Source organism: Eumetopias jubatus, unplaced genomic scaffold, assembly GCF_037043125.1.
Source record: "Eumetopias jubatus isolate StellerSeaLion01/CBP00866 unplaced genomic scaffold, mEumJub1_p1.0 scaffold_8, whole genome shotgun sequence".
NCBI lineage: Eukaryota > Metazoa > Chordata > Mammalia > Carnivora > Otariidae > Eumetopias > Eumetopias jubatus.
In genome coordinates this window covers 142121977-142390939 of record NW_028274814.1, presented here as the reverse complement: position 1 = coordinate 142390939, position 268963 = coordinate 142121977, and the positions used below count along the sequence as shown (strand labels likewise).

At 55.3% G+C, this 268963-nt stretch overlaps 14 protein-coding genes and 5 pseudogenes across 55 annotated transcripts; 14 read left to right on the top strand and 5 right to left on the bottom strand.

Moving 5' to 3' along the window:
* Positions 1 to 5446: 5446 nt before the first annotated feature.
* On the top strand, positions 5447 to 5728 carry LOC148163832 (signal recognition particle RNA; annotated as a pseudogene).
* Positions 5729 to 6749: 1021 nt separating this feature from the next.
* On the top strand, positions 6750 to 8058 carry LOC114218295 (BRCA1-A complex subunit Abraxas 1 pseudogene; annotated as a pseudogene).
* Positions 8059 to 20731: 12673 nt separating this feature from the next.
* On the top strand, positions 20732 to 22308 carry CIMAP1B (ciliary microtubule associated protein 1B). The gene is made up of 6 exons (XM_088025454.1): positions 20732 to 20840; positions 20957 to 21160; positions 21429 to 21533; positions 21674 to 21795; positions 21934 to 22098; positions 22188 to 22308. The coding sequence occupies exons 1-6, from the start codon at positions 20732 to 20734 to the stop codon at positions 22266 to 22268; spliced, it is 786 nt and encodes a 261-aa protein (XP_087881580.1). The 3' UTR covers positions 22269 to 22308.
* A 329-nt stretch (positions 22309 to 22637) lies between these two features.
* Positions 22638 to 25284, top strand: TYMP (thymidine phosphorylase; the record flags this gene model as incomplete). Its single annotated transcript, XM_088025749.1, is given in 7 exon segments — positions 22638 to 22946; positions 23101 to 23288; positions 23740 to 23812; positions 24205 to 24291; positions 24963 to 25054; positions 25056 to 25095; positions 25186 to 25284. Coding segments are annotated over 7 exon segments (888 nt in total), but the record flags the coding sequence as incomplete, so codon positions are not given.
* Positions 25285 to 25953: 669 nt separating this feature from the next.
* SCO2 (synthesis of cytochrome C oxidase 2) lies at positions 25954 to 27933 on the top strand. Its single transcript, XM_028115559.2, has 2 exons — positions 25954 to 26420; positions 27091 to 27933. The coding sequence occupies exon 2, from the start codon at positions 27104 to 27106 to the stop codon at positions 27902 to 27904; it is 801 nt and encodes a 266-aa protein (XP_027971360.1). The 5' UTR covers positions 25954 to 26420; positions 27091 to 27103; the 3' UTR covers positions 27905 to 27933.
* A 141-nt stretch (positions 27934 to 28074) lies between these two features.
* Positions 28075 to 41022, bottom strand: NCAPH2 (non-SMC condensin II complex subunit H2). Of its 9 annotated transcripts, none has more exons than XM_028115553.2 (20): positions 40774 to 41022; positions 35642 to 35743; positions 33043 to 33098; positions 32848 to 32932; positions 32702 to 32770; positions 32508 to 32587; positions 32282 to 32415; positions 31961 to 32023; positions 31372 to 31499; positions 30385 to 30447; positions 30007 to 30073; positions 29696 to 29803; positions 29550 to 29615; positions 29335 to 29405; positions 29165 to 29255; positions 29004 to 29075; positions 28834 to 28889; positions 28652 to 28753; positions 28409 to 28558; positions 28075 to 28343 (listed from the first exon to the last, which is right to left on the bottom strand). In XM_028115553.2, exons 1-20 carry the CDS (start codon positions 41020 to 41022, stop codon positions 28203 to 28205), a joined length of 1953 nt encoding a protein of 650 aa, XP_027971354.2. In that variant the 3' UTR covers positions 28075 to 28202. The 9 variants fall into 9 exon arrangements, with proteins under 9 accessions (XP_027971354.2, XP_027971357.2, XP_027971355.2 ...); XM_028115556.2 differs by having other exon boundaries at positions 28834 to 28886; XM_028115554.2 differs by having other exon boundaries at positions 29004 to 29072.
* Positions 41023 to 41148: 126 nt separating this feature from the next.
* LMF2 (lipase maturation factor 2) lies at positions 41149 to 45810 on the top strand. The gene is made up of 14 exons (XM_028115661.1): positions 41149 to 41273; positions 41792 to 42045; positions 42184 to 42212; positions 42363 to 42580; positions 42656 to 42834; positions 43284 to 43425; positions 43564 to 43698; positions 43769 to 43874; positions 43948 to 44044; positions 44115 to 44297; positions 44382 to 44550; positions 44701 to 44812; positions 44886 to 44982; positions 45074 to 45810. Exons 1-14 carry the CDS (start codon positions 41180 to 41182, stop codon positions 45371 to 45373), a joined length of 2115 nt encoding a protein of 704 aa, XP_027971462.1. The 5' UTR covers positions 41149 to 41179; the 3' UTR covers positions 45374 to 45810.
* A 9716-nt stretch (positions 45811 to 55526) lies between these two features.
* MIOX (myo-inositol oxygenase) lies at positions 55527 to 57887 on the bottom strand. The gene is made up of 10 exons (XM_028115723.2): positions 57873 to 57887; positions 57278 to 57358; positions 56988 to 57068; positions 56703 to 56865; positions 56482 to 56549; positions 56255 to 56364; positions 56114 to 56181; positions 55972 to 56021; positions 55731 to 55843; positions 55527 to 55635 (listed from the first exon to the last, which is right to left on the bottom strand). The coding sequence occupies exons 1-10, from the start codon at positions 57885 to 57887 to the stop codon at positions 55527 to 55529; spliced, it is 858 nt and encodes a 285-aa protein (XP_027971524.2).
* A 4217-nt stretch (positions 57888 to 62104) lies between these two features.
* Positions 62105 to 63184, bottom strand: ADM2 (adrenomedullin 2). Its single transcript, XM_028115356.2, has 2 exons — positions 63039 to 63184; positions 62105 to 62423 (listed from the first exon to the last, which is right to left on the bottom strand). Exons 1-2 carry the CDS (start codon positions 63146 to 63148, stop codon positions 62105 to 62107), a joined length of 429 nt encoding a protein of 142 aa, XP_027971157.2. The 5' UTR covers positions 63149 to 63184.
* A 4400-nt stretch (positions 63185 to 67584) lies between these two features.
* On the top strand, positions 67585 to 95969 carry SBF1 (SET binding factor 1). Of its 4 annotated transcripts, none has more exons than XM_028115488.2 (41): positions 67585 to 67785; positions 74159 to 74244; positions 74668 to 74805; positions 75032 to 75190; positions 75276 to 75386; positions 75966 to 76071; positions 76181 to 76313; positions 76388 to 76496; positions 76587 to 76700; positions 76810 to 76887; positions 77278 to 77391; positions 77470 to 77598; positions 77682 to 77780; positions 77878 to 78082; positions 78163 to 78275; positions 79033 to 79182; positions 79460 to 79528; positions 79612 to 79770; positions 79846 to 80111; positions 80198 to 80370; positions 80454 to 80527; positions 80605 to 80800; positions 81021 to 81148; positions 81649 to 81827; positions 81926 to 82062; positions 82173 to 82380; positions 82533 to 82729; positions 82822 to 82959; positions 85862 to 85939; positions 86259 to 86440; positions 86540 to 86635; positions 87055 to 87156; positions 87228 to 87413; positions 87482 to 87608; positions 87696 to 87826; positions 87897 to 88127; positions 92341 to 92448; positions 92543 to 92754; positions 93390 to 93477; positions 93590 to 93721; positions 93806 to 95969. In XM_028115488.2, the coding sequence occupies exons 1-41, from the start codon at positions 67731 to 67733 to the stop codon at positions 93902 to 93904; spliced, it is 5595 nt and encodes a 1864-aa protein (XP_027971289.1). In that variant the 5' UTR covers positions 67585 to 67730; the 3' UTR covers positions 93905 to 95969. The 4 variants fall into 4 exon arrangements, with proteins under 4 accessions (XP_027971289.1, XP_027971287.1, XP_027971286.1 ...); XM_028115486.2 differs by having other exon boundaries at positions 86540 to 86719; XM_028115485.2 differs by having other exon boundaries at positions 79612 to 80111; positions 86540 to 86719.
* PPP6R2 (protein phosphatase 6 regulatory subunit 2) lies at positions 95251 to 182428 on the bottom strand. Of its 9 annotated transcripts, none has more exons than XM_088025443.1 (26): positions 182239 to 182428; positions 179440 to 179529; positions 153773 to 153898; positions 146882 to 147024; positions 134010 to 134252; positions 126388 to 126574; positions 118074 to 118211; positions 116648 to 116713; positions 114678 to 114790; positions 114177 to 114290; positions 112612 to 112738; positions 111423 to 111575; positions 106311 to 106487; positions 105075 to 105139; positions 103218 to 103333; positions 101549 to 101634; positions 101041 to 101121; positions 100552 to 100649; positions 99956 to 100013; positions 99680 to 99804; positions 99342 to 99505; positions 98814 to 98979; positions 98640 to 98728; positions 98065 to 98224; positions 96153 to 96377; positions 95251 to 96073 (listed from the first exon to the last, which is right to left on the bottom strand). In XM_088025443.1, exons 5-26 carry the CDS (start codon positions 134234 to 134236, stop codon positions 96022 to 96024), a joined length of 2787 nt encoding a protein of 928 aa, XP_087881569.1. In that variant the 5' UTR covers positions 134237 to 134252; positions 146882 to 147024; positions 153773 to 153898; positions 179440 to 179529; positions 182239 to 182428; the 3' UTR covers positions 95251 to 96021. The 9 variants fall into 9 exon arrangements, with proteins under 9 accessions (XP_087881569.1, XP_087881570.1, XP_087881568.1 ...); XM_088025444.1 differs by having other exon boundaries at positions 179440 to 179526; XM_088025442.1 differs by lacking the exon at positions 179440 to 179529.
* On the top strand, positions 154445 to 154617 carry LOC114218569 (U2 spliceosomal RNA; annotated as a pseudogene).
* On the bottom strand, positions 162757 to 162866 carry LOC114218570 (U2 spliceosomal RNA; annotated as a pseudogene).
* A 4287-nt stretch (positions 182429 to 186715) lies between the features above and the next one.
* On the top strand, positions 186716 to 187285 carry LOC114218531 (large ribosomal subunit protein uL11 pseudogene; annotated as a pseudogene).
* A 6024-nt stretch (positions 187286 to 193309) lies between these two features.
* Positions 193310 to 203756, top strand: DENND6B (DENN domain containing 6B). 10 transcript variants are annotated; one of them, XM_088025440.1, is made up of 20 exons: positions 193310 to 193555; positions 198165 to 198203; positions 198278 to 198320; positions 198920 to 199032; positions 199349 to 199429; positions 200059 to 200164; positions 200264 to 200343; positions 200431 to 200493; positions 200746 to 200801; positions 201296 to 201418; positions 201506 to 201601; positions 201707 to 201801; positions 201917 to 201982; positions 202168 to 202232; positions 202329 to 202418; positions 202490 to 202543; positions 202845 to 202954; positions 203066 to 203168; positions 203296 to 203370; positions 203452 to 203756. In XM_088025440.1, the coding sequence occupies exons 1-20, from the start codon at positions 193394 to 193396 to the stop codon at positions 203572 to 203574; spliced, it is 1743 nt and encodes a 580-aa protein (XP_087881566.1). In that variant the 5' UTR covers positions 193310 to 193393; the 3' UTR covers positions 203575 to 203756. The 10 variants fall into 10 exon arrangements, 7 of the variants coding, with proteins under 7 accessions (XP_087881566.1, XP_087881565.1, XP_087881564.1 ...); XM_088025439.1 differs by having other exon boundaries at positions 203293 to 203370; XM_088025438.1 differs by having other exon boundaries at positions 200410 to 200493; positions 203293 to 203370.
* A 3319-nt stretch (positions 203757 to 207075) lies between these two features.
* PLXNB2 (plexin B2) lies at positions 207076 to 236522 on the top strand. 6 transcript variants are annotated; one of them, XM_088025430.1, is made up of 38 exons: positions 207080 to 207173; positions 218526 to 218574; positions 219016 to 219068; positions 222976 to 224062; positions 224418 to 224600; positions 224687 to 224815; positions 225375 to 225475; positions 225575 to 225701; positions 226034 to 226187; positions 226784 to 226898; positions 226979 to 227087; positions 227169 to 227270; positions 227761 to 227853; positions 228117 to 228198; positions 228280 to 228440; positions 228548 to 228696; positions 228854 to 228962; positions 229078 to 229214; positions 229361 to 229531; positions 229923 to 230052; positions 230164 to 230391; positions 230480 to 230656; positions 230758 to 230897; positions 231002 to 231102; positions 231288 to 231517; positions 231724 to 231905; positions 232212 to 232278; positions 232429 to 232575; positions 233263 to 233419; positions 233559 to 233659; positions 233748 to 233832; positions 233973 to 234127; positions 234210 to 234370; positions 234448 to 234595; positions 234873 to 234937; positions 235116 to 235191; positions 235509 to 235583; positions 235663 to 236522. In XM_088025430.1, exons 4-38 carry the CDS (start codon positions 222989 to 222991, stop codon positions 235765 to 235767), a joined length of 5526 nt encoding a protein of 1841 aa, XP_087881556.1. In that variant the 5' UTR covers positions 207080 to 207173; positions 218526 to 218574; positions 219016 to 219068; positions 222976 to 222988; the 3' UTR covers positions 235768 to 236522. The 6 variants fall into 6 exon arrangements, with proteins under 6 accessions (XP_087881555.1, XP_087881559.1, XP_087881556.1 ...); XM_088025431.1 differs by lacking the exon at positions 207080 to 207173 and adding an exon at positions 216145 to 216273; XM_088025429.1 differs by lacking the exon at positions 218526 to 218574 and having other exon boundaries at positions 207076 to 207173.
* A 4461-nt stretch (positions 236523 to 240983) lies between these two features.
* On the top strand, positions 240984 to 247822 carry MAPK11 (mitogen-activated protein kinase 11). 3 transcript variants are annotated; one of them, XM_088025426.1, is made up of 12 exons: positions 240984 to 241099; positions 243513 to 243642; positions 243758 to 243816; positions 243890 to 244001; positions 244087 to 244116; positions 244204 to 244251; positions 244335 to 244449; positions 244823 to 244894; positions 245138 to 245217; positions 245881 to 245959; positions 246048 to 246094; positions 246546 to 247822. In XM_088025426.1, exons 1-12 carry the CDS (start codon positions 240984 to 240986, stop codon positions 246744 to 246746), a joined length of 1089 nt encoding a protein of 362 aa, XP_087881552.1. In that variant the 3' UTR covers positions 246747 to 247822. The 3 variants fall into 3 exon arrangements, with proteins under 3 accessions (XP_087881552.1, XP_087881551.1, XP_087881553.1); XM_088025425.1 differs by having other exon boundaries at positions 246048 to 246221; positions 246546 to 246704; XM_088025427.1 differs by lacking the exon at positions 244087 to 244116 and having other exon boundaries at positions 246048 to 246221; positions 246546 to 246704.
* Positions 247823 to 250129: 2307 nt separating this feature from the next.
* Positions 250130 to 258241, top strand: MAPK12 (mitogen-activated protein kinase 12). Of its 2 annotated transcripts, XM_028115533.2 has the most exons (12): positions 250130 to 250254; positions 250332 to 250461; positions 252907 to 252965; positions 253773 to 253884; positions 254000 to 254029; positions 254263 to 254310; positions 254802 to 254916; positions 255160 to 255231; positions 255353 to 255432; positions 255514 to 255592; positions 255676 to 255849; positions 258162 to 258241. In XM_028115533.2, the coding sequence occupies exons 1-12, from the start codon at positions 250130 to 250132 to the stop codon at positions 258239 to 258241; spliced, it is 1104 nt and encodes a 367-aa protein (XP_027971334.1). The 2 variants fall into 2 exon arrangements, with proteins under 2 accessions (XP_027971334.1, XP_087881816.1); XM_088025690.1 differs by lacking the exon at positions 254000 to 254029.
* Positions 258242 to 259684: 1443 nt separating this feature from the next.
* On the top strand, positions 259685 to 267753 carry HDAC10 (histone deacetylase 10). Of its 6 annotated transcripts, none has more exons than XM_088025423.1 (20): positions 259685 to 260100; positions 260981 to 261051; positions 261122 to 261256; positions 261485 to 261581; positions 261801 to 261898; positions 261987 to 262091; positions 262252 to 262320; positions 262425 to 262827; positions 263051 to 263110; positions 263187 to 263276; positions 263432 to 263538; positions 263610 to 263677; positions 263757 to 264021; positions 264126 to 264210; positions 264560 to 264645; positions 264766 to 264822; positions 265046 to 265124; positions 265283 to 265465; positions 265558 to 265717; positions 265877 to 267753. In XM_088025423.1, the coding sequence occupies exons 2-20, from the start codon at positions 260993 to 260995 to the stop codon at positions 265885 to 265887; spliced, it is 2217 nt and encodes a 738-aa protein (XP_087881549.1). In that variant the 5' UTR covers positions 259685 to 260100; positions 260981 to 260992; the 3' UTR covers positions 265888 to 267753. The 6 variants fall into 6 exon arrangements, with proteins under 6 accessions (XP_087881549.1, XP_027971325.1, XP_027971324.1 ...); XM_028115524.2 differs by lacking the exon at positions 259685 to 260100 and having other exon boundaries at positions 260665 to 261051; positions 262425 to 262551; positions 262762 to 262827; positions 263187 to 263240; positions 265877 to 267751; XM_028115523.2 differs by lacking the exon at positions 259685 to 260100 and having other exon boundaries at positions 260665 to 261051; positions 262425 to 262551; positions 262762 to 262827; positions 265877 to 267751.
* Positions 267754 to 268963: the final 1210 nt, after the last annotated feature.

Below are 268963 nucleotides of genomic sequence, written 5' to 3'. Positions count from 1 at the left end.
GGTTTGTCAGTGGAGCCTAGGCGGAGCTCTCAGGAGTCAGCATAATACCCAAGAGCTCCAGGAGCTCAGGGGCCTCTCCAGGCCCACCTGCCCCCTTCTCCTTTTCCATGGGGTCCAGTGGCAAATGGCATTGTTCCTCAACACAATTCCAGATCCCAGCCAACCTGCTTCTACCTACAGACCCTCAGACCCCCCAAACTTCCACCCCATTGTTCCAACTCTGAGCCTGGGTCCAGCCTCAGGGGCTCTGTCAGGGAAGAGTTACCCACAGGGAGATGTTATCTGCAGCTTTAGCAACATGATGCAGCCCTGATGAAATTACCAGAAACCCAAGAAGACGGTTCCACTGTGGGCCAGCAGGGGAGGGGTGGGAGAGGCACACACCCCATCATGCCAACACTGCAGGCTGGTCTCAGACTGAGGGAGACCATGGAGGGCATGCGTCCTGACACTAAGCACTGCCTTACAAAGTGCATCCTCAGGGCACCTAGGTGGCTCAGTCGTTAAGCATCTGCCCTGGGCTCAGGTCATAATCTCAGGGTCCTGGGATTGAGCCCCGCATCAGGCTCCCTGCTGTGTGGGAAGCCTGCTTCTCCCTCCCCCTGCTCGTGTTCCCTTCTCACTATGTCTCTCTCTGTCAAATAAATAAATAAAATCTTAAAAAAAAGAAAAAGAAAGAAAAGAAAAAGAAAGAAAGAAAGAAAGAAAAGAAAGAAAGAAAGAAAGAAAGAAAGAAAGAAAGAAAGAAAGAAAGAAAGAAAGAAAGAAAGAAAGAAAGAAAGAAAGAAAAAGAAAGTGCATCCTCCTGTCACCTCAGGTGTGAAGTGGAGACTTGCACTGTTCTCTCCCAGGACGTATAAGGGTGCTTGAGAAGAGCCAAGGCTAAAGCCCCCACCTCCCCTCTTCCAGCAGCCTCTGGACTTCCCTTACCCTGAGTTCAGCAGAGATGGAATAGAGTTTTCTAAAGGAATTTTCTAAGCTGTCAAGAGAAAAAAAATGAACAAAATAAAGAAAATCCAAAAGTTGTATTTCTCTCTTTATTGGCCTGGCTTATTACAACCCACCTGCACTTTCCAGAACCTCCTGGGCCTCCCCCTGCACCCTATGGACCATCTTGACTGCTCAGATGCCTCTTCCATGGTGCCCCCAGAAAGCCCTGAGCCCAGCCTGCTCTTACCCCTGTTACCTCATCAGCCAGCCCCCAGGATCCCTCAGAGACCCTCCTCTGACCCCAGGTAATCTATCAGCCTGACTTCTGGATATCCTATCTCATTCCTTGGCCTTCCCTCATCTTAGCCAAATCACTCCACTCCAGCGTCCTCACTGGAACTCAGCCCCCTTAGAGGTCAGCACGTAGATACTTCTGCTGGGCATGCACCTGGCTTCCCTCAGCGTGGTTTTTCAGGGGAGGAGCCATGTCTCCTCCATTTGCGTCTCACTTAACCTGGTCTCAAGAATAAGTCTTGGGACAAGTGGGGCCCAGATTTGAAAAAGAGCCAGGATCTCTGGGACAAAGCCAGGCCCCCTACAACATGTATTCATTCCTTTTTCTAGGACATGGGACTTCTCCCTGACTCAGGCAGTGAGGAGATGGCCAAGGAGCATCCCTGGCACCCAGCCTGGGCTCTGCTGGACCTCAGGTACCTCACCCATCTGGTCACCTCCCAGCTCCCCTGAACATATTAGATGACAGTAAGAGGGTGGAAGGCGGGCCCATGCCTTAAGGTGGACCTCAAGTTGGTGGCAGGGTTTATGGACATTGTATTTATTCCTGTCCCAGTCTCAGGTTCTGCCTCTTGGTTGTTTGGGGTCCAGAGACCTTGAAAAGTTGGAGATGACATGCACACCTGCACCTCCTTATAGGCCATGCCATACCCTATCAGGCATTTCTACCCAGCTTCTGAAAATACCTTTTGTTAGCAGAGCCCCAGGCTGCTGTCAGAGAACAGGAGAAGTGTCCAGCAAGTGATACCTTAGGGTACTATGGGGGGAGGAACCAAGCACAGGAAATCACCCCAATCAATTTCACAAGGTGTCAAGGACTGTGATGGGATGGGTCTTGGTGGCACAGGTGACCAAGGAAGGGTCTAGTTCCATCCTCTGTGGAAAGAAAACACCTCCCTTTGTCAAAATCCAGGGGTAGGGCAAAACTCTACCGCATGGAGAAACTCCTTATTGGGAAGGTGACCAGGGACATGTTACCTCCCTAAATTGTGGGAGATTCACCCTCCTAACTTCCCAGAGAATGTAAAAATGAAGTACTGCTGGAAAGGTGACAGAACATGAAGTCACCTAGACAAATTGTGAAACAAAAATTGTTCTAGTTGTGCTATGAGACAATGTAAATATCAAAGTTACCATTAAGGGGAAAAACAAACATCAAGAAAGTAGATCTGACCATTAGTGGCATCCTGCTGAGGCAGAAATCCTGTTCCAGTCTACACAGGAATAGAGAGGGATTCATGCCTAGTACCTGAAGCTTCTGTTTCCTCAGACAGTCCTAAACAGGAATGGATGAGTCTCCTGCTTATCAGCAACCCACTATCCATACACTGGGAGCCAAGGAATAGAAGATGTATCCACATATGAGCTGATCCACTGCAGCCCCTCATAGAGGAACCCAGTGCTACCTGGTCACTGAGCCTGAACAAAGCTGGATGGTGCCCTGGCCACCAGTGTGCCTTCTCTGAAACATTTAGTAGAAGAAAAGCACAGTGGCATAATGACATAATTCCAAATGGAGAGCTAATATACATAAGATGAGCAGCAAACCTCATCAAATGTAGGGTTTCTCTTTTACTGGAATTTCTAAAAGCAGAAAATATTGTATAATCAGAAATGATATAAAACAAAGAATATTTAAAAAACAAAGTGTAATATATAATCTTATACTTAAAAGTATACATGTATTTTTATATATGTATAAATAAGTCTAGAATAATGTTTAAGGCTTAGAAAATATAAATCCCAGATTTAATAATCACACCCTACAGGGACTGCCTCTTAAGGAATTCATCTGACATGGAAAAAGATTTATGCAAAGAAGAAAAAAGTTATGTAAAAAAATAAACAATATAATATGATTTAAAATGGAAAAAAACTAAAACGTAAGCATTCAACAATATGGGAATGATGAAAATATGAACACGACTTTAAGATGTGGTACTGAAAAACTTACTTAAATAATTATTAATAATGTGGCTGTGAAGTTTAATACCAATATTAATGGAGATCCCATAATAGAAGAGGCATAGTATTTTTTTTAAAGATTTATTTATTTATTTATTTGAAAGAGAGAGAATGAGAGAGAGAGAGAGAGCACATGAGAGGGGGGAGGGTCAGAGGGAGAAGCAGACTCCCTGCTGAGCAGGGAGCCTGATGCAGGACTCGATCCCAGAACTCCAGGATCATGACCTGAGCTGAAGGCAGTCGCTTAACCAACTGAGCCACCCAGACGCCCCGAGGCATAGTATTTTAAAACAAGTTCAAAGTATAGAAGGGAGAGAGAAGACAGAGATAAAGCATAATGAAAGTCACTTCTTATTCCAAAGGGGTGAATATATATCTAAATCTTGAAATCAGTTGCTAAGTTCAGTTAAAATGTAAGTTTAAATTTTTTTAAAATTCTATTTTTTTAAAGATTTTATTTATTCATTTGAGACACAGAGATAGAGAGAGAGAGAGCATGAGCAGTGGGAGAGGCAGAGGGAGAGGAAGAAGCAGACTCCCCGCTGAGTCAGGAGCCCGATGTGGGGCTCAATCCCAGGACCCTGGGATCATGACCTGAGCTGAAGGCAGACGCTCAACCATCTGAGCCACCCAGGCACCCCTAAATTTTTTTAAATTCTAAATTGATGTAGACATTTACCACATTCAGGGATTGGAAAACTTAATGTCATAAATATGATAATTGATGAAAGACAATTCAGAGATTCAAAAGACCCAATGAATGTCAAGCAGGAGAAATAAAAGGAAATTCATACCAAGATACACGAGAGTAAAAAACTGCAGCAAAGACAAAAGTTGGAAAATCTCAAGAGCAACGCCCCCAAAAAAGACAAATCACCTACAGAGGAATGACAGTCTTCAGCTGACTTCTCCATGACAAAAAAAAAAAAAAAAAACTGTAGGCCAAAAGACAATTTAATGAAATTTTCAATAAGCTGAAACAAAATAACAACCAATCTAAAGTTCTATAGCTAGAAGACATATCTTTCAAGAATGAAGGCAAAACAAAAACCTTTCCAGACAAACACTGAGTCTTCAGTGAAGGAAATGCTAAGGTATCTCTGTATTTCAGGCATGAAGAAAATCATACGAGATGAAAGAACTAAGAATGCCAGAAGGAAAGAAGAGAAAAACAACAAAAATGGCAAGCATGTGAATAAATCTAAATGAGCATTGACTTTATAAAACAATAATAAGTTCTTGTGAGTGTCTTAATTATTTAGAATTAAGAGAAAAACAATAGAATCAATGAAACCGAAGTTGGTTCTTTGCAAAGATCAACAAAACTGACAAGCCTTTAGCTAGACTGATGAAGGAAAAAAAGGGAGAAGACACAAAAAACTAAAATCAGAAGTGTAAGTGGGAATGTTACTACCAACCCTACAGGAAAGAAAAGGGTTATAAGAGGATACTGTGAACAACTGTACACCAACAAATTAGATAACCTAGATGAAATGGACAAATTCCTAGAAACACACAAACTACCAAAACAAACTCAGAAGAAATAGAAAATCTCAACAGACCTATAACAAGAAATGGAATCTGTAATCAAAAACCTCTCAGCTGGGGCGCCTGGGTGGCTCAGTTGTTAAGCGTCTGCCTTCGGCTCAGGTCATGATCCCAGGGACCTGGGAATGAGCCCCACATCAGGCTCCCTGCTCGGCGGAGGGCCTGCTGCTCCCTCTCCCTCTGCCTGCCACTCCCCCTGCTTATGCACTTTCTCTCTCTCTTTCAAGTAAATAAATAAAATCTAAAAAAAAAAAAAAAACTCCCAGGGCGCCTGGGTGGCTCAGTCGTTAAGCGTCTGCCTTCGGCTCAGGTCATGATCCCAGGGTCCTGGGATCGAGTCCCACATCGGGCTCCCTGCTCCGCAGGAAGCCTGCTTCTCCCTCTCCCACTCCCCCTGCTTGTGTTCCTGCTCTTGCTTTGTCTCTCTCTGTCAAATAAATAAATAAAAATCTTAAAAAAAAAAATCCCAACAAAGAAAATTTCAAGACTTAGGTGGCTTCACTGGTGAGTTCTACCAAACATTTAATGAATTAACACCAATCCTTCTCAAACTCTTCCAAAAAATTGAAGAGGTAGGAATACTTCCTTATTCTATAAGGATAGCATTACCCTGATACCAAAGCCAGATAAATACATCACAAGAAAAGAAAATTACAGACCAATATCCCTTAGGAATATAGATGTAAAAATCCTCAAGAAAATACTAGCAGCCAGGCGCAGAGGCATGCGCCTGTAGTCCCAGCTACTCGGGAGGCTGAGGCAGGAGGATCGCTTGAGCCCAGGAGTTCTGGGCTGTAGTGCACTATGCCGATTGGGTGTCCGCACTAAGTTTGGCATCAATATGGTGACCTCCCGGGAGCGGGGGACCACCAGGTTGCCTAAGGAGGGGTGAACCAGCCCAGGTCGGAAACGGAGCAGGTCAAGAAAATACTAGCAAACTGATCCAATAATCCATATTAAAAAGATTATATACCATGACCAAATAGGATTTATGCCAGGAATGCAAGGGTGGTTCAACAAAAGAAAATCAATCAGTGTAATACATTGATTAGAATACATTAACTATTAGACTACATTAATGTAAATAGAACAAAGGGGAAAAAATACATGATCATCTCAACTGACACAGAAAAAGCACTTGACAAAATCCAATATCCTTTCATGATAAAAAACACTCAGAAAACTAGGAATCAAAAGAAAATACCTCAACATGATAAAGGAAATTGAAGAAAAACCCACAGCTAACATCATACTCAATGGTGAAAGACTGAAAATGTTCCCTCCACCTACGATCAGAAACAAGGAAAGAATGCCTGCTTTCACTGCTGCTATTCAATACCAGAAGTACTAGCCAGAGCTATTAGTGAATAAAAACAAATAAAAAGCCACCCAGATTCAAAAGGAAGAGGCAAAACTCTCTATTCACAGATGATATGATCTTATATATACACAGATAATCCCAAAGAATCAAAAGAAAGCAAATAAAGGTAGTAAAAAATTTTTCAGCAAAATTGCAATATACAAGAACAACACACAAAAATCAGTTGTGTTTCTACACACCAGCAACAAACAATCTGAAAAGGAAATTAAGAAAGCAGTTCCATTTACAATACTATTTAAAATAATTAAATACTTGGGAATAAATCTAACCAAGGAGGTGACACACTCGTATGCTGAAAACTACAAACACTGCTGAAAGAAATTAAAGACCTAAATATGTTCATGGATTGTAAGACTTACTATTGCTAAGATGTCAATACTATCTACAGTGATCTACAGATTCAATGCAACCTCTATCAAAATTCCAATGCCCCCTTTTGTAGAAATGGCAAAACCAACCCTCAAATACATGTGGAATTACAAGAGGCCTCAAATAGCCAAAAAAAACACAAACAAACAAACAAAAAACAAAACAAAACAAAACTTGAAAGAGAACAAAAGTAGAGAACTCACAGTTTCCAACTTCAAAACTTAGTACAGGCACCCTGTCGCGGCGCTTCGCTTGAGGAAGCATGGAGGGCGAGAGCACGGGCCGCGGTGCTCTCCGGCTGCGTGCTCGGCACACTCGCTTTCCAGCACCTCAACACGGACTCGGACACGGAAGGTTTTCTTCTTGGGGAAGTGAAAGGTGAAGCCAAGAATAATATTACTGATTCCCAAATGGATGATGTTGAAGTTATTTATACAATTGACATCCAGAAATATATTCCATGCTATCAGCTTTTCAGCTTTTATAATTTTTCTGGTGAACTAAATGAGCAAGCCCTGAAGAAAATATTATCAAGTGTCAAAAAGGCTGTGGTTGGTTGGTACAAATTCCGACGTCATTCAGACCAGATCATGACATTTAGAGAGAGGCTGCTTCACAAAAACTTACAAAATCATCTTTCAAGCCGGGAACTTGTTTTTCTACTGTTAACACCAAGTATCATAACGGAAAGCTGCTCTACTCATCGGCTGGAGCATGCCTTATATAAACCTCAGAAGGGACTTTTTCACAGGTTACCATTAGTGGTGGCCAATCTGGCCATGTCCGAACAACGGGGTTATAAAACCATGTCAGGTTCCTGTGAGTCCACTGGTTTTAGCCGAGCAGTAAAAACATACAGCTCTGAATTTTTTACAGAAGATGGATAAAATAAATGAAATGTATGCTTCTTTACAAGAGGAATTAAAGAGTATATGCAAGAAAGTAGAACACAGTGAGCGAGCGGTAGAGAAACTACTAAAGGACGTAACCAGATTGAAATGGGAAATTAAAAAAAGAAAACAGGCACAAATTCAAGCAGCACGAGAGAACATCGAAAAAGACCCTCAGGAGAACATTTTTCTTTGTCAAGCTTTACGGACCTTTTTTCCAGATCATGAATTTCTTCATTCATGTGTTATCTCCTTGAAAAATAGGTATATTTCTAAAAGTAGTTGTACTGCCAACCACCAGCTCAATGTGATAGACAACCTGACCTTAATGGTAGAATACACTGACATTCCTGAAGCTAGTCCAGCTAGTGGTGCGCCTCAGATGATTAAACGTAAAGCTTTAGATACCGATGATGGATGGCAATTCAAGAAGTCACGGCCGTTAGAGATACAAAACAAACCATCTAAAACAGATACTGATAGTAGTAATCAAGAAAAAGCATCCACAATGAGCAGCCCCGAAACAGATGAAGACATTGAAAAAATGAAGGGTTGTGGTGAATATCCACAGTCTCCTACATTTTGATCATTTTAGGCCAAAAGGACATTTTTAATTGGCTGAAGGGTAAAGCCATTTGTATTGTTTTTACTATGTTCAGGTATTTTGCAGTAATACATAAGTTCTAGTACATTTATTTTTTAAAGCACTTTATTTTAAAACCATACCTTTTTTTGTCCCCCTCCTTTGTTAAAGATTTTAAGTAATTCCTATACCCAACATGGAGCTTGAACCCACAACCCCAAGATCAAGAGTCGTATGTTCCACCAACTGAACCAGCCAGGCGCCCCCCCCTTTTTTTGTTGAGGGAAAAGCTTAAATGGTACTCTTTTAAACTTCTGTAGCATTCTTTAGAATTGGAAAAGAAAGACTAACCTTATTTTCACAATAGAAAAAAAGATGTCTAAAATATGAAATGTATTTCATTTTTATCTAAGGCACAGTAATTCCTGCTCCTTAAGTTACAATAAATGGCTAGGGTTGCCAGATAAAATCCTGGACAACATGCAGTATTAGGCATTGAAAACTTATTCATTGTTTAAATGAATAATTTGGAGTTCAAATTTAAAAAAACTTAGTACAATTCTACAGCATTCAGAACAGTGTGGTACTGGCACAAGGATGGACATACAGACCAATGGAATAGAAATGAAAGTCTAGAAATAAATCCATGCATCTATGGTTAGTTGATTTTTTGGTAAGGGTGCAAAGGCCATTCAACGGACAGAGAATAGTCTCATTGATAAATAGTGCTAGGATAGCTGGATATCCACATGCAGAAGAATGAAGTTGGACCCCTACCTCACACTGTATACAAAAATTAACTTCAAATGGATCAGCAATCTAAGTATAAATGCTAAAACCATAAAACTCTTAGAAGAAAACATAGGAATAAACATTCATGACCTTAGTTTTGACAATGGATTCTTAGATACAACATCAATAAAAATGAGCAAAAAAGGGGGTGCCTGGGTGGCTCAGTTGGTTGAGCATCCAACTCTTGATTTTGGCTCAGATCATGATCTCAGGGTCCTGGGATCAAGCCCCGCATCAGGGGTCCACACTCAGGGGGAGTCTGCCTGAGGATTCTCTCCCTCTCACTCTGCCCCTCCTGCTCATGCTCACTCTCTCTCTCAAATAAAATAAGTCAGTCTTTTGAAAAAATGAGCAACAAAAGAAAACATAGACAGACTAGACTGCAATGAAATGTAAAACTTCTATGCATCAAAGGACATTATCAAGAAAATGACAACTTGCAGAATAGGTGAAAATATTTTCAAATAATATTTCTGATCAGGATCTAGTATCCAGAATATATAAAGAACACTTACAACCCAACAACAAAAAGACAACAACCCATTTTTTTAAATAGGCAAGGATCCTGAATAGGTATTTCTCCAAAGAAGATATGTAAATGACCAGCAAGCACATGAAAAGATCCTCAATATCATTAGGGAAATGCAAATCAAAACCACAATGAGAGGGGCGCCTGGGTGGCTCAGTTGGTTAAGCGACTGCCTTCGGCTCAGGTCATGATCCTGGAGTCCCGGGATCGAGTCCCACATCGGGCTCCCTGCTCAGCCAGAGAGTCTGCTTCTCCTTCTCACCCTCCTCCCTCTCACGCTCTCTGTCTCAAATAAATAAATAAAATCTTAAAAAAAAAAAACACAATGAGGTACCACTTCACATCCACTAGGATGGCTATAAATGAAAGAGAGAAAATAAAAGTGTTGGCACAGATATGGAGAAACTAGGACTCTCATATATTGCTGGTGAGAATGTAAATGGTTCAGCCACTGTGGAAAACAATTTGTTAGGTTTTCAAAAAGCTAAACACAGAATTACCATATGACCTACCAGTTTGGTATATACCTAAAAATTAAAAACAGATACTCAAATAAGCATGTGCACACACATGTTCATAGCAGCACTATTCATGATAGCCAAAAGGAAGAAACAGCCCAAATATCCACTTATATAGTTAACATTATACTGAGTGCAATAAGCCAGACACAAAGGACAGATATTGTATGTTTCAATTATATGAGGCACCTGGAGTGGTCAGATTCATAGAGACAGACAGTAGATTAGAGGTTACCAGGGTCTGGGAGATGAGGAGAAGCAGTTTTTGTTTAATGAGTACAGAGTTTATGTTGGCAAAGATGAGAAAGTCTTGGGTATAGATAGTGGTGATGGGTACACAGCATTGTGAATGTATTTAATGCCATTGAATTGTGCCCTTACAAAATGGTTAACATGGTAAATATTATAAACACTCCCCAAACTGTCATTATTCTGCAGCAAAGACCAGTTGTAGATGTTCTGAAGGCATCATGTCAGATCCCAACAGTAAGGGTGACCAGGAGCACTCATCACATTATATATTTCTGGGTTCTCCAGAGAGGGACTAGTCATATCTAGTTTCTCCAAGTGACAAGAAATGAATCAAAGAATTTCCGAGCCCAGGAACAGCCCTCAGGAGTGCACGCATAGAGAATGATGGTGCACATGTGAGGAGCCTGGTGACAGAATGTGGATGCTATCTCTTGCCAGACTGGCTCAATCCAGGTGGGTCTGTTCTCAACACAGCCCCTGAAGAGGGAAGGAATGTCTAGACCCATGTCTCAACAACGTAGAAATTCCATTAAGAGTCACTAGGCTGGGGCACCTGGGTGGCTCAGTCGGTTAAGTGTCTGCCTTTGGTTCAGGTCATGGTCCCAAAGTCCTGGGATCGAGCCCCACATCAGTCTCCATGCTCAGCAGGAGCTGCCCTTCCCCCTCCTCGTCCCCCTCCCCCTGCTCCTGCTCTCTCTCTCTTGCTCACTCTCAAATAGATAAAGTCTTTTTTAAAAATTAAAAAAAGTCACTAGTCTAATTGCTACCATCAACAACCAATATTTAATAAATAAATAAATCAAGAAGTGACAGCTGAGAAATGTGTTTTCCTTTTTTTTAATAAAGATTTTATTTATTTATTTGACAGAGAGAGACACAGCGAGAGAGGGAACACAAGCAGGGGGAGAGGGAGAGGGAGAAGCAGGCTTCCCGCGGAGCGGGGAGCCAGACGTGGGGCTCGATCCCAGGACCCTGGGATCATGACGTGAGCCGAAGGAAGACGTTTACGACTGAGCCACCCAGGCGCCCCGACATGTGTTTTCTTTACATATACTTCAAACAACTTGAAGTATACACATTCCCACAGAAATGCACCACTCTACGGGTGCACAAATGCAACTGGCTATGTGGTCGTCAGTAGACTTTTCCTCTTCCCTTTTCTTGCTCCACTCCCAGGACCACATCAGCACCTGCAGCCCACTCACATTATTGTAAGAATGCATTTATTTTATTCCTTAAATTTTACTTTGTTTCTAATTTTTACAGTGTTTTTCCTCTCCTCACCTCCTCCATGGGGGGTGGGGGGGATGGGGTTTTTAGTTTGTTTTTGCTATTCTGTCCGTTTTCTGGCTTTTTCATTTGGAAACTCTCCAATACTTTTCTATTCCACTGCTGCACATTTTCCTTCCCTGCCTTCTTAATCCAGACACTCACTATTCCACCACTGGGTACAAACAAAATGTCTAGTATGTTCTCCCAACAAGATCCCTCCACAAGACAAAAACTCTAGAATAATTTCTCTGTCCCTTTCCTCTCCCTGTCTCCCGATCCCCATGAGAAATTTGGAAGGATTTTACTTCTCCCAAGCATCTGTTCTGCTAAAATAGTTTAAACTTTATTAGAACCTCTCTCTCTCCCTCCCACTCCCTCCCTCTCTACCTCTCTGTCTCTCTCCCTTTCTCTGTGTCTCTCTGTCTCTCTGAGTTTCTCTGTGTGTGTGTGTGTGTGTGTGTGTGTGTCTCTGTGTCTCTCTCCGTCTCTGTCTCTCTGTCTCATTTCCGTCATGTGTGTAGGGATGGAGAGATTCCTTGCTCAGTATTTCTTTTTGCTCCCATGTTGGGGTTAGGTTCTGGTGTGTTTACTGTTGGTTTGCAATCTTTTCCTACTATTTCCCTCACCTGGATGCTCTGTTACTGACTCCTGGCACATCCCAGCGCTGTGCCATGCTCGGACAGGTGGGGGCCGTTCTCACTAAGCCATGGGTTCCTGGCTGCCTTTCTTCCTACAGTGATCTTCTCTCAGTGTTGAAGACTACACACCTGATGCCAGTCTGATCTTGCCTTTTGTAGGTTAAGTTGGGTTTTCTTCCTAGAAGCTTGTAGGATCTCTTTTTAAGTAATCTCTCCACCCAATGTGGGACTCGAACTCGGGACCCTGAGATCAAGAGTCGCTTGCTCTACCCACCCAGCCAGGCACCCCTAGGACATCTTTATCTTAGAATCAAAATGGGCAAGGGACAGGAGGAGCAGGAGGAGGAGGAGGAGGAGGAGGAGGAGGAGGGAGATCCTTGCCTTTTCCCATCAGGCTGGCCTGGCATTCAGGGAGCTCCTTGCTGACCAGACTCAGCCTTCTCCGGCAATTCTAGTTTTGATTCAGGAGTGGCCGCTGTACCAGCCTTCCCTTGTTCTCCTCCAAGTTGCTCATCTTTTTTCCTCACGACTCCCATCTCTTGGTTTTTCCCTGTGCTTCGAGAGGCTTCTTCTAGGCGGCGTCCTGGGCCTCCCGCTCACATTCCAGCCTTGACCACTCTCTACTGAGGTTCAGATGCTGAACGTTTGAACCTGGCACAACATGACTCTAAAGTGCGCGTAGCACATGAGCTAGTTTTGAGTCATCGGGGCACTGTTCCCGAGTTCGCATGTTTGCACACTGCACTTGTGCCTTTCTCCACACTCTGTTTTTTTCATGCAAGAGTTTAGCTGTTTTCCTCATCAACGGTTCCATTTCATTCACTTCAAGACATGGCCTTCCTCAATTTCTCCCCAATATTAAACACCTGGCCAGTGTGACCCCCTCACTGGTTACTGCTCCCTCCTCTTTCTCGCAGCCAAACGTGGGTGCAGGTCTGTTGTGGGCCTGGCCAGGCCTTGAGCTAGATCCCTCTCAAGCCTTGCAGACGACAATGACCCCTGTGTGGTCCCTGCTCCACGTGAATGAGGCCTCAGGTGGGCAGGACAGCTCGATGGTCCCAGGGACATAAAAAGAGATTACACCAGGGGCGCCTGGGTGGCTCAGTTGGTTGGGTGACTGCCTTCGGCTCAGGTCATGATCCTGGAGTCCTGGGATCGAGTCCCACATCGGGCTCCCTGCTCAGCGGGGAGTCTGCTTCTCCCTCTGACCCTCTTCCCTCTCGTGCTCTCTGTCTCTCATTCTCTCTCTCGCAAATAAATAAATAAAATCTTTAAAAAAAAAGAGAGAGAGAGATTACACCAGGAGCAGAGGTGTAGATCTAAGTGATGCTCATCATGAACGGCCTTTTTTACAACCACGTAAGGTACTTATGTGGGAGCTGATGTCAAGGTAATGTGGTTGGAGCTGTCTTCCCACAATCTGACAGGATCTCACTCTGGAGGGCAAAACATTGTTCTGCTCACATGACCATTACCCATGAGGACTCTAGAACCTTGAGAAGTGTGCTCACCGAGTGTCCCACCACCTAATGGCTCTTGAAATTGTTAGCCGAGATGTGGCCTTAGAGCTGAGCCCAGGAGACTGTCACTTCCTTATGAATTATGTATCCAGGACTCACTTCTGCCAAATCTCTAGCCCGGGACAACTGCAGTACCTAAGAACTCAGTGCTCCTTCTGCTCTTCCTCACCCACGTCCACTCCAAGTCAGGGGTCCGCAATGTCTATTTTTGTAAAGAGCCAGACAAGAACTACTTTTGCCTTTGCAGGTCATATGGTCTCTGCTGTGTTATCATAGCATGAAAGCAGTCGTAGGAAATAGTAAGTGCGGGTAGGCTGGACTTAGTGGTCCTACCCGAAGGGATCCATTCCCATGGCTTGCTGACATTTCCCAGGCCTGTTTCCAACCTCGACTTCCCCATGGAGCCCCAGGTGAGTGTGTCTACCCACTTAACACATTCACTTCAGGTGTTAATGGGAGCCTCAGATGCTCAAAACTAGACTTTTGATTTTCCACATAATCTGGATATGGCCAACTGCATTCAACCTCCATTCTCATCAGCTGCTTCTATTTATTTTCCTGTATTTTAGAACCAAAAAGCTAAACACTACATTGTTCAGACTCCCTTACAGTGGGACTTCTGAGTGTGACATGGGAAACAAAGGCAGAAGAGAAATTATTAAATTTCCTTACTACTTACAGCCCATTGACAAGTCCTTGAAACAGGCAGAGTGACCTTCCTCTAGGGACTCAACTGCCTCGATGTTGACACTTTGCTAAGGGCAAAAGGCAATCCTAGCCACCACCACCACTCCCCACCAGGATCCTGTAAGTCTACTTTAACATATAAAAATTCCTTTGGAAACCTCCTTTATCTCTAAACCCCCCAAGATAGGTGTTGGCAATCATCTCTCAAGCATATGGCCCACCGATATACATCTGAAGGGTCTCATGACTCAGGTTTTACTAGACGGTAATAAATGACTTTTTCCCAACAATTGTTAGCCCCCTCAAGGTCCTGGAAACCTTGCTTCCAAAATTCCTTAGAGACTTATGCTCTTCCTAACCCCCTCCCAACTTTAAAGCATTTAAGGGGCCACTCCTCATGACCCCAGTGTGGCTCTTTCTGCCCACAGGTCCTGTCCTCATGCCTTAATAAAACCACTTTTTGCACCAAAGACATCTCAAGAATTCTTTCTTGGCCATGGGCTTTGAACCCTAACGTCTTTCCTACATCAAGTGGAATCGTTGAACTTCCCCACGTGAGATAGCCACAGACAGGGCTGCCAATAGGGGGCATCACAGAGCTGGCAGGGGACAAATTCAAGGTCCCAGGTTCCTGGCCTCCCAATCCCAGCTACCCTAGTCTCTCAAACTCAAGGGGCCACCTCGCAGTTCCTACACCACCAGCACATCTGATGACATTGCAATATTCCCTGTAATAAATCACCGTCTGCCTTTAATACTTCACAATGGCTTCTGTTTTCTGCAGTGAACCCCGATTGATACATCCACCCAAACTGCCCTGCTCTCCATCATCTTCAGCTCAGTCAATGACATCTCCATCCATACCTATGAATTCCGTTTCGGTCAGGAGAGTAAAAACCACACCAGTAATGCGACCCGGGGAAAAAAATAACATAAAAAATTGTTGGGGCGCCTGGGTGCCTCGGTGGGTGAAGCGTCCGCCTTGGGCTCAGGTCATGATCCCGGGGTCCAGGGATGGAGCCCCGCGTCGGGCTCCCTGCTCAGCGTAGGGTCAGCTTCTCCTCTCTGCCCCTCCCTCCACTTTCTCCCTCTCTCTCAAATGAATAAACAAATTTTAAAAAAAAGAAAATACATTTACAATACTGTACTGTATTTATCAAAAAAGAAATCAGCGTGTAGGTGGACCTGTGCCACACTAGAGCCGCAGGGCTGAGGGAGGGAAGAACCTGGACTCGGAAGAGCCCCGCCCCTAAGGGCGGGCTGGCACAGGTGGCCCGGCCTGGGCGGGCGAGGCTGAGCTGGGGTGTGGGAGCAGCTGCCGCGGGGCGGAGAAACTTGAGAGGAGGTGATGGAAGCCCCGGCCTGGGAGCGCTGCTCAGGTGACAGCTTCCTACCTCCTGCCATCGGACCCTGGCCCCTGCACCAAACCGCCGCCCCCCAGCACGAGGATGAAGGCCCTTCTCCAGGCCAGTCCCGGCGTGTCCCTCCAGCACCCTCTATGGACAAAACCTAACACCACAGCAGTTGGCAAAAGGGAGGCCACGCGAGGGGCCCCTCCAAGGTCAGGGCAGAGCATAGGGCGGGTTTGGGGCTGGGCGGAGGTAGACACAGCTGCACACTGCTCGGCCCATCAAGCCAAAAAGCAACGTGCAATCCCCACCTTCCCTTCATCTCTATGGCCAATACATTAGCAAAGCAGGTCAGTTTTACCTCCAAAATAATACCTCCAACCACCCTCTCTCTCTCCATCAAAACAGATCCAACCTGGACCTACAGAAATATAACCTGTTCCTCAACTGGAAACGCAAAACCATGACCTAGACCATCTTCCCCAAAGTAATCTACACAGTACAATTCCAGCCAATTGCAACTCATTCAGAAATTCACCTAGAAAAAAAAAAGTCTAAAATTAATCCAAGTAATTTTGGAAAGGAAGCCAAAAGAGAAGGGACTTGCCCCATCAGAAGTCAAAAGGCACTAGAAAGGGCACCTGGGTGGCTCAGTCGGTTAAGCGACTGCCTTCGGCTCAGGTCATGATCCTGGAATCCCTGGATCGAGTCCCGCATCGGGTTCCCTGCTCAGCGGGGAGTCTGCTTCTCCCTCTGATCCTCTTCCCTCTCGTGCTCTCTATCATTCTCTCTCTCTCAAATAAATAAATAAAATCTTTAAAAAAGGCACTAGAAAGCCATAATAAAACATTACAGCATTGGTACAGGAATAGACAGGAATGTAGAGCCCAGAAACAAATCTATGCAAGCTTAGAATATGACCAAGTTAGCATTCCAAATAATCGGGGAAACGATTTTTTTTTTGATAAATGGTATTGGAGGAGGGAAGGATAAAGTATATTCTTCCTTCATACTATACACAGAATAAATCCCAAATGATGAAAACTTTGAAATCATAGACATGTGTGCGTGTGTGCGTGTGCATGCTTGAATAAACAACAGAATGGTGCTCTCCCTGTGCCACCATGCTAGAAGCCCCGAGAGAAATGTTTGACACATGGGACTGTATAAAAATGTCATTCTTCTGTACAGAAAAAATTACCAATAACAAAATAGAAAGAAAAATAACAAATCTGGAAAACACGACCCCCAAAAAAGTTAAGATATGTAACAAAGACATCCTGGACGCCTGGCTGGCTCAGTCAGTAGAGCGTGTGACTCTTGATCTCAGGATCATGAGTTTGAGCCCCACGTTGGGTATACAGATTACTTAAAAATAAAATCTTTTTTTTAAGATTTATTTCTTTTGGAGGGGGGAGGGGTAGAGGGAGAGAGAATCTCCAGCAGACTCGCCCCTGAGTGCAGAGCCAACACAGGGCTCGATCTCCCGACCCTGAGATCATGACCTCAGATGAAATCGAAAGTTGGACACTTAACTGACTGAGCCCGCCAGGCGCCCCCAAAATAAAATCTTTTAAAAAAACAATAGGGGCACCTGGGTGGCTCGGTCGTTAAGCGTCTGCCTTCGGCTCAGGTCATGATCCCAGGGTCCTGGGATCGAGCCCGGCATCAGGCTCCCTGCTCAGCAGGAAGCCTGCTTCTCCCTCTCCCACTCCCCCTGCTTGTGCTCCCTCTCTCGCTGTGTCTCTCTCTGTTAAATAAATAAAATCTTTAAAAAAAAAAAAAAAGAAGAAGAAGAGTATTTGGGGAAACTTATGAAGATTTATTTAGTGGCATTCATAGTACCTGGGATTACAGTCTTAAAGCTGCAGGACCAACCTAAGTATGAGCACTGGTTAAATAAATCACATGACATCATACAGCCCTCACACAGGAAGCACTGTCCCTGCTGACCTGGGGCAGGCACAGAACCATGTACGAAAGACAAGCCCATTCTGGGCTAGGACAAGCATCAAGGGGCATTCTGCTTGTGGCTGTGTGTCTTTCTGCATAGGCTGGCTTTTTCCTTTTGGCAGGATGCACCATCCATATATCTTGGGTAGAAATCAAGCTGTTTCCATGGGAGGAGTGAAACAAAGCATTCATTGGCTGAAAAACCATGTCCTATCACTGTCCACTACCCCAGGCATGCAGTCCTGCCCCCAGTCCTCACTTTCTGCCCACATTCTGGGAGCTCCTCCTTCTCTGACTCTGTCTTTTCACAGCTGCTGCTCCACCTGGTGGAGAGAGTCCTGGGGCACAAGGGTGGGCACTGGCCCTGGGACTGCCCGCTCAGGTCCCAATTCCCACTAAAATGCTGTCCCTGGATGGCCAAGCTGCTAGGAGCCCCGAGGAGCCCACAGCTCATCACACCCCACAGATCCCACATCTACGTGGACAAACCTGGCGTATCTGATCCCAGAGTGGATCTTTTGTCAACACCTCCTCTGCTATACTGCAATATGATTTTCAGTAATAATCATCTAATAATCAGCACTAATTATTGACTCATTCTTTACTTTTAATAAGCAATTAAAATTAGCAATTGTTAAATACTTTTGTTTTTAAAATATTCAAATTCAGTAAGGTATTTCACATATGAAATAAAGTTTACACCAAACAAAATTATTACAGCTTTTAGATTTTAAACACAAATAAACACTCCAAACAGTCACAGAATTACAGAAGTGAGAAAACTGAAGTGGTTTCTTCCTTGTTACAACCACTCTGGTGTCACTGTTCATCTCAAATCTAAGGCTTAAAGAGAGAAATACGTGTTATCTCAGGGAGAGGAGACACTAACTGCCCTTTGAGCTCTAAAAACCATTCACAGTGCCCAACCATGAGGCACTTAGCCTCCTAAGAAAACCTTGTAGTGGGTCTGAATTAATGTCCATACAGAATACAATGTTTCCTAAAGGATGGGGGATAAAAACTGCTAATTTGAAACTTACATATACCCTACTAAAATTCAACGGTAACCAAAGTATTGTTAAAAACTTGATCAACAGGGGCGCCTGGGTGGCTCAGTTGGTTGGGCGACTGCCTTCGGCTCAGGTCATGATCCTGGAGTCCTGGGATCGAGTCCCGCATCGGGCTCCCTGCTCGGCGGGGAGTCTGCTTCTCCCTCTGACCCTCTTCCCTCTCGTGCTCTCTGTCTCTCATTCTCTCTCTCGCAAATAAATAAATAAAATCTTTAAAAAAAACTTGATCAACAAAAGATTTGTGGAGTAGGAGTATTTGATCTCTGATCTTTAGAATTGCTGGTCTCATCGGAATAATAAAAAGCTGATCAACTTTGGCTGTATTATTTTTAAATTCTCTGCAGACAAGGCACCCTCTACCTGCCTCTCCCTTTCAGCCCTCAGGTCCCCTTGGAGGAACCAGACGTGACTCCGAGCAATCCCCATGTTGGTTCTCATTCCATGCCACACTGGGCTCAGAGCTCCCTTACCAAAGAACAGAATTCCCACAAACCACTGGGCACTCATCCCCTTCCTCTTCCAGGAGCCAAGCAGGCGTGCTCGGGAGAATGGACACGTTCTTTTGGTTTACTTGATTGTTCTTTTTCCTGTTTCTAAGATAAATAATAAGTTTCTTTATACTTAAATTTTTTCCTCATTAATAATGAAGTTATATAGCTTTAGCTATGTCCTATAGAGTTGGATATGAGGGATCTGATCTACCTTTGCAAGGCTTTACATATAATGTGTAACTTCACATTTGAGTTTCCCTTTGATCCAGTGGTTTTTAAGAGAATTTAATATCTAAGTATTTAAGTTTCTTTTAAAAAATATTTTATTGGGGCGCCTGGGTGGCTCAGCTGGTTAAGCCACTGCCTTTGGCTCAGGTCATGATCCTGGAGTCCCGGGATCGAGTCCTGCATCGGGCTCCCTGCTCAGCAGGGAGTCTGCTTCTCCCTCTGACCCTCCCCCCTCTCATGTACTCTCTCTCTCTCTCATTCTCACTCTCTCAAAATAAATAATAAATAAATCTTTAAAAAAAAAAAATATTTTATTGTTTGCTTAGATTTCTTTTGGACTTTGCGGGCACCTGAGAGGCTCAGTCGGTTCAGCACAGGACTCTTGGTTTGGCTCAGGTCACGGTCCCGGGGTGGAGGGATGGAGCCCCACCTCCCACTCAGGCGCCGGGCAGAGACGGCTTGAGACTCACTGCCCCTCCCTCTCCTTCTGCCCCTTCCCCAGCTCACAGGCCTGCGTGCACACGCACGCATGCGCTCTCTGCCTTAGATAAAATCTTTTTAAAAAAATTATTTTGGACTTTGCGCAAATATGTGTCCTATGACTCTTTATTCAATTTGTAGGTTTGTTTTTAGTTTTGTGGCCCAGATTATTTTTGCAAATATTCCGTGGGCTTAAATAGATGCAAAGTTCTCTCTACACATAAAAATTAAATTGAACTTTCTGTCTGTACTATTTATTTTCTTTATTCTCTTTATTCTCATATTTTGTTTGTTTTTCTGCAGATCCGTCCATTTCTGGAATGGATGTATTGAAGCCTGGGGAAGGGTGGCACCAACGCTCCGATCCAAGGCCTAGTCTGCAGGGCTCCAGCGAGTGCCCTGGACTCCGAGGACGAAAAGTCGGGTCGGCAGAGGGTGCGGGGGGGGGGGGGGATGGGCGGAGCCAAGTTGGGGTACGGGGAGGTCAGTCCCCGTTGCCAGGAGGCAGGATCTGGACACAATGGGGTCTGGGAGTTGGGCTGGGCGGGGGCGGGAATCCAGGTACCCCACCTTGCCTTCCCGGCCGGCAGCCACAAAAAAAGGTTAGTGCATCAACTTTGGGCACCGGGTTCCCCACGCCGCCCCCTCACCCCGGTGTCCTTGCCCCATGCCCCTAAAATATCCCGACCCCCAGGACCCCAGGGAACTCCTTTCCCGCAGGATTGAGACCAAACTTTGTGCGCTCACACATCCCTACTGGACTCGTTTTGGGGGCAGGGGATGGGAGATAGGGCCCCCGCCCCCGCGCAGGGCCGGGAAAGCTCGGGTTTGTTTTCCCGGCTCCTGGGATACACGATGGGCCCCGCCCTCGGAGTCGCGAGGAGCTGGAGGGGAGAAGTGCGTTCTGCGGCAGCTGTGGGTGGAGGGGCCGGGGCCGCCACCTTCTGTCCACAGGTACCGCAGGCCGTAAGCGCACCCCACCCTTGTGCGCTATGGGCTCGGACATCTGGGTCGGCCCTTGGCGGCCCCACCGGCCCCGCGGCCCCATCGCAGCGCTCTACAGAGGCCCGGGGCCCAAATACAAGCTGCCACCGAACACCGGTACCGGCGTCGGGCGGGTATACAAGGAAGGGGCCAGCGGGGTCTGGGGGGACGGCGGGCTGTGTCCGGGGCAGGGAGCGACGGGAACCCATAGTGGTGCTGGGACGCTCCCGCAGGCTACATCCTGCACGACCCGTCGCGGCCCCGCGCCCCGGCCTTCTCCTTCGGCGCGCGCCTCCCCACGCAGCAGACTTCTTGCGGCCCGGGGCCCGGCCACCTGGTTCCTGCTCGCATGACCGTGCGCGGCCCCGACGGCACCCCCGCCTACTCCATCTACGGCCGCCCCCGCCACGCAGCGCCCCGCCTCACTCCCGGACCTGGTCAGGACCCCTGGGACCCCGGTCTCCCCAACACCGAGCCGCCTCCAGGAAGGCCCACCCGGGAAGCCCCCACCTGAGCCCCGAGCCGCCCTCGTGTACCCTACCACTCCAAATTCGGTACCCCCATATCCGGATCTCAAAAGAACTCCAAGCCCCACCGGGCTTTGACAAATTGTGGCTCGGATTCACCCTAACCCCAGGCCCCCAACCCGGGTCCCCACTACGCCCCCAAACCGGTTCCGGCCCACACACCCGGTCCGCCCCGCAGGCAGGTACTTCCCTGAGCGAGCCGGGAACGCGACGTACCCCTCTGCGCCTCGGCATACCATCGCTCCCCGAAACTGGGGCATCCCTGCGGAGCAGCAGACCCCAGGTGAGACCAGAAAGGCCCGTTCCAGCACCGTGGACCTTCCCATCCCTGACGGAGAACCACTCTGCAGGCTGCGGCAAGGACACCCTGGCCTGTCCGCGAAGACTAACCCCTAGACCCACCCTTCTCTGGCTCCTCCCCAGGCCCTGGGACCTACAATGTGCCCTCGCTCTTGGGTCCGCGCGTCATCGGTAAAGTCTCGGCCCCAACTTACTCCATCTATGGCCGCAGCGCAGTGGGCAGCTTCTTCGAGGACCTCAGCAAGGTGGGGGAGGGGCTGCCGGGCGGGGTGTAGATAGGGGTCGAAGGGGCGGGCCACAGGGGGGTCACGAAGTAAGAGGTGAGGGCCAATAGTCAGCGGGGAATGAAGGCCGGACCCAGCGCCCCTGCCGCCCTCCCACAGACCCCGGGCCCCTGCGCCTACCACGTGGTGAACACTGGGATCTACAAGTCTCGGGCCCCCCAGTTCTCGATGCTGGCGCGGACTTCACTCCCCCAAGACAACACCCTGAATCCGGGACCCGCAGCCTACAACGTGGACCAGGTGGCCTGGGGTCCCGGGCCAAGGGTCAGAGGCGGAGGATGAGGGTCAGGGTCCTGGGGGGGGGGGGTCCCGGTGCGGGGCTGGCTGGTCAGCGATGTCTCCTGGTCCCGCAGCACCGGAAGCCTCGCGGCTGGACCTTCGGGATCCGGCACTCGGACTACCTGGCCCGGGTCCTGACCAATGCAGATGATTGACCGGCCGGGAGGGCGCAGCCCCACAGACGTTTGCTTAAAGCTTCCCGAGCCAGCAGCGTGTCCCCCTCTCTGCGTTCGCGGCGGGCGCGCGGGGCGGGGAGCGTGCGCGGCGGGATACTCGGGCCCGGGAAGGCACGGAAGTCGCGCGCCCGGGGGCCTTCGTGATTGGTCGGGGCAGAAGAGAGCAGGGTCGTCCCGCCCCCCTGAGGCGGCCATTGGCCCAGAATCCCGCCTGTCTGGGCGGCCCGGCCCATCCGCCGTCCTCCTGCGGCCGCGGGCCAGGCCCGGCGGAACGCGTCTGGAATCTAAAGCAGGACCGGTGAGGGCCACTGTCCGGGACAGGTACAGGCCGGGGTCAAGTTCTGAGCCCGAGAAGTGGAAGCCGCACACGGAGACACGCACACGGACAACACAGACACAGGACAGAGGTGCGGATACGAAAGGGAGAAACCGGATCCCGTCGGGACAAGTGCACCTGCCGCAGAAACACGGACACAGGGCGGCGGCAGGTTCCAGCTGTCTCGCACCCCGCAGGCCCGGAGCGATGGGGCCACAGGGAGCCAGGGCCCTCCACAGCCCAAGCGACTCCCGTAGCTGATCTGTCTGAACGAGACAGGCCGCCCGAGCTAGGGAGACCTCAGGGGCTTCGTGCGCGCTGTGGACGGGAGCGCGCAGGGCGTGCAAATTGGTGCGCGGGAACTTATGGGCGCCTCTGAGCCCAAGATCAGCCCCAGAGACCGCCTGCCCCCGGGGGCCCCACAGAGCCCCACCCCTGTCAGTGACCCCAGGATAACCCACCGCTGTGGGAGCACCCCCATCGTGTTGGCTACAGCGCCGTATCCCGTGCCTCGGGGCCATGCTAACGGCCATGCCACTGCCAGGCATGGACCTGGAGAAGACAGTGGCGCTGACCCAGGCCCTGGCCAAGTCTGGGCAGCAGCTCACAGACAACTATTGCACAGGGGGAGTGGGTGACAAGGTCAGCCCGGTCCTCTTACCTGCCCTGGCTGCCTGTGGACCGCAAGGTTAGAAGATGCCTCCTCTCCAGACCTTAAAGAGGTTAGCAACCCAAAGCCAGTTTTTAATTTCAAGCCTGGCCTAGACGGAGTCCCCAAAGGCAGACCCAGGCTTCTCACCCCCAGGACAGAACTTAGGTGCCCCCCCATCGGCCCCCATAGCAGGACCAAGTTATCCAGCCCCTTGGGTACCCCAGTCAGGACTCCCAAGGGAAGAACTGGGTGTTCCTCTCCTTGGTTCCCCAGACTTGAGCCCTCAGGATAGTCCTCCTCATCACTCCCCATACCAGATCAGGACAATTTCTTTCCCATTCCCTCTCCACCAGCAGCACATCCACTACAACTGCTTAGAACTCCAGCTGAAGTCCTAACCAGGGAAAGTAAGGGGGCTAGCTGTGCAGTGCACTCAGCACCCCTGCCAGCAGGTACCAATGATCAAGAGATGGGGTCTGAAGGGCGGGGCACAACTTGGATAAACTGGAGTCGATTTCTCTATTCACTGTCATCCAGAGCTCAGGTGGGCTGACTGCTCACTGATCTAGGTTATTGTTAGTAATATTGGCCAGAATCTCTGAAGAATCACTGATTGATCAATATCCAACCCTGATGAATGACCTAAGTTATTTATGGGCCATTGATGGTCATTGAACTTCTGTCTTCAGAGAAACTTCGATTGGAGTCATTAATAGGGACTTGATCAAAATCACTGTTGCATCTCTAATCAATCATTAATGGGCCATAGGACATTGGTCAATATCCCTGATGGGTCAGACCAGTCATTAATGAGGACTTATCAGAACTGTTCATAAATCTGTGGTCATAGTCTTGGACACTCATCATGGTTGCTGATGACAGTGTCAGTGCAGGGGTCACTGAAGGTCACTGGGAGTCCCGATGCAGGGGAGTTTGGCCAGATGTAGGGGCTGCTGGAGGGAGTGGGCTGCTGTCCTGTGGATCAGGGCAGGAGGCTGGTTCCTGTGGATGGACTCCTGTATGAAGCCAGAGGTGTCAGCCACTATTAACGCCTCCTAGTCATCACAGGTAACCTGACCCCAGACTCTGGGTCTACCTCCTGCGTATTAAAGACGCCTGACCTCTGACCGCACAAAGTCCAGATCCCCATCAGGGGACCATGGGACCTCTCCCAAAACAGACGATCTGGACCAACCCCAGGGTCAGTGTCCCCTCATCACAAGATGCCTGACCACTGGGGCGCCTGGCTGGCTCAGTTGATAGAGCATGCAACCCTTGAAGCCAGGGTCGTGGTTTCAAGCCCCACCTAGGGTGTAGAGATTATTTAAAAAACAAAACAAGATGCCTGACCACCAACTCAAGAGGGTGACCTGATGCCCCCTCCCCCATAGGGAACTTGGCCTCAATGTTCAGGGTCCTTAACCTTTCATGACTGACCCAAGAGGCAGAATTCCCCACATCCCCTAGGAAGCTCCAGGCTCCTTATCACTTCCAGCCCCCTCTGCCTCCCCCCACAGCCTTCATCCTCGGTCAGAAAATGGTGGAGAGGGGCGCCTGGGTGGCTCAGTTGTTAGGCGTCTGCCTTCGGCTGGGGTCGTGATTCTGGGGTCCTGGGATCGAGCCCCGCACTGGGCACCCTTGCTCCACGGGAAGCCTGCTTCTCCCTCTCCCACTCCCCCTGCTTGTTTTCCCTCTCTCGCTGTCTCTTTCCCTGTCAAATGGATGGGAAAAAAAAAAAAAAAAAAAGCTGGTGGGGAGCCCATCCGCTCTGGTGGTGGACTTGAAGTTTGGAGGGGCAAGTATTCCCTAGCCATGCCCAGGAGCTGGCTAGAGCACTGGTGAGCACCTGTGCCTGCTGGACCCTGTGTGGCCTCTGTCTGGGTGGGTCTCCTAATGTGAGCTCAGTCTCCCCTTCCTAACTCTGGTAGTTTGGTCCCATAGCCTCTTGGGTGCTGGAAGAGTGCTCAGCCCCGGGGCTGCTTCGAGTGGATGCTCGGGCGCAGAGCCTGGACCTGGGCCTGGACTGAGAGCTATGCTCCGGGACCCTCGCGCCCGGGAGCAAGAGGAGTTCCACGCGCCCGTGGACAGTGGGCGCCGGGAGCCCTCCGTCCCTCCCCACCAAACCCGGCCGCTTCCCTTCTCTGAGTTCCTATCTCTTTTCCTTCCCCGAGCCCTGGCCCTGGCCACTCTCCTTCCTGAGCCCCGGATCCTCATCCGCGGGCCCCAGGCCCTCCCGCCCTCCCCCCGGGACCCCCTTGTCCCCCACCGCGGCGCCTCGGGCCGGCTCCGCGGAGCCGAATCGGGGGGCCGGCCCCGGCGGCGGTGGGCTCGAGGCTGCGCCGCGGCGAGCGCCGATCCCCGCCCCTCCTCGCGCCCGGTGGCCTTTAGGAGACGTCGTGCCCGCGGACCGACACACAGCAGTAAGGCCGGAGGGCGCGAAGCGGGGTCCGCGCCTGGCGCGCGGGCGGTCGGCGGAAGGCTGAGAGGGAGCGAGCACCGAGGCTTCCGAGGGAGGTGCGGCGGCCGCCCAAGGGAGCAGGGAGGGGCGGGGCCAGAGAGGAAGCCGCGCCTCGCCCCGCACTTAGCCTCAGGTGGCGACGGACAACTTTTGCGCACGCGCGTGGGGGCAGGGGGCGGGGAGAAGAGGGGCGCCTCACGCCTGCATGCGCATGCCCCTGCGCCTGCGCGACGCCCTTGACGCATGCGCGCTGGTGTCGAGCGCGCCGGTAGCGCAGAACCCTGGCGACCCCGACCGTGTGTCGTGGTTGAGCCCGCCGCTGCGGCTAGCTCGCAGAGAGCGGGGCTGTCCCCTAACTCGCGATACCGACGCCGGGTCCCAGAGAGCCTGGGTCGTGCCCGGTGCGTGGCCCCCGCCGGTGCCCCGCCTTCTGACCTTACCGCTGGGCAGAGCGCTGCGGGTCCCGGAGGGCGCCCTGGAAGTGGGGGCTCCCAGGAGAGAGGGGCCCAGGAAGTATCCACAGGCCGCCTTCGCTTGCCAGGCATATCCCGGGCACAGCTTAGAGGGCGTATGTAAAGGAGGAAGCTGGCGTGGAGAGGCTTTGGGACGTGCCGAAGGTCATCGAGCCCCGAGCGCAAGCCCCCGGCCGTGGCGGAGACCAGACGTGTAGGAATCCCCGGGAGGGTCTTCTCAGCAGCCGAACAGGTGAGGGCGAGTCCTGGGACTTCCACCTGGCAAACTTTCCTGGGGCTCCTGCGAGAAAGGCAGGGAGGACACCGAATTCGGTGTCGGAATCCCGGATGTGAAGAGGGTGGGTTTATGCCCGTCGAGACCTCGCTTCTCTCCCGGGGTGAGAGCACCAGGAAAGCTCGACATAGAAGGGGCGCCCTGTGGGCGAAATGGTGTGGGCGCACAGGGTTGCCGCTGAGCGCGGGGTGGGCAGGCCGCAGAAGGGCCGGAGGAGTCCATCCTTGGGGGGGTGAAACCAGACTCCCCCGCCTCCAAAAATGGTTTATTGCAAACAGATACACATGCTCAGGAACTCAGGCAAGGCATGCACTTGGAATGCTTTCCGTCAGCTAAGATGGTGAGGTGCAGGAGTGCTTCCCAGGCCACACAGAGTTGCAGGCGCAGGACCGAGGGCCAGGGTGGGAGGACATGCTAACAGGCGTGGGCGTTGGGGGGACACCTAAGCTGGAGCTGAGCTTCCATCGGTGAAGCACTTCTGTGCTCTGCAGAGCACTAAGGGAGCAGTTGTGGTGAGCCTGAGTAGGGGCTTGGTCCTTTGGATGGTGTCCAGTCTCCCCAGAGCCATGGGGGTTGACCCAGGAGGCTGAGGCCTCTACAGGCCCCTGACACCTGTGCTCTCTTCCAGGAGCATTAGGGCAATGCTGCTGCTGGTTTGGACACCCAAGGCTTGGCATAGGCTCTCTCCTCTCAAGCCCCCAGCTCTCCTTTGGACCCCAGGAGGTGAGGCCCTACACGTGAGGTACCGGCTCATGTCAAGGCAGGGCCCTGGAGAGGCAAGCCGTCAGAGCCAGCCCCAGGGCCCTGGGTTTCGGACCAGGCTATTGATCACTGCTTTGTTTGGGGCTGGGCTGGGCGGGGCCTGGCTGGCTGCAAGGGCTGAGAAGGAGCAGCGGCGGCAGCAACAGCGGACAGAGGCCCTGCGCCAGGCAGCCGTGGGCCAGGGTGACTTCAGCCTGCTGGACCACCGGGGACGGGCTCGCTGCAAAGCTGACTTCCGGGGTCACTGGGTCCTGATGTACTTTGGATTCACTCACTGCCCCGACATCTGCCCGGATGAGCTGGAGAAGCTGGTGCAGGTGGTACAGAAGCTGGAGGCTGAGCCTGGCCTGCCCCCAGTGCAGCCTATCTTCATTACTGTGGACCCCGAACGGGACACTGTCGCAGCCATGGCCCGCTACGTGCAGGACTTCCACCCACGGTTGCTGGGCCTGACCGGTTCTGCTGAGCAGGTAGCCCAGGTGAGCCGCAGCTACCGCGTATACTACAGCGCTGGCCCTAAGGATGAGGACCAGGATTACATTGTGGATCACTCCATCGCCATCTACCTGCTCAGCCCTGATGGCCTCTTCACAGACTACTACGGCCGGGCCAAATCAGCACAGCAGATTGCGGACAGCGTGAGGTGCCACATGGCTGCCTTCCGCAGCGTCCTGCGCTGAATCAAGTCATTAAAGAGGGTGTGATCAAACTGTGTGCCTGTCCTCTGTCCCAGCAGCCCCAGAAGGCCAAGGCAGGAGAGGGCTCAGGACCTGGTCACTCGCCGAGGGCGTAGGGCATAGGCAGCCCTTTCTCTGCACAGAGCAGGAGTTTAATTTTTTTAAGGGTTAGGTGGGATGGCAACACCATTTTATTGGGCTGGGCCAGCCAGGAAACAAGGGTAGAGTGAGCAGATGCATGCCCAGCACCCATGAGGGATGGACCTCCAGAGCCCACCCCTCAGCCTCAGTGCTCCCCAAATCAGGGCTGGGCCATGGAGGGGGCAGCATAGGTCTGGAAGCGCTTGTGGGCCCGCTGGTGCGTGAGTAGTCTCAGGGACATGGTGTCCACGGCCGCCTCCAGCCCCGGCTGCTGGGTGATCTCCACGGTGTAGTCGTTGGCCTGTAGGGAGGAGGTGTCAGCAGAGTCGGGGACCACTTCCCTCCCAGGCTCCCCAGGCCACTCACCAGCTGCAGGGACGCCAGCATGGAACGACACACCTCGAAGGCAGGTTGGCCAGCAACTAGCTCCGCAAAGGGACACCACTGGTTGAGCTGGCTGAACCTTGAGACTACCTGGTCCCCGTAAGTATGGATGTCAAAGGGCACATGCTGTTCCTGCAAGGAGGAGGGGCAAGATCCTGGGGCAAAATCAAGGCAGGCAGCAGGGGAGTCCCTCCTTCTCAGCCAGAGCTTGGCCCGACCCCTCACCTGCTCTTGGAGCAGGGGCTGGATAGTGTCCTCCCAGTCTCTGATGCGCTGGCTCAGCTCTGTCTCCTGGACGAACTTCTGAGAGGTGGCGATGAAGAGCTCCTAGGGGAGGACCAGGGAGCTGCCACCTTCTCTGCAGGGGTCCCTCGCCCAGCAGCCCACCTGCTCTAACTCAGACTTACCACATTCCTTCGGACCAGCTCCTCATAGCTCAGGGACACTGGCATGGCCTCTGCTTCTGGAAAAGGGGCAACTATGAGCTGCTGTGGCCACGGGCCACACCCTTTCCTCCCTCCCCTGTCCTCGGAGGCCCCTAGTGGCCCCCTGGCCAGCAGCCCCCTCTCAGACCTACCCAGGTCTGCAGCTTCCCCAGGCTTTGCCTCCTGAGGCTCTGCATACTCCTCAGGCTCTAGGAAGTCATCTGCTGGTAGACAGAGAAGACCCAGCAGGAAGCAGGTCTGCTGGCAGCGGATGCTGAAGCCCCCACCCTGGCCCGTCCCAGTAGGCTCCTACCTGCTGTCCCCAGATCCTCCAGGGAGTCCTCCAGCTGGTCCTCCACAGGCCACAGCCCCTCCTCAGGCCTCGGCAGCCACCGCTCGGCCATCTGTGCAGACGGCATCTATGAGGGGCACTGCTGTCCCCACTAGGGGCCGTGTGGGGTCCAGACGGTGGCCAGTACTTACCTCCCGCCTCTGCAGCTTCCGGAGAGTCTCCAGTTGCTCCTTCACATGCTTCCAGTACAGGACCTCCATGTCTGCATATGAAAGCCTTGTGAGAGGGGCTCCCGTGTCCTGCACAGGGCACCCCCAGTCCACCTAGAGCCTTGGGCACCCCCCAGGTCAAGGGGAGGCAGACAGAATATGGCACAGCACCACTGTCCCTCAAGAGATGACCTCACCTGCAAAGGACGGGCCCTTTCGCCGGGGCCTCCTGCTGTCAGCATGGTCAGCATCTTCAAGAGAATCTGGTCAGCAGGAACCAAGCCAAGTCCCTGTAGGCTGTACCTGGACCCTCCTGCCCTGGCCCAGCCCCACCACCACTCACAGGCAGCCAGGTACCACTGGTGGAAGTCCTGCAGCTTGGTGGCGCCCTTCCTCTTGCGCTTCTGTCCTGGAACCTCCTCCACGCAGGGGGGCACAGAGTACGGCCTACCTGGGGGCAAACGACTATGTCTCCGAGCACAACTTCGGGCCCTGGGGCAGGTTATGGCACCCACACACTCCAGGAGCAACTGCACAAGGGAGCACAGCCCCACCAGGCTCCTAACCGGTATGGAGCCCACCCTCATCAACCACCAGTGCTCCAGAGAACCCATCCACAGATGCCCAAGTGAAGGTGACCCTCCACCCAATTACCTTTCTTGAAGGGCTTAGAATCCAGGGAGTCAAAGGGGTCCAGGCTCTGCCAGGGGTCCGGAGTCTCCTGAGCAGAGAGCACAAGCAGACACTGTGGCGGGGGGAGCGGGGGATGTGCACCCTCCCTCAAAAGCCCAGACACTGAGTGCAGTGACTGCCAGAGGATCCAGGACCAAGGGTGACACACCAGGGAGGGAGGTGCCCCAGAGCAGCAGAAGAGGTGACTTAATTTCTGGAGAAAGAAGATTCCTTGCAAAAGAAAGCCAGCACAAAGGGCCTCAGGTTAGGAGCCCAGGCATCCAAGGCTCTGAATGCTAGCAGGAGTGAGGGGTGGGCAGTGGGGCTCTGGCAGTGGGTCTTAGCCCCACTGCCCCTCACCTTCATCAGGGGCGCTGGCTCCTCTCGCTCCCGTAGCACGCACCGACTAGGCTGGGCAGCGCCCTGCAAAGAAACAGCCCCAAGGGGGCACCTGGGTGGCTCAGTTGGTTAAGCGACTGCCTTCAGCTCAGGTCATGATCCTGGAGTCCCGGGATCGAGTCCCGCATTGGGCTCCCTGCTCGGCAGGGAGTCTGCTTCTCCCTCTGACCCTCCCCCCTCTCATGTGCTCTCTCTCTCTCTCTCATAGAAACAAATAAAATCTTTAAAAAAAAAAAAAGAAACAACCCCAGGATCCCTCTCTCCTCCCCCGCCACCCAAGGCACAGGCAGCCCAGCAGCTGTGCTCTGGGGTCAGATGTCAAGAACCCCTCAGGGACCCTCTGAGGGCAAACAAAAACTAGGAAAAATTTTAGGAGAACATACAAACTAGTAAACTAGTGGTCATGGGGTGCTTTTTTTTTTCTTTAAAATATACCAAATAATAATAATAATATAAACGTCATGCATCTACCAATCAAAATTAACAAATGATAACATTTTTCCTATGTGCATCAGAGTTTAATAAAAAGATTTCTCGGCTCCAGGCTGAAACACAAAGCTGACCCTTGAGGGTGGAGGGAAGCAGCCAAAGTTTCCAAAGTCCCACCCCCTCCGGCCAGCCTGACCTCAGAAGAGTCAGCTTTGGAAACCAGCTGCCATCCTAGGTGGTAGCCAACACCACAGGGCTCAGACCCTTGAACCCCAGCTCCGTTCTGAGGAGCTGCAGCTGTTCTGCTCAGAAAGAGGAAAGACGTGATAGGCACTGCCCTAAAGGGCTGGGTGCAAAGCCAGGTCCAAGGCTATCTGGAGGGTGCACCCACAACCCTGGTGTGCAAGGACCAGAGGGAAGGAGCAGAGACCTACAGGCCTGGGGGCAAAGCCCATGTACGGGTGGGGAAGCTTGCCCGGCTGACAGCTCGAGCTTTGCAGGCCTCAGTCAGGGTCCCACCTGCTGCGGGCTCCTGGGTTCCTGGGGTTCCTGAGGGCCCTCGGGGGCTGTGGCTTCAGGGAGCTCTGCTGCCCCCTCTGCATCATCCTCACCACCACCTCCAGGCATTGGGCCTTCTGGAGAGGCACCTGAGCAGGGGAGTAAGAAACCAGACAGCAGGTGGGAGGCTGCCCTTGACCAACACCCAGGAGAACCTTTGAGGCCCTTCCTTCACTCAGCCTCATTCATCAGACCCAGAGAAAGTAGCAGGGCATTTCACACTCTTCTCATCATGCCACGCTGTTTTTTTGGCACCTTTTCCTTTTTAGCAGTTTTCCTCCTGAAATGCTACCATCCGTGCTTGTCCAGAGAGGAGCAGTAGGTCCAACCCTCACAGGCCCAAGAATGGTCAGAGGGCAGTCATGAGACCAAGACAGCACGGCGGGCCAAGGTGGGGAGGGAGGCCGAGGCCTGGGCACAAAGAAGCCAGGCTTCCTTGCTCCCCACACCTCATCCGTGGGGTAGCTGAGCACAGCCCCGCGCAGAGCCCCATCCCCCGACCTCCACCCCCACCTGCACCCTGCAAGTCCACCACGTCCTCTCTTCTCACCTGGCTCCTGGGAGACGCTGACCACAGGGACTTCCATTGGCTGCTCCTCAGCCCTCTCAGGCTCTGGGAAAGACAAGAGATTGGACAGGGTCAGCCCTCCCCCTCCCCCAAGGGGCCCCTCCCAGGGGCTGGGCAGGGAGAGTCGAGATCTGGCACAGGACACAGGCACCCTGGGTTGAGCCAGCAATGGGCAAAGAGGGAGCAAAGGGAAAGTGAAGACCCATCTTCAGTGCAGGTGCCTGGGGAAGGGGTGCCAGAACTGGCATTCTGGCAGGCACAGGGGACCCTTCCTTCCTAAGCTCCCCATATCCAAGCCCTCACCCTTCTGGTTCCTTGGCATCAGTGTCTCCATGGGGGAGATGCCCACTGGCTCCAACATGAAGGCTCCTCTGGGGTGGGGGGTACACGTATTCATCCTAAAATCCTTCCGGCTGGCCAGGACCTCCCCCTGACAGCTATGCGGGCAAAAACACAGCCACTGCAGAGATCCTTCCCAAGCAGCCCTCTCCCCTCATCTGACTCCCCTCAGCCAGGCTCAGGCCGGTACCTGTACAGGGGGCTGGCATTCTTCTCCATCTCATCAGGGGCCACAAGGGCCATGGGCAGAAGAGGGACGATGAGGACCTCCTGCATGGAGGCCAAGAGTGGGTGAGCCACAGGTCCTGCGGGCCCCAGGTGGGATGACACCTTCCAACACCCCCTTCAGCTAAACGCAGCCCCTACAGACAGAGGGGCACTCACACGGGGGGGCAGGTCGTTCCTCAGGTCCACATTAGCACGGGAGTCAGGGAGGTCATCCAGCGACAGGAACTGTGGGGAGACAGAGCTCAGGAGCAGCGCCTGGCACATGCACAGTGGGCAGTGGCCACGCACCCAAGAAATCTCACCTGGTCCTCCACCTCCTGGGGAGCTGTGGAGCTGGTGTCCCCATTGGCCCCATTTTCCCGCACTGAGGAGAGCTGCTTGGCCCGCCTGAGAGAGAACCAACACATGGATGTCTGGGAGGCTGCCAGGGCTGCCCCCCAAGCTGCAGGCAGGGCAGACACACAGGCCTCCACCTCCTGGCTCAGACCAGTACTCACTTCTTGCCAGAGATGAAATCAAGAGCCTGGTAGACCAGTGAGTAGAGGTATTCCACCTGGTGACCAGAAGCAGACAGTGAGGAGTGGAAAGAAAAGTCTGCCCCAGATGCTCTATGGCCCTCCCCAGAGCCCTCGCTGTGCACAAAGAGACAAACCCGTACGTGGAGAAGCCCACTGTCCTCTCCAACACTTCCAGCACAAGTTCTGCCGATGTAGCTGCCAGAAAGACTCATGTCTCATCAGCTGGGGTCCTCTCCTCTTCCTCTGTCCCCAGACAGTGCTGCTTGCCTGCAGGCCCTGCACACCAGCCTGTGTGCGGCCCACTGGCCCATCTCCGTGCTGCTCCCGCCCAGAACCCATAGCTCGCTCCTTTCCCTCCCGCAGGTGTGGGCCACCAGTGCCCCACCTCCGGGACCCCACCATTATGGTGAGGCTCAGGATTTCTGAGAGGCTGACCAGCAGGGTGTGCACATGGGCCACCTCTGGGCCATTCCTTCTGGAGTAACGGCGCCCAAGAGCACATACAACTCTCTCTTCTTGGTCCTGCCTTTTTTTTTTTTTCCACACAACAGATGTTTATTGCACTTCTTTTATATATGGGGCTTGGCGCTAGACACTGGACACAGTGGTGAGCACAACGGAATGGGCCCCGTTTATCAGGATTAATAAACATTAACTTTTTTAAGCATCTGCCAAACATACAGGACTGTGTTCATGCTTCATCCCATCTGGTCTGTCTGAAGTAGTTATCACTGCTGTTCCCATTTCATAGGAGAATAAACAGAGAGAAAAAGTCACCTGGATCAGGGGTAGGTCCAGGATTTGCACCCATGGATGCGTGAATCTCAGGCTGCATGACCTAATCCACAACCACTAGCTACATGTGGCTTTACCAATTTAAATTTAAGTTAACAAAGTTAGTAAAACTCAAAACTTCTCTGTCACACTAGCCACATTTCAAGGGTTTGGTGGCCACATATAACTAGTACTTACCATCTTTGACAGCCCAGATTACAGAACAACTGCATCATTTCAGAAAGTCCTGCTGGACACTGATGCCCCACAGCTTCCAGACTTTATTCTAACATGTCTTTGCACCTGCTTTACCAGACACCCACGCATCTATCTGTCACCTCACATCTCGTGCGAGGTTAGCTGCAAGCATTCCTTCTTAGGACAAATGCAGAACATAGAAATCTGATTTAATGGGATTATCTAGGACAAAAACCAACAAGATCTTAAACTGTCTTAATGACTTCTGCTGCCCAGAGGTAAGTCCATTGTGTCCTATGCAAGTTAGGCCTGAACGTAGACCGCTCACCCTGCCCTAGTTGGGACCCCATTATACACTTCCAAAGGCTCACCTCCTGTGCACCTTTTCTCTTTCTCCCGTCCTCTAAACTGCCAATTCTGGACCAGCGCTGTCACCCACTTTTCCTTGCTCCCCCACTAGGGGATGGCAAGCAAGGCTGGAGGAAACACACAAAGAGCAAGATGCACGGAGTCTCCATCAGACTGCCCGTGCTCTCAGTCCTGTTTTGCCTTCCCCTCAGGAGTATTCTGAACTTGCACCAAATTTCACTCTCCAAATTTCCTACCCAGAAGCTGATTCTCAGCAACTGACTTTTATTCTCCGTTATGAAAATTGGGGTCCCAGGCAGGAACTCTCCAAATCCCTGTGTCCAACTTCTCTACATCAATACTGACTTCTCCCTCCAGACTCCTGAGATGAGGCCCAGCAACCCACGGCCCTGACCCACTCCTCAACTATTTCTACCGGGATCTTGCTTCACCTGCCGCCCCACCTGCCCTTTCACCCTTCAGCTCTGTGGTGTTCAATCCCGGCTGTCACTAAGATGTTTTAAGAAATCCTGATACCTGCCCACTGTCCGGTTCTGATCTCACTAGGCCAGGCAGGGGCTAGCTGGGCATGAGATGGATTACAGCTGCTTTACTTACTGCCCATCTTTGTCCCCTCCCTATAACCTGTCCTACAAGGGGTCATGTGGTGCCTCCTTGCCTCTCCCCACCCCACAGTCTCACTCTCCTCTCACTAAAACCCCTGGTGACTTTCTAATTACAGACCCACTAGACGCCTGAAAACCTTTCCTGTGTGGGTCAATTCACTAAATTCAACAATTTTGGTCTTTTTTTCTTCCCCTTTAAAAGTCTCTACATCTCTGACTTCTGAACATTTTTTTTATTTGCCTTTCTCTGACTTTTCCTTCTGGTGGGCACTTCCTAAATATCGGTTATTCCTCAAGATGTTCCCTTCATTCTGCTTTTCCTTTTACTCTACCAACACGGTTTCTGGGCTTTGGGACTACTGACATTTTAGACTGGATAATTCTTTGTTGCGTGGGGCTCTCCTGTACACTGTTGGATGTTTAGCATTAGCAGCAGGCCCTGCAATTATAAATCCAAGTTGGTTCTTCAATTATAATTGTTCCATTATAAATTCAAGCTGTGTTACAAGGTGGTGAGGAAGAGGGGAGACAGGAGGCACCGGCAAGGCAGGGAACAGACAGGGGTGAGCCTGACACCTGCCCCAGGAGAGTGAACCTCAGTCCCATTAGACCACCAGCCAGGTGATGCCCACCTTCTTACTGTAGACACAGGCAGACCCCTGGATCAACAGCGCTGCCTCAATGAAGTTCATTGTGGTTTTCCCCTCGTCAAAAGAAATGCAGATCTGGTCCAGCTGCAAGACACAACACCAGGGCATTGGGAAGCCCAAATCTGCGTACACTTCTCCCCACAGAGCCCACCCAGCACCCAGCCTGCAGTGCCTGCTCATCACAAGGCACCCCTCGAGCACTGACACTGCCCGGGGCTCTGGTTTTTTTTGTTTGTTTTTTAATTTTTGGAGGGTAGACGCAGTGTTCTGGAAAAGGAGGCCCCTAGAGTCTATCGGCCACAAACAGCTAGAGCTGCATAGCGGTTCCCTTCTGGAGGCGCTCCCCTGAGCCCATCCAAGTCAAGGCCAACTTGGATAGCATCAGGCAGGAAGACCCCTCACCCTGAGAGGAGGAAACAGGAACCTCAGCAGTGGGGAGGACAGACACAGATCGCTGAGGTCTAAACCCTTTGAGCAGAAACTAAGGAAATACTTCCAAATGAGTCTTCCTCCTTCCTCTGCAAGCCCGGACCCCCCCCCCAAGATTCCCCTGAGCCCCAGCTCCTATCACCTCAAGTGTCAGTGGTCCACAGACCATATGCCAACAATTCCCAAACCCATCTACAGCACTGTGCTCTCCTGCACTGCAGGACTGTGCTTAGAGCCACCCCAAGACAGCTAAATGTCCCCAAGCTTTTTATCTCCAGACTTAACCCAGGGGGTCCCCACAACCTGCCCCCTCTCCTGCACGAATCTCAGCAAACAGCACTCTGAAGCCCCAACATGTTTTTTCAAGCTCTTTGCCTTTGCTTTCCATCTGCCCAGAATGCCCGCTCTCAGATGTCCTGGTGTGAACGCTCCTGCAGTGTGGCCCACATGCCTGGGGCTTCTCACTGCCTTGTTAGGGCCAATTCCAGCCTCTACCTCAGGGCCTGAAGCTGGTGTCCAATAAATGTCTGATGAACAAACAAAATGCTGGCATCAGGGCTAAGCCTGAAAGACAGACACTCCCCAGGCAGACGAAGGGTTAGGGTTAGGAAGAGCAACCACTCCCACAAAGGCAGTTAGCAGACCCGGGATTCAACTATTTAGGAAAATTAGTATTATGCAAACATGTCCAAAGCACAGGGTGTGTTGCGGAGCAAGGTTAGACATTAGGCACTCTGGGGGCCAAAAGAAGGGGCGGTCTGGGTGGACACCACCAAGAGGCCAACTCTATTAACTCCTGAAGGACAGAGGAAGTTTTTCAGGTCAGTGGAGGAGCATGACAGTCTGCGAGAGCGCAGAGCATTCCGGAAGTAAGTGAAGGGCTTTCCCTGAAAGGACAGGGTATGAAGGAGAGGGCAGCTGAGTCACCCAGGCCCTGAGCTGCAGAGGTGGCCCTTTCTTCTCAGCCTAGGCTGGCTCACCCACTGGTAGGACCTCACACTCCACCTGCCTTCAAACGACTCCTAAATGCATGCTCCAGGTTGGACCTCCTGTCTAAGCCTAAAACCCATATGTCCAACTGCCTTCTTCAAACACCATTTGGATGTCTTAACCAAAATTCATACCGGACAGGTCCACACTGAACCCTAGATATCCCCCCAACCACCCGTCCACAAACCTGCAAGTCTTAGCTCCCTCCTGTCTTCTCTCACTTTCCCCATTCAGTCCATGCCATGTTCCCTGCCATTTCCATGCTCCATGCTAACCTGTCTGCTCCTCTCCACACTGACCACCATTCTTGCTCAGCCAGCCCCACCTCTTGCCTAGACCTTGACACTAACTGGGTTCTTCCCGCCCTTCACTCCCCCCCAGCCTCCTCTTCACAAGCAGGTGCTTCTCTGAAGACACAAGGCAGATTACATCACTCCACTCAGAACCCTAATGGCTTTCTGCCACTCTTACGAAAGAAACCCAAATCCTCAAGAGAGCCTCACATGCTAACCAGCTTCCCTCTCCAGTTGCCCACCCTCCCGTACTCGCTGTATAGCGGTCACAAGGGACTCCCTCTCCAGGTCCCCCATGGAGCCAAGCACTTTCCCACCTCAGAACCTTGGAACATTCTTCAGCTCACTTGACTAGCCAACTCCTTTCACCCAAAGTTAGGTCCCCCAGGTAAACTCTTCTTGGAGTCCTCAACTTTTCTTCTGAATCTCTTGTCAGTTTGTTTTTACACAAAGACACAGTGAGGTGGCTGGTCTCTGCTCTGCCACTTATTAGCTAGGACTCTGAGCCCATCTCTTACCCTCTCTGTAGAACTAATACCTGTTCCAACAACTCTGCGTGGTTACTTCCTTAGGATCCATCCTCCCACAAGGGGGAAGCAGGGACTACTGTTTCCTTGCCACTATTTTCTCAGGGTTTAACGCGATTCTTGACTACAACAGACACTCAACAACAACGAACAAACCAAGGGATGAAAGAGAATAGCAACATGATACAATGTGTTGAGTTAAAAAACAAAAAAAACAAAAAAAAGCTTTCTGGTAGCTGCATGGGAAATGAAAAGGAAGACAAAGACAAAACCAGAAGCAGGGAAATCAGGACTTCAAAGAGTAGAGAAGGTCTGGAAGAGCAAAAGAAGCATGAAGGGAGGAGTGGCCTGCTGGCTCAGTTAGTAGAGCATGCAACTCTTCATTTCAGGGCTGTAAATTCAAGCCCCACTCTGGGTATAGAGATTACTTAAAAATAAAAAAATTTTAAAAAGCCTTTGGATCGCCAGGGTGGCTCAGCTGGTTAAGCATCAGCTCAGGTCATAAACTCAGGGTCATAAGATCGAACCATTCGTCGGGCTCCACACTGAGTATGGAGTCTGCTTGAGATTCTCTCTTGCTTTCCCCCCTGCCCCTCCTCCCTACAGGCTCTCTCAAAAAAGAAAAAACTTTTTTTAATTAAATAAAATCTTTAGAAAGGAAGGAAGCAAGCAAGCAAGCAAGCCGGAAGGGAGCTGACCAAGCTAGGAAGTAGATTTACCAGGCATCACCAAGCACCCTGCTCACTGTGGAAACCTGAACCCATAGTAGCCCCACCCAGCACAATTCTCTGAATTTTCTCAGCAGTCTACATGTCCAAACAGAGGAGCTCAACAGATCAAGTATTCATTCAACAAACACTTAATCTATGCATACTATGTGCCAGGCATTCTATTATGCAAAGGGAACAGAGTATACACATGGTCCCTGCCCTAGCATAATTTACATTCTAGAAGGGAAAGACCACAAACAAGTGAACAAGTTAAAGAATAGATTGTGATAAACATTCTAAAGCAAGTAATTTACTATAAGAGAACTATTTTAGACAGTGTGGTGAGCTGACATTTAAACTGAGACATAAAGGATGAGGGGATTAGTTATAAAAAGAACTGGACAAAGAATATTCCCCAGTGGGGGCAGAAAACATAAAGACCCTCGGTCAAGAATGAGCTCCAGGGGCACCTGGCTGGCTCAGTCAGTAGAGCATACGACTCTTGATCTCAGGGTTCTGAATTCAAGCCCCAGGCTGGGTGTGGAGTTTATTTTAAAAATAATAATAATAGTAACAATAAAATAAGTAAATTTCCTTATCAAAAAAAAAAAAAAAAAGAATGAGTTCCAGAGTTGTAGGTCGATTGGCTCAAAAGAACAGGTGGAGAGGAGCCCAAGATGAGGCTAAAACAGTCAGCAAGGCCAGACTCAGAAAAGGTTTCTACTCTATGCTGAGTGCGGTAGGAAGCCCCCGAGGGGTTTAAAACGGGGCACCACTGCAGCTGAGTCACACTTGCTACTGGATAGAGTATGAATTGGATGGGGCAAAAATAGCTTTAAGGAGCTTAGGAAGGAAAGTTTTACACGAATCTGAGGTAAAGAACAGATGAATTCAAGTTAAATTCTGGTGGTGTAACAGAATTCATGGGTGAACTGGGTGTGAAGCATGGGGTTTCACTAAAGCAGCTCTTAGCTCTCTCTCACTTTTCATTGATCAGTAGTGCTATTTACCAAGATCAGGAAGACTGGGATTTAGGCAAGAGCTCCACTTTTTTTCTTAAGATTTTATTTATTTATTAGAGAAAGAGCACAAGCAGGGAGAGGGAGGCAGAGAGAGAGGGAGAAGCAGACTCTCCACTGAGCAGGAGCCCAATGCGGGGCTCAATCCCAGGACCCTGAGATCATGACCTGAGCTGAAGGCAGACGCTTAATGGACTGAGCCACCCAGGCGCCCCAAAAGCTCTGTTTTAATGTATTAAATCTGAGATGCTTGCACAGAACATCTAAGTAGAATGTCAAAAGTGACTAGCTGGACACAGAAAATAAATTCAGAGAAAAGATCTGGGATGGAGTTATAAATCTGAGAATTATCCTCATACATGTAACACTTAAAATCATGGAAATACGTGCGACTGTCTAGGAGAGATATAGAAGATGGCCCAGGACCTGCCCAGAGGAGCTCAACACACAGACTGGACAGCAGAGAAAGAGTAAGCAAATGACACGAGGAAAAAATCAGAGCAAGTAAACCTGTTCCAAAAAGAGGGAGTGGTCAGCCCAACAAATGCTGCTGGGCTGAATAAGGTCACATTTCTAGCGTCCCTTGGATTTGGCAGGATGCACGTCACTGCTGATAAACATGAGAGCAGTCCAGATGGGCTGCGGAGTGAAAGCGAAGTGCACAAATGGAGCAAACAGCTCATTACAAAGCCTAGACAAGGCTCTCAAGTATGAAGAAAGACTAAATGCTGACGAGGGGGAACAGGACAGTAGCCCGAAACTGGTTTGAAAATCCAAGGTAAAAAAATCCCTCTTCACCCGTGATCCAGCTCTCTCAAATACCCAAACATGCATACAAACTCTAGTCTATTCTGCTACACTAGAGAAAAGTGCTAGTCACCACCCACTAAATCCATTTCACGGCTCACTAACCGGTAGCGACCTGTGATGACAACTCCAGGTTACTTTAATAAGAGATAATTTCAAGAAGCCGAAGTGGAACAGGGAAAAAAAAAAAAAAAACCGAGCCTGAGAACGAGTTCGGCCAGAACGCGGACAGACACAGACGAGGAGGCGGGGCGCCGCCGCCCAGCAGCCCCCGGCCCGCCGCCCCGCCTCGCGGCCCCGCCCGCCCACCCCGCGCCACTCCCCCGGGGCCGCACTCACCTCCTCTAGATACTCGCCCAGCTGGGCCGCCACGTCCACCTCCCAGTTCTTAGTGAGGTCGCGGATGGGCTGCAGCAGATGGGCGAAGCGCGCCTCCACGTCCTCCATGTCCGGGAGGGGCCGGGGCGGCCCGGGGACCGCAGGGCCGTCTTCGAGGGGAGCCAGCGTCTTCAGCCCGCCACTAGTTCTGGCGCCATTTTGCTGTTCCCGCCCAGGGAAAGGACGTAGCACGCGACGCCGCGCGCACATCTATGACGCACGCGGCCACAGCCGGCGAGGAAGCACCCCGGCGCCACGCGCCGCGCTGGAGGCGGGGTGGGGCGGGGCCATGCGGGGCGGGGCCGGGCGGGGCGGGGCGGGGCCGGGCGTCCCAGCGAGCGCGTCTGCAGCCCGCCGCGTAGCGGACATGGCGGGCTCCGAGGTCCCGCGGCAGCTTTTCCTTCAGGGCGTGGCCGCGGTCTTCACGTTCGCCTTCGCGTCCCTCTACATGCAGATCCCGGGTGAGGGCGCCGAGAGAGGGACGCCCCCTAGCCCGCGCCCTCTGTTCGCGCACGTCCCCGGACCCTCCGCCGGGTGTGGGGGGCGGGAGTGGAGTGAGGACCAGGCCTCGGAGCCCGGAGTAGCGGCTTCGGTTCGCGTCCTGCGAGCGGCGGGGGCTTGGGGAGGAAGGGGGGCGTGCTGTGGCCCGTTTCCCGTAGGTTCCGGGATCTGACCTGGGGCCGGGGGAGAATCCTGAGCGGGGTGGGCCCAGACCTGGCAGGGCAGGTGGGAGAAAAGACAGTGAATGGAAAGGGGGGGGACCTCAGCTCCGCTGGGTGGGAGGCCCTGACCTGGGGAGTCTGGTAGGCCTCCTGGGGTCTGGTCCCGAAGGGGCTGGGGATCGGCGGGTTCGCACCTGCTTGGCCAGAGTCTGCAGGTCCTGCAAGTCTAGACCTCAGGAGGTGGGCCAGGCCCTGCCTGGTGGGGGAAGTCTAGCCTTGGAGGGCAGTGTCCAGGGCCCTGACGTGCCCTCCCACAGGCCTGTATGGTGCCGAGGGCATCCTGCCTGCACGGAGGACGCTGAGGCCACAGGGCAAGGGGCGCTGGCAGCAGCTGTGGGAGACCCCGACGCTGCTGTGGGAGGCTCCGCAACTGGGGCTGGACACCTCGCAGGGCCTGGAGCTGCTGAGTCTGCTGGGCGCCCTGCTAGCCCTGGGCGCGCTGCTTATGCGCAGGCTGCGCAACCTCTTCGTCTACCTGCTGCTCTGGGCTGCCTACCTGTCGGCCTGCCAGGCAAGTGGGGGCTGCCTGCTCCCCCCCACAGCACTGAGACCCATGTCACCTGTCCACCCTGCACCTCGCCCCTGTCTCTGCCCTGCCTGCCTCCACAGACACACACCCCCTGCTCCCTGACAACCCTTCTCCCTGCAGGTGGGCCAGGTGTTTCTTTATTTCCAGTGGTGAGTGACTTCTGGGTGACGGGGTGCGGGGGGGGGGGGGGGGAGGGGAGAGGAGGGCCAGGGCGGAATATGTTTGCCTCTCCAGGGAGGACCCTCGGGGGGAACAGCCTTGATGGGGAGGGCCCCTTGTGCTCTTCCTTCTCCCCATAGGGATTCCCTGCTGCTGGAGACTGGCTTCCTGGCGGTGCTGGTGGCCCCCCTGAGGCAGCCCCCCCACCATAAGCAGGCCCCCCAGGGCAGGCTGGTAGGGGCCTCGCCCCACGAAGGCATCCCCTTCTGGCTCGTGCGCTGGCTGCTGTTTCGCCTCATGTTTGCCTCGGGTGTGGTCAAGCTGACCAGCCGTTGCCCCGCCTGGTGGGGGCTTACTGGTGAGGGTCCCATCCTGAATGTGGGGCAGCATTGGGGGTTCTGCCTCACACTGACCCCCCACTTACCATTTGCAGCCCTCACCTACCACTACGAAACACAGTGCCTGCCCACACCTGCCTCCTGGTTCGCCCACCACCTGCCGGTCTGGCTGCAGAAACTCTCCGTGGTGGCCACGTTCCTCATCGAGATTGCAGTGCCCCCTCTGTTCTTTGCCCCTGTTCGCCGCCTGCGTTTGGCGGCTTTCTACTCCCAGGTGGGTAGGGACCTCAGCCATCAGGAAGATAGGACATGGCATTTTCAGCACTGCCCAGTGGGTCCTATTAGGTTGGAGGGGCTGCTGCAGGCAGTCAGGAAGGCCTCATGAGCGGAGGCATGAGTTGACTCAGGAGGTGAAGGCAAGCCTGTAGGGCAGGGCTGCGGCCTCACTGGAAGATGTCAGTCAGGTTAGCGAGGCAGGTGGGGAAGGGCTGCACGAGACATGCCGAGTTTCAGTTTGCTCCAGGCGATAGGGAGCCATGGACAGTGGGAGCAGGGGTAGAGGACAGTTGGAGTGGGAGCATAACAGGCCAGGGGGTGATGAGAAGGGGATGGGATGCCTGTAGGAGAGACCCAGGCATGGGGTGCAGAGGGGCTTGGAAGAAGGTTCGGAAGGGCCAGGAAGGCGGTGGACCTCAGGAGCTCTCAGTGCAGGCTCTCCTCTAGGTTTTGTTGCAAGTCCTGATTATCATCACTGGCAACTATAACTTCTTCAACCTGCTCACTCTGGTGCTCACCACTGCTCTTCTGGATGATGGGCACCTGACTGCTGAGTCTGGCAACAGCCACTGCAAAAAGACACCCTCTTGTGAGTGTCAGCTTGTCCCAGATAGCCAAGTATGGTCAGCCCAATGGCCCACTAGCAAGTTTCCTTCCCTCCAACACCCCCAAAGTAAGCCCTGCTCTAGTTCCGCCCCAGCCAACCTGTGACTCTCGTGCTTGGCAGCCTGGCCCAGGGCTCTGCTGTCTCTGCTGTCTCTGCTGTTGGAATTTACCGTCTATGGGTTGCTGGCCTACGGCACCGTGCACTGCTTCGGCCTGGAAGTTGACTGGGAGCAGCATGCTGTCCACTCCAGAACCAGTGAGTGCCAGCTGGGGGGCCAGAGGACAGAGGCTGGACCACCCCTCCTCACACCCCTGTTTTTCTGCAGCCTTTACCTTCCACCAGTTTACCCAGTGGCTAAAGATGGTGACCCTGCCCACCATGTGGCTGGGGGTTGCCTCCCTCACCTGGGAACTGCTGAATGCCCTCTGGAGGTATGTGGTCCAAGGGGGTGGGGTAGAGCTGTGCAGGGCAGGCCTGACAGCACTTGGGTCCCCCGCCCCCCAGGTGGACCCAGGTGCGAGGGTGGCTGAGGAAGCTCTGCACTGCAGTCCAGCTGTTCATCTTTGGCACTGCCACGGTGGCCTTGTTTGTGATCAGCCTGGTGGGTAGCACTTGGGGAGGAGGGTGGGGGCTGGAGGGACAGCACTGAGCTTCTGCCCACCTGCCTCCAGGTGCCATACTCCTATATCGAGCCCTCGAGCCATGGGCATCTCTGGACCGGGGCACACCGCCTCTTTGGTGCCGTAGAGCACCTGCAGCTGGCTAACTCCTACGGCCTCTTCCGCCGGATGACCGGTCTGGGCGGGCGGCCCGAAGTGGTGCTGGAGGGCAGCTATGATGGGCAACACTGGACGGTAGACATTCCTGTGGGCCACGCAGGGAAGTGGGGAGGGGCTCCTCCGGTCCAGCGGGTAGTGCTGACGTGCTCTGCCGGGCAGGAGATCGAGTTCATGTACAAGCCCGGGAATGTGAGTCGGCCGCCCCCTGTCGTGGTGCCCCACCAGCCCCGCCTCGATTGGCAGATGTGGTTCGCAGCCCTGGGCCCACACTCTCACAGCCCCTGGTTCACGAGCCTGGTCCTGCGCCTGCTGCAGGGCAAGGACCCTGGTGAGGCCCGGTGGGGATTTGGAGGGGGGTGGCTGATGGGACAGTGGGAGGGTCTGAGGGAAGGATAGGATCTAGGGGAAACAGGGCGTGTGGGAAGGGGAGGCTGGGGCTGAGGGAGCACTGGCTGTGCTGAGCCCCACTCCCTTGCAGTGATCCGCCTCATCCAGAACGATGTGGCTAGGTACCCCTTCCACAAGCAGCCGCCCACCTACGTGCGGGCCCAGCGCTACAAGTACTGGTTCTCACATCCTGGGGAGCAGAGGTAAGGCCAGGGTGCCAGGTGGGGTGCTGGGGTCTGGGCTCAGGCGCCCCCTGAACACCCTGCCTTGTTGCAGCCAGTGGTGGCGACGCCAGTGGGTGGAAGAATTCTTCCCGCCAGTGTCCTTGGGGGACCCAACGCTGGACATGCTGCTCAGACAGTTTGGCCTCCAGGTGGGAAGGTGTTAGGGAGGGGGAAGTGGCAGGGGTGACCCTCCCCCACAGGGGTGGTCCTTGTGGACCTCCCTCAATCCTGCACCCACAGGACAGGAGCCCGCCCCGAGCCCTCAGCTCTGGCAACAGCCTGGCCCAGGCCCTCCGCTGGATACGGAAACAGCTGTCTCCCCTGGAGGCTTCCACCTTGCTCTGGGGGCTCCTCGCTGCAGTGGGGGCCATTAGGGTCATGCAGGCCCTGCTGGGGCCCCATTCCCCCAACTCCTCTCCTCTGGCCAAGGAGAAGCACAAGCCAGCCCCCAAGAAGGACTCTGGAGCTGCCAGCAAACAGCCCGCCCCAGCCCCTGACAACTGCAGCAGCAGTTCCCATACTCCCAGGAGGAAAAAGTAGCTGCATTGTCAGCCCCAAGTCCAAAGAGGATCAGGTGCCCACACATTTCTGGCCTCTGAGGCAGGACACAATCCAGCCAGCGTGCCTTAGCCGACTGCCACGACAGATGCAGGTTGGGGTGCTGTCCTCTAGGGCAGGCTTTGGCCCTCCTGCTGCTTGGAGGGCCCACTCACCCCAAGACACACGCCAACCATGTCCCTCCCCAGCATACCCCCTGGCCTTGATCCACAGGGCAGGCATATGACCCAGCTCTGGGTCTTTCCCAGGACTTTGCAAACAGGGCTGTGGGAAGCCCTTTCCCTCTGTAAGGAGCCAAGTCTGATGCCCCAACCCTCGCCCCTGCACAAGAGGGGGTGAGGCGGACCTGCTGAGGAAGCGAGGGAGGGGGAGGCAAGATCCTGGGACCTAGGAACCAATAAAGGTGCCTCTGTGCTTGATCTCGTCTCTGATGTCTCCTCCTTCCCACTTTGCAGGCCTGAGGACAGTGGGCCTTCCCTGCCTCTGGCAGGGGACGCGGCGTGGATGCTGTCCCGCTGATAGGTGACCTGGCTTCTGGGATGCCTTCATTCTCCCCTCCTCAACCTTACCCCTATAAAATAGACGTAAGGGCGTGGTCCAGCACAGCCGGGCCGACCTGTCAGCACCACACATCAAGGCTGTGAGGTGGCCAGCAGTAGAACGTGGGGCCTAGAATCACCTGAGGGCCTGAGAATTCACCAGAACCCGGCCCCTTCCTTTCCTGCCCCTGCTTCCTCATCTCGGGCAATGACGGAAGGGCCAGGGCACTGGACCTCCCTTGGGTAGGCCAGGTACCACATGAGTGTGCTACGGGGGTGTGGGCGGAGAGAGGAAGGAGGAGGCCCTGGGGCAAGGGTGGAGGAGGAAGAACCTTATCTGACCACCCAGGAGTGGCAGCGGGCACTGAGGGCACAACTCAGGTTTCTGTTGGGGTTCTGTGGTCGGTTGGGAGGTCCCTGCCCTCTGTGAGAACTTGTACCGCCTCCCCGGCCCCCTCTCACGCTCTGATCCCACGGACCCCCAGTCCACCCCAGTGTTCTCGGCTCCTCCCCCGACGTCATTGAACCCCCGCCTTCACCAATTCAAACAGAACTCCGAGCTCAGTCTGTGTGCACGGCCGCACCTGGCTTACACAGACCTGTGACATGAGCTTTCGGGTGCCTTCAGATGTGCTCTCACACGTAGATTGAACCATCTGTAAGTTGACTTTTGGTTTAAGACAGTTGCGTATTTAGGGGCGCCTGGGTGGCTCAGTCGTTAAGCGTCTGCCTTCGGCTCGGGTCATGATCCCGGGGTCCTGGGATCGAGCCCCACATCGGGCTCCCTGCTCCGCGGGAAGCCTGCTTCTCCCTCTCCCGCTCCCCCTGCTTGTGTTCCCTCTCTCGCGGTGTCTCTCTCTGTCAAATAAATAAAATCTTAAAAAAAAAAAGACAGTTGTGTATTTAAAACTCAAAACCGTGTTCTTTTTCTTTAGGCTTTTTTTTTGCATCTGAAAACATACTCCTTTATGATTATCAAAGTAATATGTTCACTGCAGAGAATATTTTTTGAAAAACATAGCAAAATAAGAAAGCAAAACGAGTTCTATTTCTCCCACTTTAAACACACACATACGCACACTCATGGTAAGGAGTCATGCATACCAATGTTGGTTTTGTTCTGTAGAACTGAATTTATACTGTATTTGAAGTTGAATCTTGTAATTTTTATGCTTGTACAGTCCATCCTCATCAAGTGACTAAATGGCTATTTCATCCATAATTTCTTCTAGATTGTTAAAGTTTTCTTGTTTACATCTTCCTTTTTAATCCATCTGAAATGAATTTGATCATATTGTGAAACACAAGAACAGTTTTTTTCCCAAGTAGCCAAAATTTTCAGTACTATTTGTTGAATAATGAACCTGTTTCTCATTGATTTTTTTATGCTTCTTCTATTGTACAGAACGATACTATATTATCTCAAGGCTAGCTCTTTTTTTCTTTTTTTTTAAAGATTTTATTTTTATTTTTGACAGAGAGCACAAGCAGCGGAAGCAGCAGGCAGAGGGAGAGGTTCGAGAAGCAGGCCCCCTGCCAAGCAGGGAGCCCGATGCAGGGCTCGATCCCAGGACCCTGAGTTCATGATCCCAGCCGAAGGCAGATGCTTAACCATCTGAGCCACCCAGGGGCCCCTCTTTTGTTCTTTCTTTAGGCTTTTTAGTTCATTTTGTGAATTTCTTGGTTTTTGTCTTGTTTCCTATAACAACTTTTTTTTTCTTAGATTCTATTTATTTGAGAGAGCATGCATGTGCAGGGGTAGAGGGAGAGGGACAAGCAGACTCCCTGCTGAGCACGGAGCCCAACATGGGGCTCAATCCCAGGACCCTGAGATCATGACCTGAACTGAAATCAAGAGTCTTGGGGCGCCTGTGTGGCTCAGTTGGTTAAGCATCTGCCTTCAGCTCGGGTCGTGATCCCAGGGTCCTGGGGTCAAGTCCCACTTCGCTTCTCCCTCTGCCTGCCCCTCCTCACTGCTTGTGCACACACGCTCCTTCTCTCTCTCTCTGACAAATAAAATATTTAAAAAAAAAAAAAGTCAAAGGCTTAACCAACCTCGCCACCCAGCCACCCCGAGCATCCAACTTGATTTTGGCTCAGGTCATGGTCCCAGGGTCCTGGGTTCGAGCCCCGCATCGGGCTCCCTGCTCTGCGGGAAGCCTGCTTCTCCCTCTCCTGCTCCCCCTGCTTGTGTTCCCTCTCTCGTTTTTTCTCTCTCTATCAAATAAATAAATAAAAATCTTAAAAAAAAAAAATCCTCGTTCCCCTTGGCTGCCATATTCCACCCCCTCCCTCCATGCCCTGTGCAACCGCTAATCTGTTTCTCTCAGGACACTTCGTATGAGTAGAATCATACAATTTGTGCCCTTTTGTGTCTGGCTCCTTTCACTCAGCATCATGTTTTTGAGATTCATTCAGAGCCTCACTCCTTTTTGTGGCTGAATATCATTCCATCGTATGTTTATACCCGTTTTGATTATTCATTTATCCACCAGTGCATGCTTGGGTTGCTCCCACCTTTTTCTGGCTGTTGGGAATAACGTAAGTGAACATTGATGTAAAGTATCTGTTTGCGTCCCTGTGTTCAATTATTTTGGGCCCACACATAGGAGTGGACGGGCAGGATCTGGCAGCTCTGCAGTGAACTTCCCGAGGAACCAGCAAACTGTTTGCTTTTACATTTCCTCCCTCCAGGCATGTACCAGGGTCCAAATTTATCCACATCCTCACTAACACTTGTTATTTCCCCTTTGTTTATTTATTTATTGGGTAATAATCACCCTAATGGGTATGAAATGGTATCTCATGATGGTTTTGGTTTTGCATTTGCCTAAAGATTAATGATGTTGAGCATCTTCCTGTGCTTTTTGGCCATTTGTATATCTTTGAAGAAACGTCTATTCAGGTCCTTTGCCTATTTTTTAATTGGTTTTTTGTTTTTTGTTATTGAGTTGTAGTTTTTTAATATATTCTGGATACTAATCTCTCATCAGATACATGGTTTGCAAATATTTTCCCATCTGCGGATTGCCTGTTCGCTCTCTTTATAGTGTTCTTTGGTCCCCAAAGTTTTTAATTTTTATGAAGTCCAATTTACCTATTTTTTCTTTAATTGCTCGTACTTTTGGTGTCATAGCCAAGAAATCATTGCCAAATCCAAGGTCATAAAGATTTCCCCCTATGTTTCTTCTAAGAGTTTTATAGTTTGAGCTCTTACATTTAGGTCTTTGATCCACCTGGAGTTAATTTTTTCATGGTGTGAGATAGGGGTCCACCTTCATTCTTCTGCATGTGGACGTCCAGTTTTCTCAGCCTCGTTTGTTGAAAACACGGTGCTTTCCCCCATTGAATGGTCTTAGCGACCTTGCCAAAAATTAACTGACCATACAGGCGAGGGCTTATTTCTGGGATCTCTGATCTATTCTATTGGTCTATATACCTGTCTTTATGAGGGGACTACAATGTTTTGAGTACAGTAGCTTTGTAGTAACTTTCAAAATTGGGAAATGCAAGTCCTCCAGTTTGATTCTTCTGTCTCAGACTGTTTTGGCTATTCAGGGTCCCTTGAGATTCCATATTAATTTTAGAATGGACTTTTCTATTTATGAAAAAAAACGCCATTGGGATTTTGATGGGATTGTGTCGGTTCTGTAGATTGCTCTGGTGGTATTCTCATCTTAACAAAATTCAGTCTCCCAACCTATATGTTTTAATTTTCTGTCTTCTATTTAGATCTAGCAGGTTTGTTGTTGTTGTTGTTTCAGATTTAGCAGGTTTTAGCAATAACTCTGGAGGGTTCCATTTATAAACTTTAAATGCCTCAAATATTTTAACTGCTTTACAAATTTAAGTTATTTGTTAACCATTCGGTCGTCTGACCTAACAGTCTTCCCAAGCTTCAAAAAAAACATAATGAATGAACATACAAATCCAGTGAGCCAACAATTCTCTTGAATGTCCCTATACCACGAATAAACTAAGACTGACCATGGCCAAATCCTTGGCCTGGCCTGGCTTGGTGAGGACACACTGTGCCTGGACACAGTTCTGTTTGAGGGCCTACTCCCAGCTTCAGATTTGGAGTCCAGGGTGGCCAGGTTAGAACAGGGGCCCCGTAGCTCCCGGGGTAACACCATGTTTCTCCCCTTTCTGGCTTCCGGAAGGAGAGGTGGAGGAGGAGCTGTGTTGCCTCCTGCCCAGACTCATGAGAAGGCAGATCCCCCAGCCACGGGAAATCTGACAGGACACCTAAACGCCTGGGGTGCCCAGGACCCTGGTGAATCCACCCTCCCGATCTGTATTCCCCACCCCCCACAAACGGTAGTCTCACTAATACAAGGCGGCCATTCTACACTCCGCACAAAAACCCTCGCTCACGCCAAGGTGCAGAGGCCCCCAAAATCTGGTCCATTCCTGCACCCACATCACTTCCAGGTTCCAGCTTGACACCTACCTTCCCTTGAGCTCAGTACAATTCCGTCTCGAAATTCTGCATTTCACAGGCTAAACTGTGAAGTTAGCCACCAGGAAAGAAGCCAAAAACTGGTTAGAGTTTGAAGGACCGCCAAGGAAAAAAATACAGGTTGCGTCTATTTGAGCCCCTCTGCGTCTGTCTAGAGAGGGCGCTGCAGTCTTCCAGGGACGCCGGCCACTAGCCTTGGCAGTTCGCAGGCAGCCAGGGTCACCTGGAGCATTCCTTGGGCCCCTGGGTCCTGCACCGGCAGTCCGCGCCCTTGGAGGTCAGCTCCGCTCACACCTCGCTGGCCTGCTCATCCCGCAGCAGAGGCAGCAGCGGGTGGAGCCTTGCGCTCGGCCACGTCCTGTTCCAGGGAAGCACTGCTGTGTCTCCGGGGAAATGTATTGCTCCCTTAAGAACCACATTCCACAATGCAGCCTTAGCCAGAGTCACCAGAACAGGCCACAGCACCATCACCGGGGGGCCCTGGGCGCAGGAGTGACAGACACCCACGTGCACCAGACGGCTCCTGGACACTCCTCCAGGCTCACCACAGGGGCATCGTCCTCAAGCTGGCACCACGGCTGGGTCTTCAACCGTCTGCTCCATCATTCCACCCGATCCTTGAGTCGGGGTCACACACAGCAGCCTCCGCTTTGCATCTTTCATTCTGAAGAATGGCTTCAGCCAGAGGCAGTGTCGAGCAGGGTACCCTGGTGACGGGCGTTCACGAGGCAGTGCACAGTGATGCTGGAGGAAGCACAGGGGACAAGGGCAGCAAGTCCAGGGTGTCCATGATGACGAATCACCGCCCAACATCACAGACAGCGTCCACCATGGTGGTTGACTGCTGCCCTTGGAGGAGGTACACGCTGTGGGCTCTGGACTGGCCTGCTGGTGGCCCCTGAGTTTGGTGAGAAAGTTACATGTGGTTGCACTCGCAGGTGGCCCCCACTTCTGCCCTCCTGGAACCCGTGCAGCAAGTGATGTGGTTCCCCCAAAAGGAAGTCTACTGGCGTCCAAGGACCAGGTCATCAGGTCTCAGGACTCCTTTACATTCTTAAAAATTATTGAGGACCCCAAAGGGCTTTTGTTTATGAGGGATATATCTATCTATATTTACCATGTCGGAAATTAAACTGAGAAATTCTCTAGGACGCCTGGGTGGCTCAGTCGGTTAAGCGTCTGCCTTCAGCTCAGGTCATGATCCCAGGGTCCTGGGATGGAGCCCCACGTTGGGCTCCCTGCTCATTGGGGAGTCTGCTTCTCCCTCTGCCTGCAGCTCCCCCTGCTTGGGCTCACACTTTCTCAGTCTCAAATAAATAAAATCTTAAAAAAAAAAAAAAAAGGAAGAAAGAAAGAAAAGAAACAGGAGGGATTGGAAGGGTGCTGGAAGGCTAAGCCCCAGACCTCAGGAATAGACAGAACCAGTCTGCTAGAGCAGGAGGAGGGCTGCCTGCAGCAGGGGGAGGGTTCAGGGGCAGGAATGCCAGCAGGTTGGAGGAGAGCCAAGCCGCCCCAATGCCCTGGAGCCTCAGGCTCCTGGAGCCCAGTGAGGCCTGACAGTCCCCTGGGTGGACAGAAATATGGGACCTTGGCCCCCACTGCCCTCCCCCTACCCTGGGGCTTTTGGAGGTGGCCTGGTTATGGTCTGCAAGGGGTACAGAGAGGGTCTGGGGACCCTGGCACAGGAGCAAAGATGGCCTCTCCTACTCTGCACACTGGGGACCCTCCTCAGGGATAGATCAGGGTAGTAAATTTGGACCCAGAGAAGCAGCCTGCTGAGCACCTCCCTTCCCCACCCCAGCCTCTTTGGAGAAGGCAGAAAGACCTCAGCACACCCTCAAAGGCCCGTCACCGAGGACCCTTCCTTCCAGCCTTTCTAGTGCCCCCCAGCACCCCATGATGCAGCTCTAGGGAGGGACCCCCTCAGCACTCTGCACCTGCCCTGGCCTGAGCTCACAGGCTGAGAGGGAGTGTGGAGGAGGCCCCCCACGCCCGGGGAGGCTGCCCAGGGCAGGTCGCAATCTTCCAGAAGGAAGCACACGTGAACTGGTGGCCGGGAGCAAGTCTCTGACACATTTGAGCCCGTGCTCTCCTGACGCCAGCACTCAGCAGGTGCACAGGTCCACGGGAGGAGCAGGGCAGTGAGGGCAGCCGCCAACGCCGCCGCGTCCAGCGGCCACACCAGGGGTTGGAGTGGAGGTGAACATTCAAGATTGTGTCTTTAGTCCCCAACACACGGATATGAAATACCATTTCTTACTCAAAGAGATCAGGACTCCTTGGAGAAATGGCAGATTCTAGGTCTGGGGCAACCTCTGTGGTAAGCCGGGAAAAGTCCCTGCTGGGGGGCTACCCCCAGAACGTGCTACCGCCAGTAGACCTGTGAGCTCACCCCTCCCCCATCTTTGCAGTATGCACTCCACTTGCCTTCCCCACTCCCAGAAGCTGCTCCAAGAACACAGCCTTGAGATAGCGATGTGGTGTCGAGCCCCTACACATGGTATGTGTGACTGGACCCCATTAAGGCCTCTGTACACATTTTTAAGATTCTATCCTTGTTTAAGTAGGCTCTACACCCAATGTGGGGCTCAAACTCACAACCCTGAGATCAAGAGTCACACACTCTACTGACTGAGCCATCTGGGTGCCCCTAAACTTTTAAGACTCTAGCGGGCAAATGCAAAGATCCACTTGTCTTGTGACCGCCCAAGACAAGCCTTGTAAGTTCCCTTGCTTAGAAACCTGCCACCTACCCATCTGCAGTGGCCTGTCTCTTCCATGATTCCCTGCCCTCTAAGTATGGAGGTTGGTTGCAGGTTACAACTGGGAAGCTCCCGAGGGGCTTGGGAACAAACAGCCGCCCAACAGATGTGCACATCAAATCCCTGGAATTTGTGAACACGACCTTATTTAGGAAAAGCATCTTGCAGATGTGATTAAGTGAAGGATCTGGAGATGAGATCATCCTGGGTTACCCGGACGGGCCCATCACAGGGTCCCTATAGGAGCGAGGCAGAGGGGCGCCAACGGGCGGAGAAGCCGTGTAGACAGCAGGGAGGCGCAGTCACAAGCCAGGGGACGCAGGCAGCCCTACAGCTGAAGCAGCAAGGAGGGACCCTCCCTGGAGCCCGTGGAGGGATCACAGGCCTGCCCAACACCATACCAGGATCTGACTTCTGGCTTCCAGAACTCGGGAGAATCCATTTTTATTTTAAGCCACCAAATGTGTGTTAATTTGTTACAAAAACACAGGGAATTACCCACTCTGGGTGTCTTGTCACACCAGACAGCGGGATACCCACCAGAGACTATTGTCATGTCAGGAGGACCTAGGAGCCATCTGGAAGCTCCACCCCAACCCTGGCCGAGTGGAGTCCGAGCACTAGCGAGGGTGGTCACCCAAGCACGAATATGCTGAAATCTACACCTTTTTTTTTTTTTTAAGATTTTATTTATTTGTTTGTTTATTTATTTGAGAGCGAGAGAGAGGGAAACAGCATGAGAGGGGTTAGGGTCAGAGGGAGAAGCAGGCTCCCTGCTGAGCCGGGAGCCCGATGTGGGACTCGATCCCAGGACTCTGGGATCATGACCTGAGCCAAGGGCAGTCGCTTAACCAACTGAGCCACCCAGGTGCCCAAAATCTACACATTCTTAACACAAAACAGACAAATGGATCACCTTTGCATGGTGCTAGGAGCTAACTCTTGCAAACTCTAAGTTAAGAGGAAGACTGGAGCCTTCACTTGCCTTTCCTACAGGAACTAACCAAACAGCATTTCTCCATACTGCCTGGTTCTCTCAGATGAATGAGGGTGGCGGCCCAGGGGCCGGAACGTCACTGCTCTGCCTTCTCACATTCTAATCTGAACTAGGTGACTCCCAACGCACAGCTTGTGCTGACCGGATCAAGAATATGCCACACCGGGTGCCTGGGTGGCTCAGTTGGTTAAGTGACTGCCTTCGGCTCTCATGATCCTGGAGTCCCGGGATCGAGTCCTGCATCAGGCTCCCTGCTCAGCAGGGAGTCTGCTTCTCCCTCTGACCTTCCTCCTTCTCATGCTCTCTCTCTACCATTCTCTCTCTCTCAATAAATAAAAATCTTAAAAAAAAAAAAAAAAACAGAATATGCCACACCCTCTAAAGCACTCTTGCCCCTGACAAGCCAAATCTGAATCTGATTAAGCCTCTATATGCATTTACCAATTAGCAGGAAATACCCAAGAAATGTTAACACCACAGGGATGCAATTAGCAAAACATCAACAGAAAGGGGCGCCTGGGTGGCTCAGTCGGTTAAGCGACTGCCTTTGGCTCAGGTCATGATCCTGGAGTCCCGGAATTGAGTCCCGCATCGGACTCCCTGCTCAGCGGGGAGTCTGCTTCTCCCTCTGACCTTCCTCCCTCTCATGCTCTCTCTCTACCATTCTCTCTCTCAATAAATAAATAAAAATCTTTAAAAAAATAAAATAAAATCTAAAAAAAACCCCATCAACAGAAGGAAACTCCCTGAGACAAATGATCCCTTTCTTCCGAGAAATAAGCTGCTAGAAGGTAGGGAGGAAGCCAGCGCTAAACCGTAGCATTGAGGGACATGTACTGGGCGGGGGCGGGGGGGGGACTCATACGAAGGAGGTTATTGGCCAACCTAAGATGTGGGCGCACCTCGGGGCACGGGGAGGGCCCTGTGCCTTCCCTTCATGCCTTAGGTTTGCTGCACTTAACCCATGCATTTGTTATATGAGGAGGTTTTCTGTAATCTGTTTTTCTAGCTATCGAATGTTTTGCTTCATCTTGTTTTTAGGGACACGGAGCCCAGAGCACTTGGTGACTGTTTTGAGAACGTGAGGACGGACAGGGCGACCCCAGGTTCTGACGCCAGAGCTGGAATAGTGAGCAACAGGTTTATGGTGGCAGGCGTGACGGGACACACGTGTCTAAGGGGCCACGTCCTGCCTCCCAGCGCAGAGTGCCCTGTTGCCACGACAGGCCCCCATCTCAGTGATGCTCAGGCTCACAGGCTGCTTCAATGTCTTTATTAGCACTGAGCAGAGTGGTCAGGGCAGGGAGCGTTGACTTCGGTGTGCATGTGGAGTCCCAGGACAGCGGCCGTCCCCTCGAGCACGTGGCCAGGCTGGTCACCAGCTCAGCACACCAGGGCAGTACTTGTCGATGAGGCCCTGGTAGTAGGGCCGCAGTGCGTCCACATCTGGCAGTTCGGGACTCTTGGTGTAGAGGTCAAATTTGCTGCAGCAGGGGAGGGACCGTGCCCTGTGAGGAAGCCTGGCCCCTTCAGTCCCCTGGTCCGTCCCCCCGCCAGCCCCCCACAGGGATGGCCATACTTAAACTCCTGCACCCAGGGAAGCATGGCCAGGTCCTGCTCACTGCACAGCTGCCGGTAGTCGCCACCCGTGTGCCAAGGGTAGAAGGAGTGGAAGCGGACCATGTAGAAGGCCTGAGGGCAGAGGGAAGCCACGCCCAGCACGCTCCAGGGGGGCGGGGCAGGGCGATAGGGGCAGGGCGACAGGCGGGGCTTGCCGGGGTGGGGCGGGGCTCTTGGCTTGGGCCCTCCCCTCTACCTACCTCTGGGGGAAGAGAGAATTTGTTGAACTTCATCATCTGGTACATGTACTCTGTGGGAGATACGGTGTCACCCCCGGGGTCCCAGAGCCGTGGCCCTCACCGCGGTCCCCATCGTCCCCACGGCCCGCCTAACTAGCCTCACCGTCATGGCCCCAGGACATGAGCACGTTCTCCAGGCCGCAGTGAGGCTGGTACATGCCGAGCTCCGTGCTGCAGGGAAAGATAGAGGGTGAGGGGCGTGGGGGCAACGTGCGGAGGAGGGCCGGCAGCGGGGGAGCAGTACCTGTATCGAGGATCCTGGAGGTCCGGGTTGTCCTGGAAGGTGGAGTCACAGAAAACCACAGAGGCCTGGGGACGGCAGCCAACTGGGAAGGTGTCTCCAACGACCGCCCACTGCAGACACGCAGCCACGGTGGGTGTGACTGGCCTGCCCACACGGCAGGCTTCCAGAACCCTGAGCCCAGGCTGTCCCAGCCTCACCGTGCTGCACCCCTCCACCCCCGCCCTTACCTGGGGCTCCCCTGTCAGAACCAGGACCTTCCCCAGGTCATGCAGCAGCCCCGCGAGATGGAACCAGTCTGGAAGGGAGAGGGGCAGAGCAGGCTAGTGCCTGGGGGTGGCAAGACCAGGGCAGAGGAGGAGGCGGGGGCTTGGGGCTCAGGGGTGAGGCCAGGAAAGGGCCAAGACCCATCTGCTCTCCCACTGCAGCCCACCACGGGAGGGAGGTGCACCCTTGTCAGGGTGGGCTTTCCGGATGCCCTCAGCGGTCTGGAAGGCATGGAAGGAATTGGGGAAGTCCACATCTGGGTCCGACTCGTCCACCAGCCTGTCCAGCATGTCCACAGCTTCCAAGACGGTCATTTTCTTGTAGGAGAAGCCCCCAAACTGGGTGTGCTAGGCCAAGACGGGGAGGTCAGCATGGCCATGGGGTTGGCTGGGTCAGGGCCCAGTCCCTCTCCATCCACCCATTCAGCCTGGGGAGGTGGGGACCGGCAGCAGAGGAAGCTGCCAAGTACCTTTTTCCTGACGAAGTCCACGGTCTGCTGCGTGTGCATAAGCTTGTACGTGGCAAAGACACGGTCCAGGAGTGGGCCAGACTGCAAGCCAGAGGGTTAGCCAGGAGGCTCAATCCCCGCCCTTCACACCTATGGGGCCCACTGCTCCAGTCTCCCAAGCTTGGGCCCAAAGGTATGAATGGGGGCGTTCAAGGGCAGACCTGGAGCTGTGCAAAGGGGCAGGTGCTGCCCTCTCCAGAGAAAGATGGGGCTGGGGGGGGGTTGGGGCGGGGCCAGGGTGGGGCCCTTACCGTGTAGTTGCGGAAGCTGCCCTTGTCTTTGGCCACCTCTGGGTCCACATCAGGCCGGTAGACCAGGGAAGGGTCTGGGCCCTGGTTGGGTGGGTGATTAAACCCATTTCACCATGATGCCAGCTCCATGAGGAAGCGAGGACATCCCCATGGGGACACCAGAGCCTAAGAGGTGGATCAGCATCGAGTCTGGCGATCAGCAGGCACAGCCCCTCCCAGGCACACCCGCCATCAGAGGCAACCTCGCTCTGGGTGTCCTTCTCTGCAAAGTGGATGTCAGCCAGATGCCTGCTTCCAGGGTGATGCAGGGGTGCACGGGATGCTGTGTGGGGGCGCACAGCACCAGCACCCAGCATCTCCTTCTCAGGACCTGGGTCTGCAGGGAGCCCACGGGTGGGGCTGCTGACCCTTGCCCCAGCTAAACCTAAACCGCAGGAGGAAGACAGGAAGGAGGGAGCCCTTTGACCGGGACCAGCAGACTGGCGGGAACCAGCTGGGAGAGGGTGGGGGGCTGCCACTCCTTCCCATGAGGGACAACTAGCCCCCGGGTGAGCAGTCTGTGGGGCCACATCTACGCTGGGTCTGGAGTACTCACCACAGCCACCTTCATCTTCATCTTGAGGGAGTAAAGTTGGCAGGTGGGGGAGAGTCCCACGGGCTGTGTGCCCCTATATATGCCCACAGGTTACATAAGAGACCGGACACCACCCAGCCCCTTGGCCTTGGCCCTCGGTAATGAGTGACCATCCACCGTCCTCCTGGCCTCAGAAGTTAATGTGTCAGCACGGGAGCAGTTCCCAGCACCCCGACCCAGGCCCCAGCCCCCTGTCCCTGACTTCAGCCTCCCTGGGCGACTGACCTGATTAGGACCCGGAGGCCGAGGCCGGAGGGAGTGTGCTGCCAGCCTCCTGCACTTCCCCCAAGGGTTTTAAACACCTCCCTGCCCACAGTAGGCCCCTCCCAACAGGTCGTGCAGACCCCAGACCCCACCCATCAACCTCAGGCCCTTGGGATTCTGGGAAGGGCAGGGGCTTATAGGAAAAGTTATTCTGACACTTGCTAAATGGGAGTGAAAGACTTTATTCACCACTATTGCAATAGGGGAGAGAGAATCCGGCAAAAGCAAAGACTGCCAGGGACTGACTGCCAGTGAGCAGAGCAGGGTCAGGGGATGGAAAATTGCTAAGGGCTGATATCAAGGGGGGGGGCGGATTCTTGCTAAACCGGCTTACAGGATTCTTGCTAAAAGGCCAGCCAGGTGATCAGATCTCAAGGGCGGGGGCGGGGGTGGGGATTCTTGCTAATACTGTTAGCAAGGTGAGGTGAGGCCTAGTGGAGCCGCCCGGCTGGTTTGGTCAAGGGTGGGCTCTTTGTCTGGCATTTGAGGTGAGAGGCTCCATCCGGAGTCAGGGCAGAGATGAATTCAGCCAGCACTTACTGCATGGACCCGGGCTAGGCACCAAAGATGCAGCAGGGGCCTGACTGGTACATATGCCTTCCTGGGAGCTGACATTCCCCAAGGAGGAGGCAGACACACAGCAAAACAAGTCATTGTTGCCTATCGGAAAGGCCGGTGCTCTTGAGAAAGACAGTGGGGGGGGTCTGAGTATGGTCAGGTCAGGGAAGTCTGGAGGTGGGCTGAGGGCAGTGGGTGACACTCAGGGTGTCAGTCTCCACCTGGTGGTGTGCGGGCCAGAGCACCTACTCAGCTTCACTGAGGCAAGAAGGCTGTGGGGTTGGGGGCCTGCTCCTGCCTGTGCTGAGAATAAACTTGGGGGAGTGCTGGGGCCCCCCACTTAAAATGGCAAAGTTCGGGGGGCGCCTGGGTGACTCAGTTGGTGAAGCGTCTGCCTTCGGCTCAGATCGTGATCCCGGGGTCCTGGGATCGAGTCCCGGGTCGGGCTCCCTGCTCCGTGGGGAGTCTGCTTCTCCCTCTGCCGCTCCCCCTGCTCGTGCTCTGTCTCTCTCTCTGTAGCTGTGTGTCTCAAAGGAATAAATAAAATCTTTTAAAAAATAAAAGAGGGGCGCCTGGGTGGCTCAGTTGGTGAAGCGTCTGCCTTCGGCTCAGGTCATGATCCCAGGGTCCTGGGATCGAGCCCCGCATCGGGCTCCCTGCTCGGCAGGAAGCCTGCTTCTCCCTTTCCCACTCCCTCTGCTTGTGTTCCCTCTCTCGCTGTCTCTCTGTCAAATAAATAAATAAAATCTTAAAAAATAAAATAAAATAAAATAGTGAAGTGCAACCTGCCTTCAGGACTCTCCCAGTGCTTGACACATGCTGTGTCATTTGCTTATTTTACCTTTGAGCTTCTGCCTCCTCCCACTAGGATGTCAGGTGGGGGGTAATCGCTAATGTTTCTCAAATGCTCAACAAACAATGCTGAAGGGATGGAGGGGGCTCCAGGGAGGTGACTGGAGCCGTCACCCAAAAGCAGGTGGTGGCTTGGACAGAAAAAGGAGAAAATGACCAGCCCACAGCATTTGTCTGAGGAAGATGCGGCTGGTGGGCGCTCTGGGGGAGCTCGGGTGCTGCCACTGAAAGTCCAAGTGGGGCATCAGGTAGGTGGCCCCGGCGTGGCCTGGAGCTCAGGGGCCGGGTAGACGCCACATGTCACGGCACAGGGATGCCTTGAGGTCAGCCGTCCAACCTGCTTTGAGGAAAATCTACCCTGCACTTTGGAATGGCCCAGCAAGGGTACGGGGCATGGGATCCTGGGGGTCTGGCAGCTCTGACCAATGAGGACGGGACAGTGTGGGGGGTGTCCCCAGCAGAAAGAACATCCTGTGCGGAAGCCCGGACCACACACAGGCCCAGGACTGGAGCCTGGGGGGGTCTCGGCCACGTGGCCCTCCTGACTGTCCAGCTTTGACCTCCTAGACCCCTCGTCTCCCTCTCTCCCCAGTCCCCCTCGCCAGGCCCTCACTGCCCGCTCTCCCTGCCTGCCCTGCTGACACCCTTCGGTGGCTCTGAGGGCCGGCCCACCGGCCTCGCCTGCCCTCAATCACTCACTCACGCTGGTTCCAGCCCCTCTTAGGTGCTTTGGCGGGGGGTGGTCCCCAGCCACACCCACTCCTCCTGTGGCCTTGGGGCCTTGGCACTCTCAGCTCCTTCCCCCTGCGACCCTTGCAATCCTCAGACCTACGCTTCCTCCAGGCAGCCTTTCCTGCCTGCCTTGCTCTGCTTCCCACACAACACGGACCACCCTCACTGCAGGGCAGGAACCTGCCGGAACTGTCCTCACAGGGCCTAATGGAGGGAAGATGCCTTACCTGGCCAGGTGATTCCCAAGCCAGAAGAGCAAGTACAAGGGTAGGAGCCCAGATGGGCGTTTCCAGGAGCCTCCCACCCTTCGGAGGCCCAGGGTCTCTGAGGGGCAGGCCTGCCAGCAACCCAGAGCACCCCTGACCTCTGTGGCTGTGGTTTCTGCTTCTAGAGGTGGGAGAACAATAGCGCTCTCCTCACAGGGTGACCGACATGTGTTGACAGATTAAGTGCTGTTACGAGTGTTTGCCGAGTACTAGAAACCACCTTTCTCTTGGGGCGCCTGGGGGACTCTGATGGTTAAGCATCTGCCTGCTGCTCAGGTCATGATCTCAGGGTCCTGGGATCGAGCCCCATGTCGGCTCCCTGCTCAGTGGGAAGCCTGCTTCTCCCTCTCCCTCTCCCTCTGTATTCTCTCTCTCAAATAAATAAATTAAAAATCTAGAAAGAAAGAAAAAGAAGCCACCTTTCTGAACACTGGGTCATGCCCATATGACGTGGGGGCGTCAGTGATGAGGGACTAGCAAAGGCTCAGGGATCACAACACGCAAAGGCCCGACCTGGGGTGATATACACCAAAACAGGCCAGAGATCCCGTTCTAACCTTTAAAGGGCAATCTACCTCCCCAAATTCTCCACACACCTGCTCCAGCCTCCTGCTGTCCCCTTGCCTGCCCCCAGTGCGTCCCCAAGCTGGGCAGGGTGGGGTCAGGGAGACTCTGTTGCCTGCAGCGCCCCCTACCCTTGTCTGGCCCTCCCACCCCACCCGAGGTGGTGACGGTTCTGACCTCATTGACCTATTTGGGCTGGGAGATCTTGCCCCCACCCAGCCCCACCCTGCCCTGAGGGATGGGAAGGGGCGCTCTGCTCTGGGCTGTCCTGCCCCCAAATGCCCCAGTGTGCCTCCAGAACCTCTACGCCCTCTCCCAGTCTCCCCAGCTACCTGGCTAGAGATCCAGGGAGGGGTCTCCATTTTCACCTAGGCTCCAGAGAACACAGCTCCCAGCAGGCCTGTCCTCCCTTTACCCTGGCCCTGGGGACGGGGACCACAGTGGGGCCCTCCTGCCTGCTTCCCTCCCAGTCTCAAGGGCACAGGGAGTGGAAAGGCTAGGGACCTGGGACAGGCAAAGTGTGCATGCCCAAAGCCAGGGTTGAATCTGATGCTGTCAGGACTGGGGGGGTGGGGGATGGGGGGGACGGGGTCATGCTGGGCCAACTGGTGCTTGCCCAGCATGGCCCTGGGTATTCAGGACCCTGGCTTCTGCTCCACATCCTTGGGCAGACCCTGCCCCTCTGAAACCCTTTTCAGGGGTACAGACTCTGCCTGCAGATCTCCTTGGGTCTATACATGTGCATGGGGTTTCCGCGTCCAAAGCTATTTAAGGTTGCTTGCTACAGAATCTGGTGGGGGTGGGGTGGGCTGGGAGTTGCCTCCAGGGCCTGCACACTGGTTACTGAGGTGTGCAGGAGGTCCAGGGGGCTGGGTGGGGACTGGGGGCCCAGATGCAGCTCTGGGATTGAGGCGCAGCATCCCGGCTGGGCCAGGCATGGGTATGGCCAGCTCCGTGTCAACCATAGCTGTGGGGGCTGCTGGGGTCCATGGGGGCTGAGTCCCGTGGGCCAGCTGACCCAACCAGCTGCCAGAGGCGGTGGCTGAGGTTCTGCACCTGGCAGGTGCCCAGCACACAGCCCACCCGCAGGAGCTGGGCTCGGGACCTGCGGGGACCCAAGTGCCGGTGGAGGCCATCCCGGAGAGGCCGACCCGTAGCGGGGGCTCGGCTGGCACTCCTCTGTGGCTGGAGGGCCTGGTGTAGCTTCCAGACCACACGCCGAGGTGTAGGGTGTTGAGGCTTCAGGCCACTGGAAAGGGTCCTGGCTGGGGGCTCCCTGCAGAGGGGAATGGAGGAAGTAAACCTGTTGGCCCAATCTTTCAGGGACCCCCCCCAAACCCACCCACTTTCCCCTCCACACAGGCTTGGGGTCATTGGCAGGGGAAGCCCAGGATCCCTTTGGAGCTCTGGGCTTGGGTCCTGGCTCTCAGCCACCTCAGCAGCCCAGGTCACATGTCCATTCACCTGTGCCTCCCTGGGCAAAGGGCAGTGCTGGCCTCTGTGGGTCACTATGTTCATGACCTGTGTGCCCCCCCTTCCCAGCCCTCCCCTTGGGGTGGGGTGGGGGGCGGTGGGCACTCTCGGGGATCCCTCCAGCCTCCCCTCTCCTAGCCAACCTCTCCTTGAGGGGGTTGCTCTACCAATGGGGGAGGGGAGGGCCCTAGGAGAGAGGCAAACAAAGAGGGCCTCTTGCCCTGCTCAGGATTTGCTGAAGGCATATTTTCTGGCCCTTGATTTAGGAGGTAAGCCCTGGCAGCAGGTGGGGGGTTTCCCCAATGCTGGAGGAATGGGAGGAGGGGGGCACGGGGAGCGGAATGGAGGGCGCCCTCCCCAGGCATTCTGGTTTCCTTCCCTGCGGGCCACGGTTTGGGCTGGTGTGAACCCCACTCACCTGGGTGGGGCAGGCTGCTGGCTCCGGCCCAGGCTGCGGGACAGCGTGCCTGGGAGCAGCAGGTAGAGCAGGCTGATGCAACCGAAGGTGACCGTCAGGAGCCGGGCCATGGCGGGCGGGGCTAGAGGGAGTGTGAGCCAGGCAGGTGTGGGGGACCGACGGCCCTCACCTCCAGCCACCCCTTTCCCCGGCCTGTTGGGAAGCCTTGGTGATCAAGGGCAGAGGCGTGGGGACAGGCAAGCTCGTACCTATGTCTGTCGGCGAGTAGGTGTCAGGCGAAAGGCGGGCCGGTAGGTCTGCTGTTGGCTGGGCAGGGAGCACCTGGTGGGTGGGGAAACTCCTCAGTCAGTCTGTGGTCTGTGGTTGGTCAGGGTCCTGCTTGGGACCTGGCCTCAGCACCTCCAGAACTAAATAGTCTTTCCAGGAGGAGGCGGAGCCGGATGCTCCAGCTGGGCGGGGAGCCCGGCCCTCCCGCTCCCTACTCCTGCCCAGCCCGCTGGGTAGCACAGAGGGTGCAGAGAAGGGGGGTAGCCTGACAGGAGCCCCATCCCGCTGCAAAGTGCTCCAACTGGCCAGGGACCCTAGCGGCTACCAGCCTCATCTCTGGCGCCTTCTGGTGGAGAGCGCTGTCCTGGAGCCTGGGAATCTTCCAGGCTGAAGGAGTGGGTGTTGGGGGTGCAGTCAGCTAGGCCGGGTCCCACCCCTAGATGTCTGCCCTGATGAGCGGCCTGGGGCCCTGGCTAGAATCACTGCGGGGGAAGAGCAGCCAGCTAGTCAGTTCCTCACAGAGGTGATTTGGAGACCCTTCCTCCAGACCCCCTCACAGCTGTGTTCTGAAAAATCTCCACCCTCTTTTCCCCTTTTAATGAAGTATTAAATGGTTTTTGTAAGAAATTTAAACAAGTAGAAAGTGAGACCCCTGCATTGCCACCCACTGTGGATTCTTCTGGGTGGTCACCGCCTGACTTTTCTCTCACGCACACTAGTGTATTTCACGAGGGGCAGGTGGTGGTGTGTCTGTGTTACACGGGCATATGTAAGTAAAGACGTATGTAGAGAGAGAGAGACCGCCATTCTTTCTTGTGCTTGGCCCTCCTCCAATGTGTAGGTGTTCTGTAACTTCTTAATTGATCTTTTGTTAATGAGCAATTAGGCCATGTCTGGTCTTTCCAAGAGCAAGAACCCTTCTGTTGTGAGCTCAGAGAAGTGTCTGGATGGGATATTTTCCTAGAAGTAGAAATTCTGGTTGAAGGTGAAGCTGTGTGTTGACAAATAGTACCAGCTGTTCTCCACAAAGCCGTCCACTCTCAACCGATAATGGGCTTGGCTTTAGCCATTCTTGGGTCTTTGTCTATCTGAGAAGGGACAATTACCCCATCCCCCCCCCATGTTTCTTTGATCATCTGAGCATCTCTGTGTCCACTCACATCTCCTCCTGTCTTAGCTGCTCCAGTCCTGTTCCCTCTGTCAAGTCATCACGGATGACCTGGTCACTCTGTTCCTCCTGCTGCACACATCATGGGAGCTCAATAAACATTTGCTGGGTGAATAAATCAACAAGTGTGGAACGCATGACATATTAAAGAGCTTGGTTTACATCCTGAAGAAGGTAGGGAAGCATCAGCAGCTATTCCGGTTTCTATTTGTTTATTTATTTTTACCACCTGGGGGAGGAGAAAGAGTGAAGCCATCACATTTATATTAGAAAAGTGCCCGAGGGCGAGCAGATGGGTCTGCAGACGGGTCTGAGAGAAACTGAGCGACACTGGGGGTCGAGGAGGGTCGGCCCTTCTGTTTGCTGATGCAGGGAGCCCCTAGTGAGAGAGGGTAGGGTTTGGCTGCCTGGGGTCATCCTGGCAGACGTGTCTGGCTGCCCTCTAGCCTTGTGGGCCTGGGGCTGAAGGGAGGGCCAACCTGGAACACAGATCTGGGAGTTTCACAGATGGCAAGGCTCTGGGAGGCGAGAGGTGTGGTGAGCTCTGCCCCCAGACAGTGCAGACAGAGGACAGAAGCCGCACGCCAGCTCTGGAGGGACAACCAGGGAAGGGGTGGGCAGAGGACCCCCAGGGAGCCTGCCCCTCCCCCAGTCTGTCCGCCACAGTCACCAGTGCCACTTTCTAAAACTCAAAGGTGATCGTACTACTTATCTCTCCAATAAAGAAGAAACTAAATCAAAATTCCTTGCCTCTGCAAGATTTTTTTAATCTGGGAAAGTGAAGGTAGACCTCAGTGCAGTTCATAGGCCTGTGGGTCACTGCATTCTTTCAGAATACTTGCTGCCACCATGGGCCTGTGGTCCTGTCTCCCCCCACCAAACCCACAGATGCATGGGGTATCTTCTGGCCCCCAAGTCTCAGCCTGGCTGCTTATTTTGCCCCTGTCCCTGATGACTGGATGAGAGGCCCCTTCTGTGGCCCCACAGCCCCCTGGATAGCACATCTTGCAGTCCTTACTGTCTGTAATGGTGTGTGTGTCCTCCAAGGGGAGATCCAGGGCTACCTTCGGTTATGCTCAGTTGCAGGAGCTGCTGGCCTATGGAATTTCGCAAGAAGCCCAGAGGTTTCCCTGGCAAGTGGGGACTGGGCCACAGGAGGAAGGTGGTGCTGGTGATGTTGGAAGAATGCTTTAGAGAAGAAATTCGTGTGGGGCAAGAAAAGCGAGGGTGGAGGCTGGCTGGGCAAAGAGCTTGAAGAGAGGTTTTGCTTGAATGTTCCAAGGTGGGGAGATTGAGTTTAATCCTCATGGCCAGCATCTGTAGAGAGGGCATGAGTGAGGATGGGGGGCATTGATAGGGAACAGCGAGCGGTGGGGAGGAGGGTGGGAGGGGCAGAGCCTCAGTGGTAACTGTGGAAGGAGGAGTTGTGGTGTGAGGGGGCAGACTTGGGGTTTGCTAATGCGAAACAAGGCCTCCCCTCTGATGGCTTTGTTTTCTCTATGAAGGAGGGGCAGTGGGGTCAGAGACTCCCCGGACATCAGCAGGCTGGGAAGTGGGGGGAATGCCCACGGTGTCATCGTGGCCACTCTGCACTATGGGGTGGTACAGGACTGTGCGTGGCTGGGGTTTGCCAGATGAGGACAGTGAAAACAAAGTCAGAGAGGCCGGGGGCTGACAAGGACATGGGCAGGATGAGAGGTGATGGGAGCCACAGGGGCGGGGGTAAAAGGCAGGAAGGAGGAAGCCAGGGAGATTCACTCCCTGCAAGAGGGCTGAACCTGCTGGAGAGAGGAGGTGACAGGGCAGGCCTGGTGCCCCGGAGGAGGTGACATGGACAGTGCAGTGGTCAGAAGACTTGATGGTGAGAAACTCAGTGGGGATATCAAGGTCTAGAGGGGACACCAAACCTACCCTCGACCCTAAGGCACCTCTGAAAGGGCTGCAAGGAATGGGCTCCTCAGGGCATGAGGGTCGGGGTGTGGGCTGCAGGGTCTCCACAGTCTCTGAGGGACAGCCAGCCCTGGACTCAGGCGCCAGGCCAGAGGATTTGCCAGGGACCCTGCCTGCCCAGGCACAGCTCGACAGTGTGGTAATGTGGTGGTGAGGACCTTTTTGGGTATAAGTGACAGAAACCAACTCAAGCCACCTGGGGCCAAAAGGAGGGCTTCTCAGCCCATGGGCCCAATACCCAACAGAAGCAGAGGTGTGGCTGAGCCTGAGCCCCAGGACCGGGAGCAGAGGGAAGCGAGCGCCTGGTGGGATCTCTGGGTTCAGTTTCATTCATTCTCCGGCTGGCTCCTGCAAGGGAGGGGCACATGGACGTGGGCAGTCTGTTCCTTTCTAGCTCTTGTGCAGCCACGCATCTAAAAGCAAGCCCAATCCTGCCAGCCCCCTCCCAGCTGACCAGTGAGTGGCCCGAGGCTCCCTCCACCTCTCCAGCTCCTCTCCCAGCACGTCCTGCCCTAGACTCCCGTGTCCCCCTCGCCCATCCCTGTGCCCCGGCGGGGAGGCCCGGCCGGTCCTCGCCCCTGAGGGTGGTGCAGCCAACTCCCAGGCACCGCACCCGGCCTCCAGGTGCTCTCGCCTTAGGACGCTGCTCTTCACAGCGGGACCGGCAGCGCACCTTGTTAAAGGACACCCCACCCAAGGGGGGCCCGAGCCCTCCTCGGGCCGTGAACCCCAAGGGCAAGTCCTGAGTTCTCGCCCGCAATCCCCAGATTGGCAGCCCACGAGGGGACGGCCCCGGGCTCGTCCTGTGCCCCAGGCTTGGGAGATCTGGTGGCAGGCCCGGGCCCTTCTGCCTTCCTCCAAACTGGCAGCGCCAGCGTACAGCGGGATCCCCGGGAGCTCCCAGGAGCGAGGCCCGGCCGGTCTCCACCCAGGCGTCGGAGCCCGGAACTCCAGGCCACCTCCGACCCCGGCCGCGCCTGTCGCTGACCCGCGCGAGCCGCCGTCGCTGTCAGCGCCCGGGGGGCGGGGCCGGGAGGGGACCCGCCCCCGGGAACCGAGCCCGCGCCGACTGGCCCAATAGGAGCGTGTAACTCCGGGCCCCGCCCATGATGGGGGCGGAGCGGGGCCGCGCAGGCGCACGGCGCGGCCGGGCGGGCCGGCTGGCTGGGAAGATGGCGGCGGGAGCCCTGGCTGCCGCCGCGGAGCGGGCCCGGGGTGTCCGGGGAGCACGGGCCAGGGCCGGGGCCGGGCCATGAGCGCGCCGCCCTCGCGTCCCCGAGCCGCGGAGCCCGCCCGCGCACCTCGCCATGGCGCGGCTCGCGGACTACTTCGTGCTGGTGGCGTTCGGGCCGCACCCGCGCGGTGAGTGCCGGGCCCGCGGCCGAGGGCCGAGGGCTGAGGGCGGAGGGCCGGAGCCCGGAGACCGGGAAGGGTCAGCCGGGGCGGCAGGACAGGCGCTCCGGGGCAGTCGCGGGGACATGTGAGGCGGGCGGGCCGCGGCCGCCGGGCCAGCACGAGGGTCGTCCGGGGCACCTGCCGGGCTGGGGTCGGGGGTCGGGGAGGGGCGGCCTCTCTGAGGACAGCAGGGCCGTCCGACACGGCGAGCCGAACCTGCCCACCACACTCAGGACACAACCGGGTCAGGCAGAGCTTTGGCGTGGGCCTGGGAGGTGGGAGGGCCCCGAGAAGGCTCGGCCTCCCGGCTCCCACTTGGGTGGGATGGGCCCTCTCTGCCTTGGCCGACTGCCGGGTGGCTCTGCCTCAAGGGGCACGGATACTTCGCTTGCAAGCCCCTCCTTTGCCCCCCCCCCCCAGTGCCTCTGGTCTGGAGCCTCCGCCCTGCCCGTGTGAGATGTCTCAGGTCCAGGTGGGATGCAGAAAGGGGTGGGATTTAAGGACCACTTCAGGAGGAAATGTGAGGTGGAGAGAGAGAAGAGCATTCCTGGCAGAGGGCCTGCGGTCCTCATGCCTGCAAGCCAAGCCCTGGGTGGGGGATCATTGTGGTGACTGGTGCCGATGTCCAGGAGGTCCATGTCTAGGGGCAGCGCCTGTGTCTGAGAGCCCTTCAGCCCAGGGGTAGCAGAAAACAGAGCCTGACAATGACATCAGCAACAGTCATGGAGACAGTGGGTTGGGGAGTGCTCTCCATGTGCCAGGCCCTGCACAGCCCTTTGTGTGATCTCGTTTCTTCCTCCCAGCAGCCCACCAAGGTTTCCTTGCCCTCTCCCTCATACATAGAGTGGAGTCGGGCAGAGAGGTTGATTGCCTGGTCTGAGCCCCCACAGAGGCTAACCCACCACCAAGCTGTGGGCTCAAATCCCAACTGCAGCGGGGGCAGTACATGTCCTTGGGGGATGCCTCTGTGGTCAGGCTGGGGCTTAACCTTGAGACTGAAGGTGGGGTTGAGCCCCCAATCTGTGCTGCTGCTTGTCAGCCCAGTTGCCACTGTCATCACCTGGAACCCAGACTTTCTCTCCTCCTTGCCTTTCTTGCTGAGACTCTACCTGCTGGACCCTGCACACTCCAGACCCTCCTCAGTGCCCTCGTAGCTCTCGCTCCTCTTCTCTGTCCAAGGGTCCATCCCCTGACACCCTCAGTGATGAGCGTGTCTTCCTCCAGAGAGGGAGGTTTTGCAGCAAGAACCAGTCATCTTTGTGTCCCAGTCTGCAGGTGGCAGGCTCACTGTCAGTGTTGTACGGGCCCACAGAGGGAGAACTGTCTGTTCCAAGGTGCACGTGGTGGGGGGGGGGCAGTGAGGAGGCCATACCACCTGGAACAGAGGGAGGCATGGGATCCAGGGGAACAAGGTTGGTTGAGGGGCTGCCCTAGCATGAGGGGCCCTGGGCTGGAGCTGCATGAACAGAGTGGGCTTGGAGGCTGACAATGCTGAGGGTGGTGTGGGAAGGGTCTGGGGAGGCAGAGACCACAGGCAGAGGCCAGGTGGTAGCAAGAGGGGTGGTGAGTTGAGGGTGAATTAGGGAGGTGGGAGGTGGTATGAGTGGGCTCCATGGCAAGCTGGCTGTGACACTCAGGGGGTGGGCACCCCTGGCATTTGTGGCCTCTGATAAAGACGGGAGAGAAGGCTGGAGTCCATAATCCCTGCTTACCCTGAGTGTCCACTGCAGTAGGGGTGCGGGCCATGGAGCCCCTCACCACTGCCTTCCAGGGCTGGAGCTGGTCAGTTGCTGGCTGGCCACCCAGCTTCAGGGCCTCTGTTGGCAGGACTCATCCATCCCTGTGAGAAATAAGCCCACAGTCTAGGACCCTGGCCATAGTGCTGAGATCAGAGCCCAGTGGAGGGGGGAAGCCTGAAGCAGAGGAGCACTACATGGGGGAGTCAGTGGTACCTGCTTTTGGCACTTGATAGCTCTTGACCTTGGGCTGGTCTTTCAGCTCTCTGCTCCTCAGCTTTTTCATCTGGAGTTGGAATGAGTCACACAGACCTCCCAGGCTGCCATGAGCATGAGGTGGACACAAATGTGAAGCTGTTCACAGGGGAGGCTCCAGGAAGTAATGGATGTCTTATTAATGATGAGCAGCAGGTGTGTGGATACCCATAGGCACTGACACAGGGGGCAGTTCTGCTGGAGGTGGAGGACCTCGTGTGCCGGCGGGCCTAGGACGTCAGGACAGGGCTGCAGGGTCTCCTGGGCTCGGGGGAGGGGGGAGGGGAGGGGAATATCTTGTCCTTGGCCTGGATCTGGACATCCTGTCTGGGGCTGGTGGATGCAGGGTCTGGGTACAGGAGCCCTGCCTGAGGGAGCATCTGGTTTTATGGTTACCGTCTGGCAGACCTCTCCAGGCAGGAGCATGGGGAGGGGGCTGAATGGGACCCCGACTTTGAGAGTGCAGACCCCTCCCCTGGTGAGTGGGAGGAGCTCCTTCACTCAGGACATGGGTTTAGCACCTTCTGCACCCCGGGCCCAGCTCTGGGGATGCTGTGGGGGCCAGTCAGATCACACCTGCCTGGCTTCTGGGCTGGGAGGGCCCTGCCAGTGGTCAGCTGATTGAACACAGCATGGCCAGTGCCAGGGTGTGTCTTTGGAAGCAGGAGACACACTTGACCTGACCAGGCAGCTGGGTGCATGCCCACCAGGGAGGAGGACCCCTCCTGGTGCACCCCGTTCCCAATGCCCAGCCCCACCCCTAGCATTTGAGAAGAAGACCTGTCCCATGGCCTGGCCTTTCTCAGATCCGACTGTGCTGAGCGGGCCACATTCCTGGGCCCCGTCTCCTCTCCCCACCCATGTTCCTGCCCTCCGGAGCAGGTTGGGGCTGTTTGGAGCGGCCTCAGCTGGCTTCCAGCCCCCACCCTGGGAGCCGGTCTGGTCTGCCTGGGGGAAGGTTGGGGGGACCACTGGAGAGGTGGCAGTCCCTCTGCACACATCCTGTTGCTGTGGCTGGCTGGGACACCCTGGGTGTTGAGGTTGGGTGGGTGGAGCAGCAGGAAGGTCCCGTCCTTCCTTCACTCTCTTCCTATGGCTGAGCCTGTCCCAGGGCATCTGCGCTGGGGTGTGTGGAGGAACGGGAGGGGCAGGCAGAGGAGGCTGCCATCCTCCCTTGCCTCTGCTCACAGTGCATGCTGGCCTGGGCTGGCCCTCCAGGCGTCGGAGCCTGGCACTGGTGACGGCCACTGCCAGCAGATGACAGAACGCGTGCTCTGTGTTCTCTCGCCCTGTGTTCAGGCCTGCAGCCCACACAGGGCTGGCTGTGGGGACATGGTTGCAAGAGGAAGTGCTTGTCCGCCTATGTGTCTCAGGGGACTTTGGTGCCCTTCCTCCTGAGACCTCCCAAAGAGTCCCACCCTGGGACACATGATGGTGCTGGTTAGATTAGTTCTACCACTGTGGGGTGACAGGGTGCCCTTCCTCCTCCGAGGTGGGGGAGGCTCTGGTGGGGTAGGGAGCTGAGCTGCTGCAGGTCGCCTCCATGGCCACAAGAGCTCAAGTGGGTGGGGGACACTGGGAGACATGGCAGAGCCCTCACCTCCCCCAGGATGCAGGCCAGCAGCCAGGTTGCAGCCTGGCCCCTGCTAGCACAGAGCTGAGGTGTGGGCCAGGTTTCAGAGGGGGTTGCAAAAAAAGATGAGGAGTCCGGGCCTCCCTGTGGTGTGCCCTTCCAGGGAGGGCTTGCCTGTCCTGGAGCACCCTGGGGCTCCAAAAGCTGCCCTGCACTTCTGATTAAGGAACCTGTTCGCTTGTGGGGTGTGAGTGGGCCTGGGTGTGGGAGGATGGTTGTGTCGCTGGCTGTATGCATTCGGCAAGCCCTAATTAGGTTGCGGTCTGTGCCAGGCACAGGTGCGGCGATGGATACAGAGACATAGTTTCTTGCTTATGGAGCAAGACATAGTTGCTCATAAGCAAGACATAGTTCTTGCTTATGGAGCTCCCATCTGGCCCAGCCAGCCAACAGGTGCACCAGGAATCACAGAGGAGTATAGTGGAGGGAGGGAGGGCCTGGGGGTCCTGCTGCCCCAGGCTCAGGCAGGGTGCAGAGAGCTGCCTGGAGGAGGGGGCAGTCTTTGGGCTGAGACCTAAAGGCCAAGTTTGGGACCATCATGGCCCAGAGAAGGAGCTGGGGGTTGTGGGGGGGGGATGCCTACTGGCAAAGCCGTGGGGGCAGTTGAAAGAAAGCCTCCAGTTGGTTCTTCAGAGGGCGGAACCCTGCAAGTGGGAGTTGATGTTTCACAGGCTAAGTGGAGTGGGGAGGGTGGGTCGTGGACAATGGCCAGTTACGTTGTCTGCTTCCCTGTGCGGAGAGGTTGCTGAGAGCAGCCCTCCGAAGGCTGTCTGGCCTTGGGAGGGAGCCTGTGGGGCAGAGGCTGCTGTCCCCGTCTGCATACACCCCCTTCTTCCTTCCTCCGCCCGCTGCCTCGTGGCAAGAACTGGGTGAGCCCTGGGTGCCAGCCAGGCCCAGGCCCAGATGGTGGTTTGGGGCTGCGCACAAATCAGCCCTTGGGGGAGTGGGTGGGGAGGGAAGCCATGGTTCAGGGTGAGCTGGCCTGGGCCTGTTGAGGGTGGCCCTGGGGAGTGGGCCTGGGGGGACCCAAGGGGCTTTGTCTTAGTGGACCATGTGCGTGTCTGCACGCTCACGTGTAGGTAGGTACGGTACCAACAGACACTTGTTCCTGTTCCCTGTCTCATCTGGTCTGTCTTTTCAGAGTCTCAGTGGTGGGAGGGGGAGGGGAACAGGAAACTGAGGTTTTGTGAGTCAGAGTCATGGCCCCTCCTCGCCCCACCGGCAGCAACCTGCCCGCCGCTGCCGACCTCCTTGGCATTGCCTCCATTATCCTGGAGGGTGGGTGGTCTCCTGAGATTGTAGCTCAGCTCCTTTGCTGTCGAGTGGCTGGGGTCTCCTCACCAGTGCCCAGGCCCCTGGCTCTGTCCGAGGCTCCTGTGCACATTTAGGATGGACCAGGCTAGCTGGACGGGGTGGGGGAGCTGTATCCAGCAGGTCCTCAGAGGCTGTGCCCCTTGGCTTTCTGGGCCTTGGGGCAGGCCCTTAGAGAGGCTTCATGCCCAATGCTTACTCCTTACCTATTCGTTCCTACTCTTCTACTGGTGTGGGCAGTGGTGTTGAAGCTGGTTCGAGCATAGGGTGGGGACATCTGTGCCCGGGGACCTGCCTGTCATGTGTGGGAGGTGAAGGTAGGGAGGTTTCTGTCTTAGCTGCTTTACCCTGCTGCCATGCTGGGTGGGAGCTGGAGGTAGAACAGAGACCTGTGTCCGTTCTCTGCTGGTCTTGTGAGGTGAGTGGTCCCCTAACAGGGCCCTCATCATGCCTCCTATTTTGGCTCTGGAGTGGGTGAGCAAGACGCAAGGGCCCCTGCCTCCACCCATGTGGACCGGAGCTGGGAATAGTGCCCTAGGCATAGAGTGGGGGAAGCAACCCTGGGCCTCCTGCCCCCATCCCTCCTCCCTGGCTCAGGGGACCTAGGGCTGCGCTCAGCGCCCCCAGTCTGTGTGGCTGTGCACAGTGCTGTGCGCAGGCAGAGGACAGGCCTTCAGTGCCCCTGAATGTGGCTGGATCCCCAGCGCTCGGGAGGGTGCTCCTTCATTGGGTGTCCTGAGACCCGGTCTCTGTCCTTCCTGACAGCTACCACCTCTCTGGGCCCTGTGCTGGGCCTGTCTCTGAGGCAGTGGTACAGGCAGCAGTTTGGGCCTGGGTTGTTCTCTCCCCTGGCACAGATAACAGGTGTGAGACCTCTGCCCCTTGAGTGGGCTCAGAGCTGGCAGGTGAGGTGAACCAGGGAGTGGGGTGCCCCCGTCCTCATGGTGCTCCCTGCCTGGTGGAGGCTAAGTGCCGAAGCTGGTGGTTGGCTGTGGAACAGTCCAGAGCTGCTCTCCCCTTGATGGAGGGCTGGCTTGCTGGTGTGCAACAGGCTGGAGGTGGGTTCTGCCTAGGGGTGTTGGCATGTTGGGGAGGGGCATGGGAGTGGCACCAAGCTGGGGCTTCCATGCTTTTGGTGCCTGGCCTAGCCAGAGGCTTTCAGGACTCCCTGTCCCATACCAGGGCTCTCTGTGCCCTCTGGTGTCCCTGGGGTCCGTGGCTGCCTAGTGGCCACCCCTCATGAGACTATTTTTAGGGAAATGATAGGTCTGGGAGCTGAGGCTGGTCTGATGCTACACAAAGGCCAGGCTGGGTAGGAGGTTTCCATCTGAGACCCTTGAGGCTCCTGCCTGGGTGGGGCGTGTGGGTGGTGGGAGATGCCCTGACTATGTGCTTCTGTTCTCAGGGAGTGGGGAAGGCCAGGGCCATATCCTGCAACGCTTCCCAGAGAAGGACTGGGAGGACAACCCGTTCCCCCAGGGCATCGAGCTGGTGAGTGGGGGGGTGCTGAGGTGGGGGTGGGGGCAGGCTGGCACTGGTTTCCCCAGGACTGTGAGGAGCCTCTGCAGTGCCCAGCCCCCGATGGGCATAAGAAGATAGCTGAACTGCTGCAGAGGGTGGGGGTCATGGGCTTGGCTGGCAGGGTACTTGGTGCCCACAGCACGTCATGTTGTCTGTCCCTTGTGATGGTGGATACCATGTCCTGCATCACAGAGTTCTCTGGCCACAGTGAGACCAGAAGCTGTGACTTCCTTTTGTGGGGGAAGGTTGAGGTCTAGGAGGTGAAATGCACTGAGGGTCGCAGAGTGAGGTGCTGCCCTGCTACGCTGGAACCTGGTGTCCATGGATGCAGACTTCTGAGGGCAGGGAGACAGAGGGAGCTAACTGCTGACCCCTCACCCCCCTTCCCTGCAGTTTTGCCAGCCCAGCGGGTGGCAGCTGTGTCCTGAGAGGAACCCACCAACCTTCTTTGTTGCCGTCCTCACCGACATCAACTCTGAGCGGCACTACTGCGCCTGCTTGACCTTCTGGGAGCCAGCAGAGCCCACACAGGTCATCTTGGGGGCTCTGGGGTACAGCCTGCATGGGGTTCTGGCTACGGCCGACTCCCTCTGCCTCTGTCCATGGGTGTGTCTCCCTGTCTGTGGCAAGTCCTGGTGCCTCAGCCCCACGGAGGCCCGAGTTCCCAGAGGGCTGCTCCCATCTGAGTCACCTGTGTCCTCCCCCTGGGCCTGTGGGACATGCCTGAGAGCGAGGCAGACGGGGCTTCTGTCCACAGGAAGTGGTGTGCGCCGAGGACGCCCCTGAGCGGGAGGAGGAGGCGGACGAGGGTGGCCCAGCGCAACTGTCACCTGCGACCCCTGGCCCACCTGGCCAGCTGTTCGCACCAAAGACACTGGTGCTGGTATCTCGACTGGACCATGCAGAGGTGTTCAGGGTGAGGCGGGCAGCCAGGGTTCAAGGCAGGATATGGGGTGCCCCTGCCAGTGGCGCCACCATTCCCCAGTCTGTGGTCCTTGCAGAACAGCCTGGGCCTCATTTACACCATCCATGTGGAGGGCCTGAACGTGGGCCTGGAGAATGTGATCGGAAACCTGCTCACGTGCATCATCCCCCTGGCTGGGGGCTCACAGGTGGGTCCTGGGGGCAGCTGCTGTCCGCCCACAGCCACGGCCCTCCTGGTGTCCCAGACCATGAGGGTGTGGCCTGTGGGTGCTCTGCGTCCAGCTGGGCTCAGCATGGCCCAGACCTTGGACACTCTCCTGCGTCTTGGTGCTGCCATCACCTGTGTTCCCTTCTTGGCCCTGCCTGCTCACCTGTGTGTCCCATGTCTTGCCTGGCTCCCTACCTGGCACCCTTCAGTTTGTGTGCCTGGCTCTGGATGTTGGTGTCAGTGTGTCTGTCTGCTCTCTGGTCAGTGCCCCTGCGTGTAGGTGCGTCTAACTGTGTTTCTCTGCCTGTCCTGTGCAGCTGGACTCTGTTGAGGATGGAGTGGTACGGATTCTTTGTTTCTTCCGCCCCACCCAGGCCCCACCTTGCCCCAGGTCAGAGGCCCTGAGTTTTCTTGGCAGCAGTGCTCAGGCCGGCAGGCCGCCGTGGCCTTTCCCTCCTGTGGGAGACCTGTTGTGGCCGGTCTCGCCTCCGCTCCTGGAGCTCTGGGCAGACACGGGTCTGGTCGGGGCAGCTGAACACCGGCCCCTCTCTTTCCACAGAGAACCATCTCTTTGGGGGCCGGTGACCGGCAGGTCATCCAGACCCCACTCGCCGACTCGCTGCCCATCAGCCGCTGCAGTGTCGCCCTGCTGTTCCGCCAGTTGGGTGAGCCCGGCCGCCCCAGCTGCACATGCCGCCCTCTCCCCTCCTGGGGCCGGGTCACAGGTGGGGTTCCTGCTCAGCTGGCCCTCCAATCCTGTGCTTTTCCCTGCAGGCATCACCAACGTGCTGTCTTTGTTCTGCGCTGCGCTCACAGAGCACAAGGTGCTCTTCCTGTCCCGGAGCTACCAGCGGCTCTCAGACGCCTGCCGGGGCCTCCTGGCGTTGCTGTTTCCTCTCCGATACAGGTGCCCCTGCTGCCGCCCAGCCCCTCCTCCCACCCCGCCCTCGGCCCCCCGCACTGAGCCCTCGCCCGTTGCAGCTTCACCTACGTGCCCATCCTGCCGGCGCAGCTCTTGGAGGTCCTCAGCACCCCCACGCCCTTCATCATCGGTGTCAACGCGGCCTTCCAGGCAGAGACCCAAGAGCTGGTGAGGGCTGTGGCCTGTGCCTGCCTCCCTGCTCCGGGCCGTGCCGACTGGCCGGCGGCTCTCTGACCGCTTGCTCCCTTTGATCCATAGCTGGACGTGATCATTGCTGATCTCGACGGAGGGACGGTGACGGTCCCTGAGTGTGTGCACATTCCCCCCCTGCCGGAGCCGCTGCAGAGTCAAACGCATAGTGTGCTGAGCATGGTGAGGCGGGGCCAGGGGCTTCAGGGCAGCTGAGATGGGGTCACCTGGCAGCAAGGGGAGCCCCGGACCCTGGGTGTGCGGCCATCCCTGCTCCCCTCTGCTTCTGCAGGTCCTGGATCCAGAGCTGGAGTTAGCGGATCTTGCCTTCCCACCACCGTCAACGAACGCTTCCTCCCTGAAGATGCAGGTGGGGGTCACTGCGGTCCCAGCGCAGGGCCTGCGCCGACCCTGCACCCTCTCCTTAGGTCTGCTGCCACCAGTGGCCAGCAGGCGGCGCCAGTCACACTGTGCAGCCACCCCTCTGGGCCAGTTGCAGGGGCCGCGTGGGGGGTGAGTCTTTAAGGGGCCTGTGCAGGAGTGACTGTCAGCGCTGAGCCTCAGAGGAATTGCTGTGGCTTTGTGTGAAAGAAGGTTGGAGGTGCAGGACGGGGCAGAGGCGCCTGGGAGGCCTGGCAGGGCGTGGATAGGTGTGTGTGGGTGCGTCGGGGTGGAGCCTGGGGTAGGGGGAGGGCTGCCACGTGCAGGGGCTAGGGCAGGCCTGTGGCTTCGTCCTCACCTGCACTCACCTGTACCTCAGGACAAGGAGCTGCGTGCTGTCTTTCTGCGGCTCTTTGCTCAGCTCCTACAGGGTTATCGTTGGTGTCTGCACATGGTCCGCATCCATCCAGAGCCTGTCATCCGCTTTCATAAGGTGGGCTGCAGGTGGGGCTAAGGGTGGAAGCAGGCAGGAAGTCAGTGCTGAGGGGCTGACCCCCTTGTGTGCCCCCAGGCAGCCTTCCTGGGCCAGCGTGGGCTGGTGGAGGATGATTTCCTGATGAAGGTGCTGGAGGGCATGGCCTTTGCAGGCTTCGTGTCAGAGCGTGGGGTCCCTTACCGTGCTACGGACCTGTTCGATGAGGTGCGCCCCCACCCCAGTTGGGAGGAGCCCCTGCCACCACTCCCCGCCTCGCCCAGCCTGTCTGACCCTGCCTCCTCCCCCAGCTGGTGGCCCATGAGGTAGCACGGATGCGGGCAGATGAGAACCACCCCCAGCGCGTCCTGCGTCATGTCAAAGAACTGGCAGAGCAGCTTTACAAGAATGTACGGCGGGTGACACAAGGGGGTGGACCAGCCTGGCTCGGTCATCGTGCCACCTGGCATCAGGGAGCTTGCCCACACGTATATGTGCCCCACCCAGGAGAACCCATACCCCGCTGTGGCTATGCACAAGGTGCAGAGGCCGGGGGAGGCCAGTCACCTGCGGCGAGTGCCCCGCCCCTTCCCCCGGCTGGACGACGGCATGGTGCAGTGGATCGTGGACCAGGCCACAGCCAAGATGCAGGGCGCACCGCCGGCCGTGAAGGCTGAGAGGAGGACCACCGTGCCCTCGGGGCCCCCCATGAGTGCGTAATGGGGAGGGGGCCAGGGAGCTCGGCTCAGGGTGGGCACGAGGTCAGAGATGAGTGCATTTTCTTTTCCCCAGCTGCCATCTTGGAGCGGAGTGGCGGGCTCCATGGCAACAGCGCACGCCGGCTGGAGGTGGTTCGAAACTGTATCTCCTACGTGTTCGAGGGGAAGATGCTTGAGGCCAAGAAGGTGAGGGCAGCAGGGAGCAGCTGTGAAGGGTGCTGAACCCAGGGTCCGTTCACCTGCTGGGGGCGCGAGGGGCAGGTGATACCAGGTGTCCAGCCCCTTCCTCAGTGCAGCTGGGCACAGCCTGTGGGGGTGGCTTGCAGGAGGGCTTTACTTCATCTTTCAGACATCAGAACCTGCAGGTTTCTGCTGCTGAGTTTCTTCTGCATCCTTCCTGACGGAAGTGCAGGCCCACCCCAGTTGTGTGTGTGTTGGTCTTGCCGTCTGTGGTGCTCAAGAGCTCCTCTGGGTTTCACAGCAGCCAGATTGCCTCACGGCTGCACGGTCTCCTGGGAGGGGCCTTCAGGGCTCCCAGTGATTTTACGATGGAAAACAATAAGAGAGCAAGCACATGGCCCTTTCTGTGGCCTGCCCGATGCCCAGCCGGCCACCAGCTCTGCGTTAGGCTTATGCTTTTTGGACACTGAGGCCCTCGCCAGTGGCGGGGCTGCAGACATAGGAGCTGGTGCGTGCTGGGGCTCAGGGCCAAGGGGCTGCACCCCGCTGTGGGTGTGCAGCGTCTCCGTCTCTGTGGGGCAGTGAACTCCCAGAGTCTAGGCACACCTGACCTGGACGGCTTCCAGATCCCCTCTGTGCTTAGAGCCTGGGCTCTGGCCTCCCGCGGGCCACTGCCCTCCCCTCCTGGGCTCTGTGCCTTGTGCCTCCCCCTCCCTCCAGGGCATGGCTGAATGCCCCCAGCCTCACGTTCCCCTGTCCACAGCTGCTCCCAGCTGTCCTGAGGGCCCTGAAGGGGCGCGCAGCGCGCCGCTGCCTCACGCAAGAACTGCACCTGCACGTGCAGCAGAACCGGGCAGTCCTGGACCACCAGCAGTTTGACTTCGTTGTCCGCATGATGAACTGCTGCCTGCAGGTGAGGCCGGGCCCCCATCCTGCTCCTGGTGTGGATGCAAGGGTGGGGCAGACGGGTTCCCCGGTCTACCCGTGAGGATGCATGTTCTGGCGGTGCCGACAGCTGGGGAGATTCTGGTCTGGGGGTGGGGGTGGCAGGGGGAGGCCCTGAACCTCTGGGCGGCCCTTTGGGAGCGGCGCAGACAGGGACAGTGCCGGGAGATGCTGCTCTGGCGGCGGGGCTGGTCAGGGCAGGGTGGGCGTGTGGGCACGTTTCGGGCAGCTCACGGCTCTTGCAGGACTGCACCTCCCTGGACGAGCATGGCATTGCAGCGGCTCTGCTGCCCCTGGTCACGGCCTTCTGCCGGGTGAGTTCTGGGGTTGCCCCGGTGCCCTTCCCTCGCCCCATCCTGCTGCACCTGGTGACCACCCCCCGCACTGGCCTCTGCAGAAGCTGAGCCCGGGAGTGACCCAGTTTGCGTACAGCTGCGTGCAGGAGCACGTGGTGTGGAGCACCCCGCAGTTCTGGGAGGCCATGTTCTACGGGGACGTGCAGACCCACATCCGGGCCCTCTACCTAGAGCCCGCTGAGGACGGAGACCACGTGCAGGTGTGCGGGGACCCCCGGGCCTCGGGCCTCAGGCCAGCCCAGCCCCGTCCTGGCTCACCTTCAGCGCTGTGGCAGGTGGGGGAGCTGTCTGCACGGGAGGACGAGCGCTCTGCCCTGGATGTGGCCTCTGAGCAGCGGCGCCTGTGGCCAACCCTGAGCCGAGAGAAGCAGCAGGAGCTGGTGCAGAAGGAGGAGAGCACGGTGTTCAGCCAGGCCATCCACTACGCCAACCGCATGAGCTACCTGCTGCTGCCCCTGGACAGTAGCAAGAGCCGCCTCCTGCGGGAGCGCGCAGGGCTGGGCGACCTAGAGAGCGCCAGCAACAGCCTGGTCACCAGCAGGTGTGGCCGGGGCCTCGTGGGCCTTGGAGGGTGGGTGGGGCTCGGGTGGCTGGGCCTGTGCCCACCATGCCCCGTCCCTGGCCTAGCATGGCGGGCAGTGTGGCAGAGAGCTATGACACGGAGAGTGGCTTCGAGGATGCAGAGACCTGCGATGTGGCCGGGGCCGTGGTCCGCTTCATTAACCGCTTTGTGGACAAGGTCTGCACAGAGAGTGGGGTCACCAGCGACCACCTCAAGGGGCTGCATGTCATGGTGCCAGGTATGGGGGGTCTGGGTGTGGAAACGCTCTCCTGAGCCGGGCAGGCATGGGGGGCCCAGGGTATGAAAGCAGCTGTCTCCCAGACATCGTCCAGATGCACATCGAGACTCTGGAGGCTGTGCACCGTGAGAGCAAGAGGCTGCCCCCCATCCAAAAGGTGAGCGTGGGCCGGGCAGGGCTGCGGGCCCCAGGGCCTGGGCGGTATCCTGAGGTGCCATTCTTGTCCCTGAGCAGCCGAAACTGCTGCGGCCACGCCTGCTACCCGATGAGGAGTGTGTGCTGGACGGCCTGCGTGTCTACCTGCTGCCAGATGGGCGTGAGGGGGGCGCGGGGGGCACCGGGGGGGGGCCCGCACTGCTCCCGGCTGAGGGCGCCGTCTTCCTTACCACGTACCGGGTGATCTTCACGGGGATGCCCACCGACCCCCTGGGTGAGCCTTTGGACTCTTCGTCTGCCCCCACCCTCCCTTCCCCACCCGGGTCCTCGGGGGGAATAGGACTTTCCCTCCTCAGGGGCGCGGGGTCTCTGTGCAAGACAGGTTGTTGTCTGCCCCCCCTCCCACCTGCCTGGGACCTCCATAGCTCTGGTACCCCGAGACTCTGTGACCCCCTCCCCTGCCCTCCCCCTGACTCTGCCCGGCCTGTGATAAGTCGGGGAACAGGTGGTGGTGCGTTCCTTCCCGGTGGCTGCGCTGACCAAGGAGAAGCGCATCAGCGTGCAGACCCCCGTGGACCAGCTCCTGCAGGATGGGCTGCAGCTGCGTTCCTGCACATTCCAGGTCTGGCCAGGGGACGTGCTGGGCACGGGTGTGCTGGCGGGCTTCGGGGCCCCTGCGTCGTGGCTCTCACAGGCCCACAGGCTCTGAGCCCCCAGTCTCGTTCTCACGAGCTGGTGTTAGGCTGGACCTCACCCGTGGCGCCTCTGATGTCTGTGTTCACACTCAAGCCGCTGTGCTGTAGCTTGGTGTTGTCAGCCTGTGTGACGTGCTGGCCTTTAGGGCTCTTGTGCTTGTTTGGGGGGACCCTGATCCTGGCATCTGTGTCTGGAACATGCGTTGTATCCCGCACAACTGAAAGTCACACAAATGTGACAACTTGGTGAAGGACTGGGCCACACACAGCATGACGAGTGGCCCCTGCACATGTCCACTGTCCCTTAGGAGGACGCCCCTGCCAGGCTCCAGGGGGTCCCCAGCTTCTTGCCAGGGGCCTGCGTGCCTCTGTGGCCAGAGCCAGAGCCGAGGGCGCCCAGACTCTGAGAGCCTCTTGTCTGACACAGCTGCTGAAGATGGCCTTTGACGAGGAGGTGGGGTCCGATAGCGCCGAGCTCTTCCGCAAGCAGCTCCACAAGCTTCGGTACCCGCCAGACATCAGGGGCACTTTCGCCTTCACCCTGGGTTCCACCCATACCCCCGGCCGGCCACCCCGCACCACCAAGGACAAGGGCCCTTCCCTCAGGTGTGGAGCTGGGCCCTGGGTTCCCACCCCTCCCTCTGTGTGTGTCCCCGCGTCCATTCTGCTGACCTCTGCTGACCCTATGCCCGTACCGCTTCCAGGACCCTGTCCCGGAATATCGTGAAGAATGCCAAGAAAACCCTCGGGCGGCAGTACGTTACTCGGAAGAAGTACAACCCCCCCAGCTGGGAGCACCGGGGCCAGCCACCTCCTGAGGACCAGGAGGACGAGATTTCAGGTGGGTGGGGGCGCGGGAATCCCCAGGTGGTCTGAGTGAAGACCACATAAGCAGGCAGGGGGCCTGGGCATTCTGTGGGTGACTTGCCCCGTGTGCCTGGCCCGCCCCAGTGTTGGAGGAGCTGGAGCCCAGCACACTGACCCCGTCCTCGGCCCTGAAGCCCTCGGATCGCATGACCATGAGCAGCCTGGTGGAGCGGGCCTGCTGCCGGGACTACCAGCGTCTGGGGCTGGGCACACTGAGCAGTAGCCTGAGCCGCGCCAAGTCTGAGCCCTTCCGAATCTCCCCGGTCAACCGCATGTACGCCATCTGCCGCAGGTGAGCAGGCCGCCGAGAAGCCGTGCCCTGGCTCCTGTCCAGTGGCGCGCGCGGAGGGAGTGTGGCAGAGGCTGGGGGCATGGGTGGATTGTGGCGCTGGGGGCGTGCCCTGTCCCCTGCGGCCTCACCCAGACAAGTCTGACTCCTCACAGCTACCCGGGCCTGCTGATCGTCCCCCAGAGCGTCCAGGACAACGCTCTGCAGCGTGTGTCCCGCTGCTACCGCCAGAACCGTTTCCCGGTGGTGTGCTGGCGCAGCGGGCGCTCCAGGGCAGTGCTGCTGCGCTCCGGCGGCCTGCATGGCAAGGGCGTCGTCGGCCTGTTCAAGGCCCAGAACGCGCCTTCCCCAGGTACCCCCGCCCGTCCCCGCGTGTGCCTGTGCCCTGTGCGCGCCCCCCCCCCCCCCCGCCGGGCCTGGCTCCAGCCCCTCCCCCTCCCGCAGGCCAGTCCCAGGCTGACTCTGGCAGCCTGGAGCAGGAGAAGTACCTGCAGGCGGTGGTCAACTCCATGCCCCGCTACGCGGATGCGTCTGGACGGAACACCCTCAGCGGTTTTTCCTCTGCCCACGTGGGCAGCCACGGTGAGGGGTGCTTGCAGGTGGGGGGGCTTCCGGGGGGGCCGTGCTGGCATTTGTGGAAGGCAGGCCAGCGAGAGGGCGGAACAGGTGGGGTGTGGGATCAATCACGTAAGTATCCTGAAGCCACGCTCTGATCGGTCCCGTCTCCTGCCTGGGCCGAGCTCCCTGACTTCCTTGTCTTCCCTGCCCGTGGCCTGTCTCCAGGTCCCTGCACACAGCTGACCCTTGAAACCCCCATCTGGTCCCCATTCCTCCTTTGTCCTGTGCGGCCCCACACTTCCCACCACCCCGGCTGTCGTGGTGGCTGCCCTTTTGTCTTGTCCCCCCACTTTGTCAAGGCCATCTGACTGCTGGGCTGCATCGTTCGTCTGTCCTGGTTGCTTCAGGCTTGTCTGTACATGTCTCCCCGTCCCCACCCCCACCACGGGCACTCTCAACACCCGCTGGCCCCACTGCGCCCACGTGGATCCCGGCCCTGCCTTCTGTCTGGTGTGGCGGGGTCTCACTGGTGCAGGTGGCAGAGAAGGCATCAGGCCTGGGAGGTTGGGGCCATCAGTGGGCCCTGCTCCTCACCGTCGGGGCACTGGCGTGGGGCGGCCGCAGAGGGGCTTGGGGATGCAAGCATGTGTGCTCCTGTCCGAGGGGTACGTGGCTGCTATGGAGGGCTGGTCTGACCTCCTGGTGACAGGTGGGGACCTTGCTGGGGAGGTGAGCTGTCTTTGTTCTGGGCTCCCGGAGAGGCTTGCAGGTGGGAGAGGACACCATGGGGGTCATATTCTGTAAGTCAGGGGAGGAGGCAGTATCAGAACGGGGGCGGCCTCATCCTCCAGGGTCCTTGCTCCACGTCAGTCACTTCTCCTGCGTCGCGCTTACCTCCCAACTGACCCCATTTGCTTCTCCCTGACCCTGTCCTGCCCCTGTCTCACCCGGGTCTCTCATCACCCCTGCCTGACCCTGACCTTCCCTCTTCCCCCCACCCGATCTCCTCCGTATGCCCCTGTCCTCTGCTACCCCTCTCTCCTTGCCCTGTCTCAGCCCAGCTGTGCCGTCTCCCCGCCAAGCCCCCATCACCCCCATGTCCCCCTCCCCCCGCCTGGATGCCCACGGATGCCCTGGTCCCGTCTGCCTCACCCTCTTGGTCTGGCTGATAGATCCTCAAGGGTTCGTCCTCGGACCTAGGACTCGGGCTGCTGTCCAGCCCATGCTGGTTGTTTGTGCTTGGGGCCTGGTGTCCAGGGGCCTCCGTCTGGGCTTGACCTGTGAGGCTCCCTTTGCTGGCCTGGGCCTGCCCCCCACCCCAGCCTGGTGTCCGCCTGGGAGGTGTGGGTGCTGTGACCGATGTGTACCCCACCTGGTTCAGAGTCGGTACATGACACACGCGGGGTCACTTGGCTGTGAGACACGCCTTAGGTGCTGGTTGGTGCAGACACCATGCCAGGGTCCCTCGTTGGTCGGGCCTTCCTCATTCCCCCCGTCCCTCCTCTCGTGCTCGTCTGCGTCTTTCTGTGCCGTTGCTCCAGCTCCTGGGTTTTGGGGGCAGGTGGCACCACCAGTGGGTGGAGCCTCGTGGAAGTGTGCTCATGCTGCCTGATTCTTCCCGCTCTGCCCACTCCACGGGGCCTCACAGTGGCCCTGCCGCCCCTTCCTGGAGCAGCGGGGGCGTCTCCAGCTCACACGAGGGCCTTCACCTCTCCGTCAAGGTCTGAGGAGGCCCCACACCCCGCCTCTGCCCCTGCTTGGTGTCGCTCTGCACAGCACCTCCCCTACTGTCTGCCTCCGTCCCTGTTTAATCCGTCGGTCTGGGCTCACATACAGGCGCTCTGCTTCTGTCTGTCCTGACCACCCAATGGGCATTGGGGCCAAGGGGGCCTGGAACAGGGGCGGCCAGTGTGCCCTTGTGGTCGCTTATGGGGGGCAGCCTTGGCATCCACCATTCCCCTCTTGTTCTTCGTTCAAGGGGCTTTTGGTCTTCCAAACACCCGCGTCCGTCGTCACGTATGTTTTCTGGTTCCTCCGTTGTGGAGGGACTCTGAGGAGCGCCTGCAGGTGGCATCCTCCGCATAGGATTCTTGGTCCCCAGCACCTGTATCTTTCCCTGTTGTGGCCCGGGCGTCCTTGACTGTGCCCAGAACCCCCTGGTGCTGCCTCCCTGTGTCCCCCGAGTTCAGAGCAAGCCCCCCCATTGCCCGGGGGCATCTGGGGGCTCCGCCGTGTGTGGGTTCTAATTGAGACACACATGTCCTTGCTGCGAGTGATCGTGCGTCCTGCCGGCAGCGTGGCAGGCTGGTGTCGTGCTTATTTGCGGCCGCTGCTGTGGCAGATAGGGACAGTGCCCTGCTGCCCTCTGCAGAGGCGGCTGGGCCAGGGCACCGGGGAGCTTCCTCCCCCAGGCTCCCTGGGCCTCCGGGCTCCCTGGGCCTCCGGGCCTGGCCGTCCCTGCCTGGAAGCCGGGGGCCTGGCCCTCTCAGGCAGGTGGCCTTACTCCGCCAGTGCTGCCCTTGGGGCTCAGGCCTGCCCTTGTCCATGGTTCCCGGCCAGGAGCTCCAGGCTCCAGGCTTCCTCTTCTCTGGGCTGTACCTGACGGCCCCCACTGCTGGTGTGCGCTGTGAGCAGCTCTGGGCAGTGCCCGTGGGGGCTGAGGGTGCGGGGATGGGCTGTGGAGGAGGCGCTGGATGGAGAGCCCAGGGTTCTTGCCTCTCTTCTACCTGCCACTGGCCCGCTGCTCCCTGGCCTGCCCCTGAAGGCTCAGAGGGCCTTGCTTTGCCCCCCGCTGTTTGTGGGGCTCCTGAGGGGCTTGGTGGGAACCCAGCCCTATAGCTAGTCCCTTTGGACCACAGGCCCTCCATGCTGGGCACACCCTCGGGCCTGGGGTCAGGCCTGAGCCTTTTCTCTGCTGTGCCCCCAGTGCCCAGCCCCAGAGCCAGGGTCACCACGCTGTCCAACCCCATGGCGGCCTCGGCCTCCAGATGGACCGCTCCCCGAGGTACCGTACTGGCCACACAGGCTGCCCCCCGCCCCGCTGGTACTGACGACCCCTGTATGATTGAGCAGTCGTGGGCACTAACGTCCCCCCACATCTGGCACTAACAGCCCCGCGTGACAACCAGCACAACCCAGCCCTGCCCACAGCCCTGGGCACTAACAGCTTGAGACCCCAAGTCCCGCCCCAGCCCCCCGACACTAGCGCAGATGCAGGCCCAGCCAGGGTCTTGTCGGCCTCCCCCGCCTTGCCCGGGGAGCTCAGCACCAGGTTAAGTGGTGCCCCAGGCCTGGGCAGGCGCTCATCTGTTTTCTTTGTGCAGGTAAACTGGGCAGTGTCCGGGCCAGTGGGCGCAGCGGTGGGCTCGGCGCTGATGTGGGCTCCCGGCTAGCAGGCAGAGACATGCTGGGCCCGCCCCAGGCTAACGGGGCCCCCCCTGACCCAGGCTTCCTGCGGCCCCAGCGTGCAGCCCTCTACATCATTGGGGACAAAGCCCAGCTCAAGGTGACTGGGGGGGGGGGGCACAGGGCCAGGTGGGGCGGGGGGGCAGCGGGGAGGGGGCCCAGGGCCTGGGCGCATCTCACCGTGGCTGGCCTTCTTCAGGGTGTGCGGCCAGACCCCCTGCAGCAGTGGGAGCTGGTGCCCATTGAGGTGTTCGAGGCACGGCAGGTGAAGGCCAGCTTTAAAAAGCTGCTGAAGGCATGTGTCCCGGGCTGCCCCGTCCTTGAGCCCAGCTCTGTCTCCTTCCTGCGCTCACTGGAGGACTCAGAGTGGCTGATCCAGGTCTATTAGCCCTACCTCCACTGCAGTCGGTTGGGGGTGGCCCAGAGAAGGCGGGCAGGGGCGGGGGGACGTGGGAGTCCCTGCTTACCTAGAGCCAAGGGCAGATGGGGTCCTGGTTTGCTTGTCTGATGGCACTGGGCCCCGGGAGGGGGTGGTAGACGCTTCCCACCTGGATGGTAGTACTGGGTGGTGGAGGGAGGCTGGGGCCACCTGCTCTCTGTTGGGGTGCGGCAGGACATCTGAAGGACGGGGTGTGGGCCTCGGGGGCCTGCATGGGTGCTGGGGTCCAAGGGCACTGGCTCTGGGAGGTGCTGAGGGGCTGCCCATCCCTGCAGATCCACAAGCTGCTCCAGGTGTCGGTGCTGGTGGTGGAGCTCCTTGACTCAGGCTCCTCCGTCCTGGTGAGCCTGGAGGACGGCTGGGACATCACCACCCAGGTGCGTGGTGGGCCACAGGGACGGCCCGGGCGGGGCCCTGCAGGCGCCGCGCTGACGGGTGGTGCTGGCAGGTGGTGTCTCTGGTGCAGCTGCTGTCCGACCCCTTTTACCGCACGCTGGAGGGCTTTCGTCTGCTGGTGGAAAAGGAGTGGCTCTCCTTCGGCCATCGCTTCAGCCACCGCGGGGCCCACACGCTGGCTGGGCAGGGCAGTGGCTTCACGCCCGTCTTCCTGCAGTTCCTGGACTGTGTGCACCAGGTAAGCAGGTGGCCACGGCGGGGGCTGTGCCTGCCGATTCCCGGCCCCTCACCTGTCACCCCACACAGGTCCACCTGCAGTTCCCCATGGAGTTCGAGTTTAGCCCCTTCTACCTCAAGTTCCTTGGCTACCACCACGCATCCCGCCGCTTCCGGACCTTTCTGCTCGACTCGGACTATGAGCGCATTGAGCTGGGTACGGGGCAGGGCTGGGCCTCAGGGCAGGGCGGGGTGGCCGGGGCTGGGCCTGGAGGGTGGCCGGGGCTTAGCACTACCCCTGCAGGGCTACTGTACGAGGAGAAGGGGGAGCGCAGGGGCGCGCAGGCGTGCAGGTCCGTGTGGGAGTACGTGGACCGGCTGAGCAGGAGGACACCCGTGTTCTACAACTACATGTACGCACCTGAGGACACAGAGGTGAGCCGGGGCCTGGTTGGGGCCGGCGGGCGCCTTCCCGCCCAGCGCCTCACACCACACCCGCCCCCAGGTCCTGCGGCCCTACAGCAATGTGTCCAACCTGAAGGTGTGGGACTTCTACACCGAGGAGACGCTGGCCGAGGGGCCCCCCTACGACTGGGAGCTGGCCCAGGGGCCCCCCGAGCCCCCAGAGGAAGAGCGGCCTGACGGGGGTGCGCCCCAGAGCAGGCGCCGGGTGGTGTGGCCCTGTTACGACAGCCGCCCCCGAGCCCAGCCGGATGCCATCTCACGCCTGCTGGAGGTGAGCCCCGAGGCGCCGTGGGCATACGCATGTGTGCGCTTCGGTCCAGGGGCCCTGCCCCTCTTCCCACCCTGTGAAGTGCCTGCCAGCCTGGGGTGGCTGGCCCCGCCCCGCATTGGGTCGTGTTGGCAGGCAGTGATGACCAGAGGCTGCTGGCCTGGACCACCCCTGGGTCCCAGGAAGTGGCTTCTTGGTCCTGGGCGCGTGCACGTGTCAGGGAAGACAGGGTTTTCCCAGGGACTGTTCCTGCCCTCTCCCAGACTGCCGTGCCTGCTTCCCGGGTGCCACTGGCTGTCAGCCATGCCCGGGCCCGTGGTGGCCCTGGGTCCAGCCTGCCCCATGCCTCCGTCAGAGGGAGGTGGGCCTGTGGGCCTGGAAGCTGGGAGTTGCCGTTCTCGGGGGACACGGGTGTTCAGCCCCAGGAGTCAGGATCCGCCAGGGCAGAGAGCTGGCCTAGAGGGGGGCAGGGCAGCGTCTGAGAGCCCCGCACAGGCCTCGGCTCCGGAACACCGGGGGTCTGCGTTCCTCTCACAGCCACTGGCCGTCTGGCTTTTGGGGGATGTCTACACACTTGGGAGCTTGTTCCATTCTGGGGGCAGAGGGTGCTGACGCCGGCCCTTCGGGGAGGTGGGGAGGTGTAAACAGAGTTCATGTATGTCAGCAGCGCAGCACTGGGCCTGGCCTAAAGGCACCCGTTACCCAGGGGTTGGGGGGGACACGGGTGACCCACAAGTTGAGGGCGGAGGAGACCCCCTTTGTCTCTGGTGACTCTCACTGTCTTGGAGTCTGACGTGAACCGTGCGGCTCGGCGTCCTCACAGCGTCGTTGGCTTCGTCCCAACTCGTCTGCGTCTTCGTTTGAGCTGGGTTCTCGCGCTCAGCACGTGGTGGGTTTGGCCCAATCTGACGGTTTCTTTCATTGGAATTTTTAGTACCTTTACACTTGGTTATTGACATGGTTGGGCTGGGGTCCAGCTTTTTTTTTTTTTTTTTAAGCAGTCTGCACACCCACCGTGGCGTTTGAACTCATGACCCCGAGATGAGTCGCAGGCGCCACCCGGGGCTAGCTGGGCGCCCCTGAGGTCTAGCCTCTTGCTGTTTGTTGACTATTTGTCGTATTTAGTATTTGCTCTTTTCTTCCTTTTCGGTTTTTCCTCCTAACAATTGGGCATTCTGCTGCATTTACCTTTTGAGCTGCACATCCTCGAGTCCGTTTCAGCGGTTGTCAGGGACGGCGGTCAGTGTCAGCGCCCGCCCGCTCACCTCACGTGACGGAAGCGCGCAGCTCGTACTGTTTCAAACAGTCAGCTTTGTGTGGAAGACTTTAGGAAACGAGGAGGAAGCCTCCTCTACTTGCTGTTTCTAGTGATCCTCACTCCTCCGTTTCTCTTCGGCCTGAAGAACTTGCAGTGCTTCTCGTAATGCAGGTCGGCCAGTGACAGATTCCCTCAGCCTTTGTTCACCCAAAAACGTCTTTGTGGTGCCCTTGCTTATTTTGAAGGTTTCCGGTATACTTCATTTTTTCCACGTGCTGTGTTTTCACGGGTGCGCAGTGCTTTTACTTGGCGTCTCTGAGGAGTTGGTTTGGAAACACTTCAGGATTCCACCAGCTGGGACAGTTACCGGCCGCCGCCTTCCCGTGGCGTGACTCTGCCCTCAGGGGCGGGTTCCGTGCTGTCCACGCCGCACAGCAACGTGGACGGTGGTCCCACATGACTGTACTCGCCAGGGAATCAGGCGTCCACTTCGGGGGGCTTTGCCTTGCCATTGTTTGCTCAGTGCTTTGATCTTGGAGACAGCTTTGTGCGTTTCTGGCCAAGGGAGATGTCACGAAACTGCAGACGGACCTGTGGCAACCGTGGTACTGGTTTGCTGTGGCTTTGTGTCCAGTCCCCTCCCCCCCCAGAAGGCCCTGAAAACACAGTGGCTTCTGGCTGGGCCTGTTGTGCCCTTTTAGTTTTATTTATTTAATCTGTACGCCCAACGCTGGGCTCGACGCACAACCCCAAAATCAAGAGTCGCACACTCCACTGACTTCTCTAGCCAGGTTTCCCGTGCCTTCATTTTTAATTTTTTTAAAGATTTATTTATTAGAGAGAGTGCAAGCAGGGGAAGGGCAGAGGGGGAGAGAGAATCTGAAGCAAACTCTGCACTGAGCACAGAATCCGACATGGAGCTCCATCCCACGACCCTGAGGTCATGACCTGAGCCAAAACCCAAGAGTCAGATGCTCAACAGACTGCGTTGAGCGCAGGTGCCCCAGTGCCTTTATTTTTTAAAGGGTGTTTTCTGGGCGCCTGGGTGGCTCAGTCAGTAGAGTGTCTGCCTTTGGCTCAGGTCAGGATCCCAGGGTCCTGCGATTGAGCCCTGGGTCTTGCTCCCTGCTCAGCGGGGAGTCTGTTTCTCCCCCTCCCTCTGCTGCTCCCCCTGCTCATGCTCTCTCTCTGTGTGTCAGAGTGTTTAAAAAAAATAAAGGGTGTTTTCTTTGGATATGGAATTCTAGGTTGACCACTTTTTACACTCAGCAGTTTAAAGAGGTCATTGCATGGTTTTCTGGCATGCATTGTTTTTCTCTCTCTTTTTTTTTAAAGATTTTAATTATGTATTAGAGCATAAGAGGGGAGAGGGTCAGAGGGAGAGGCAGGCTTCCCACTGAGCTGGGAGCCTGATGCAGGGCTTGATCCTGGGACCCTGGGACCATGACCCGAGCTGACGGCAGACACCCGACCAACTGAGCCACCCAGATGCCTGCATTGTTTCTGATTAAAAGTTGGCGCTTTTCCTTATCTTTATAAACTGCATGTAATGTCACCCTTTCTTTCTCTCACTACCTTTAAGATTCTGTCTTCATCTTTGGTTTCAGCAATTTGACCATCATGGGGTTTTAAAGTTTATTTAAGTAACCTCTACACCCAGCATAGGGCTTGAACTCATGACCCCCAAGATCAAGAGTTGCAAACTCTTCCAACTGAGCCAGCCAGGTGCCCCTTACATGGGTTTTTTGTTGTTGGTCCTCCTGCTTAGAGCTTTCTCCGCTTCTTAGGTTTATGGGATGATAGTTTTCATTAAATTTAATGCAATTTAGGCCATAATTTTTTAAACTTTTTTTTTTAAGACTTTATTTATTTGACAGAGACACAGTGAGAGAGGGAACACAAGCAGGGGGAGTGGGAGAGGGAGAAGCAGGCTTCCCGCGGAGCAGGGAGCCCGATGCGGGACTCGATCCCGGGACTCCAGGATCATGACCTGAGCCGAAGGCAGACGCTTAACCAACTGAGCCACCCGGGCGCCCTGAATTTTTTCATTTTAGATATTGTTTTTCAGCCCTAGAATTTCCATTTGCATTTTTTAAATGTAGTTTCCATGTTCTGTAGACATTTCCTGTCTGCTTGACCATTATGTCTTTTTCTTTACATCTTAAACATATTTATAACAACTGTTCTGAATTTCTCGTATGCCAATTCCAATAACTATTTCTTTTTTGGATCTATTTCTTTTAACATCTCCCCTAAGTATGGCTCCCATTTTCCTGCTTTTCTGGTCTAGTAATTTTTTAAATAATCGACATTGTGGATTCTGCATTGTTGAGGATCAGGATTGTGTTGTCTTCCTTTAAGGAGTTTTGATTTTATCCTTGCACTCAGTTAAAGAATGTGTGGGTCAGCTTGCTCTTTTCAAGGGTCGTTCTTCGGCTTTGCTAGGGCACTTCTAGAGAAGCCTTTATCCTAGGGTTAGAGGAGCCCAACTCTGACATGGCCTCTCCAGGGCTTCAGCGAGGTACCTCCACTCTGTTTGGAATTCCTGCATCTTCCTGCATTGGGTAACCTCCAGAATTTGGATTTAGCTAAGCACAGTAGCTGCTCTCTGCCAGGCTGGTGACATCTTGCCTGGCCCATGGCAGGCTACTTTGGCCAAGGACTCAAGGAGGCCTCTGCATCTCTAGAGCTCTCGTCTGCCACCCTGTGCATCCATGCGTGTCAGCATCCCCGAGCGCCACACCTCTGCCCAGTGCTCCTTGTTAGTTTGCACAACTAACTTTTGTTTTCTCCAGGTAATTGTTTTTGCCCATCCCCTACCCTCACCCACTTCCGTGCTCCCGTAACACAGGTCAGACCTCTCCGTCTCTTCAACTTCCCGTTTTCCGTAATTCTGTCTTCACGTGTTTCGGTCTGGGTATTTTCTTCTGAATGATCTGTTTTCCAATCCTCCCCCAGGAGCTACAGCGGCTGGAGGCGGAGCTGGGGCGGCCCCCTGAGCGCTGGAAGGACACCTGGGATCGGGTGAAGGCAGCGCAGCGCCTCGAGGGCCGGCCAGATGGACGTGTGAGCGGGCGTGGGTGTGGGTGGCCAGGGTGAGCTTGCGGTCAAGAGGGGTGGAGGCCACCGGCCCTGACACAGGCCCCCCTCCTGCTCCCAGGGCACCCCCAGCTCCCTGCTGGCGTCCAGCGTGCCCCACCACCGCCGCTCGCTAGGTGTGTACCTGCAGGAGGGGCCTGTGGGCTCCACTCTGAGCCTCAGCCTGGACAGCGACCAGAGCAGCGGCTCAACGGCATCCAGTTCCCGCCAGGCAGCCCGCCGCAGCACCAGCACCTTGTACAGCCAGTTCCAGACGGCCGAGAGTGAGAACAGGTGTGAGGACGCCTCCCACTTTGCCGTGGAATCCTCTGAGCTGGGGGACTGGGTGTGGGGCGGAGTTCTCAGGTTGGGGGCCGGTGTTCAGGGGACTTCCGGCCATTTCTTAGGTGGGAGGACTTGTGAGGGAGGCCGTGATGCCGTGATGGTGGCCCAGGCATAAGCTGACAGTGTGAGAAGCAGGAGGGCTCTTCTGGAAGGGGTTTGGGACGTAGAACCAGGAGTAGAGGGACAGCGGCTGTGGGGTACCCGTGGGGGCAGGCAAGGCACCAGGTGAGCTTGGGGCCTGGCAGGCTGGAGAGGGGCCGTCTTGCCACGGTCACCTCCCCGGACCCGCCTGCTGCGTGTTCCTCGTCCGAGGGCACCTGCCCTGCTTGCGCGGCTGCTTCCCAGAGACCCTGAGACCCTGAGACCCTGGTGCTAGGCCCCCCTCGTGTCCTGTGCTGAGAGGGTCAAGGGGCGAGGGATGGGGACTCTCCTTTCTTTCCTAAGAACAGCCCCAGGGCTGTTTCATGACCCCCTGGCCAGTCTAGCCTTCGAGTCCAGCCTGGGTCTGTTGGAGGGCAGGGGCTCAGCCGGCTCGGGGGCGAGCGGTGGCCCTGATGACCGGCCTGGCCCTGCTGTCCATGCAGGTCATACGAGGGCACCCTGTACAAGAAGGGGGCCTTCATGAAGCCCTGGAAGGCCCGCTGGTTCGTGCTGGACAAGACCAAGCACCAGGTGAGTGGTCGGGGGGCTGGGGGGTGGGGTTAGGAACTGGGGCCGGGGCCGGCGGGGTGGGGGGAGCGCTGCCCTGACTTCCTGCCCGCCCCACCCCCGGACCCCTCCTCAGCTGCGCTACTATGACCACCGTGTGGACACGGAATGCAAGGGTGTCATCGACCTGGCAGAAGTGGAGGCCGTGGCCCCCGGCACTCCCACCTTGGGTGCCCCCAAGACCGTGGACGAGAAGGCCTTCTTTGACGTGAGCTCTGGCCGGGGCCCGGGGACGGCAGGGCAGGGGGCTCTGTGGGGTGGGACCGTGGAGTCAGCGACCGGCCGTCCCCAGGTGAAGACGACGCGTCGCGTTTACAACTTCTGTGCCCAGGACGTGCCCTCGGCCCAGCAGTGGGTGGACCAGATCCAGAGCTGCCTGTCAGACGCCTGAGCCCAGCTCTGCTCCGGCTGCTGCACGTCCCGTCGTTAGAGACCACTAGGGGTGGGCAGGGCCCCCCGGCCATGTTTACAGCCCCCACCCTCGACAGTATTGAGGTCCCGCCCCCCAAACTTAGGTGTACAGCCCCTGTGAGCTCCCACCCCGCCCACCCCCGCCCACCCGGCCAGCTGTAACTTATTCTGCAGTTATGGGTGAGCGCCGGCCGGGAGGCGGCCATGGTACAGCCCTCGCGGTGGGCCTGTAAATAGAGCCCCCGCCCCCGTCAGCGTGTGGTCCCAGCTGGCCGGCCACAGGCAACCTGTTCCTAGAACCAGAGTCTATAAAGAGAGAACTAACAACACGCACATGCCTGTGTCTCCTCGGCCCGTCCAGATCCCCTGCCAGCCACTCCCCGCGACCCACGTCCGCTGGGGGGGGGGGGGGGGGGCAGCTTCATCAGGCCCTTGCTTAGTGCCCAGCCACCCTCAGGGGTGGTCTCGGGGCTGGCACCCCCCGCTCCACCGCACCCCCAAGCAGCCCCTGGACAGAAGGTGGCCCTCTGCAGGTGTGCTCTGAAGAGAGCAGATGGGGCCGGACTGTCCGGAGGAGGGTCCCAGGTCAGAGGAGACTAGATGGGAGGGAGATGCTGACGAGGGTGGGCTCCGAGGGGCAGGGGGTCCTGGGACGTGTGCTCCAAATGCCTGCCCCTCCTCTTTCCCTGGGATCTTGCCTCAGGCCCTGACCGTTCTCCATGCCCTGACCTCTGTCTGGGGCGTGACAGGTGCCACTGTGGTTACCCCTCTCCTTTCCCACACAAATGTGAGTCCCACCTGCACCTGCACCTGAGCCAGCCAGGTGGGGTGTGGCGGATGCCCAGCAGGTGGTGGCACCTGTCGGGGGGAGGTGAGCAGCAGGTGCGGACACAGGCAAGACCCACAGGTGATGTCAGGTGAGTCGTGAGGAGAGCCCCCAGGTTCTCTCTGGGCCACACGGACAGCTATCAGACAGGTTCCCAAGGCCCGGGAAATCCACACCTGGGGTCCTAGGCCCACCTGACTTCACACAGGGGCCGGGCAGCCATGAGGCCGTCTCTGGGAGGGAGGTCAGAAGTCACCGAAGCAGGGGCCACAGGGTGAGGTCCGTGCAGGACCAAGGCTGTTGAGTGGGCAGACCCACCCCCTGGCTCTGAGTGCCCCGGGAGGCCCTGCTGGCTGCCCCCCCCTTGCCCAGCCAGTGAGGACGGGCCGGCCCTGGGGCTTGTTTAAAAAGAACAGCTCAATGCTCGCTCCAGTTTGGAGACTCCCTGCTGCAGCCATGCCGGTCAGGCTGGGGGGCCTGCAGCTTAACAGTACACAGGCTTGTCAGTAAGAATAACACAACTTTTATTGGGAGTTGGGGTCTTGGATGCCCTGTCAGATTATCAGAACATTAAAAATGGACTCAACAGAAAGTAATCCTACAGACCCCTCCAGGACAACGTGGCCTGGCCCTGCCCTCCCCGACAGGTGCAGACCCCACCCCACCTGGCACCGCTGAAGCCAGTCTCCACACCCCTGCACCCCATCCTGCACACCCGTGGCCAGCCCCTGCCAGGTGCCCCAACTGCCCCACCAGGCCGTGAGGGTCTTATTTTAAGGCAGTCAAATTTTGCAGCCTGGCTCCAGGCCAGCTCCCAGGGACACTGGGCAGCTAAGACCCTGTCTGGCCAGTCCAGCTCCAGACCCACATTTGTCCCCAGAGCCAGGGAGACCCTTCGCTGTGGCTGGACACAAAAGTGCAAACACGTGGCTCTTTCCTGCGTTTAAAAAAAAAAAAAAAAAAAAATCCGTAAAAACTGAGGCTCGGAGCCTGTGGCATCCATGCCCATCGCGGCCCTCCGTGCGCACGGTGTCTTGGGGTCGTGGCCCCCGGCTCCCGCCGGCAGAGCGCACGTCTGAGGCCTTATTGCTGTGCGCGGAGCTGGGGTCAGGCAGGAGAGACGCAAGCTGGGCTGTCCGACTGGTTCCAACTGGCAGCCCTACCAATGCAGCATTTATTTTAAAATTAAATTAAATTAAATTAAAAAAGACAAATTGCATCACCAGGTAGTTTTCTCGATAAGGGCGCGCCGTGGCTGGGCGGCAGCAGCATCACACGGGGCCGTTCAAGGCGGCTCCTGCAGGGGGTGGTGAGTCCATCTTCCTGCAGGAAGACGGGTGGGGGTTGGAGCCCTCAGGGCCCAAGAGCCCCATGCAGCCCCCCCCCAGCCTAACCTGCTCACCTGTCTTTCATCACGGTGCCCAGGATGGCTACTGTGCATGTGGCTGGGGCCGCAGAGCTGATGGCCGCCACGGGCCCCGGGGGGCCTGCCATGGTGGCTGGGGCGGGGCTGGCCTTGCTCGGTGCTGGGGCGGCAGCCACGGCAGCCTCGGGGGGGACAGCCACAGCCGGGGCAAAGGTTGCTTCTGCAGGCGTGGGGGAGGTGGGGTCTGACAGTGTGTCCGTCCTGTGTGGCAAACGCAGGCTCCAGCATCCTGGGCCACCACCAGGGTAGCCCAGGGACCCACTTGGCCAAGGCAGCTCTGCCTCCCTAAGTGCTAAAAACACCAGACAACCTGCCTGTCCACTGAGGCCTCAGACCTTCCAGGCGGCGTGCACCCCAAGCCTGCCCCCCGGCCTCTGGTCTCTCTCCAGATAGCCCCCAGCCCCACCCTGGGTTATGTGGGAGGGGGCCCGCAGGCCATGTGCCCAGAAACACTCCCTCCCATGCCTAGAAAGGGCAAGAACAGGTGACCTCAGGACACTGGCCCTCCTCGCTGCAGCCCAGGAGGAGAGGGCGCCCGTGGCTCCCCATTCAGCCCACACCTGCCCAGTGCTTGCTTCTGGTACGTGTGAGACCACCTCCAACCACACAAGACCCCTGGGAGCCAGCCAGGGTGGAGCAGCCACGGACAGCGTTAAGAAACAGACCCTAAAGCCTGGTGACCACTCGGCGGCCCAGATGGGCATCAACTGGGGGTTCCCCCACAGGCTGGCTGGGAATGCTGGTGCAGACAGCCCTGGAAATACACGCTCTCTCAATGACCATACTTGCTTTTCAGAGCAGAGGTGCTTTGTCGGTGGGGGAGTCAGGAGGGGAGGAAGAGCTTTTAAGACTTGCAGTGATTCTGAACTTTGAGAAAGAGTTAAACCCATTCAAGAACCCGACGGGCACCGGTAACCCAAGAGCCACCATGCATGGGCCCTGCTGCCCTGCCCCCTCGCCTGACCCACACTTGTAAAACAGCCACTGAGACCCCGCTGGCTCCGGGCTGTACCCCCCAAGGGCAGGGGGCTGACGAGGGCAGGCCATGTCCGGGGTCCCGAGAACGAGTGTGCTGTGAGCCAGAGTAGATCCCCACCAACGGGACGGACCAAGCCCTAAAACCATTCGGGACCCCAGGGCTGGGGCAGCGGGCTGTGGGGGAAGGAGAGACCACACCGCTCACGCGGCCACGTACCTGGTCTTTGTCCCCTCCCGCTGGGATTCTGCTGGGGGACCTTCCCCCTCGCCCCTACCACCACCTCTCTCAAGTGCCCGCTGGCCCCCAGTTCCCTGCTTTCACAACTCACAGCTCCTCAATGCTCCCCCCTCCCCGCCCCCCAGCCCACCAGGCCCAGCCAGGGGTCTGTCTGTCCCATGACAGATCCCAAAGGCCTGGACCTTCTTCCTGTGCCTGAGGGAGGGATGCCTGCAGTCAGGGTTCACGTGACCCAACGAGGTCTTCAGACACCCCCATCCTGCTGTCTGAGCATGACGGGCACTTCTGAGGTGCAGGTTGAGTGGGGCATAAAGGCCACTGTGCCCTCTCCCCGCCGTGCGGAGCACCCCCAGATCCTGGGGTGGCAGCTCAGCCGGCCAGAAACCCAAAACCCTGGCCACTGTCCTCAGGAAGACCTAGGGCTGAGGCAGCCCCATCTCCTAGCCTCCAGGGTGGGACACTCCGTCCCTGTGCTTCTAACTCAAGGAAAATGCCCCTGACCCCTGGCTCCCACTTAGATGAATGTGCGTCCCAACCCCCCTAGGGCCAGCATCCTCGGTCATGGGGTCGTCAGGGCAGCAGGGTCAGCCTGCTCCTGGGTGAGCAGGGTGCTGGGGACAGCCAGAAATCCGTGTGCCCCTGGGGACCCTGTGCCCACCCCCGCCTGCACACCTGGGGACTGACGCGGGCAGCAGGGGAGCCTCCCGGCTGGGACCCAGACTGACAGCTTCCAAGGCACCAGCCATCTTCTGCTCGCCCTCACCGTGGTCGGAAACCACCAAGGGGGCCTTCCTGGTGACACAGGCGCTCCAGGCACATGGGGAGGCCGGGCCTGCAAGACAGAGTTGCTGACGTCCAGGGAGGACGGAGGGGCCGCAGGGCACGGCCCTCAGGGTCCTCAAACCCACGTGTGCATGTGTGTATTTACGGAGACTGTATGAAGAGACAGTCCTCCCCCAGGCAAGGAGGGCCCCCACTCAGCCCTGTGGGGCTGCCAAGCCTGTCTGACGAGGGGCTCAGGGTCAAGGACGCTGAACAGGCCCCAGGATGGCCCGTGAGGTGGCGCAGTGCACGGGGGTGAGCTGCACGGACAAAGCAAGGCTCCCAGCAGCGTGGACAGGGCAGGCCGGTCATACCTGCACCCGAAGGACTGCCGGCTGCAAAGCCCAGCATCGCCAGGGAGACACAACCCGTGGGGCCTCGGCCATGCCCTCCCACCCCCTGTGCCCGGAGCCCCTCCTACTCACGGGCTCTCTCGGGGCCCTGCTTCGGGCCAGCCTGGGCATCGCCGTGGCCCATGTCCACTGGGGAGCTGCACCTAGGCCCCGACTCGGAGCTGCGGAAGGCAAGGCTGAGCCCCCTCTGGGGAGATGCCACCCCCAAGGGCAGACAGGGTGACCTCCCGGCCCGCCCCACCTCACCAGCAGAAAGGCTGGAAGTCGGTGAACTTGGCCCAGCCTTTTTCTTCCAAAGCCGAGGGGCTGGGGGTGCTGGCGGCCCACACGTTGGAACCCACGTCCACCGCCACTCCCGGGGCCGGTGCCGGTGAGTTCACCGGCTCGTCAAACACCGTCCACGAGGTGCCTGCTGGTGGGAGACACAGCAGTCCAGGCACCCTGGACCCACAGGTCGGCCCCCCCTGCCTCCAGGGCCCTGAAGCCCAGAGCTGCGGAGGCCCCACAAGAAATGGACCAGTGGTGTCACGGCCACCAGCTGTGACAATGTGGCTAGGTAACCTCAACTGGGGGCAGGGGGCAGCTGGGGTCTGCCACCAATCCTGCACCACCGTGGCTGGGGGCATGGGACAGGTGCCACCTTCAGGAACGTTGCTCGAAAGCTCGTGCAGATCAAGTGAGCAGCTAACAAGCCCACGGCAGCCCCTACCATGCCCAGGCCGGCCGGGGCCTGGGTCCCCTGCCCAGCCTGAACCCTGTGTCCCCAGCATCTACCTTCTGAGCCACCCTCCAAGCGAGGACCTTCCTTCTGGGTAGAAGCCAGAGGGGCACCTGCCCGAGCGGCATCCTTGTCTGCCTCCAAACCCTCCTTCCTGTCCCGGCCTCCACGCTCCAGGCCGTTCTTGGAACAGCTATCTGAGGTGTGAGGACCCCCAAACCTGGGGAAAGACACACGGTCAGAGCAGCCCCCAGCCAGCACCACACGGGGACCCTGGGAGCATCCTGTTCTGTGCACCCAGAGCGTCGTGGCTGGGGCAGGGCTGGGAGCACGCACACAGCGTTCCGGGGCCCCTCTGCCTCAGGAGGCTTGGGGACACGGGTGGGCCTCGCACCTGGCTCTGGCCGTCACCCGGGCAGTGCAGTGCGTCTCCTGGTCCTCCCAGATGTCATCCTCCTCGTCATCGTCAAAGGGCTGGATGTGGTCACTGCAGCAGGCCTCAAACAGAGCTGCGCTGGGCTGCAGGCAAGAGCTCCACACAGCTCCACATGGCTCCCAGAGGGGCTCGGCCAGGCAACGGGCTCACAGGGTGGGGGCCCTGTCTCCCCCTGCTGCCCACCCGCCACTGTGTCCCCACCCACACCCAATGAGCATGGAGCAGAGGACTCACGCTGTCCTCGTCAGCATCAATGCTGAAGTTGATCTCTGCGATCCTGTCAAAGGGAGCACTGCAACAAGGGAGACACTCAGCACCTTGCCTGCCACCAGGGCCGCCCGATGCGCTGGGGACTTCCGCTCGTGCCCTTGGGGGATGCCAGCTGCAGCTGCACCTCCCGGGGGAACACAGCCAAGTCCGAGGGTGTGGACGGTTCTGCAGGCAGCGACCGGCCACGCGGGTGTAAACAGATGGGGGCCTCAGCCGAAGGGGGCGGCTCTCCAAGCCCACCTCCCTCCTCAAACACACTTGCTTGTTTCCACCTGGGTCCACTCTGTCCCTGGTCTGCAGGGGACAACCCACCATCGCTGAGGGTGTCTCTGCCCGGCCCCTCAGCTGAGAAAGTGGCAGGACAGCCTGCAGGGCCGGGCGGGACGAGGCCACAGGCCTGGAAGCTGGTCACACTGAGTAGAACCCAGCTCCTTCCAAAAGGGACGGGACAAGGTCGTGGGAGAAGAAGGCGGCTCAAATGGGGGCCGTGGTGTGCAAGGCTCCCCAGGGACGGGATCCCAGCCAGGGTGGACAGCCCCGGGCACGTCCTGGGAGCTCACTTGACACTGTCATCCTGGTCAGCAAACTCCTCGTCGTTGAAGCCAAACTGATCCACGAAGGTGGCCGTCATCTGCTGGACCTGGTACTCAGAGAAAGCCTGGCAGGGAGGGTGACGCAGGGCAGGCCTCAGCCCGAGGCTGCTCCCAGAAAAACCCACTGGTGCTTCTCGGCTTCTCCCAACCTAACCTCTCAGGAGAACACCAACGCAGGGTGTGTCCAAAGAGCTTCGTTTCCTTTAAGTTTCAAGATCATCTACCAGGTCCCCCAGGGTTTACTGATGGAAGGTGGCTCAGGGGGTCCCCCCCTTGTTGCAGGGGCTGCGCCTCTGGCCCCTCCCCTGCTCGAGCCTGGTGCGTGGGGACTAGCACGTTCCCCTGGGCTGTTTCCCGTGGCAGCTCAGCAGGGTGCTGTCCAGGACACCCTGGAGGCCCAAGTGCTGCCGAGAGCGGGTCAGGGCTGCCGGAGGTGTGCAGAGTGACCACACGCACCTGCTGCAGGGACAGCTCATTAGGGAAAACGCCCTCCATGTCCTCATCCTCACTCGAGGGGTGAAGGTGGTGGGTGCTTACCTGAAACAGCCAGAGCAGGTGGACGTGAGCCCCGCACCCCCCGGGGCTCCTGCCCCCTGGCCCCTCCCTTCAGCGTAGGGCACACTGGGCCTCGGGCATCAGAAGCCCCTGAGCACACACTAGGGGTCCTGGTGTGACAGGGAGGGGGCTCTGCTGACGCTTCAGGGGGCCAGCGGGGCCTGAAGCCGGACAGGTCTGCGTTGAGGACACACAGCTGGAGACTCCACTGCACACAGGCGGGGCCACGTGGGTGCGCACGCACACACGCACACACACGCGTGCACTCCTGCGCACACACGCGCATGCACACACCTGCCCGCACGCCCACACGCCTGCACGTGCGCCCACACAGGCAGACAGGAGGGCACGGCCACAGCGCCAGCTGACGCCGTGCGGCGGGAACAGCCAAGCCCCACGAGTCCCTCACCAGGTCCACAGCGTTCCTGCGGTTGGTCTCCGCCAGGGTCTCCTCCACAAAGTTCTCCCAGCGCCCTCGGCAGTCCGCAGGGAGCCCTGCAAGGGAGCACGGCTGGTGAACCAGGGGTCGGCGCCACTGCGCACAGGTGGGGAGAGCCCGGAGGGGACATCTGAGGGCTGCTGGAAGGGAAGGAGGCCAAGGCAGCCAAGGGTCCCACAGGAACTTGAGGGCGCTCGCAGGGACAGGGCCCAAACTGAGCAGGTGCGGAGCCCTGAGCTCACTTGGCGCCCAGGTAGCTGCACAGCAACCGGGGAGGAGGGCCGCTGAGGAAATACAGCCCAGCTTCCTTCTCTGCGCCCAGCGCCCCCTGCCACCAGCCCTCTCAGTCGCACCCACGTGCCTGTGTGTGCCTGTCTTCTGGAAAGGCCACAGCCCCAGAAAAGAGTCCGTCTGCAGCTGGTGACGGAAGACCACAGCAGCGAGCTTCTGGCTCACCTCTTGCACCCCGAACTGTACCCTCTGTGGGGAGCCTCCCCAGGCCCGCACACCCCTTGTCACGGGCACCAAAGGACCCGGGGGCCAGGCACACCCCCTTGCTTCCATCCTGGAGGGCCACCCAGAGCTTCCTCAGCTCACCTCTGGCCGTGGGACACAGGGACCACAGCTGAGACCCTGTGAGGGGGTGGCCACACAGCCTGCGTGGCCCAGCTTCCTCAGCCGCATGATGGGGGATGAGCCTCAGCTCCTCCTGGTGCCTGCTCCAGGATCACGCACCTGAGGCCTTGCCACAGCGTGGCCATCTTCCCACACCCTCTGTGGGGAACCCCCAGATGGAGCTTACTCCTTTGTGCAAACACCATTCACTGAGCACAAGCGTCCCACATGGGGCTGAGGAAGACTGTCCTGGTCATGAGGCTGGTATGCACACCAACCCCAGCACCTTGGGGAGTCCTGGCTGCTGTTCCCCCTCAGCCTCCTTGACTCACTCATGCACTCCACCTATCTGTCCATCTGTCCACCCAAGCTCAGGGGCCTCTCAACACCCTGCTCAGGCTGGCCCAGGCATCGTCCGCCTGAGCAGGGTCACCCAGACCCTTCTGAGCTGCCCGCCTTCCTGCCTGAACCAAGACCCCCTTGGGCCTCCCCCAGCCCAGCTGAGGAAGCCCGGTGCCCAGGAGTTGCAGACCACGCCAGGACATGAGAGGGCCAGAAAGGGGTGTGAGTGTTGGGGCCCCAGGGCGGGAGAGTGGGGGTGTCTCAGGCTGAGGACAGAGGTGAGGCCCGACCAGCGGAGGGGCTGCCTCTGCTCGGGCCCCACAGCCTGCTCTTCAAGCACAGAGGCTACCTCCCCCCCGCTCCCCCTGCTCCACAGACTTGTGCTGGAAAGATCTGCAAAACTGGCTGAGTCAGAGAAGGAGGGCGGCATTCGGACAGGACTTGGGTGGTCCCTGAGCAGAACACAGGAGAACCTTGGGCCACTTGTGCTTCTGAATGCTGGCACCGGACAGGGTCTCAGGGCACAAGGAGACCCCCCACGGATGTCTGTTGAACAGAACGGACACCTGGGACCCAGGTCCACCTGAGAGAAGGTTCCACGTGGGAAAGCAATCTGATTCCAGTGCAGTTACCACTTGCTGAGGGTCAGGGGTCAGAGGCAGCGAGGGCAGGAAGGGCTCACCTCGGATGACGTCGCTGATGTGGGTCTGCATGGGGCCCTTCTCCAGGTTCTGCGCCACCGCATTGGCGATCCGGGTAAGGTGGCCCATGTTGCCGCGCCTCATGCCGCCCGCCGCCCTGGAATGAGCAGCAGGACCAGGGGGCCACTGGGGTTGCCTCACTGTGTGTCTACCAGGGCCTGACCTTGCCCTGCATGGCCTTCCCTGGGCCCACTCCCCGCCCCCCCCCCCCCCCCCCGCAAATCCTTCCTCACAGCCTTACCTGCAGGACACTTATTTTTGGAGAGCAGCTGCTGTGTGCCAGCCAATCACTCCACTCGCACTGCTCCTACCCCACCGTCCAGACCAGAACTCCATTCCAGCAGGGCCTGATGGGCCTCTGCCCGCCCTGCAGGCCTGGTCCAATGCCGTGTCCCTCGACCCACTCTGACACCTCTGACCTGTCCTAGCCCCCGACGCCCTCCCAGCTCTGCCCGGAGCTGGCTGACCCGAAGGAACACCCAGTGGGGCAGAAGACTCAGAAAGACCAAACACAGTGCATCTCTGCTGTACGTGCTGACCCAGGGATGATCAAGAATGGACACACGGGACCCAGAAGCAGGCAGGCCAGGGCAGGGGCTACTGCAGGTGGCCGGCGGCTCAGAGCTAGCCTGTCTCTGCCCGGCTCTCTGCCCGGTGTCCATACTGCCTCCCCCTCACCAAGCTCTATGCACCCTGAGGCCCACGGCCTGGCTTCTGTCCACCGTTCCATCCCACGCTGCCATGCACACACAGCTTTGTGTTCAACCTCTCGTCACACACATGACCCAACAGAAGGGCACCTCTTAAAATCCCTCCTGTGTTAGGAAGATGTAAAATGCTCACACATCTAGAAATGCAGCACTTGAGTCACAGAGTGGACAGAGTTGCTTTCGACCATGTTCTCTGTCTTAAAAGCCTGACAGCGCCCCAGAGAGGAAGCAGAGGTGAGCTCCTGAGCCCATGAGCCCAGCCTGGTAGAGGAAGGGGTCAGGAGAGCGCCTGGCGATACAGGGAGGCCCGTGAGGAGCTTCCCAGGGTGCAGGAGGGCTGGGCCAGGGACAAGGCCTCTCAGCCTGCTGTCTTAACCTCTGGGGCGTCGTGGACCCTCAGTGACAGTGATGATGTACGCCCCACAACAGGTGCCCATGCGCACAAATACAGGATGTACAAGAGCAGGCTCCGCCCAGGGCTTCAGTGGGTACTGCAAGGACCAGGCCCAAGGAAGGACAGATGGCCGCATCTTGTACATTGTACGTATTCTACAGAGGATGCAAACTGGTGGGTTCTGTACCAGCAGGATGTGGGCCATGAACCAGGTGAGGACAGAGAGCCCCTGGGAGCAGAAGTCGGCAGGGCCGAGGGAAAGCAGGGTGAGGGTGGGGCTGGGGCTGCCCACACGGGGCCCCACAGGCCACACCTCTGGGGGACCTGGGTGGTCGAGACGTTTAGGCCGGGGTGAGACCATCTGTGTGTTTCAAAAAGATCCCAGCTGGGTGGGGCAGGAGAGCCAGCAGGAAGTAGCTTGGATGCGCTTGGGAGGGTTCAGGGCTCAGTGAGAACTGGCTGGCGGCTGGGGTGGGGAGATGGGAGAACTGAACTGAGGACACACTGTGGGTATAAGATGGGGTCTTGGCTGACAGATGGGGAGGGCGGGGGTGGAGTACAGAGCTGCTCAGCCGGTCTCTTCTGGTCCCCCTGGGCCCTGACCTTCCCTGGACAGCACTTCTAGGTGTTCATCCAGGAAAAGGACCCCCTTCCTGAACTGGACACCCCACGGCAGCCCCAGAACCCTGCGCTGGGCCCTCAGGCACCACCTGCAGCCCCCCAGGGGTTCTTACTGTGCGTGATCATTGGCTTCCCAGGCCTCCAGGATCCTCTGGACCAGGCAGCACTTCTGGAACAGCTAGAGGGCCAGGTGACACTGGTCAGGGTCTACAGGGCTGCACACTCCCCTCCACCCACCCCTAGACGGTGAAGCAGGCACATCAGCACAAAGCTCCTTGTGGGCGGGGACACCATTACGGCCTCTCTGCAGCCCCCAAACCCCCTAGGGCTGCCCAGTTCTGCTCCTTCCCCTTGGCTTCCTCCCACCTTCTCTGTGTCCAGAAGCAAAAGGAGTGAGCCTGAGGGCTCTTTCCTGTGCCTGCACATTTGTTCTGGGACTCAACTCACACCCCACCCCACACGGGGCCCCCCCGCACACCCCCACCCCATGGCCCTCACCACCGAAGTCGCCTGCCCCCAGCTGTCTACCCCCTGGGCTGCCGTCCAGCTCAGGCCTGCACGTTGCAGGCCTCGCTCAAGCCACACCTTCTGTGGGGACTCTCACCAAAGACCAAGGCCTTCCCAAGCCTCTGCCCCTCCTGTGTGGGCCTCACAGCCAGCCTGAGGGTCAGAGCTATCCCTGCACAGCCCCGGGCCTTGCCAGGGAAGCATCTCTAAGTGGGCTCCTTGACACGGGGAGGGGCGTCGGTGCTACTTCTCAATAGCACCCAGCCGGGCACTTGCTTGCTTCCTCTCCTCCTTAGCAAACACCTGCTGAGGCCCACTCTCTGCCAGACACAGTGCTACAGCTGTTTAGGGCAGGGGAGACACAGACACCAAGGGTGTGCCCGCTTGAGGCCCCGGAAAAGCTGTGGGCAGTCCCGGAGGTGAACGTCCGTCATGCACTCATGGGCGAGCAAGGAAGAGCCGAGGAAAAGAAGAGAGAATGTAGTTTCAAAAGATCCATAATCCCAGAACATTTTCTCATGAGAATTCGACACATTCTCTCTCTTTCCCTTGCATCTGCCTTCATGGCTACGACAGGGTACAGCGGACTGGCCTGGAAGGAGCAGACCCTCCCCCTCCAGTGCCTCGGCTCCCCCAGCACAGTGGCCCTGGCAAATGTGGACACTTCCTTTGTGACTCGCGGTCTGATGGGTGGAGGGAGGGCAGCGCATCCACGTCCTGGGAGGGTTAGCGGTGGCCATGGCGGCCGGTACTTGTGCTGACAGCCACACACTGAGGGCGGGGCTCAGCAAGCAGCGATGCGCAGGGCACACAGCAAAACACAGGCCACTGGCCGGACTCACATGGGTCACCATTGTGTTCTCCGGGCGGCTGGCGGCAGGCTGGGGGGTGTCCGGGCCCCTGTCCGGTCCGCTGGCTTCCGCCCCGCCCTCCCCAGCAGCGTGGGACAGGATGGCGGCTATGCACAGCTCCACTTGGACGTGCAGGAAGTTGTTCCAAGTGAACTTGAAGAACAGGTCCTGGGGCAAGCAGAGGGCAGAGGGGGTCTGTGCGCTGGTTTTCTCCTGGCGGCGGGACCGCACAGGTAAGAGGTCACTGTCCCCGCCATCTAGGTGGTCAGGGGATGCCGAGGCTCTTCCTTGACACAGTGTCTCCGGGACCACGGCCCTCCCACGCCAGCTGCTGCCTTGTTCCGCTCCGGCGGTCTCTGCCCTCATCTGACCACGCCCTCGCGTGGGCTAACCCTTTTGTCCTTAAGTCAGAAGCTCAACTCACTCTTAGCCTTTTTTCTTTCCCAGGTATCCTCATACCTTTTGCTACCTGGTATTTTTACAATCCTTCCTTTATGATTTGTCTTTGACTCATGAGTTACTAGAAGTGCATTAAATTCTCAGACACCCAGGGATTCCATTGAGGAGGGGACATGAAATCAAGAGGTGCACACTCCCTGAAGGGACCCAGCAGGGCCCAGACCCCAGCGGCACAGGCTGAAGCCCAGAGGAGGCTGAGTGAGGGTGGCCACATGGCTCCCCCTGGACCAGGGCTGGGCACGGCAGCCTGCTTCGGACTCTCTGGTCCCCCATGCCAGTAGGGAGGCAGCAGCAAGGAGGAGTGACACAGAACGCCTGTCCACATCCCTCTGGCCACAGTGGCTATGGCAGCCTGCGTCTCAGGCCCCCTGCTGTCCACGAGGGAGGAGGAGGGGCGTGCGGGGGTGGAGGACAAGGTGTAGACTCCACCCCGAGGCAGGAGAATGGGCCCTTCCTCCACACCAAGGATTTGGGAGATGGCTAAAGGCAGGAAGCCCATCTGCCTAACACAGTTCTCCACAGAAACATGGTCCCAAATCTCAGCTTCACTTTCTCTGCCTGTGTGACCCTGAGTGACCCTGGAGGTGGCTTCACGATGTTACCTCTTCTTCAGCACAGAGTCAGACCTACCTCCCAATAAAGAAAAGCCTAGGCCAGACAGCTTCACTGGTGAATTCTACCCAACATTTAAAGAAGAATCAACAACAACAATCCTCAAACTCTTCCCCCAAAAAGAAGGACTACTTTCTAATTCATTCTATGAGGACAGTATTACCTCGTTATCAAAGCCAGATGAAGACACGCCAAGAAAACCACACACCAATATCCCTCATGAACATCAATGCAAAAATCCTCAACAAAATACTAACAAACCAGACTCAGCAACATGTTAAGGGACTGCACTCCAAGACCAGGTGGGATTTATTCCTGGAATGCAGGGATGGTTTGATATCTGAAAACCAATGTAATGCACCACATTAACCAAATAAAGGGGAAAAAACAAACACACAATCGTCTCAACTGATATTGAAAGCACATTTTACAATATTTGACATATTTTCTTGATAAAAACACTTAATAAACTAACAATAAAAGCAAACCTCCCAACGTGATAAAGGTCATGTGTGGCTGGCCCACCACAAACACCACACTCAGGGGTGAAGGACTGAAAGTTTTCTCTCTGAAGAACAAGGCAAGGACGCCCGCTTTCAGTGTTGCACTGGAAGTTCTAAACAGAGCAACTGGGCAAGGAACAGAAATAAGAGGCATGAAACTGGAAAGAAAGAAGTAAAATTACCTCTTTTCACAGATGATGCAATCTTATATGCAGAAAATTTCAGATTCCACAGAAACGGTTGAGCTAAAACAAGTTCAGCAAAGTCACAGGACACAAAATCAACACACAAATAGTACACTTCCACACACTAACAACTTAGATTAAAAAAATTAAGAGAACAATTCTATTTATAACAACATTCAAAAGAATAAAATACTTAGGGGGCGCCTGCGTGGCTCAGTTGTTAAGTGTCTGTCTTCGGCTCAGGTCATGATCCCAGGGTCCTGGGATCGAGCCCCACGTCGGGCTCCCTGCTCAGTGGGGAGCCTGTTTCTCCCTCTCCCTCTCCCCCTGCTTGTGTTCCCTCTCTCACTGTGTCTGTCAAGTAAATAAAATCTTAAAAAAAAAAAAGAATAAAATACTTAGGAATAAATTAAACCTAGAAAATGAAAGACCTGTACACTAGAAACTACAAACAGTGCTGAAAGAGAGTAAAGAAGACATAAATAAATGGAAAGACTCCATGTTCATGGATTGGAAGACTTAATTTTGTTAAGATAACAATACTACCCGAAGTGATCTACAGACTAATTATCTATCAAGATCCCAATGGCACTTTTTTTTTTTGGTAGAAACAGAAAACCCATCCTAAAATTTATACTTTTTTAAAGATTTTATTTATTTGAGAGAGAGAGAGCACGAGAGAGGGGAGGGTCAGAGGGAGAAGCAGACCCCACTAAACAGGGAGCCTGATGCAGGGCTCTGAGACTATGACCTGAGCCAAAGGCAGTTGCTTAACTGACTGGGCCACCCAGGCGCCCCCCATCTTAAAATTTATATGGAATCTAAAGGGATCCCAAGCAGCCAAAACAATCTTGAAAAAGAACAAAGTTGGAGAACTCACACTTCCCAATTTTAAAACTTACTACATAACTACAGTAATCAAAATGGTGTGGTGGTGCCATGAGGACAGACACAGAGACCAAAAAAACCAGAGTCTAGAACTACACCCTCACCTATGTGGCCAACTGGTTCTTTTTCTTTCTTTTTTTCCTTCCCTCTTTTCCTTCCTTTCCCTCTCCCCAACCCCTTTCCTCCTTCCCTTTCTTTCTTTCTTCTGTTTAAGTAATCTCTAAGCCCAGCCTGGTGGTCAAATTCACAAGCCTGAGATCAGAAGTCACATGCTCTACCCACTGAGCCAGCCAGGCTCCATGTGGTCCACTGATTTTCAGTGAGAGTGTCACAACCATTCAAAGTGGGAAAAGACAGTCTCTCCAACAAATGTGCTGGAAAAACTGGGTATCTGCAAGCAAAAGAAAGAAGTGGGACCCTTATCTTACACAACATACAAAAATTAACTTAAAACAGATCAAAGGCCTAGTAAAGCTAGAACTATAAAACTCTTAGAAGAAAACACAGGGGGAGAGCTTCATGACAGTAGACCTGGCAATGATTTCTTGCATATGACACCCAAAACACAATCAATAAAAGAAAAAAATAGGTAAGTTGGACTTTATCAAGATTTACAACTTTTGTGTCAGATACTATCAAGAGAGTGAAAATAATCTACAGAATGGAAGAATGTATTTTCAAATCATATATCTGGTAAGTTTTAATATACAGAATACATAAAAAGCTCCTACAATTCAACCATTAAAAAAAAAACCCAATTAAAAAAGAGACAAAGGACTTGAACAAACAGTTCTCCAAAGATAATCATTAGGGAAATGCAAAGCAGAACACCCACCGCCGTGAAATACCACTTACAACACTAGGATGCCTATTATTAAGAAACAAACAAAAAACCCCAATAAACAGAAAACAGGTGTTGATGAGGATGTGGAGAAACTGGACCCCCTATGCACTGCTGATGGGAACGTAGTTGGTACAGTCACCGTGGAAAACAGTGTGGAGGCTCCTCAAAAAATTAATCACAGAAATACGTTCTGATCCAGCAATCCCACTTCTGGGTATATACCCAAAAGAAATGAAAGCAGGTCTCGAGAGTTACTGTCTACCTGTACTTAGAGCAACACTACTCATAACAGATAAAATGTGCAAGCAACCCCGGTGTCCCCCGCCGGACGAAGGGACAGACAAAGTGTGGCCCACTGGCATCGTGGAGTAGTACTCAGCCTGCTGACACCTGCCACGACCCGGGGGAGCCCTGAGGACACTGTGCTGAGTGAAATAAGCCAGACCCAGAAGGACAAGTCCTGTCTGGTTCCACTTCTAGGAGGCACCTGCAGCGGTCAGACCCAGGGGGACAGAGAGCAGACGGCGGGGCCGGGGAGGGGGCTGTGGGGGACAGTGCTTACTGGTCACAGTTTCTGTTTGCGAAGATGAGAAAGTTGCAGAAATAGACAGTGGTGATGGTTATATAACATCGTGAATGTACTTAATGCCACTGAATTGTACACTTAAAAGTTATAAAAATGGTAAATTTTAGGTTATATGTATTTTCCCACAATAAAATAAAAGCAAAAAGAGAGGTGAAAGAGAGGGAAAAGGAAAGGAGGCCTTTTCTAACTGAACCCCCTGATCCGTATCTGGGCTCATGGGCCAAACACTGGAAGAAACTGACAGTACTTCAGGCCTGGTTCCAAGGCTGGCTCCTCCTGGGATAAGGGTTCAAACGTTAGAAGACTTCAGCTCTCTGGGAGCAGAGGCCCTACAGAAGGCAGAAGACAAGACTGGAGACTGCATCTACTCATGGCTGACAACCACGGTGATGCCCCACCCTGTCAGCACCCTCCGTCCACAGCAGCTGCCCACAGCCGGCCCTGCCTGCCTGCCCCTCTCCCTCAGGCACCAAGGCTGTCCTGGGGGCAACTGAGAGGCATCTGCGGATGAGAGGACCATTTCCCACTGGCTTGGGCAAGAACTGCCAGGGTGACCTTCGACAGTGGGTGACCAGGAGTGGGCAAGAACTGCTAGGCTGACCAGCAGTGACCCCACTGCTATTCGAGGACGTTTTATGTTGAAGAGCTATAATAAAAGTTCTATCTTCAGCAGAAGTCAGAAAGGAGATGGACCGTTATTTCCCCATTCCCTCAAACTGGATTAGAAATCTGCCCTGTGCCTTCAGAGCAATTCTCCATGAGCCTACAGCAAGGCCTGTCCCACTGTTACTCAGCACGCTTCACCAGCGACAGTGCTGTCAGCCCTGGCACGGGTCCGGGAAGTAGTCTCTCTGCACAGACCATACCTGTTCCGGGACAGAACCAAAGCCACCCCTTGGGCAGACCCTTGTCCGTATGCTGAGGTCCAGTGCCTGCCTCTGATGGACACTGCCCAGTCTGCCCACCCGCTGCAGACCAGAGAGCCACACAGACAGCCACGTGGGGCTGGCGGCCCTGCCCACTCACCAGCAGTAAACCCATGGTGTTGAGCCGGCAGAGCTCCTGGTTGATGCTAGGTGTGTTTGTGTGTAGCAGTGCGGCCGTGAGGCGGGCACTGTGCAGACGGGCGTTCCCCAGGGGCTCCTCCAGCACGCCAATGGTAGTCAGGATTGCTGTTTTCTACAAAGAAGCACCACCCAGTTAGAGGCTTGCAATCAGCATGACCACTGCTGGCTTCTCTTAGCTCTGGTGCTAACTGCTCAAAGGGTTAGGGCCACTCCTCCATGATATGGCCCAGCCTGGGGAGGCATGGGATGTGTGTGTGGAGGCTGGTCAAGGCAGCACTGCCTGCAAGAGGAAGTGAGGGGTCAGCGGGGTTAGGAACCCCACCACTCCCCTCAGGGCCTCACAAAACAGTAAGCAATGGTGGTCCACTGCCCCAAGAAGCCCAGGGATGTCTGGTCTCAGCAAACCAGGCAAGGAGATGTGCACCTCAGCTCATGAGACATGTCCAAGATGGGGCCAGCTCTCTCAGGACCCTGAGCTAACCCCACGAAGACTCTCAGAGGACACGGGTAACAGCGGCCTTGTCACACTGGACGCAGGTGTTTCCTGACCCCATGCATGGCAGCATGATGTGTCCACCTTCTTGTTAACCAAATGTTCCAGAATCCCTACCTTCACGAAGCTCACTTTCTAGTGGGAGAGGCAGACGGTAAGTTGATAAAAAAAAAAAAATAAGCTGTGCAGTAAATCACAGGGGGTGCTAAGAAGCGCCCAGGAAAGGGAAAGAGGGCCGTGACTGAGAGGGGCTCTATGGTGAGGCTGGATGGCAGCTAAGCGACTGAGCCCTTCTCTGCATGACCCAAGTGTTGCCCAGAGCTGCTGAGCTGAGCAAAGGGCTCCCCTGGGACCCTCCCTGACCCCTGGCCTGGTGTCCCTGACTTGGAGGCCAGACCTCAACTTGGTAAACGGGCTCTCAGATGACCCCTATTTCAGAGCACAAGAGTCATGGGGGAGGCGGGGGGGCTGCAAAATGTCCAACCCCTAGGCCTTACCTCAGAGCAGAGATGGATACTCAGCAGATGAGGGTGTGAAAACATGCTTCTGGCATCTGCCTGGTGGTTCTCAAGTTGGGGAGTAGGGTCCTCTGCTTGCAAACCATCCTGCCTACAGTGGCTGCACGGGTCCCTAATAGCTGGTCAGGGTCACCTACCTTCGGCGGGCTGAGCAGAAGCTGGTGGAAGTCCTTCAGCCGTGGCTCAATGCCGTGCAGTACGCCGCTGCTGACGGTACACAGCCCTTCCCGTCCCTGAGAAAAGGAGTCCACCAAGCCCTCTGTCCTGTGGACAAGGACAGCAGATGGAGACACGCAGGATGCGCCCCATCCTCTGTCTCACCTCGCCCCCCAACGCCTCCAGTCATCGGCTCAAGGATGGTTTGGTGACTGGCAGAGAGAGAAGAGATGCACCACTGGCCTTTAGAAGACGCTCCCAGGTGATGGCCGAAGGCAGCCCCCTTGCCCCCACTGGGCTGGCGGCACCTCTCGCTCACTGGACCATCTCCGACCCCCTCCCCTTGTTTTGGAAATAGTCATCATGGTTCCCACTCCTTGGCTGAGAAACAGGAGACAGGACTCCCCACTGTCCCTCCAGCTTTTTCCAACTAACTTCTCAGAGATCTTCACATAAATAATTTTTTTCAGTTATAAAAGTAATATGTGACCATTATAGAAAAACATTTTAAATACAAAAAAAGAATAAAAAAGAGAATCAGCTGGCTCATCTCTATTTTTGGTGGTGGTGGTGTTTTTTTTTTTAAGATTTTATTTATCTATTTTAGAGAGAGCGTGTGAGTGGGGGGAGGAGCAGAGGAAGAGGGAAGAGGAAAGAATCCCAAGCAGACTCCCCGCTGAGCGTGGACCCACCCCCCAACACAGGGCTGGACCCCGGGATCCTGAGATCATGACCTGAGCCGAAACCAAGAGTGGGACGCTTAACTGACGGAACCACCCAGGTGCCCCTCCTCTCTGTTTTTATGTGTCATTTTCATGCTGTCCCTTCACCACAGCCAAGGCTGGGAAAGGCCCTCAGAAGAGCCCCCACTTCCTACAGAAAAGGACCAGGCTTCCTGGGTTCACAAAGATGCAAACAATCAATATTCTGGTGGCCTAACTAGAGTAAACAATGACTGCATCATCATTCTAGTTTTAGGTAATAAACTAATAGATATGTACTGGGTCCTAGAGAGAAAGAGGAAAACTGCTAATAATCTCACTACCAACATTAACTCAATTTCTTGTCATTTTCTTGTTCTTTCATTGTTGCTGTTAAGTCCAGTTTATCAATGCCGGGGCTTCGACAAAACTCCCTCCAGAACAAGGAAATAAGAGAACTAGTCAGCCCGGGAGACGGGCCACCACCACCGTACAGGAGGGGACAGAGTAGAGCAGACAGACGCACATATGCGCACACTTCACACCCCACACAGGGGCATGCATACCATACACGCACCCCACACGCTGGGACAGTCCACGGGGAAACTCACTGGCCACGCCTATTCCACAGACACATCTATGAACACTCTGGAAGCTGGTGACCCTTGGTGCCTTCGGACTGGGGCGGGAACATGATGGATGCCAAAGGTCAAAGGAGCTATACATTTACCTTTTCAACAAGGAGAGTCTACCCATGTAATTACTTACATAATTAACAATTTGTGAAAAACACCACATACCCAGCCACTCATCACATTTGGCACTCACTCACGCAAGACACTCACCCAGCCCGCCTTGTCTCCAACAAGGTAAGTAACACCTGAGTCCCACTAACGAGGCAGCTCTCAGTCTGGTCTCCGTCAAACATGTTCTTCAGAAGCTGCTCCACGCACTCCTGCCTGTCAGACACACACAGAGCTCACTGCTGCTGGAGCAGACGCACCGCCTGAAGCCCAAAGGACCATCTCTCCTCTCCATGGAGGAGGAACACCCTAAGACTCAGAGGGGCTTTGCTCAGGCTCCAGGCCAGGCACCCAGGGTTCTCAAGACCTCCTGCCCCTGCTGGCCTGCAGTTACTGGACCTGGCAGGAGACCCATGGAGCCCCTTCCCATGAGAAACAGCTCTAGCAAGTTAACTAGATGTGGTATTTCATAGCCAGCTCATCAGAATCTGAATCGGAGGCAGCAGCAGCATCTGCCGGTGCTCAGGGCAGGGCGTGGAGACACCCTAATGACTCAGAAAGACCCCGCACCCACCCAGGCAGGCACCCGCAGCCAGCACTCACGACTCCAGCACTGTGAGGAGGGGGTCGGGCTCCGGAGCCTCCTGCAGCTGACTGCCCTGCTCTCTGCCCAGCCTGATGATGTCACAGAGGGTCTGAGAGGCGTTGGACTGTCTCTGGAAGGAAAAGGAGATGCCGCACTCCCCTCAGGGTTGAGGAGAAAGGCCAGCAGAGCTGCCTCCTGGACAGTGGGAGTTACCCCACTGCTCAGTTCTCAGAAGGACACTGGACTCTCTAAACCAGTCCATTTCAGAGCTGCCTGACTCGCCTTTCTGGTGTCAGGATGCAAGTCTGGTCAGACCTTCCAGATGAACTGAACCATCCCCAAGAGTCCAAATGGGGCTCTCTCAAGGGTCAAATACACCACACAGACATTGCTCTATCCCTTGAACCATCTTGAGATATACTGTATATGTGACCATGTTACAGACACTGTATTTTAAATTCATATTTAAAATATTAAGTATTAAATCGTAGCTGGTAACATTCAGAATGAGTCCTGGAAGCTAATGGAAACGGGCAAGATGCTACAGAGAAAGCAGGAGGCCTCGACTCTTCTAGGACAACACTAATCCTTAACCGGTGAAAATCTGGACAGCGCACTTGCAACAACGTGGGGTGTTCAGTGATGCAGATGAACTGACTAGAGAGAAATATCCCCTGGCTCCCTGCCACGAGCATCAGAACACACAGCCCTCACATGCACGCTGTGGGAACTCTGGGCTAAAGGAAGTGCGTGCACGACTTATTTTAGGGAGAAATGAAAGCAGCCAGCAGGTCCCTGTGGCCTCACCCCTGCCTCTGGGCCGGGGAGGAAGCCAGTCAGCCCACAGCGTTCATGCTGGTGGAGTGGCACCCACCGTCCTCAGTCGGGAGCACAGGCCCCCTTGCCCAGCTGTCTGACGGCCCCGGAGACAGACAGGAACAGAAAACAGAGTGGCCGGGCCACGGCAAGGCTAAGACATAGTCGTCACCACTGTTCTCCAACTGCAGAGGGCGAGCAAGTGTGTTTAGTTTTGTCACACATAGAAAAAGGCCTATCAGGATATACTCCAAACTCTCAACAGTGACTCTTGCAGGGAGCGGGCAGGGGGCCAAGAGAGGAAGCCCCACTGCCATCCTACATGCTTCTACACTGGCAGGGGGGCCTTCCTCCCAGAGCTCACACCCTCGTAAATCCCACCTCCTCAAGCATGGGCTGGACCCAGCCACTCCCTTCAAGAGAGCAGAATACAGCCACAGTGCAGACTGTCCCTTTAAAAAAAAAAAAAAAAAAAGATTTTATTTATCTGAGAGACAGCACACAAGTGGAGGGAGGTGCAGAGGGAGAAGCAGGCTCCCCACTGAGCAGGGAGCCTGATGTGGGACTCGATCCCGGGACCCTGAGATCATGACCTGAGCCGAAGGCAGATGCCCAACTGACTGAACCACCCAGGTGTCCAGACTGTCCCTTCTGAGTTTGCAGAAGAATGACTTCCGTCTTGCTCACTCCAACGGAAGCCAGCAGCACCCTGAATGCTGCCCTATGGACAGGTCCACCGCCCTCAAGGAACGGAGTCCTGCTGAGCCGTGGGTGACCCTGGAAGCGGGCCCTCCCCTGCTGAGCCCTGACATGACCAGTCTTGTGACAGACCCTAGGCAGAGCACCCACTAAGCCATGTCCTGGTCCTGACTCATAGAAACAGAAATAAAAAATACTTTCTGTTATAAGCAACTAAGTTTTAAAGTAATTTGTTACTCAGCCAGAGATGAGATAACTAATTCAGCTCCGTTGTTTTTTATAAAATGTAGTTTTATTTTTTTACTGAAAAGAAACAGTCTAGAAGTCAGTGCTTGATTAAAGGAGGAAAAGTGTCTAACTGGTCCTCATCTGAGGAAAGGAGCAACTTGCCCCCACAGCAGCAGAGACCATTCTCCAATAGCCCCGAGTGGGGGGCTCTATAGAAGGCAGGCTCCGTGGGAGCTAAACTCACATCTTCATCCTGACTTGGATGGATCAATTCCACGAGTCTTTGGATGATCTTCTCTTCATTAAGCCACTGAAAGGGAAAAAGAGGCCTGTCAATGACGCTGTTCATGTCTAACTCAACAGAAGGGAAGTCGTTTGGTGCAGAAGAAATCCATGAGCCAGGTTCCAGGGACAGAGAGTCTTTACCCAACAATGTGTGTCCACCCAGACCCAGAAAGAAAAAATCGTCATCAAATTCTGGAGTGATCCAAACTCCATGAAGAAGAGAACCATGGTCTTTCTGTCCCAGTGCTAGACTCTTCAACATACTGTCTTCAGGATATCTCAGAAGACAGAAGGGGCTGGAGCTGGGGCTCTCCCCCCAGTGCATGGCCTGGCTGCACGTGGAGCCCAGCTATGCTCCGCTCTCCGTGGCGTCAGGGCCTTTCCAAGAGCAGGAGAAGCACAGAGGCCTGGTGCAGCTGCAGGAGTGCTGGGAGGACTGAGTGCCCAGCACTGTTCAAGGCACAAAGGTGGGGGGCGCCCCGGGGAAACCAAGGCACTTCCTTATCCCAGACCGGAAGATCTGCCTCCGTGGCTGCTCAGCATCGAGTTTACGCGGGCTTTCTGCTGTTAACAGCTGATGTTTATGCTGCACTCACTGCCTAACGTTAGCTGTCATGACTAAGTGTTTGTGGAAGGCAGCTCCAGAATGAGCCTAAGGGTGAGAAGTGCCACCTTGATGACACCTCACCTGACGCCAGGAGCTAGAAAATGGGCAAGAAGGACCAGTGCTTTATTTTAAATTACATTACAAACAAAACCTGCCTAACAACAGTGAACAGCTTATCCAGCACTGATTTCCTGGTTTCTTTGAGATGAGAATCCTCCTCTTTTCTGGGAAAGCCGTCAGGGAGCTACGAGCACTCCTCTTACTGGGAGCCTGTCAGGACAGACACATTCACAGACTCTAGGACAAAAAACAGGCCTGCTTTGGTCTTTATTGTTTTCGCTGCATGGAACCCCTGTCAGCTAATGCCTTCCTCATAAAGCCAGGACCTGACAGAACTCCTGCTCTGAGGCCACAGGGGCACCAGGATCTGGGGGGCGGTAAGGAAAGCCCTCTTCTGTTTCTTCACAGAGGAGGAGGCCAAAGTGTCGGGGGAAAAGGAACACTCTGCTCCTTGCTTCTGGGTAGACTGAGGCAGTACAGCAGAAAAGGTGCAGACTGCAGGCCCAGCCTCAAGTACAAGCCTTGACAAGAACCCCTGATGACGCCACAGGGAGAAAGTAATGCTGGATGGAAAGCCAGGGGAGCTGACCTTCCCGCGTTCTCTGAGCTCCCTCACCCAACTCTGGCCTCCCTGAGCCAGGCACTCACTGTGCATTCAGCCTGCAGAGCACTGGCAGACAGGGAGAGGGCCCCGGGGAGGAGGGGCCCACACACTCACATGCAGGACATCCAGCCGGAGCCCAGCCGGCTCCACGCAGCTGACGAGGCGCAGCAGCAGGTCCATGAGGGCCGAGGTGCCAATGTGCTTCAACACCAGGCCGATGAACCCGTCCTTCTTCTTCAAGAACAGAATCACCTGAAATCAAACATACCCTGACAAGCCTGACAACCAATGAGATGTTTCCCCTAAGAACTCACACGAGAAAGATGAATTTTCAATTATACAGAGCATAAATTGTGGAAAGACCTAGAAAAAGTTTTAAGAAAGACCTCTCCAAAGGACAGCAGAGACCTGAACACAGGGAAGTTCCATGAGGCAGTGGTGGGGGCCCTATGAGGCCCCTGGGCTGATGGAGGTTTGCTGCACGGTAGGAGGCTTTATGCTAACATGTCACAAATACCGAGAGAGGGGCTGTGCACATAGCTGCTCCAGACTGCTCATCCGGTACCGCATGGAGCCCATTCAAAAAAAAAAAAAAAGAAAGAAAGAAAGAAAGAAAAGAAAAAACTCCAGGCTCTAATGACCTTTCCACTGAATTCTACCAAACATTTAAAGAAAAATATTTCCAATCTTATATACACTCATCCAGGGAACATAAGATGAAAGAATACGCCCCATATCATTTATATAAGAACATAAAATTTTGATTCTGAACACCTGATAAGGGCATTATAAGAAAGGCAAATTAAGCCAATCTCACTGATGATCACAGATGCAAAAATTCAGCACATGAAAGAAACCATAATGCACCACAACCACGTGGGTGCACACCATGGAACCAAGGCTAGTTTAACATTAGAGAAACAATCAGTGGAATTCGCCTGCCAACAGAACAGAAAAGAAAAATTCTATCATCAACTCAATAGAGAGTAAAAACATTTTTTAGAAGATTTTATTTATTTGAGAGAGAGGGAGAGGGGCAGAGGGAGAGGGAGAAGCAGGCTTCCCGCTGAGCGGGGAGCCCGATGTGGGACTCGATCCCAGGACCCCGGGATCACGACCTGAGCCGAAGGCAGACGCTTAATGACTGAGCCACCCAGGCGCCCCCAAGAGAGTAAAAACATTTGACAAATTTCAACAACCATTTATGTTATAAACTAAAAAGACTAGGAATAAAGAAAATTCCCTTAATTCTGATTAAAAAGTGTCTATAAACACCCCACAACACACATCATACTTAACTATAAAATGTTGAAAGCTTTTCTTCTCAGGTGACAAATAAAACAGGGAGGCCCAGTATCACCATTTCCATTCAACACTGTACTAAGGGTTCTAGCCAATGCAATCAGGCAAGAAAAAGAGATAAAAGGTGTAAGAATTACAAAGGACAAAAGAAAATTGTCATTATTCACAGATGATATGATCCTGTACACAGATAAAACAAAAGAACAGAAAGATAAACTGCCAGAATATCAGCTTTACTGACAATCACCAAAACCCGGAATCACCCTAGATGGATGTGAACAAAACCCGGAATCACCCTAGATGGATGTGAACAAAACCCGGAATCACCCTAGATGGATGTGAACACACGACTGGTGGAACGCCTGGTCCATCTACCCCATGGACCACCACTCTGCAAGAACAAGGAATGTACTACAGATTTTAGAAATGGAAACAGACTAGTGCCAGGGGCTAGGGACGGGTGAAGGGGTGAAGGTGGGAGTGGCTACAAATGGGCAACACAAAGGACCCTTGTTGGTTTTTCGTTTTTTTAAGATTTTATTTATTTATTTGACAGAAAGAGAATGAGAGATCACAAGTAAGCAGACAGGCAGAGGGAGAGGGAGAAGCAGGCTCCCCGCTGAGCACGGAGCCCAACTCGGGGCTTGATCCCAGGACCCTGGGATCATGCCCTGAGCCGAAGGCAGACGCTTAACCGACTGAGCCGCCCAGGCGCCCAGACCCTTGTTGTTTTGGAACTGTTCAGTATCCAACTGTAATGGTAGATACATGAACCTATACAGGTGATAAACAGTATAGAAGTCAATACACACACACACACACACACACACACACACAACTACAAGCAAAACTGAACAAACGTGTAAGATCAGTGGATTGTATGAGTATCAATGTCCTGCAGTGATGTTCTACTAGTGTTTGTTTTATAAAATGTCACTATTGACAAAACTGAGCAAAGTATACAAAGGAGCTTTTCAAATTATTTTATACAACTGCATGTGAATCTACAATTATCTCAGTAAAAAGTTTCATAAAAAAGATACCATTTAAAATAATATGAAAATATCGACCACCTAAGAATAAACCTAATGAAACATGTGTAAGACCACCACACAGAGAATTACAACATGTTACCAAGAGAAATTAAAGAAGCCCTACTCAGGGGCACCTGGGTGGCTCAGTCGTTAAGTGTCTGCCTTCGGCTCAGGTCATGATCCCAGGGTCCTGGGATCGAGCCTCACATCAGGCTCCCTGCTCCATGGGAAGCCTGCTTCTCCCTCTCCCGCTCCCCCTGCTTGTGTTCCCTCTCTGTCTCTCTCTCTCTCTCTCTGTCAAAAAATAAATAAAATCTTAAAAAAAAAGAAAGCCCTACTCAGCTTTGTCACTGTCACACAAAAATAGCCATAGACAATATGTAAGTAAATGGGAGTGGCTGTATTTCAGTAAAATTTCATTTACAAAAATAGGTGACAGGTTGGTTTTGGCCTGTGGGCCACAATTTGCCAACTCCAATCTAGAGCCAATGTAAGCCTAATAAAAATAAAAATTTTGACAGGGGGAGGAGGGCAGGGGAGAATGTGGAAACTGACGAACTCATTCTAAAAGTTGTTCATTCTAAAATAATACAAAAGGTAAAATACAGTAACAAGAAATTCTGAAGAAAAACAAAGTGAGAGGACAATCAAATACCAAGACTTATAAAGCTACAGGTATTAAGACAGTATTGCATTGGTGCAATTACAGACAAGAGAACGAAGTCCAGAAATAGCCATATTATATGTGAGCCCCTGACTCAGAGAGAGAAGGGCCTTACCAATAAATGGTGCTGTGCTAACTAGACACCCTATTAAAACAAAACCAAAAAACTTCAACCTTACATCATTTATAAGAATCAGTCTCAGGGCGCCTGGGTGGCTCAGATGGTTAAGCGTCTGCCTTCGGCTCAGGTCATGATCCCAGGGTCCTGGGATCGAGTCCCACATCAGGCTCCCTGCTCCACGGGGAGCCTGCTTCTCCCTCTGCCTCTCTCTCTCTTTCATGAATAAATAAATAAAACATTAAAAAAAAAAAGAATCAGTCTCAAGTAAATTATAGATAGACATATGCAAGGTAAAACTATAAAGTTTCTAAAAGAATACAGAGAGTATTTTCATGACTATGGTAGGCAAAGGTTTCTTAACAGAACAACAACAACAAACTCCACCAACCATAAATTAAAATAATTATGTGAACTACATAAAAATCAGAACCTCTGTTCATTAAAATACCATTAACACTAAGCACTGGAGGGTGGCTAGCCAAAGCAGGAAGATGCTTGCAACACAAAATCAATAGACTTGTATCAATGAAATATAGAGAATTCCTGCAAATCAAAAAAGAAGAGACAGCCAGGGGCGCCTGGGTGGCTCAGCTGTTAAGCGTCTGCCTTCGGCTCAGGTCGTGATCCCAGGGTCCTGGGATTGAGCCCCGCATCGGGCTCCCTGCTCAGCGGGAAGCCTGCTTCTGACTCTCCCACTCCCCCTGCTTGTGTTCCTTCTCTTGCTATGTCTCTCTCTGTCAAATAAAGAAATCTTAAAAAAAAAAAACAAAAAACAGAAGAGACAGCCTAATAGAAAATGGGCAAGAGACTTCACAAAAGAAAATATCCAAATGGCCAATTAATACTTTAAAAAGTACTCATCTTTATTAGTCACCAGGGAGACTGCAAATTAAGACCACAATGCTAGGGATGCCTGGGTGGCTCAGTCAGTTAAGTGTCTGCCTTTGGCTCAGGTCATGGTCCCAGGGTCCTGGGATCGAGTCCTGCATCAGGCTCCCTGCTCAGTGGGGAGCCTGCTTCTCCCTCTGCCTCTGCCTCTCTTTCTGTCTCTCATGAATAAATAAATAAAATCTTAAAAAAAAAAAGACCACAATGCTATATTATATACCAGAATACCCACCAGGATAACTAGAATAAACAGAGTGATAATATTAAGGGTTGGTGAGCAACAGGAAGTGACATACTCTGCTAGTGGGCTAGTAAACTGGCTCAACCACTTTCACTGTATCCATTCAAGCTAACCACATGCATGTCCTAGTTATGATGTAATACCTAGTATAATGTGACACCCACAGCAACCACTAAAAACCTACACAGAGATACATGAGAAAACACCATAGATAAATCAAAATGGAATTTAAATTGTCAAGTAACACACAGGAGGCAGGAAAAAGAACAGAGAAATGAAAAATGAGAACAAACAGAAAACTACAATACAATGGCAGCCCTGAAATATCAAAAATTACATTAAATGTAAATGGCCTAAATATGCCAATTAAAGACAGATCAACACAGCAGATAAAACCACATGACTCAACTATGTGTTGTTTGCAAGAAATTCACTTCAAATATAACAATTCACACAAACGAAGCTATACAATTACCCCTCTTTATCCATGAGGGGTACATTCAAGACCCCCAATGGATGCCTGAACAGTACTGAACCCTGTATATCCTCCCATTTCTTCCTATACATACATACATACCTATGATAAAGTTTAATTAATTTATTTTTTTAAAGATTTTATTTATTTTGAGAAGAGAGAGAGAATGAGAGAGAGCACATGAGAGGAGGGAGGGTCAGAGGGAGAAGCAGACTCCCTGCCGAGCAGGAAGCCTGATGTGGGACTCAATCCAGGGACTCCAGGATCATGACCTGAGCCAAAGGCAGTTGCTTAACGAACTGAACCACCCAGGCACCCGAGAGAGTTTAATTTATAAATCAGGCATAATAAGAGATTAACAACAATAATAAGTTAGAACAATTATAACAATATACTATAAGTGATGTGAATGTAGGCTCCCTCCCTCTCTCTCCCAAAACACCTTACTGTGCCGTATTCACCCTTTCTCCTATAATGTGAGATGATAAAATGCTTATGTGAGGAGATGAAGGAAGGTGAATGACCTGGGCCTGTGATGTAGCATTAGGCTTCGTCTGACCTTCTGACACTATGTTAGGAGGAGGATCACCTGCTTCTGGACCACAACTGATTGTGGGTAACCAAAACCATGGACAAGGCAGAACTACTACTATACACAAATGTTCATAGCAGCTCGATTTGTAACAGACAAAAGTGCAAACACCTCACATGTCCTTCAACAAATGAACAGTTAATCTATGCTCCAGCCACACTCTGGGCTACTCCCAGTGCTGGTAGGGTCCTCATCCTGTAGAAATACATATGGGAGGGGCGCCTGGTGGCTCCATCCATTAAGCCTCTGCCTTCGGCTCAGGTCCTGATCCCAGGGTTCTAGAATCAAGTCCCACATCGGGCTCCCTGCTCAGCGGGAGCCTGCTTCTCCCTCCCCCTCTGCCACTCCCCCTGCTTGTGCATTCTCCCTCTCCATTCTCTCTCAAATAAATAAATAAAATCTTAAAAAAAAGAAAAGAAACACATATGGGAATATCTAGGGACGGGGTTTGGAAATAGGGGGTGTAGAAAAAATAAAATTGGTCAGAAACACATAATTATTAAAGCTGTGTGACAGAAACACAGGGGTTCATAAACTATTTTCTCTATAAATGTGTGAAATGGTCTGAAATGAAGAGTTAAGAAAATGCAGTGTGTCTGTTCACTGCAGCCCATGTCTCTGTGGAAACTGGGATCAAACACTGTGGCCCTGTCCCAGCAGATCCTAGAAACAAAGCAACTTCTGGGTTACTACTAAAAAACTCTGGTATAGCAATACTGTGGACACTGCGTCTGCTAGAAAGAATGTGGGAGCTATATAGGAAAAGACACACCAAATCCATTTCTAAGTGAAAAAAAAAATTTGCAGTATTCAGAGTATGATGCCATTATGTGAAAATAAATGTCTTACAGGAAAAGAACTGGGGAGGAACATGAACTAAATAATCAACAGTGGTTGCCTCTCAAGTATTACAGGAGACTGTTCATGTATTTTTGTCTTGTTTGAAATTCATATAAATGTGTCACATGTTTGTCGATAGAAGAAATATTTTGAAAGAGTGCATTTCATATTATTTTGATGCACTAGGCAAAGGAAGAAGAAGGAAATACAAGAAGCAGTAAAATACAGCAAACATCTGAAAGTAGCAAAGAAATATGGTCAGGCTACAGGCAATTATGAGCTGAGTGGCAAGGGCCAGAATCAAACGTTTTCAGAAATTCTACCACTGCCCCACAGCCACACCGACCCCCCCTGCCCCACAGCCATACTCACCCCCACTGCCCCACAGCCACACCGACCCCCCTGCCCCACAGCCACACTGACCCCCCCTGCCCCACAGCCACAGTGACCCCCCCGCCCCACAGCCACACTCACCCCCACTGCCCCACAGCCACACCGACCCCCCCGCCCCACAGCCACACCGACCCCCCCCGCCCCACAGCCACACCGACCCCCCCGCCCCACAGTCACACCGACCCCCCCGCCCCACAGCCACAGTGACCCCCCCGCCCCACAGCCACACCGACCCCCCTGCCCCACAGCCACACCGACCCCCCGCCCCACAGCCACAGTGACCCCCCGCCCCACAGCCACACTCACCCCCCGCCCCACAGCCACACCGACCCCCCCGCCCCACAGCCACAGTGACCCCCGTGCTCACCCCCCACACCGGTCACTAGCATGAGAGGACTTACTGTCCCCTGTCCTAGAGCCACTACCACCACTAATGCCCTCTCTCACCACCTGCATCACCCCTATTCTTCACTTACACTCTGAGTGGTTCAGAAAAATATCTGAGGTGAGACAGTGCTCTGAGGTCCCTTGCAAAGCTTAAGATTTAGGATCCTGTGAAAGGTACATTCCACTGAACATTTACAACATGCCAACAATTTCTTCAAGTGAATAACGATCTGCCCTGCAGGTTGTACCTTCTCAGAACTCCAGACATATACATAAAATATCAGTCTGTTCCCTCCCTTGATATTTCATGATACTGAACAATTACGGTTAATATTTTGGGGGGTGATCATGCAATTTGCTCAGCAGTCTTGTCCCCTCCTAGGGTTATAATTAAAAGAATTTTTAAGGGGCGCCTGGGCGGCTCAGTCATTAAGCGTCTGCCTTCGGCTCAGGCCATGATCCCAGGGTCCTGGGATCGAGCCCCACATCGGGCTCCCTGCTCCGCGGGAAGCCTGCTTCTCCCTCTCCCACTCCCCCTGCTTGTGTTCCCTCTCTCGCTGTGTCTCTCTCTGTCGGATAAATAAATAAAAATCTTTAAAAAAAAAAAAGAATTTTTAAAAGTCCTTGTATTCTAGAGGTATACACGGTAATATTAACAATAAAATCATACGATATCTGGTATTTGTTTTGAAATAATCCACCGGGGATGGTGGGAAGGGATAAAAGGTGAAAGACGCACCAGGACTGGCTGAGGCTGGTGGCAGGCCTGAGGCACCCCTACCATGCACGCCCTTTCTGCGTGTCCACAGTGTGGGTGGTGCCGAAGCACGAATACAGGCAGGAGCAAGAATGGACTCCAAGAAGACCATGCTCCAGCTAACAAAACGAATTCACTGTTTTTACAGAAGCCTAATGCTGTAAGTTTTCTTTTATTTGCTTTGAAACACTAAGTGTCCTAGACACATAAATACCTGCCACCCCAACAGAGCAGCAGATCTTAGAAAGTGAACATCCTAAGAACCTGTCATGTCGCAGGGATGTCCCTGTTCCTCATGCCTGTGACTGGTCGGGACAAGACAAGCTAGCCTGGTTTGGAGTCCTGAGCAGCTCTCAGGGATGGCAGGAAGAGGTGCTTATTCCTAAGCTAGCCAGCAGAAATATCTTCAGGAAGCCACTTTCCTAATCAAATTCCAACTCACATAGCAGCAGCCTACACTGCTCCAACTGTGCCCCATGGAATAGTCAGAAACACCGTTCTCCAAGCCCCGAAGATACCGTTGCACAGTCAGAAACACCATTCTCCAAGCCCCGCAGATACTGGTGCACAGTCAGAAACACCGTTCTCCAAGCCCCAAAGATACCGCTGCCCAGTCAGAAACACCGTTCTCCAAGCCCCAAAGATACCAGTGCACAGCGATAGCTGACAGCAAGATGTATTAACATCAGCCATGCCCGCCACCCCAAACCACATGGGCTTGGCAGATTATTTACCTGTTCAGTTTTTCTTGCAATGAGATTACCAATGGTCTTGCTGAAAAAACTGGCGAGCAGAGGGTTGAGAGGTGGCTCGTGGTCCAAGAAATCGTAAAGAAGGTTCAGCAGAGTCTCATCCCCTCCTAGTCTGTCATTGATCTGTGGCACATCACAAGTCAGCAGCTCACAGGCTGTGTTTGGATACCTAAGAGGGCACAATACAAGCAACTGGAGGTGAAATTAGACTTCTTCAGCTCTCAGGAAGCTGCTTGAATGACCAGCCTCTCAGGAAGCAGATCCACGGGTCAGACCCTGGAATGGAGTAAAAATATGAATATCCTGTGACCAGCAGGCATTTCTGACTACAACAAGCTCCGTGTGTCTAACATACCTTTTTCTTGCTCCTCACACTCTACACCGTGGTATCTCACATTTTCTGACTCTACTGCATTCTCTAAATAACGCTCCTTAGTCTTCTGGTTTCTCCCCTCTCAAAACCTCTGTCCTCACACCCACTAGCCAGGTCTCTTCCCTCCTGTGAACACGGTTAGTGATGCCAAGTCCGTTGTTTGCACCCTCCCTCTGCACGCCCTTCCTGTCCCTGCACACCAACAAGCACAGACCCAAGCTTGTCCCTAGGCTAAAATATGCCACATCAGCAGCTTATGATGCAGTACCAGTTATGAGATGTTACAAAAGCAAATTATTAGTAAGAAATACCAGTACACATAAAATGACCAGATACAGAATAATCTTTATCCCATCACATGGAACCCCATGACACCCTTCTGCTCCCTGCCTTACCATCTGATAGACACAGGGTCACTGCCATTGCCCCTGGGGCAGACACAGCTACTCAACAACCTGCTGCATCCAGGGCAGGGCCCACAACAGTGGGGCCACTAACAAGGCTTGGTGCTGGGGCGCCTGGGTGGCTCTGTCGGTTGGGTGTCTGACTCTTGGTTTTGGCTCAGGTCATGATGTCAGGGTAGTGGGATTGAGCCCTGCACTGGCCTCTGCGCTCAGCAGGCCGTATGCTGGAGATTCTCTCCCTCTGCTTCTCCCTCTGCCCCTCCCCCTGCTCTCTCTCGCTAAAATAAATAAATAAATCTTAAAAAAAAATAATAATGCCTGGTGCCGTATCCAGGTACATGCGGGAATGCAGGTGAGGGTGATGGGGGCCAGGGCAGACAGGAGTGTGGTAGCTGTCTAGAGCACACCTGCTACTCCACAGGACAAGCTCTGCAGCTTCAGGCACATGACCTAACCTCTCTGTGTCCGGGCTTTCTCCTCTGAACACGGGGGTGCAAGTGCCCACCCGCCCCACAAGGCTACGCATAAAACAGTAAGCCCTGGGTCAAGGTCAGCCACTATGACCCTCCTGCTCCTGGCAGCCACCAACATAGGCCCTAACACAGGCCTAAACCGAGGTGGTCACTGTGGGTTGGCTACAGAGGCCTGGGTTAGAGAGACTGTAGAGGAAACAGCAGAGCGTGGCAGCCAACTAAATGTAGAAGGGGGGAGAAACCGAGAAATCTAGGTCTGGCTGTGGGACAGGCGTTTCTCAGCAGCCCAGAGAAGAGAAAGCAGCCTCTAGAGCTCAGAGAAACAGAGCCGTATGGGCAGGCTAGAGGGGTGAGAGACCTGCTGCATTCACAAAGAGGTGGCCCAGTTAAATATGCAGGACCAGGCCCTGAGAGGTGTCACCACTGCCCACTCACCTCATGGGATGGTTACAAGGATCAAATGAGTCACCTCAGCACCATGAATGTACACATGAAACCAGCATGGAGGAAAACACACAGCCGCCAGGGGCAGAAGGTCAGAATGCAGGGCAGGAGGGCCAGGCCACAGTGACCCTGGAGGCCAGAGCAAGGCCTTTACATCACACAGGCAGAGAGGTGTCCACCAGACTCCCAACAACAAGAGAAGATGTACCAATGGTACAAAAGAATCAAGGCCCAGAGGCAAGTACAGACTATTCCTTCAGGAAACGTTCCCAGAGCCCACGGAAAGGCCCCAATCTGGTTTCCACATACAAGCAAACGTGCACACATGTGGCAAGATGAGCTATAAGGCACTGGCCCTCTAAGGTTATATCTAGGTAGAGGGACTGAGGTTTTCTTTATTGGTATTTTATAATTATTTTTCAAAAAAACAGGTACTGTTTTAGTAGGTTCTAAAATTTATATAAGGAACAGGAATTCAATTAAACAGGGCAGATCAAACATACAGGCTTGTTATCTTCCCCTCTAAAGCTCCTACTCCAATAATGCAAAGGTAAAAAGACAAGAAAAGAAAAGTGGAGGGGTGCCTGGGTGGCTCAGTCGGTGAAGCGTCTGCCTTCAGCTCAGGTCATGATCCTGGAGTCCTGGGATCGAGCCCCACATCAGGCTCCCTGCTCAGCGGGAAGCCTGCTTCTCCCTCTCCCTGCCGCTCTGCCTACTTGTATTCTCTCTCTCTCTCTGTCAAATAAATAAAATCTTTAAAAGAAATAAAGAGGGCGCCTGGGTGGCTCAGTTGGTTAGGCGACTGCCTTCGGCTCAGGTCATGATCCTGGAGTCCTGGGATTGAGTCCCACATCGGGCTCCCTGCTCAGCGGGGAGTCTGCTTCTCCCTCTGACCCTCTTCCCTCTCGTGCTCTCTATCTCTCATTCTCTCTCTCAAATAAATAAATAAATAATCTTAAATAAATAAATGAAAGAAAGAAAAAAGAAAGAAAGAAAGAGAAAGAAAGAAAGAGAGAGAAAGAGAGAAAAGGAAGGAAGGAAGGAAGGAAGGAAGGAAGGAAGGAAGGAAGGAAGGAAGGAAGAGAGGAAATGATTCCTGGCAAGACCCAGAGGACTGGTATGGCGCACCAGGGAAGCTAAGTCTCAGGTGACCACAGAGGGAGCGTCCCCTGGAAACCACTCCAGAGAGGCGTGGACACAGAGCCAGTGGCTACCAGGCAGGGTGCAAGGCCTGGCTCAGGACAGCTGTGGGCTTCCTGCCCCTCCCTTGCCAGCACACAGGACTCAGAAGTTATCCCCTGGAAAAGGTGGACCAGAGCAGCTCCTGAATCAGGAACATCAGGCACAGCTGAGGGACTGACGGGACACTGTCCAGAAACAGGGGGCCTGGTAAATAAAAAACTTCCTGACTCAGGCTGCTGTCAGGTCCTCATCCCACAGCTAGGAGCAGGGGGGATTATTTTCTGGAGAAACTGTGGGACAGAGAGAAAACTCAACCAATCCTCGTCTAACCAAGCGGCTGGCCACCTATCGCCCACGCGGAAGCATGATGAGCAAGCCTCACTCAGACCCCAAACCTTACGCAGGCTCTGGTGCCTCTCTTTCAGAAGGGACATAAGGGCTGACCAAATAAACAAGTGCCAGAAGACAAGGCACACAGCAATGACAGAGCGTTTGGAGAACAGAAGGAAACTACCAGAAACACTCAGCCCCAACACAGGGTGGCCACGAGCAAGAAATAGAGGCTTGGAGTTAAAAGAGCTGACAATAAGAAAGACCTCTTCAATTAAAAATACAATAGAGGGGCGCCTGGGGGGCTCCGTCATTGGACGTCTGCCTTCGGCTCAGGTCACGGTCCCAGGGTCCTGGGATGGAGCCCCGCGTCGGGCTCCCTGCTCCGCGGGGAGCCTGCCTCTCTCCCTCTCCCGCTCCCCCTGCTTGTGTTCCCTGTCAAATAAATAAAATCTTAAAAAATAAATACAACAGAAAGCTTACAAATCAGTAAAAGGACAGGAAAATAGCATGTGAAGAAGCCTCTCAGATGCAGACAGAAGGGCAAAGACGGGACATTCAGGGCAAAAAGAAGAGGAAGCAAGCATTAATTCAAGCGTCTCACAGCTGATTACAGGTCCCAGGAAGAGAAAACAGAAGGCAAACCGGAGGCGAGAAGATTATCAAAGAAACAACACAGGAAGTTTCCCTGTGGGCCAGGCCATGAACTGATGGGCTGACAGGGCCCAGGGTTACCTACACAATCAGGGACAAGAAGCCCAGACACAGAGTCTCCGTGCTCACAGCTGAGCCTTCACTCTAAAACCTCTCCAGTTTTGTTTTGTTTTGTTAATATTTTATTTATTTATTTGACAGAGACACAGAGAGAGAGGGAACACAAGCAGGGGGAGGGTCAAAGGCAGAGGGAGAAGCAGGCTTCCCGCCGAGCAGGGAGCCCGACACGGGGCTCGATCCCAGGACCCCAGGATCCTGACCTGAGCCAAAGGCAGATGCTTCATGACTGAGCCACCCAGGCGCCCCTAAAACCTCTCCAGTTTAAACTGCCCTGTCCTGACCCCGGGGGTGATCTCACATTACTGGGAGACTCCAGGATGATGGGACCAGACGAGGGCCCAAGTGCCCCCTGGAGGAGACAAAACCTAGGAGTCCTGTTGCATCCGGCAAGGCCAGGAAGGGGAGCCCCCTGCGGAGTCTCATTCTAAAGCACGGAGAGTGCTGGCCGTGCAGAGCCTAAACCAGAGGGAGGTTCGAACAAGTGTGAAAGGCGAACAGTGCCCTATCAGGCCCTCACATGGTCTTCCTCCTCAGGAAGCTACTAGAGAATACGACTCCCCACAGGAAGGAAACCAAAGATGATGACAACGAGGTCCTGGAGCATGGAAGGTGGGCCCTGGGTTATCAGAGTGAGGATGGAGGGAACGCTCTTGCCCCTTCAGACACCTCCCTCTGTGCCAAGACTTGCTGCCCCCCAGGGGGGTCATCAGGCTACTGGGCTCAGCCATCCTTCCTGCTCTGATCTGTAGCACCTCAGGGTCTTCTGGAGGGTGTCCTTTCTGTGGGGCTATCCTGCTGCAGCCCTGTTTCCCGACAGGTGAGCAGTTCTAACTCTGCGATCTGGATCACAGAAGCCCACAGCCCAGAGCCATAAAACACACTCTCCCACAGCACTTTGCAAGTAACCACAGTGCTGTCTTGGTGTTCTGTCCGCTGACTCTTTTGTCTTATTCCTCAAATGGCTGAGAACTCAGCAGGCAAACTGGACAGGAACTTCAAGAAAAAGACCAGGACCTCCTCGTGGCTCTCAGGCTGGACCAAGTGGCTGGCTCCTCTGTCCAGGGCTGCACCACGGAGCCCTCATGCAGCAGCCTCTGGCTTTGAGCAGCAGCAGTGACTGCTGTCTGACCTCAAACCACCAGGGGCAGCTTCTCTGGAACAGGCACGGCTCAGGTGCATCCCCCACTACCGGGGAGAAGAGTGTCCCCATAACCCAGCCTGTAGGGGAAAGCAAGTAGTTATACTGCTCGGCCAGGTCGCCTCAGAGGCACAAGACCAGGCCAGCCAAGGCGGGCAACGCTCACTCACTCACAGCTTGTACGCCACCGCGTCAGAGGTCCAGGCCTGCGAAGCCCGCAGTACGTCCCGTCTGACCTTTCAGAGATGGCGTGCCGCCCTGGTCTAGTCTCTTCCCCATCTCTGAAAAACAACCTTCACTCTACTTCTTTCTTGGCTACCACCTCATCCATCTACCCATCCACCCTACTCCTTTTCTCAAAAAGGAATCTTTGATTTAATTTTTTAAATTTGATTTGTGACATGTACACATGCTTTCAAACTCTGTTTGACGGGGCTCGTGAGGAGGAGTGGCCTCCTGCCTCCTGTGTCCTTGCTCACCCACGTCTGACCTCAGCTCTGTGGTTAACCTCCATGTTTCTAAGTAAAACACAGATGAACTTCATTTGTCACTTTCCGATGTTACAAACCAACCCCGTACAATGGAAGATGAAGACAGAACTCTCCTGTCACCGGCCCTTACCCTCGCTCTATAAAATCACAGCACAATTTTTTTTTTAATATTTTGTTTATTTATTTGAGGGAGAGAGAGCAAGAGCGAGAGAGGGAACACAAGCAGGGGGAGTGGGAGAGAGAGAAGCAGGCTCCCCACGGAGCAGGGAGCCCGATGCGGGACTTGATCCCAGGACTCCTGGATCAGGACCTGAGCCGAAGGCAGACGCTTAACGACTGAGCCACCCAGGCGCCCCTCACAGCACAATTCTTAGTTAAACCAAGGGCCTAGGCTTACCGTGTATGAACATGTAGACACCGTTCACAGCTGAGCTGGTATGTTCACTCTACTTACATCTGCTTACTTATGTAAGTCCCCCCAGAGTTAAAGTTCTCTCACTGCCTTATTCACTTGGCTTCATACTCGTCCACTACTAATTTCTCCCAAACTCTCTGATGATGAACATGAACCTCTCCTGGCTCACTGATGCCACTCTGGGCTCCCTCTGCCCTGATCCAGAACACGCCGCCCGAACCCCAGCTCCCCATCCTGCTAACCGATGCCCTCTATGCATGCAGGGAGACCACATAACTTATCACCACACAGAACACATTTGGGGCGAGAGGGTAAGAGGGATGAGGGCCATCCACAGTGATGCTAAGACAAGGGGCACTGACCAGGCATGTGCCGTGTACAACGGCTTCTATCTGACTTTTCGCAGGTGGCCACCATAGCCCTAAACCCACAGGCTCCTCCACCAACAAGCTCCTACCTCCATCTAGAGCTCTTCCTCTACACGGCTCCCCCGTCAGAGGCTGGGAATGACTGCCCTAAATGGGTGTCCCTAAATCGACTGTCCCCTGCCACAGACACTTCTCGTTGCCCTCTCCAGCTTTCCTTTCCCTCTAAGACAAAGATCAACAAAGACTTCTGTAAAGGTCCAGAGAGTAAATATTTTAGATAGTCTGTTGTAACTAGTCAACTCTGTCCTTGTAATCACCAAAGGCCGAGTGTGGCTGCCTACCAACAAGACTTTCTTCATGGACAACTGAAATGTGGACTTGATATCAATTTCATGTGTAACAAAGTATTACTCCTTTGATTTTTTTCAACATTTAAAAATGTAAAACTATTCTTAGCTTGCAGGCCACACAAAGACAGGATTTGACCCGTGGGCCACAGTTGGCCAACCCTGTTCTAAGACTTTACCACCGCACACTGTCCGACACTCCATGGACACAGGGGCACCTGAGGGCTGCCCTGTCTGCCCCCACTCCTGCGTCACTAGCCCAGCCACTGCCACTCTGCCCTGTCCCCCTCATTCACACTCCTCTGCCCTCATCCCAAGTCCTAACCACACCACCACTTCCCTTCTGTCATGTCCTAACATCTTAGCCAATTGCTGAATGGAACGTTTCAGGAAAAACTTTGAGAATGGTCAGTACCACTAATGACATGGCCTCTTTCCTCTGACCCCAAGACCCCACAGCGGGGCAGTTCCATGGTCAAGAGGTCAGATGCTGCCCATCCCTCCTGATAGGCCATTTCAGCAGGCGGGGACCTGCTTCCCGCTGGGGTGCAGCCCATTTGCTGCAGTCTATCCACCTCAGTCATGGGGTCAGTCTTCTCTCAGCACATTTTCACTCAAAACACTCCGACACACAGAGTAACTCATTACAACTTGGAATGAGAAATCACATACACAGAGATTCTAAAATCTTAACCCTCACAAAAACCAACCCCACAGGGAGTGGCCTCCTTACTTCTCAGATGGAGCGAATGTTTAAAGTGGGCTTTTCTGTCCAAAGTCCTGGCTCTGGACACCCTCCAATGCCACCCACCACCTCCCCGCAGCCCTGCCCGGCTCCGGGCCCTGTCACAGCCTAAGTACATACTTGAAGCGGACCTTCTCCTCCATGTCCAGGGGCGGGTCCTGTGTAATGAGGCTCACTAGCTCCTCCATACACCGCTGCCTGCAGAGGAAGCCCAGCAGCTTCTGGTTCTGAGCCTTGCACTCCTGCAGGATATCATCTTCATCCATTAACTCTCGCAGCGTCACATCCTCCCTATCCAACAGTTTGTCGACGTGGGACGTGGTGTTCAAGTCAAACTTCCAGAACATGGTGACGGCCACGAAGCTGCAAGCAAAGATATAAGGGGTCACTTTTCCCACGTGGTGTGAGTTCACCTTCAGCAAGTCTACACCAAAGTCCAAGAAGTCCATCCCCGACATGAGCCTGCACTGGAGGGTGTTCTCCCCAGGAACTGCCTCAACAGATCTCTCCGGGTCTGGCTCCAAAGCTCGCAGGGACTTCCCAGATCCACCACAGCGCAGGACCTGTGCCTTCTCTTGGTTCCCTCTGGCTGACCCACCTTCAATGCTCTCACTTGCTCCTTGGCTCCCTGAGGCAACACATCCCAAGTCTCCCATGTTGTTAGCACTGGGGATGCATCTCCACCCCAAGAAATTTAACAGCTCTACAACCCACCCTCCCTCTCAGGGTCCAACCCCCACCTGACTGAACACTAGGCATCTCTCCCCAGGTGTCTCTGTATTGCTTACATTTCCTGTAGATCTCTGACATCTTAAGAAACCCCTCTGGCTAGGGAAAGACTGTCCCTCCCAGAACTAGCCAATCCTTAAAGATAGCCAAGGGCTGAGCCAGAGCATTACTGTGATCTGCAAACTAATCTCTCCAGAGCAACCACTCCCCTCTGGGCCCACATATCCCAGGAAACATCCTCCTCTGCCTTCATCATCCCAGGGCCAGGGGCCAGGCAACTAGGGACCACCCATGTAGCCTAGAGTCCACTAAAATTATTCAAACTAGGTGGCCCTAAGCTGTCCATCCCGCCCTGCCTTGTCTTTCCCATGGAAACGCCAATAAAGGTCATGGCTCAAGTGCTTCCCCACCCGTCTTCTGCCTCATGACACCCCTGGGACTTCCCCATGTGGCCCTGCCTGAGGTCCACACCTCCTGTCTCTAGAACCATATGTATAACAAACTTTGTTTTCTTGAGCCTCCCGTGTCTACTCTCCTGCCCACACCTGACTGACCATCTCATAAAAGAACACAAGACCTCTCAGAGACTACAACCTTAGCAAGTCAAACTCCTGATGGCTCACTTTGCTTGGCCCTCAGCAACTCTGCCACCCCCCAGCCTGGCCCCCCTTTCACCATCCCCACCTTGCCAAACAACCCAGGCTTATCCTTGAAGCCACGACCTCCCTCACATGCACACCCCTGCAAACTGCTATTGACCCAGCCCTCCCTCTGCGTCTCACACACCCCAGCTCCAGGCTCTTGCGGTCTTTGCCTGGACTACACAGTTTGTCCTGCTCAGAGAGTCTCCCAGGGCAGGCTCCCAGGGCCTCGGCTGTTTGCAACAAAGTTTTCACTGTTTGATACAAAATGAAGAATATAAAGCCTGTATCCTTAGCAAAGTGAAACCTGTACTTTGAGATTATGAATGGGAGATGGGATTTATCTTCTCTAGTGTTTTTATTTAGAAAAGTAAAAGACTGCACACAATGCAGAAGCCCCGATCTGTCTGTGTGTGAAGCCCGGCTGCCAGGGAGCCCCTGACACAGACTCCTGGCTATCCAGCCCTGCCCCCGCCCCCTTCACAGCCTCTTGCCTTTGCTGCATTAAACTCATTTTTTCAAAACACAGACATCTTCAAGTTCCTCCCATCCCAGCTCCAAAACCTCTGCCGGTGAGTGCTCTCCTGGCACCCACCAGGCTGCTTTGCTCAACATTCCTCCAGGCCATCTGGCACTTGCTGCTGTCTCCCCAACCCTACCCTTGCCACAAGGACACTTGCTTCCAACACAAAGTGCACTTTCCTACCTTTATCCCTCTGCATAGGTCTTATGCTCAGACAGTCCCGCCTATTATGAAACCCCACTCACCTTGTCAAACCGAGCTAACCAACAGCACTGCGGGGGGCTTCCCTAGAGCATGTACCTGCACACACTGTCAGAGGGGCCTTTGACGGGCAGTGCGAGGGACCCCCCAGCCGGACCCTATACTCAGTTTTCTTCTGGGTCCTAAGATCTTCCTATTTCTCTTGTGAGGAGGGTGGATGGATATCTGTGGGTTGTAGCAACATACTTTGGGACAGCAGAAATAATTACCAGAAGTAATTTCAGGGTAAGATGGCTGTCTCTCCTAAGTGCCCTGCAGAACAACTCATACAATCCAGGCAAACAAGAACTAGAGGGAGACTCCCACCTTGCCAAAGCTTTCTTCCAAACAAGAACTTGCAAGACAAGGGCAACTAGAGGTAGCTTCTGTGTGTCCTGCTCTCAGCCATAGAGTGGGTGAGTGGCTGGGTGGACCACAAGAGCCCATCAACCAAATGGGACAAGTTTTTCTAGCAGGATCCTAAAAAAGGACTGGATTAATCCAAACAAAGACCAAAAAGAAGAAGAAAAAGAGGGAGGAGGAGGAGAAATAAGCAACAAATGGAAAAAATGTCCAAGATAGCAGACAACCTCAACCATGTCAATAAGTGCTTATTAAATGCAAATGAATAATTTCAATTAAAGACAGAAAAGGCCCAGATTTTAAAAAGCAAGAACTAGGGGCGCATGGGTGGCTCAGTTGTTAAACATCTGCCTTCGGCTCACGTCATGGTCCCAGGGTGCAGGGATTGAGTCCCGCGTCGGGCTCTCTGCTCCACGGGAAGCCTGCTTCTCTCTTTCCCTTTGCCCCTACCCCCGCTGTTGTGTGCTCCCCCGCCAATAAAAACTTAAAAAAAAAAAAAATTCTCTCTCTCCCTCTGCCCCTCCCCTCCTCCCTTTCTCTCCCTCTCAAATAAATAACTGTTGTTTAAAAAAATAATAAATAAATAAATATAAAGATACAGGTTAAAAATGTTTAAAAAAAGGTTACACAAGTGGAACAGCATGACCATCCAAACACCAATCATTAGACAGTCGGAGTGGCTGCAGTAATACCGGCCTACGGTTCTGCAATGCCTTTTGTCTGCTTTGGGTATCAGGTTTAATTCTGCATTCATGAAATATGCTAGAGAATACTCTCTTTTCCTCCATCTACAGAGTTCACATAAAACTGGTATTACTTCGGGGCGCCTGGGTGGCTCAGTCGTTAAGCGTCTGCCTTCGGCTCAGGTCATGATCCCAGGGTCCTGGGATTGAGTCAGTCTCCTTGTTCAGTAAGGAGTCGGCTTCTCTCTCTCCCTCTGCCCCTCCCCCTGCTCGTGTGCTCTCTCTCTTGCTCTGTTCTCTCAAATAAAATAAGTAAAATCTTGGGGAGCCTGGGTGGCTCAGTCGTTAAGTGTCTGCCTTCAGCTCACGTCATGATCCCAGGGTCCTGGGATCGAGCCCCGCATCTTCTCCCTCTCCCACTCCCCCTGCTTGTGTTCCCTCTCTGGCTGTCTCTTTGTCAAATAAATAAATAAATAAAATCTTTAAAAACAAAAACAAAACCGGTATTACTTCTTCCTAAAACATTCAACAGAGTTCACCAGTGAAGCCAAGGGTCTAAAATTTTCTTTGGTGACATTTCAAATTATGAATTCCATTTTCTTAATAGGTATTTTCTATTTCTACTTGTTTTCATACATACAATTTGCATTGCTGAAGCAATCTGACCACTTTACCAAAACTGACTAAATTATTGGCATAAAGTTATTCATAACATCATGTTATTCTTTTAATGTCAAGTAGGACCTGTAGTAACACCACTCTTTCATTCTTAGATATTAGTAATGCTTGTCCTATCTTTTTTCTTCATCAGTGCAACTAAAGGTTTATCAATTTTACTGATGTTTTTGAGGAGCCAAATTTTGGCTTTATTTTTTTCTCTATTATTTGTGCATATTCTATTTCACTGATTTCCTCTTTTGCCTTGTAATTTCCTTCCTACTGCACACTTTGGGTTTAATTTGCTCTTCTTTTTCTAGCTTAAGTTATTAGATCATTGGTTTTTATACCATTCCCCTTTTCTAGTATGAGCATCAAAGCTACGAATTTGCCATCAAGCACTGCTCTAGCTGCACCCCACAGCTTCTCATGTTTCCATTTTCACTGAATTCAAGTATAATGCTTAATTTTCTAATTATTTTGAGATTTTTTTAAAAAAGATTTTATTTATTGGGGGGAGAGAACAAGCGGTGGGGAGGGGCAGAGAGAGGGAGAGAAGCAGACTCCCCAGTAAACGGGAAGCCCGACGCAGGGCTCAAACTCAGGACCCGGAGACCACGACCTGAGCCGAAGGCAGACACTTAACTGACTAAGCCAGCCAGGCGCCCCTATTTTGGGATTTTCTAAATATCTTTTTTTTTTTTAAAGATCCAATTGGTTTTATTAAATGATTCATGAATCAGGCAACATCCCATCTATCAGATAGAGGTACACTCCCATCTCTTTGTTATTTATATGTAATTTCTGTTGTGGTCAGAGAGCAGGCTTGTATGATTTCATTCCTTTTAAATTTACTGATATTTGTTTTATGGCCTAGCATAGGGGTCAACAAACTTTTTCTGTAAAAAACTACAAAGACAGAAATAGACCAGATTTTTTAGCAGGATCCTAATTATTTTCAGCTTTGTAGGCCACACAGGGTCTCTGTTGCACGTTCTTTTTCTTTTTCTTAACAACCCTTTAAAAACATAAAAACACTTCTTCTGCAAGCTGTATGGCAGTAAGTAGTGAGCTAGGTTTCCCCACAGGCTGAAGTCTGCTGACCGATGACCTTGTGTATGACAAGGTACATCTTGGTGAATGTGGCATGTGCACCAGACAAACTGTTCTTCTCTTGCTGTCGGGTGGGTCAGTAGGTCAAGTTGACTGACAATGTGATTCAAGTCTCCTACAGCCTCCCCGATTTTGTGTCTACTTGTTTTGACAACATGAGAGGAGGGTTGTAATCTTCAACTCTAACTGATTTATTTTTTTCTCCTTTTGATTCTCTAAGTTTTTGCTTCATGTATTTTGAATTTCCCTTATTATGTGGATGTATATTTAGGATTGTTATGCCTTCTTGATGAACTTTTTGAAATGTCCCTCATTATTTCTGGCAATATACCATGTCTCAAGTCTACTTTGACATTAATACAGCACACTCTTCTTGTGGTTCATGTTTGGTACATCCCTTAACATCCTTTTACTATCAACCTATTTGTGTCTTTTTTTTTTCTTTTGAAGATTTTATTTGTCAGAGAGAGAGTGAGCACAAGCAGGGGGAGCTGCAGGCAGAGCAGGGAGAGGGAGAAGCAGGCTCCCTGCTGAGCGAGGAGCCCAATGCAGGACTCGATCCCAGGACCACAGGATCATGACCCAAGCCAAGGGCAGACACTTAACCAACTGAGCCACCCAGGCATCCCCTATATGTATCTTTAAACTGTTTCCTTAATATAAACATGTAAACAGCGTATGACTGATTTGGTCTTGCTTTGTTATTAAGTCTATTATTCTCTGCTCTTTTTTTAAGATTTATTTATTTATTCTGGAGAAAGAGAGAGAGAGAGAGTGCGAGGGGAGAGGATGGGCAGACGGAGAGAGAAAGAGAGACTCCTCAAGCCAGGTCCCTGTTATTCTCTTTTAACTGAAGTTTTTAAGACCATTTACATGTAATGTAATTATTAATATGGTTGGGTTTGAGTAATTTTTTAAAAATACAACACACTTTTTAAAAAGATTTTATTTATTTGAGAGAGAGAGTGCATGTGTGCACGTGTGACCAAGGGGAAGGGCAGAGGTGAGGGAGAGAAAGAATCTTAAACAGGCTCCACAACCAGCATGGAGCCCAACCAACTGAGCCACCCAGGTGCTCCAAATCCTAGCAGATTTTTAAAAATAGAAATTGACATGTTAATACTAAAATGTATATGGAAATTTAAAAAAATAATAAAAAATAAAGAATAACCAAAGCAATTTTTTTAAATTTTTTTTAAGATTTTACTTATTTATTTAACAGAGAGAGACACAGCAAGAGAGGAAACACAAGCAGGGGGAGTGGGAGAGGGAGAAGCAGGCTTCCCGCGGAGCAGGGAGCCCAATGTGGGGCTCAATCCCAGGACTCTGGGATCATGACCTGAGCCCAAAGGCAGACGCTTAACGACTGAGCCACCCAGGCGCCCCTAACCAAAGCAATTTTAAAAAGGAAGAACAAAGTTGGAGTACTAATACCATCTGATGTCAAGACTTACTATAAACTGACATTAATGAAGATAGCATGGCTCCAGTGTCTCAACAGAACAAAATAGAAAGTCCAGAAATAGACCAACATATGTATGGTCAACTGACTTTCAATAAAGGTGCCAAAGCAATTCAATGGGGAAAGTATAATCCTTTTCAACAAATGGTACTAGAAACTGCACATCTATAAATAAAATGAAACTCAAACCTTACCTCACACCATATACAGATCACAGGCTTAGCCATAAATGCTAAAACTAAAATTTCTGGATGAAAACCTGAGGGGAAAAAGATCTCTGTAGACTTGGGACAGAGAAGACATGAGAAAACAAAAATTGGGGACGCCTGGGTGGCTCAGTCAGTTAAGCATTTGACTCTTGATCTCAGCTCAGGTCTTGATCTCAGAGTCGTGAGTTCAAGCCCTGCACTGGGCTCCTCACTGGGTGTGGAGCCTACTTAAAAAAAAAAATTATTAAAAGAAAAAAAACCCTGATAAGCAAGACTTCATCAAAATTAAAAATTTCTGCTCTTTGAATGATACCATTAAGAAAATAAACTGGTAAGTCAGAGTGGGAGAAAATATTTGCTATCTATATCTGACAGAACATTCATATCCAAAACATACAAAAAACTTTTAGGGACGCTTCCATGGCATAGTGGGTTAAGGGTCTGCCTTCGGCTCAGGTCATGATCCCAGGGTCCTGGGATTGAGTCCTGCAGCAGGCTCTCTGCTCAGCGGGAAGCCTGCTTCTCCCTCTGCCTGCCACTCCCCCTGCTTGTACCCACGCATGCTCTCTCTCTCTCTGATGAATAAATAAATAAATCTTAAAAAAAAAAAAGAACTTTTACAATATAATAAGAAAAAGTATCCAGTTTAAAAAATGGCCAAAAAAAAAGGGGGGGGTACCAGGGGCAAAAGACTTAGGCAGAGAATTCATCAAAGATACATGAATAGCCAATAAGCACATGAAAAGATGATAAACACTGTTACCAAGGAAATGCAAATCAGAACCACAATGAGGTACCACTACACACCGCTAGAATGGCTAAAATTAAAAAGCTATCCATACTGTGCATTAATGAGGATACTGAACTAAAACTCCCACCAACTGCCAAGAGGACCATAGAACAGCACAACTACTTTGGAAAAACAGTTTGCCACCATCTTAAGAAGTTAAGCTCACACCTGCCATGTGATCCATTAGGCCCAATCCCAGGCGTGCCCCAGGAGAAATGAAATCCTATGTCCAAAGACTTCTTATAAATTAATGTTCGCAGCCACCTTATTCATAACAGCTAATGCTGGAATGGGCTCAAATGTCTATCAAAAGGTGAACAGATAAACAAATCATAGGGATGCCTGGCTGGCTCAGTCAGTAGAGCATGCGAGTCTTGATCTTGGCGTCGTGAGTCTGAGCCCATGTTGGGTGTAGAGACCACTTAAAGAATGAAACAGACAAGGGCACCTGGGTGGCTCAGTCAACTAGGCATCCAACTCTTGATCAGCTCAAATCATGATCTCGGGGTCATGAAGCTGAGCCCCATGCTGGGCTCCGTGCTGGGTGTGGAGCCTGGCTGGGATCCTCCTGTTTCCCTCTGCCTCTGCCCCGCCCCCATGCAACCTCTCAGTGAATAAATAACGAAAACACAAATTATGGTGTACCCATAAAATGGAATACTACTCCACAAAGAGGAGCAAGCACAACAATACCGATGAATCTCATAAGCATGGTAAATAAAGAAGCTGGACACAAAAGTGCAAAGCTAAATGATTCATGTATATGAACGTTTACACAAGGCAAACGAACCTATGGTGACAAAGAGACCAGGGGTTGCCAGAGCCAAGGCTGCAGGAGGGAGTAATGGCAAGTGACATGAGGAAGTTCTGGCGCAACACAAACGTCTGTGGTGATAGATTTGCCAAAATTCACAATCACAGACATAAAATGGATCTACTTATACCTCAATAACGTCTTTTTTAAAGATTTATTTATTTAAGAGAGAGAGGGTGTGAGCAGGAGAGGGAGAGGGAGAGGGAGAATCCAAAGCAGGCTCCACACTAAGCACAGAGCCCAATGCGGGGCTCAATCCCAGGACCCTGAGATCATGGCCTGAGCCAAAACCAAGAGTTGGGCACTTAATGGACTGAGCCACCCAGTTGCCCCCGAACATTTTTAAAAAGCATATGATAAACAACAGAGAGAGGTAAAGAAATCAGTAAAACAAATAATTAAGGCTAAAAAGTTGCTGATAAAATAGCTCCAAAGTTAAGTGCAAGATTCAGAAAGATTCATAAATTGGAGAGGTCTACCGTAAAATAATCTGTAACTTTAAATCTGTATGATTTCAATAACCACAACAAAACAAGAAACAGCCTGGCCCTGTATTCTCCCTTCAGCCGCCATTTGCGGTCTTCACACACACCTTACTAACCTCCTAGACAGCACCACACCCCCACCTCACCACTCCGGTTCGGAATCCCTATTCTGCCTTCAACATTATTGCTATTAAGAAGCTTTAAGTTATCTATTCACGTGATAAGGCTCTCTAATATATCTTTAAATCACTAATCAAAAAAAAAATTTTTAAGTGGGCTCCATACCCAGCCTGCAGCCCAACACAGGGCTTGATCTCATAACCCTGAGATCAAGACCTGAGCTGAGATTAAGAGTTGGATGCTTAACCAACTGAGCCGCCCAGGTAGCCCTCAGCATTTTTAATAAAACAGAGCCAAGCTCAGAATTCCATAAAGTATCATCAGGCATTTTATCCCTCTTTCACTATCAACCAAATACATGAATGGCTATCCTTTGGGCATAGCTATTCAACTTTCTAGGATTATACCCAGTAGAGACCTCTTTGCCTGTTGATATGATAAACAGGAGAAGGGCATGCTAACATAGTTCTCTTATTTGAAGGAAAACAGAGATATCATTAAGCTTAAAAAGTCAAAAGGAGAAATACCCATGACAAAGAGTCTTAAGTTTGGGGACGTCACCATAAAAACATAGGCAGAATATGTAACTTTTTTTTTTTTTAAGATTTTATTTATTTGACAGAGAGATAGAAAGAGAGCACCAGTAGGCAGAGCGGCAGGCAGAGGGAGAAGCAGGCAGGGAGCCTGACGCGGGGTTCGATCCCAGGACCCCAGGATCATAACCTGAGCGAAAGGCAGCTGCTCAACCAACTGAGCCACCCAGGCGCCCCCGGAATATGTAACTTTTAACCAGCAGTAAAACTAGAACAAAAACAACTATCCAATGGAAAATAGGAAAGGAGAAATGGACAAAAACAAAGAAAAGCATTAGTAAGTGGAAAATAGGTCATAAAATGGTAGAAATTAGAACATAATATTAATTTCAATAGCTGTATATAAGATAAACTAATCAATGAAGAGTTTCTTACATTGGATTTTAAAAAAATAAGCATTTTATTTTTTATTTATTTATTTTAGAGAGAGAGACAGAGAGAGAGCATGCAGGGGTAGGGGGCGGCGCAGAGGGAGAGGGAGAGAGAAACTCTAAGCAGACTCCACACTGAGTGGGGAGCCCAACATGGGGCTCAATCTCACGACCCTGAGATCATGACCTGAGCCGAAACCAAGAGTCGGAGGTTTAACCGACAGAGCCACCCAGGCATGCCTACCTTTCTTGGTTTTTTAAAATGTGTCCTTTGGGGGAACTTGGGTGGCACAGTCGATTAAGCCTCCAACTCTTGATTTCAGCTCAGTCATGAACTCTGGGTCCTGGGACTGAGCCACACATCAGGCTCCCTGCTCAGTGGGGAGTCTGCTTCTCCCTCTCCCTCTGCCCGTCCCTTCCACTCATGTTCGCTTGCTCTCTCTCTCTCTCAAATAAATAAATCTTAAAAAGATAAATAAATAAATCTGAAAAAAGTAGAAATAAAAGACCAAAAAACATGCACAAGGCAAACATTAACCAAAAGAAGGTTGAGTTACAATCTTTATATCTGACAAACTAAACCTTAAGACAAAAAGAGACGTAAAGAAGAATAAACAGGGGGCGCCTAGGTGGCTCAGTCGTTAGTTGTCTGCATTCGGCTCAGGTCATGATCCCGGGGTCCTGGGATCGAGCCCCGCATTGGGCTCCCTGCTCTGCAGGAAGCCTGCTTCTCCCTCTCCCACTCCCCCTGCTTGTGTTCCCTCTCTTGCTGTGTCTCTCTCTCAAATAAATATCTTTAAAAAAAAAGATAAAAAAATAAAAAGAAATTAAAATAAATTTAAAAAAAGGATAAACAGGTAAAAGGGCCAATAGAACTATACATATATAACCATCATAAACAGACATGCACATTATGCTATTCTTCAACCTCCATAAATTTTATTGCTGCCCCTGATAGAAGTCCATAAATGAAAAATGGTTTGGCGCTGGGCAGTTATCCTAAAGAAATAAAAACTTCAGTTCAAACAAAATCCTGTACATGAATGCTCACAGCAGCTGTATCTGTAATAGTCAAAACAGTCCACAGGCCCCTGGACAAATGGACACATGAATGCTTAAACATACTGTGGTCCATCCATATCAGGGACTACTATTCAGCAATGAAAAGAAATAAGCTATTGGCACATGCAACAACTTGGATGAGTCTCTAGGGAATTACTGCTAAGCAAAAAAAAAAAAAAAGCTGATCCCAAAAGGTTACTTACTGTATGATTCCATTTATATCTAACTTTTTTGAACTCATAAAATTTTAGAAATGGAGAACATATTAGTGGTTGCCAGTGGTTAGGGATGGGGGGGTGCAGCCTGGGGGGAAGTGGGCAAGAAGGAAGTGAGTGTGGTTTTTATAAAAGGGCAACATAAGAATCCTTGCAGCTGTGGAATCGTTGAGCATTCTGACTGTGAAAGCAGACACAGAATTCACACAGATGACAAACTGCACAGAACTAAACACACACACAAATAAAACTGAGGAAGTATGAACAAGATCAGTGGACTATTTCAATGTCAACTCCTGGTTGTGATATTCTACTATAATTTTGCAAATTGTTACCACTGGGGAAAACTAGACGAAGTGTATAATATGTCTCTGTATTATTTCTTAAGAGTTGAAATGCTAAAAATGTGAGTACTATTAATAAGGCCAAGCTATTAAACAGATATAAAAATTCCACACCCAAAGAACAAATTCTTTTTAAGCACACAATGAGACACTTACGAATATGAACCACATGTTAGATCAACAGAGGAAAGCTCAATATACTCCAGACTATCATCTCACAGACTGTGTTCTCCAAACACAATGAAGTATACAAATTAATATCTAAAAGACAGTTTCTTTAAAACCCTGTATGTCGGGCGCCTGGGTGGCTCAGTTGGTTAAGCGACTGCCTTCGGCTCAGGTCATGATCCCGGAGTCCTGGGATTGAGTCCCACATCGGGCTCCTGGCTGAGCAGGGAGCCGGCTTCTCCCTCTCACCCCCTCCCCTCTCATGCTGTTTCTCTCTCTCTCTCAAATGAATAAATAAATAAATAAAATCTTAAAAAAAAGAAAAGAAAAGAAAAGAAAAGAAATGCAAGAGACCCAGAATAGACAAAAGGATCTTGAAAAGAAACAAAGTTGGAGGACTCACACTCTCGATTTCCGAACCTACTACAAATCTACAGGAATCAAGAGCAGTGTGGCGCTGGCCCAAGGACACATAGACCCACGGAGCAGAACAGAGTCCAGAAATAAGCCCTCACATTTCCAATCAACTGATGTTTGACAAGAGCACCAAAGCCATTCAATGGGGGTAAGAGTGGTCTTTTCAATACACGAACCAGATTATTTGCATGCAAAATAATAAATGTGGACCCTTACCTATACATGATATACCAAGATTTACTCAAAATGGATCACAGACCTAAATTTAAGAGTTTTTTTTTTTTTAAAGATTTTATTTATTTATTTGACAGAGAGAGAGACAGCGAGGAGGGAACACAAGCAGGGGGAGTGGGAGAGGGAGAAGGGGGCTTCCCGCAGAGCAGGGAGCCCGACGCAGGGCTTGATCCCAGGACCCTGGGACCATGACCTGAGCCGAAGGCAGACGCTTAATGACTCAGTCACCCAGGCGCCCCTAAATTTAAGAGTTTAAACAATAAAACTCTTAGAAGAAAACAGAGGCAAATCACGACCTTGGATGTGAGGAGTTTCTTAGATAGGACATGAGAGGTAACAAAAGACAACACAGAACAGGAGCACCTGGGTGGCTCAGTCGTTAAGCATCTGCCTTTGATTCAGGTCATGATCCCAGGGTCCTGGATCGAGCCCCGTGTCTCCCCGCTCAGCAGGGAGTCTGCTTCTCCCTCTCCCTCAGCCCCTCCCCTTGCTTGTACTCGCTCACGGGCTCTCTCTCAAATAAAATCTTAAAAACAAAAACCACAGATAAATTAAACTCCACCAAAAATAAAGCTTTTGTGCTTCAAATGACACCATTAAGAAAGTGTAAAGACAATTCACCCAAGGGGAGAAAACTTCTACAAAAGAACATTTTTGCAAATCATACATCTGATAAAGGACTTGTATCTAGAATGTACAAAGAATTCTTACAACTCAGTAATAAAAGACAAATTTTAAAAATGAGCAAAGGAGGGACACCTGGGTGGCTCAGTCGATTAAGCATCTGTCTTCGGCTCGGGTTGTGATCCCAGGGTCCTGGGATTGAGTCCCGCACTGGGCTCCCTGCTCAGCCAGGAGCCTGCTTCTCTCTCTGCCTGCCGCTTCCCCTGCTTGTGCTCTCTCTGTCAAATAAATAAATAAAATCTTTTTTAAAATAAATAAATAAATAAAATGAGCAAAGGATCTCGTATAAGCAAAGAAAGAGACATTTCTCCAAAGAAAACATCCAAACGGCCAACAGCACATGAAAAGGCACAGCATTAGGGGCGCCTGGGTAGCTCAGTTGTTAAGCGTCTGCCTTCAGCTCAGGTCACGATCCCAGGGTCCTGGGATCGAGCCCCGCTTCGGGTTCCCTGCTCAGCAGGAGCCTGCTTGTGCTCTCTCTCTGTCTCTCTCTCTCAAATAAATAAACTCTTAAAAAAAAAAAAAAAGAAAAGGCACAGCATCATTAACCATCAGGGAAACACAAGTCAAAACTACAATGAGATACAACTTCTCACCATTAGGATGGCTAAAATCAAAAAGACTGATTATAACAAGTGTTGGTGAGGGTGTGAAGAAATCGGAGCCCTCACACATTGCTGGTGGGAATGCAAAATGGTGCAGCTGCTTTGAAAAATAGTTTGTAATTCCTCAAATGCTTAAGCATAGAGTTACCACATGGCTCAGCAATTCCACTCCTAGGCATTTACCCAAGAGAAATGAAAACATGCATCCACGCAGAAACCTGTACACCAAAGTTCACCATAGCATTATTCATAACAACCAAAAAGTAGAAACAACCCAAATGTCTAATCAAGGGAAGAATGGATTTTTAAAAATGTGGTATATCCACGTAATGGAATATTATTCAGTACCAAAAACGAATTAAGTACTGAAAGATGGATGAATCTGGAAAATATGCTAGGTGAAGTCGGTCACAGTAGACCACAGAGTGTATAAGGCCATTTCTATTAAAGGTCAAGAACAGGCAAATCTATAGAGACAAAACGCAGATCTGTGGTTGCCTAGGCAGGGGGCCTGGGAAGGCAGGGGGAAGGGAAGTTAGGGACAAAGAGTGATGAAGATGTTCTGAAATTGTGTGTGATGGCTGCACAACTATACACTAGAACCCATTTAGTCGCACACTTTAAGTGGGTGAATTTTATCTCAATCAAGTTACTAAAAGAAATCTTAGGTGGGGTTGCTGCCCCGCGTGATGCCAGCACAGTAAACACAGGCCTGGGTCTGCATGTGCCGGCCCACGAAGCTCCCACGTTCCAGGTACTCCATCACAGACTAAACACAGAACAAATCTTGGACAACAAACAGAACCAAAACTAAACCCAAATCATATTACCCACTTACTCATAATTTATAATTTGAAACAATAAACTAATTTAATGCCCCCTTATCTACCCCTAAATTATAAAACAGAAAGTTTAGTAAGGATATCTACCCTGTCAAGAAGAGTAAGACATTCAAGGGCTTCTGAGAACCCACCCCGCTTACAGAATCAAGGGTACCATCCAGTCACTGGACAAGTCCAAGGGACCTGGCTGTAAAAGCCGGCCCAGTTCAACAGTTACAAGGGTACCATCCAGTCACTGGACAAGTCCAAGGGACCTGGCTGTAAAAGCCGGCCCAGTCCAACAGTTACAAGGGTACCATCCAGTCACTGGACAAGTCCAAGGGACCTGGCTGTAAAAGCCGGCCCAGTCCAACAGTTACAAGGGTACCATCCAGTCACTGGACAAGTCCAAGGGACCTGGCTGTAAAAGCCGGCCCAGTTCAACAGTTACAAGGGTACCATCCAGTCACTGGACAAGTCCAAGGGACCTGGCTGTAAAAGCCGGCCCAGTCCAACAGTTACAAGACACTGGGATTTCTCAGACCAGGACATTTTTTTCTTTTAATATAGAAAACCAACAGAGGATTGCCAACTTTTCAACCTGGTGAAACAAGGAGGAGGGAGGGAAGAGAGAGAAGATACAGAGGAGGAAAGGATGAACTGTATCATCCATAATTACCTTAATTTCAGGGAACAATGACTTTTTAAATATCAAAGAAAGAAATTCATAATCTCTGGATTAAGGATAACATTTCACTTTGAAAAAATAATAGTTTTAAGAAAAACTCACCTCACCACTTACTTTGCTCATGTCACCAATATTACAGACCAGCGCTTGAGAACATCTATTTACATTACCACTAACACTAAAAACAAGACCATTAATTTAGACTATATGCCTCATTAGCTCATATCAGTACATTCTGCTATGACCTTAAGAACAAAAAAATCTCTGCAACAGTATTTATATGCCTCTGTCACTATCCACACATTTTTAAGAAATATTTTATGATAGCATCAGTGGCATCCTTTGAAGAGTTTGCTGCAGCTAATTTCACTATCGAAGGACCTGGTGTAAATTGATTCTGAAACTCTTATTCAGATAACAGTACATATTTGGCTTCCAAACGTCTCTTGTATCCCAGCAATTGCGCACTACCCCACACAGAGATGCTAGTATCTTGTCAGTTGGCCCTTACCTACGGAGGAGGCTATAATTTGACCCAAAGGCCCACCACTGACAGCACCCTTAGACAAGTAAGGGGCTCATGAACTGGCTTGAGATGCCTCTTGTATACCAGAGTATCAACACAGCACAAGGCGTCCCCACACAGTCCATCTGCAACACCAAGCAAACTATTACCAACATCTTCTAGACGTTTATCCAACAGTCAGATGAAAGGAACCTGAAGTTCTTCTTTATTTACTTTTACTTAGCATGACTATCGCACGGAAGGTAGATTCTGAAGAGAAATGTTGCCCATAAGAGCATGTAGTTCCATGAATGGAGCCCTTCAAAAAAGAACATTCTGTGGTAGAGACTGTTGCTAAGAGAAAGCTAGAATCTGGAATGCACCCTAGTACCTGTCTGGCTACAAATCGGTTGGGGTTTTGTTGTTGTTTTAATTTGTGATCAAAGCCCTGGCTTTGCTGTGTGACCTGGGCCAGTTACAAGACCTTTGTGCCTTGGTTTCCACCCCTGTAAACCAAGGACAGCGAGCATCCCACAGAGCTGCTGTGACAGTTAACCCCAGAACCACAGCTGGCGCATTTTGTCCTCATGGATCCTGACTGCAAAGAGAAGGAAACAGATGAGGTCATTTGCCAAAGAGCATGGGCTTATTAGCATGGCACACCTCTCCCAACCCCACCTTCAGTGGTGTCTCACGGGCCACTTCAAGCAGACATGATGGCAGTATCTGCACTATGGAGATCAACAAAGGCTTCAAACCACCAGGTTTTTTATGCTTCCAGAGAGCCAGTTATTAAAACTTTACCAATGTATCACCTGAAAAAATGGCAATGGGAGTCCACGTAGGGCAATGAATTTGTGCACAATCAACAACTGAGACCATGTCCATAATGGGCACACAGCACTGGAGGAAAGATCCAAAAAAGAGGGGCGTAACTGTAAAAAAGGGCTGCGGTGGGATGAAGAGATAAAAACTGAACATCAGAAGAGAAGAAATAACCACAAAGTAAATTAAAACAAATGTAAACGGGGCGCCTGGGTGGCTCAGTCGCTTGAGCGTCTGCCTTCGGCTCAGGCCATGGTCCCAGGGTCCTGGGATCGAGCCCCGCATCAGGCTCCCTGCTCAGCAGGGACCCTGCTTCTCCCTCTGCCTCTGCTGCTCCCCCTGCTTGTGCTCTCTCTCTCTCTGTCAAATAAATAAATAAATAATCTTTAAAAATAAATAAACAGCATGCTTGTGTTATAATTTATTTCTGATAATTCCAAAATGTGAAGCCTTGGAGGGTCTGTTTCTACTGGTTTTCACTCCTGGCGTCTTATTTCCTTGTGTGCTTGGTCAGTTTTGTCTGTGTACAAATCAATGTTCATAAAAATATCTGCAGGGATTTTTTTTTTGGCATCTTAGGATAAAGGTAACTTCCTCCAGAGAGGTTTTAAGTTTGCCCCTGCAGGATGCCTGACGGCATTCACCGAACCAGAAAACCTTAAACTAAATTTGTGCTTGATTTCCCTGAAGTACCAGGCAATGTGAATCAAGGTTAGAAATCCTTGTGAAGGGGCGCCTGGGCAGCTCAGCTGTTAAGCGTCTGCCTTTGGCTCAGGTCATACTTCCAGGGTCCTGGGATCGAGCCCCACGTCGGGCTCCCTGCTCCACAGGAAGCCTGCTTCTCCCTCTCCCGCTCCCCAGCTTGTGTTCCCTCTCTCTCTCTGTCAAATAAATAAGTAAAATCTTAAAAAAAAAAAAAAAGAAAGAAAGAAAGAAAGAAATCCTTGCGAAGGCCAACCCATAGCCACAGGTGCTGCCGCACCTTCTTTCCTGCAGTATTTAACAGTAAAAGACGACCCGGTGGGGGCAGGGGCAGAGTGAGGCAGACGTGCTGCTCTTCCACTCTTACCCTTCAGAGCCCCCTTTCACACGGGGAGAGTCTCCCTTGGCCTCTGCACCTTCAGAGGACTGTGGACTTAACTACTATTCTTCTGATCCTACAAGACCTCTAAAATCGAAGTCCCACTGTCCCGAGCAGCAAATGCCCTCAGGGCAAAGGCAGGTCCCTCTGGTGCTTACTCATCTGAGCTCTTCCTTCCTGGTCTCAGTCTAGAGCTTCCTTGTTATATTGTCAGTTCTTTGTTTTTAAATCTAACACTTTTAGTTGTTTTCCATAAGGTAGGGGGTGGGAGGTTAGAAGACAGTCCAAATAACCTAGTTCAATGTTTATCGAAAACATTTGCGGGGCGCCTGGGCGGCTCAGTCGTTAAGTGTCTGCCTTCGGCTCAGGTCATGATCCCGGGGGTCCTGGGATCGAGCCCGCATCTGGCTCCCTGCTCCGCAGGAAGCCTGCTTCTCCCTCTCCCACTCCCCCTGCTTGTGTTCCCTCTTTTGCTGTGTCTCTCTCTAATAAATAAATAAAATCTTAAAAAAAAAAAAGAAAAAGAAAACATTTACCAATAACATTGCTAGGGGTTTTTGCCAAATAAACCTGATACACAATTCTGTACTGAAATTTGTATTTTCTTCATCACTCTGAGGAATGATCCCACTCTCTGTTGGCTTCTATTCATGCTAATGTCACATCTGTTGTAGGTTACCTGTAGCTTAAGAGTTCTTGTCTCTGTTGCTACACGATTGCAATGTATGGATGTGGGGTCTTTTTATTTATACCACTTGGGACATAGTGTGCTTCCTAAATCTGTGGATTTATATCTCTTACTAGTTTCTGAAAAGCCAAAGCTATTAATACTTTGAACAATGCCTCTCCTCCATTTTCCCTATTTTTCCATTCTGGGATTCCAACTACACATTTATGGCACAATTTTATTCTCTTACCCTCATTTTCCAAGCCCCATCTCTCAGTGCTGCAGGCTGGTAATTTCTTCAGACACATACTTCAGTTCACAAATTCGGTCTTCAGCCATATTTTAATCTGTTTTATCTACATATACTGAGTTTTTAATTTCAATATCATTTCCATTTCTGAAAGTTCTATTTGGGTCATTTTGCTACTTTGCTTTTCATTACTAATGCGTATTCTGTTCTGTATTACTTCAAACACTTCATACATTAGTATATACACTGCATCCAATTATTCAATAACTGCAGGCCCTGGGGCATCTAATCATGCTAACTCTTCCCCCCCCCGGGGTGTGTATGCTCTGACTATAAGTTCAAGTTTGCTTAAATTTACTCTATAGAAATCCCAAGGGCCAAGGCTCAGCATGCTTTCCTCTGAAGATGATTTGTTTTCTTTAGTAAAGAACAAAGGAGTGCTATCACAATTCCTCACTGTTCCTTTCAAAAAATTTTTTTCTTTTTTAGCCTTTAGAGAGTTATCTTAGCTGGTTTTTTTGGGGGGGTGTTTTATTTTTTAAAGATTTACTTATTTGAGAGAGTGCACGCATGTGCACATGGGCGGGGGGGGGGGCAGAGAGAGAGAGTCCCAAAGCAGACTCCCTGCTGAGCACAGACCCCTGACTCAGGGCTCAATCCCAGGTCCCTGAGATCATGACCTAAGCTGAAATCAAAAGTTGACCTGGCTTAACTGACTGAGCCACCTAGGTGCCCCAGGTTTTTGTTTTTGTTTTTTTAAGTAGGCTCCATGCCCAGCATGGAGCCCAATATGAGGTTCAAACCCACAACCATGCGATCAAGACCCGAGCCGAGATCAAAAGTCCGACTAAAGGGCGCCTGGGTGGCTCAGTCATTAAGCGTCTGCCTTCAGCTCAGGTCATGATCTCAGGGTCCTGGGATTGAGCCCCGCATCAGGCTCCCTGCTCAGCGGGGAATCTGCTTCTCCCTCTGCCTCTGTCCCTCCCCCTCCCCTCCTGCTCTGTCTCTCACTCTCTAATAATAAATAAAATCTTAAAAAAAAAAAAAAGAGTCCGACTGAGCCACCCAGGCGCCCCGAGTTATCTTAGTTTTTAATGCACTGAAATGCCCCTGAGAAATTACATTTATTGTCATTTATGCAGCATATAGCTGGACTGCAACGGGTGAGCCTTTTGAGAGCATCTAATACTGGAGGAAGCCAAGTCCTTCCCTGGCTTTTCATCTTGTGTGGGGAATGTATGCTCTGGATGGTGACCATGACAGTGTCTGTTGCATGTGCTCTCCACACGTGAGACATACCCATGACCCGCCCCGTATTTCTGGATTAGGGAGACCAAGTAACTTTTCCACAACAGAGTATCTTACAACCAGATACAGAAGTATCAAAAAACAACCAAAAGACAATAAATCATATGTACACCTTGAAATGAAGCATTTTGCTGTCATCCGTCTCTGAACTTCCACTTCTACAGTATATTTGCATAAATTACAATAAAGAAGAATTAAAAAGGAAAATTATCTTACCTTTTATGGAAACTTCTTAATTTTATATTCAAACAAAATATAAAAACATTTGGGGTTTTTTTCTTGAACTATATGTAACCTTAAGGAAGATTTTTTCATTCAGTAGAAGATTTATAATCTCTTCACCTGAAAAAGAAGAAAAAAATTTATTTTAAGTTCTGCCTTTGTAAAGTTAACTTGCCAAAAGAGTAGAGAAAAGGAAAACAAAAATCAGTATCTTAACTTAGTATTCAAATTATCAGAACATTTTATGATTAAGGAACTAAACTTTCCCGTCTTTGCTCATGCTACAGACAACAGTATTGATGATACACACCCATGCTCTAGCTGGGTAACTAGCTCAATGTTTGGAATGTCGCTCCAAAGAATTCACATGAGAAGGGTCTCCATGAAGTTGTCCAGTTTTGTAACTATACACCATCACCACGAGGATATGCACATCCCCAGGCACAAGATGACTGGAGAGCTCACTGATAATCCATTGCAACTTCTAGAAAAGTATAGAACCTGGGATTTTTCATTTTATATGTGCATGAAAGCCATGATTTTACCTTTTGAAAATTATACTTTAGCAATAGAGACAGGGGACGGCTCTAGAATATGAGACTTAGGAGACATAATCACTAAATGAAACATTTAGATCTTGAGTCCAATCAGAACAAATCAAATGTAATCACTTCTCATCAAGTGTATTTTCTGTTCTTAAATATCTGATATGAGTCCTCTGTCTGAGGACAACATGTTAAATGGATTTTTGGAACTAGAAGATGGAGTATGAGCTTGCTCCATCCATCCTATGCAACAAAACCTGGAATTGCAGTACCACCAAGAACAGTGCACCCCCACTTGGGGGAATTAAAAAAAAAAGGGACAAATCAAATATAACTTACATTTGAAGCTGCTGGGGAAATCTGAATAGGGACTGCTATTAGATGATATTAGGAATTACTACGAATTCTTAGTTGTAATGGGATATGATGGCTATGTTTTTAAAAAAATAAAAACCGTTTTTATCTATTAGAGAGAAAAAGTGAGTATTCATGGTAAAATAACATTATTCTGGGATTCACTTCTAAAATACTCCACCAGAACACAAGAACCAAACAAATTTTAAAAGTGTAAGAGGGTAAGGGACAGATGGGGGAAATGGCAAAGTACTGATCACCGTTGAAGCGGGTGGTGAGTATGAGTGCTCACTGGAATGCTTTCTGTATATCTGTGTATTTTTTTGTATATTTTTAAATTTCATATAAAAACCAAACCAAAAAAGACAAAGTTATGCTAGTAAGCCAGAAATAAGTCAGTGTTACCACCTTTTGAAATAGATAATTCTTTTTACATCTAACACTTCATAATTAAAATTATTAAGTTGAATAACTCAACACTGGCTTTTTAACACTTCATATGCAGTTTTCAAAAAAATGAAGTATTTCTGTAAGATTGACTTTAGGCCTGTTTATTCTGACTCTGAACTAATGTTCATTTGTTTGTATTTATGTTCAACTGGAGGAAAAGGGATTGCTAATCTACTATTGTTTATTTAATTTTTTTTTTTTACTTAGGTAAAATACTCACATGGCTCCAAAGTCAAAAGTACTTAAGAGGTGCCCCAGACCAACAGACCCACTCAATGGAGTGGTGGGGCTGAGAGCTGGACAAAGACACTGCAGGTCCTGCAGGCTGGGCTAGGGGTTCCAGCCGAGGCGGAACGAAGACCCTCCCCAAGCACGAGGTCCTGCAGGCTGGGCTAGGGGTTCCAGCCGAGGCGGAATGAAGACCCTCCCCAAGCACGAGGCACACAGCCAAGACCCGACTAAGGCCCTGCCTGCAGGGTAAAAATTACAACCCGAGCAAAGGCCACACCCAACACTAAGTGCAAAACCAAAACAGGTCTACTCAAAGAATAAAACCAATCTTGACAGGACCATAATGATCTTCCAAAAATCTAACTGTCTGCCAGAACAAAACTCAAGATATAAGCCAGATACCAACATATAAAAAAAGTTACGATACATACAAAGCAGCAGAAAATGTTAACTATAAATTTTTTTAATTAAAAAGCAGCTGGGGGGGGTGCCTGGGTGGCTCAGTCGTTAAGCATCTGCCTTTGGCTCAGGTCATGATCCCAGGAGCCCCGCGTTGGGCTCCCTGCTCAGCGGGGAGCCTGCTTCTGCCTCTCTCTCTACACCTGCTGCTCCCCCTGCTCGTGCTCACTCTCTCTGTCAAATAAATAAATAAAATCTTAAAAAAAAAAAAAAAGGCAGCTGGGTGGGGAGGGGAAACCTGTGTCGACTGAGCATCTAACTCTTGATCTTGGCTCAGGTTGTGATCTCCATTTCAAGGGACTGAGCCCTGCACTGGGCTGCTTGCTCAGCAGAGTCCCTCTCTCTCTCTGCCCCACCCCCCACTCGGGCTCTCCCTCTCTCTCTCTCTCTTAAAAAAAAAAAAAAAAAAAGCAGCTGGGGTGCCTGGCTGGCTCAGTTGGTGGAGTGTGCTACTCTTGATCTCAGGGTTGTGAGTTTGAGCCCCATGTTGGGTGTAGAGATTACTTACAAAAAAAATCTTAGGGGCTCCTGGGTGGCTCAGTCAGTTAAGCGGCTGACTTATGGTTTTGGCTAAGGTCATGATCTCACGGTGGTGAGATGGGAGTCCTATGCCGGGCTCTGTGCTCACTACACGGTCAGCTTCAGATTCTCTCTCCCTCCCTCTCAATCTCTCTCTCTCAAATAAGTAAATAAAATCTTTAAAAAATAAAATCCTTACAAATTTTTTTTAAAGCAGCTATTAGAAACAGACCACAGGATGTCTCACATGGTAGAATTAGCAGAAATAGACCTTAAGCAGCTATAATAAATATGTTCAAAGACTTATAGAAAAAGACAGTGATAATGAATGAAAAAACAGAATCTCAGAGATGGAAAGAAATGGACACTACACAGAAAAACAAATGACTAGTCTAGAACGGAGAGCGAAATATCTGAAATAAAAATATACACTGGAGAGACTTAATAAAAAAAATTGGGAGACTAAAGAAAGTGTCATTGAACCTAAGACAGAAACTATCCAATCTGAAGAGGGAGAAAAAAGTTTGTTTTGTTTTTTTAGAAGGGGGAGGAGAGAGGGAAAGAGAGAGAGATGGGCAGGCAGAGAAAAGGAGAATCTTAAGCAGGCTCTGCACCCAAAAAACGGTTTTTTAAAAATGAACAGAGCCGGGGGGCCCCTGGGTGGCTCAGTTGGTTAAGCATTCGACTCTTGATTCTACTCAGGTCATGATCTCAAGTTGTGAGACTCAGTGGGGAGTCCGCCTGGGGTTCTCTCTCTGCCCCGCCCCTCCCCCACTCATGCCTGTTCTCTTCCCCATTAAAAAAAAAATTAACAGCAAAAAGAAAGGAAGGAAGGAAGGAAAAAGAACAGAGCATCAGTGACCTGTGGGACTACCCTTGTAACTGGAAGTGGTTTCCCATACCTGTAACTGAAACCCCAAAGGAATATGAGACAAATAGAGCGTAAAAATACATGAAGAAACTACAGCCAAAATTTTTCCAAATTTTGTAAAAGAATCCCAAAAGAAAATACCTTACAAAAGTCTCACCCCAACCCTGTTCCTTCATCCTGCTCCCCTCCTCTCAATGTACCTATTTTTATTATTTTTCTGATTTATTGCTTCGCTGCAAATACATACTTTTATCATATCCTTTCGAACACTTCTTGTACAAAACTACATTCTATATCTTGGTTTTTTCCACAGAATACTTCCTGGGGCACCTGGGTGGTTCACAGACTCTGGATCTCAGCTCAGGCCATGACCTCGGGGTCTGGGATCAAGCCCCATGTTGGGCTCCGCCCTCAGGAGGGACTTGGCTTGAGACTCTCTCTCCCTCTCCCTTTGCCCCTTTGCTCACAAGTCCCTGCCAAATAAATAAATCTTAAAAAAAAAAAAAAGCCTCTTCCTTACTCCTTTCTTTTTTTCTTTTTTTAAGATTTTATTTATTTATTTGAGAGAGAGTGGCAGGGGGGCAGAGGGAGAGAGAATCTCAAGCGGACTCCATGCTGAGCCCCGAGCCTGAAGCAGGGCTCAATCCCACGACCCTGAGATCACGACCAAAGCCGTAATCAAGAGCTGGCTGCTCGGGCGCCTGGGTGGCTCAGTCGGTTAAGCGACTGCCTTCGGCTCAGGTCACGATCCTGGAGTCCCGGGATTGAGTCCCAGGTCGGGCTCCCTGCTCAGCGGGGGTCTGCTTCTCCCTCTGACCCTCCTCCCTCTCGTGCTCTCTATCTCTCATTCTCTCTCTCTCTCAAATGAATAAATAAAATCTTTAAAAAAAAAAAAAAGAGCTGGCTGCTCAACTGACTGAGCCAACCAGGGGCCCCACCTTACTCCTTCCTTAAGTGAACATTTTTACTGATTTTAAATACAGTATAAAGGAAAGCACACAAATCATAAGTGAACAGCGCACTGAATCTTCACAAAATAAACCCATTCGGGTGCCTGGGTGGCTCAGTCAGTTAAGCGTCTGCCTTCGGCTCAGGTCATGATCCCAGGGTCCTGGGACCAAGTCTCACATTGGGCTCCCTGCTCCGCGGGGAGTCTGCTTCTCCCTCTACCCTTCCCCCTGCTTGTGATCTCTCTCTCGCTCTCAAATAAATAAAATCTCAAAAAAACAAACAAAAAAAACCACCATCCATGCAGCCATACCATCCAGTTCAAGAAACTGGATTACCAGTACCCAGAAGTACCCCTCATGTCCCCAAAGCTGCCAACCACAGTCCTGATCTGAATTGTATCAGCAAAGATTCACACTCCTGTGGCAACTACACAGCACTCCTTTAGGTTGACTGACCCCTAGTGATGGACACATGTTGTTTCAGTGTTTTGCTATTACAAATAATTCTGCAATGAACAGTCTTTTGCAAAGTCATTTCATATTTTTGCCAACATAGCTTTAAGACAGATTCCTAGATGTGGGATTGCTGGGTCAAAGGACAAATGCACATATAAGTCTCCAAGATACAAATCCTCCTCCAGAGGCATGGTACCATTTTGCATTTTTACTGGCAAGAAGACAGTTTCAACACAGCTTTGTCAAAAGAACAAATAGTTAAAATTTTGGATTTCTGCCAATATGCAGGGTGATCAACTGTCCCAGTCTGCTAAGGACTGAGAGATTTCCCAAAACAGAGGACTTTCAGCGCTAAAACCAGGAAAAGTCCTGGGTAAACCAAGACTGTTGGCTACTCTACCAACATGGTGAGAAGTGGTATCTCCATATAGCTTTGGTTAGTATTTTTATTACAAAGAGCGGTAAGCACCTATTCAATTACGTAAGGTCCATTTTTATTTATTTTCCATAATCTATTCCCATCTTTTCCCCATTTTTCTCTATCAGGTTATTTTCTTTTTCTTCTCCATTTCTATGTTCTTTTAGTAGTAGTAGTAGTAGTAGCAGTAGTAGTAGTAGTAGTAGTAAGTAGTAGTAGCAGTAGTAGCAGTAGCAGTAAGTAGTAGTAGCAGTAGTAGTAGCAGCAGCAGTAGTAGTAAGTAGTAGTAGTAAGTAGCAGTAGTAGTAAGTAGTAGTAGCAGTAGTAGTAGTAAGTAGTAGTAGTAGTTAGTAGCAGTAGCAGTAGTAAGTAGTAGTAGTAGCAGCAGTAGTAGTAGCAGTAGTAGTAGCAGCAGTAGTAGTAGTAAGTAGTAGTAGTAAATAGTAAGTAGTAGTAGTAGCAGCAGCAGTAGTAGTAGTAAGTAGTAGTAGTAAGTAGTAGTAGTAGTTAGTAGCAGTAGCAGTAGTAAGTAGTAGTAGTAGCAGCAGTAGTAGTAGCAGTAGTAGTAGCAGCAGTAGTAGTAGTAAGTAGTAGTAGTAAATAGTAAGTAGTAGTAGTAGCAGCAGCAGTAGTAGTAGTAAGTAGTAGTAGTAAGTAGTAGTAGTAAATAGTAAGTAGTAGTAGTAGCAGCAGCAGTAGTAGTAGTAAGTAGTAAGTAGTAGTAGTAGTAAGTAGTAGTAGTAGTAAGTAGTAGTAGCAGTAGTAGTAGTAGTAGCAGCAGCAGCAGTAGTAGTAGCAGTAGTAGTTAGTAGTAGTAAGTAGTAAGTAGTAGTAGCAGTAGTAGTAGCAGCAGCAGTAGTAGTAAGTAGTAGTAGTAAGTAGTAGTAAGTAGTAGTAGTAGTTAGTAGCAGTAGCAGTAGTAGTAGTAAGTAGTAGTAGTAGCAGCAGTAGTAGTAGTAAGTAGTAGTAGTAAGTAGTAGTAGTAAATAGTAAGTAGTAGTAGTAGCAGCAGCAGTAGTAGTAAGTAGTAAGTAGTAGTAGTAGTAAGTAGTAGTAGTAGTAGTAGCAGCAGCAGCAGTAGTAGTAGTAGCAGTAGTAATTGCTAACACCCAACATGGGGCTCAAACTCACAACCCTGAGATCAAGAGTAGCACACTCCTCTGGCTGAACCAGCCAGGCGCCCCTCTATGAATTTTTTTTTTAAGTTTTTATTTAAATTCCAGTTAGTTAACATATGTGTTATAGTTTCAGGTGTAGAGTTCTTTCAACTATTAGAGATAAAAGCTCTTTGCTATGACTAAAATTCAACATATTTTTCTATTGTCATTTGTCTTTTGACTTTGCTTATGGTGATTTTTGCAATGCAGTTTTCTGTTGTTAATATAATCAATTTTATCAGTCTTCTTTTACTGTTTCTAGGTTCTGAGTCATAGTTAAAAAAGTTTTCCCCAGTCCTAAGTTATAAAGAAACTCACCTTTGTTTTCTTTTAGTACTCATATAGTTTAATTTTTTACACTATAATCTCTGATCTATTTGGAAGTAATTATTTCATTATTTATTTTGACTATACAAGAGTTAAAGAGAATAAGATAAAATACCCTAAGGTCTATGATAAACAAGACTATAATCAATGTATGAAACCTGTCTCCAGGAAAGGCATATGTCACATTTACCCCAAAACGCGTCCCATGTGCTACCACTCTGTACTGCTAGATTTTGTTTTTGTTTTCTTTAAACATTTTCTGTTCAGTTTAATACACTTGTCTGTAGGGTAATAAGCCAAAGAGAAGCAATTCTCCCATTTTCCAACAGCTACTGGAGAAAGCCCTGTATGGAAATGGAGGTAAAATGAAAAAAAAATGTTTTAACACCTAAGGAGACATCACACACTAAGAATCAATCTATCTCGTCAGAGAACTAAACCAAAATCTGAAGGAAGAAACTGCTATCTGGACAGACATCCCCAGGGTTTAATGAAATAAGGATAGTCACTCCCCTTCCCAAGGTCAAAGTTTCTTTTCACGTCTTTTTTTTTTTTTTTTTTAAGATTTTATTTATTTGACAGAGAGAGAGAGCACAAGCAGGGGAAGCAGCAGGCAGAGGGAGAAGCAGGCTTCCCGCTGAGCAGGGAGCCCGATGCAGGGCTCGATCCCAGGACCCCGGGGGATCAGACCTGAGCCGAAGGCAGACGCTTAACCGACTGAGCCATCCAGGCACCCCTCTTTTCACATCTTGACAGAGAAATAAAAGTTCTGAAATGAAATGGATATAAAATGGAAAGAGAATGTTTTAAAATTCAGGTCTCCCGTGGATATTACATTAAAATCCATCAGATCACACCTGTTCAGTTCTCCTACCTAAAAAAAGTTGTACCTAAATCTAATCACCCTGTCAATCTCTTTACTGGAAATATGAGAGAAAGGAACAAGTTAAACAATACAAAAGGAGGCAACTAGTGAAATCCAGAATGTGGGAGCTTACAGGACAAATAACCAAATTTCTCCAACAAACCAATGACACAGAAAGGGTAGGCAGCTCCAAGAATAAGGGATTTGAGAGACACTTAACAGTGTGACACTTTAACTTCGGTTCGAACCAACCAACTATAGAAGGCACTTTTTAGGCTGAGTATGGACCTGAGATCAGCAGGCATGTAAAATGGCATGATTTCATGATTTCTAGAATTTGCTTTTAAATACACCAGGAAAAAAAAAAAGATTGGGAGTACAGACAGGCAAAGCAAGACTGTCAGAATGTGGTAACTACTGAAACTGCAGAGGCCAATGGCAAAGGCTGCCCCAAAATGGGCCACTTTGGCATAAAGATTATTTTGAGTTAAAAAGTCATCAAAACCCAGCAAATCCAGGAAAAGCTCTTTACCTCCCCTTCAACTGCCTAAGAAGAATTTAGATAGAGGAGCTCCTCCAAAAAGAGCTATCACCATAGATAACTACATCATACTATGAACTAGGTAAGGCCGACAGGGAGAAATAGAGCAAGGCCTGTCTGATCCAAGTCCTCTCCGCGTCCCACTGTTCCTGAGTGGCAGCAAACATCTGTTTACTAAACATTTACTCTTTCTCACCTTCCTATGAATTGCATTCCTTCCCTTTGAAGTCCCAAAGCCCCGCCCCTCTCCTTAGTTCAGAATGACATGTATACTATGTTGCCTATCTTTGGAATTTCCATATCTGTTTGGATTCCCTATACATACAAAATTAAATTTTATTTTCTCCTGTTAATCAGTCTCATGTCAATTTGATTCTTAGTCTGGCTAGAAGGAGCTTGATGGGGACAGGACATTCTTGTTCCCAGACAAAGCTAAGTAAAGGGTATCTAGAGATTTGTTACCTAATTATCTCTATCTGTGCATATGTGTAGGTGTGTAATTACCCATCAGAAAACTCTGGCCTAGTGAGCCACATTCTAAGAGTCTTGGGGGACCTTAAAAGGAGATCACCAAATCTAAGGGAAGACAACTAGTACCCTTGCTACCCAGACCAGTCTCTGCCAAATGCCGAAAGGTGGGACTTCCCCTGGATGTGGGAGGCCAGGTTCCACCAGCTTAAGATGGAGCATGTCTAACCAGTCCCTGGAAACATGGTTGTTTGAAGGCTTTCTGGGACAAGTCACCCAGACTGGGTGGGGCTCCTTGGTGATTCAATCCTAGGAGGATTTTCAAAGACCATCCCCAGGAAACAGACAGTGGAAGTGTCCGACAGCAGAGGAATGGGAGAGACGTTACTTCATGAAAATAGGTAGTCAGGTTGTCTAATATTAAACTGATAGGAACACACAGTACAGTTGATCTTAGCCAAAAGGCCGAGAAGCAATCAGGTTGTCTAACAGGAGACGACTCAGCGATGTCTTGCATGGTCACCTAATGGAGTATCCACAGGAGGTCCAAAGGTTAACAGAGCTGAGCTTCAGAGTCTGACCTTCTAAGGATGATATTCTCTTCTCCCTGAGGCAGGTAGAGGGCCGTGGGCATCTATCCTCAATCACATCCTCAGCCTTAAAAAGGAAGGAGCTGCTGACACCTGCCACGACCCGGGGGAGCCCTGAGGACACTGTGCTGAGTGAAATAAGCCAGACCCAGAAGGAAAAATCCTGTCTGGTTCCACTTCTAGGAGGCACCTGCAGTGGTCAGACCCAGGGGGACAGAGAGTAGATGGTGGGGCCGGGGGCTGGGGACCGGGGAAGGATTGGGGGAGGAGATAGCGTGATAGGGACAGTTCCAGTTTGGGGAGACAGAAAAGTTCTGGACACAGGCAGGGGTGACTGGTGCACAGCCGGGTGAATGTGCTTAGTGCCTCTGAAGTGCACACTTAAAAATTATTAAAATGTGTGCAAGACTGTTGAATCACAGATCTGTACTTCTGAAACAAATAATACAACATGTTAAGAAAAAAAAAAAGAAGATAGCAGGAGGGGAAGAATGAAGGGGAGTAAGTCGGAGGGGGAGACGAACCATGAGAGACGATGGACTCTGAAAAACAAACTGAGGGTTCTAGGGGGGGGGGGGGGAATGGGTTAGCCTGGTGACGGGTATTAAAGAGGGCACGTTCTGCGTGGAGCCCTGGGTGTTATGCACAAACAATGAATCATGGAACACTACATCAAAAACTAATGATGTAATGTATGGTGATTAACATAACAATAAAAAATTTAAAAAATTATTAAAATAAGTTTTGTGTTATATATAATTTACAATTAAAAAATTAAAATAATTTTAATTTGGGGGCCCCTTGGGGCGCCTGGGTGGCTCGGTTAGTTAGGCATCTGCCTTCGGCTCGGGTCATGGTCCCAGGGTCCTGGGATCGAGCCCTGCATCGGGTTCCCTGCTCTGCAAGGAGCCTGTTTCTCCCTCTCCCTTTGCCTCTCCCCCTGCTTGTGCTCCCTCTCACTATCTCTGTCACTATCTGTCTCTATCAAATAAATAAATAAAATCTTTAAAAATAATTAAAAAAAAAAAAAAGAAGAGGCCTTGGGCAAGTCAGTTAGCCTCTCTCTGGGCCTTGGGCTCCTCATCTATGAAGGGTGAGGTAACACCCTACCTGGTACACTGCCAGTGAGAATTAACAGAAGAAATCAACGTAAAGATCTTAGAACAACACCTGACACACGAAAGGCCTTAGTCCATGTTAGCTGCTGTGAGTTTTTATTGTTATTAACCTATGGAAGTAACTACCAGAATTAAACAGCTATTAAGAGTTCAAAAACAGGGGCGCCTGGGTGGCTCAGTCATTAAGCATCTGCCTTCGGCTCAGGTCATGATCCCAGGGTCCTGGGATCGAGTCCCACATCGGGCTCCCTGCTCCTTTGGAGCCTGCTTCTCCCTCTGCCTCTCTCTCTCTGTCTGTCTCTCATGAATAAATAAATAAAATCTTTAAAAAAAAAAGTTCAAAAACAGGGGTGCCTGGGTGGCTCAGTCGTTAAGCATCTGCCTTCGGCTCAGGTCATGATCCCAGGGTCCTGGGATCGAACCCCGCATCAGGCTCCCTGCTCCAGATGGAGATCTCCCACTCCCCCTGCTTGTGTTCCCTCTCTCGCTGTGTCTCTCTCTGTCAAATAAATAAATAAAATCTTTAGAAAAAAAAGTTCAAAAACAGTTGTCTCTATGGAATAGAACTAGGGGAGGGGAAGGCTGCATGTAAGAACCGATCTTTTAATTAGAAGCCTCATATTTGTTACTTTGTTAACAATTAAAAATCCATTTCTTAAAAAAGCTCTATCAGAGAATAAGATATACAAATATATGGAAATAAACTTGACATTCTAGAGGACAACATTTCCTAGCACAATAAATAACTGGGGAAACAACAGAGAAAAACGATCCCAACACAGGTGCCAGTGAGAGCTTCCCCGGCCAGGGGGGTGTCTGGGAGCAGAGACTGGGAGGGGCCCGCAGGCTGATGAGGGAGCAGCTGCGGACAGCTGAGCCTCTCCTGCCTGCAGGTTTCTAGCTCCTGGCTCTGGTAGGTGTCCCCAGAAAAGGGGCCAAGAAGAAAGTGGAGCCTGTTCCTGGAGAGTGAGTGCGTGAGAGCTGCGGTCAGAGAACAGGAGAGCACAGCCTATAGCTAATTCCAGATGCCAGGAGGGTGCAAAGGAATTTTTTAGAAAGGAAGCCAGCTCTATTCAGAAGTGAATCCCCTAACCTCACACTTGCAGAGCAGGAGTCGTCTTACAGTGGCTACAGGGCAGTGCCCAGTCCCAGATTTCCAGTTCTTTGGCCACGTCCCAACGCAAGGGCTGCAATGCAAAGGGCTGCAGGGTGGGAAGGTGTTAAGGGGAAGGGAACTGCCAGACAGAGAAGACGGCAGGTGGAGCGACGTCTGCAGCAGGACCACAGGGCTGACCACGGGAGCGGGGCCAGGTCCATAGCAGACACAGGGCAAGGGGACACATCTGCCAGTATCTACAAGAAAAGCACGAAACCCAAATTTTCTTAAATCCCCAAATCTTCAAATGTTAACAACTAATTTAAATTTTTAACACCATGTGAGCCAACACTACAGAGAATAAGTGCATCTTCAGGCTGACGGTGTCTCTGCCGGAGAGCTAGCCTGCCTTCGTGCCCCCGCTGGCTCCAGCCTGGGAGCCACAAGGATGAGACGGGACCCACATAGAGGCAGTGTATCCACCTCACACCTGGCCTTCCGTGAAAACTCAACAACTTGCAGTTAGCCTGAGTGCCACTAACCCCAACAGCAGCCTGCTTAGGTGGCTGCACACTCCTGGGGCTTCAAGCTCCCAAAAGCCCCATTTCTCCCCCCCACTGATGGAGCTCAGTCTCAGAAAGGTGACCAACACATAGCCCCACCAGACACCTTGAACAAGAGCTGTCAGGCCTGAGCAGGTTCTCACCTTCTCCTGGTTTTCTCAAGAGCTTCCTCCTGGCTGTTGAGTATGATGAAGAGATGACTCAAAGGGAGAGCTGAAAACCTTCTGTCTACTCACTGCTAGTCGTCATGACCACTCTGCCTGGTTAAGGATGGAGCCTGCTGGCATTGTCAGCACACACCCTCCTCTTCCCTCCTGGAGACAAACACAGAGGCCCAAACAAAAAGCCCACCAGGGCGGCAGACCTGAGCATGGGGGGGTGGGGGTGGGGGCTCTCTGGCATGAAATCCAGTTTCCATCACTGACTAGTCTTGCAGTCCTGGGCATGTGCCCAGTGTGTGTGTGATGCAAGTAAAGATGGGACTCAGTGACAAGGAGCTATCATGATTGCCGCCACTTGGTCTAGGAAAGTGGCCAACACCAGAAGCCTCCCTGAGGCCCAGGGAGAAAAGGAGTCAACTACAGATCTTCCTCAACTTACAGTAAATGCCGAATACCTCGTGTAATGTACCGCCTACTGTCCTCAAGGTGAGGAACAGCACGGCTGTCAGGGTACCGGTTGTTGATCTCGCGATCACGGGCTGACTGGGGACTGTGGCTGCTGCCCAGCGTCACAAGAGGATGGTGCCACATACTGCTAGCCGAGGGGAAAGATCCAAATTCAAAATTCCAAGTACAGTTTCTGCAGAATGCGTACCACTTTCACACCACCGTAAAGTTGAAAAATCAAACGCTGAACCATTGTTAGATTGGGGTCTGCCTGTACGGGGAGCCAGAGGCATACCACAGCAAGGGCCCAGTGTGCACCCACCCACAACTAACACCAAACAGTGCCTGCACTGCATGTGTTCTCGGCACCGTACTCCTGGGAGAACCAGAACCAAGGGCAGGCAGGGCACACTCTGGGCCCGGATTCCTGGAAGGACAAGTAAGTGGAGACGTGCGGCTAAAAAGCGCTGCCAAACAGGCAGCATAAAATCCCAACAAGCACCAGGGCAGAAACCAGGGCAGTGGCCAGAGCGGAGTCCAAACAGAAGCACAAGACAACTAAGCCAAGGAACTCTGACTGCAGGCTGCACCTGCCAGGAGAAAGGAAAACAGCAGGAGCTGCTTTTATGGACATTTCACTGTTTGCAGGCACTGCATGAGCTCAGTACAACTAACTAACCACTAACCCCAGTTCACAGGTTAAAAAGCAGAGATCTCGATAAATACAGCACTGGCCAAGGCCACAGGTTAATAAATGTCAATTCAAAACTAGAACCCAGGGAGCCTGGGTGGCTCAGTTGGTTAAGCGACTGCATTAAGCTCAGGTCATGATCCTGGAGTCCCGGGATCGAGTCCCGCATTGGGCTCCCTGCTCGGCAGGGAGTCTGCTTCTCCCTCTGACCCTCTTCCCTCTCGTGCTCTCTCTCTCTCAAATAAATAAATAAATAAAATCTTAAAAAAAAAAAAAAAAAAAACTAGAACCCAGGTTGGCTGACAGCAAAGTCCATATTCTCAATCTCCACATGACACCAGATTCTGGCCCCGTCAATAAAGAAAAAAAGGAGGTATCAAAGGAGTTACAGAAAGGATTATGAAGATGGGGGGAGATGACATGAAGGTACTAACCAGGACTGAGCCACGAAAGGGACAGAGGAGGGTCTCAGAGACTCAAAGGGGAATGCGACCCTGAGGAGAGAAGGGCACGTCTCCAAAATGGAGCAGTCAACGGGTTTCTTTGTGGGGTGATAAATTATTCTGGAGTTACTGGTGCTGGCTGCCCTTGTGGATGTACTAAAAGCCACTGAACTGCATACATTAAAGGGTGATTCTATGGTATGTGAATTACATCTCACTGATGAAAGGGGCAGTCCATGGGCTGGCAGGTGGCAGTTACATTCTTGAAAAGGAGCCCTGAAAGGCTTCAATGTTGCTAACAGCCCACAGACAGGGCACTGGGCACCCTCTACTCAGCAACAAATGAAGAGAATGAGACACACAGCCCCACCCTCAGGAGCCTGACCTCTAGCAGATCTTCAAGGTCTCCACCCAGAGAGGGTCCTACCTTTAAGCCTGAGGATGGAGCAACTGTTTCCCTGTGCCCTGGGGCATTCTATGGACAGGGATAAAAATACCAGCTTCCCAGGGTGGATAGCAGTGCTGACTGGGGCAAAGCTCAGTGCATGGAACCTGCCACAGGCACGGAGCACACCGGCCTGTGTGTGTTAACACCACGATGGTTACGAGCGGAGGACGTGCCCTGTACAAAGGCACTGAGCCATGGCGGCCGCATCCTTGGCCCCGCATACAGCTGCCTGGTCTGCGGTCAGCCCCTCCACTTACTGACCTGATTACAGTTCTTAAACTCTATGTCTCAGTCCCCCAACTACGCAGTACAGATGAGAATGGTATATCTCTCAGAGGACAATGTGAGTATCAAGCAAGATAATCTGTATGAAGTGCTCAAAACATGGCTGGCAAACTAAGTGCCCAATAAACGTCCGCAGTTATCATTAGTCAGGGAGCAGGAGTTGGTCAAAGGCTTCCATGAGGAAACCTGGCTTGAGTTCTACTCATTTTATTTATTTTTAAAGATTTTATTTATTTATGAGAGAGAGCGAGCGTGCAAACACACGTGCGAAGCAACGGGGAGGGGCAGAGGGAAAGGCAGCAACAGACTCTGCTGAGCGGGGAGCCCAATGCGGGGCTCCATCCCAGGACCCCGGGATCACGATCCCAGCTGAAGGCAGATGCTTAAATGAGCCACCCAGGCGCCCGTTTTACTCATTTTAAATTAATGACCAGGGGCGCCTGGGTGGCTCAGTTATTGGGCGTCTGCCTTTGGCTCGGGTCATGATCCCGGGATCCTGGGATCGAGCCCCGCATCGGGCTCCCTGCTCAGCGGGAAGCCTGCTTCTCCCTCTCCAGCTCCCCCTGCTTGTGTTCCCTCTCTTGCTGTGTCTCTCTATCAAATAAATAAAATCTTAAAAAAAAAAACAAAAGCTAATGACCAGACATCTCAAGTGAACATTAATATAGCATAGCCTTTGAACTCTAAGAAGTTTCCCTCTCTTAAGACAACTGAGACAAATTTTATTTATTTATTTTTAAAGATTTTATTTATTTATTTGACAGAGAGACACAGCGAGAGAGGGAACACAAGCAGGGGGAGTGGGAGAGGGAGAAGCAGGCTTCCTGCGGAGCAGGGAGCCCGATGCGGGGCTCGATCCCAGGACCCTGGGATCACGACCTGAGCCAAAGGCAGACGCCCAACGACTGAGCCACCCAGGTGCCCCTGAGACAAATTTTAGATGGGCGCTAATTCTATATAGCTCCTTGCACCCAGAAGTCAGGTCAAAAAGAGGGAAAAAAAAGGAAGTGAAATCCACCTGCCCATCCTGTGACCCCTCTGACCTGCTGTAACCACCAGGGGGCAGCAGAGGACAGGTGCCGTTTTCAGAGCCAGCTTCCAGTCCTGCCCTCTAGGAACCCTGGGACAGTGTGTGAAGAAGCCCTATCCAGCCTCCCTGAGGCTGACAGAAGCCTGGAGAGAGCCCTAAAGACCCAGCCAAGGCCCCAGCCACATGGGAAGCCAGGCGGACAAGAGGAGCAGAGAGGAGCCATGCCAGGCAAGCCCGGCCCAGCCCAAACTGGGCTCAACCCACAGACTCATGAGCAAAAAGAAAGATTGCTATTTTAAGTCACTAATCATTGGGGTGCTCTGTAACAAAGCAATACGTAACTACCATAACAACCATTTTATTCCTTCTACTCTCTCAACTCTCCAATAACCTTACCCCTTAATTCATAAAAAACGCCAAAGGTCTCAAGAGGGAATTCTCCCATCTTCCCTCTATCAAATCTACCAACCCAAATCACCACATCCACTGCTTTCCTTCCCATTACAGTGGAGAAAAGGGTCCTTGCTCCCACCAAAGGCCAGTCCCTCCACCCATGCTCTGGACCCCACCCTTCGCACTCTCCCAAGATTGCTCCTCTGGTGTCTCCAGACCCTTGCCCTCCACTAGCATATTCCTGTCACTGTGCATGCACACAGGCACACACACCCCCTGCCCCACAGACAACATTTCTCCAATCCCTGTTCACAGCAATGCTTCCTGAAAGAACTACTGTCCCCAACCCCTCTCCTCCCATCTGGCCTCTCTCCCCAGCATGCCACCAAACTACTTTTGTCAAGGAAGCCAATGACCACCAAGGACCACCTCTCAGCCCTTCCCTCACTCTACACCCCACAGCTTGCCACCAGACTCTTAAGTACCAGCCTCTCTTAGCCTCCTTGACGCCATACTCTCCTAGTCTCCTCCAGCACCCAGAGCTACTCCAGGTCAGCTTCTATTTCCTGTGCTCACCTCCACAGTGGGCACACCCCAGTGTTTACCCTGGTCTCCCTCGTCTTCCCCTGTCAGGCATGTATAACGCAGGGTTTAAAAGTGCAGGTCTGGGATGCCTGGGTGGCTCAGTCAGTTAAACATATGCCTTCAAGTCATGATCCTGGAGTCCTGGGATCGAGCCCTATGCTGGGCTCCCTGCTCAGCAGGGAGTCTGCTTCATCCTCTGCCTCTACCCCTCCCCCTGCTAATGCTTGCATTCATGCTCTCTAACAAATAAAATCTTTTAAAAATTGAAAAAAAAAAAGCCTGAAAGTTCTAGCTCCAGCTCATATCAGACTAATCTTCTTACCACTAATAATAAACTGTACAAAATATAAAAAACAGCTCTTTGAAGGTGTTGGGGAACAACCAGAAACATGAAGAACCTGGAGGAAACACAATTACTGGAAGGAGAACGAACTCTGAGCTCCACACTGAAACGGCTTCTGACCTGACGGCACTTCCCAGCTCTCTCAGAACACGAGGCGACAGTACTAGATGACTGCAGGCTTAGCTGTCTTACTACAGGAGGAACAGAGGTCAGAGTTCAAGGCTATTGGAATGGCTAAAACTGGGCGACTGCCTTCGGCTCAGGTCATGGTCCCAGGGTCCTGGGATCGAGTCCCGCATCAGGCTCCCGGCTCCACAGGGAGCCTGCTTCTCCCTCTGACTCTCTCCCCTCTCATGCTGTCTCTCTCTCTCTCAAATAAATAAATAAAATCTTAAAAAAAAAAAAAGAATGGCTGAAACTGAAAGGGAAAATCCCATAAGTCTGCATAAAATTCCTCCCAAATCCTTGGCTGACTCCTAAACTGCACATGGTAGGAGGAGACACCAACAAATCAAGCAAAAAAAAAAAAAAAGAGTCAAACTCATAGAAACAGAGTAGAAAGTGGCTGCCAGGGGCCAGGTGCAGGGGAGACGGGAAGGCTGGTCGAGGGTCCACACTCTGAACTTGGAGACGAGTGAGGCCTGAGGGTGTGGTATGAAGCGTGGTGACTATGGCAGCTGACACTGTATGGAGTAGCTGGGATCTGCTGAGAGAGCACAACCTACATGTAAACACACACACACACACACACGAATACGGGAGGTGACAGATGCGATGATTAACCAGATAGGGAGAGTCCTCTCACAATGCATACATATATCAAATCATCATAATGTACTTTAAATAACTTATAATTTTGTCAATTTTATGTCAATAAAGCTGAAAAACACGAAGGAGAAAGCAACTGTTGTGAGGAGAAAGAGCTAAGCAAAGATGTCAGCAGCTGTCCAATCCTGGGGAGACAGAATTTGGAGTTTCAGTTCTGCCAAATTAGAAAGGTTTTCCATTAAAAACCTAGACAGGCCACACCTTAGAGGAATAAAAACCATGTTCCAGAACTGAAAGGTTATGTCTCAAAATTTAGAGCAAAAACAAAAGATCCACCCTACAGGCTACATGCTTCTATAGGATCAAGATGATCTCCCAAAAATTTAACAGTCTGCCTTCACAAAACTCAACACTTTATAGGAAAATAACCCAAAACAGAGTCTCTAGAATGTACCACCCATAATGTTCATTATAGAATTAAAAATTACTAGACATGCAAGGCAGAAAAATGTGACCCATGATCAAGAGAAAAAACAATCTACAGGACCCACAAATGACCATATGTTGGAATTGGCAGATGAGAACTTCAAAACAGCAATTATAAATACATTAAAAGATTTGGGGAAAACATCAGAAGGAATGAAGAAGAAAAGAATATTAGCAGAGAAATGCAAACTTGACAAAAAAAACAAAAGGAAGTTCTAGAACTGAAAAATACAGTATCTGAAATTAAAATGTTACTGGGTGGAATTAACACAATGAACACAAAAAAGACAACAGTGACTGTGAAAACAGAATAGAAAACACACAAATGTAAACACAGAGACAAAGAAATATTAAAAATAGAAACATATTCAACCTATGGGAGGATGTCAATCTAAAAATAAGTATCACTGAAGTCCCAGGAGGAGAGGGGAAAGGTTTTGGCCATTGCCTCTCAGTATTTGAGAGGCAATGGCCAAAAACCTTCCAAAGTTGATTAAATATACCAACACACAGATTCAAGGAACTAAGTAAATCCCTAAAAGGAAAAATACAAAAGCACTACACCTAGAAAATTATAGTTAAATTGAAAGAGAAAAAATTTTAATAAAAAGGAAAGTATTTATAATAAGAAGTAGGGGCCCCTGGGTGGCTCAGTTAGTTGGGTGTCCGACTCTTGATTTTGACTCAGGTCATGATCTCAGGGTTGTGGGGTGGAGCTCCACATCGGGCTCCATGCTCAGCGGGGAGTCTGCTTGAGATTCTCTCTCCCTCTCCCTCTGCCCCCCACACTCCACACACACACATGCACACTCTTTCTCTAAAAATAAATAAATAAATCTTAAAATATAATAAAACACCTCAAACACAGTAGGAAGAAAGGTTAAGAATGATACCTGACTTCTCATCAGAAATAACAGATGCTAAAAAACAATGGCATGAATTCTTAAAAGTGCTGAAAGAAAAAAAAGCTATCAACCCAGAGGTCTATGTTCGGCAAAAATATCCTTCAAAACCAGAGGATAAAGACCTTTTCATCTTCACTACAGAGAACAGACAGGGTCACCAACGGGGAGGTGGATGAGTGGATGGGGAAAATAGGGGATGAGGGTTAGAGAGTACACTCATCATGATGAAATAAAATAAAATAAAATGATAAAAAAATAAAGACCTTTCCAGACAAACAAAAGCTGAGGGACTCTGTCCCCAGCACACTCAAAATATAAGAAATGCTGAAGGAAGTGCTTCAGGCTGAAGAAAAATGATCCTATAGAGAAAACTAATCTTCAAAAAGGAAAGAACAACTTCCCAACTCATCTAAAGGGCTGGTATTACCAAACCAATGATATCATATAAAAAGAAAGTCATACGTAAATCTCTCTTATAAATATAAACAAACAAACCCTCAACAAAACACGAGCATATCAAATCTAGCCACATATAGAAAGCATTACACACCACATCGAGAACTTATCCTAAGACTGTAAAGCTGCTTTAACAACTGAAAATCCATTAACACACCATATTGATAGGATAAAGGACAGAAATCAAATAATCTCAGTAGATGCAGAAATAGCATTTGACAAAATCCAACACCCTTTCATAATTAAAAAAGAAAAAATATGGGGCGCCTCGGTGCCTCAGTCATTGGGCGTCTGCCTTCCGCTCAGGTCATGATCCCAGGGTCCTGGGTTCGAGCCCCGCATCGGGCTCCCTGCTCCGCGGGAAGCCTGCTTCTCCCTCTGCCGCTCCCCCTGCTTGTGTTCCCTCTCTCGCTGTCTCTCTCTCTGTCAAATAAATAAATGAAACTTAAAAAAAAAGAAAAAAGGGCCCTGGATTTCATTTAAAAAAAAGAAAAAATATTCCACAAAATAGGACTAGAAAGCAACTTCCTCAACCACTGAAGGCCCAGTATCACCACTTCCCTTCAATACTGTATTAGAGGTTCTAGCCAGTATAATAAAGCAAGAAAGAGAAATAAAAGGCATTAGAACTGCACAGGAAAAGTAAAACTGTCTTCCTTCAAGATGATATGATTATATAGGTAGAAAAATCCAAAGGAATATACAAACCCTCTTTCCTCTTGTGCTATCTCTCATTCTCTCTCTCTCAAATAAATAAAATCTAAAAAAGGAATATACAAACCTACTATGAGAACTGATAAATGAATTGAGCAAAGTTGCAGGATACATGATCAGTATACATAAACCAATTATTTTTGTATATTACAACAAATAACTTTAAAAAATAGAAAATGGGGAGCGCCTGGGTGGCTCAGTCAGTTGAGCATCTGCCTCTGGCTCAGGTCATGATCTCAGGGTCCTGGGATCAAGCCCCACATTGGGCTCCCTGCTCAGCGGGGAGTCTACTTCTCCCTCTCCCTCTGCCCCTCCCCACCCCCCGCTCATACTCTCTCAAATAAATAAGTAAAATCTTTAACAAAAAATAGAAAAAAAACTCTTGGGCGCCTGGGTGGCTCAGTTGGTTAAGCGACTGCCTTCAGCTCAGGTCATGATCCCGGGGTCCTGGGATCGAGTCCCACATCGGGCTCCTGGCTCGGCGGGGAGCCTGCTTTTCCCTCTGACCTTCTCCCCTCTCATGCCCTCTAATAAATAAATAATCTTTAAAAAAAAAACTTTTACAAGAAAAAGGGGGGGTGCCTGGGGGGCACAGTTGGTTAAGTGTCCAACTCTTGGTGTCAGCTCAGGTCATGATCTCAGGATTATGAGATGGAGCCCCACATCGGGCTCCATGCTCAGTGCGGAGTTTGCTTGAGAGTCTCTCTCCCTCTCCCTGCTCTTCCCGTTTGTGCACTTGTGCTCGCTCTCAAATACATTTTAAAAAAAGAAAAAGCAGGGCGCCTGGGTGGCTCAGTCGGTTAAGCATCTGCCTTTGACTCAGGTCAAGATCCCAGGGTCCTGGGATCAAGCCCCACGTCAGGTTCTCTGCTCAGCGGGGAGCCTGCTTCTCCCTCTGCCTGCAGCTCCCCCTCCTTGTGCACTTGCACGCACACGCTCTCTCTTAAATAAATAAAATCTTAAAGAAAAAGTGTCTGTCTTCACAACACTGGTGCAGGCAAAATTCTGTTAGGATACATAATAAACATAAAAAAATATACTGACAGGACAACTGGCTGGCTCAGCTGGAGAAGCATGTGATTCTCAATCTCAGGGTTGTGAGTTTGAGCCCCACACGGGGTGCAGAGATTACTAAAAATAATAATAAATTTTAAAAATATATATATTGACATATTTTTTTTACTTCACCCAAGTTAAAATTTTCTGTTCATCAAAAAACACCATTAAGAAAAAACAGGCAAGAGGTACCTGGCTGGTTCAATCAGTAGAGCATATGACTCTTGATCTTGGGATCATGAATTCAAGCCCCATGTTGTATGCAGAGATTACTCTTAAAAAAGTAAATAAAATTGGGGCGCCTGGGTGGCTCAGTCGGTTAAGCACCTGCCTTCAGCTGGGATCATGATCCCGGGGTCCTGGGATCAAGCCCCACATAACACTCTCTGCTCTGCAGGGAGTCTGCTTCTCCCTCTGCCCCACCCCCCATTCATGCTTGTGCTGTCTCTGAAATAACTAAAATCCTTTTTAAAAAGCAAATAAGGGTGCCTGGGTGGCTCAGTTGGTTGGGCGACTGCCTTCGGCTCAGGTCATGATCCTGGAGTCCTGGGATCAAGTCCCGCATCGGGCTCCCTGCTCAGCAGGGAGTCTGCTTCTCCCTCTGACCCTCTTCCCTCTCGTGCTATCTCTCTTTCTCTCTCTCTCAAATAAAAATAAATAAAAATCTTAAAAAAAAAAGATTAAAAAAAAACTTTAAAAAAAAAAGCAAATAAAATTCTAAAAAAAGAAAAAAATAGGCAAACCATAAAATAGAAAAAAATATTCACTCCTTGCACACAAATACACAAACACACATCATAAAGGACTCATAATCAGCACATATATATGTATATTTTAACTCTTAAAATGAACAATAGGGGCGCCTGGGTGGCTCAGTCGTTAAGCATATGCCTTCAGCTCAGGTCATGATCCCAGGGTCCCGGGATCGAGCCCTGCATCAGGCTCCCTGCTCCGCGGGAAGCCTGCTTCTCCCACTCCCCCTGCTTGTGTTCCCTCTCTCGCTGTCTCTCTTATCAAATAAATAAAAATTTTAAAAAAAAATGAACAATAAACCAACAATGCGGGGCACCTGGGTGGCTGTCAGTTGGCCGCCGGACTCTTGGATTTTAGCTTGGGTCATGATCTCAGGGTCATGGGATCAGCCCAAGGACTCTGCATTCAGCATGTCAGCTTGAGGTTCTCTCCTCCCTCTGCCCCTCCCCCCGCTACAGCATGCTCTCTAATAAAAATCTTTTAAAAAACAAACAATCCAATAAAGAGTGGATTAAAAACCTGACACCTCACAAGAAAAATGTAAGGGGCCAGTTAGCATATAAAAAGTTGTCCAGGGGCGCCTGGGTGGCTCAGTCGGTTGGGCGACTGCCTTCGGCTCAGGTCATGATCCTGGAGTCCCGGGATCGAGTCCCGCATCGGGCTCCCTGCTCAGCGGGGAGTCTGCTTCTCCTCTGACCCTCTCTCAAATAGATAAATAAAATCTTTTAAAAAAATAAAAAGTTGTCCACCAGGGGGCAACTGGGGGGCTCAGTAGTTAAGCATCTGACTCTTGATTTCTGCTCAGGTCAGCTCAGGTCAGCTCAGGTCATGATCTCGAGGTTGGGAGATCAAGCCCCATGACAGGCTCGGAGTCTGCTTGTCCCTCTCCCTCCTCTTCTGCCCCCCCCACCATGCTTGCGAGCGCACACACGTGTTTTCTCTCTAAAATAAATAAAATCTTTAAAGCGTTCACCAAAAATAAAACAAAACAGTTTTCATCATCATTATCTATCAGAAAAATGCAAATTACGGGTGCCTGGGTGACTCAGTCATTGGGCGTCTGCCTTCGGCTCAGGTCATGATCCCAGGGTCCTGGGATCGAGCCCCGCATCGGGCTCCCTGCTCCACAGGAAGCCTGCTTCTCCCTCTCCCACTCCCCCTGCTTGTGTTCCCTCTCTTGCTGTGTCTCTGTCAAATAAATAAATAAAATCTTTAAAAAAAAATGCAAATTAAAACCACAGTGAGATATCACTACTACCTGAATAGCTAAAATTAAAAAGACTGACAATTCCAAGGGCTGGCATGGATACGGAAAAACTGGAACTCTCATACATTACTGGTGGGAGTGTAAAGTGGCACCAGTTTGGAAAATAGTTTGGCAGTTTCTAAAAAAGTTAAACATATATCTATACTATGACCCAGCAATTCCACTCCTAAATATTTACCCAAAAAAAAAAAAAAATATATCCACAAGACTTGCATAAGAATCTTGACTTTAGGGGCGCCTGGGTGGCTCAGTTGGTTGGGCGACTGCCTTCGGCTCAGGTCATGATCCTGGAGTCCCGGGATCAAGTCCCGCATCGGGCTCCCTGCTCGGAGGGGAGTCTGCTTCTCCCTCTGACCCTCTTCCCTCTCGTGCTGTCTCTCACTCTCTCTCTCTCTAATAAATAAATAAAATCTTTAAAAAACAAAAAAAGAATCTTGACTTTAGTCATAATAGCCAAAAAAGTAAAAGCAACCCAAATATCCATCGATAGGAAAAGAAATATTTTCATGCAAATGACTACTACTCAAATAAAAAGCAAAAAATACACATACAAGTATTTTTTTTTTAAGATTTTGTTTATTTATTTGATAGAGAGCACACACCAGCAGGAGGAGGGGCAGAGGGAGAAGCAGATACCCGCTGAGGGGGAAACCTGATGTGGGAATCCATCCCAGGATCCTGAGACCATGACCTGAGCTGAAGGGAGAGACACTTAACCGACTGAGCCACCCAGGCGCCCCCAGATACAAGCATTTAAATCAATAAATCTCAAGGGGCACCTGACTGGCTCAATCAGTGGAGTGTGAAACTCTTGATCACAGAGTCGTGAGTTAGTGCCCCATGTTGGACACTGGAGATTACTTAAAAAGTAAATAAATAAATCTCAAAAGCATTACCCTGAGGAAAAGACGGACACATAACAGCATATACTTCATGAATTTGTTTATATGAAGTTGGAGGACCTACAAAATCAATCTGTAATGACAGAAATCAGAACAATGGTCACTTCAGGATTTGAAGGCTGGTTGTAGTAACTGAAAAAGGACACAAGGGAACTTTTAGGGATGACAGAAATGTTCTGTATCTTGACATAAGTGATGTACACACTGGTGTATACATTTGTCAAAATTCATCAAACATATTTAAGATCTGTACATTTCATTGGGTGTAAAATATTCTTCAATAATTTCTAGTGGAATATTTTTAAGATTTTATTTGAGAGAGTGCAGAAAGAGAGAGAGAGAGAGCACACAAGCAACGGGGGTAGGCAGAGGCAGAGGGAGAAGCAGACTCCCTGCTGAGCAGGAAGCCCAACTCAGGGCTCGATCCCAAAACCGGGGATCCCAACCTGAGCCGAAGGCAGACATTTAACTGACTGAGCCGCCCAGACGCCCTGTAATATTTTTAAAGAAATAAAAGACTAAAAAAATAAACAAAAGACTGCACATTCTGTGTTAAAAAGAAGGCTGCTTGCTGTACACAGATGGGACATGATTTCCAAGAAAACGATGGCTGAGGATGCTTGAGGAATGGGGTGAGAACGAGACTGACTCCACAATACCTACTTTGGTACCTTCCGAATTTTACTCTTGAGTTCAGATTACCCTGTGCCTGAGCCACCCACAGAAGGTGAGAGTGAAAAGCACGAGCTCTAGAGTCTGACCACCTCAGCTGAGTCTTGGGTCTCCCATTTATTTATTGTGACATTGGATACATTCCTTAATTTGTGCCTCGGTGTCTTCATGTGAATATTAATAGGAATATCAAAAGTAACTACCTCATTAAGTCGTTTTAAAAAGTAAATGCTTAGGAGGCAGACGGGGAGGAGGGTGGGAAAAAAAGTAAATGCTTACTGGTTTAGGTGTCAAAATACAAAATTTAGCACTGGTTTTCACTCTGGTTTATAGAAAATTCTGCACAAGTCATGTACCTCCTTTCGTCAAAATGTGTGTTATATCTCACAAAGATACAGGGATAATAAAAGGTAAAGCACTTTGTTTAAAATAAATAAATAAGATGGTATATGTGATGCACTTTAAAAAGTGCCTGGGCTTGTTTTTCTAAATAAAGCTTTATTGGAACACAGACGTATACACACAAAAATGCCTGGTACATAATCAGCTACCATTATTATTCAAAAATTTTAAACAGTATTTTCAAAGTTAGCCTTTTCCTTAACCAAAAGAAAAAGGAAGGGGGGGGCTTTAGTCAGCTGTCTGAGATGTAAATCCTGAGTCAATCATCTATTTGTTGTATACCTGCTTTTTCATCTGTAAAATGGGTGATAGTAGTTCCTATACCCTAGAGTTCCTGTGAGGATTAAATAACTCGTATAAAGCATTTTAGGCTGCAGCACACAATAAATGGTCAATATGTTGTGCTGTGTGTCTGTGTAAATATACTGCCATTACCAAGCCTTTAAACATCACCCCTGTGCTGAGGTCCCGTTTACCTGCATCCTGAGCTCTCCTCTGGGCTCCAGGTTCTTCTGCCAGGTATCTTCTTGCTAATGACCCTTGGGTGTGTCAGACTTCTCCCACTACTTTGAACCAAGAGAAAACCTTACTTTCCACCTCCAACCTAGAATAACGCCCTGCTCCTGCCAGCACCCCACCCTGCTTCCCCAGCTCAGTAAACAGTGCCAGTCCACCCATCTGTGCCACCAAGAGGCCAGAAATCACCCTGAGCCCTCTCCACGCATCTGCGAGTCCCACAGCTCTGCCTCCAAACACCGAAGTAGACCTGCAAGGTCTAAACCACAACTACGCCCACACACCAACACCACCTCTCCCCCATCCCCGGTCCCGCACGGCTCAGGCTCACGGCCGGCAAGGAAAAGCCTGACTCCGGCGACGGCCCTCTCTGGCGCCCGTCCATCTCCCCCTGGCCACGTGCTCGTCTCCTCTGGGTTCCTGCCGAAGATCCAGCAGCGGGCCGCGGCCTGTGCGTGCTCTCGCCTGGGAGACCCTGCCCACCCCCCAGCTCTCCTCTTAGCTGGCTGCTTCTCACCTTCCAGAGCCCAGCTGACGGGAGTCAGAAAGTCCAAGATGGAAGAGAACCCAGAAAGCAAGCAACGTGAAGAGGTAAGAGCTGAGAGTGTCCGCGAGGCCACAGGAGCCGGTGACAGCAGGCTGGAGAAGGCCACGGCGGCAAGGCAGGTGGGCAGAGCGACCGAAGGGGGAGGGGTGCAGCGAGGCAGGGAGGCACGGGAGGGACCGAGCGCGGTCAGTAACTGGTGGGCGACGCAGACAGGCCCCCAGACAGCACGCGGCAGGCTGGGCGGGTGCGGAAGACGTGCCGGCGACGGCTCAGGGAACCGCGGCAGGGGGCCGGCGAAGGGCACGGGGGGAGGCGGAGCGGATGGGGCGGGAGGGAGGCGTGGGGCACTGGGGGGAGCAGGCCACGGGGGGCGACAGGCCGGAGAAGGGAAGCTACGCGGGCGGCAGACAGAGGGGCAGCGACGACCGGGCGCTGGGGAGGGGAGTCCCGCGGCAACAGGTGCGCAGCGCTGCCCCGTGGGCCAGGGCCCCCCACGGGCGGGGGGAGGGAAGGAGCCGTCGGAGGGGCGCGGGGACACGGACACACGCGGCAGACAGGCGAGGAGCGCACCCCCGACGGGGGCGCAGGTGGACCGTGCCTCGGGGACACGGAGTGGGGGAGGCGAGGGGGAGACGTGGGGGTGGCTGGGGCGAGCACCGTGGGGGGGGACACCGTGGGGGGGACACCGTGGGGCGAGCACCGTGGGGGGGGCCCGTGGGGGGGACACCATGGGGGGGACACCGTGGGGCGAGCACCGTGGGGGGGGACACCGTGGGGGGGACACCGTGGGGCGAGCACCGTGGGGGGGGACACCGTGGAGGGGGACACCGTGGGGCGAGCACCGTGGGGGGGGACACCGTGGGGGGGGACACCGTGGGGGGACACCGTGGGGCGAGCACCGTGGGGGGGGACACCGTGGGGGGGACACCGTGGGGCGAGCACCGTGGGGGGGGACACCGTGGAGGGGAACACCGTGGGGCGAGCACCGTGGGGGGGGACACCGTGGGGGGGGACACCGTGGGGGGACACCGTGGGGCGAGCACCGTGGGGGGGGACACCGTGGGGGGGACACCGTGGGGCGAGCACCGTGGGGGGGGACACCGTGGGGGGGACACCGTGGGGCGAGCACCGTGGGGGGGGACACCGTGGAGGGGAACACCGTGGGGCGAGCACCGTGGGGGGGACACCGTGGGGGGGGACACCGTGGGGCGAGCACCGTGGGGGGGACACCGTGGAGGGGGACACCGTGGGGCGAGCACCGTGGGGGGGGACACCGTGGAGGGGGACACCGTGGGGCGAGCACCGTGGGGGGGACACCGTGGGGGGGACACCGTGGAGGGGGACACCGTGGGGCGAGCACCGTGGGGGGGACACCGTGGGGGGGGACACCGTGGGGCGAGCACCGTGGGGGGGACACCGTGGGGCGAGCACCGTGGGGGGGGACACCGTGGGGGGGACACCGTGGGGCGAGCACCGTGGGGGGGACACCGTGGGGGGGACACCGTGGGGCGAGCACCGTGGGGGGGGACACCGTGGAGGGGGACACCGTGGGGCGAGCACCGTGGGGGGGACACCGTGGGGGGGGACACCGTGGGGCGAGCACCGTGGGGGGGGACACCGTGGAGGGGGACACCGTGGGGGGGACACCGTGGGGCGAGCACCGTGGGGGGGACACCGTGGGGGGGGACACCGTGGGGGGGACACCGTGGGGCGAGCACCGTGGGGGGGGACACCGTGGGGGGGGACACCGTGGGGGGGACACCGTGGGGCGAGCACCGTGGGGGGGACACCGTGGGGGGGGACACCGTGGGGGGGACACCGTGGGGCGAGCACCGTGGGGGGGGACACCGTGGGGGGGGACACCGTGGGGGGGACACCGTGGGGCGAGCACCGTGGGGGGGACACCGTGGGGGGGGACACCGTGGGGGGGACACCGTGGGGCGAGCACCGTGGGGGGGGACACCGTGGGGGGGACACCGTGGGGCGAGCACCGTGGGGGGGACACCGTGGGGGGGGACACCGTGGGGGGGGACACCGTGGGGGGGGACACCGTTGGGGGGCAGTGCGGTGGGGGCCACGGACGGGGTGAACACTGACGGGGCGGACAGACACTGGTGCGCCAACAGCGGGGCGGTCACGGCGGGGGCAGCGGCGGGCGCGGCCGGGTCGGCGGGCCGGGCTGTGAAGAGCCGCGGCGGGCGGCCGCACTCACCTGCCCCGCGGGCCGGGCGTCGCGGCGGCTCCTCGGAGGCCCGGGTGGAGGCCAGGGCGCTGGCGGAGGCGAAGCCCGGGCGACCTGGGGCTATCCGCACGCACATGGGCCCGGCCGGGCGCGGCGCCCACGGACACGGCGCCCACGGACACGGCGCGGGCCGGCCAGCGGCTCGGGACCGGCTCAGGCCGCGGGCGGCGCTAGGGTCGCTCCAAAATGGCGGCGGCGGCGGGAGCGCGCGCGCACGCACGCCGGGGGCGGTGTCTGGCGCGGGGGCGCGCGCGCCGGGGCGGGGCCGAACCTTGGGGGCGGGGCGGCGGCGGCGGCGCCCTTCTCCTGTCAATTTTTCTCTGAAGTACTACCAAATTTCTGTACAAGCTTAATTAACTTGTTTTGGGATAATGCCATGTCAGCAACAGAACAAGCCCTCCAGAGGCCTGAAATGATCTGCGGGTCACACACCTGGGACAGGGGTCTCCCCGTTTTCTGCCGGCTTCCTCTGCTTGAAGCCTTCCCCCACTGGATGCTCCCTGAACTCCTTGGCACCTGCGGTGGGCACGGCCATGGCAAGCGTGAACGGTCACCTGTGTGCCATGCGCAGGTCCCTCTGCGTCCTGTTTCCTACCTGGACGGGGAGCCACCAGACTCACTCTTTTTTCCAGGTGCCCCACGGGTGCTTGAGTGTTTTGCACATTGAAATGTGTGCCCAGTTAATTCAATCAAACTGATCTCTAAAATGAGATTTATTGGGCGCCTGGGTGGCTCAGTCGGTGAAGCTCTGCCTTCGGCTCAGGTCTTGATCCCAGGGTCCTGGGATCGAGTCCCGCATCGGGCTCCCTGCTCCGCGGGGAGTCTGCTTCTCCCTCTGACCCTCCCCCTGCTCATGCCCTCTCTCTGTCTCACTCTTCCTCTCAAATAAAATCTTTTTAAAAATAATAATAAAATAAAGTACAATGAGATTTATTATTTCAGGAGTCAGCGTGAAGAGCGGGGAAATGTTGGAAATGGAAATCGAACACCTAAGGAGTATCTAGCACGAGCTGCATCCCCTCCAAATTCACCGTGCGCTCGGAAAAAGTGGATCCGGGCCGTTGCTATGCCAAACTCTATCAGCAGAGGGTGCAGGAGAGACGCTGCGGGAGAAGGGGCTCATTCTGGGGCTCGCTCCGCAGGTAGCAGGCACCACCTCCAGGTTCGGTCTTCCTGCGGCCAGTTGCTGCGGACGGCAGCTTCTCCAGCACCCCCTTGGGGGCTATAGAGCAGAATGTCTCTGGTGAGACATCTGCCCCTGAACACTTTCCCCCAGCATCCGCAGGGCAGATATCTAGCAAGTTCTGTAGGGTCAACTTCCAGGAATTAGGGGTTAAAAAAAAGATCCGTTGGAACCTGGGAGGCTCAGTGGGTTGAGCATCTGACTCTTGGTTTGGGCTCGGGTGGTGATCTGGTGGTTGTGGATTGAGCCCTGTGTCTGTGCTCAGTGGGGAGTCTGCATTAGATTCTCTCTCCCTCTCCCTCCTGCTCACTCTCTTAAATGAATAAATAAAATCTTAAAAAAAAAAAAAAAAAGCATTAGCCCTACAAGCAAGAAGAGAAATGCCCTGCACACCTGCAAGTGAAGGACCCTTATAGTAGAAGCTGGCGGAGCCATGGATTGAGCTGCAGAATGGGGCCTCAGGGCCAGAGGGCTGAATGCCAGAAATGTTCCCACTGTTTTTTCTGCTGTGTGAGTGCCCGCAACCCTCTGTCTGTTTTGTTGTTCTTCCTGTGCTCAGGCCACAGTGCCTGAGGTCAGCCTGGGCCCTTCTCCTCTTAGATTCCACACTAGATTTATCAGCAAGTCCCTCCACTTTTAAATATGGCCAGCTCTGCACAACCACACACCAGTCCAAGACCAATTTCTCTTACCTGACTGGTAACAGCAGCCTCCCAATGAATTCCCTGCTTCTATCCTGGATTCTTGCTACAGGCCGGCTTACATCAACATAGCACCTAGAGGGGTCCAATGAAAACAAGCCCATCACATCCCTCCCCCAGCTCTTCTCTCATACAGCCAGAAAGCCGAGTCCTTGCTGTTACTCCAAGGCTCTGTGTGATCTGTTCCCGTTTCCCCTACTCTGCCCCTCGTTCATTTGGTTCAGTCGTGATAACCTCCTGCCACAGCCCACTTGCCCATGCTTTCCTCTAGTTATTGCTCTGCTTACTTCCTCCTAGATCTCACTCTTTTGTCCCCTTCTCAGTGAGGGCTTCCCTCATCTCTCTATTTCAAATCTCAAGCCTACATACACCCATGCACACCCATGTCCATGCACACATACACACCTTATAGCCCTTCCCTGCTTGGTTTCTTCCCCTTTGTCTCTGTAGTCATGGTCCAATAAGGGGACAGAAACCACACAATGACTTCAACAGAGAAAGCTTGATATAAAAATTATCGATAGCAGGGGACAAATTACAAAGGAGCGAAGAGAACTCTATATTCAAGAAAGGACATAACTTGGAAGGGAGGTCCCCTCCCCAAGGTGGGAATTCATTCTGTGTTGCTGGGTTGTGTGACTGCAGCCCAGTGGATAACAGAGACATTCTCTGGGTTGTCCAGGGATAAAGGTGATATGAGTAGAGGCTGATGGACAAGAATATACCCCTCCAAGCTGCAGGCCAGTTCTGCCGAGGTGTCCGTGGGACTCCCTGAGAATCTGCCCACAAGGCTGATGCTGAAACTCGGTGGGAAGCCATTCACAGACCACTGCATGTCTCCCACATGTAGCTCTGGCAGCTACAGAAGAAAAAGAATGCACACCTAAACCAGGAAGTCCCTCTCCAACACTCTCTATGGGCAGAACTTAACATCTTACCAAATGCAGAAGAGAAATGTTTCTAGGATCCAGCTCCATTATTGCAGAGCAGGGAAGCCGAGGTGGGTTTGGAGCTGAAGCATAAATGGAAAACAGGTAGAGTCTGACCTCTGGATAGTCAGTTTCCATTTGCATCCTTTCAAACATATTTGAACTTCCACTCAACAAAACAATGCTATATTTTTGCCTAACAAGATACATCTGTCCTTACTGCAAGTGAAGAATGAGCATTGCAAATGAGCACATCTGCCACTGTATCTATGATTGGCTGCATTCATTACTCTTCAAATTCAGTCACTGTCCCATCAAGTGTTCTCTTATGCTCTTATGTTAAAGTGAAATGATAAAGCTAAACTCTGACCACCTGCATATTTTAAAAACTTGAAAGGAGAGAGAAGAAAATGGTGAGTAGAGACAAGGAAGGACTGAACATGCAGAGAGAAAATATGTACAGCGACCACAATTCTTGTTTCTGTCAGTGCTCACTGAGACATAGTGGTATGTACGGCTCCTTCCCAGCCTTATCTTCTAAACTGCTTTATAGCATACACAAAGCAGCTAAACAGAGCCAAGCTGAATTCAGTATTTCTGACACAGAAGGATCAACTAAAATAAATTCTACCATGAAGAACACCAAATGCAAAATTATTCACCGATACATTGGAAAAAGTAAAACTGTGATGTAAAATGAGTGCTGCCTAGGGGTGCTGGGCTGGCTCAGTCAGTAGACTATAGGAGTCTTGAACTCGGGATCATGAGTTCAAGCCCCACATTGGGTGCAGAGATTACTTAAAAATAAAATCTTTTTTTTAAAGGTTTTATTTATTTATTGACAGAGAGAGAGAGCGAAAAACAGAGTACAAGCAGGGGAAGCTGCAGGCAGAGGGAGAGGGAGAAGCAGGCTTCCCGCGGAGCAGGGAGCCCAACGCGGGGCTTGATCCCAGGACCCTGGGATCACGACCTGAGCCAAAGGCAGACGCTTAACGACTGAGCCACCCAGGCCCCCAAAATCTTTTTTTTTTTAATATTTTATTCATTTATTTGTCAGAGAGAGAGAGAGCGGCAGGCAGAGGGAGAAGCAGGCTTCCCACTGAGCACGGAGCCAGCCCGATGTGGGACTCGATCCCAGGACCCTGGAATCACGACCTGAGCTGAGGGCAGACGCTTCAACGACTGAGCCACCCAGGCACCCCTTAAAGATACAATCCTCAATAAAATAAAATAAATGCTACCTCTGGAGCGCCATCAGAACAGGAGGGACTGTGGTCCTATCCTGTTCTGCAAGAACCCCATAGTGCTGCCAGGCAGAGGCAGGGCATCACAAGACCACTGCCCCACAGACCCACAGAAGAGAAACACAAGGTGATCCACACCTCTGTACACCATTACCACATTCCTGCACATCAAAGACAGAAAACCATGAAAGCAGTAGAAGTAAAGGGTAAGAATGATACAATTAATAGCGGAAATCTAAGAGACAATGAAGACCATGAGGCAATAAGATGGCACATTCAAAGTGCCAAAGGAAAAGTAAAACCTGTCAATGAAAAAATTCTATACCCGGGCTTTTGGCTTTCAGCTCAGGGAGGCAAAGGTGCAACTTTCTTCGGTCGTCTGGAATCCGGGTTCATCCAACACCAGCCACCTCCGCCATGCCGCCTAAGTTCGACCCCAACGAGATCAAAGTCGTGTACCTGAGGTGCACCGGTGGCAAAGTCGGTGCCACGTCTGCCCTGGCCCCAAAGATAGGCCCGCTGGGTCTTTCTCCAAGAAAGGTTGGTGATGACATCGCCAAGGCAACCGGTGATTGGAAGGGTCTAAAGATTACGGTGAAACTGACCATTCAGAACAGACAGGCCCAGATTGAAGTGGTACCTTCTGCCTCTGTCCTGATTATCAAAGCCCTCAAGGAACCACCAAGAGACAGAAAGAAGCAGAAAAACATTAAGCACAGTGGAAATATCACTTTTGATGAGATTGTCAATATTGCCCAACAGATGCGACACCGATCTTTAGCCAGAGAACTCTCTGGAACCAATAAGAGATCCTGGGGACTGCCCAGTCTGTGGGCTGCAATGTAGATGGCCGCCACCCTCATGACATTATAGATGACATCAACAGTGGTGTGCTGGAATGCCCGGCTAGTTAACTACAAAGGAAAATGTTTCAATAAAGGATCATTTGACAACCAAAAAAAAAAAAAAAAAAATTCTATACCCGGAATGATGATCCTCAAAAATGAAGGTGAGATCAAGATATTCCCAGACAGGGCGCCTGGGCGGCTCAGTCGGTTGGGCGACTGCCTTCGGCTCAGGTCATGATCCTGGAGTCCCAGGATCGAGTCCCACATCGGGCTCCCTGCTCAGCGGGGAGTCTGCTTCTCCCTCTGACCCTCTTCCCTCTCGTGCTCTCTACCTCTCATATAAATAAATAAAAGCTTTAAAAAAGAAAGATATTCCCAGACAAACAAAATAGAAAACTCATTGCTGACAGATCTGCCTTACCGAAATACCAAAGCAGTTCTTCAAACTGAAAGGAAATGGGGCGCCTGGGTGGTTCAGTCGTTAAGCGTCTGCCTTCGGCTCAGGTCATGATCCCAGGGTCCTGGGATCGAGCCCCACATCGGGCTCCCTGCTCGGCGGGGAGTCTGCTTCTCCCTCTAACCCTCCCCGCTCTCATGCTCTCTCTCTAATTTTCTCTCTCTCTAATAAATAAATAAAATATTTTTAAAAATATTTTTTAAAAAACCCACTATGATTAGTATGCTAAGGGCTCTTATGGATAAAGTAGACAGCATGCAAGAACAGATGGGCAATCTAAGCAGAACAACGGAAATCCTGAAAAATGCTAGACAACAACAACAAAAATGCTAGAGAAAAGACACTGGAGCAGAAATGAAGAATGCTTTTTGTGGGCTTACCAGACAGGACATAGCTGAGCAAAGAATCTCTGAGCTAGAGGGTATGTCAAAAAGAATTCTTGAAAACTGAAAAATAAAGAGAAAGACTGAAAAAAACAGGAGAGAATATCCAAAGACTATGGGACAACCATAAAAGGTATAACACATCTGTAATGGGAACACCAGAGGGTAAAGAAAGGCAGGAACAGAAGAAATATTTGAAATCAAGGGTGCCTGGGTGCCTCAGTCGCTAAATGTCTGCCTTGGGCTCAGGTCATGATGCCAGGGTCCCAGAATCGAGCCCCACACCGGGCTCCCTGCTCAGAGGGAAGCCTGCTTCTCCCTCTCCCACTCCCCCTGCTTGTGTTCCCTCTCTCGCTGTCTCTCTCTGTCAAATAAATAAATATTTTTTAAATATTTGAAATCATTCCACATTGTACAAAATGTTCTAGCCAGGGCAATAAGGCAAGAAAAAAATTAAAGGCATACATATCAGAAAGGAAGAAGCAAAATCATCTCTGTTCACAGATGATATGATTATCTATTTAAAAATCATAAGGAAAGGAGTTTCTGGGTGGCCGATTTAGTTGAGTGTCCGACTCTTGGTTTCAGCTCAGGTCGTGATCTCAGGGTTGTGAGATTAAGCAACATCCCCTCCCCTGCGCCCCCCAAGGCACTTTCTCTCAAATAAGTAAATAAAAGCTTTAAAAACAATAAAAATCATAAGGACTCTACAAAAAAAAAAAACCCTACTAGCAGTAGTAAGTAGTTTAACAAGGTCAGAGAATATAAAATCAATATATAAAGAACAGTTATATTTCTATATACTAGCAACAAGCAATCTGAACATTTTTTTAAAAGACCTTATTTATTTGAGAGAGAGAGAGAACACAAGCAGGGGGAGGGGCAGAGGGAGAGGGAGAAGCAGGCTCGATCCCAGGATCCCGAGATCATGACCAGAGCCAAAGGCAGATGCTCGAGCAACGGAGTCACCCAGACGCCCTGAACATTTTTTTTTTTAAGATTTTTTATTTAAGGATGCCTGGGTTGTTCAGATGGTTAAGCATCTGCCTTCAGCTCAGGTCGTGATCTCAGGGTCCTGGGATGGAGCCTGCTCCTGGCTCAGCAGGGAGTCTTCTTCTCCCTCTGCCTCTCCCCCCAGCTTGTGCTCTCTCTCTCTCTCTCTCAAATGAATAAATATTTTTTAAAAGGTTTTTTATTTGGGGCGCCTGGGTGGCTCAGTTGTTAAGCCTCTGCCTTCAGCTCAGGTCATGGTCCCAGGGTCCTGGGATCGAGCCCCGCATCGGGCTCCCTGCTCAGCAAGAAGCCTGCTTCTCCCTTTCACACTCACCCTGCTTGTGTTCCCTCTCTCGCTGTGTCTCTCTCTGTCAAATAAATAAATAAAATCTTTTAAAAAAGGTTTTTTATTCATTTATGGGGCGGGGAGCAGAGGGAGAGGGAGAAGCAGATTCCCCTACTGAGAGCTGGATGCTTAATTGACTGAGCACCCAGGTGCCCCTGAAAATTTTTAAGAAAAAAATTCCATTCACAAGAAAAGTGTAGTTGAGTGGATGGGTGAAATAGGTGATTGGGATTAAGAGTACACTTACTGTGATGAGCACAGAGTAATATATAGGATTGTTGAACCACTATATTGTACACCTGAAACTAATATAATGCTGCACGTTAATTATACTTTAAAAAAAAGAAAAAGTCCATTCACAATTGTATCAAAATGACTAAAATTCTTAGGAATAAATCTAACAAGAGTGTACAAAAAAGAGTTGATGCAGCAGGCTAAACACTTACCCTTAGAAAAATCCTGCCTACTAACTTAACCCTTGGCAGGCATCTGGGAACCTGGATTTCGGGAGAGCTCCCATCACTCCAAAAAGTGATCAGAGTGGTTCATAATGTATAAACTGTACAAACAATATGATTTAAAAAAATTTTTTTAAAGATTTTATTGATTTGCCAGAGAGAGCACATGTACAAGCAGGGGGAGAGGCAGAGGGAGAAGCAGGCTCCCTGCTTAACAGGGAGCCCGATGCGGAACTTGATTCCAGGACCCTGGGATCATGACCTGAGCTGAAAGCAGCCACTTAACCAACTGAGCCACCCAGGCCTCCTAAACAATATGATTTATACTGACTATCCGTTTTCTTTCTGGGTATCTGGAATTTGGGCAGGTACCTGGTAGAGGCTGCCTATCTGACCAGCCCTGTAGTGAGTTGAATGGTGCTCCTTCCCCTAAAGATATATTCCCCTAAAACCTGTCAATGTGACCTGTGGAAAAAGGGTCTTTGCAGATGTAATTAAATTAAGGATCTTGAGATAGATCACCCTTGATCGGGGGGGGGGGGGCGGCCATCCTAAATCCAAAGACAAGTGTCCTAAGAAAAAGCGAGAAGACACAGAGGACAAGTTGATGTAAAAATAGAGGTAGAGATTAGGATGATACATCTACACTCCCACCAAGGTTTTCAGGCAGCAATCAAGTTAACAGAGAGGTCTGGAACAAATTCTTTCTCGCAGCCTCCAGAAGGATCCAAACCTGCTGACACCTTGATTTCTGACTTCTGCCTCCCAAACTGTAAGACAATACATCTCTGCTGTTTTAAGCCACCTAGTCTGTATCCATTTGTTACAGCAGCCTTAGGAAAGAGACAGGAACTCCTGGTAAGCATCTCTAACGAACTTCCCTGATTGGCAACATTTCACACCCTTTATCACAACTCATTGGGACATTTAAGTGCCTCCTCTGGGACTCCACTGAGAGAGGACCCTGGAGGCTGGAGGCTGGTTTCCCCCAAACTTTCCCCCCAAGAGTCTTTTCTCTTTGCTGATTTTATTTTGTATCCTTTTACCGCAATAATGATATAATGTAATAATATAGAATGACTATGTGCTGAGTCCTGTGAGCCCTCCTAGCAAATTATTGAACCTGGGTGTGATCTCCCAATTCCCAAGCAATAAAAACATTGCTAAGAAGAATTAGAGAAGACCTAAATAAATGGAGTGAAATGTCATGGCCATGTCATGGTTAGAAGACCAACATTATTAAGATGGCAGTTCTCTCCGAACTGATCTATAGATTGAATGCAATACCCGGGAAAATTTCAGCAGGTGGTCTCTTATTTTTTGTAGAAATTGACAAGCTAGGGGGCACTTAGGTGGCTCAGTCTGTTAAGCATCTGCCTTCGGCTCAGGTCATGATCCCAGGGTCCTGGGATTGAGTCAGGCTCCTTGTTCAGTAGGGAGTTGGCTTCTCTCTCTCCCTCTGCCCTTCCCCCTGTTCGTGTGTTCTCTCTCTTGCTCTGTTCTCTCAAATAAGTAAAATCTTGGGGAGCCTGGGTGGCTCAGTCGTTAAGCATCTGCCTTCGGCTCGGGTCATGATCTCTGGGGTCCTGGGATCGAGCCCTGCATCAGGTTCCCTGTTCAGCAGGAAGCCTTCTCCCTCTCCCACTCCCCCTGTTTGTGTTCCCTCTGTCACTGTGTCTCTGTCAAATAAATAAAAATAAAATCTTTTTTTTTTTTAAAGATTTTATTTATTTGACAGAGAGAGACACAGTGAGAGAGGGAACACAAGCAGGGGGAGTGGGGGAGGGAGAAGCAGGCTTCCCGCGGAGCGGGGAGGCCGATGCGGGGCTCGATCCCAGGACCCTGGGATCATGACCTGAGCCGAAGGCAGACGCTTAACGACTGAGCCACCCAGGTGCCCCAAAATAAAATCTTTTTTTTAAAAAAGTACTAGTTAATAATACATACTGAAGTATTTAGGGGTGGAGAGCATTGATGTCTACAACTGTCTTTGAAATTAATCTAAAAATAAGATGGACTGATGGAGACACGAAAAGGACAGACGTAGAGATAAGGGTAAAACAGATGTAACAAAATATTAATTACTGATGTAGATTCCAGGTGGTAGGTAAATGGATGGTTGCGGTACAGTTCATTTATCTTTTCTGTATATTTGAACAATTCATAATAGAATACTTGAAAACATTTGATTGCAGGTCACTGTGTAAATGGTAGCAGTTTCTCTATCTTGATTTATAAAATGATGGCATCTTAAGTTCAATGACGTGATCATTGTAAAAGATAACTTTGTGTGTCATCAAATATCTAGGTCCTTCATTTTCCATGCATTTAGGTTGGGTCCATGTGACTAGCTTTGGCCCCTGGACTTTAAGTAGTGATACAGACATCACTTGCGGACCAAGGCAATTAACAACTAGCAGACCTCATTAATCTCCTGTCCACTGCCAGTGACCTGGGAGGCATGCATTCGGGAGGTGCAGACAGTGAAGGAGAGCCACCTGACTCCCCACCAGGCCGTGCGTTCGTGGAAAAGCCACGAGGACTTGGGGGCTGTTGACTCCGGCCTGGGCTAGCTTAGCCTAACTTTGGAGTGGGAGCTTTCATACAAACTCAAATACATACGGCACGTCCGATCAGGTAAGTTACTGTCTTAGCTCCAAACTTGCCCTTCGGCGGTGTGGGGCTGCTGCGGCCTCGGCAGCCACTTTTCGGGGGACACATTTTTGCAGGCCAGGCTCTGCCCAGTGCTAGCGCTCGAGGGAGACGGGAGGCCAGAGGGAGCGGGGACTTGGCCCGGCAACCTCGCGTCTCCATCGCGGCACAGGTGGCTCGAATGATAGTTGTTAAAGGCATTCTATTCGGTTTCGATCGACAGGCCTGAGCGTGCAAGGCAGCCCGGGTCACAGAAATACTGGGGAGCAACGGCCGCAGGAGGAGAGGCAGAGGCGGGCGCGGGCAGCACGCACGGAGGCGCGGCCCTGGAGACAACGATGCCCCGCTCAGGGTTCGGATACGAGCCCAGGACCTGACACCCTGTGCGGACCCCACACCTCGAGGCGACCCCAGGGAGGACAAGAGCGGGAGACCCGGCATCGCTACCAATGTTCCAACTAGGCTGGGCTTCGTGTCGGGCGGCTGGCAGGGTGTCAGCAGCGACCATGCACGTTGGTTGTGAAAGCCGGCCGCGCACGCTCCCGCCAGCCTCCACGCCACACCCTTCTCGGGTTTCCCGGCTCGTCCCAGCTGCGCCCCCGGAAGCCCCAACGCCCGCCTGACCCGACTTCCCAGGGTCTCCCACGGCGCCGCCACCGCCCTCCCGGAAGTCCCTCCTCTTGGCTCCGGCCGCTCTGGCCCGAGCGGGCCCTTCTCGCTGGTGGGCGGGGCGCCGCTCCGCCGCACGGCGCTCCTCCGGCCGCCAGGGGCGCGGGGACCGTGGCAGGGCCCCTCTGGCCCGCGGCGGCCGCTCTACTGCTCCGCGGCGCGGTCCCTTCCGGTGCCAAGGCCGCCGCCTCCGGGCTGTTCCCCCGGCAACGGCTCGGAACCGTTCCCCCGGCAACGCGCGGCGGGCGCAGTCCCCACAGCCATGGACCCGCTGTCCGGCGCCGGGCCTCGCCGGGCTCGCGGCCGCCTGGGCGCGGCGTCCCCCGGAGCGCGGGCTGCGGCGGCGCCCTGGGCGCGCTTCTCGGCCTGGCTGGAGTGCGTGTGCGTGGTCACCTTCGACCTGGAGCTGGGCCAGGCGCTCGAGGTGAGCGGGGCGGCCGGGCGGCGGCGGCGGCGGCGGCGGCGGGGGGGAGGGGGGCCTGCTCTGTAGGCCGCCGGCAGCCCGGGAGCTGTGTGCGCGGGAGGAGCCCTCGGGCCGACCCCCCGGGCGGCCTCCTCCTCCTCCGAAGCCCTGCGCCGGACTTGCCCCCGGGATGCAGGAGACGGGGGCCCTGCACTTGGGATAACCAAAGCGGTGCTCTTGATTTTTCCCGGGAAAATCCGCCTCGTCTTTCTCCTCCGCTCATGAGCTGCGGAACCTCCTCCGCTCGGGTGCTCCAGCCAGAAGCCCGGGGGGCAAGCAGCATCGGAGACGCGTTAGCCCGTTGCCGTCCCCCCTCCTGACTGTCCTTCACAGTCCGAGCTTTGTGGCTCTCCTGCTTAAAATCCTCCCGCACCTCGTCGTCCACGTAGAATCAGACCCAGACTCCTTGTCCCTTTCCAGCCACGCCCGCCGTCCTTCTGTGCGCCAGCGGCAGCCCCCTCACCGGGCCTGGGGAGTTCCCATCCTGGGCAGCCTCCCTTCCTCCGTGCGTCTTCACGCACGGGTGGAAATGTGGCCAACTCAGGGAGGGAGGCCTCCCGCAGGCCTGTCGGAATGGGCTTGCCTCCGCTCCGAAGGCCGGGGCACAACACCGGGGAGCTGTGGAGAGCTGGGCTTCGCCACACTGTCAGAAGGAACTTTCTGAGAGCCTTAGAGCTAGGACACCCCGGACCGCAGATGGCTGGGACGGGGCTGAACCGCCATTTTCGGGAAGCCAGTGCGGGGGTGGAGGGAAGGGGTGTGTTCTAAGGCTCTGCTGAACCCCGAGAGGCTGTGGGAAATCCGAGTCTTCTAAACAGAAAGGGCCGACCCTTACGGAGGACTTTTGCATCCCAGCACTGTGCCCAGCTCCCTATGGACACCCCGTTCCAGCACCGCCATCCCCACCAGGTGCGCATTACTGTAGTAGCCCCACTGGTCGGAGAGACCTGAGCAGAGAGCTGAGATGATCTGCCCCGTGTTACAGAGCCCACGTTCTTGCCGTGGCCCAAATTGCTCCTCAGAAAATCACGAGAAGTTAAGAGATTCTCCTGCTTCCTTAAGGCACTCTCCCGTACATCTTTCTAGAACTTAACCATTTAGAAAGCTAATTCTAGGTGAGTACTGTTAAAGGCTCTGCGTGCTTGGGCTTCGGAGCCTTTGGTGCGGTGACACAGCTCTGGCAGGGGGTGTTGGGGACCCAGGGCCCCTCTAAATCACCAAGTCTGTGTGGGAATTGGGCCATGAATCTATCAGACAGTCCTCATCAGGTTTGCCTCTTGATTGGGGGTTATTTCATTTGAACCTTCCGGGTTTTGAGGAGCACCTGCCCCATGCTCACTTATTCACAGCTTGGACTGCCTGAGCACCGCAAACACCCCAGCATTGTACGAGGTGCTGGGCTGCCTTCCAGGAGCTCATGGCCCGTAGTTGCTCTGTGGACAAATGCAGCTCAGAGGAAGAGGTAGGGCATGGCCAGTCTTGGAGGGTGGGAAGGGGGCAGCCGGGCAGGGGAGAAGAGCCTGCTTCAGGTAACCTCTCCCTCAGAAAAGCCAGTAAAAATAAAGGCAAGGAGCTGTCCATTCATTCGTCCAATAAACCAAGTACTGAGCAGCCAGGCCCTACAGCACCAGTGCTGGACATGGGGAAAGCAGAGTTAGGCGAGAAGACAAGGCCCTGCCCTCCAGGAGTTCACATTCTGTCCTAGAGACAGTGGTTTGGGACCCCCAGCGCACACAGGCTATGGGGGGCAGGGGGGATCCAAGCCGATAGGTACACTGAAGCCTACAGGTGAGGCGGAGGAGGTCAGGCAAGGCCTTGGGGGATGGGGGCGATGGGAACCTGTGGATCAGCTGAGGAGAGGGTCTGGCTCCGCCCTCCCAGCTCTCCACATCCCAGCACATCTGGGAAGCCTGTGGGGTGAACTCTGGCTGGAGGGCCCAAAGAGGCCCTCTCCACTGGGGTGTTCATGCCCTCCCAGGACATAGCTCCCACACTGCACAGTCCCAGGACCCTTTACAGTCTTAAAAATTATTGACCCCAAAAAGCTTTTTGTATGGGTCATACCTATCAACGTTTACTGTATTAGAAGTTAAAACTGAGAAAATTAGGGGTGCCTGGATGGCTCAGTCGTTAAGCATCTGCCTTCAGCTCAGGTCATGATCCCAGGGTCCTGCTCAGCCAGGCGCCTGCTTCTCCCTCTCCCACTCCCCCTGCTCGTGTTCCCTCTTTAGCTGTTTCTCGCTGTCTGTCAAATAAATAAATAAAATCTTTAAGAAAAATGAGAACGTTTAAAATACTTACTAAGCTATTGTAAAAAAACAAATACTGTATGTGTTAATATAAATATTTTCATGAAAACAACCCTATTTTTCAAAACAGAATTTAGTATCATTTGACACTTTCACAGACCTTTTTCTTTTTGAAGATTTTATTTATATTTAGTGAGAGAGTGCATGTGAGTGACTAGGCGGAAGGACGGTGGGAGAGGCAGGGGATCTTAGGCAGAATCCTCGCTGAGCATGGAGCCTGATGTTGCGGGGCTTGAACTCAGGACCCGGATGTCATGACCTGACCTGAAACCAAGAGTCGGATGCTTAACCCCCTGAGCCACCCAGACGCCCCCTACTTTTACAAACCTTTTAAGCATCTGGTCAGATAGAAGAGAGCTGGATCCCCACATCAGCTTCTGCTGTGTACCCTGTGCTAGTGTGTGGGGCAGCCTCTGGGAACAGCCCTGCACACAAGTAACAGGATGAGCGTGAAGGAGGCAGCTTTGACGTCGCGGAGTCCTAGAGCTCCCTGGGACACTGAAGCGCTGTCCTAGAGAGGTGCCTTCTCGAAGGACACGTGGCTACATCTGTCTTCCTCAGGGATGGCTGGGCTCCAGGAGCAGCACTGGTGCTGGCTGGCTCAGCAGAAACAAGGCCTTTGTGGGCCTGGGAGGATAGGGTCCTCGGGCAGCACAACTCCTTGCTTTCTGCCTGACGGCCGGCTCCATTCCTTTCCTCCTTGAGGCATGGCTCAACTTGGCCTTCCCTTTGGTCTCTGCTCCCAGGAGAAGCTGCACCAGGCCATAAACATGGGTTCCCTGGCCATGGATGCAGAGGCCAACGTGGCCTGCTTTGATGCTGCAAGACTCCTGTGGCTGTCAGACCAGATTCGGACCCCTGACCTCAGTGTGAGGCCCATTGCCCCAGCTGCCAGGCACCCGCCTTTTCTTGGCCCTCTTTGACACGGACACCTGAGGGCTTGGCTGAGTGGTCCTGTGGCTCCTGCCCCTCCTGGGGCTGTCCCAAGGTGCCTCTGTGGGTCTGGTCCCGTAGACAAATCCCTTTCAGCTCCTGTCCCTTCTCTTAACGCTTCCTTCTTGTTGCCCCCTGAGCTGACATCTCCTTGAGGTCTCTGCACGACCTTCCTGTTCTGTTCTACCTCCACGATGTGTTTTCGGACACATCGCAGATACTGTATTTGGTGAGGGTGTACTCGCTGCCGCGGCCAGGACTCCCTGTCCTCAGGACGCTGGTGTGCGGCAGAGGGGACAGAAGCGAGGCACAGCGGCCCGAGCAAAAGGACAAGAAGCTGCATCATTCTAACGTGGCACTGCCCTCTATTGGGGGTTCAGCCAACACCCCAGGAGAAGCCTCATTTCAGCTAAAACCCAGCTCCTCCTCAGTGTTGAATTTTGGAGGACAGGGCAAGTAGGGGCTGCCTCTATGCAAGCCCGAGGCTCCTGACCCCCTGTGGACTCCCAGCACTGCCCCTTCCAGAGAGCACAGGTCAGGGCAACAGCAAAGCCTAAGGCACCCCCACTCCCCAGAAGACACCTCAGAGGCCCACTGGGAGTGAGGGCTATGGGGCCACCTGCCTCTTTGGTACCCTACAACGAAATCCATTCTGGCCTTGGGCCTGTGCATAGAGCTGCTGAGCCTGAGAGCCAGGCCTCAGCCCGCTGCTCCTCTAGGATGTGGCCTGCTCCTAGATCCCTGAGGGCCTGCTGTTGACCCTGCTGGGGCCCAGGGTGCTCTCCTAGGGTTCTTGCTCCGGGGGGAGGGGTACAGGCCAGAAGGTCCCGGGTCCCTGACTAGCAGAGGTTGAGGTGACAGCACGCAAGGTGCTGTCAACAGGCATGGGTGCCACGGTCTTAGTGACATCTGAGGCCAGACCAGGACATGAGGAAGCCAGCCAGGCCCTATCTTGGGGAGCAAGCCTGGGGGAATGGTGCAGGCTAAGACCCTCTGGCTGAGTAGAGGCGTCCCGGAGGTGGAGGGAAGGGGAGGCGGAGGCCAGCAGGCAGATCCCTGTGATCACACTCTAGAGGAGAGAGGAGGCCACGGGAGGGTGCTCAAAACCACCTTCTGAAGCTGGGGGACAGGAGAGGCGGGGAGGCCCGGCCACAGTCCGCATGAGGGGTGTGAGAAGGAGTTGGGGAACTGGCCCCGGTGTGGGAGCCAAGACAAGGGAAGGATAGAGTGGTCTCATGCTGAAAGGGCCCAGAGGAGGAGGTGGGGGGCAGGACCAGCACGGCAGCCCCTGCCCAGCTGATGGTACCAAGTGCTCTGTGTCCCTGCAGCTGGTGTACCCCAGTGACTTCCGGCTCACAGACAAGGAGGTGGGTCCTGGCCCTCCTGGGAGCAGACGTGGCCCTGAATTGAGCCAGCCCTCACCCGGTTTCCTGTGTTTCAGAAAAGCAGCATCTGCTACCTGTCCTTCCCTGACTCCCACTCAGGTAGGCAGCCCCAACTGGGACATTGGCTCTGGGGCTGGGGAGTGGGTAACAGGTGGAAGGTGGGAAATATGGCTGTCCAGGGGGCCCTGTGGCCCGGGCCTGGGCATGACCACCACCAGCGTCACTGCCTGTCCATGCCAGCCCCACTGCCCGCTCCATGGAGGCACCCAGAACTCCACCCTGCAGCAGTTGTGGTTCGGTGCCCCCGATTTTCAAGGAAAGAGTGTCTCTGGGCAGAGTGATCAGTGGGGTCTGGTCCCTTTCATCCCACCACAGTGGCCACCAGGAACTGGGTCCTGGCCTTTGCTCTTCTCCGGGGCTTAGGTGTCCAGGCAGCCCTGTTTTTCTGTCACAGAGCAGCTGACTGGGCCCCACTGGGGTGGGGTCTCCCAGTGTCCTCTCTGTGCTAGCTGACTGTACCGATGTGTGCTGTGTTTATTTTGAAACTCTCAGGTACAGGAATTAGGGCACAGCCTTCCTCGAAGGCTGGGCTTTCTCTCTGGGGTGTTTACAGCCCAGTCTCTGGTCCCTTCCCCGGCATGCTGGCAGGAGAGGTCCCAGCCCTGACATGGGCTGGTGGGGGCTGCCTCCCCTTCCAGGCTGCCTCGGAGACACTCAGTTCAGCTTCCGCATTCGGCAGTGTGGCAGACAGAAGAGTCCATGGCATGCCGAGGACTGGCACTACAACAGTGGGGCGCCCGTGTCGTTGCAAGTGAGTGTGGGCAGCCTCTCCCCAGAGGCCAGGGTTGGGCAGTGGGAACAGCCAGTAGGATTTCCAGTGCTGCAAGCCCCGCCGCCCCGTGGGACTGGCACCCCAGCCTGCATTGGGGGTGGGCTAGCTCTCCCAGGCCTCTGAGCTACTGACCACTGTCCCCGCAGAGATGTTCCCTGTCGAGGTGTTGGCCACCTTCTGAGCCAAGGACCCCCAGGCCTGACCCCCATGGCTGTAGCAGTCTTGGCAGGAGGTCTGGGTGGGCGGGAGGGAACCTGGGCAGTGGACTCGGCCTGGCTGACACTGTTCCTTCCAGAGGGAGCCAGCACACTACTTTGGTTACGTGTACTTCAGGCAGGTGAAGGACAGCTCCGTGAAGAGGGGCTACTTCCAGAAGGTGAGCCACCTCACTGCTCTGGGGTGGTGCTGCCGTGAGTCAGGGCTGGTGGCCATCAGGCTAGGGGTCCTGAGCCTCCAGAAACGCCCACTCCTCCTGAAGCGCCTCGCCACTTGGCACTGGGCAGAACTCACTGCCCTGGGCCATGTAGGCCGCCCTGCCTGGGCAGCAGGTGAGGGGTTGGGGGACGGGTGCCGCTGTACCCAGCTCTCCTGCTGGCCCTTTGGGGAGTGGGCCCTGCTGCCCTGCCTTGCCCGGCACAGCACCCTGGCCCTCTGTCTCTGAGCTCAGGATATCCCTGCTTCTTGCTGCTGACTGGGGAGGGGCCCTTGTCACCCGTTCAAGATTAGGACAACTTCCATCTTGAACTCAGACACCATAAGCAAAAGCTGCTTGACTCCTCGGGAGATCATCCCAGAAATCTTGGCCATGTGCATTTCCCTTTGAAGGCCCAGGGCCCAGCTGTCATCTGAGGTTTCCCTGCCTTGTCTGAGGCAGGCTTTGGGTTTTCTTCTAATAACTCCGGGGTCCAAGTTGGCCCATTCCTATGGGGTTTGTGGGATGCACTTCCCTGGGCAGACTCTGGATGAGTCTGGGATTCCATCTCACTGGCCCTGTGGGCCCTGCAGTCTCTGGTGCTGGTGTCCCGCCTGCCGTTTGTCCGGCTATTCCAGGCGCTCCTGAGCCTGATTGCCCCCGAGTACTTCGACAAGTTGGCCCCCTGCCTGGAAGCGGGTGAGTGGCTGTCAGGTGCCGCCAGCGTGCTTTCACCGTCCCAGCCACAGCCCCCAGTGGCTTCGACAGGCTCCTGACGCTAGTCCCCTGTGCCCACAGTGTGCAGTGAGATTGACCAGTGGCCAGCCCCTATGCCTGGGCAGACTCTGAACCTGCCTGTTATGGGAGTCGTCCTCCAGGTGAGGGCTGGCCGTCGGGGGAGGGAAGGCGCCAGGTTTACGGAGACACCCACGCCCATCTGGCAGCTACTCCCTTTTGCCCTCCAGGTTCACGTCCCGTCCAGGGTGGACAGGCCCGAGCACAGTCCTCCGAAGCAGTGTAGCCATGAGGTGGGGGCCCTGTTCCTGGGTCGGGGGTGCCACACCTCCCACCTCCCCAGGCCTCCCTGCCCTCCCTAGGGGCCTGCCTGCATCTTGCTGTGGGGCTAGGTGCCCCCCACCCTCTCCAGTGCTGTGGGGGTGGGGAGCTGTGCAGGGCAGGGGCTATAGCCCCCAGGAGTCTCCTGGGGTGAGAGGTGCTGCTTGGGGCTTGCAGGGTGCCAGCCTTGCCCTCGGCCTGACCCCACCCGCTCCTCCTCTCAGAACCTGCTGCCCGCCCCTGTGGTCCTCACCAGCGTCCATGAACTGGACCTGTTCAGGTGAGGCCTGTAGGCTGCTGCCTGTTGCCTGAGTAGGTGGTCAGGGGACCTGTGAGGTAAAGCCTGTGCAGGGTGGGGGCTGCCAGAGGGACGGCCTATCAGAAGTGAACCCTTGGCCAGTTCCATGAGGGAGCGTTGTGCAGAAGAGAAGCCCAGGGCCCTGCTGCCTCTACCCAGAGGGCAGGAAGGTGTCAGAAGTCAGGTGCAGGGAAGGGAGCTGCTGCCTTGGGAGATACTCACTGCTCCTCTCCAGGAAAGTCTGTGAGGGAGCCAGGCTTCAGAGACCCAGCTGCCCTGTGCTGCCAGCTTATGCGTGGGGGTGCAGGGCCAGGTGCGTCGTCGGAGTGTGGGGCGGCCCTAGGCACCCCCTCAGTATCTTCAGAGGTCCTCGCGGCTTTCCTCCAGGGCAGTGTTCACCTAGAGCTAGACCTGCCAGGGGCAGGGAGGGTCAGGGCTGGGAGCCCCCACCCCTGCTGACTGGAGGCTGGCACTAGGTGCTTCCAGCCTGTGCTGACCCACGTGCAGACTCTGTGGGAGCTCATGCTCCTCGGGGAGCCCCTGGTGGTCCTGGCACCCTCGCCCGCCATGTCCTCAGAGATGGTGCTGGCCTTAATCAGGTAGGCTGGGTGGCAGAGGGAGGGGGTCGGGGGCACCTGAGCGGCCCTGGCTCTGCTTATAGCTCGGGCTGTGCCCCCGCCCCGCAGCTGTCTGCAGCCCCTCAAGTTCTGCTGTGACTACCGCCCCTACTTCACCATCCATGACAGCGAGTTCAAGGAGTTCACCACGCGCACGCAGGCCCCGTAAGTGCCCGGTCCATGCCCCGTCCTCCACCTGGGCCCCACCACCCTGGGCCTGCCTCTGCCCCTTCTCTCTCTCTCTCTCTCTCTCTTCTCTCCTCTCTCTAGACCAAACGTGGTCCTGGGAGTCACAAACCCTTTCTTTATCAAAACACTCCAGCACTGGCCCCACATCCTCCGTGTTGGAGAGCCCAAGATGTCAGGTGAGGCTGGCCTGTCTTCTGCCCGGGGGACCTGGGGAGGTGGGGCCTGGAGGGCTCTGAGCCTGTGGCGGGTGGAGCTGCGGCACTGAGGCCCAGCGCTGGGTGTGTTCTGTAGGGGATCTTCCTAAGCAGGTCAAGCTGAAAAAGCCCTCTAGGCTGAAGACCCTTGACACCAAGCCAGGTGTGTGCCCCTTGGGCCGGAACCCCTGCTCTCCTCCAGAACCCAGGCAGTGGGCTCTGAGTTCTCAGGGAACCTTCTCTGCTTCACCCGGTTGGAGGTGGGCATAGATGTGCAGTCCCAGCCAAAGGGGGTGGGGCTATAGGGGGAGGCCCTTCGGGACAGGGCCAGCTCTGCCCTCCTGCCAGGCCTCTACACCACGTACTCGGCCCACCTCCACCGCGACAAGGCACTGCTCAAGCGGCTGCTCAAGGTATAGGCTGGGGGGGGCCGGAGGCGGGGGTTGGGGTGTGCTTGCTCTGTGTAAAGGGCTGCATTGGAGTTGAGCCCATGCCTCCCCTTCCCTTAGGGGCTGCAGAAGAAGAGGCCCTGGGACACACAGACAGCACTGCTGAGAAGGCACCTCCTGGAGCTCACGCAGAGCTTCATCATCCCCCTGGTGAGGCCCAGGGCAGGAGGGGGATGGGGGCAGAGGGCCATGGCCCCAGGCTCACTCCCCTCCCCCACCAGGAGCACTACATGGCCAGCCTCATGCCCCTGCAGAAGAGCATCACACCCTGGAAGGTGCGGGTCCAGGTGGCAGTCTGGGGAAGGCCTGGGAGGGAGGGAGGGAAAGAGGGAGGGAGGAGGTCATTGGGTGTGCAGGAGTCCCCAGGGTTCTAGGCTGTCCCCACACATGCCAGACATCCCTCATAGGACAGAAAAATGGGGGCCACACATGAGGGGCTCTGTCCCGGGAAGGGTGGGGGCTGTGGGTCCTCATGTGGCTGAGGAGTGTGGCAAGGAAGGGTCCTGGCCAGCTGAGGGGCAGGGCTTGTGAGGTTGTGTCCCCCACCAACCTGGGCTCACCAGGCCCCTGTCTCAGACTCCTCCCCAGATCCGCCCTTTCCGCCAGGATGACTTCCTGCGTAGCCTGGAGCACGCAGGGCCCCAGCTCACCTGCATCCTCAAGGGCGACTGGCTGGGCCTCTACAGGTGGGTGGATGGCAGGGAGGGTCCTGAGGCTCCTGCAGTGGTTGGTGCAGACTGCCCTTGTACATGGGGTCACGGGGTCAGCCCACAGCTGCTGCATCTTGCCACCCACAGGCGGTTTTTCAAATCCCCCCACTTTGACGGCTGGTACCGGCAGCGGCACAAAGAGATGGCCCAGAAGCTGGAGGCCTTGCACCTTGAGGCTATCTGTGAGGCGGTAAGGGGGAGCTGGGGCTGGGGGAGGAGGTGGGGGCATGCATGCCCAGAGCAGGGGCTGGGGGGAGTGGGGCACAGGGGCAGAGTGAGGGCCTTGGTGGTGGATGGCTCCATCTTGTCCCCAGCAGAACATCGAGACTTGGATGAAGGACAAGTCTGAGGTGGAGGTTGTGGACCTGGTCCTGAAACTTCGGGAGAAGCTGGTGAGATGCCTCCTGGCCCTGTCCAGCCTCCACTAGCCAGATGTGGGGGTCGCCTGCCCCTGACCACCGCTGCCCCTGCAGGTGCAGGCACAGGGCCACCAGCTCCCAGTGAAGGAGGCAGCACTGCAGCGGGCACAGCTGCACATCGAGACCGTCATCGGCTCTTTGCCCAAGGACCTGCAGGCTGTCCTGTGCCCTCCCTAGGACAGGGCCAAGGGGCAAGGTCCAGGGGCCTGGGTCTGGCCAAGCTTCCTTCTCCTCGGTGAGAGGTGGCCCCAGCCAGGCACGAGCTCCCGACCTGAGCTCCCCACAGCTGCTGTCTAGCCTTGGCCGTCCCCGTCGGCACCCGTGTTGTTTCAGCAGTAAAGGTGGCATTTGGAACCACAGCCTGGCCCCTGACTGTTGGATCACGTGCTGGCCAGAGCCTTACCTCCCCCTGGGTCCCACCTGCCTGCTGCAGGGCCCCAAGGCTGGGAGGCGGGGCTGGCTTGGAACCCTCCCTGCTCTGGGCACAGGGCCACCCGCCCCCTGTGGTGCCCACCTGCCCAAGCCCTGGGGCCCCAGGCCTTGTATTGGATGTGTCCTTTAGCCCCACTAGGCCGCCCAGCCCAAGACGGAAGGAGGCAGCTGTTAGGCGGACACCTCTTCTCACATGGCCAGCCAGCCGTCTGGCAGGGTGCGGGGGAACCAGGATACTTGGCTGTTATGGTCATTGGCTGGGGTGGGGCAGAGGCCTGTTTGCGGGGCGGAGCTCTGCCCTGTAGTTTGTTGGGAGGCTGCCAGGAGGGTCTGGGGCATCGTCCTGGGTCCCGACTCTTGGAGCACCCGGCCGGCCCCCTTCCGTGTACTCTGCCCAGTGCTGCTGCTTGTCTGACAGGCACTCGAGCTGCCTGCCTCCCGTGTGTCCATCCACCCCCTTGCGCAGCCGGAGGGGTTTGGGACTCTAGACTTACTGGAGGCCCTCAGCTGCAGCCCTCCATAGCTGCTGCAGCCTGGAGCAGCGGGCTCCTCTGCACGGAGCGGAAGGGCCCTCAAAGGTGCTAACCTACCCAGAGTGTGGCACGGTGCAGTGCTGGGCCTGGTGGAACCCAGTGGCTTAGCACAGGGTGACGGCATCGTCAGCCCGCGGGAGGGTGGGCGTGAGGTGCGAACCCAGCGTTGTGAGCCTGCAGGTAAGTCTCCCGACCTCCAGCCCTCACCTCAGACCCCTCATCTGAGCCGCGAGGCTGTGTGGATGTCTGACTGGGCTCTGCCCCACGGGGCCTGAACGGGGCTCGGCCGTCTCCCTGAGTGCAGGCCCAGGGAGGTGCTACCCCTTCTCCTGAGTGGCTGCCGAGGGAGTGCTCACTGGCCGCGGCTCTCCCTGCTCTGAGCTTGGCAGGGCCGCGGGGTGCGTGGCACGGCTCTCAGAAACACCGCTTTCGACTCATCCCCCTGACAGTGGCCTAGGACAGCCTGTCTGAACCCAGTGTGGGGCAGGGTCCGAGGGCATGGCTGTTAATGGAACAGAACAGAATAGTGCCCGACGGGCAGCAGACCCAGGTTTGCAGACAAAATCGGCTGGAGCTGGGGAGTAGGAGGCCCCATGGTGGCCCAAGATGCTGCTCTGGGCAGCCTGCCCTGGCTGGCTGGTGTGGAGGGGTGACCTCCTCACCCGGGATGTGGTCTTGAAGGGGGTCTGCAAAGATGCCAGCACCTTTCTTGTGGCTGGCTGGTGCTCGCGTGTGCCTTCTAGGGCCAGGGCCAGTCCTAGGCCCCCCGAGCGCTATGGCTGCAAGGTGTGTGGGAGGCTTGGGAAGTTGACCTGGGTCCTGCTCACAACAGTGACCCCAGACATCACTCTAGCTTGTGCTTGAGTGTCCAAGCACTGGGCAGCCACTTCACGCGGTTTTTGGAGGTCTGCTGCAGGGAAGGGGCAGTGAGGGGGCCTCCTCCAAGCCACCAGGGACCTTGGCCACCATCAGTCCAGGATGGCCCAACCAGGTTCTCCCAATTCCCTGAGCACCACCCCCCTGGGGATTTGAGGGCTGTGTTTTGGGCCCCATGGCTGTCCCTCACAGCAGTTCATCCTAAGGACCACTGTGGGCAGGAGCTCCGGGGAGGGACTCCAGGCAGGGTGGGCAGCGCAGCCCGGGGTGGAGAACCCAAGGCTGAAGTGGAGAGGTGTGAGGGAGCACGTCTCCTGGAGTGCCTGGGGCCATGAAGGGTCCCTCTTCCTCACAGCCTAACCTCTCTGCACAGAGGTGGCCTCGGGTGGGGGCTCTGTGGGAGCCTGGCATGAAGTCCTGCCGGCTCTGTTCTGTCCCCCACAAGCTCCCTTGTTCCCTCCTAGGATCAGGCCAGCTCTGGTTTGGCTGAGTTTCTGGCCCCCAGCAGGCCCCCAGCAGACAGTGAGGGGGAGGGGGCAGACAGATGAGGCCCTCCTGCCCCTGTCACCCGGATCAGAGCCCCAAGGGCAGGAGGGCCCCCAGAAGCAGGAGCCAGCTGGTCCAAGAGGGTGTTGTGCTTGGTCGCTGAGGCCTCTTGAGGTTGGAGGGGCTGTGTGCTTGTGGCCGTGGGGGACTTGTCAGCCACACCAGGGCCAGGAAGGACAGTCCTCACCCCCGTGCTTCCTGTGCTTTATTTAAACATTCCCTTTTAGTCTGGGATAGTGGCCTTCCCACATTTCTGGTATTAAAATATCCTTTAGTGATAATGCCTCTTTTAACTTCCTTTTTTGATTAAAAAAAAAGTTGGCGTTCTTGTCAGACCCTGGTAGTTTTAGGGGTCCTCTGCAGTGGGGACTGGGTGGGCCTCTTGGTGTGACTGTGGTTCAGGGCTGCCGGAGGGAAGGTTTGGCCTGGTTGGTTGGGGGTGGCCAGCAGCTGAGATGTTGGGAGGACTGAAGGACATGCTCCTAAGGGCTTCATCTGGTTGGAGTTCTTGATCACTGGGGGCAGGTCTCAGGGTGGAGGGAGCTGGAGGAAGTGAACAGTCTGCGCGGGGGCGGGGGGGCGGCGGCGTCCTGGTGTAGGAGTGCTGGTTAGGGTTTGGGAAACAGTCCCTTGTCTTCCCTGGGTCCCCAACTGCTGCTCACCCCACCCATCCTGTGTGACGGGAGACGGCAGGTGAGGGGCAGCAAGCGCTCACAGGACAGCTGGCCCCACGGGGAGGGTGCCCACCTCTTCTCAAGTCCAGGCACACAAACCCCTGGTGCTGGTCCTGGGGGCGGCTCCCTAAAGGCCCTCTGGGAGGCAGCAGGCGCACCTCTAACCCTAAGAGGTTGGGGGGCTGAGGCTCCAGGGAACTGGTCAGGGCGCAGCAGTCCCCGGCCCGCGGGGACAGCAGGGGATGCGGCAGGCCTGAACCCAATCTGGTGGTGGCCGTGGTGCCCGATGGCGCCCGAACCGCGAGGTGGCTGGGGCAGGGGTGGCTCGGGGCGCTCCCAGGCGGTGCCCGGCCCAGGGGCGCGCCCTGCCTGCTCGAGAACCTGGGCTCGAACCCGGCCGAACCTATCCCGCGACGCGGTGGGCTCTGTGTGGCCGCGGGGCGCGGGGCGCGCCCTTCCCTCCTTCCCCTTTCCCCCTCCTCCCTCCCCGCCCCTCCCTCTCCTCACTCTCCGTCCCTCCCTCCTCCTCCGCCTCCTCCCTCTCGCTCCTCTACCCCGCCCTCCCCCTCTCCCCGCCGGGGGCGGGGCCGCTGCTCCCGCGCGCTCCGGCCCCTCCTCGGCCACACAAAGGCCCGTCTCCATGGCAGCCGCGCGGGCCGGAGCGCAGCGCCGATCGCGGCCCGGGCGCCATCGAGCCTCGGCGGCGGACGTGCAGGTACCGCGGTGGGGGTACAGGGCCCACGGTGCGCCCGCGCGGGTCGGGGGGCTTCGCCGTCAGCGCCGCTCGGTCCCAGTCTGCGCGCTCTGAGCGCGGGGACCCGGGGCAGCTGCTGCTCCGCGGGCGGCGATCGGGCCTCGGCCGCAGTCCGTGTGCCCTCGGCTCTTCCAGGTGGCCGGCGAGGCCCGCGGCGCCGGGGCGGGTGGGGGGAGGTTCGGGCCTGGCCCGGCCGAGGGTCTCCAGCCCGGCGCAGCGCTCTCTGGACCGCTTGGACCCCTTCTGGTTCCTGATCGTCCCTCCCCGCCCATGCCTCCCACCTCTCCAGACACCGAGATCTGTGGGCAGGGCTGCAATTGTCCCTGTTGTGCAAGAGCCCGGGGGCCCCCACCCACCTGCCCCCAGCCCGGCAGCAGTTACAGGGTGGCTGAGCCCAGGCTTCCCCAGAGGGCTGGACCTGCAGTCAGGGCTTAGCAACCCTCCCCTTGCACACCCGCTGGGGCTCCTTGTAAGGACCACCCTGTGATCTCCCTGGTCTCTGCTTGGCTGGGTGTAGAAGGTGGGAGCAAGGGTTCCGGGGTGGGACTAAGGGCAGCTAAGTCTCGGTGGCCCTGGGCCTGCCTTCTCCACAGGGCCTGCTAAGGCGGTTCCTGGTGTGCTTAATTGGCATAGTGTTTAGGTAGGCATCCTGGATTCCAGGTCTCAGAACTGTGTGGGTCTGGGGACATACCTGGTGCCTGGGCCCTCCCCTCACCTTCTGTGACCCAACACCTCTGCATGCTTCCTCCAGGAAGCCCTCCTGGCTGGGCTCTTCCCACCCCTCTGTGCTCAGGCTTATTAGCAGATTTCTGGGGTCCCTGAACTCACGAGCCCGGGAGCTTCCTGCCACGTCACTAAAGCTTCTCTTCCCAGCAACTTGGAAAAGGAAGGAAAGGGTCTGTGTCCGCTGTGGCCTGTGGCAGTGGTCAGGACTGGGGGCAAAGCTGGGCCCCAAAGCTAGTGGAATATTTCAGGGCTTGGAGGGTTTTCTGGCCTGTGCCTGCCGCGGGGAGCTCCCTCATCCATGTCTAACTTAAGCTGGGCCCTGTGGAGAGTGGGGGAGCAGGAGGGTGGAGGGGTGCAGCTTGACCCATGCCCAGATGTTAACGCTGGCATGGCCTGGAGTTGCCATCTGAGAGTCTGAGAGTTGAACAGCTAGTGGAGAGGGCATCCTCTGCTCTGAGGTGAGGGTCCCCAGGAGGGTAGGGTCAGCTTAGGCCCGGCTGAGCCTGCTGGGTACTTTTTGTGGCACGTCAGCTTTTAGGAATTCCCAGAGATTAATAAGGACAGACAGGTGGGCTCCACAGATCTGAGCCTCCCACCTCTTCCCAGCATACCTACGGAGTGGGGCGGGGGGCGCACCCTGGTCTATGGGGTGGGCCCCTCTGTGAGACCTGAGGTCTGGCCAGGGGTTCCCCCCCAGGGAGGGAGGGAAGTTACTGAGAAAAACAAGGGTTTGGAATGTGAGTCCCCCCTCCCCCGCCGGCTGCCTGCCAAGAAGGAATTATTTTGGATTATCCAGCCGTGTCCAGCCACCCAAGGGGGGAGGCTGCAGCCCTGGGAGAGGGATCCACTTCCGGGGCTGAGGGTTGAGAGCACCAGGAGGGAGGGACGGGCAAGTCTGGGCAGCTCCACCACCTCCCGAGGCTGCTTAGACCGGTTGGAGGCGGGGTGGGAGGGGATGCATCACCCTTGGGTTGGAGATTGTAGGCTGCCTTAGCCGGCCCTGCTAGCTAGCTTGGAGTGGACCCAGGCCCCTCCAAGGAAGGCCACAGGGTTGGAGGGGCCCTAGATTCTGTCCTCGGGGCTTGGGGGAGGGACCCAGCCAGGGGACCCCTTCAGCCCCAGAAGACTTAGCACTATGGCCTGAAGGCCTCTGAGGCTGCTCTCCATAGCCAGGTTCAGGGACACACCTTGGCGAGTTACTCACACCTGGTGCTTCCCAGGGATGACGGAGAGCAGGCAAGGGCGTGACTTAGATTGCTCAGGGTGAGGCACTGGGGTCTTCTCAGGCCGAACCTCAGGCCACCTTCCTGCACCCCCACAAGCCCCTTCTCTGACAGTCCAGCCCACAAGTGAGGGGTTCCCCAGGTGAAGAGATCAAAGCCATTAGTGGGTCCCTGCGAGGAGCTGTCTGGGACACTGCCTCTCCTGTGTGGGCTCCCTGGGTCTGTGCCTGAGTGTGCCCGCCAGCCATGTGCCCAGCAGCCCCTGTGGGGACCACATTGGAGACACAGAGCCGGCAGCTTGGGCGGAGTGCAGGAAACCCAGGGCCCTGGCCCTAGCCCAGGGGAGTGGAGCAGAAGAGATTGGATTGGACGGCACTGGGGTGGGCTGGCAACCTGGGGAGGGGTCCATATGGCATATGCCCATCTTCCCCAAGAGGGCACGGTTGCAGGCACTTGAGCCATCCCAGGACTGAGGCCACTCTGGGAACATGGCATCCTGTTTCCTGCCTTGGACCCACATCTTGGGCCCAGAGCCGAAGATCCCCCTGGGATGCTGGGTGTGGGCAGGGGTGCACTGGTGGGGAGAGGCTGTGGGTGCCAGCACCCTCCCCTGTGGCCCCTTCTCTGCTCTGGGTGGGGCCACACACAGGAGCCGTGCCCTCTGCCTCCGGGGGCTGTCTTGCTGTGAGTTGCCTCAGTCCCTGCTGCAGCAACAGGTACCCGGCAGGAGGCTGTGGCCTTGCTGGTGGGGGGAATAAGCTTTTCTTCCCCGTTGAGGAGACTCCTGTGTCCAGAGCCTGCCTTGGACACAGGTTCGGGTAAGGCTAGGGGAGGAGGTGAGCGGGTCAGACCTGCCAGAACGCAAGCCCAGGTCTGGCCACTTGGCGGGGCTTTGGTGGTCCCCTGGCCATAACTTCTGAGATGGACCGGCTTCCTTGGGGGCTCCCTGGGGACTAGGCTCTAGCTGAGGGTGGGGGCTGGGCAGAGTCCCTCCTCCAGAGCCTAATGGGTGTTTGTGTTTGGGGTGGGGCTGTGGGGTGGGGTGGGGCCAGCCTGTAGCTAATTGTCTTTGGACTCAAATTACAGGCTGAGGGGGCGGGATCAGGGGCCTGTCATTGGCTGGCAGGGTGGGGGCAGCTCCAAGGGGCCTGCGGAGCTTCTCCTTTCTCCTGTGGTCCCTACACACCCTTCCCCTCCGTGGTTTCACATCTCCTGACAGGCCCCTGGTTCTCTCTGCCTCAAGGCTAGGAGGACCTCGGTCCTCTCAGCTGCCCAGGCAAGAACCCTGCCCTGGGTCAGGCCAGCACATAGCTCACCCTGCCTTGGTCGGTCACCTCGGGCAGAGCATTGGAAGGGCTGGGCTGGCCCTTTGCTGTCCTGCTCGCAGGGCCACCTGAGTGGGTCTTTGTTCCTCTGCTCTGTGGTTGATTCACAAACTCGTGACAGTGACTGGACCCAGTCCCCTGGAGGGAGCCTGGTGTAGCCATGGATGGCGGTGAGGGACACTTGCAGGGCTGGCCTGGCCCCGGAGCTGGGCTTCTCTTTCCCACTTTGTCTCTCTCTGTGGTCTCCCCGCCCCACCTTCCCACATCTCAGCTCCCCTTTCACACACAGGGACTGGGCCTCTCACTGCCATTTCCCACTGTGGCTGGCGCTAGTCCGCCCGAGTGCTTGGCATCTCTGTGCGGGTCTCACCCCCGGCTGGGACCGGGGGCATCTGGAGACAGGGCCAGGCTCGGGGCCCACACCCGTGTCCTCAGCCCCTGAGAGGCACGACTTCTGAAGCCTGGTAGTCCCCTGTCGTCATCGTGCTCGGTGACTCCTGGCCCCAGGGCCACGGGGAGGGAGAGGGAAGCCTTTTGGGTGCAGCCTGCATTCTGACCTCAGCTCTGCCATCAGCCCTGCCCTGGACAGGTCACTTTCTGGTACAGAGACCAGACCCCTGGGGCCGTGCCCCCTGGCACCTCTGGCGCAGCTGGCCAGCAGTTCCCATGTGAGGCTCGGGATGGAGAGGCCCACTGGGGAGCTCAGATCTCTGTGCCCAACACTGCCCCAGCTGGGTCCCCTTTTCAGGAAAAGCGAGAAGGAGAAAAAGGTTTGATGGTAGTCTTTCAGGATGCCACCTGTATTCACAGAGCATCCGGGCAGGGGCGTCTGCCCCCAAGGCCATTCTGACTGGCCCTCTGCTCTGGTCTTGTCCCCTGAGCCAGCATGCCCCCTGTGCAGGCCACGGGCCATGTGTTGGGTGGGGCCTTGCGGGATGCCACTGGACCCCCTCCCAGCACACCACTGGGCCCCAAGCTGGCTGCTGGAGGCAGAGGCCATCCCGAGAGGCCCCAGCAGGCAGCATGTGGGACAGGGACAGAGGGTGCTCTTCTCAGCCAGGTCCTTGTGCTGGGAGGAGGGGTGCCAGGCAGGGGCCTGGGAGCAGCCCCGATAGATCAGGCAGCATGGCTCTGTCTGGGGGTCCAAGGGGGCCTGTAGCACTTGTGGTTCAGAGGCCGTGGGGTGGCAGCTTGGTGGGATGGGGTGACCTGGGTGGAATGGGGGCCCAGCTATAGAGAGGTGGATTCTAGACCCCCACCCCCATTCCAGGGTGTTTTCAGAGCTGGAGACCCACTTTGGAGGAGCGCCAGGGCATAGGACACTGCTTGAGGTGAGGCCTTCTGTGGAGAAGGTGGTGGCAACCCCTCTCCTGCCCAGCAAGTAGGAGAAGCCATTTTAAGTCAAGCAGAGCGAGTTGGCAGGGGTGAGTGAGGGTGGGTGGTGGGTGGGAAGGGATCCAGCGTGGTCCATCTGCTCTCCTCTTGGAGGTGCTCCCCACAGGGGCCAGGAGACTTGAGGGCTGGCCTCCTCATCCCCCTCTTGGCATCAGGACTGATTTGGGAGCCACCCAGAGGGACCTCAGGAACCAGGAGAGGGTGTCAGGATTGCGGATTGGAGGCCAAGGAGAAGGAGGGGGGCTGGGCCAGCAGTGCTTCCTGGAGGTGGCTCCTGGTCTGACCACAGGCTCAGCACGTTGCTGAGCCGAAGGGGCTGGGCTTGGCCGCAGGCAGCTGGGCCTCCTTCCTGGGTGCGTCCCGGGGAGGCCAGCCCCCACCTCCTCCCTGAGCCATCCAGCCCAGCTTGTTGCCTCCCCAGCACCTGCATCACACCACCCTGCCTTGCTCTGAGCTGGGGCATTTCCTTACTGGGGATTCCTAGTCCCTCTGCCCTCCCCAAACCCTTGACTATTTGCTATTGTGGGGTTCTGCCTGCTGCCCCACCTTTAGCCTGGCCCCCAGACCCTGCCCAGCACCACAAGCACAGTGCACCTTGCCAGGCCCTCAACCTTGCCTAGACAGGACACTTGAATGGCAGGCGACAGCCTGGAGCCTTTCCCTGCACCTGCGTAGATGGCCCTGCCTCCACCCTTCCCGCCCATGGTCCCACTCTCCAGGCCAACTCCAGGCCTGCACAGCTCTGCCAGCCCTCTTGGCCCCTCTGGGCAGCCTGGGCTACCCCAGTGCTGGGGCCCTCCAAGACTCCTCCCACACACAGCCTCTCACAGCCCAAGAGCCTGAGTCTGGGGAACTTCCATGGGCTGTTTGTCCTGGGGACACTCGCTGGATGTTGCGGAAGGGACCCCCATTGGCAGGGTCCTTCACTGGCATCACAGACGTTTGTGCCTGCACATGTGTGGTCACGTGTGTGAGTTGTGGCTGGTTTGCCGGCTTGGCACAGTGCCCCAGGCTAATTGTGGGGTTCGGTAGTGATTGAGGAGGCGGGGTTGGGGTGACCGCCGAGGCGCTGACAGACTGATGGGGAGATTATAGGCCTTGCTTGCTTCTCACTCACTCGGGCCCTCACCCGTCCGCCCCCCACGCCCACTCCCGCCTCCCGCACATGGCCCACGAACGGGGCTCTGGGTGGGGGCTGGTCCTGGGCCAGCCACAGGCTGCCCTGGGCTGCAGCATCCAGTCAGCTGGGAGGTGGGCCTGCAGAGGGGAAATGAGTGGGAGCAGCTCAAAGGCGGGGCAGGCAGGCAGGCCGGGAGGCCAAACCTTGGGACCAGTGGCTCCCGCCTGTCATTGAGGCCCAAATGCCCGTGAGACTGCCCTCAGCCTCTTCCAGCTCGGATGTGGGGGCTACTCACATGGAGCCCCTCTGTGTCTGCAAAGCTGTCCGAACTGCTCTTCTTACCTGGGTGGTGGCTGGAGACATCTGTGCTCTGGGCGCCCCGCAGTGTCCGACCCCCAGCCGGCCCCAGCCTTTAATCTGGCCCCTCCCCATCTCTCGACCTCTCTTTCTGTCTCTCAGTCCGACCATAGGCTACGCACTGGTGAGGTTATCTCAGGAGGATGTCCACACGTGCCTACAGGCCAGGCCCATCCCACCGGCTGTTAAGTATTGACTGAGGCCACTGTGCGAGCCAGGGGAGGAGACGTGTTCCCGGGTCCCCAGCACACCACAGTTCAGTGCACACAGGAAGCTGTCAGGGGCTCTGGGCCGAGCAGATGGGACGGGTCAGCGGGCCCCAGCCTGGGCTTCCCCGGGGAGACAGGGCTGTCAGTGGAGAGTGTTGAGCTGTGGAGTGTTTTGATCCAAGGACTGCTGTGCAGAGGAGGGACCCGGGGCGACCCCAGAAGGGCCTAAGCATGTCCAGATGGGACATGGTGCCTGGGACTCAGGAGGGAGGCATCAGAACCGAACAAATCCCACCTATGTCCCAAGGGCCTGGGAGGCCAAGGAGGCTGGGGACTACTGCCTGCAGGAAGGGTCCACACAGTATCATTTCCTGAAACTGTGTTCTCGGGTTTTTCTGAGCCACCTGGCCACAGTGTTAGGCTGCAGTGAGTGGCACAGGAGAGCTGCCAGCTTGCCGACAGCACGGGGATCCCAGTGTTCATGGACAGCCACGAGGGACAGACAGGGAGGGGCTGGAGGACACACACCCAGGCTTTGATGAGCAAGCTCATGAGACGCCTGAGGGCCAGGGCTGGATGCGATAACCCTGGTCACAGTGTCCTCAGGCCTCAGACAGAGTTGCTGAGCGGTCACCTGGATGCTCTCAGGGGTAAGGAGCACCAGAAGCCTGGGTGGGAGGCTGGTGGGTGGGAGATGGGAGCAGAACAGGCTGGGGTTTCCCTGGGCACATTCTCCTTAGCCTTGGGTCTCGGGCCCGTGACTTCCTCACTGCCACCAGCTACGGGTGACTTAAGCCTGAGACCCAGAGTCCAGACTTCAGGAGGCTGGGCACTCCCCCAACCCAGGCTGGGGATGGACAGTCGGCCCGCAGTCCAGGCAGGTAGGAGGAACCTGGCCCCAGGAGCCAGGGCTGGTGGAGAGGGGGTCCTGTGGGAGGCTCTGCTGGCGCTGACGCAAGTCTCAGGCTACGACGTCAATCTGTCCCTAGAGCCCCGCCCCGCCCCACCACGCCCCACCCCTGCCCTAGGTGCCTGTGCCGGGAGAGTTCAGTCTTCGCCCGGGTCGGGGTCATGCAGGCTGCTGCTAGGGCCAAGGTGGTGGGTGACGGGCTGGCAGCGAAGGAGGAGGCCGAGTCCTGGGACTGACCCACTGGGCCAGGAGGACTAAGGCAGGTAATGGCCGGTCGTGCGCTGGGCTGAGCCAGACACCAGGTGAGCGCTCCGCGGCGGCGGCTCCCCTTGCCCACGTGACCGCCGCCGCGGTCATTGTCCGACCCGCCGGCGCGTTTTGGGGTCCTGGGTGAGGCTCGCGCACCGCCCACGTGCTCCCCTCCGAGGGTGCGCGCGGGACGCGGGGCCGTTCCCAGGTGACCGTGCCGCGCGCTCCGGGGAGCCCGGCGGGGACGCGGCCAGGGCGGTTCCCCATCCCCCCACCCCCCAGCCGACCTCTGACCCAGGGCACCCGGCGAACGGGGCAGGGCGCGCAGGACCCCGGAGGTTCCGGGGGGGGCGCGCTGGGCGTCCCCCCCTCCCGGGCAGGTACTCACCCCCACCCCATCCGCGCCCCTCCCTCACGCTTGTTTTGAAAACAGCCGAGGCTCGGATTTGCCGGCGATTTGCAGGCAAAATCGCCGGCGTTTCGGCCTGTTTTGTTTCCTCTGATTTGTTTAACGCTCCCCGCTAATTGCAGATTTGCATTTTCGTCGGGAGAGTTGAGGCCTGGTCCCCTGGCTGCCAGCTGCCGGGCGGGGGAGGGGCGACTCCCTGGCTTCTCACGTGGCGCCTTGCCGCCGGGAGGCTGGCTCCCCGCCCGACTGGGGGTTCCTAAGGCCCTCCACACGGTGCCAGGGCACCCCCACGATTGGGGGGGGCAGTGGGCTGTATCTGTCCCCACCTGGCCCTGAACCGCTCCCCCCCCCCCCCGACGTCCCTTTCTCTGTGTCTGCCTGTGCCTGAGCCCTCATCTCGGTCTCTGGGCACCTCTTCTGTCCTCCTGGTCCTATCCCAGCCCCATCCGGGTCCCTTTGCGGAGCCCACAAGCCGGCTGGCCTGGCGAGGGACAGCCCCCAAGCTGGTCCCCACCTCCACTAGGCCTGGGTGCTGTGTATTGTTTTGATTTCAGCGTTAAGAAATGGCTCAGTCTGTGTTGACTAGAACAGTAGCCTGGAAAGAACCCGGACTCTCGCTGGCACCCGGGGCAGAGCCTTCCCTCAGGTGGGGCTGAGGGCTGCGGAGGGGGAAACTGACAAGCCCCAGCCCTGGAGCCTGGTCTGGAGTGAGGACTCTGCCCTTCCTGTTCAGGGGCCTTCTGTTCACCTTTTTTGGGGTGGGGGGTGCAGAACCTGCCCATGCAAGGGGCCCGTTGTCTGTGACTTAGAGGAAGACGGAACCTGCGGGGAACCACAGGGACCCATCTGGCAAGAGACTCTTACTGCTTCCCGCTCTGGTGGAGAAGAGGCCTGTCTCCCATCCGCGCTGTGGCTGGGGCAGGGAATAGCGCCATGTGTGAGGCTTGGGGATCAGCTGCAGGGTCACCTGTGTGTTCAGCCCCTCCATTTGTGATGCCATCAGCTTCCTGGTTCACTGGGCTCAGGCCCGCAAGTGCCCACCGGCCAGCTCCTGTGTTCAGGTGTGCGCGTGGCAGGCCCGTCAGTGAAGGCCGTAGACCGAGGAGGATGAGTGACCATCCTACAGGGCCAGGTCAGGGTGGGTATCTCGAGATTCTGAGGGATGGGTAGTTTTCTGGGCAAGGTGTGGGGGAGAGCAAAGCTGAGACGTCAGTCACCCGGAGTACCGCCCCCACTGTAGGCACAGCCATAGGACCTCCGCACATGGATTTGCTTACACTTCATGGCAGTTCACTGAGATCGATTTTGTGGTTACCCCCATTTTACATGGAGAACTGAGGCCCGGTGTAGCTTTGTAAATAACCCACATCACCAAGATAGAAATCGACAGAGAGCTGGCGTTTGAATCCAGAAGTCTGGCTCCAGGGGCGCCCAGCTGGTTCAGTCGGTAGAGTGTGCGACTCCTGATCTCAGGGTTGTGAGTTCGAGCCCCAGGCTGGGTGTAGAGATAACTTAAAAATAAAATATTTTAAACAAAAACAAAAGACAAAAGTCTGGCTCCAGAGTTGTGCCCTTGAGGCTCTTCCGTGTGGCAGTGTTGGGTGTGTGTGACTGGGGGGTGGCGGGCTAGCCATGGCCTCAGTGGCCTGTGGTTGCACAGAAGAGTGGCCTTCCTGAGGCAAGAAAGGCTGGCTGTTGGGGGAAGGGTGGACTAGCTGGGAGAAGCTGGGGGCAGGATTGGGTGGTTGAGAGAGGCATCCTTGAGTTAGGAAAGGCCCCAGGACTTGGTGGCTGAAGAAGGGAGAGGTCCAGGTTTCATTCTGCAGGAAGTTTTGGCTGGAGGAGCCTGATGTTGGGAGAAGAAATCAGTGGGCTGCCTCTGGGAGGGTCTGAGAGTAGGACCCAGCATGCTCAGTGGGTCAGTCAGGATAGGTCCCTGGAGGGGGTTGTGTGCCTGTGGGGGCTGGGTGGAGGAGTGTGTGTAGGCTCAGGAAAAAGGTGTCCCTTGGAAGAGGCCAGCCTCTCTTGGCTTTGCCTACAGCAGACAGAAACACACAGAAACACCACCCTGTCTGGGGGCTGGGGATTCCTAGGCATGCCCCGGGTTGAAGTTCAGAGCGTGCACGTTCTCTCCCCCCCGCCCCCGTCTGGGGGCTGAGGACTCAGGTATGCCCTGGGGTGAAGTTCAGAGGCTAGATGGAGGAGGTTGAGGCATCAGGCATAGGGGCACACGGAGGCCGGCATGCTGTCCCTTCAGGTGGGAGTTTTGCATGAACTGTTCAGTCCGTGTGCTGTGGACCCCAGCGCAGTTTGCACCTGTGACGGCCACCGCCTCCAGGCCAAGCTAGCCCCTGCTTTCTCAAGAGACTGCATCATACCGACGCCCAGTGGTTTGCGCCCTGAATTTGCCTGTGGAGTGGCCCTTTGCCCCTTTCACAAAGGCTGCATTCAGTGCCTGTGGCAAAAGGACACCCCTCATCCCTGCACCCAGAGCCTTGAGCCCCTCGGCCTGTGCTCAAGTGCACACTGCCCTGCCCTCCTTGCCCCTGCTGGTCTCCCTTGGATCTGCCATAGGTTCTGCCCTGGGTCTTGCTCTCCAGGAATGCATGTTAGAGTGTGCTGCATAGGACACTGTGGGATGGGGGTGGGGAATGGCCTGGGCCTTGTGGAGGTGTTGGAGGCACAGTGGTGAGGGGTGGGGGGCAGCCAGTCTGGGAGCCAAAGGGGGGAGCAGGAGTGGCTGAACCTTGGATGTGGGGAGCGGCTGGATTGGCCAGGAAAGATGGTTGAGTCCAGAAAGCCATATCCTAAAGCAGAGTGGAGCTGGAGGGAGTGGGCTAGGGGGAGGCAATCATCATTAGATATATACCCCTTTTTATTTAGACAATATGTGAATCTATCCCTGTAAAAATTTTTCAAAAATTGATAAATGAAGTTATTTTGCTATCCCAGTCCCCTCCTCCCTGCCCCCAGGCTTTACCAACATTTTCAGTTTGAAAGAAAGCTTCTAGAACTTCTCAGCAATTAAACTGATGTCCACATACACACCCATGGAGACACATGGGCTCCGGTACCATGGCGGCCCCTGACATGTCTAGGCTCTGTGGACTCAGCACAGACCACCCCCGGGTGGGCCTGGTTGGTTTTTTGGGGGGGGGGCGGAGCTCTGGTTGGAGGCTGGGTAGTTGCTACATTTTCATCATGATAAACCATGCCAAGAAGTATCCTTGGACAGGCTCCCCCCTGGATATACATGGATATTTATGGCAGATGATAGGATACAATAGCAAGCTTTACTGACTGCTACAGTGTAACAGGCTTTCTTGAATGAATCATTTAGTCCTTACAAACTCCTGGGGGGAGTTCACTATGACTATCTCCATTTTACAGATGGGGAAGTGAGGCAAAGAGAAGTAACTTGCCCAAGGTCACACAGCTAGTAAGTAGAATTTGGGGGTCAGGGGTATGCTTATTTTTCAGAAAGCAATTTATATTTTAATCAAATATATGTACCTAGTTTAAAAAAAGTAGCTGGTACCAGCAGACTTAATAATGAAAGGGAGCTGTTCCTTGCCCTGTTTTTCCCCAGGCCTTTTTGAGCAGAGAGAGGGATGTGTCAGGCTTGTATTCTGGAAAGACCAAGTGGGTGTGTGTGCGTTGGGGTGCTGGGCTAAGGGACCTGGAGGCTGGTGTCTGAGGGAGGGGCTGTGCTGGGAGCAGGGTGGAGGAGGCAGAGGAGGTTGGGGGTTTCCTGCTCCAGTGGCAAAGGCCAGATGAGATCTCTTGAGCTGCTGCCCCCCCCCCCCACCATATGGAGCAGAGGAGATGGGGAGGCAGGCCAGGCTTGTGGTCAGACCACTGTTGCTCCTTTGCTTCCTAGAGAATCTTGATGCTGGCCCAGAGCAGAGACTGAGCGGGACGACTGGAGCCTCGGTGAGTGGAGGCTGGGCCCCACCTGGGGAAGGCAGTGGGGGGCTATGGCCACACAGTGAGGCTAGAGCCTTCCACTGGCTGTGGGTGGTGACCTTGAGGCTCTGGTCTGGCTGGGCCCAGTGTGCACAAACCCAAGTGCCCTGGGACGCCTGGGTGGCTCAGTTGATTAAGCCTCCGACTTGATTTCGGCTCAGGTCATGATCTCAGGGTCGTGAGATTGAGCCCTGTGTCAGGCTCTGTGCTCAGTGCAGAGTCGACAGAGTCGGCTTGAGATTCTCCCTCTCCCTCTGCCCACCCCCCCAAGTGTGTGCTCTCTCGCTCTCTCAAATAAATAACTCTTAAAAAAAACAAAAAACAAGTGTCCTGCCCATAGGGGCCACTCCCAGCCAGTGCCCCCACCCCTGCCCCCAGTTCTCTGAGACCAAGCTTTCCTTGGGAGGGTGGGCTCTACAGTGAGACTGGCAGGAGAGCTGGCTTCTGGAGCACAAGGACTGGAATTTGGGCTTGGGGGAGGAGTGCCTGTCCAGACATTTTCTGGGCCAGCAACAGGCTGGAGTTTGTGCAACTTTTTGGAAGTGCACCTCCGGACTTCAGCCAGGAAGAAGGCCGTCTGATGCCCTTGAGGAAATCCCCGCCAGCCCCGGTGAGCCAGGGGTCCTGGGGCTGCCTTCAAAACAGGAAGCGCCCGTTCCAGGAATGCTAGCGACACTAGCGGCAGGAAGCTTTGCTGGCTGTGCCTGGCGCCTCCCGCACAGTGGCTTGAGCTCCCCGGTCAGGTGGGTCACCCTTTGCTCCCGGACCTGGCCAGGAAGGTCACCTGAGGCTTTGTTTATCCAGGAAGTGGGGTGGCGGGAGCTGCTGCCTCTGGAGTGTGACCCAAGTCTCTCCTGCCACCCTGGATGACTTGGGCTCAGCCTGGGTGGGGGGTGAGTTTGGACACTGGGATTTAAGTCTCACTCTGCTCGCCACCCAGAGGGATCCTGGGGCAGTAGCGTGGGTGGTGAACAGCACAGTATCTGGACCAGCTTTAATGCCCGCGGCAGGATCTGGTCCAGCTCTCCCTGATGACATACCCAGTATTGGTTGAGCAGTTACGGTGTAAGACCTGGGGGGCTCTGGGGCAGAGGAGGAGGCTGAGGGAGGGTCCAGGACAAGCTTTTTCAGAACAGGAGTGCCCCAAGACTTCCTCAAGTTGGTCAGCTATGTCTTCGCGTCCTGGCCCCGCTTACAGACCAGCAGAGGGGCCCTGGGCTCCTTGGGTTCACGTGGGGCGATCCACCCGGCCGGCCCCTGCCGACTGCTGCTGGGGTGGCCTGGGCTCCGGCCCCGCCCCCGCGCCCCGTCCCCGCCCGCCTGCACTCCCTCCCTGGGCCCCGGGAACATTCCATTCATTCCGAGCTCCAGCAGGCCAGTGGGAGCCGACAGGGGCCGGGGTCGCGGCGGCGACGCGGGGACCCGGGTAAGCGCGGCTGGGTGGGGGAGGGCCAGCCTGGGCAGGAGGCGGAGGGGCCGGGAGGCCCACGCCCCCACCCCCTTCACCCTCGCTGGCGCCACAGAGTGGACTTTGGGCCCTGATGCTGCGCTAAGGGAAGGGGGGAAGGGCGAGGGGGCGGGTCCTTGGGCGCTTTCCTTCCCGGGGAGGGACAGGGGAGGGACTGTACCCGCGGGCACCCGAGCGGCCAGGGCGGCCAGGGCCTGGTGCGCCTGGTTCTGCGCACTCTCAAAGTCAGGGACAGCCCAGCTCCACGCCTGGGGATCTCCCAGACTGTGCTCGCCTCTCCCCCAGAGAGGGGTCTGGGGAGGTAGGGACCCCTACCGTTCAGTGGGATTCCCTGAAGGGCTTGTGAAATCTTCCTATCCCTGACGAAAGCCGTGACTATCTCCCCAACCTGGTGACCCCGATGAGGGGTCACCCTGGCTCTCCTCCTGCTGCCCTGCCTTGGGCCACCTTCACTTCACCCTGGTACTGCCCAGTCTTCTGCCCCAGGCAGCCAGGGGCTCCTTACCAGGTCCCTGTCGTCTCCCCTTCTGGACATGTTCCAGGTAACCTGTGGGTGGCCCCTTTTCCAGTGGTTGGTGAGGAGGGCATGGGAGGTCACCAGGGGCCAGGCAAGAATTCTGCACTCCAGTACAAGGTGGGGGTTCCCTGCAGGGACAGCAGGGGCCCTACAGTGATTCTGAGGTAGAGAGGGCTTTGTCAGTTGGTTGCTTCTTGGTTATACTTCTTCAGGTTTGAGGAAGGTTGTGGATACTTGGAACAGAGGGATGCGGGGGGGCGGGGGGAGAACAGCCACAGCCTGGGGCCCAAGCAAAGAAGGAAGTCCACTTGATGGAAGAATCACAGGTTCCATGAGAAAAAGCCAATGCATTCCAGAAAACACAGCTTTGCCCAAAGCCAGTGCTCCAAAGAAATGTCTCCTCAGATGCTTTTCTGCCTTCCTGGAAGAGATGGACAGGGCACGGGGCAAGTCAGGGTGTGGACAGGGTAGTAGAAAAGAAATTGTTTCTTGGGGGAATAAGAGCCTATCCAGGGAGGTGGTGTTTAAGGAGGCCACAAAGGATGAACCAGCTCCTCTCCAAGTGCAGCCTGGGCCCCTCATTCCCTTCTGCCATCCGGGTCTGGCACCACTCAGGCATAGGGTAATGCAGGACTGCCCTAAATGTCATGCCAGACTCAGGCAGATTACAGTGCATGCAAGGGTGAGCACTCATGCACGCATCTGGAGAGGGCACTTTGTGGGGAGAGGATCGTACAGGGGGTTCTGACCAAGACAGAGCAGGTCACCCAAGGTGGGGGATTTGGGACGGCCCCAAGATGGAAGAGGCCTAGAGGCAGAATGGCCCTGCCTGAGTTTCTCCGAGATCTCTGTGTCCCTGAGTTGGGGAGGGAGAACCACATATGCTCTGGGTCCTCTCATCTGGGGACACTTTATCTCACCCTGGCTTTAGCAGCTCATCCCTTGTACACGTGGACACATGCATGGGCCTGCATATGTGCAGGAACATGCGGTCAGACAGACACCTGCACACCGGCTGGGCCTGCCCCAGCCCTGCAGGCAGCACACTCACTGTAGACTCCAGGCTCTCCCCTTCTCGGAGAGCTGGCGGATTCTGGAAATTCTTCCCAGGGTCCTGCTTCCTGCGTGCCTACACCTGAGTGTCCACCGTGGGGAGCGCATAGGCAGGGTGGACAGATTGTTGTGGGTTCCTCTGCTGGTTCACCAGGGGGAGGGAGCCTGGAGGCCCAGGGAGGTGGATGGGGAGGCAGGGCTGAGCTGAGGTCCGGGTGGCTCTGGTGGGCAAATATAAATAAATGTGTGCCGGGGGCACGTGGCGGAAGAGTACAACTCTTGATCTCAGGCTTGAGTTAAGCCCCATGTTGGATGTAGAGATTACTTAAAAAAGAAAAAAGCGTGTGCGCCTTCACTAATCCACACCGTTGGTTCCTCCTTTCCATTGGTTTCCTCTGTGTCTCCTGGGAGAGTGCACCATGTGCAGAGAGTCACGTGTGTGGTTTGCATGTCCAGGTGCCCTGTCAGCCTGGGCTTGTGCTCCAGGGCTTATGGAGCCCTGGGGTCACAAGGTGTGGGGAGGGCACGTGCGTGAGTACCTGGGAGACTATGTAGAGGCGGCACTCCACTGCCTTGGAGGTGGGCCTGCAGGTGCTTTGACCCTGGTCAGTAGGTTGGTTATAGGTTGCACTTCTTGAGAAGGGCTGGGAGTCAATCTCCTTGGAGAGGAGGACAGGGGGGCCGGGCACTCCTGGTGTGTCCTGCACGGCCCTGACCCTCGCTGGCCTGTGTTCTCATTTTTTGGGCAGGGTCTGGAGAGGCCCTGGAGGGAGTGCTTCCTCTGCACGGAGGCTCCTCCAAGCTGGGACTCCCCTGACCCTTCTTTCTTCCCACAGGGTGCCAGGGGCGATGGCTCTGCAGCTCTGGGCCCTGACCCTCTTGGGCCTGGCGGGCACAGGTGCAGGCCTGCGGCCCCGAAAGCTGGACATCTTCCGCAGCGACACCGAGCTGAACCACCTGGTTGTGGACGAGGCATCGGGCATGGTGTACCTGGGGGCTGTGAATGCACTCTACCAGCTGACTGCTGACCTGCAGCTGGGGCAGCAGGCGGTCACGGGCCCAGCCCTGGACAACAAGAAGTGCACGCCGCCCATTGAGGCAAGCCAGTGCCACGAGGCCGTGCAGACGGACAACACCAACCAGCTCCTGTTGCTCGACCCGCCCGGGAAGCGCCTCGTCGAGTGCGGCAGCCTCTTCAAGGGCATCTGTGCCTTGCGCGCTCTGAGCAACATCTCCACCCGCCTCTTCTATGAGGACGGTAGCGGCGAGAAGTCCTTTGTGGCCAGCAATGATGAGAGTGTGACCACGGTGGGGCTGGTGAGCGCCACGAGCCCTGGTGGCGAAAGGGTTCTGTTTGTGGGCAAAGGCAATGGGCCCCATGACAACGGCATCATCGTGAGCACCCGCCTGCTGGACCGGGCCGAGGGCAGGGAGGCCTTCGAGGCCTACACGGACCACGCCACCTACAAGGCCGGATACCTGTCCACCAACACACAGCAGTTTGTGGCTGCCTTTGAGGATGGCCTCTACGTTTTCTTCGTCTTCAACCAGCAGGACAAGCACCCGCCCCGTAACCGCACGCTCCTGGCTCGCATGTGCAAGCAAGACCCCTTCTATTACTCCTACCTGGAGATGGACCTGGAGTGCCTCGACCCCAGTGACCCCCAGACCCCTGCCTTCGGCACCTGCTTGGCAGCCTCTCTGGCTGTGCTGAGCACCAGCCGGGTGCTGTACGCTGTCTTCAGCAGGGATGGCCGGAGCGGTGGGGGACCCCGTGCGGGCCTCTGCCTGTTCCCGCTGGACGAGGTCCATGCCAAGATGGAGGCCAACCGCAATGCCTGCTACACGGGCACCCGGGAGGCGGGCCGCGACACCTTCTATAAGCCCTTCCACGGCGAGATCCAGTGTGGCGGCCACGGGCTGGTATGTGGCCTCAGCACCTTCTCCCACAAGCCGGGCCCGCCTGCGTCTGTGTGGGTCTGCATGTTGCTGCTGCTTGCGGGTGTGTCCCTGACCCCCCAGCTTATGGGGCCCAGGGAGAGGGTGTGTGTGTGAGGGGTCACCGTGTCGGGCACTGCTTCTTCCAGGTGTCTGATCAGTGCCAGGCCCGTGCTGGGCATCGGCCGTGCAGCAGTGCTTACTTGGGCGGGGTCCCTGATTCCACGGACCCTTGGTCCTGGGGACGTGTGTGGGGACCACAAGTGCCAGGGGCCCTCGTGGGGAGGGCATCCAGAGCAAGGGGATCTGTACCCAGAGCTGACAACACCATGGTCCGCAGGGCGCCAGTGAGAGCTTCCCGTGCGGCTCTGAGCACCTGCCTTACCCGCTGGGCAGCAGAGACGGACTCACAGCTACGGCCATGCTGCAGCGTGGAGGCCTGAACCTGACAGCTGTGGTGGTGACCGCTGAGAATGGCCACACTGTTGCCTTCCTGGGCACCTCAGATGGCCGGGTCCTCAAGGTAAGGCCTGGGGCTGGGGTAGGGCGGCTCCCAGGGGGCCGTCTGCGCAAGACCCCCGTCTCATGCACCTGCCCTCACACCTGCAGGTGTACCTTGCCCCGGATGGCAGCTCCGCGGAGTACGGCTCCATCCTCGTGGAGATCAACAAGAGAATCAAGCGGGACCTGGTGCTGTCCCCGGATCTGGCCAGTCTTTACGCCATGACCCAGGACAAGGTGGGCCTGTGGAGCCCCCGGAGAAGGGGCCTTGGTGGTCCAGGTCACTGTGAGCGGCCTGGAAGGGTGTGGGGGGGATGGGAAGACTTCCCGGCGGCATTTGACCCCGTGTCTCTCTAGCGCCTTCCTTGTGTCTGAAACGGTTTTTGTCTGTGGCCCTGCCCCCGTTCCATTCTGACAGGGGCCCCCCAGTTTATGGGGGGGCTGGTAGAAGAGCCCTTCAAGGTGGCCTTGGGAGTATCCAGGTCGGCCAGGTGCCTGTCTCGGGGAGGGGGGTTGAAGGGCCTGAGCTGGCGCGGGGAGGCACCACAGCCGGGACCCCCGTGGTTTCCTGGGACCCCACATTATCCCAGGCCAGCCGTGGCCACAGGGCAGGCCCATTCAGAGCCTGGAGGGCAACTGCTGCTGGACCCTCACCAAGCTGGCCTTGTGTGGGGGTCAGGCTTTTAAGGCTCAGAGGGAAAGGTGGGATCAAGCCCGTGACCCCAGGAATGTCCGGGGCCCGAGAGGCAGGTCCTCGTGGCTGCCGTCGTCCCGCTCACTGTCCTGTTGCTCTCAGGTTTTCCGGTTCCCCGTGCAGGACTGTCTGAGTTATCCAACCTGCGAACAGTGCCGCAGCTCCCAGGACCCCTACTGCGGCTGGTGCGTCGTTGAGGGACGGTGAGTGCCTGGGACTCCAGGGGTCTCAGCCCTGCCCTGGGGGGGCCTGGGGGTATGGCTGACTGGTGCCAAGACTGAGGCCACCCCCTGCCCCTGTAGATGCACCAGGAGGGCCGAGTGCTCACGGGCTGAGGAGAGCGGCCACTGGCTGTGGAGCCGTGACGAGTCCTGTGTAGCCATCACCGGGGCCCAGCCACAGAACATGAGCCGACGGGCCCAGGGGGAGGTGCGTGGTGGGGGTGGGCAGGGGCTGGGGGTTGGGCAGGGGTGGGGCTCCTGCTGGCCTGGGGCTGTTGGGTTGTCAAGGAGAACCTTGGCTTATTCTCTCTCCCTCTCTGGCCTGGGCTCTGGGCCCCGAGCCTGAGGACAGGGAGCCTTTCCTTTGTTGGGTTCCCCTGGCCCTTGTGACCTGGGGGGGGCCCCATTCTAGGAGTTGCTGGGGTGCCCACACAGGGGCCTGTTCTCAGTGTGATGGAGCCTTTTCCAAGGGGAGAGCAGGACAGCTGGTAGGTGTCCTGCACAGAGAGGTCCTGGTGTGAGCCGCACACCCTTCCCCAGGTGCAGCTGACCGTCAGTCCCCTCCCAGCCCTGAGCAGCGAAGACCAACTGCTATGCCACTTCGGTGACTCGCCAGCACACCCTGCCCGCGTGGAGGGGGACGCCGTCATCTGCAACTCCCCACGTACCATCCCTAACACGCCGCCCGGCCAGGGTGAGGCCCCCGTGCAGCTGCTGGGTGGGCACCTACGGTCCCAGGGGTGCAGGCTGAGGTGGAGAGAGCACCTGCCTGGGTGGATCGAGATGGAGGCCCACAAGCGGTTCTGGTTCTGGAATCCCTGAGCCGCGGGTGTGGGGGCCGTGTACTGTTGGCACCAGGGAGCTGCCTGGCTTTGGGCTTTGCTGTCCATGCTGAAGCCCCTCACGCCTCCCCAGCCCCATCCAGCTTGAGACGGGTGGGGCTCTGAGTGTCGCCAGTGGAGGAGGGCTTGCTGGTGCAGCAGGGGCCTGGCAGGTGCTCTGCCCCAGGTGCTGAGGAACCACAACCCTCAGTGCCTGTAGGGACAGAGAGAGGGTCCAGGAGCCCAGAGCTGGGAGCCGGCACTGGAGCCGAGATCTGATCGCGCTGGCGGGCCCAGCTGAGCCCGGTGCAAGTCACAGACTAGGGTTCCACCCTGGGCCCGTGGGAGCTATGATGGGGCGAGGGTTTGGCTGCAGAGGCCCGGTGCCCGCCCGCCTGGCCTGTCCGCACCAGGCCGGCCCTGTGTGCTGAGGCCCCTGCCTGAGGCCGTCCCGATCTCCTGTCTGCAGACCACGTGGCTGTGAACATCCAGCTCCTCTTCAGACGTGGCAGCATCTTCCTCACTTCCCATCTGTACCCCTTCTACGACTGCCGGGAGGCCATGAGCCTGGCGGAGAACCTGCCGTGAGTGTCTCGCTGGCCCAGTGTGCCTGTTGCCCATTCCCCACCGTGGGCCCCGCGCTCCTCACCACCCTCTCCCCCAGGTGCATCTCCTGCGCGAGCAACCGCTGGACCTGCCAGTGGGACCTGCGCTACCATGAGTGTCGGGAGGCCTCCCCCAACCCTGAGGATGGCATTGTCCGCGCCCACATGGTGAGGGGCCCTGAGCATCCTGCCGGAGCTGGGCTACTTGGCCATGGCCAGGCAGCCCTTCACCAGCCTTCTTCTCTCCAGGAGGACAACTGCCCCCAGTTCCTGAACCCCAGCCCGCTGGTCATCCCCATGAACCACGAGACCGATGTAACCTTCCAGGGGAAGAACCTGGACACAGTGAAGGTGGCAGGGGCTTGTGGGGTGCTGACCTGGGGGCAGGGCCTGCCCAGTGAGGAAATGCCTGGGGGTCCAGCAGGGGCCATGGGGCTGGTGCAGTGTCCAAGTGGCTCGTTCAGAGCCATTTTCCTGCAACACCAAAGTCCAAGTGCCTGGTGCGCATTCGAGCTTCCCTGGCTCGGGACCCAGCACATGAGGGAGGTGCTCCATGTGTATTTGGGGACAGAAGGCAGCAGAGAGCCTGAATGGGCCTGGAGAACATAGGTAGAGAGCAGGAGACGAGCGTTTGGGTGTGGAGTGCTGGGCAGCTGGGACGCCACTTGGTGAGGCGGGAGCAGGGCCGTGCTCTGGGGTTGACCAAGGTGGGTCTGTCTGGGAGGGCTGGGTGGTCAGTTGGGATGGGAGGGCCCGACTGATGGGTGTGGGGCACAGAGAGGGTTCGGGGAGGGCAGGGTGGGAGGCCAGGCTGTGCCGTCCTGACCACACTGCCTTGTAGGGCTCCTCTTTGCACGTGGGCAGCGACCTACTCAAGTTTGAGGAGCCAGTGAGCACGCAGGAACCGGGAACCTTCTTCTTTCGGACCCCAAAGGTGCGGCTCCCAGGGCAGGCCGGCCAGGCTGCTGGATCCCAAGGAAGGCCTTGGGGGTGGGGTAGGGGATGCAGCGGGGGGGCCTTGGAATGTCTGTGTGTCCTGCCACCTGCCTGGAATCAAAGTGATCCTTTATATGTCTGAGGCTCCAGCTTCCTGCCACCTGGAGGCCTCCCCCTGCTGCCCCTCGGCTCTGGGAGACCCCATGGAACAAACCGGGGATGGGAGCAAGGAGTACAGTGTGTCCCTGCGTGTCCCCCTAGCTGTCCCATGATGCCAACGAGACACTGCCTTTACACCTGTACGTCAAGTCCTACGGCCAGAATGTTGACAGCAAGCTCCAAGGTGGGTGGGGTGGGCAGCTGGGGCTGGGTGGGGAGCAGGAAGCAGGGTGGCCCCGCTGACCACTGGCTTCTTCCTCCACAGTTACCCTCTACAACTGCTCCTTTGGCCGTGGTGACTGCAGCCTGTGCCTGGCGGCTAACCCCGAGTACAAGTGTGTGTGGTGTGCCGGGCAGGGCAGGTGTGTGTACGAGGCTCTGTGCGGCAACAGCACCTCCGAGTGCCCAGCGCCCGTCATCACCAGGGTGAGTCCTTGTGCCTGCCTGGCGGGGAGGGTCTCCGGTCTGCCCGCTGCCCCTGCACACCCCCGCCTGCCCGAGCTGCTGGGTCAGCTGGGCTCTGCCAATTCCAGATCCACCCTGAGACGGGCCCGCTGGGTGGGGGCATCCGAATCACCATCCTTGGGTCCAATTTGGGGGTCAGAGCAGAGGACGTCCAGAGGGTGACCGTGGCGGGCCAGAACTGCGTCTTTGAGCCGGAGCGCTATTCCGTGTCCACCCGGTGAGTGGACAGCCTGAAGCCTGGGCTCCATTGGCTGGGCTGGGGGGGCCAGGTGACCCGGGTGGGCGAAGAAGGAGGACGGGATGCAGGCGTGTGCAGGTCCCCAGGGCTTGCACACCCACAGCGCAGTGTCCCACCCTGTCTGTGAATCACCCAGGATCGTGTGTGCTGTAGAGGCCGCCACGGGGCCCATCACAGGGGGCGTCGTGGTGGACGTCAGTGGGAAGCTGGGTCATTCACCACCCCACGTCCAGTTCACCTACCAGGTAAGGGCCTGGCCTCTCGATCATTGAGGGTCGCGTGTTGATGTGGGGTGGGGTGGGGTGGGGTCGAGGCTCCAGCGCCCCAGCCCTGATCCGAGTGGATCTGTTGCTCTTCCAGCAGCCCCAGCCCCTCAGCGTGGAGCCAAAGCAGGGGCCACAGGCAGGCGGCACCACGCTGACCATCAGTGGCACCCACCTGGACACAGGCTCTGAGGAGGACGTGCGGGTGACCCTCAATGACGTCCCGTGTAAAGTGTGGGTGTCACCTGCGGGCTGGGGCTCTCTGGTTCTGACCCTGAGTCTACCCTGGAGCGGGCCGTAGAGCCAGCCTGACCCACTGACCCCCTGGCCTGGGGCTGGGCTTGACACTGACTTGCAACCCCCCCTCCACCCCCGGCCAGGACGCAGTTCGGGGCACAGCTCCAGTGTGTCACTGGCCCGCAGTCTGTTCTGGGGGAGCTGCCCCTGGAGATTTACTACGGGGGCTCCCGGGTGCCCAGCCCTGGTGTCATCTTCACCTACCGCGAGAATCCCGTGCTGCGGGCCTTCGAACCGTTGCGAAGCTTTGTCAGGTGTGGCCTCCGTCTCTTCCCTGGGGGCAGTGGTACCAGCTGTGGAACCCCCCACCACCCCCACCCCCTTCCGCTACTTCCCAGGCACCCTCTGCCTGCTGGACTTGAGAGGGTGTAGTAGGGCTGGTGCTCCAGAGAAGCCCACTGCACCCCCAGATCCGCTTCCTTCTAGAAACCCAGATGGGCAGCACTGCCCCCCGCTCTGACAAGCGTTGGCAGTGCTCACAGTCCTATGCTCAGAGCTTGATCCCCAACCCTGTCTCAGAGCCGCATGAATACCCAAGAGCAGACTCCAGACCCTGCCCATCCCCAGCCCACTGTGTGGCCAGAATTTGGGTCGGGGAGCTGCTTGCCGAGTCATGCCCACTCAGGCACTGCCCCCCGTCCCCAGTGGTGGCCGCAGCATCAACGTCACGGGGCAGGGCTTCAGCCTGATCCAGAGATTTGCCATGGTGGTCATAGCTGAGCCCCTGCAGTCCTGGCGGCGGCGGCGGGAGGCCGGACCTCTGCAGCCCGTGACGGTCAGTCTTGGTGTTGGCGGGGGACTCAGCTCCACCACGGCCCCCTCAGCAAGTGCGGGCTAGGGATGGGGCCTGGGCCATGCGGACTGACGGCCTGGCCTCGGCCTGCAGGTCATGGGCACAGAGTACACATTCTACAACGACTCCAAGGTCGTGTTCTCATCCCCCGCGGTCCCCGAGGAGCCCGAGGCCTACAATCTCACGGCACTCATCCAGATGGACGGGCACCGGGCTCTGCTCAGGACCGAGGCCGGTGCCTTCGAGTATGTGGCCGACCCCACCTTTGAGAACTTCACGGGGGGTGTCAAGAAGCAGGTCAACAAGCTCATCCATGCCCGGGTGAGGACTGGCCACAGCCTGGGGGGTCAGCAGGGGAGGCAGCCCGAGCTTTGGTCCCTGACTCCCTCCTGGTCACTGTGACCCGCAGGGCACTAATCTGAACAAGGCGATGACGCTTCACGAGGCCGAGGCGTTTGTGGGCGCCGAACGCTGCATCATGAAGACGCTGACTGAAACAGACCTGTACTGTGAGCCTCCAGAGGTGCAGCCTCCCCCGAAGCGGCGGCAGAAGCGGGACACGACACACAACCTGCCGGAGTTCATTGTGCGTGTGGTCATGTCAGGGCGCAGGCTGGGCCGGGCTGGGGGTACGGGGTTCTCCGTCCCGGCCACACCTGTCCTTGCTGAGCACGCCCCGCCTTGCAGGTGAAGTTTGGCTCCCGAGAGTGGGTGCTGGGCCGCGTGGAGTATGACACGAGGGTGAGCGACGTGCCCCTCAGCCTCATCCTGCCGCTGGTCATTGTGCCCATGGTGGCGGTCATTGCTGTGTCGGTCTACTGCTACTGGTGAGCCCCACCCCTCTGGCCACACAGCCAGCACGACACAGAGGCTCGGAGCCATCGGGTGGCCTGACCCAGGCCAGGCCCCGTTAACCTCCCTGTGCCGGCAGGAGGAAGAGCCAACAGGCAGAGCGCGAGTATGAGAAGATCAAGTCCCAGCTGGAGGGCTTGGAGGAGAGCGTGCGTGACCGTTGCAAGAAGGAGTTTACAGGTAGGGTTGCCTGGCAGGGGCAGGCAGGATCTTCGGGCTGCCCGGACCCCGGGGTCCCCAAGGGCACCTCGGGGGACTGGGATGCGGGGGAGGACGCCCTTGAAAGAGGCTGCCTGCGGAGAGGCAGAGGTGGGCGGGGTGGCCGCTGGTTGGCGGCCGGATGCCTCACCCTGACCTCCCGCCAGACCTGATGATCGAGATGGAGGACCAGACCAGCGATGTGCACGAGGCGGGCATCCCCGTGCTGGACTACAAGACCTACACCGACCGCGTCTTCTTCCTGCCCTCCAAGGACGGCGACAAGGACGTGATGATCACGGGCCGGCTGGACATCCCGGAGCCGCGGCGGCCTGTGGTGGAGCAGGCTCTGTACCAGTTCTCCAACCTGCTCAACAGCAAGTCCTTCCTGGTCACTGTGAGTGGGGCCGGGTCTGCACGTGGGTCGGGGAGGGGCGGGCAGACCCGCAGGCCGCGGAAGGGGGACAGGGCAGACCCGCAGGCCGCGGAAGGGGGACAGGGCAGACCCGCAGGCCGCGGAAGGGGGACAGGGCAGACCCGCAGGCCGCGGAAGGGGGACAGGGCCAGGGGGCTCACACGGTCTTTGGCCGGGGGCCCTCGCAGTTTATCCACACGCTGGAGAGCCAGCGCGAGTTCTCAGCCCGCGCCAAGGTCTACTTTGCGTCCCTGCTGACGGTGGCGCTGCACGGGAAACTGGAATATTACACAGACATCATGCGCACGCTCTTCCTGGAGCTCATGGAGCAGTACGTGGTGGCCAAGAACCCCAAGCTGATGCTGCGCAGGTGTGTGGGTGGGGCCGTGGGGGTGGGGGTTGGGGGCAGGGCCGATCCCAGCCCCTGGGCTGCCAACAGACGTAGGCAGGGAGGAGGCATGGCAGGGCACGGCGGTCTCTGCTGGTCCCCCTGGCATCAGCTCTTGGTAGGTTGGGGTGGAGGATGATGAGTCCAGCACTTGGTCACTCCAGGCTGTGTGTGTGCATTCTGACGGGGACCCAGGGCCTGGATAGGCGTGCTGCGGGTGCCTGGAGGAGCCGGCTGGGCCCAGGGGCACTGAGGGATCCCTAGGTAAACACCTCTTTGCCTCTGCAGGTCTGAGACGGTGGTAGAAAGGATGCTGTCCAACTGGATGTCCATCTGCTTGTACCAGTATCTGAAGGTGGGTTCCAGGTGGCTGGCCAGGGTTGGGGGAGGAGTAGGTGGTGCTCTCCCCACCCCACCCCCACACGTCCACCTGCCTGTGTAGCATCGCCAGGTGGGCCTGGCACGGTCAGTTCCGCCATGGCTGAACTGCCCTTTGTTGCTCCAGGACAGTGCCGGCGAGCCTCTATATAAGCTTTTCAAGGCCATCAAGCATCAGGTGGAGAAGGGGCCAGTAGACGCTGTGCAGAAGAAGGCCAAATACACCCTCAATGATACGGGGCTGCTGGGGGATGATGTGGAGTACGCGCCCCTGGTGAGCCCTGGGGCCGGGGGGGTGGCTGGCGTGGGTCTGAGAGACCCCTCTCGGTGTTGTCAGGCTCTGGGCCAGCCTCAGTCCCAGAAGCTGGGTGCTGTTTGTGGACTCACATGGGCTCAGCTGGGCTCAGGCAGGGGGTGTGAGTCCCCCGCAGGTGTCTCTAGAGAGAGGCTCTGTGTGTCCTGGGCACCTGGGTCTGCTGCAGGTGTGTGTGGGGCCTGGGCATCCAGGTGTGCCTGGTGGTCATGACCCCAGGGTCCTGGGATCGAGCCCCGCATCGGGCTCCCTGCTCCGCGGGAAGCCCGCTTCTCCCTCCCCCACTCCCCCTGCTTGTGTTCCCTCTCTCGCTCTGTCTCTGTCAAATAAATGAATAAAATCTTGAAAAAAAAAAAAAAAGAATCCCAGGTGTGCCTGGTGGTGAGCTCGTGTGCGCAGGTGGGAGACAGCGTGGGGCATGTGATGCCCAGGAGTCGGTGTTCCCTGAGCTACTCTGTTCTCTGTCCTGTTGAGCCAGGGATTGGGACAGGGCCAGGCCAGGCCGCCCCAGGTGCTCTCAGGGCTCAGAGCCACCCCCGCTCCTCCACCTGAGGGTGTGGCCATGGGGGGCCTGAGGCTGCTCCCACATTGGCAAGCAGTGAGAGCGAGGGACCCCACATTGGCTCTTCACCCTGTGTCCTCTGGCAGACGGTGAGCGTGATTGTCCAGGATGAAGGGGCCGACGCCATCCCAGTCAAGGTCCTCAACTGTGACACCATCTCCCAGGTCAAGGAAAAGATCATTGACCAGGTGTACCGTACACAGCCATGCTCCCGATGGCCTAAGGCTGACAGTGTGGTGCTTGGTGAGCAAGGCCCCTGTGTCCCCTGGGGGTGGGTCCTGCTCTTGGACCCTGGTTGGGTGGGTGGGTGGGGTGCAGGAACAGCTGGAGGGAGCTGGGTGCTATGTGGCTGGGCTCCAGGTGTTGGGCTGTGTCCTTCCAGAGTGGCGTCCTGGATCCACAGCCCAGATCCTGTCAGACCTGGACCTGACCTCTCAGCGGGAGGGCCGGTGGAAACGCATCAACACCCTGATGCACTACAACGTGAGTGCTGGTGGGGGGGCGCACAGGGAGGGCCGGGCTGCCCGCCTTGAGTGGGGGCGAGGCCCACCCTCACGACTGTGTGCCCCAGGTCCGGGATGGAGCCACTCTCATCCTGTCCACGGTGGGAGTCTCCCAACAGCCAGAGGACAGCCAGCCGGACCTGCCTGGGGAGCGTGAGTCCCCCCGCTTTTGCCCTCGGCTCTTGTGGGCTCTGGAGGTCTGCGTGGACCAGGGGCCACCCTGTGCCGCCATGGCGGGGCAGGGGCTGCTGAGCTCCAGCCCTTGTCCTTCAGCGCCCCCCGCCCCCCTGCAGGCCATGCCCTCCTAGAGGAGGAGAACCGTGTGTGGCACCTGGTGCGGCCGACGGATGAGGTGGACGAAGGCAGGTCCAAGCGGGGCAGCGTGAAGGAGAAGGAACGCACTAAGGCCATCACGGAGATCTACTTGACCCGCCTGCTCTCCGTCAAGGTGGGCCGCAGTGTGTGTGGGCGCTCACTGCCGGGCCAGTGCCCGCCGGGCTGAGCTGAGCCCTTCCCCTACACCCCTGCAGGGCACGCTGCAGCAGTTTGTGGACAACTTCTTCCAGAGCGTCCTGGCGCCTGGGCACGCGGTGCCGCCCGCAGTTAAGTACTTCTTCGACTTCCTGGACGAGCAGGCGGAGAAGCATGACATTAAGGATGAGGACACCATCCACATCTGGAAGACCAACAGGTGGGGGCTCCTCCGTCCTGCAGCCCACTCTGCCCCAGGGTCTCAGCGGCCCCTCACTTCCTGTCGCTCTGCCTCAGTTTACCACTCCGGTTCTGGGTGAACATCCTCAAGAACCCCCATTTCATCTTCGATGTCCACGTTCACGAGGTGGTGGACGCCTCCCTGTCAGTCATCGCCCAGACCTTCATGGACGCCTGTACGCGCACAGAGCACAAGCTGAGCCGCGTGAGTGGACCCTGCAGGCCGTTCTGGCGGGGTGGGGAGATGTAGGCGGTTGCCCAGGAGGCATGGAGGGACTGGGTGGGGTAGTGTCCATGGCTGTGATGGGGGTGAGGAGGTGAGGAGGCCCACCTTCACTCGTGGGAACCCACAGAATTGGAAGCCCCCCTCCTGTCTGTGCTAGGTAAGGGTGGCTCCCTGGTTGGGTCTCTGTCCCCCACACACCTTTTCTCTGTTCTGTGGGTGTGCTGAGTGGCTGGGCGCCTGGCTCTGTCCCCCGCAGGACTCCCCCAGCAACAAGCTGCTCTACGCCAAGGAGATCTCCACCTACAAGAAGATGGTAGAGGAGTGAGTGCTCCCCTCCCCCCAGCCAGACCCTGGGCACCTACCCTTGACCCCACCCAGTGGGCCCCTGGGGGTGGTTCAGGTCTCTGACTGGGAGGGGGCTCTGCTGGGTAGCTTCAGGTCCAGCCTCCGGGACCCACTGCCCCACCCCTTCCCTAACCGTACCCCCACGCTCTTGCAGTTATTACAAGGGGATCAGGCAGATGGTGCAGGTCAGTGACCAGGACATGAACACACACTTGGCAGAGATTTCCCGGGTAAGAGGAGATGCAGGGGATGAACCAACTGACCCTACCCACATGAAGCACCCACGCCCTTCCCCCAAAGCCCCCTGCTGAGTGGGGCCGGAGACTGTTCTGGGGGTGGTGGGGATGAAGCAGAGGGTGGGGCCAGATGGGCTGTCCCCTGTGTGTGACCGCTGTGCCCTGGGGAGAGGGGTTTGTGAGCAGTGTGTCTGTGTGGACGGGGGAGTATGTCTGTCTGTGGCCACCCCACATCCCTCTGACATGCCTGGGACCCTTGGCCTGCTCCTCTGCCCTGGGTCTCACTCTCGTTCCCCTCCCCATGCCCCCAGGCACACACAGACTCCCTCAACACCCTTGTGGCCCTGCACCAGCTCTACCAGTACACGCAGAAGTACTATGACGAGGTACGGGGTGTCCTCCAGGGGAGGCAGCACTCGGGTGGTCCCCTTCCCTGGCCTGCGGTCTGACGTGGCCCACCCTCAGATCATCAACGCGCTGGAGGAGGATCCCGCCGCCCAGAAGATGCAGCTGGCCTTCCGCCTCCAGCAGATCGCGGCTGCACTTGAGAACAAAGTCACAGACCTCTAACCTCTGACCTCTGCCACCACTGTCTCTGGGCACAGGTGCGTGATGCCCCGTGTCAGGCATTGGGCGGCCCCTGGAACACGAGGCCAAGTGGTGAGGCCCTTACCTTTCACCAGCAGAGGAAGAACCCCCGGGTGTCCGCGTGTGGGTGCCCGCGGGAGCCCTCACCTCGGTGTCTGGTGTCTGTAGTGTCTTTCTTAGCAATACCAGCACCAGCCCCCTCCTGCAGAACCAGCATCAGGTGTCTGTGTCACACCTCCCAAGCGATTCGCAAATGTGCCTTACGCCCCTGGCGCTGCGCTGGGTCGCTGGGGGCCGTGGGGCCTCAGGTCCCCCTCCCTGAGCACCAGCAGCTGCCCGAGATCCCTGGGTTTGGCCTGTTCGGGTGGGGTGTGAGTGCCTGCAGCCCCCAGGGCCTAGTGCCCAGACTGTCTGTCTGCCCCGCCGGGACGGGAGGAGTAAAATGGTACGATGCCTTCCTGACCTCACCTGGCCTGCCCTGTGGGGCCGCTGGCACTCCGGGTGGACTCTGCACCACGGGCCCGACCTCCAAGGTCAAGCTGGACGTCAGACGTCGAGGCCCAGGTGGCCAGAGGGGCCCCGGCAGACGGGGGTCCAGGTTTCCGCCTGTCAGACAGGCTGTCCTGGAGGCCCTGCCCAGGTCTGTGGGGTTCGAGCAGCTCTGCCAGGACCACCCTCACCCCCACCCCCTTTTGTAAATCTTGTTAATTGTAAATCAAATACAGCTGTCTTTTTCACTCTGCTGGTTGGCTGGGTTCCTCCTGGGGTGGCCGCAGACTGCCTGTCGGTGCTTGCCTGCCCCTGTTCCCAGGCCTGTCCTGCTTAAGATCTTCCTCTGTGGACACTAGCTCAGGTGGGCAGGTGGTTCCTCTGGGCCACCAGGGCTGCAGTGGGGGCAGGGGAATGTGCAGCGGAGTCCACGCCCTCCCTGCCCTTGGCCAGGATCCGCCAGCCTGGGGCGAGGAGGTTTGGAGCGAGGAGAGGGGCTGACGGTGATCCTGGAACAGATTGGCTCCAGACGGGGACAGGGAGGGGGATAGGGAGGTGGCTGGGGTGGGGGTGGGGGGGTGGCTGGGATTGGGTGGATCTGGCGCCATCTGGTGGCGAGACATTCCCCGCCTGTCTTGCCTGGGCTGAGTGGCTGGACCTGCCCCCCACCCACAGGGGTGGGCGTGGCTTGGGATTATTGTCTGGACCTTGAGCTCTCGGGGACCAGTGTCCCCTTTTCTAAGGTGGGGGTACTTCACCGGCCTGGTCCAGCCAGCACACATTAAGTCACTGCTGTGTGCAAACCCCACCAGACACTGGCATGACTCTGGGAGAGAGGGCCCTGGGTCCCCCTGCTTAGGCTGTGGGGCCATTAGGGTCAGCTCCTTGGTCCCAAGAACAGCTCCAGGATGACTTAGGACATAAGTCAGGCTGAAGGGCCATGTAACAGAGAGTGAGGGTACGTTTGCCAATGCCTGAGGGAGGGGGTTGTCTGGGATTCTGGTGATAGGGAAAGGGTGTTGCTCCCAATCCCCGTGTTGCATGCAGGGCTACAGCAGTGAGACAGGCCACCCCACAGCTATCAGGCACACATACGTGTCCACGCACACACAGCATCAGCATGTCGGGCCCTTCATTGAATAAATACACACTGTTCAGGGCCTGCCCTGAGAGAGCTCTTAATGCTCCAAGGACACCAACCCAGCAGAAAGGGGATTTGGTGGCTCCAAAATAAGGACATGGTGGTGGTCCGGCCAGCCTCAGATATGGCTGGATTCAGGTGCTCACATGGTTTCAGATGTCTGAACTGCTTCCCAGCATATGCTGCTATGTCCTCAGACAGTGGGGATGCTGTTCATGGGCAACCCCAGACTGTGTCTCCTCGACTTGGGGCATCGCTGTGGCTGGGGATGGGCTAGGCCTTGATCATGAGCCACCTGTGCACGGGGGCAGCCCCACAGAAGCCACATGGAACAGGTGTGGATATCTCCCACAAGGAAGGGGTACTAGACAAACAACTGACATCCCCCATCCCAGGAACCCCAAAATGACACGGTTATGACCCACACTAGGTTCCCCGAGATTCAGCTGTTCAGAAGCAGGTGGGGCACAGTCTGGAAGTGCTAAGCTGTGGATGCCTGGGGCAGGGAGGTGGGAACCTAGAGCACTGGGCTTCCAGACTGGACCTCCACAAGCCGCTCCTTTCCCCCCGCAAACTGGACAGCCAGGCAAGAGCTGAGTCAGGACCCCCTTACATTCTGTGAAGCTTAGAGAGAGAGGAAGGGGCTGCAGATCCAGCAGATGGGGTTACCCCCCATGGAGGACAGGAGTGTGAAGAGATCCAGGGGGGCTGTCCTTTCATGGGGCCGGTTAAGGGTAGAAATTGGGCATGCATGTTGGGGTGTGAGGGGGCGGTGGTGGGGGTCAGGCCAGCTTCGAATAGTCAGGATGCTGACAAACTGAGGGATGACCCACCCTCCTGTTTCCACTTCCCCATTTCCTCCTCATGTGGGGGGCAGGGAGGCAAGGGTGGGAGGAAGCCACACACACCCTCAATGACCTTTCCTTCCAAGTTGCAGAAAACGGCCTAAGGCCATGCCCTGCTTGCTAAACATCATGAACACCCCCCCCCATCACCTGGCCCCCATGACAGGATGTCGTTCTGACCTCAGAGACAAGTGCAGCCAGGAGACTAGTAAGTGGCCAAAAAAGGGTGGCCTGGACCAGTGGACATGGAGACAAGGAGTGTTATTGAGGGCAACTGAATCCCAGGGGAGGGTGGAGGGAGGCAGGGATGGGGGTCCTCAGGCCCAGGGCTGCTGTCTGGGGAGGAAGCTCTTTGGCCTGGCTTCCCCACTTGTGCTCCCGCTCACACCTGAAGCACCTGCCACCCCGCCACCCCCCCCCACATACCCTGCTGCTCTCCGCTCCGCGCCAGCCACTTCTCTGGGCTTAGGCCTCTCTCACCCAGACCAAGCAACAGTCGTTCTGGACCTGGTGGCCAGGGTGGTGCTGTGAACATGTCCAGCAGGGCTCCCCAACAGCCTGAGAACAAAAATGAAATCCCTGCTGTGGCCCCACCCAGCCTGCCACAGCCCTCCAGCCCACCACCATCCTTTTCTGGTCCTCAAGTCGGGCAGAGTCCTGGAGAGTCAGGACCGTGGACGTTTGGCCCAGCTCCACCGGTGTCTCCTCTCCAGGGGACTCCTGGACCTGTCCGGCCCCGTGTCCTCTCCCCACCCTAACCACCACCGGAAACCCCCTAGTAACCCCTCTGCAGTATTACAACCCCGACCCTCCCCAGAAGGCAGCTTGGCCAGGATCCGCCAGCCTGGGGGCCAGGTGCGCACCGGGGATGAATCATGAGGGAGGGCCTCCGCTCCGCCCGACTCGCTGAGCTGGGCCCGGGCTCCCCTAGGGGCGGCACAATCCCACCCCGCGCCGGGGAGGAAGGGCGGGACCTGTCGCCATGGGAACCTGGCCCGGGCCGGCGGAAACCAAGGCCACTCCCCTTGTGCCCGGCCGCGCGGCCAGCGCCCACCGCCTGCCGCTGGACGCGCCTCTTCCCGGCCCGGAGCTGAAGCTCCACCGACTCCGCACAAAACCCCGGCGCGCCTCTGCCGGCTCGGGAAACGCACCGCAGGGCCGGGACTCCCAAGGAGGCGCGGAGAGGGGCGGCTGTGGGAGCGGACGCCGGTGTCCTCCCCCCATCACCGCCCGGCCGACACCGGCTCCCAGAAGGGAAACTGAGGCTGGGGATGGCTCGGGACTTGGCCGAAGTCGTGCAAGGCTGGCCGGCTCGACTGGGACGCGGCTCACGCCACGGTCCGGGTTCGCTGGGCAGTTATGTTTGCCCGGTATTGCGTTGACATGTTTTATTTTAATCTGGCTGCCAATATTTAAAATCAGGAGATTTCACATAAAAACCCGGGCTGTAGTTTGTCTGGAAGAGGTAGAAGGTCGGGTAACACAGCCCGATTGCCCACGTTCCTGGGAAACGGCAGCCCCCCCAGTGCTCTCCCCACAGAGAGGGTCAGGGGGCATCTGTCACGGGGGCAATGCTGTCTCCGAACACTTGTCACTTCTAAGTGGGAAGTAAAGATGCGCGGGCCCAGAGCGCTAGACAGATGCGGGGAAGCTGTCTTGCTGTAATGAGAACATTCCCCTGTCAGTGACAGCAGCCTGTGAGAAATCATCCTTCCAGGCTATGAGAGGACGCGAGGAAACGTGTCGTGCGCGGAGGAGGAACTGCGGTTATGTACCGGAGGAGCTCCTCAGTACCTAGGAAAGTCAGGGTGGGCTTCCTGGGAGAGGTGACAGCCGAGGCAGGCGGGGTTGGAAGGAGGAAAGGTACCAGGAACCAAGAAGGACCCGTTTGGGGAATAGCCTTTTATGGGTACAGAACCTCAAAGGTCCCCTGGTGCCGCCGCTGTCCCTGGTCCTGACAGGGCTGGTTCCCCAGGCCTGACCGGGGCGGGAGGCCGCTATCAGTCCACGGAAGTTTACCAGGTGACGAACCACACCGCCAGGGCCAGAACGGCCTCCAAGGGAGAGGGAAGCCGGCGAGCCCAGGATCCAGGGCGCGTCCATCTGCCCACCCCACAGGGGGACCTATCCAACCAAACGTCCAGTTTTTCTATGTTGATGAAAAAAATCTCTGCCCTGGCTTTTTTGATTGTGAGGGTTCCCCTTTATTTCTGAGGGAGCAGGCTGCGTGGGGGGTGTCGTGCAGAGCCCGGAGCAGGGGGTGGGAGAGGAGGGATGCATGCACCGGAGGTACAGGCACGGGTGCCGGCAGGGGAGGGTGCGGGGAGCGGAGGCTGGTGAGAGGCGGTGGCGTCCTGGATGGGGCGGTGCCCGGCCGAGCACAGAATGCGGGCGGATACTTGGGGAAGTGCGGACCCCAGGAGGTAGAAGCGGGCTGGGCGGCGAGCTGGACGCCGGCCGTCCCTCCCCCTGCGCCGGCGCAGCGGCTCCGGCTCCGAGCTGGGGAGGGCACAGCAGGGCTGGTTCGCGCCGGGCCGCCGCCAGCCAGGGGCAGGAAGCCGCACGTCTGTCCCCGCGCAACGCCCCCCCGGCCCCGCCCCGCGCCGCGCCGCCGCCCGCCGCCGCCTCCTCCCGCCGCCCTCCGTCCTCTCCGCTCGGGCTCCGGCGCGGGGCGGGGGCGCGGGGCGGGGCGGGGCGCGGGCCGGGCGGCGGCCGCTTCGGACATGTCGGGCCCGCGCGCAGGCTTCTACCGGCTGGAGCTCAACAAGACGGTGTGGGAGGTGCCGCAGCGGCTGCAGGGGCTGCGCCCGGTGGGCTCCGGGGCCTACGGCTCGGTCTGGTAGGGGCGGCGGGGAGGGCGGGAGGGTGCGGGCGGGACTGAGCGCGCGCCCCCTCCCCTCCCTTTGCGAGGTGCTTGGCGTGGGGTGGGGCCTCGCCCCGCCTCCGCCCCCGGGCCTTTCACGGAGCGCAGCAATGAATGGGGGGTGGGGGGCGTGAAGGAAACTTTCCTGCCGGGCGCCGTTCCGGCTTGGGGAGAGGGGTCGTTCTTCCGCCCCGTCCCAGCCGGAGCATCCCCCCACCAGGCCCAAATCCTGCGGCGTCACAGTCGGCGAAAGGGCGGGTCTCCCGGGCCCCTAAATGTGCAAGCATGCGTCTACGGTGGCCCCCCCCGCCCCTCCCCCCCACCCCCCGCCAAGGGTCTGGCATCCCTGGGGTCTGGCGGATGACTGGCTACTAGGGTGGGTAGTTTTGTTTGCAAAAGGAAAAGCCCAGCTTGGGGGAGGGCAGGATCCCTCCCCTTAGAATGGCCTCAAACTCCCGGGCGGGTCCTAACCCCCTCCCGTTTTATAAGGGTCTCAGACTCTGGATGGGGCCTAGGCCTGAGCAGAGATACCTACCATTATCCCTACAATACTTGGGGGGTCTACACCCCAGTCCATTTCTTGCCCTAACCAAGAGAGCTCAGACCACAGCCCCACAGTTGGGCCTGGGGCCCAGACAGAGGACAGTTGAAGTGGGAGAGAGGGTTGGGATTTGGCTGAGGCCTGTGTGGGGTTGGGGAGGGACTGGGGGGTCTTAGGGTAAGGCGGTTGCAGGAAGTCGGTTGCAGGTGCAATACTGATGGGCTAACTGTGGGTGTGGATGTTGAGAGGTGCCCCCCAAAACCCAGCGGGGTCCTTACCAAGGCCTGAGCCAGGTGGCTGCAGTCCACTGAGGGAGTCTTGGAGGTGGGGAGGCCGGAGCCCCTAGGGATGGGGCATTGCTCCTGGCTCTGAAAGAAAGTTAAGAGCGGGACTTCCTGAAACCCCCGAGGTCAGTGCTGGAGCCGGAGCAAGGGCTTCTTCCCTCCCCCGCCGCTCCCCAATCTGCTGTCATTGGCCCGCTTGCCAGAATCCTCAGGCTGGCCATTTCATCCATTCCAGCCTCAGGCCTCTCTCCTCATCTCTAAGACCTCAAGGGCCGGAAGAGGGTCAGGATAATGCATGAGTGGTCCCTGCGGAATATAGAGTCCTTGCTGGAATCACCTCCGGTCTCGAATCACCTTCTGGGAGTTCCTAGAGAGTATCAAGTTCCCCAAAGGAGGCCTGGGTCTCTCCCCATTGCACTTAGTGGGCGGTGCCCAGCGCAGGTGATGGCCCTCTCCTGGGTTCCTGGATTCTCCTGATGAAGCTGGTGACCCAGTGCCAAATCCCTGTCACTCGATTGTGCAGACACAATTGGGCAAAAGGATCTGCTGCCCCGTGGTAGAAGCCATTCCCCTACCTGCCTCTCCAGAAGTGCCGTGGACCTTCCCCAACAGGCCACAGTCTGGGGGAAGGGGCGTGGATGCCTCAGGCACCTAGCTGGCTTTCCTTCACCACCACCTGGGCCCATGGACATCCCAGGTGCTGCAGGAGCTGCTCCCTGGGCTGTGTAGACTCCACTCGTTGCTGGGGGAAGCGGGATCTAGAGAGTGGATGTGAAGTGAGAGGGAGGGAAGGAGTGATTATCAGGGAGAGGAAGCGGTCTCTGAAGGCATGGATGGCTCTTAGCAGGGCTTCCATGCGGAGGCCAGCAGGACTCTGGGAGGGTGGGGGGGCAGGCCGTTTGCATTTGAAGATGATGCCCATGACTGTTGTGTCTCCTGTGAAGAGTAGATGGGTGTGGAAGCCGGTGTGGAGGTGGAGCATCTGGACCTCTGGGGAATAGGGTGCGGCAAGGGGAACGTTCTGTGGGTCCAGACACTTCACAGTACCCAGTTTCTCACTCTTAAAAATAATAATGCGGTAAACGCTTTTGGCCAGTTTTTCCTCCGTATTTTGTATATTCAGAAGTGTGGGGACCCAGGGGCTTTGCAGGTGGCTCTGGAAACCCTGAGGGAGCCTCCCGGAGCCATGAACCAATAGGGGAGCAGGAGGACAGTTTGGGGTGAGAAGGGATGGTCTGCAATGGCTGTTTTCCTGACCAGTTGGTGGAGACTCTCCCCCAGCCCCATGCTGAGCTGGGGGGGGAAGATCCAGGTTCTGCCCTAGGGCTCCCTGGTGGGGCAGGCCGGGACCCTCTGGGCTGGAATGCCGGCGGGCCGCCTCTTGAAGAAGGAGCAGGCCCCGAGGAGGCACAGAGGAGAGGCTTCCCAGGTGCCGGTCCACCCGAGGGACCGTCTGAGCGCCGCGCAGGGCGGGGAAGAACAGGCCCGACAGGAGCAGGGCCTGGGGCGCTCGGCTGGGACACCCCCCCCCCCCCCCGCGCCGCCTCACTCAGGGCCCTTGCAGCTCAGCCTATGACGCGCGGCTGCGCCAGAAGGTGGCGGTGAAGAAGCTGTCGCGACCCTTCCAGTCTCTGATCCACGCGCGGAGAACTTACCGCGAGCTGCGGCTGCTCAAGCACCTGAAGCACGAGAACGTGAGTGGGGCGCGCCGGGGCGGGCGGCCGAGCTGCCGGGGCTCCCCGCGGGGCACGCAGCACCCAGGGGGCGCTCCGGCGGGAGCTCCGAATCCTGACCCCCGTCCCCACGCAGGTCATCGGGCTGCTGGACGTGTTCACGCCGGCCACCTCCATTGAGGACTTCAGCGAAGTGTAAGTGGCAGCCGACGCAGGAGCGCGTCCGGTGGGGGGCGGGGCCTCTATGCTGACCGCCTACCCTTCCCAGGTACCTGGTGACCACCCTGATGGGCGCAGACCTGAACAACATCGTCAAGTGCCAGGCGCTGAGCGACGAGCACGTCCAGTTCCTGGTTTACCAGTTGCTGCGCGGGCTCAAGGTGGGCGTCGCGTGGGCGGGCACAGGGCGCGGTGCCGGGGGTCAGAACCTGACCCTCCCACCGTGTCCCCCTCTCCCCCTCGCAGTACATCCACTCTGCGGGGATCATCCACCGGGTAGGTGCGGCGTCCGGGTGAGGGTCGGGGCTTCTGCAGGCCCGGCCCAGGTGCTTTTCCAGCACTCACAACCCACCTGCCCTGCAGGACCTGAAGCCCAGCAACGTGGCTGTGAACGAGGACTGCGAGCTTAGGGTGAGCCGCCTGTGGGTGAGGGGCCTGCCCGGCCGTGGAGGGGGCATTCAGGGAGGTGCTGACAAGCTTGGTGGTCGCTCTAGATCCTGGACTTTGGGCTAGCCCGCCAGGCTGATGAAGAGATGACTGGCTATGTGGCCACTCGCTGGTACCGTGCACCTGAGATCATGCTCAACTGGATGCACTACAACCAGACAGGTGATGTCAAGCCACACAGGGGCAGGTGTGCTGTGTTGGACCAGGGTGGGCAGGCAGAGCTCACACCAGGGCCTGGGGAGGGTGGGTGGGTAGGTATGGGGCAAAAGCCAAGGCCGTTGGGGAGGTGTGTGTCTAGCTTTGGAGGACAGGGACCGTCATGCAAAAACAGACCTTAGAGGGACCAAGCACAATAGGTCCTGGGCTAACTCTTCCCCTTACCCAGGGTTGTACCTAGAGGAGTAAGGGGGTCTCTGCTGTTTTGGGGCCGGGGTGTGACTGAGAGGCCACTGAGCTGGCACAGTCTGAGCAGATCCCTAATTCTCTGAGAGGGTCTTTGGGGAGGGCAGACTAATGGAGACTCCTTCCCCAACAGTGGACATCTGGTCTGTGGGCTGCATCATGGCTGAGCTGCTCCAGGGAAAGGCTCTCTTTCCAGGAAATGACTGTATCCTTGGCCCAGGTTGGGGAGGAGGGTGAGCCAGGGTCCCCTTCTGTTGGGTGGGGCTCAGGGGAGGTGGGCGCTGGCCCTTTCTGGCTGGCCTTGCCTCCTCTGCCCCACGCTGGGCCACCTTAGGCTCACTGGCTCCAGCTGTAGGAGAGCAGATTTTGGGCAGTGCTCCAAGGTCTGGGATCTGGGGGCCTGGGAAGGGTCTATTCCTGGCCAGTAGGCATTTCCTCAGCCAGGCAGACATCGACCAGCTGAAGCGAATCATGGAGGTGGTGGGCACACCCAGCCCTGAGGTTCTAGCAAAGATATCCTCAGAACACGTGAGTCACCAGCCACCAGCAACCTCTGCTAACCAAGCTCCTGGGCACTCTGGAGGAAGCTCTGTGGGAATAGACCGGGAACCATGTGGGAAACATGGGTCACAGTGGAATAGAGCCCAAGGCAGGGGCCTGACCCTTTCAGGGAGAAACAGGTGAACAGGGAAGACATCCCTGGCATGAGGGACAGTGAGGGCACAATCTCAGCACTGACTAGCAGTGCTTTTGCCAAGGACAGTGGGGTGCTCCAGGCATGGAGACCCAGGTAAGGCTCTGGAGCCACCATATCCAAAGTGGGGGATGCCTCTGGTCCGTGCATGCTCCTTTTTTTTTTTTTTTTTTTAAAGATTTTATTCATTTGATTGACAGAGAGAGACACAGCGGGAGAGGGAACACAAGGAAGGGGAGCGGGAGAGGGAGAAGCAGGCTTCCTGCCGAGCAGGGAGCCCGATGTGAGGCTCGATCCCAGGACCCTGAAAGTATGACCTGAGCCGAAGGCAGACGCCTAATGACTGAGCCACCCAGGCGCCCCTCTATGCATGCTCTTGTCCAGTCCTGTTGCAGTCAATGAGTCTGGGGGCTTCTCTCAGCAAGTCCCTGCCTGGCTTCGGGCCAGGGGAGGTAGGGTGTGAGCCACCCCCTCAGGCCCTTCCTGTGTGCCCCCAGGCCCGGACATACATCCAGTCCCTGCCCCCCATGCCCCAGAAGGACCTCAGGAGCATCTTCCATGGAGCCAACCCCCTGGGTGAGGATGGGCCCTGGGTCTGGGCTGGGCTCCATGTCTGGCCCTAGATGCACGACTGACCACCGCCTTTCCACTGACCACTCCGTAGCTGTGGACCTGCTGGGAAGGATGCTGGTGCTCGACAGTGACCAGAGGGTCAGTGCGGCCGAGGCCCTGGCCCATGCCTACTTCAGCCAGTACCATGACCCTGACGATGAGCCTGAGGCCGAGCCCTATGATGAGAGCGTTGAGGCCAAGGAGCGCACAGTGGAGGAGTGGAAGGGTGGGCTTGAGGAGGGCTGGGGGTTGGGAGCGGTGGAGCCCAGGGGCCTCAGGGCTTCATTTTCCCGCAGGCTAGGAGCTGCCTGTTTCCTGCTGGAAGTGTCCAGTTCCTGCCCAGAGTGGTCCCCGAACTCCCTGCACTCCTGGGGCTGGGTGTGTCCAGCAGAGGCTCATGGGCGGCACAGGGCAGGCTCTGGAAGGAAGCCCCAGGGGCTGAGGCTGCCCTCAGGGTGGTGGTCCTGGGCTGGGCAAGTGGCACCGGACTGGGAGGCAGGGGCAGTGGCCCAGTGACAGCATGATGTCACCCTTTCCCTTCACTTCCCAGAGCTCACCTACCAGGAGGTCCTCAGCTTCAAGCCTGCAGAGCCACCGCAGTCTCCTGGCAGCCTGGAGATTGAGCAGTGAGGGGCATGTGCCCACCAGCCACGGGGACCAGAAGACGGGCTGGAGCATGCCGGCCCATTTCTTCAGCCTGCCGCACTCCCACGAGGAGTGCCTCCCAACACCACTGTGGCCAGCGCCCTGACCCTAGCCTGGGGTCCCCCGCCTGCACGCTGCTCCTCGTGGGCAGTCTGTATGCATGTGCATGCACGATGGTGTGCACGTGTGCAAGCCGCGGGTGTAGGAGTCTAGACGGAGCATCCTGGACTTCCTCGGTCCTCCTGCCTCCTTCCAACAATCTAGGTCTCCCTTAGGACCTCCCCTGGATGCCACAGGGGATCCCCTGGGGAGTGTGTCTGTCTCCAGATCTTCTCAGTCCCAGAGGGCTGTCTCTGGAGGGCGTGGTGCACTGGGGCCAGGGGCCTCTGGAGACTGAAGGGAGGGTCTTGCTTGTCAGAGCTTCTTGACCTGGAAGTGGGGGCTACCCTGGGAAATGCCGAGACCCGAAGGTCTGAGAGCTGAGACTGCCGCCAGGTATCACATGAGCAGACCATCCCAGGGCCACGTGTTCGCCTGGGCTGTGGGGGGCACACGTGTACTAATGTGCACTCCTGGCACTGACATGTCGAGGCGCGTGTGACTCTGTGGGTGCCGTGACCAGCAAGAAGCCTGAAGCGAGGGGCCGTACTGTTACTTCCTTTCCCTCAGTTCCTGATGTGGGGGGTGGGGTGCTGCCGCTGAGATCCTGGGTGCACCATGCGAAGGGCTCAGGTGGGCAAGGGGCAACCAGGGGACAAAAGCCAGGGACTTTCTCCTTGAGTGTGGGGGCTGTGGCAGGCATGAAGAGCTGGTGGGCACAGGGGCTCCAGCCTTGATTCGGCAGCAGGGAGTGGCGCCCACCAGTGTACCCTTGGACTCAGACCCTGACCTTGGCCCGGAGCTGATGAAGAAGCCTCTGCCCACTCTACCTCTGCCCACCCTCCAGCCCTGCAGCTGAGCGCTGGGCTGTTCTGGCCTATGGGTCAGCTCGCATCCTCCCTTCTTCCAGAACGGAGCTGGTCTAGTAACCTCTGGGACGTGACCCTGCCTAAGACGTGTCGGGGGTGTGGGTCCCCCAGCGAGGGGCTTCTCTGTGAGGGGGTGGTGTTCCGTGTGTCAGGTGGTGACCTCCCACCTTGCAGAAGTCTCAACGTCAAGTGCCTGCACGAGGGTTTCACAATAAAGGAGGTTCTCTCTCACTCAGCTTTTGTCCTGAGTCCCGAGGCCCCGCTGCCTGGCTGTCCCCACTGCTTGGGGAGAGGGTGGCTGGATCTGTGCGTCACACCCCCAGCTGCTCTGGTCCCCCCAGACCCTGCACTGCCCAGATCCCTTGGGTCTCCAGTCAGACAAGCAGCCATATTCAGCCCAGCACCCTCCCTGCTCCCGGAGAGCCCAGGGCCACTGGGGGTGGGGTGGGGTGAGTTCCACACCCAGGCTAATGGGCTCTGACCCGGGACAGAGCTTGATGGCCATGCACAAATCAACCCCAGCTGCCCTGCTGAGCAGCTCACTGGGCAAGCTCAGCTTCTGGTCTGGTTGTAGATCTGCCCCTTTCTCTCAGTGCTCAGGGAAACTGCTGGGGGACCATCTCTGGGAGCAAAGGCTTATCCTTCCCTGGAGCTGGGTAAAGTGGGAAAACTTTCCTTTCCTTCCTGCTTAAGGGGAAAGAGGTCCACCTCAGCCCTCAGGACATACACCGAGCTACTAGCTCCTACCGTTCACTGCAGCTCAGGTGAGGAAGGGCACTGGCCTCAACAGGGATCAGGCAAAATGTCCCTAGGACGGGGGCATTTGTGCCTTCGCCCTGGGCCTTGGGGGTGGAGACCATCTGGGAGTTGGAACACCAGGGGCCTGGTCAGCGTGGCTACTGGGCCTCGGGTCCTAGGGAACCCTGCAGACCAGGTTGGGCCAAGTCCTGCTGTTGGGGGGTGGGGTGTGCCGGGGATGGGAGCAGAGCTGGGACATGCCCCACATGGGGAAACCTGCCAGACCCCTGGGCTCCACTGCAGGGAGTAAGTGGGCCAGCTAGGGGCTTCCTGGAGGAGGCAGCCCAGGGCATGAGGGGCACAGGTGGTGGTGGCTCCAGTGGCCCCAGGCCGCTCTCTTTGGCTAGTCTCCAACTGCTGGGTGCTGCGGAAGACTAGCCTGCAGCCCAGGTGCAAAGCTGCTCTGGCCGGCTCTGAGCTGCTGATTCATGGTGGCCAGCAGGGCACAGAGGGAAAGGCAGGGGGCCCTGAGGATCCTGTTACCCCACTCCGTCTCAGACCTGGGTCACTGGACTGGGGGCGGCTGGGGACAGGGGGACAGAGGCCCCTGCTCTGTCCTCCAGGAGCATCTGGTGCAGGATGTGGCCAGACCTCTGGAAGGATGATGCTGATGCCCCCACCTAGGGATAAGGGGGGGCACTGAGGGCCCAAGTAGGACCCTCCTTCACCCCTGGGGTCAGGTATAACTCTCTGCAGAGAGAGGAGAGGCTCAGGCCAGGCGCAGGACAAACAGGAGGGAGAAAGACGGGAAGAAGGTGGGCCAGGCAAAGGGACTTGCACATGCTTGGAGCAGGCTTCCCACTTGCCAGGTGGGTGGAGAGGAGGGAGCTGGGTGTGCACCGGGGCCCAAGGGAGACCCACAGGACCACCCTCTCTGGCTCCAGGGGTTGGGAGGCTTGGGATCGCGGGGTCACGGGGAGGGATGTTGGGGATGCAGCCTAGGTTTGGTCACAGGGAGAGGGGGATGCAGGCCATAGGTGCTCGGGACCCCACACTAGGACGTGGATGGATCAGCCCCAGGGGAAGGGGGCGGCCGGCAAGGTGGGCCGTTGACGTGGGGGGACACAGGGCTCAGCTCAGGGGCCTCGGGGGTGGGGCCCGGGTTGGTGGGGTGGAGTTGGCCAGGCTGGTGGACAGTGACTTGCAGTTGGGAGTAGAAGCGCTGCGGTTCCGGCTGCCCAGGATGGGCCCAGCTCCCTGGGGGCGTGGTTACTAAGGAGGAGCCGCGCGCCCCACGGGACTTGTGCTAAGACACCCCGCACCCGGGCCGGGGGAGTCCGGCCTGGGAGAGGAGGCGGCAGGGGTCTCCAGTGCGTTCCGGGCCGGCCCTGCGCGGCCTGGCGGCGCTCCCCTCCCCCGCTCCGCCCCTCCCCCCAGCCCTCGGCCCTCCCCCCGCGGCGGCCGCCTCAGGTTTCCGCTGGGGCCAGAGGGCCGGCGGGGGCGTCACGTGCGCGCGGCCTGGGGGCCGGTTGGTCCGCGGGCAGGGGAGGGACCGCGCGCTCCCCGGGCCGGGGCTGGGGTCGGCGACTCCTGACGGCCTGGAGGGCGGCCCCAGGAGGGGAGAGCCGGAGGGCCCCAGCGGCGGACGGGCGACCGCGCGGAGCAGGCTTTGCCCACGCGGTGGCCCCGGGCGCGCGCCCAGGGAGTCCCGCTGATCCCGGGCCCCCGGTCCTCGGGGCGCAGCGCCCAGGGGGTCCGTGGCGGGGGCGGTGCTTGGGGCGCCATGAGCTCTCCACCGCCCGCCCGCCGGGGCTTTTACCGCCAGGAGGTGACCAAGACGGCTTGGGAGGTGCGCGCCGTGTACCAGGACCTGCAGCCCGTGGGCTCCGGCGCCTACGGCGCGGTGTGGTGAGCGGGAGCCGGGCGGGGTGGCGGGCGTCGGCGCGGGGTGGCTCGGCCCTCTCGCTGACCAGTGCGTCCCGCAGCTCGGCCGTGGACAGCCGCACTGGCGCCAAGGTGGCCATCAAGAAACTGTACCGGCCCTTCCAGTCGGAGCTCTTCGCCAAGCGCGCCTACCGCGAACTGCGCCTCCTCAAGCACATGCGCCACGAGAACGTAAGTCGCGCCCAGGCCCGCCAGCCCCGGGCCTCCGCGTCCACTGCCTCTGCTCATCTCCCTCCTCGCCAGCAAATCCTGCCCTAGAAGATGGGGTCCCTGCTACCCGTGTGCTGGGGTGGAGATGCGGGGTCAGGGCGTGATACCCAGAACTCTTGCGGGGGGTGGCTCCACGTGGTGAGGCCAGAGCCCCACCTCTTTCTGAGAGAGACTGCTTCCCTAGGGTCTAGTCCTTAGCTCCTTGGCTTCCTCCTGGGGCCACATCTGGCTCCTCAACCCAGGCCCTGGTCAAGGCACGGCCACTTGCTCAGGCCAAGGGCATCGTCCACAGCTCACCGCAGCCCTGCCTCCAGCCAGGAGCCTGGAGGTGAGAGAGGACGCTCACATGTGACCAGCGGTTATCCTGGAGGGGGCCCTCAGCCTCTTCTCTCTTGCTGGGCATCCTCCACAGCCACACCCGAGGTCCCCTTTCTCCACCCCTTCAGGCTCCTCTCCTGAACAGTCTGCTCCGGTCTACCTCCCAAGCCTCAGTTCAGGAATGCAGAGCTGGGCACGGGCAGGAGTTAGCATCTGGGCACTGGCAGCCTAGAGCCTTGGGGTCTCCTGTGGTGAGGGGTTGAGGGAGCTGGTGTGTGGAGGGCACTAGGCATAGTGGCTGGCACAGAGGTGCCTCCTTCCATGGTGGAGGATGGCAGATTTGGGGCCCCACCAGGAAAAGGCCTCCCTTGTTCCCAGACCTGCCCATAGGGCACCATGTGTGGCTGCTGTGGGCCTTTCTAGTGGCCATTGCTGGCTACTGAGAGCCCTCCTCTCTCCTGGGGGAACTCCTGTTGTTCCACGATGTTCCTCCTACAACCCTGAACTCTGCCTCTCCCGCACAGGCCATTCCTGCCTCACCCCGAGTTTGGGCCCAGTCTCAGGGCTGAGAGTCTGGGTACCCAGACCCCGGGCTAATCATGCTCTTGACAGATGGTCTGGTCCCTCCTGGATCATCAGAGCCACCAGCCTTCTTCCAGGAAAATGAGTCTCATGTCCACCAGGAACTTATTCCCTCAGTTCCTGGCTGATGCTCACCCTCTTAGCCCCTTGAGTGGGTCCTTCATTCACTCAGACTTTCCATCTCTGCCCTTAGCCCTTCCCAGGTGAAATCCATTCAGGATGGACACCAGCCCAGCCCTGACCTCGCCCCCTCCTGGTTACACTCAGTCATGCCCAGGCTCGGTTCCCATGAGGGCAGAGTCTGCTACGGAAGGCTTCATCCGCCTCCCCAACTGTGCTGCACTCCCACCCACCCATCCTGCCCTTCCCCTAAGGTCTCAGGGCTTTCTTGTCAGGCGCTTCCGACCCCTGGCCCAGTCCCCTCCTCTGTGCTACCCGCTAGCAGCCAGGTGCCCCTGCCTCGGTGCCGTGCACACAGCTGGCAGGCTCTGCCAATCGTCACCCTACTTTCTTAGGAGGACACTGAGGCTCTAAGAAGCTGAGAGCCGTGACAGGTCCTGCCCTTCTGCCCTCCCTCCTACTTCAGGCCAGAAACCACACTGCAGGGGCACCGAAGTCTGTTATCAACCTGACAGAGCGCCCTTACCCTTGGGGACTGTGTCCTTTATTTGCCAGGACACTGTCCTGGCGCCCCAGGCCTCACGGGCTCCCAGGCCCCTCCCTGAACATCGCTCTGTGTCCTCCCCTCCCTGCGCCCACGATTCTGGCCCTGGTCACCTGGCCGTCCCTCCACTTTGTGTGCACTCTTGCCTTGCTCCCGTCTGTCCCCACACGCTCAGCGTCACACCTGTTTAAACCCTTGCTCAGCAGCTCTTAGGATCCAAGCCAGACCTTCACCTGGCATGCGAGGGCCTGCCCAGGCTCCGTCTGGCCACTCCTTGGCTACTCCCTAGCCTGGGCCTTGGCCACCTGGCCTTTCTCCCCGTGTTCCTCAAATGCTCGAAGTGTTCTCCCTTCTGCCTCGGCCATCATTCGCATGGCCTCTGCCAGGTGTCCCCCCCGGCACATCCACCTGCCCCCCTGGCCGCTCCGGTGTACAGGCCTCCCAGGGATCAGCAGGGCCAGCTCTAGCTGCTGGCCTGCCTGGGCCTCTCCAGCAGAGGCAAGGCTCCCTGGTGGACCTGGTGGGTGCTGGCTCTCCCCTGGGAGGCTGTCCCACCCTGGTCTCGGGTCTTCGGTGGGGATAAGAAGAGGGGGAGGAAGGGCAAAGGGGCTGGAGCTCCTTGGATGACTGGGAGCGGCCCCAGACTTGGGGCTGCCCCTCCCCCAGAGAATCCCTGTAGTCACCATTCAAAAATAGCCTGTGTCTGTGGGCGTGTGTGCCAGGGCTAGGCCGCCCTGCCAGGAGACAGGGGGCGGGGGGGCGGAGGACAGCTGTAGGTGTACCCGAACCCCATGCCCTCCGCTGTGCCCCCATTCCACACGGTACTCCGGCCTCCTCCCCAGGTCATCGGGCTGCTGGACGTGTTCACCCCTGATGAAACCCTGGATGATTTCACAGACTTGTGAGTGAGGTCCTGGGCAGGCTGCGCAGGGCAAAAAGGCGTGTTGGGCTGCTGCTGGCTGCTGACTCGGGTTCTGCATTGGCATGTGGGGGTCTCTGCAGCCCGGGTCGGGGTCGGGATGCACACTACCCACCCCTCCCCCACGCTGCAGCCCACCCTCTGTCACAGGCCCCCCCGGACCCAGGGTGGTGACACAGCTGGGTGGAGCTGGAGGTGTGAGCGCGGGACTGCATGGTTAGTCGGCAGGTCCCGTGCTCTGGGACCCTGGCATCCTGGGTAGCCTGTAACTAGAGCTGCTGACCTTTGCTGGCAGGCAGGGGAGGGGTAGCAGGGGGGCCTCCCTGTGGCTGCCAACCTGGACTTACACTATGGTCGGCCAAGAGCCAGGGTCTGAGCCGGGGAAGGGCTGAGGACAGGCTCCTCACCGTGTGACCTTGCAGAGGTGCTGGCGAGGTGCTGCACGTCTGTCCTCTGTGTCTCTCTCCCTTCACCTGCCCGGCATGCTCCTCCGACCCATGTGCCCTGCCGTTCCCCCGCTGCCCACAGGCCCTGCCCTCCTTTCTCTTGCACCCTGTTCTGCCTGTGATCCCTGGCGCTCCCCGGACCCTAGCCTGTGTGTGGCCCTGACGCACCTGATGTTCTGGGGCAGGGTGGGCGGAAGAGCTGTGGGTGTGCGCTGGAGAGGTGCGTGGAGCCTGGTGTCGCCCTGTGGAAGGTGGAGCTCGCATGCTGCGGGGGGCGCCTCCAGGATCTCCAGGGGCTGAGTGGGTGTGACACCTGCCGCCTGCACCCACCCCGGTCCCTCAGTTACCTGGTGATGCCGTTCATGGGGACTGACCTGGGCAAGCTCATGAAGCATGAGAAGCTGAGTGAGGACCGAATCCAGTTCCTTGTCTACCAGATGCTGAAGGGGCTAAAGGTGGGAGTGTGTGGGGGTTGCTGCAGGCCGGGCTGGGGCTGGGGTAGGACTGCTGGCCCATGGCTCTGAGGTCCCAGTGAGCTGGCCGCCGCTGACCCTCTCTCTGTCCCCATAGTACATCCATGCTGCTGGCATCATCCATAGGGTGAGTCCTGCTGGTGGTGGGCACTTCCTCTGGCCTGTAGGTGTGGGATGGGCCTGGCTGCCAGGAGCCCTCATTGCTGGCCTGCCAGGGGAGTGTGTGTGATGCCTGTGTGCAGCTGTGGGGGCCGAAGGACCTTCCTGGATGGGCTGCTGGGTGGGGCTGGCCGGGGGTGGACTCTTCCCCCGTGTGCCCCCGTGGGAGGGGCTGCACGGCCACCTTTCTCCTGCCCCTAGGACCTGAAGCCCGGCAATCTGGCAGTGAATGAGGACTGTGAGCTGAAGGTGTGTGTTGGGTCGGGGGGGTCTTCCCACCTGTCCATCTGCCTGTTGCCCTTGGCCCTCAGGCCTGAGCAGAGGGACCAGACCCCAGCCGTCCAGGCCAGGGGAGGCACTGGATGCAGGGGGCATGGGGCACACTCCATATCTCATTGAGGTGAAGGCAGGGAGGTGTCCCCAGTTCCCCATGTCTGAGCCAGGGTAGGGCCAAGGGGACCTCTCCAAATGTGCTGGCTAGGTCCTGGGGTCAGCAGGGAGTAGAGGAACAGGGAAAGGAGACCCACCGGGGCGCCTGCTCCTGAGGGTGGTGGAAGGCGAGGTCAGTGGGGCTGGGTGCACTGGCCATGGGGAGGAACTCTTGGGGAGTCTGTGGCCATGACCTCGGGTCCTGGAGAGTTGGCAGGAGGCCCCGGTGTGCCCAGTTCTCCTGGATCACAGGCTGACCCACCTATTCCCTGGGGGGCTGCTTTGCCCCACCTTCCTGATTCTGACTATAGATCCTGGACTTCGGCCTGGCGAGGCAGGCAGACAGCGAGATGACTGGGTATGTGGTGACTCGGTGGTACCGGGCACCTGAGGTCATCTTGAATTGGATGCGCTACACGCAGACGGGTGAGAAGCTGCCCAGAGACTCAGAGCCACTCCTGACGCCAGCCTCCCAGGCCACACCTGCCTGCTGCCATTTCTTTGTGGGAAGTCCAATGGTGGCTCCTCTGTGGGGAGGCTGCTGAGCTGGGATGGGAGCCGGGCGAGGGTGTGGCAGGCTAGATGGCCCCCTTGTCTGTGTCCCCCCCCATGTGTGTCCCCCCGCCCTCCCTGGCCCACAGAGCCCTGATGCAGGGGCTTCTGTCTCAGTGGATATCTGGTCGGCGGGCTGCATCATGGCGGAGATGATTACAGGGAAGACGCTGTTCAAGGGCAGTGACCGTATCCTACACTTGTGGGGGGGGCAGGCTGGGCCTGGGTGGGGGCTGGGCATGCTGCCCCGGCCAGGTGGGGGTGTGCCCTGCTCCTCTGGCCCTGTGCTGTGCTCCTCACCTCAGCACAGACCTGGACCAGCTGAAGGAGATCATGAAGGTGACAGGGACGCCTCCCGCTGAGTTTGTGCAGAGGCTGCAGAGTGCCGATGTCAGTCGGGAGCTGGACGGGGGCTGGAGGGGCTGGGCCTGGGTCTGTGGGTTGGTCCCTTACCCTTTCTTTTCTGAAAAGGCGAAGAACTACATGAAGGGCCTCCCCGAGTTGGAGAAGAAGGATTTCGCATCCATCCTGACTAATGCAAGTCCTCTGGGTAGGACTGGACCGGGGGGGAGTGTTGGGTCAGTGACGAGGGCATCAAGGCCTGGGACCCTCCCTGACCAGCCCTCCCCGCAGCTGTGAACCTCCTGGAGAAAATGCTTGTGCTAGATGCAGAGCGGCGGGTGACTGCGGCCGAGGCGCTGACCCACCCCTACTTCGAGTCACTGCAGGACACGGAGGATGAGCCCAAGGCCCAGAAGTACGACGAGTCCTTTGATGATATGGACCGCACGCTGGATGAGTGGAAACGTGAGTTGGGGGGGCTCTGGGCAGGGCCTGTGGAGGGACCCTGGGAGCCCAGTGCAGGGCTCAGAGTCCTGGGTCCCCTACCTGGGGATGAAGGTCATGTAAGGAATACAACAGTCAGAGGGCAGTGGGGCTTCTTGGCCAAGGTGACCTCTGGCTGGAGCCGAAGGGTGAAAGAATGCCCCTGGCAGGGGGTTCAGAACTAACAGGAGCAGGAGGTGAGTTCTGGAAACTGGGAGGCAGCTCCCAGCTCAGGGCAGTTGTGAGCACCTAGCCTCTCCCTACCCTGCCGGCCCAGCCCCAGGGCTGCCCCCATCTTCCCCATGTCCTGGCCAGAGACCTGGGCCGTTCTGGAGCCCTTCTGCACCCACTCGTCCCCCAGAGCTCCACTGTTACCTCTTGAGCTTGTCCTTGTCTCTCTTTGTCCCTGCTTTTAAAAAAAAGATTTACTTATTTGTTTCATGGGGGAGGGCGTGTGTGTGGGCGAGGCAGGGCGGACAGGGAGGGAGAAGATCTCAAGCAGACTCTGCTGAGTGTGCAGCCTGACACAGGGCTCGATCTCACGACCCTGAGATCATGACCTGAACCAAAACCAAGAATGAGACCCTCAACTGACTGAGCCACGCAGGCGCCCCTCTTTGCCCCTTTTAGGACCCCTCCCACCTGACTACTGCACACCCCTCTTGTCCCACCAGCAGGATAAGGCCCACCCCAGGCAGCCTCCTCCACACCCCTTGCCCATCCCTGCTAGTCCCGCTGAGCAGTTCAGACCCACCGAAGCCCGTGCTCAGCGCCACTGGGCTTGGCACCGGCTGTTGTCTTACACCAAAGGCCTCTACCCTCACCTGTCAGGGCCCAACCAGCACATGCTGAGCCTCAGGCTGGGCCCAGGGACACCTGCCAGGTCCTCAGGCCCCTTGCTGGGACTGGCTTTGCAGAATGGCAGGCAATGAGGGCTGCGCTTGGTGTCTTTCTGTTGGTGGCTGCAGGACCAGCCTGGAGGGTGCTGAGCATATCTGAGGACAGCAGTTAGGTCCCATCCTGGCTCTGCCTCAGACCTGGGGCCTTGGTGCTGCACATGGGGCTGGGGTGGGGCGGGACTGGTGATTCTCAGACCCTGTTCCTTGGCCACTGGGCTGCTCGGTTCCTCTGGCAGGGCCCTGCCCTTATTTGTGCTTATAAGTTTGGTTTGGTTTGATGAAAGTTTTCTGGTGCTAAAAAAGATAACTTGAAAACCACGGGCCACAGAATCCTTTCTGTGGTCCCCACCCACACACAGTCGTAAGAGCTTTTGCTTTTACTACAGACCATGGTGAACAAGTGACCTGTTTGTGACTGAGCCCCTGGTCAGGAATGCAAACTCTCATCACCTCCTGTTTCCCTGGGAATAGCCAGCTTCACACAGACCTCCCCTGTGTGGACTGACCCCGGTGTTAGGGTTAGATCAATGGCCTAGGAGGCACCTGATGGGGCAGGAACACATGGGTGCCATGGGCAGGGCAAACCACACAGATCGCCTGCTCTAAACACACAGTGTTTCCTGAACTGGGCTTGTGGAGGACCAGTGTCCCCCAAACAGGTGCTGCACTGGCCAGGTGAGCATGGGAATGCTGGCGTAGGCTGAGCAGAACCTGTCCCTTTGCAAACTGCTCAGAGGGAAAGCAAATCAGGCCTTCTCCCTTCCTTTGGGATGGCTTGCTCTGGGAACACATTTCAGGGGCCATGACCACCAGGCGAGGAAGGTAGAAACTGTGGGTGTTTGTGGAAATTCTTCTCATTTAAGTTTTGGTGGATATTCTGGATCCAGAAACAGGTGTGTTCTGGGGGGATTCTGAGTGGCTCCACTTGAGTAGACACACTGATTTATATTAGGGCACTGTCTGCTCATTACACCAGGCTATGCCCAGGGGCAGTGGGTCTGGGTGGCAGGAGCCCCATCAGGGTGGATAGCTCCTGTGGATGGACACAGGTGGCTGAGCGTGGCCCTAGCCTGGGGTGACGTCACGTGTGTGGGACAAAAGCAGCCTGTCTGGCACCTGCACTCCAGCAATGACTTCTGGCTCCGATGTTTTTGGGGACCAGGTGGGCCCCTAGGTCAGTGGCGAGCAGCCTGTGTTCTGGGCCTGGGAGCTCTCCCCTCCCCCAGCCCCACCTCACAGGACTCAGTGCTGGTCAGGGCAGGTACCAGTGCGCTGGACCCTAGTGCTCTTCCTGGGTCACTGGCTTCCACCCTGGGTGTGAATCCTAGGAGGTGATTCTGAAGGGTGATGAGGCCCCTTCTCCCCTGATGGTCCATTTCTCCCACCCCGACCCAGGTGTCACATATAAAGAAGTGCTCAGCTTCAAGCCTCCCCGGCAGCTGGGGACCAAGGTCTCCAAGGAGACGGCCCTCTGAAGACCCCTGGGCCCCCACAGTGGTGGTGAGGACACCTTGGGGATCCTGGCTGGGGCTTCTACCTGGAAGGGGGATCCTAATTATCACTGTGACTTTGGCTGGGGCTTACATCCCAGGACACCTCTGGTTCCATGGACCCCCCTCTCTCAAGCCTGTTATCCTGCTCTCAGGGCTCAGTCTAACCTGGACCTTCTGGACAGGATGTCAACCTGACTGGGGACTGGCCTCTCCCTGAGCAGTGGTCCCCTCCCCCAGGTGCAACAAGAAGCCTCAGAGCCTGTGCTGGGGGGTGAGGCTTGGGGTCAAGGCCTGCCCTCTGACCCTGCTTGCTCCAGCCCCTGCTGAAGCCCAGTTCATATAGCTGAGAAAGGACAGGGAGGGCGCAGAGCGCCTACTCAGGGATGTCTCTCCCCCAGGGGGGCGTTGGTGTGGACTCTCCTGCACCCCCAGCCCAGAAAGTGCTATGCCCACGTGGCTGGAAAGAAATAAACCCTTTTGTAGAGATCCCACTCTCGCTTTCCTAATTCTCAGGCTGGATCTCCATCTCTAGGCGTCTGAGCTGCAGCCTGGCATAGAGAAGCTGGCCGTGGAGTCTCAGCCCCTGCTCAGCAGCTGGGCCTGGGCACCCCCTTCCTCCCAGGTCCACAGTGAGCCCAGAGCCTAAAGGCCCCGCACTAGGGATGGGCCCCCGCCCTCTTGTGGACTGACCTTCCTCTAATGGCTTAAACTCTGGAGCCAGACCCCAGGCAGGGCCTGATGAGGACGGGGTTAGGGTCCGACCTGGGTGGGGCTCAGTCCCTGCTGTCTGAGCTCCCCACTCTCCAAGGCCAGGTTCCTGGTGAGGAGGGAGTCACGCTGGGCGCTTTTGAGACACCTTGTGGCACTGCGCACGAATGGGTTCTAGTCTCCAAACCTCCTGCCCCTTCGTCGGCCACACCCCAGCGTAACGGCGAGCCCGTGCCGCCCTCTGCCAGCCATTGGACGTCTCGGAGAGCTGACAGCTGGGTCAGGGGCCACTCTGGGGCTCCCGCGTCTGCCCTGGCTCCTCCCACCTGTCCCCACGGCAGGTGTGCCGAAAGCGGGGCCCGGCTGTCCCCCTTCGGCCTGGAGCTCGGCTGCACACGCGAACAGCTGACCCAGCCAAATACAGTCAGACAAGTTGCCAAAATGGACACCCGCCTTTCTGCTCGGGGGGTCTCCGATGCCTCTGGGACAGACGCTTGCCGGGACCTCCAGCTCGGAGCGATCCGGGAGGGGCAGTCCACCACAGGTCCCGCCCCGGAGCCACGCGGCCCGGGATGGCCGCTCAGAGTACGCCACTTCATAGCCACCATGATTGGCTCAGGGGAGGGCACGTGACCCAAAATGGGCCAATCGGATTCTGCCCAGAGCCTCGGTAGCACGCCCGTAGCCCGCCCTGCAGGTGACCTGATCAGGACTGTGGGGACCCCTGTGGGGTCGCAGGCCGCAGGGGGTAGGGCCTTGTGGGGGCCGCCGGCTGCATTCCTCCCGCCGTAGAGGTCATTCCTGCGCTTCTGGGGCACCGAGGAACGGGATTGGTGGCACTCCCGCCCCAGGGCCCCGCTTCCAAGACCCCAAGTCCCCAGGACCTGCGCTCCCGGCCCCGCCTTCTAACAGGCCCGCCATCCCCCACGGCCGGCCTCCCGAGGGCCCGTCCCCGTCCCTCAGAACACCGCTTTCGAGACCCCAGGGCCCGCCTCCGATAAGCCCGCAGCTCGGGTATTCCGGCTCACGGCCCCGCCTCCAGGAGGCCCTCCCCCAGGGCCGGGTTGGCAGAGGCCCCGGGTTTCAGGCCTTTGGCTCCCGCATGCCTCCTCTCTCTGGCCGTCTTGCTCTGGGTCTGTGTCCGCGCCGCCTCCTTTCCTTCCTTCTTTCTTTTTTTCCTCGTTCAGACCTCCGTGTTCGCCTTCCCCTCCGCTAGGCCTTCTGCCTTGCCTCGCCCTACACTTCGGCGACCCCTGTCCAGCGTCTCTGCCACCACCCTGAGCCTTCGACTCTGCTCTTCGGCCAGGGTCTTTCTGGAGCTTCAGTCGGGCCCTGCCACTTCCTTACAGCTCGACGCGGCCTAGACGGGGGCTTTCCGGCCTGCGGCCTTGCTCCTGCGGGCCCTGGCCTCGCCGCCTCACTCGCAGCTGTCCTCGAGCTCTGGCTAGGACGGGCCCCTGGGGTGCGCCAGACGTGATGGGCTGCGGACGGGTCTGACGCCTTGGCCTGCGCGGTCGGCGTGGGTCTGGGGGAGATTGGGGGCGGACCGGGACACTCAGTGGTGCCGCCGTGACAGTCCGTGGGGTCCGGGGCACACTGGCCCTGGGTCCCCACACCCGCCCCCTCCCGCTTCCCCCTCCCCGCGCACCTGCCCCCTCGTACACCTGCCCACACCCACCCCCGCCCCCTCCCGCTCCCTCCCCCTTCCCTCGCGCACCTGCCCCCTCGCACGCCAGGCCACTCCCGCTCCTGCCCCCTCCCTCCGGTCAGGCCGCCCTTCGGGGCGGGGCTTTGGGCGGCGGGGGCCGGACTGTGCGGGGTCCGAGTCTGAGGAAGCCGGAAACCCGTGCCTGGGAGCCACCCGGTCGACCCCGCGGCCTCCTTCCGTGCGTGGATTCTGCGTTCGTGCCTAGGCTCCGTGCGCGCCGTCCCAGATGTGGCCCAGGGGTTGAGCTGCTCCCCGGGGCTGCAAGGAGAGAGCAGGCACTCACCGGTCCCGCACCCCCACCCCAGGGCGGCTGGGCCATGAGGACCGCACTCGTGTACCATGAGGAAATGACAGCCGCCCGGCTGCTCTGGGAAGAGTAAGTGTGAGCTGATAGAGGGGGGAGGGTGGAGAGGGGGCTCTGGACGCTAAGCTCTGTGTCCACGCAGCCCTGAGTGTGAGATCGAGCGTCCCGAGCGCCTGACCGCAGCCCTCGAGCGCCTGCAGCAGGGGGGCCTGGAGCAGAGGTGTCTACAGTTGGCAGCTCGAGAGGCCTCAGAGGCAGAGCTGGGCCTGGTACACAGGTCAGACCCCAGGGAGCCACCTGCCCCAGAGGAGGCCGCCTTGCACGTGGGGCCGCCCAGCCTGCCGGCATCTTGAAAACAGAGCATCTCCCCTACCTATCTCAGTTTCACCACTGCGTGGGTTGGGGAGGGAACCGTGAGGTGGGTGGTCCCACCAGCGCACGGCCTCTCCTTCTCCCCTTCCGGCTCCTGCTGGTGACCCTGTCTTGCCTGCCTGCCCCTCTGCAGCCCAGAGTACGTGTCCCTGTTGCGAGGAACCCAGGCCTTGAGTACAGAGGAACTACAGGCTCTGTCTGGGCAGTACGATGCTGTCTACTTTCATCCGGTGAGGCCCTGGAGACACCCCACCCACACATGCACATCTGCATGCCCGTGCCCATTTCATGGCTGCGGCTGCTGACCCTGGCCCATGTGCCCTCGGTCACCAGCGTGCACATGCCCTGCATGCCTGAGCAGCTGCTGCTGCTGGGACCTGCAGCCGGGCACAGGCCTGGGCAGAGCCTGTGCGGGTGGGGGGGGCTCATCGGCACCCCTGCCCCCGCAGAGTACCTTCCACTGTGCCCGGTTGGCCGCGGGGGCCGCGCTGCAGCTGGTGGATGCTGTGCTCACAGGATCTGCGCACAATGGGCTTGCCCTGGTGAGGTGAGGGCTGTCCCCTTCTGGGCTGCCCCCAGCTGTGGGGGCCTGTGAGGGCACAGGGTGACCCTGACGTGTCAGTTTTCACCCGCAGACCTCCTGGGCACCACAGCCAGAGGGCTGCTGCCAACGGGTTCTGCGTGTTCAACAACGTGGCCATAGCAGCCAAACACGCCCAGCAGAAACACGGTCTGCAAAGGTGTGTCCTGGGCTATCTGGGGGCAGGGCCCAGGCCAGACGGCAAGCGGTGGAGTGGGCTGCTGACAGACCCCGTTCAATCCTTTCCCCTCTTGGGGTGGGCTCAGGCCCCCAGGTTGGAGGCCCTGCCCCTCAGTGACCTCTGCACTGCCTGTCTGCAGGATCCTCATTGTCGACTGGGATGTCCACCATGGTCAGGGCATCCAGTATATCTTTGAGGATGATCCCAGGTGAGCTGGGGTCACCGCCTTCCCTGCGACCCCCTGCTGGGAGCCATGGGGCTGAGGTCCTGACCTTTGAGCTCCAATTTCTGACCTTGGCTGGTTGTCTGCAGTGTGCTTTACTTCTCCTGGCACCGCTATGAGCATGGTTGCTTTTGGCCTTATCTTCGAGAGTCAGATGCAGATGCCGTTGGGCTGGGGCAGGGCCGCGGCTTCACTGTCAACCTGCCCTGGAACCAGGTGCCCACCCCTCCCCCCACCCCTCCCCCACCCAGAGGGCGCCCTCCCCCCCCCCCGCCCCCACGCCTCACCCCTTGCCCCAGGGCCCCAGGCCTCCTGAATGTAGTCCAGGGCATCCTTCCAGGGTCACCCCCAGACCTGGGCCCCAGGGGTGAAGACCCCAGCCCCCCCCCCCCCACAGGGCCCAACTCTGATGCCCGGTGGCCACAGGTTGGGATGGGAAATGCTGACTATATGGCCGCCTTCCTGCATGTGCTGCTCCCTGTGGCCTTTGAGGTAACTGCATGGGGGGTAGGCGTGGTGTTGGGGGGAGGAGTGTGGGAGGGGGAGTCTGTGCTCAGAGGCGTCATCCCCTGCCCCCCTCATGCCCCCTCCCCCGACTCCCCAGAGCAGAGCCCTGTGGGTGGGGAGCACTCTCTGGAGGGGCCTCCTTCACCTCTCCTCCAGGCTCTCTCTTGCCCATCTCCGCCCCCCCCCCCCCCCCCGGCCCTGTCCACAGTTTGACCCTCAGCTGGTGCTCATCTCGGCAGGATTTGACTCAGCGATTGGGGATCCTGAGGTGAGGGCCTGTCCTGGCTGGGGAGGGCTTCTGGGGCCCTGGGGCCAGGCCCCCTTACACTTGGCTCTGGTTCCAGGGGCAGATGCAGGCCACGCCTGAGTGCTTCGCCCACCTCACGCAGCTGCTGCAGGTGCTGGCTGGCGGCCGGGTCTGTGCTGTGCTGGAGGTGACTTGTGGCAGCAGGGAGGGCTCGCAGGCCAGGTGTCGAGGTGCATTCGGGGGGGCCTGCTCTACAGGGTGGGGCGTCCTGCCTGGGATGGTGGCGCCCCGCCCCACTGACAGCCCTGTCTAGTCTCATGTGTGCCTTCGCCCTGCTCCCAGGGAGGCTACCACCTGGAGTCACTGTCCCAGTCGGTGTGCATGGTGGTGAAGGCGCTGCTGGGTGACCCTGCCCCGCCCCTGTCAGGGTCCATGGTGCCTCAGCACAGGTATGGGGCAGGAGCCTGGGAAGGGCTGGGGCTTCCAGGCCAGGCCTTACTGCTCCTGTTTCTCTCCACAGTGCTCTGGAGTCCATCCAGAGTGTCCGGGCAGCCCAGGCCCCTCACTGGACTAGCCTTCAGCAGCAAGGTCAGTATGGCCCACGCTGGGCGGCAGGGTCACTCCCCGGGCTCCTGCGCAGTGGCTTTGACTCTGAACCACTCCCTAGGGCCGGCCCCCCTACTGGACCCCAGGACCTGCTCCCCAGAGGGGCGACGCCCACCTGTGTTGCCTGGGGGGCCTGAATTCAAGGCAGCAGAGGCCCAGACCTCGGCTGTACTGAGGTCCCTCCTGGACCAGCCGCACCTCTACCCCACACCCCCTGTCCGCACAGCTGCCGCCCTGACAGCTCAGGATGCTGCTCTGGTCCTACCCCCTGATGTCCTCCGTCAAGAGGGGTCAGCCCCACAGGAGGAGACACAGGCCTGGGCTAGGTGGGCAGAGCGGGCCTGGGGAGAGGGATGGGGTTATGGGTGCACATGCGCTGTGGTGTCGGTGTCACTTCCTGTCCACATGTCCCTCTGGTTTCCCACCACAGGCTCCACGAGGCTCTGGCCGAGGACACGGCTTTCATTGCACTTGGAAAGGTCCTGCATCTGTTGAACGGGATCCTGGATGGACAGGTGGGGGCATCTGGGATGGGCTGAGGGTGGCCATGGAGCTGGGGGCAGAGCCAGGACCTGCCCACAACAGATGGCCTGTCCAAGGGAGGGCTGGGTGGTGCAGAGCCACATGGACCCTTTTAGAACAGCTCTTAGGGACAGGGTCACAAGTTCAGGCTCAGTCAGTCTTCTTAACTAAATAGTCTCTGACAGTGAGGTGAAGGCGATGATTTCAAGTGTAGTTTTAAGCATCTTATTTCCAGAAGGGGAGCAGTTTGAGCTCAGGTTGTGCAGATGGCAGCTCCGTAGACAGGGACCAAGAGGAGGGATGGATGTGACTCTGTGCCTGGTTGGGGGTTGCCCCCCACAGGTGAGCGGTGGCATCGCAACAACCCCAGCTGCAGCAGCCACCCTGGAGGTGGCCATTCGGCGCGGCCTGTCCCACAGAGCCCAGAGGTGAGCACCCCCGCCCTGGAGGGCCACACCGCTCCTGCTTCCCGTCCCATGGGGAGGGCTCTAAGCGTGGATTCCTGGCTGGGTGCGTGCAGCCTGTCCTGGGGCCACCTTTTCCTCTAGGGTGCTCTGTGTGGCTGCGGGACAGCTGGATCGGCCCCCAGACCTTGCCAGTGATGGGTAGGACACTCGGGTCCTGTGTGCACCCTGTCCTGTGTGTGGGTGGGCACGTACTCCTGGGTCCCCATGGGGGAGGGTGGGCAGGGTCTTCCCCAGCTGGAGTTTGGCAGAGGAGCTCCTGGGAGGGTCTCCTGCACCTTCCCTTCTGCTGCCTGGGCTCTGGAGGGTGAGCCGCATCCCACACCCCTGCATGTGTGCCCATGTGCTCACTCTCCCCTGGAAGGAGGAATCTGTGGCTGAACATCAGAGGCAAAGAAGCGGCTGCCCTGTCCACGTTCCACGTGTCTGTGCCACTGCCAGGGGTGAGTGGTGGGGTCCCGGGTAGGGCGGCTGCCGCTCGTTGGCACCCTCGGGGCTGCTCCTGGCCTTCACCTGCCCTTCCTGGCTTCCTGATGGGACTGTGGGAGGTGGGGTGACCCCTGGCTGAAGGGCTGGAGCGGTGCTGCTGTCCTTCCCACAGACGACAGGTGGATTCTTGAGCTGCATCCTGGCCCTTGTGCTGCCCCTGGCCTATGGCTTCCAGCCTGACCTGGTGCTGGTGGCACTGGGTCCAGCCCATGGCCTCCAGGACCCCCAAGCTGCACTCCTGGCTGCACTTCTACGGGGACCAGCGGGGGGCCGAATCTTGGTCCTAGTGGAGCAGGTGAGTTGGGCAGGGTGGACGTGCTGTGGGTGGGAGGTGGGAGGTGGGGAGAGACCAGTGAGTTGCTGCTTCCACCTCTACTCCTGGCCCAGGAATCCACATCCCAGCTTGCGGGGGTCCTGGCCCGGGTGTTGCATGGAGAGGCACCCCCCAGCCTGGGTCCCTTCTCCGTGGCTTCCCCCGAGGACCTGCAGGCCCTGATACGCTTGAGAGGGCAGCTGGAAGCACAGTGGAAGATGCTGCAGGTGGCCGGTGAGGCTGGGGGGCAGGGCTGAGGGTGAACGCCGGGGAGTCTAGGGGGATAGTCCTGCCGTAGAGCTCTGTGGGGAGAGGGGCTCATGTCTTAGGGAGTGAGGTGCTGTCCTGGACCTGCTCATCGCAATGACAAGCTGACTGTACATTTCTTCCTAGCTCCTTCTTGAGTTCTGTGACCTGGTGGCTTGAAATTGGCCAGGGTGGAAGTCTTTTCACCCCAGAAATGACAATACAAGTTAGTCCCCCAAGAGCCACTTATTAAACATTCGCCAGTACCCCACTGCCTGAGGCCTTTGTGCAGAGGGCCGGGCTATGGAGTTGTCCAGGGCACTGGGTCAGGGACACTCTGTCCACGGCAGTGACCTGGAGCCCCCCTCCAGTGGCCCACCTCTTCACGGATGGCCCCATCCTCATTTCCCACACTTCTAGTAACCTTAAAAATAAAAGTTATTTTACCAGCAAAAATGGGTTTATTCAGGAGTAGCAGAGAATTGCAATTTGGGACAAGTAGACTATGACAAAACCCTAGGCAAGTCCAACAAGCAAAGAGGAACGTTATTTTATGGAGAAGAAGAAGCTGGGAAGGATTGTTCTGAATGAACATCTATTGGAGAAAAGCAAGAGTTCAGGATGATGATGATTTTCTGATGATTCTTTGCTGTTGATTCTTCTGTTGGGCCTCTAATCGACGATTGTTCCTGGGATGGGCATGGAGTGGTATAGCTTCTCCTTCCGGCCTCCCCTTCTAGCATCCCAAGCCCACTTCCGAGAGTTTCCCTTTATTAACTTCCAAATTTCCCTCCTTTTGATCAAGATCTTTCTTTGAAAGCGTCACTGATCAAGAGTCAGGGTTTCCGTATTTAGTGGTTTTGTCTGTTGATGCCAGGAAGGACTCTTCTGTCCTACAGCAGAGGGAACGTGTGTACCAGTTGGAAACCACTTGAGGCCACATTTAAGTCAGACGGGAGGTCAGGAGGGAGAACTGCCAGGCACTTCCCGTCTAAAGTCTACATCTTCTCAAGGTTACAAGTATTGGAGATCATTTCCATAGTGGGCACATCATTTTTACAAAAGTTTGACAGTTAACAAAATACAAAACTCAAAATAGCTATACAAAACAGAAGTAATATAACAATCCCAAATTGTATGGTGGTTCTAAACCGGACTGTAGGTCTGCAGTTGCCAAGTGAAGATATTTATTGGCACTCATTCCAATTTAGGGGAGAAAGTTCTCCCTAGGGAGGCAAACCCAGAATCCTGTGTGCCTCCTGGAAGTTCCTATGAGGAGGGGGCGTACTGCAAGAGCACATGAAAACAATTAGCCAAGTGTGTTTAGGGAAAAATGAAGCAACAGCTGAACAAAAACAGCAAAACCTCAAAGATGTATTAAAACAGTACTATTATCTCAAAAGAACTGAAAACAAATGTTATCCAGTAACAGCCTGTATGGTGGCAAATTCACAGACTGAATTTGGGTAAGAATCCAGTGTAAGATACTAGGTCCGATGAAAGAGGGACTTTTGTGAATCCTGAAGAAAACTTCTAACCCTTCAAAAAAAAGTGAGTGGAAAATTCATTTGTCCTGGAATCATGGTGAGGCTGTTTCTGCAAGGCCATAATCAAAAGAGGTTTCCCCCTTCCACAGGGCTTGGGAGATCCACAGAAGGGCATTGTCTTCCCCCAAAAGGAAGGGAAAGGAGGAAAAGGCACACGGGCCTGGTCTGTACATCTCAGGACAGCTCCCTCCCCAAATGTCTGTTTCAGTCCAGGAGGTCTTTACTTCCAGGTCACCAGCTGGTGTTTGGGTCTGGTCAGGCTTTGGTGCTTTCTCTACACATGTCCCATGGATCCAAGAGTCTCTTACCTGGAGTTTGGTGGCACAAGGGCTGGTTAGCAGATCCTGAGAGGGGCCTTTCTGGCAAGGTTGTGGAGGTGTCTTTTCCAATAAATGAAATGTCCAGGTTGCAAGGTGTGATGCTTAAGGCCACCCTCTCCATCTCCCAGGAACTCACTGTGTAGATTGTTCTACCAAAGCGTGGCTACCTTGTTTTTTTAAAGATTTATTTATTCATTTGAGAGAGTGGGGGGGAGGGGCAGAGGAAGAGAATCTCTAAGCCGACTCCCCGCTGAGCGCTGAGCATCCCCTGCCTCCCCCGTGGTGCTCACCACTGAGGAGATCACGACCTGAGCGGAAACCAAAGTCGGATGCTCAACCCACTGAGCCACCAGGCGCTCCAAAGCATGGTTACTTTTAATAGAAGCAGTTAGACCCAAACAGTATTGAAGTATATCTCCTTTTATTAACACGTGTCAGAGGAGGCAGGGGCCAAGTGCATTGGACGTCCTGGAAATCTCGAAGGTGGGAGTCTGGGAGATCCCAGATCTGAGGGTTAGAAGGACCAACAGCAATGCTCTTGGCCCAGGTATTTTGGAGGGGCTGCAGATTTTGCTAGTTGAGGCTTACCAGTGCTGGTGGTGCATGGGACTAATGCGGGGAATGTGGATGGGGGGGTGCGATGAAGGTGAGGCCTGCCCAGCAGCGCAGGCCCGCTGAAGCGCCTGGCCAGTAAGATGAGCTCTCCGACCACGACGAAGTTCAAGAGGGGCTCCCTGGCTAGGGACAATCTTTCCTAACAGAATTTTAGCCACAGAAGCAGCACTGGCCCGTCTAGAAGAGAAAGCTTCGATCCAGTGAGAAAGCATGAACCACGAGACATGGAAGCTGTGGAGATCCACCTGTGTGGACACAGGTGGGATGAGCGAAGCAGGCTCTCTTTGTGGCCTTATTATTTCCCACCCACACTGGTTCGTGAACACCATCATTTTGTCAGTAGGCCAGTGGTTTAACGTACATCCTGTGGTGAGTGTGAGTAGTGGGGATTCTAGGATTTCTGGTAGGGCCAGATTGTTACTTGGTCCAACCAGAGTTCTCTTTTTATCAAACCAGCTATTACTAGATTTTCCTTTTTGGGGGGCCAGTTGTTTGGGCACCTCTGGTCGGTATTCTGAAATTATCATTTGGGAGAATGTCGCTTGGGACCATGACAGAGGCTTGGCTATTGTTTTTCTTTTCTTTCAATTTTAAGTCATCTCTACACCCAGTGTGGGGCTCAAACTCACAACCCTGAGACCAAGAGTCCCATGCTCCACTGACCGAGCAGCATTTTGGCAGAAATGTCAGCAGGATTATTATTTTGGCCTCTAGGGAGTTGAGCCCAGAATGCCTGGGAGCTTTAATGAGCA

Bases quoted from the DNA above. Each gene is read 5' to 3' on its own strand.
- LMF2 (XM_028115661.1), top strand. From the start codon at position 41,180: ATGGCGGGCTCCGAGGTCCCGCGGCAGCTTTTCCTTCAGGGCGTGGCC. The intron at 41,274-41,791 runs GTGAGGGCGCCG...GCCCTCCCACAG, and splicing joins CCTCTACATGCAGATCCCGG to GCCTGTATGGTGCCGAGGGC. The intron at 42,046-42,183 runs GCAAGTGGGGGC...TTCTCCCTGCAG, and splicing joins CCTACCTGTCGGCCTGCCAG to GTGGGCCAGGTGTTTCTTTA.
- ADM2 (XM_028115356.2), bottom strand. From the start codon at position 63,148: ATGGCCCGGCTCCTGACGGTCACCTTCGGTTGCATCAGCCTGCTCTAC. The intron at 62,424-63,038 runs GTGAGTGGGGTT...TCCCCTCTGCAG, and splicing joins CAGCAGCCTGCCCCACCCAG to GGAGCCCCCAGCCAGGACCC.
- NCAPH2 (XM_028115553.2), bottom strand. From the start codon at position 41,022: ATGTGCGCGCGGCGTCGCGTGCTACGTCCTTTCCCTGGGCGGGAACAG. The intron at 35,744-40,773 runs GTGAGTGCGGCC...TGTGTCTTGCAG, and splicing joins TGGGCGAGTATCTAGAGGAG to CTGGACCAGATCTGCATTTC. The intron at 33,099-35,641 runs GTGGGCATCACC...TCTGGTCACCAG, and splicing joins CCTGTGTCTACAGTAAGAAG to GTGGAATACCTCTACTCACT.
- SCO2 (XM_028115559.2), top strand. From the start codon at position 27,104: ATGCTGCTGCTGGTTTGGACACCCAAGGCTTGGCATAGGCTCTCTCCT.
- PPP6R2 (XM_088025443.1), bottom strand. From the start codon at position 134,236: ATGTTCTGGAAGTTTGACTTGAACACCACGTCCCACGTCGACAAACTG. The intron at 99,506-99,679 runs GTGCGAGGCCCA...GTCTTTCCCCAG, and splicing joins CGGGTGACGGCCAGAGCCAG to GTTTGGGGGTCCTCACACCT. The intron at 98,225-98,639 runs GTGAGTAGGAGG...TCTGTCTTGCAG, and splicing joins GCAGGGCCCCGAGAGAGCCC to GCCCGGCCTCCCCATGTGCC.
- MAPK11 (XM_088025425.1), top strand. From the start codon at position 240,984: ATGTCGGGCCCGCGCGCAGGCTTCTACCGGCTGGAGCTCAACAAGACG. The intron at 244,002-244,086 runs GTGGGCGTCGCG...TCCCCCTCGCAG, and splicing joins AGTTGCTGCGCGGGCTCAAG to TACATCCACTCTGCGGGGAT. The intron at 244,895-245,137 runs GTATCCTTGGCC...TCAGCCAGGCAG, and splicing joins TCTCTTTCCAGGAAATGACT to ACATCGACCAGCTGAAGCGA.
- PLXNB2 (XM_088025428.1), top strand. From the start codon at position 219,765: ATGCTAGCGACACTAGCGGCAGGAAGCTTTGCTGGCTGTGCCTGGCGC. The intron at 227,271-227,760 runs GTGGCAGGGGCT...ACTGCCTTGTAG, and splicing joins AGAACCTGGACACAGTGAAG to GGCTCCTCTTTGCACGTGGG. The intron at 229,532-229,922 runs GTGTGGCCTCCG...CCCCGTCCCCAG, and splicing joins CCGTTGCGAAGCTTTGTCAG to TGGTGGCCGCAGCATCAACG.
- SBF1 (XM_028115485.2), top strand. From the start codon at position 67,731: ATGGCGCGGCTCGCGGACTACTTCGTGCTGGTGGCGTTCGGGCCGCAC. The intron at 76,497-76,586 runs GTGAGGGCTGTG...TTTGATCCATAG, and splicing joins AGGCAGAGACCCAAGAGCTG to CTGGACGTGATCATTGCTGA. The intron at 82,063-82,172 runs GTGGGTGGGGGC...GGCCCGCCCCAG, and splicing joins CCAGGAGGACGAGATTTCAG to TGTTGGAGGAGCTGGAGCCC.
- MIOX (XM_028115723.2), bottom strand. The intron at 56,550-56,702 runs GTGCACCTCCCT...TCTCCCTTCCAG, and splicing joins GAAAGCCCACCCTGACAAGG to ACTGGTTCCATCTCGCGGGG. The intron at 56,182-56,254 runs GTACTGCTCCCC...CTTTCCCTGCAG, and splicing joins CTCCAGGATCCTCGATACAG to CACGGAGCTCGGCATGTACC.
- CIMAP1B (XM_088025454.1), top strand. From the start codon at position 20,732: ATGGGCTCGGACATCTGGGTCGGCCCTTGGCGGCCCCACCGGCCCCGC. The intron at 21,534-21,673 runs GTGAGACCAGAA...GCTCCTCCCCAG, and splicing joins TGCGGAGCAGCAGACCCCAG to GCCCTGGGACCTACAATGTG. The intron at 22,099-22,187 runs GTCAGAGGCGGA...CTGGTCCCGCAG, and splicing joins CCTGGGGTCCCGGGCCAAGG to CACCGGAAGCCTCGCGGCTG.
- MAPK12 (XM_028115533.2), top strand. From the start codon at position 250,130: ATGAGCTCTCCACCGCCCGCCCGCCGGGGCTTTTACCGCCAGGAGGTG. The intron at 254,917-255,159 runs GTGAGAAGCTGC...CTTCTGTCTCAG, and splicing joins GATGCGCTACACGCAGACGG to TGGATATCTGGTCGGCGGGC. The intron at 255,232-255,352 runs GTATCCTACACT...ACCTCAGCACAG, and splicing joins GCTGTTCAAGGGCAGTGACC to ACCTGGACCAGCTGAAGGAG.
- DENND6B (XM_088025434.1), top strand. From the start codon at position 193,394: ATGGACCCGCTGTCCGGCGCCGGGCCTCGCCGGGCTCGCGGCCGCCTG. The intron at 201,983-202,167 runs GTGTGTGCCCCT...CCCTCCTGCCAG, and splicing joins GACCCTTGACACCAAGCCAG to GCCTCTACACCACGTACTCG. The intron at 203,169-203,292 runs GTAAGGGGGAGC...TCTTGTCCCCAG, and splicing joins TTGAGGCTATCTGTGAGGCG to CAGAACATCGAGACTTGGAT.
- HDAC10 (XM_088025423.1), top strand. From the start codon at position 260,993: ATGAGGACCGCACTCGTGTACCATGAGGAAATGACAGCCGCCCGGCTG. The intron at 261,257-261,484 runs GTCAGACCCCAG...GCCCCTCTGCAG, and splicing joins GAGCTGGGCCTGGTACACAG to CCCAGAGTACGTGTCCCTGT. The intron at 262,092-262,251 runs GTGTGTCCTGGG...GCCTGTCTGCAG, and splicing joins CAGAAACACGGTCTGCAAAG to GATCCTCATTGTCGACTGGG.